Source organism: Callithrix jacchus, chromosome 10 (genome assembly GCF_049354715.1).
Source record: "Callithrix jacchus isolate 240 chromosome 10, calJac240_pri, whole genome shotgun sequence".
Lineage (NCBI taxonomy): Eukaryota > Metazoa > Chordata > Mammalia > Primates > Cebidae > Callithrix > Callithrix jacchus.
The window spans coordinates 9767413-10055770 of record NC_133511.1 but is presented as its reverse complement, the minus strand read 5'-3'; the positions used below and the strand labels follow the sequence as shown (position 1 = coordinate 10055770).

The 288358-nt window shown below is 40.8% G+C and overlaps 3 protein-coding genes, 2 non-coding genes and 3 pseudogenes across 8 annotated transcripts; 5 read left to right on the top strand and 3 right to left on the bottom strand.

Moving 5' to 3' along the window:
- The first annotated feature begins 11768 nt into the window (after positions 1-11768).
- LOC100405643 (large ribosomal subunit protein uL11) lies at positions 11769-12422 on the top strand. The gene has a single exon (XM_002754372.7). The coding sequence runs from the start codon at positions 11858-11860 to the stop codon at positions 12353-12355; it is 498 nt and encodes a 165-aa protein (XP_002754418.3). The 5' UTR covers positions 11769-11857; the 3' UTR covers positions 12356-12422.
- Positions 12423-31108: 18686 nt separating this feature from the next.
- On the top strand, positions 31109-132091 carry RDX (radixin). Of its 2 annotated transcripts, XM_035264473.3 has the most exons (16): positions 31109-31253; positions 46885-46959; positions 52376-52459; positions 59910-60005; positions 60550-60824; positions 68063-68146; positions 68348-68494; positions 70912-71008; positions 72173-72336; positions 79167-79297; positions 91391-91551; positions 92853-92945; positions 95922-96164; positions 97368-97528; positions 127885-127981; positions 131498-132091. In XM_035264473.3, the coding sequence occupies exons 2-15, from the start codon at positions 46948-46950 to the stop codon at positions 127949-127951; spliced, it is 1815 nt and encodes a 604-aa protein (XP_035120364.1). In that variant the 5' UTR covers positions 31109-31253; positions 46885-46947; the 3' UTR covers positions 127952-127981; positions 131498-132091. The 2 variants fall into 2 exon arrangements, with proteins under 2 accessions (XP_035120364.1, XP_035120366.1); XM_035264475.3 differs by lacking the exon at positions 127885-127981.
- Positions 59100-59239, bottom strand: LOC118145869 (U4 spliceosomal RNA). Its single transcript, XR_013523660.1, has one exon. It is a non-coding gene; the product is annotated as a U4 spliceosomal RNA (small nuclear RNA).
- Positions 83596-83721, top strand: LOC118145865 (U4 spliceosomal RNA; annotated as a pseudogene).
- On the bottom strand, positions 120476-120583 carry LOC118145923 (U6 spliceosomal RNA). Its single transcript, XR_004731407.3, has one exon. It is a non-coding gene; the product is annotated as a U6 spliceosomal RNA (small nuclear RNA).
- Positions 132092-158764: 26673 nt separating the features above from the next.
- On the bottom strand, positions 158765-243215 carry ZC3H12C (zinc finger CCCH-type containing 12C). 3 transcript variants are annotated; one of them, XM_078339405.1, is made up of 7 exons: positions 242725-242817; positions 200688-209663; positions 194054-194805; positions 177110-177249; positions 171753-171987; positions 167741-167847; positions 158765-166791 (listed from the first exon to the last, which is right to left on the bottom strand). In XM_078339405.1, the coding sequence occupies exons 2-7, from the start codon at positions 200709-200711 to the stop codon at positions 165395-165397; spliced, it is 2655 nt and encodes an 884-aa protein (XP_078195531.1). In that variant the 5' UTR covers positions 200712-209663; positions 242725-242817; the 3' UTR covers positions 158765-165394. The 3 variants fall into 3 exon arrangements, with proteins under 3 accessions (XP_078195531.1, XP_009004987.1, XP_035120360.1); XM_009006739.5 differs by lacking the exons at positions 200688-209663; positions 242725-242817 and adding an exon at positions 242915-243215; XM_035264469.3 differs by lacking the exon at positions 200688-209663.
- Positions 206315-207218, top strand: LOC128929068 (small ribosomal subunit protein uS5 pseudogene; annotated as a pseudogene).
- On the top strand, positions 211152-220322 carry LOC100391736 (ORM1-like protein 1 pseudogene; annotated as a pseudogene).
- Positions 243216-288358: the final 45143 nt, after the last annotated feature.

Genomic DNA, 288358 nt, shown 5'->3' with positions numbered 1-288358 from the left:
GGCCTCCCCAACCACCTCGCTGAGAGCTACCACCACTCAATAAAAAACCTTGCACCCACCCTCCAAGCTCACCTGTGATCCGATTTTTCCAGTACACTAAGGCAAAAACCCTGGGAGACAGAAAGCCCTCTGTCCTTGTGGCAAGGCAGGGCCCTCACTGAGCTGAGTGACACAAGCCGCCTGCAGGCGGCTAAACTGAAGGAATGCACTTGTAACACACGCCCACTGGGGCTTCAGGAGCTGTAAACACTGGACCCTAGACGCTGCCGCGGGTGGGATCCCCATGACCTGCCAGTCATCATGCTCCCCCTAGAGGTCTGAGCAGCCAGACATGGAAGAAGTGAGCCATACCCCCATACACGCTCTTCCAGGGGGATAAGGGAACTCTTCCTGTTTCAGATTCACCCCAGAGGCGACACCATGTTATACCATCATATAGGTAGTCTCTGCTACCTCTGCCTCAGCAGCCATTAGGTCTATTAGGTCTATCGTGATTACATCTGCCATCATCTCCTCAGTCATCACTGCCTGGGGTGCCATCTTCTCCACCTCCCTGTCCTTAGTAGCTGCCACAGCCCCTACCCGTGCTGGCCCACCGTTATCCCCCATGTCATCTCCAAAACGTTTTTTGTCTATTGTCTGTTTTTTTCCATGAAAAATAGAAGAGCAGGATGACCTCTGTTTCTTTTTTTCAAGAAGAAAATGAGAGTTCTCAAGTTTGAGGATACTTTTTTGCACCAGTTGATTATATTTCTGCATGGGGAATGGATTACTTATTTTAAAAACTAAATTATATCCTAAGAATTTTTAGATTCCAAGTGAGGCATCTTGGAGTTGATAAGAAAAACGTGATCTATAATGCAAAGTCAAATTAGCTATTAGATTCTTCTGAAACACTGGCTCTTTTCAGCTAACAAAATTTGAACCAGCCTATGCAAAAGGTAGAGGTGTGGATCTGCCAACACTGGGCTGACCATAGACCCAGTCTTAATAAATGATGTCTCCTCACTAACCCTTTCAATGGATGAGAGAGGTGAGCAATGCCCCAGCGCCCAGGCTTTAGACATTGCTAAGATAAATAATATTTTGCAATACATTGTTAAGACTTACTGAAGAACAATTCCTAAAGGAAAGAAATAGCTGATGGAAAGCCCTATGTGCAGAGGAGGTTTTGAATGAAGGGGCCTCACAATAGATTACTTGAGCAGAGATGCAGCTGTTTCTTTGGGCAACCTCCTCTAAGTATCAGCATATAAAGGGCCTTTGTTTTAGGCTGGTCAGTTTCACCAGCAAGAAATCCTCCAAACTTTGGTCTATAATGTAAGCCTGCCTGTCAGACCTCTGGGAGATCCCACTATTTATTGTTAAGAGTTTTATTTGACACTCCCACCTTTCAGTATGGTGGCGGACCCCCACTATGTCTAGTCTTCCAGAGTTTAAAACCTCTCTGGTTCAACTTCTCCAGAGAGTAAACTTTGCTTTATTTTTCTATAGAAGTGAGGGACAGGTCACAGGACAGAAGAGGAGATCTGAGTGGACTAACTGCTTCTTTCAATGAACGTCCTGTTTTCAGTCTAATCTTATACCCCTGTTTTCAAAGGTTACTGGGGACTATATGCCCAGATCTTTTGGGAACTCATGAGCAAAAATAATTTTGTTTTCTTGTTACTTTCTCCTTGGAGGTGTTTAGTGTTAGGCCTCCATGTGCAAGCCCGGACCCAGAAAGTCTAAAGTCCTGCCTGCCTCGGCGGATTACCCTCTACCCTGACTCCCTGCTTTTGCCATTATTCCTGATCCCCCTGCAGAGCTTCCCCCCGCACCCACAAAAGCTTCCCTTCACCCCACCCTGCCATTTTAACTGTTATTATGATAATGTGAATACTCCTTACCCACCCTAACATTTTAACTACCCGCCATTGTAACTGAACTAACGGTAATGTACACTCCTTGCCCCTACACCCACCACTGTAACTGAACTGATGGTCTGTATACTCCTTGCCCCTACACCCACCACTGTAACTGATCTTACTCTGTAACTTTCCACTGCCCACCCCAAACCTATAAAACCAACTCCTATCCCACTGGCCTTTGCTAAAGCCCTTTTGGGCCTTGGCCCACCTGCACCCAGGTGAGTAAACATCCATGTTGCTCACACAAAGCCCGTTTTGGGGGAGTCTCTTCAAAATCCCCCTCCCTGTTCTTGTGCTCCCTCCATGAAGAGATCTACCTACTGACCTGGGGTCATCAGACCGGCCCACAGATGCACACCACCAGCTATTTTGGTAAGCAGTTTCTCTTTTTGCTTTCCCATTCTTTTGTCTTTTCCTTTCCACTTCCTCCCACTTTCGGTTTCATCCTTTCTCCACCACAAAGACAAGGAAAATCGAATACACCAGGTTCTTCCATGTGGTTCAGGACCGGAAAAATCCTACGGAGGTCACGAGTCTGGGAACCCAGTTTTCCCCAGGGGGTTAACTATCATGGAGACATTCACCCTAGTCACTTGCCCACCAGGCTCATGGCCAATATTGGTGGCAGGTCAACATAGAGGACACTCTCTTTGGCCTTTCACCAACAACAAAGTTCAACCCAGGCTCAACTAGGGACGCCTGTTGAGCGGCTGGCTTGCATGCCCATTTTCCTTGTCTCTGCTGCTTTTCCAGAACCATGGGCAACCACCCATCCTCTATCCCTCCCTCCTCTCCGCTGGCCTGTGTTCTAAAGAACCTCAAGCCTCCTCAACTGTCTCCTGACCTAAAACCCAAACGTCTCATCTTCTTCTCTAACACTACATGGCCACAATACAAGTTAACAGCTCCAACTGGCCCAATAATGGCGCCTTTAACCTCTCAATTTTAACCATTTTTGTCTCAACACAGGCAAATGATCTGAAATTCCCTACATCCCGGCATTGTTTTACACCCCAATCCCTCCCTAATCTCCTTCCTGTGCAGGTAAGCCAGCGTCCTCCTTGTGCATCAACCCTTCCGACCTGTCTCCTCCCTGCCTGTCCGAACCAGGCCCTGATCCAGGACCTAACTCCACCCCCCAGAGCCTTCCTCCTCTTCTTCTGCCCACAACCCACCTCCTTATGCCCCTCCTGTCACCTCCCCACCTCATACATGGCCCAGCTTACAGTTTAGTCCCGTGGCTACCTCCTCTGCCCCTCCCCAACAATTCCTCCTTCAAGAGGTGGCTGAGGCCAAAGGCCGAGTTAGGGTGCGTGTTCCTTTCCCTCCATCCCACCTCTCCCGAGGCTCCTTTTCATCACATCCTCTAGTACTTAACCCAGTCCTGTCATCTCACCTGGAGTAACTTAAATGTTATCCTTACTTCTTAACATGCATTTTGTCACCCAATCAACCCCAACATTACAAAAAGGTACAAAAATTAAAATCTGGCCCTCAAACCCCACAACAGGAATTGAGCAACCTCACCTTCAAGGTGTTCAATAATAGGGAAAAATCTGCCCAGCGGCAGCGCATCTCAGAACTGCAGAGGCCTGCCTCTTCCGTAAGACAAACCCCAGCCACACCACCGGCTCACAAAAACTTCAAAGCACCCAGACTGCAGCGCGTCCAGCCGCCCCTCCCAGACCTTACTTCAAGTGTAGGAAACCTGGCCGCTGGGCCAAGGAATGCCCTGCCTCGTCTGTGCAGGGCCCCCACAAAAAGTCAACTGTCCAACTCCCGTCGCTGCTCCTAAAGCTCCAACTCTCGGCTTGGCGGCTGCAGACTGATGCTCCTGATCAGCTCAGAGGCCCCTGGACCATCATGGATGCTGAGCTTTGGGTGGCTTTTACAGTGGAGGGTGAGTCCATCCCCTTCTTGATCAACACGGAGGCCACTCACCCCACGCTGCCTTCTTTTCAAGGACCTGTCTCCTTGGCCTCCATAACTATTGTGGGAATTGACCGCAAGGCCTCCAGGCCTCTCACAACTCCCCATGTCTGGTGTCAATCAGGCCAGCACTCCTTTCCACATTCTTTCCTAATCATCCCCACTTGTCCAGTTCCCTTGTTAGTCCAAAATATCCTAGCAAAATTGTGTGCCTCCTTAACTATTCCTGCGCTACAGCCACACCTCATTGCTGCCCTCCTCCCCAAACCCGTACCTCCTTCAGTGTTCCCCAACCTTAACCCTAGGGTGTAAAACACCGCCTTCCCATCCATTGCTACAAGTCACTCACCCTTCATCATCCCCTTAAAACCTAACCACCCTTACCCTGCCCAGCCCCAGCACCCCATCCCACCACAGGCTTTCAAAGTAAAGCCTGTTATCACCCATCTTTTGCAACATGGCCTTTTAATTCACCCTCCTGCTTCTTCAGCATCTATACCCAAAGGGGTATCATGCATCCCCTTCCAAAGCCCAAATTTCTTCCCCATCTGTTATACTCTTTGGCCAGCATACATGCGCTCTCCCTGCCAGCCACATCCAGTTAATTTCCCAACCCCAACCCCATCCACCAAACAACAGCTTCTCTCCTTCCTGGGTGGGGTTGCTACTTTCACCTCTGAATACCAGGTTTTGCTATTCCAGCTAAGCCATTGTATAAACTCACTAAAAAAAAAAAAAAAAAAAAAAAAAATCCAACCATATTAATCCTAAATCCTTTCCTCACTCCTCCTTTCACTCCTTAAAGACAGCTCTAAAAACTGCTCCCTCCCTAGCCCTCCCCAACTTGTCTCAACCCTTTTCATTATATACTGCAAAAATCCAGGGCTGTGCGGTCAGGAATCTTCACAGGAGTCAGGCCCACGCCTGTAGCCTTTTTATCCAAACAACTTAACCTAACAGTCCTGGGCTGGCCCTCATGACAAAGTACAGCAGCAGCTGCCACCCTAATACTCTTAAAATCCCTCAAAACCACAGGCTATGCCCCATTTACCCTTTATCGCTCTCACAACCTCCAAAGTTTTTTCTTTACACCTCACACACTTACTTTCAGCCCCTTGCCTTCTCCAGCTTTATGCAGATGCCCCTACTACTTTTTTTTTTTTTATTGCATTTTAGGTTTTGGGGTACATGTGAAGGACATGCCAGATAGTTGCATAGGTACACACATGGCAGTGTGATTTGCTGCCTTCTTCCCCTTCACCTATATCTGGCATTTCTCCCCATGCTCTCTCTCCCCAACTCCCCACCCCCTGCTGTCCCTCCCTTATTCCCCACAACAGACCCCAGTGTGTGATGCTCCCCTCCCTGTGTCCATGTGTTCTCATTGTTCAACACCCTCCTATAAGTGAGAACATGCAGTGTTTGATTTTCTGCTCTTGTGTCAGTTTGCTGAGAATGATGGTTTCCAGGTTCATCCATGTCCCTACAAAGGACACAAACTCATCGTTTTTTATTCACCCCTACTGCTTAAACCACACCTCTAAAAGTCTGTTTCTATTATTGTCTGACTGTGCTCAGGTTCACTGCACTCATTAACTTTTACATGCCCTGCTTTTGTTTAAGTTGCCGGTTTACACTCTCCCTCCAGGCAATTACAGCTAGTATTTCACTCCTGTTCTCTGCTCATACCCAATCTTGTTAATAAAAGTGAGTGGTTGCTTATAAATACCACATGCTTCCTCATGCACCATGAAAACAGAAGCTCTCCCTCCCCGCAGTTACCCTAGCAAGCCCGCAACTACAACCTTTAGCAGCCGCAGCCCTTGCTGGTTCCCTTGGCATTCAGGTCCAAAGCTCCAGAATAATGTTGTTTTTATGTAAATCAGCCTGGCCTCATGTAAAATGCCGTCAATAAATTAAGAAACAGAGCCCAAAAGCTCACTAATGGGGCAAATGGTTATTGTGGACCTGGCTGGACTGGTGGGACACTGTCTAACTGGAAGTCGTGGCTTCTTCCAACACTTAGTCCTCGAATACTGTCTCTCTCCTTCTCTTATTTAAACCCTGTGTTTTTCCAGTTAATCTCTCAATTCCTACAAAATCCTATACAAGTGATAACCAATCAGTCAATAGGACAGATGCTCCTTCTAACAACCCCACGATATCACCCCTTTCCCCAAAATCTGCCAGCGGTCTAAATTCTTTCCCATTTTTAGGTTTCCGCACCACCCCCAATCCCACTCAAAGAAGCCTTGAGAAGCGTCGCCCCCACCCTGAAACCTGTTATCACCCCCTCTTCTCTAATTCTTTCTCTCTCTGTATAAAAAGACAGATATGTCAGGCCTCCATGTGCAAGCCCGGACCCAGGAAGTCTAAAGTCCTGCCTGTCTCAGCTGATCACCCCCCAACCCCCACCTGTCTTGACCATTATCCCTGAAGGCCCAGTGGAGCTTCCCAGGGACAGAAGCTTCCCGTCACCCCACTCTGCCACCTTAACTGTTACCATGATAATGTGAATGAATACTCCTCACTCCATTCTTAACTACTTACCCCACCCACCATTGTAACTGAACTGATGGTCTGTATACTCCTTGCCCCTACACCCACCACTGTAACTCATCTTACTCTGTGTGTAACTAAGGCATGGAGTTAGTAAGTAATTTGCCAGTAGTGAATCGGCTAATAAGCAGCCAAGCTAGGATTCAAACCCAATGATCTGTCCCCCGGAGCCTATGTACTTGGCCTTTATGTAATCCTGCCCCTCAAAGCTCAGCTGTTTAGTATGAAAACAACAGCCAGGGCCCCATAATTCTTTGGTCAGGGGTTTTGCAACTTTGTAGGAAACAAGCTTGGGGTTGGGAAATCTAAGAACTGTGGCTAAAAACATCCCTCTTGTTTCCTTGGCGGCAAGCAGGACTATATATATGTGTGTTTGTTTTTGCATTTTTAAATTTTTTTTCCTGCTGATTGCATAATAAGTGTTTTTAAATTGTGTAATGAAAGTGGTCAGCTCCAGTGAGCCTGCTGCCATGTAGGGGGAGATCTCTGAGTGATGGGATGTCTCAGAAAATCCAATACTCAAGAGGATCCATCAGGGCCGGGCACCATGGCTTATGCCTATAATCCCAACACTTTGGGAGGCCAAGGCAGGACAATTACTTGAGGTCAGGAGTTTGAGACCAGCCTGGGCAACAAGGCAATGCCCTGTCTGGATAAATCACAAAAAAACTGGCTGGGTGCAGTGGCTCACGCCTGTAATCCCAGCACTTTGGAAGACTGAGGCACGCAGATCACCTGAAGTCAGGAGTTCGAGATCAGCCTGGCCAGCATGGTGAAATTCCATCTCTACCAAAAATACAAAAATTAGCTGGGTGTGGTGGCAGCTGTCTGTAATCCCAGCTACTGGGGTGGCTGAGGTAGGAGAATTGTTTGAACCTGAGGGCAGAGGTTGCAGTGAGCCGAGATTGTGCCACCTCACTCCACTCTGGGCAGAAGAGCAAAACTCTGTCTCAAAACAGACAAACAAACAAAAAAACACACAGAAAAATTATTTGGGCCTGGTGGTGCATGCCTGTAGTCCCAGCTACTCAGGAGGCTGAAGTGGGAGGATCACTTTGGCTCAGGAGGTGGAGGCTGCAGTGACCCACGATAGTGCCTTTGCACTGCAGTCTGCGTGATAGAGCGAGACTCTACCTCAAAAAAGAAAAGGAAAGGGAGGAAAAGAGTATCCATCAGACTAACCAAGTTAGTAAAGACAGGATTAGAGCAAGAGTAGTATTTTCAGCAGTCGGGGCCACAGTGACTAGCTGGATTGCCAGTGCTGAATATCACTGCCTTGGGATTGAGGGCAGATCCCTTGCAGAGCAAAGAGGGACATTTTTTTGTTGTTTGTTTTTGTTTTGGTTTGATTTATTTAGAAAGAAGAACAAAGCTGGGCCCAGAGGGTCAGGGGTCTGTTTGAAGGAAAATCAGCTGAGTTTCAACCTGGGAATGACAGATAATCTGAAGGCTAATCTCAGAGAATAAACACAGAACCCATTTCCAAAAGGACTGAAACATTTTTCCTGAGATTCCACCAGAGATGGTTTGTTTAAAGTAACATTGGACCAGATATCCAAGAAGCTCAGTCTAGCCTCCACCCTGTCAGCCCAGACAGTGTGGAAGCCAGAAAGAATTGGAGCTGTGTACTTTACAAACTGCCAATCCAACCAGGTTATCACTAGACCTTGGTGAGATTAGGATAAAAGAAAAAAAAAAAATCTGGGTTTTGTAAACCTATCCATTTCTATGTTCTTATATTTTCTTTCTTTTCCTTCAGTTTATTTATTTTGGGGTTTGTTTTTCTCTTTCAGTTCTAACCAAGTCCCAGATGAGCCAAAAGGAAAACTGATTTCCTACACCTACATTGGGATAAATAATGGAAATGCTCCAGAAGCAGATAAGGTGGGCGAGAGCCAGAGAATCTGAGGCTGGGAGAAGAGTGAGGAAGTAGGATGGGGCAGGGTTCTGAACAGCAGGGCACACTAATACCTTCCTTCCCAGAGATTCTTACCTTATCTTTATGCTTCTCCTTGAAGTTTGTGCTTGCACGGTGGCCTTGGGCATAAGGTGAAAGAGGTTTTGTGACTTCCCATTGTCAGGGCAAGAGGAACAAATAAAGGATTGCCTCTATGGAATTGTGGAATGTTTGTTATCCCAAAGAAAAGCATTTGTCTTCTCTCACAGGGGAAATCCTGTCATTTTATCTTAGCACCGCTCTTGAAATAAGTAGTCTCCACTGCCTTTAATATAAGGGAAAACCAGGAGTGCAGGACCTAACCAGGGTATCCATCCAGGGCTTAAGTTCAAAGTCAACTCCACACCTGCTCAGGCCATTAAAATGACCTTAAAACTAAACCCTCTACCTCATCCCTACCTAGGTTCCTGCCCTGCCCTTTCCTTCTTCACGCTTTCCACAGAACAGAATATTGAAGCCTACAAACTCCAGTAGAGCAACAGAGGTCAATACCGGAGATGAGAAATGAACTCACAGGCTGATTGTGCAGGGAACCTCCGGTACATCTAAGAGCTTTGAGGAAGCCAGGAAAGGCCTGTGCACGCAGTCAGCCTCCTTCTCTAGCTCATTCTATCTTGCTGACAGAAAGTGCCTGGATACCCTTATGGGACACCCAGCGGCTTTCCGAACCCTGAAATGGCCCAGATTGAGGAATTTAAAAAAAATCTATCCCCCATCCCCACACTCGCAAAGAAAACTATTGCTATTGTTTTTAAATATGCTTTCTTCCTTTGAGTTAAGATCTGTCCATTATCTTTCCTTAATCTCTTCTGCAGGATCTTTGCAAGTAAACTGTGAAATTAAAGAACTCTTTTACTATTTTCTGTGACCATTAAGTATTTTACAATCCTCCCTCCTGTCTTTCCCTTCTTTCTCTTCTGTTTCCGATGCTTACTTTCCAGCATAGCTTTCCAAAGTGAATTCAGGAAGTAAATGTGTGCTTTTTATTTTCACTGGTCTCCTTCGCAGTCCTGTCTATGCTGCACTCACACACCTACTGAAAGAAAGCACACTCATAAGTTTATGTGAGATAATGTCTGAGTCGATGTTACCTTACCTATGTTTCATTAACCTACAGTTGTAAAAAATGCACTTTAAAAGGTTTAGAGTCCAAATGACAAAATAGTTCCCAGTGCTACAAAAGACCGAACTGAAAGAATATGTAATTAACATGCAAGAGGGATTTTTGGCAAACAAATATTTCAGCTTCTGTAGTATAGAAGGTAAATAGTGTGGCGGGGTTCGGAGGCTCACGCCTGTAATCCTAACAGTTTGGGAGGCCAAGACATGAGGATCACCTGAGGTCAGGAGTTCAAAACCAGCCTGGCCAACATGGTTTAACCCTGTCTCTACTAAGATACAAAAATTAGCTGGGCACAATGGTGAGTGCCTGTAATCCCAGTTACCCAGGAGGCTGAGATGGGAGAATTACTTTAACCCTGGAGACAGTGGTTGTAGTGAGCTGAGATTGCACCACTGCACTCCAGCCTGAGCAGCTGAGTGAGACTCCTTCTCAAAAATAAATAAATAAATAAATAACACCGAACATTGAGAAGTTAAATAGTGTGAAGAAGACTGAAAGACACAACGAAATCTTTAGAGGAACAAAACCAGCACAGGAATGTGTTCTTACATAAAATCATGTCTTTAAGATTCTATAATTTTTTAACACTATTACTAGCACTGTCTGCTGGAGTTAGCTTATATTTTACCAAATATGACTCCATTTAAATTACAAAAAGTTCTTACTTTAATACAGTCTAGAAGGATTTATTGTTAAATTAGAGAAGATAGCTACCCCAAGGATAACTATAAGTGATTGCATAATTTTTCCTAAGGCAATATGGTTTTACACATTTCCTCAATTTACAAATAGTGGTAATTTACCAATCACATAGGAGCCTTAAACATTTCATCAAATGCATGTTTAATAAACAAATGAGTTGTTGTTTCAGACAAGCAAAGAGAGACTTTTAAGCTTCAGACTTTTGATAAATGATAGAAACCCACTAACTGCTGAGGAGCAGTCTGACAGGAATTGGCAATGAAAACACACAGAACAATGAGGGGCCATTATCTTAGAGTTCACAGAAGAACAGCTTGGCATTTAGCCTGACGTATAATCAGTCTATTTTAGTGTTTATCACATAAACCAATGGATTTTTCCAAGTAATAGTAAATTAGGTGTGGCTCTTTTCTTTCTTTTTTTTGGAAAGGATTTCCTGACAATCTGTCTGGAAGTTATAATAATATCTTTGTATATTGTCACAAAATGGTACATTATGCACCTATAATAAACAATGGATCTTTCGTATCAGCTTTTGGATTTGGGGGTGTTTGAGGAGTTTTATTTTTGGTGCTTCTCCTTTGACTTTGTTAGTCTGTATCAAAGCTGACTTGACCTTAGTCCAAATCTCCTAAAATACATGCTTGTGATGCTGCACTGTATTAAATAAGGAGACACAGTGCCCATACAGCAGCCTGGTACCCATCATTCAACGGAGAGGAGCAGGGGCAACCTGATTCCCAAACATCATCCACAGTGTAACTCAAGACTTAAACATACATATCTTTGTAACCAAATATGTATTTATTAGCACATGGCAGCAATGCCTGCTTCATTAGAAAACCTTTCATTTTAACTGCCTTGTCCTTATAAATAAAATCTAAATTGTTAGTTGTGAAGAGAAGATACTTCTCAAGTTCAAATCATTTAGGGTTTTATTAGTAAGCCATCATAAAGAAGTCAAGCATTTGTGGGCAGGCATGGTAGCTCACACCTGTAATCCCAGCCCTTTGGGAGGCCGAGGTGGGTGGATCACTTGAGTCAACAGTTCGAGACCAGCCTGACCAACATGGAGAAACCCATCTCTACTAAAAAATACACAATTAGCGGGGCGAGGTGGCACATGCTTGTAATCCCAGCTACTCGAGAGGCTGAGGCAGGAGAATCGCTTGAACCTGGGAGGTGGATGTTGTGCTGAGCCAAGAGTGCACCACTGCACTCCAGCCTGGGCAACAAGAGGGAAACTCCGTCTCAAAAAAAGAAAAAGTAAAGCATTTAAAAAATATATATATAAATAGGTACATTCTTAATTTTTAATAATTGGAGACATTATATATCCATTAATACATTTTCAAGCAAAATTAAAACATGACTTGCTCTTGTATGTATTTGGTGCAAATTTAAAAATTATATTAAAATAATTGCTCAAATTTTAAATAATGTTTAAAATGTTCAAATATCCAGTATCTATTAAGAAAAACTCGTAGCAAAATATGAATAATAGGGAATGCCCTCAATCGGATAAAGGGCACTACTAGGGTTTGAATGCTTTTGTCCCCACCAAAATTCATGTTTAAAACGGAATCCCGCTTTCAGCTTTCGGCTCGGAGGAGGCCAAGGTGCAACTTTCTTCGGTCGTCCCGAATCTGGGTTCATCCGACACCAGCCACCTCCATCATGCCGCCGAAGTTCGACCCCAACGAGATCAAAGTCGTATACCTGAGGTGCACTGGGGGTGAAGTCGGTGCCACTTCTGCGCTTGCCCCCAAGATCGGCCCCCTGGGTCTGTCTCCAAAAAAGGTTGGTGATGACATTGCCAAGGCAACGGGTGACTGGAAGGGCCTGAGGATTACAGTGAAACTGACCATTCAGAACAGACAGGCCCAGATTGAGGTGGTGCCTTCTGCCTCTGCCCTGATCATCAAAGCCCTTAAGGAACCACCAAGAGACAGAAAGAAACAGAAAAACATTAAACACAGTGGGAATATCACTTTCGATGAGATTGTCAACATTGCTCGACAGATGCGGCACCGATCTTTAGCCAGAGAACTTTCTGGAACCATTAAAGAGATCCTGGGGACTGCCCAATCTGTGGGCTGTAATGTTGATGGCCGCCACCCTCATGACATCATAGATGACATCAATAGTGGTGCTGTGGAATGCCCAGCTAGTTAAGAAGCACAAAGGAAAATATTTCAATAAAGGTCATTTAACAACTGGTGAAAAAAAAAAAAAAAAAAAACTGAATCCCAATGCACCAGTATTTGAAAGTGTGGCTTTTGGGAGGTGATTGAGTTATGAGTACTCCACCCTTCTGAATGGGATTGGCTGCCCTTATAAAAGGGCTTATCTGGGCCGGGCGCGGTGGCTCAAGCCTATAATCCCAGCACTTTGGGAGGCCAAGGCGGGTGGATCACGAGGTCAAGAGATCGAGACCATCCTGGTCAACATGGTGAAACCCTGTCTCTACTAAAAATACAAAAATTAGCTGGGCATGGTGGTGTGCACCTGTAGTCACAGCTACTCGGGAGGCTGAGGCAGGAGAATTGCTTGAACCTAGAAGGCGGAGGTTGCGGTGAGCCGAGATCGCGCCATTGCACTCCAGCCTGGGTAACAGGAGCGAAACTGTCTCAAAAAAAAAAAAAAAAAAAGGACTTATCTGAGTTTACCCTATTTTTATTATTTTTATTTTTAAAGATGGAGTTTCACCATGCTGGCCAGGCTGGTCTTGAACTCCTGATCTCAGGTGATCCACCCACCTCAGCCTCCCAAAGTGCTAGGATTATAGGCATGAGCCACCGCGCCCAGCGGAGTTTACCCCTTTTGCCCTTTTATCCTCTATTATGTGAGGACACAGCATTCCTCTTCACTAGAGGATGCTGAGTTCACAGTGCCACCAGATGCCAGAACCTTAATCTTGTACTTCCCAGCCTCCAGAACTGTAAGAAAATACATTTCCGGGCTGGACACAGTGGCTCATGCCTGTAATCCCAGCACTCTGGGAGGCTGAGGCAGGTGGATCTCCTGAGGTCAGGAGTTTGAGACCAGCCTGGCCAACATGGCAAAACCCCATCTCTACTAAAAATACAAAAACTAGCCAGGCATGGTGGCCCACACCTATAATTCAAGCTATTCAGGAGGCTGAAACAGGAGAATTTCTTAAACTGGGGAGGTGGAGATTGCAGTGAGCCGGCAACGTACCACTGCACACCAGCCTGGGTGACAGAGTGAGACGTCATCTCAAAAAAAAAAGAAAACACATTTCTGATTTCTGTTTTTTACATATTACCCAGTCTCGGGTATTTTGTTATAGTAGCACAAAAGGGACTAAGGCACCTTGGAAAACCTGCAGCTAACTTCATATTTAATGGTAAAGACCTGATGATTTTCCCCTGACGTTGGGAATGAACAAAGGACATCCACTCTTACTACCTCTATTTGAGATTGTGCCTGATATCTTAGGGTGTGCAGCAAAGCGAGAAAATGAAATAAAAGACATACGGATTGGAAAGAAAGAAGTAAAACTGTCTTTATTTGCAGATAATATGATCACCTAAAGAATATCCTATGGAAGGGGCTGGGCGCAGTGGCTCACGCCTGTAATCCCTGCACTTTGGGAGGCTGAGGCGGGTGGATCACGAGGTCAAGAGATCAAGACCATCCTGGTCAACATGGTGAAACCCCGTTTCTACTAAAAATACAAAAAATTAGCTGGGCATGGGGGCGCGTAGCTGTAATCCCAGCTACAGGCTGAGGCAGGAGAATTGCTTGAACCCAGGAGGCGGAGGTTGCGGTGAGCTGAGATGGCACTATTGCACTCCAGCCTGGGTAACAAGAGTGAAACTCCATCTCAAAAAAAAAAAAAAAGAATATCCTATGGAATTACAGAAAAAGCTACTAGGACTAATAACTGAGTTTAGTGACGCTGTAGAATACAAGGTCAATATGCAAAAACTAGTTCTATTCCTACCTACTAGTGATGAACAAACTAAACTTGACGATTTAGAAAGCATTTACAATAACATGAAAATAGAAAATAATAGGGGATAAACTTGGAAAACGACAACATTGCTGAGAAAAATTAGAAAAGACATGGTAATGGAGACATGCAGCATGTTAATGAATAGAAGAGTCAGTAGTGTTCAAACATCAGATCTTCCCAATTGACCTATAAATTCATAAAATCCCAACAGAAATCTTAGCATGCATTTTTTCTGTAGTTATTTAAAAGCTGATTCCAAAATTCGTATAAAAATGCAAAGTACCTGGAATAGTCAAAACACATTTGAAAGAACAGTTGATAGACACATACTATCTGGTTTCAAAATGATTATATTCAAAATTATTATAACAGTATCGAAGGTGTGGGGAATTGACATAAACGAGACATTTAGATCAGAAGAATGGAAGACAGAGTCCAGAAATAGACCCAACTGGTTTTCCAGAAATGTACCAAGTCAGTTAAAAGGGGGAAAAATATTTTCAATAAATATTGCCAGAAAAATTAGTCATTACTCACCCCCCATGATTCTCAACACTTGATTCACATGATATGCAAAAAATTAATGTGAAATGCGTTACAGGCAGGGTGTGGTGGCTCGGACCTGTAATCCCAGCACTTTGGGAGGCCAAAGTGGGTGGATCACGAGGTCAAGAGTTAGAGACCAGCTTGGCCAACATGGTGAAATCGCATCTCTACCAAAAATACAAAAATTAGCTAGATGTGGTGACGTGTGCCTGTAATCTCTTCAACCTGGGGGCAGAGGTTACAGTGAGCTGAGATCGTGCCACTGTACTCCAGCCTATGCGACAGAGGGAGACTTTATCTCAAAAAAAAAAAAGCAAAGTGCATTACACACCTCATTGTAGAAGTCAAAACTATTAGATCCAGAAGAAATATATAGGAGAAAAAAGGTGTGGGTTTTTTTTGTTTTTTAAACAAGGTATTACTCTGTTGTGCAAGTTGGAGTGCAGTGGCAAGAGCTGGGCTCACTGCAACTGCCCCCTCTCGGGCTGAAGTGGTTGTCCCATGTCAGCCTCCTGAGTAGCTGGGACTACAGGCACGTGCCACCACTCTGGGCTAATTTTTGTATTTTTTGTAGAGACAAGATTTCTCCATGTTGCCCAGGCTGGTCTCGAACTCCTGGGCTCAAGTGATCTGCCTGCCTTGGCCTTCCAAAATGCTGGTATTACAGGCATGAGCCACCATGCCTGGTCTTAGAAGAAAATTTTATAGATGTTTACTTTGTTAAAGAGTTCATAAAAAATCATAAAATAAAAAATAAAAAATAAATTTCACTTCACCAAAATAAAAAATATTTGCTTTTCAAAAGACACTGGTATGAAAATGAAACAGCAGGCCAGGCGCGGTGGCTCACACCTGTAATTTCAGCACTTTGGGAGGTCCAGGTGGGCAGATCACCTGAGGTCAGGAGTTTGAGACCAGCCTGGCCAACATGGGGAAACCCCATCTCTATTCTTTTTTTAATAAAAAATAAAGAAATACAAGAAAATAAAATGGCAAACCACAACTAGGAAAAAAAATCCTCACAAAATTTTTATCAGACAAAGACTTTATCTAAAAAATAAAAATATCTCTTCTAAATTACTAAGAAGGCAACTTTTTTTGTGTGTGGGGGGGATGATCCAGGTGAATAAGAAGGCAACTTTTTAATAGACACGTAAACACAATAATGTGTTGAAATTGAGATTATATTGCATGTAGTGTTTTGTATCTTTATTTTATTTATATTTATTTTTTATTTTATATATTTTTTGAGATGGTGTATCACTCTGTCACCCAGGCTAGAGTGCAGTGGTATGATCTCAGCCCACTGCAACCTCTGCCTCCCAGGTTCAAGTGATTCTCCCACCTCAGCCTCTTTTTAAAAAAAATTTTTAGGCTGGGCACCGTGGCTCATGCCTGTAATCCCAGCACTTTGGGAGGCCAAGCCGGGTGGATCACGAGGTCAAGAGATCGAGACCATCCTGGACATGGTGAAACCCCATCTCTACTGAAAATACAAAAATTAACTGGCATGGTGCCACACACCTGTAGTCCCAGCTACTCAGGAGGCTGAGGCAGGAGAATTGCTTGAACCTGGGAGGTGGAGGTTGCAGTGAGCCTAGATCATGCCACTGCACTCCAGTCTGGCACCTGGTGACAGAGCAAGACTGTCTCAAAAAAAATAAAACAATTAATTTTTTTTGAGACCAAGTTTCAGTCTTGTTGCCCAGGCTGGAGTGCAATGGCTTGATCTCAGCTCACTGCAACCTCTGCCTCCCCGGTTCAAGCGATTCTCCTGCCTCAGCCTCCCGAATAGCTGGGATTACAGGCATGCACCACCACGCCTGGCTAATTTTGTATTTTTAGTAGAAATGGGGTTTCTTCATGTTGGTCAGGCTGGTCTAGAACTCCCAACCTCAGGTGATCTACCCACCTCAGCCTCTTGAGTAGCTAGGACTAAGACACATGCTACCACACCTGAGTAATTTTTTATTTTCAGTAAAGACAGGGTTTCACCATGTTGGGCAGGCTGGTCTTGAAATTCTAGGTGTGATCTCAAGTGATCCAGCCACCTTGGCCTTGCAAAGTGCTGAGATTACAGGTGTCAGGTACTACACCCGGCCTGTATCTTGATTTTAATTTAACAGTACATTATAAGCATTTTTACATGTAATGACATAATTTTTTAATGCAATTTTTCTTGTGCATAAGAAACATTACATTGTTTATTATATTATGATATACACTGTATAACAATTTAACTCTTTTTTAGTATGTTCTCAAGTTTTCATGATTATATAGAATGCTATGTTGAACATCTTTGTATGTTTGTGTTAACCCATGGTCTTAGTTTTTAGTTCTGATTCTAAGAAATTGATAAATGACCAAAGTGTATATATATATTTAATACTCCTGACACATAATTCTAAATTGGTTTTTAGGAATTTTGTACCAATTTACACTCCTATTCAGAGTATATAAAAGTCTATAAGAAAGCCTGCTAGGCTGGGCGCAGTGGCTCACTCCTGTAATCCCAGCAATTTGGGAGGCCAAGATGGGCAGATCACCTAGGTCAGGAGTTGGAGACCAGCCTGGCCAACATGGTGAAGTCCCATCTCTTAAAAAAAAAAAAAAAGACAGCTTGCCTTAACATACTCTTCAAAGCATTGAATGTCATGGAGCTCTTAAATTTTAACACCATTTTTCCTCTCTGTTTAAGGAAACAAGGAAATTATTTGAAGGAAGTTATTATTTTGACATTCTATTTAAAATATATGACTCAGCTTTATGGAAAAGTAAAAACCAGAGCATTACTTTGATGAGATGAGTAGTGTCATATTCATTAACATTGTTTTAAACTGCAAGCCATGTATTTCTTACTCTAAAAAGCATGTTAATAATTTTCTTTTTCTTTTGCTAATATACAAATTCTCTGTCATAGTCTTTGATTCTAATATACAAACGAGTAAAAATTTTGTAAAACTTTTAAGGCATAGTTTGTGAAATGATGAATTCACTTTTTTTTTTTTTTTTTGAGACTCCTAAAGTGCTGGGATTTCAGGCATGAGCCACCGTGCCCTGCGAATTCACTTTTTTTTAGCTTAATGTTTTATTATAGGTTTTTGGTAGAAATTGTCACCTGGTGAAAAATGGTGACTACTTAGCAATATGGTTTGGCTGTATCCCTAAATCTCATCTTGGACTGTAGTCCCCATAATCCTCATGTTTTGTGGAAGAGACCCTGTGGGAGGTAATTGAATCATGAGGATGGTTACCCCCCTACTGCTGTTCTCATGATAATGAGTGAGTTCTCACAAGATCTGATGGTTGTATAAGGGGCTTTCCCCACTTTTGCTCAGCACTTCTCCTTTCTGCCATCATATGAAGACAGATGTGTGTGCTTCCACTTATGCCATGATTGTAAGTTTCCTGAGGCCTCCCCAGCCATGCAGAGCTGTAAGTCAATTAAACCTCTTTTCTTTATGTTACCCAGTCTCGGGTATTTCTTCGTAACAGTGTGAGAACCGACTAATACACTTAGCTAGAAATATCAAGTATAATATTACAGACTATGAATAATTAAAACTATAAGGAATAATTCTAGGACCTACAGTCAAAGTAGATTTTCTGGTTTCTAATTGTTGTTATGCCCTGGAAAAAAAAACCCAAAAAACAGGACAAGTGCATTTTTATTTTTGTGCAATGTATAATACAAAATGCTGAGTCGTCTGGGTCTTTTTTTTTTTTTTTTTTTGATGATTCTGACCTTTACCGAAGTGATTCATGTGTCCCTCCTGGGGTAGCACAAATGAATTATTTAGTCTCAGACAGTCTGTGACGCTGGAGGGCCCTTGGCCCTCAAGAGAATTCAGGCAGTGCCAAGGTCCGTAGACCCAATGTTAGATCAGCTTTCACTGGGATATTTGGAAAGAAAAATGGTTAAAAAGCAGACAAAGTTATACTATTTGAAGTCAAAGAATGAATAAATTTACTTCAGATTAGGTCTACAAGAACTTGCTCAGAAAGAAATAATCTAAAATGTGATTTAGAAGTAAGCAATGTGTATATCCATTAGCAATTGCAGTATGTTAGACAAATGTACTAAATTGATGAAGAGTATATTGAAATCATATGTGCACGTATCTTGACCCTGGTGCTTTCATGATGCTTGGTCCTTTGCAGGTCTTAACAAAAGTTTGCTGTGTGAAAAAATGGTCGATAACCTTTGTTTACATAGCAAACTTTTGTTATCTTATCTTGAAATCCAGAAAAAAAGCAGAGAATAAAAGAACTCTAACAAAGGGAGGGTTGGATTGGATGTTACAGAATAACCTTAGAGGACTACCTGTGTGAAGAATGAAGAAATGAATGTGAAGACGAGTAGTTTGAGTGACTTTTGAAATTTAAATCACACTTGAACCTGTGTCAACTATTGGGGTTCGAAAATGATATCCCATGAAATACCACTGTTTAGCTCTTTGCCTAAAAAAACAACACAGGAAAATGATACCCCAAAATGTGGTGCTTTGGCATGCTGAACACTTTGGAATAACAGAAATTAGAAGGCCTCAGAAGCAGCTTTGGAAGCAGTCTCTGACCTTCCCCTGCCTTCCTGTCTCCCATGCTATTTCTCCAGCAAGGCAAGCCATAGACATTAAATTCCCTTTCCCTGAGGCTGTTCAGAGAAACCAGAACCCCTCTCCACCAAAGCCACTCATAAAATCTGGAAAAATTCCTCTAACCTCCCACGACTTTCTGCGTAAGAGCTGGCCATAAAGATATGATCTGACCTACCTTGTCTGTCCTGTATCCAGGAAGGATTTCTCTACAGGAAGGGCAAGAAGGGTCTGAACAGACAGGCCTTGCTGGTTGCAGAGTATATTGCTCAGCTATATCTAGGCCAGCCTCAGAACTGAACCACCCTTCAAAATCATTTCCATGGTGGGGGAAGAACACCTTTCAAAATCCAAAGGGATTTATACTTTATCTTTTATTTTTTGAGACGGAGTTTCACTCGTTACCCAGGCTGGAGTGCAATGGCCCAATCTCGGCTCACTGCAACCTCCGTCTCCTGGGTTCAGGCAGTTCTCCTGTCTCAGCCTCCCGAGTAGCTGGGACTACAGGCATGCGCCACCATGCCCAGCTAATTTTTGTATTTTTAGTAGAGACAGGTTTCACCATGTTGACCAGGATGGTCTCGATCTCTTGACCTCGTGATCCACTCACCTCGGCCTCCCAAAGTGCTGGGATTACAGGCTTGAGCCACTGCACCGGCCATCCACTTAACAAAGAGTTATCAGACATTTTATAATGCCCTGAGCACTGTACTAAGTGCCAAAACACACAAATGAAATGTATATTGTCCTTGCATTTATAAACTTGTATTCTATCAGAGAGGACAGACATCAATTTTGAAAATCCAAGCATTAACAATGTAACTGCTATTTAGTGCTACAAAGAAAAGTTGTACCAGGGAATCCGAAGATTGTACCAGGGAAGTTAGCACAGACTTGAATTGTGATTTAGGTCTATAGGATAAGTAGGTGTCAACTAGGTGAATGGGGCTGCAGGAACTGCATATGCAAAGTCCTAGTGGCTTGGGTGTGGAACCATTATATTCTAGGAGTTACAGAAGGCCAGAATGACCTGAGCTCGGAGAACAAGTGCAAACCAATGACCAGCAGTTGGAAGTCAACAAATGTGTCTGGAGAGTGAGAGTGAGGGAGATGGGCGGAGAGCCGAGATCATTCTAATTGTATTTCAATACATGAACTCTGGATGCAGAATTGAGAACCAGTTGTAGGTTCATGAATCAACATGAGACCAATTAGGAGACTATTGCTGGAGGCCAGAAAACATTAAGAACAACAACAAAAAGAGGTAGGCAGAGGCAAAGGATTAATAGAATTAAGTAATTAAAAATAGCATTAAGTAATAAATTGGGTATAGGATTCGTGAAGGAGCCAGGAGGTGTTAAGGATGAGACCTGTGTCTCTAGCTGAGATAAAGAACAGTGATAGATGACCAGATTTGAGCAAGACAAACTCTGGAGGTCTCAATTTCTGTTTCTGCAAAGTATGAGTAAAACTTTATTTAGAAGTTCTGTCTAGTTCTAAAAAGGTGTATGCTGGCTGGGGGCGGTGGCTCACGCCTATAATCCCAGCACTTTTGGAGGCCGAGGCGGGTGGATCATGAGGTCAAGAGATCGAGACCATCCTGGTCAACAAGGTGAAACCCCGTCTCTACTAAAAATACAAAAATTAGCTGGGCATGGTGGCGCGTGCCTGTAGTCCCAGCTACTCGGGAGGCTGAGGCAGGAGAATTGCTTGAACCCAGGAGGCAGAGGTTGCAGTGAGCCGAGATCGTGCCATTGCACTCCAGCCTGGGTAACAACAGCAAAACTCCGTCTCAAAAAAAAAAAAAAAAAAAGTGTATGCTTGCATTATATAGTCAATCATTTTTCAAAAATAAAGTGGCCTATCTCGAGTGGGAATTGCTTATAGGTAAACGTATTGTTTATTTATTGCTACATAAAAAAATTATCCCCACACCTTAGTGACTTAAAACGACAGACATTCATTCTCTTACAATTTCTGTGGGTCAGGAATTTTGGAGCAGCTTGGCTGAGTGGTTCTGATTCAGGGTTTCCTAGGGGGAGCATTCAGGATGTTGGCAGGGGCTGCAGGCATTTGAAAGCTTCTCTGAGTCCAGATCTAGCCACTTCCACATGGCTCACGTACACGGCTGTTTGCAGAAGGCCTCAAGTCCTTGCAGGTGGCAGGGGGCTTCCATTTCTCACCACACGGCATCTCCACCGGCTCCTTGAATGTCCTTACAACATGGCATCTGGCTAGCCTCAAAACAAGTGATCTCAGAAAGAGTTAGCAAGGAGGAAGCAGCAGTGCCTTTGATGATCTGGTGGCAGAAGCCACAAGTCACATATCTTAGACTGGGTAATTTATAAATAACAGAAATTTACTTCTCACAGTTCTGGAGGCTGGGAATTCCAAAATCCAGGTGCTGGCAGATTTCATGTCTGGTGAGGGCTGGGTCTCTCTGCTTCAAATATAGCACCTGGTTGCTATGTGTCCTCACATGGTAGAAGGGTGGAAGAGAGAAAAGGGGGAAACTCAGGGCAAAGGCTCTTTTATAAGTGCATTAATCCCATTCAAGGGTGATTTCATTACCTCCTAAATCCCCCACTTCTTAATGCTACAACAATGGTGATTAATCTTCCACATTTGAATTTTGGGGGCACACATTCAGACTATAGCACATACTCTCAATTCTATTTTATTCTCTTTGTTAGAAGCAAGTCACTAAATCCAGCCCATACCCGGAGAGGGGAATCAGGCTCTATCATTTGACATGAGGAATATCAAATAATTTGTGGACATATTTTAAAACCACCACAGAGACCAGACGCAGTGGCTCACACCTATAATCCCAGCACTTTGGGAGGTCAAGGTGGGTGAGTCACCTGAAGTCAGGAGTTCAAGACCAGCCTGGCCAACATGGTGAAACCCCATCTCTACTAAAAACTACAAAAAATTAGCCGGATGTGGTGGTGGATGCCTGTAATCCCAGCTACTTAGAAGGCTGAGGAAGGAGAAATGCTTGAACCCAGGAGGTGGAGGTTGCAGTGAGTTGAGATCATGCCATTGCATTCCGGGCTGGGCAATAAGAGCAAAACTCCATCTCAAAAAAAAAAAAAAATCTTATACGCGTGACACTTCACAAAGTGCTGGGCAACTTTTCTTGATAGTAAATAACACTGTTAAATAAAACTAAAGTTTTATGAACTTCTAGAAAACAGATGCCTAGAATACTTAGTGCCAACATTCTGGATGAATATTTATTCATTTTTTTTCCTTTTTTTCTTTTTTTTTGAGACGGAGTTTCCCTCTTGTTACCCAGGCTGGAGTGCAATGGCCCAATCTCGGCTCACCGCAACCTCCGCCCCCTGGGTTCAGGCAATTCTCCTGCCTCAGCCTCCTGAGTAGCTGGGATTACAGGCATATGCCACCATGCCCAGCTAATTTTTTTGTATTTTTGACCAGGATGGTCTTGATCTCTTGACCTTGTGATCCACCTGACTCAAAGTGCTGGGATTACAGGCATGAGCCACCAAGCCCGATCCTTATTCACTTATTTATTTACATTTAGATTTCTCTCTATCTCCATAATGAGACAAGGGCAGTCAAAGAATGTACAAAGCTATTGAGTTATAAACTAGTAGCTTTTTTTTTTTGAGACAAGGTCTTGCTCTGTCACCCAGGCTGTAGTGCAGTGGCATGATCTTGGCTCATTGCAACCTCTGCCTCCTGAGTTTAAGGGATTCTCCTGCCTCAGCCTCCCGAGTAGCTGGGACTATAGATGTGCATCACCATGCCTGGCTAGTTTTTGCATTTTTAGTGGAGACAGCAACACCATGTTGTCCACACCGGTCTCTAACTTCTGACCTCAAGGGATCTACCCGCCTTAGCCTCCCAAAGTGCTGGGATTACAGGCATGAACCACCACACCGGCCATAAGTGGATGTTTGGATCTATAATTATAAAATACTATAATAAGTATCTGTGCATACATGCTTTCTGCATATATATTATTATAAATAAATTATAAATATATATGCAGAAGGCATGTAAGCACAGATACATATATATCTCGATCTCTTGACCATAATGAGTATCTGTGCATACATGCCTTCTGCATATATTGCAAAATAATGAATTCTGTAAATTACATGTTATGTATGAGAATCAATTTTTTTTATGCAAATCAGTCAGAGCCGAAGAATTGTACAGCTTGAAGAAAGCTTTCAGATAGTCAAGTCCAACTTCCACATTTAATAGGTGAAAAATCTTGAGTCCTCAATAAACAGACAAACCTTTTTTTTTGTTTGCTTGTTTTTTTGGTTTTTGTTTTGAGACGGAGTTTCACTCTTGTTAGCCAGGCTGGAGTGCAATGGCGCGATCTCGGCTCACCGCAACCTCCGCCTCCTGGGTTCAGGCAATTCTCCTGCCTCAGCCTCCTGCGTGGCTGGGACTACAGGCGTGCACCACCATGCCCAGCTAATTTTTGTATTTTTAGTAGAGACGGGGTTTCACCTTGTTGACCAGGATGGTCTCGATCTCTTGACTTCGTGATCCACCGCCTCAGCTTCCCAAAGTGCTGGGATTATAGGTGTGAGCCACCACGCCCAGCCACAAACCATTTTTTTTCCCCTGGAGTTCTCACTCAGTTTGTGGCAGAAAACCACAGAGGATCATATGCTAATAATGTTAGAGATGGGATTCAGTGGTTCTTTGAGACTGTTTTTTTCTAGTCCTGAAAATCTATGTTGTCTTCAAACAACATTCAGGAAAGGTACAATAGGCATAACATTCTCCCTGTTTTAACATTGTTTGCAAGTAAGTTACAATAGTAAGGAATAGCCCGTTAGATCTTTCAAGGTCCCTTAGTAACTTGTTTATAGGAATTGGGAATGAAGCCAAGGTTACAGATTCCTTGGTTTAGATTCTTTCCACTCATTTATTACTTACCTCTGAAATGTTATTGCCATTTATCACAAACTAAATTGGCTTTATTATATATGCAGAGAAGATTAAGTAATAGCTTTGTCTTTGTGGAAGACTAATATACTCGTATCTGTGAACACATGATGAATTATGTACTTATGTAATTTGATCTTAGATAGGGAGAGAATAAATGCAGGAACAGACCTATGATTTCTGACTCTTACTTTAGGCACATTAGCAATCAAACTTCTATTGACTGTACTGAAATTTTATAGCTTTTATCAGCAATTAAATTTGTATGACTTAGCATACAAAGTAAGTGATAAGATAGTTTTATTTACTTTGCCTATTTTTAACTGAGAGCCATTATATTAGTGAACACATTGTGAATATGTACTTAATTAAATGTGCAAGATAATGTGGATAGTATGAAATATCTTGATTTATAATTGAAAAATTCTCTTGCATTTGTTTTCTGTTCTTCCTTTCTTTCTTTTCTTTTCTTTTCTTTTTTTTTTTTTAGTGACAGGGTCTCCCTTTATTACCCAGGCTGAAGTATAGTGATACAATCATGATTTACTCTATCCCTGGGCTTGAGCAGTCCTCCCCCCTCAGACTCTTAAAGTGCTGGGATTACAGGTGTGAACCACCTCACCCAGCCTGCATGTATAGGTTTAAAAAAGTAGTTGTAATTTTGCATAATTATAGCTTTTTAAATATAGTGCTGGATGTGATGGCTCATGCCTGTAATGCCAGCACATTGCGAGGCAGAGGTGGGAGGACTGCTTGAAACCAGGAGGTTGAGGCTGCAGTGAACTATGATTGTTCCACTGCACTCTAGTCTGTGTGGCAGAGTGAGGCCTTGTCTCAAAATAAAAGAGAAAAAAAAGTGAATAAATTTTTTGATGGAAAAGCGTTTTAGTGTATTATGATGCTTATAGTTAATTCAATACCTAATACTGTTGAAAAATTCTTGGCTTATACAAAACTGTATTTTCCAAAGAAATAGTTGGAAATGAAAGGTCTGTTTTAGCATGGTATGTTATTTAACAAGTATTTATTGCGTGTCTCATTTGTCATCGTTTTTAATATTAATAGTTCATATATTTCCAGTTACTGAATATATATTTGTTTCTAGATTGTCCATAGATGTTTCAAATTCATTATGTTCCCAACCTGCCTAATTATCTTGATCTCTTAGTTCTTCTTTTATACTCCCATTTACCTTAATGGCACCTTGAAACCTTAAAATCATTTGCACATCTCATGTTCTCTTACCGCTCAAAGTCTACCTCCAAATCTTTGAATAGATTCTATTTTCTCTTCTTCATCCTCACAAACTCCCAAGTTCACACCCTCATCCTCTCTTGCTTGGGCCTTTATAGCAAAAGTCTATCTAAGGTAGACAGTTTTGATCTCACCATCTGCTCTCACTGTCACTGAACCAGGCAATCCATGTGGCTGCCAAGTTACCTTACTAAAATAAAAATCAGATCACATTATTCCTCTTCTTAATACCTCTTATGGATGCATTCCTATTTCCTCAAGGATGAAGGACGAACTCTGCACTTCCTGAATGGATCTCAACTTACCTTTCTGAAGGCTCTGGTTATACACATCCTCCTATCTAAACCTCAACCCCATCTTACTCCTCAGGCTCTAAAGCTGGTTCTCTTTCCTCTGCTTCCCCTCTTAGAGCAGCAGCCCCTAAACATGTTGGCACCAGGGACTGGTTTCATGGAAGACAATTTTTCACAGAGTGGCAGGGGGGAGAGGGAGTGCAGCAGGAGACGGTTTGGGGATGATTAAAATGATTCAAGCACATTACACTTATTGCACACTTTATCTCTGTAATTATTACATTGGAATATATAATAAAATAATTACACAACTCACCATAATGTAGAATCAGTGGGAGCCCTGAGCTATTTTCCTGGAACTAGATGGTCCCATCTGGGGGTGATGGGAGACTTACTCAAACTAGCAAAGGGCCTGCAGGTCACTGTTTGTTCTAGATTAAAGAAAAACAAAACAAAACTGTTATGCATAAACTATTCTTGTAAAAATAATTTTTTTCCATCTTGAAGAAGTACTTTCATATGTGCTAGTGAGACAAATGCTTTGGTAATTATCACCAGAATTCCAGAATTCAGAATTGGCCGACATATTGTGGAGAAGTAGAGTAGGACTGTAGCACAGAAATATTAGTAGCAGATTGGTTTGAGTGGGGACTTTTTTTTTTTTTTTTGAGATAGGGTCTCGCTCTGTCACCCAGGCTGGAGTGCAGTAGCTTCATCATGGCTTGTGTATGGTTTTTACCCCTTGAAATCTGAGGTGTTGGAATAAAAAAAAGAAAGAAAATTGTCAATTAAATATCTAATATTTCATTTAAAAATTCATGTATCTGATGTAAGAAACAAAACTGTTTCTGCATATTGTATAGATACTACAATCAATAGTAAACCTGACCCCTGACCATAAAATTCTGTCAGCTCAACTTAGCACAGTTATTCTCAGGAAAGAGTAGCCTTACTGCTTTTGTGTAATGGGCAATCCATGTTGTAGTAAAACTCAACTTAGTAGGTTTTGGGGCTGGGTGCAGTGGCTCACACCTGTAATCTCCACATATTAGGAGGCCAAGGTGGGTAGATCATGAGGTCAGGAGTTCCAGACCAGCCTGGCCAATATGGTGAAACACTGTGTCTACTAAAAACACAAAAAATTAGCCGTGTGGTGGTGCACACCTGTGGTCCCAGCTAAGGCAGAATTGCTTGAACTGGGAGGCAGAGGTTGTAGTGAGCAGAAATCATGCCACTACACTCCAGCCTAGGCAACAGAGCAAGACTATGTATCAAAAAAAAAAAAAAAAAGAATAGAAAAGAAGGTTTTGTTTTGTTTTGTTTTTGGTCTTTTTGGAGTCTTTCTCTGTTGTCCAGGCTTGAGTGCAGTGGCCTGATCATGGCTCACTGCAGCCTTGACTTACTGGGCTTAAGCAATCCTTCCACTTCAGTCTCTCAGGTGGCTTGGACCACAGGTGTACGCCACCATGTTTGGACAATTTTTTTTTTTTTTTTAGAGATGGGGTCTCACTATGTTGCCCAGGCTGGTCTTGAACTCCTGGGCTTGAGCAATCCTCCTACCTCCCAAAGTGCTAGGATTATAGGTGTGAGCCACCATACCCAGACAGTTTTCATGTTTTTAATTTTTGCATTTTATAAATAATATTGTGCATTTGTGAATAAAGCTTTTGATCTATTTCAGATTATTTCCGTCAGAAAGAATCTCAGATATGTGATTAAGGTTCCAAGAAGTATAAACATTCTTTCTTTTGAAACAGGGTCTCACTCTTTTGCCCAGGCTGGAGTGCAGTGGTGCTATCATGTTACTGGAAAAAAGTCCCGATCCAGATCCCAAGAGAGGGTTCTTGGATCTCATGCAAGAAAGAATTCAAGGTGAATCCATAAAGTGAAAGCAAGTTTATTAGAAAAGTAAGGAATTGGAAGGGGATGGTGGTGGCTCATGCCTATAATCCTAGCACTCTGGGAGGCTTGAGGTGGATGGATGACCTGAGGTCGGGAATTACACCAGTCTGGACAACATGGTAAAACCACATACAAATTTTTTTTTTATTTTTAGTCTCTATTAAAAATGAAAAAAAATTTAGGTGGGCATGGTCTCAGATGCCTATAATCCCAGCTACTCGGGAGGCTGAGACAGGAGAATTGAGCTCTTGAGCCCACGAGGTGGAGGTTGCAGTGAGCTGAGATCGGACCACAGCACTCCAACCTGGCAACAGAGTGAGTCTCTTAAAAAAAGGAAAGAAAGAAAAATAAAGGTAAAGAAATAAAAGAATGGCATAGAGCAGCAGCTTGGGCTGCTGAACTAAGAATATCTATAGTTATTTATTGATAATACGCTAAACGAGGGTTGGGTTATTCATGAATTATTCATGAGTTTTCTGGGAAGGGGGTGGGCAATTCCCGGAACTGAGTGTTCCTCCCTCTTTTAAACTATATAGGGTAGCTTCCTGATGTTGTCATGGCATCTGTAAATTGTCCTGGTGCTGGTGAGAGTGTCTTTTAGCATGCTAATGTTTTAATTAGCATATCATGAGCTGTGGGAAGGGCTAGAAGCACTCTTAGTGCCATCTTGGTTTTGGTAGATTTTGGCCGGCTTCTTTACTACAACTTGTTTTACCAGCAAGGTCTTTAGAACCTGTATCTTGCACCAACCTCTTATCTCATCCTGCACCTTACAATGCCTAACCTTCTGGGAATGCAGCCCATCAGGTCTCAGCCTTACTTTACCCAGCCCCTATTCAAGATGGAGTCTCTCTGGGGTCAATGCCTCTGACAATCATAGCTTACTGCAGCCTCAAACTTTTGGGTTCAAGGAATTCTTCTGACTCCTGAGCGTCCTGAGTAGCTAGGACTACAGGTATGTGCCAGTACGCCTGGTTAATTTTTATAATTTTTTGTAGAGATGGGGTTTCACTATTTTGATCAGGCTGGTTTCAAAAATCCTGGGCTCAAGAGACCTTACCGCCCCAGCCTCCCAAAATGTTGGGATTACTCTCGTGAGCCTCAGCACTGGCCAGTTATGAACTTTTTTTTCTTTTTTGAGAAGGAGTCTTGCTCTGTTGCCAGGTGCCAGGCAGGAGTGCAGTGGCACGATCTCGGCTAGCTGGGATTACAGGCGCATGCCACCACACCCAGCTAATTTTTGTACTTTTAGTAAAGACAGGGTTTAACCATGTTGGCCAGGATGGTCTCTATCTCCTGATTTATGATCTGCTTCTGCCTCCCAAAGTGTTGGGATTACAGGTGTGAGCCACTGCCCGGCCATGAACATTCTTATGGGTCGAATCACAGTGCCAAACAGCTTTATAAAGAGATTATTTCAGTTTACACTCCCACTCACAATGTCTGAGAGTACCCTTTTTATCTCACCAGCCTTGAATGTTATCTTTTACTTAAATATTTACTAATATGATACCCAATTAAAATGTTGCAATTTTTGGTCTGTTTGCTCTTGCAGAGGATAGCATAAAATCAAAGCTTTTGGAGTCAAATGTATATTTGGGTTTGGTCGCTGCTCTGCCACTTTCTAGCCTTGTTACATTGGGGAAATTACTTAACTCTTTTTAAACTGTCTTTGTTTATCCACTGTTTTTTAAAAGGGTCAGTAATAGTATTCACCCCAGAGAGTTGTTGTAACGATTCAAATAGACAGTCTTATAAAAAATTTCACACCAGTGTCTGGCACATGACCAATGACAGTGAATCCTTCACTTTCAGTTGCAAAAGTGTGTTATATAGTTTCCTTTGATTAGTGTACTATGCAAGAATTTACATAATACTTTTTTCTTACCTACTTCATGGGAAGTATTACATAATACTTTGACTATGCTTGCAATCTGATGTGGTAGGCTGAACAATAACCAGGATAATTCTTGCACCCCAGGGAGAAGATAAGGGAGTGATCTTACGGTGGTGTCTAAGAACCACAAAAACCTATTTGGTTACAAAGCACACACCTGGTTCCCATCCTTGAGGAATTTGCTATCTACACGCCCTCGAGTTTAACCCTTGAGTCTCTTGGGGGCTTTTAATTGTTCAGAGAGGTCTCAAAGGGCAATAGTGGAAACTCACTGAATAGGCAGCCTAGTGAAAGTGATTTGCAGCTATTTCCTGGAAAAGCTAGTCTCACCGAAGGTAAATGCTAAGGCAGGAGTATAGGAATTATTTGCTCTATAAAGTAAGTACACTCAGGAGTTTTGTTATTTGAATCTAAACTTGGTTCACAAAAGATAAGCTAAATAAGTACTGCAGGCAGGGCAAGGCAGGCGAATCCGATTTTGTACACTTGCTGTTGGTATATTCATCACAAGCTTTGCTCCCCGAATCATCCCGGCGGACAATACTGAGGGGCGTCAGCATGGATTAGACGACAGAAGACTGATCCCGAAGTCAGGAGCCTCCTGTCTCATCCCAGCCACTGACTAAAGTGAGTGGGCTAGACTTAGTCTGAGATCGAATGGCTGACTTTCCCTAAGTCTGGGATTATGTAGGTTTGGCGGCTCTTTGGGGCCCCACTTCCAACTTTTTCTTGCTAACCCGCTCCTTCCAACTGCCAAGGCGACATTGCCGTTGGTAATGAAAAATTATCACACTAAAGAACAGGGATCTGGGAAATTAAAATACAAAAAATTACCGCACATCCTTGGTTGGATTAAAATTTGCACTCCTGATTTGCGGCCATATCCTTTGAGGTTTTGGTGAAGTTTAAAAATTGTCGCTGAAAAATTAAGTTTTTCTAGTTGGCTGAAACCTGCCCGAATAATGAAAACGTTCTTTGTGGCAAATCTCAATTCCGCTCAGGTAGGCCCTTTTCGGTCCTAACAGCCAGGTCTCACGCTCCATTTGGTCCCCGGCTCCCTCTGGGAAGCATTTCTCCTCCGGGGGCGACGGCAACGCCCTCAGTGAGTTTTGCTGGCACCAGCGGGAGTTTCAAGTTTCCTCTCACGGGGGAGGCGGCGGGCGCACTCCGAGCTTCGGGCTGGGCGGCTCCGCTTCCCTCGACCGCAGGCTTCGCCCGAGCCCGGCGCTGTCGGCAAGGGCTCGACCCTGCTGCGGGTTCGCCTTATTTCCCCGGGGACTCTCGGACACGCAGCCGCCTCCCTCGCGTGGGCCGGCCGGGGACCGCGACCCCCAGCCACGCCCGGAGCCAGGCCTACGGCCGCGAGCCCGCGGGAGGGGCGGGGCGGGGCGGGGCGGGGCGCGGGCGGCCCCAGGCGGCGGCGTTGGTGCTCGGGCCGCGGCGCGAGGCCGGCCGGCCGGCGGGGGGAGGCGGGGGGCGCCGGGCAGCCCCGCCTTTTCCCCGAGGAGGTGCAGGGCGGCCATATTGCGGAGCTGTCTGCGGCGGCGGCGCCTCTAGTCTCCCGCGGCCCAGCGCTCGCACCACTGCCTCTCCCTCCCCACCGCAGCCGCGCCGCCGCGCAGCGCCCCGGCCACACGCCCGCGGGCAGGAGCCGCTCGCTCTCCGGGTAAGCCGCGGCGCCCTCCCTTCCCCCACTCCCCGCTCCCGGTTCCTCCGGAGACGCTGAGGTGGCGGCGAGAAGTTGCGGGGCCCGCGCTGCCCGGCCGTGGCGCCGTCACCAGGGCCTGGCGCGCCTCCGCTCTCGTCCCGCCGGCCTAGGCGCCACCGTGGTCACGGCCCGGCCGGCCAGGCTCCTCCCGGGGCTGGCGGGGACCGCGAGGCCCTGCCCGAGTCTTGGTGGAGCCGCGGCCCGAACGTGCCCGGCCGGGTCGAAGTCGCCCCTCGCCGCCGCGCGATTCTCCTCTCCCCTGGGCGCGGAGTCAGCCTCCAGCGTCGGCCCCCCGCGCCCCGGGGACGGTGGGTTCCCGGGAGCCTCCAATGGGCCCCGGGCCCCGGCCGGCATGGCCCCGAGGGTTGTTTGAAAATCCAGATAGTCAGCGTGGGCAGAATTCGGTTTTGCATTTATTCCAACTTGTCTCCCGGCCTCCAGTTTGAAAGGAAGGGTGTTAAATTACTAGAGAGCGTGCGTTCCGCCCCCGTGGCAGAGGGGATGTTGCTTGACGGGCTTTGGGGCGCGGCGCAACTTTCTGTGGCCCTTGAGGCCGCTCAGTCTAGTGTCTCAGACCCCAGCAGACAAGCTCAGACCCTGACAGCACTGTTTCCCTTTGCACGATGCTAAACTCAGTTCTCGGACGAACTTTGAGAGGGGGCAGTGCTTTTTTTTTTTTTATTTTTTATTTTTTTCAGTTTAAACAGACTACATCATTTCCTAGACAGATGTCATGTTTCTTCAAACATTCCCGATATTTGGTATTTTTTTCTTTCTTTTTTTAATTCTACCACTAAGATCCTAGGAAACAAGGTATTTTTTTCCTGAAGAGTAATGATCAGTGAGGTTGGAAATGTGTTAAAAGCCTACTAGTATGCTGTTGTGAAAAAAAAAGGAAAAGAGGAAATGCGTTAAAAGCCAACTTCATAACAATCTATTTTAAAATACAGTTGAGATTTTTGTGGAAGACACGCTGCTGAGGAGCTCGATGGCAGTCCTGTGGCCCTAAGACTTGGCAGGATGTAAATGCAGACGCCTATGATAAGAGTTTATTTGATAAACGACTGCTATGACACAGACATTGCAATCTATTGTTTACGGAGCATACATTTTGTTTCTTTTTTCTTTCTTTCTTTTTCTTTTTTTTTTTTTTTTAGAACACTAAATACTCTTTTCTATGACTGATGGAGCTAAGAATGAACAATTACCCCGTTCATGTTGCCGGATAAATAATGGCTTGATCCATTTGACAAAATAGCAACACTGGATTTGAGAAAGGAGACTAATATTCAGGATTACAGTTTTTTATTTGCAGGATTTGCTTTCCCCAGTGTGCTTTATCTACCAGGGACTAATACTTCAAATACAGCAACATGTAAAACACGCCGTTTGAAGTTAATGGTATGCTGTAAAGAGGACTGCAGTGACTTTGCTTCATGGCTTAGTCACTTTCTTATGTATGATGGAATTGAATAAACAGTCGGTATATTATTAGCGAGGAATGAATGGGCATTGGCATTAGTTTTGTTTAAGTGAGACGGAATTTGATTATGGCATTGAAAAAACGTTGAGTTCTTGACCTTAGGAATCACATACAATGTTTTGTTCACTCCTGTATCCCCACACGTGAAGAGTATGTAGGAGAGACTCAGAAGTAGCTGTAGAATAGATGTCGTTAATTTGGGTGTAGGGAAAATATTTTGAGCGCTTTTTTTAAAAAAATTATAATTACTTAGCCAAATCAATAGTCAAATTGATTATTTTTCTTTTAATGGTAAGAAATGATGGACTTTGCTGTTCTTTCCCTCCTTTGGAAATCTCAGTAGTCTCAGGGATGAGAAACGGGTTGTTTTTTATTGGTTCACCATTCCCAAGAGCAGAATTGGATTTTTTTTTTTTCTTTTTTCTTTTATTGAGATGGAGTCTCTCTCTGCTCAGGCTGGTGTGCAGTGGTACGATCTCGGCTCACTGCAACCTCCGCCTCCCGGGTTCAAGTGATTCTCGTGCCTCAGCTTCCCGAATTGCACTACAGGTGTGCACCACTCACTATGTCCTGATAATTTTTGCATATTTTAGTAGAGACGGGGTTTCGCCATGTTGGCAGGCTGGTCTGGAACTCCTGGACCCCAGGTGATCCGCCCACCTCGGCCTCCCAAAGTGCTGGAATTACTGGTGTGAACCACTGCACCCAGCTGGAGTTAGGTTTTATTATTAAGTTTTTATCTTGGACAGGCTGTTGTAGTGTTGAAATTTTTATTTTACTTGCCGTTCTCAGTCTTTTAACCTACTGTGTGTGATCTGATACAATAGAGTCTGAAACGGTGAATGATGGTGGGAGTCTTGTTTTTTTCATCCATTTTTAATTTAATGCATTTTAATTTATGCTATTAATGTTTAAAAATGGGGTCAGATTTTAACCAATATTTCATGTAGATCAGAATTTAAAAAATATGTTTTATTAAGGTTGTGAAAACTGAGCTGTGCCAGCGGAGTTTATCTGTAAGGTGTAGCTAAATACAATTTCATGTTACTGCTGTGAATCTGGGAAGTCAAGCAGGTCACTCTTGGGTGGCAGGGACTTTCCTGCAGACCACGAGCTGGCAGGCAGTACTTAACTGATACTACCCCTGGGGTACAAGATTCAGTGGAGCTGGATTGGGTTGCTATGGACTCCACCATTAAAAGATTATTTTAAGTCTCATGGCATTACTGATCCATCTAAAGGCTGTTCTGGTAACTTCCTTGACTGCTGCAGCCAGGGTGTGTGCTCATTCTTTGGTGGTAGAGGTGTCTAATCTAACGCCAGAGAATTCCTCAATTTCTAGCCTATAGTAGAGAAATTCCGTTTTTCCTACTTTAAGTTCCTGGTATATTTCTTAATATTTATGTTGAATGTATAGTTTAAGCCGTTTTAAGAACTATAAAAGTGATATATTTTATGGCAAAGTTTAAAAACCCAGAAAAATGTAAAGGGAAAGGTCAAAGTCCTCCTTACTCCCTAGAACACCCCAGCCCCTCTCCCAGTCTTGTTTTCCATAGGTAACTGCTGTTGGCAATTCCTTGTTTATAGAAAATGCCAGTAGGTATGCAGGGATAAACAGAGACTTTATGTCCCTTATTTGTGATTTTAAAATCTTGTTGAAATAGGGTTATATTGTAAGAAACATTGAAAGGGTGCTTATTAACTTGTGTTAAACATTTAGTAAAAAATATTGTCATGTTTTCATTTGAATAAAAGCACACAGTAGAATTTCCTACATTCTCAGGTGTGCCTATGTGCAAATTTGTTTATATACAGATTTTCTTGATTAATGATTGAAGATAAGGTTTACTTTTTGTCTTCTTTCTAGTGTATGGCATATAACTGACAGTGAGAAATGATGTCTTTAAGAAAAAAAAGGTTTATGATTTGGGGTGGGAAATATCCACACTTTCCCTTTACGAAAAAAGTTTGCCAACTTCTTGGAAAAAAACATCCTGTTGAAAGGATATTTTAGATATGGTGTTGAAGAAAGGTACTGTATTGTTCATTTTCTCTAAGATTATAAAATTTATAAAGCTGTGAACTTCATTATTAGTAATTGAGATAATGGACTGTTTTCTTCTGAATTTATGGCTTTCAGGACCTTATGGCTTTCAGGACCTTAAATGTTTTTTTAAAAATTTGTTTGTGAAAAGTTTAAGTCAACTAGGACTGAGTGCAGGTAAAAATTTTTTTTTTTTAATTTAGAAAAATTTTTTAAAAGAGGGTTTCACCATATTGGTCAGGCTGGTCTTGAACTCCGGACCTGAGGTGATCCGCCGCCGTGGCCTTTAAAGTGCTTGGATTACAGATGTGAGCCACCACGCCCCGCCGAGTGCAGGTAAATTTTTAAAGTGAGCACTCTTCAGTTTTGAGCTCTTAGGTCATTTATGATGCTTTCGCATCAGATAACAGAAAATTCTCAAACTGGCTTAATGAGCAAATTTGATGTCATTTAAAAAAAATTTTTTTTAAAAACAGGGTCTTCATCACCCAAGCTGGAGTGCAGTGGCGTTATTACAGCTCACTGCAGCCTTAACCTCCTGGGCTCAAGTGATACTTTAAGTTTCTCCCACCTCAGCCTTCCTAGTAGCTGTGACCATAGGCGTGTGCCACTCTACCCAGCTGATTTTTTTTTTCCTAGACAGGGCCTTGCTCTGTTGCCCAGGCTGTAGGCGTGATCTCAGCTCACTCCATCCTCCGCCTCTAGGGTTCAAGCGATTCTCATGCCTTAGCTGTAGCTGGGATTACAGACACATGCCACCAGGCCCAGCTAATTTGTGTATTTTTAGTAGAGACAGGGTTTTACCATGTTGACCAGGCTGGTCTCAAACTCCTGACCTCAAGTGATTCACCTGCCTTGGCCTCCCAAAGTTCTGAGATTACAGGCATCAACCACTGTGCCCTGTCAATAGCTAATTTTTAAAAAATCTTTTTTGTGGAGTTGGGTATCCCTGTATTGCCCAGGCTGGTCTCTGATTCTTGAGCTCAAATGATCTTCTGCCTTTGACTTCCTGCCTCGGCCCCCCCAAAGTGCTTCGATTACAGGCGTGGCCAAAATTTATGTCCAGAGGCTCAAGAATGGTTCAACAATGCCATCAAGGACAAGGAGTCCTTCTCTTTCCAACTCTCTTCCGTGTGATTTTCCCCATTAACTTCATACTAAGACTACCCTTCCCTATCCCAATTTGGCTGCTGCAGAGGAATCAGAATGCTGAGGTTGGGAATCACTTGAACCTAGAAGATCAAGGCTACATACAGTGAGCCCCTTGTCCCATTTTGGCTGCTGCATCCCATCCAGACACAGCAATATCCAAAGGAATAAGAGGAACTGTCTCTTCCAGAAACTCCCAAGCAGATGTGTTCTCAGCCTCGTTGGCCAGGATTGGGGCACATTCCATACCTAACCAGTCAACTGGCAAGGGTAATGGAATTGCCCTTTCTTCCAGCTCTGTTCCTAATAGATTATTTTCTCTTTTTTCTTTTTCCTTCCTCCCTCCACCCCTCCCTCTTCCCCTGTCTCCCTAGTTGCCTCCCTCTCTGTCACCTCCCTGCTTCTGGAGTGCAGTGGTATGATCATAGCTCACTGCAGCCTTGAACTCCAGGGCTCAGGCAGTCCTCCCACCTCAGCCTCTGGAGTAGCTAAGACTACATGTGCACACCACCATGCCTGGCTGATTTTAATTATTTTTAGAGATACTGTTTCACTCTGTTGCCCAGGCTAGTCTCAAACTTGTGGCCTCAAGTGATCCTCCTGCCTCAGCCTCCTAAAGTGCAAGCAACCATACCGAGCCCCATTATTTTCATTATTCATCTATATCACGTCTTCCTTTCCTTTTTACCCCCACCCAAAGTCATATCCAAAATTGATCCATTACACATAGTCGTATGTAGTGAGCTCATATCTTTGTGAGTAGCAACTTCAGTTAAATTATGAAAGGAGAAGTGTTGATTCCTGTTAAAATGCTTGGCAAATTGTGGTCTATGGGCTAAATCCAGCCTACTGCCTGTTTTTGTAAATAAAGTTTTATTTGAATACATCATAGCTTACGTGTTTACGTATTCGCTATGGCTGCTTTCCTGCTACAACAGTAGAATAGTTTCAGCAGAGACTGTATGGCTTACAGAACCTGAAATGTTTACTTGCCTGGCCCTTTACGGAAAAAGTTTGCCAACCACAGCTTTAAGATGTCAGTTGTACATTCAGACAGTTATATGCCACGTACTCTGCATTTGAGGATGGAAAGATGAGTAAAATACTGAGGAGTTCTCACTCTAATGGGAAGATAGATGTGCTATATTGTGTTCATAAAGTGTGTTAAGTGCTACTTTTTTTTTTGAGGTAGTGTCTGTGTTGCCGAGGCCAGAGTGCAATGCTTGATTATATCTCACTGTGGCCTTAACCTCCCAGGTGGAAGTGATCCCTCTACCTCAGCCTCCCAAGTAATTGGGACTATAGTGGCTTGCTGCCACTCCCAGCTAACTTTTTTTTATTTTTTGTAGACATGGGATCTCACCATGTTGCCCAGGATGGTCTTTAAACTGCTGGGCTCAAATGATCCTTTGGCCTCGGGCTCCCAAAGTGTTGGGATTACAAGCGTGAGCCACCACACCTGGCCAGTTAAGTGTTGTCACAGTGGTGTGTATAAATGAATTAATATTCAGTGCAGCAGTGTTTTAAGCACAGTCTTCTGTAATGTGGGTTGTGTAAGTTAACCAGAGTGGGTGTGTTTATAACCAAAAATCCTGGCGAGTACATGGAATAATGTGGATACATAAATGCAACATAAGGATTCTTTTTTTTTTTTTTTTTTTCCTGAGACACAGTCTCTCTGTCGTCAGGTGCCAGACTGGAGTGCAGTGGCGCAGTCTTGGCTCACTGCAACCTCCACCTCCTGGGTTCAAGCAGTTCTGCCCTCAGCCTCCCGAGTAGCTGGGACTACAGATGCCCACCCCCATGCCCAGCTAATTTTTGTATTTTTAGTAGAGATGGGGTTTCACCATGTTGGCCAGGATGGTCTCGATTTCTTGACCTCGTGATCTGCCTGCCTCGGCCTCCCAAAGTGCTGGGATTACAGGCGTGAGCCACTGCGCCCAGCCAGGATTCTTGTTTTTTTTTTTTTTTGTTTATTTGTTTTTGAGAGAGAGTCTTAGTTTGTCACCCAGGCTGGGGTGCAATGGCATGATCTCAGCTCCCTGCAACCTCTGGCTCCCAGGTTCATGCAATTCAGCTGCCTGGGCCTCATGAGTAGTTAGGACTACAGATGTGCTCCACCATTCCTAATTTTTGTATTTTTAGTAGAGATAGGGTTTTGCCATGTTGGCCAGGCTGGTCTTGAACTCCTGACCTCAGGTAATCCACCCACCTCAGCCTCCCAAAGTGCTGGGATTACAGGCATAACGCCGCTACACCTGGCCCCCCATTTCTAAACATTTTTATGTGCATTTTTAATATTTTCTGAAGAGCGAAATGAGGAAGTTGGACTGGATTTAGCTTTCTTTTAGTATTTAATAATTGCAAATGATAATGCATTATTTTATTTTCTGCTCACCTTAGGAACAATACAGATACAATTTTGCTTTTTAAATTTACAGAACTCTTAGAAGAGATCCTAAATTCAGTGTAAAACTTTGGTATTAATATTGCAGTTTAGCTTTATACATTTTAGAAATTTGCTTTACGTTTTCACTAACATATATATATGTATATTACTCACATGTTGAATATTTCATTTCCTTGAAAATATCCTTAAACGAGAAATCATTTCTACATGAGCAAGACTTAATATCTTATTTAAAACTGCTTCTCACCCTTACAGGAAATCCACTTACAGAGGTGATCATACCAGTTATTAATGTGCACTTAGAACATCTTCGAGGTAGTCTCTTGACCTGATAACAGTAGAGGAGAGAGCTTTAATAGTTGACTTCTTGAAAACCCCTAGTAATTGTTTGGAATGAACGTGTCTGGAATGGCATCTGAGAAAAGTAGAGTAAGATAATTAAAAGAGCCCCGGATTAGGATTTAAAAGGACGTCTGACTTTGTTAAGCAGCCCTCTAACATTGAGCAAGTCATTTATTTGAATCTTAATTTCTTTTTCAGAAGAATGAGAGATGTAACACATGTCGTGGGCAGGAAGCGGGAGGGCAGTTGTGGTGAAGATTAGGAAATGTAGGTAGAGTGGAGAGTGAGCATCCTACAAATGCTCCCTGTATTCACTACCCTTCTTGCTTTTGGCCTTATTTCTTGCAAAATGGAGCTAAAAATTCTTGTCCTCTTTGCTTCACTTAGGAATGACATGGCATTATATAGGTAAAAGTACATTATTATTGCTATTAAATTTAGTATTAACACTGAGCTAGCAGCATAATAAGCATAGTTCTTTGTATATTGAAGGTTTTAAACCTGGGGACCTATGGCCTTGAATGGGGAAAAAGTTACATTTTTATTTTTACATTTTTTTCTATTATGAATATAGACAACATTAGCATTAGCAGTACAGTACCAGAGACTGTGTCTATTTTTTAATTTAATTTTTATTTTTTATAAAGATGGGGGTCTCTGTTGCCCAGGCTGGAGTGTAGCTGCATGATCACTTCTCGGCTGAAGTGACCCTTTGGAATAGCTGGGGCTACAGGCACACATCTCCACACCCAGCTAATTTTTAAATTTTTTGTCGATATGGGGTCTTGCTACATTGCCCAGATTGGTCTTAAATTCCTGGCCCCAAGCCATCCTCCTGCTTTGGTCTTCCAAATTGTTGAGATTACAGGCATGAGCCTCCACACCCAGCCTGGAGACGGTTTCTATTAGAAATGGTAGACACTTTAATAACACATTAAAGCTGTCTCAAAAAGTATTACAAAAAAGCATATGTGTTACTATAAGTTTGTGTTTCTTATGCTTTGATAATTATATTCCAGTGTAAATTTACAAATTGGCAGTCAACTGGCAGAGGAGTTCTCTTGGAATTTATTGGTCTGTGGAGAGACCACAATTATGTTCAGAGGTTCTGAGTCTCAAAAGGCAGAAAAACATTACAATAATTAAAATTAGGGTTAGAGAAAACAATACGTCTGAAGTAAAATCAGGCAATCTGCTATGAATTATTGATGCTTTGGTGCTGGCACTGCATGGACCAGACTTTATAACACCTGTTTTACCCCCTGACAGGTGGGAGTCTTGTGCCACTGACTTAACAGAGCTCAATGTGTTACGGGTGAGGCTATTTTTCCATTGTATTAGGTAAAAAGGAGACTGTTTGAGGGTCACCCTCAGAGTTAAAGAAGAGAATGTTTATTTTGGCTACTTCATCGCTAATGTGTGGCACTGTGTTTGAGTACATATGCATAAGAGATTTTTCTGGAAATGGGAGATGTTTGCTGGCTGGCAGCATCTCTCAAGATGACTTGCTGAGTATGTTGCTGCCATGACTGCACTTTGTTGCTTCTGGAGGAGTAGATACGGAAGAGGCAGGGCAAGGCCACCTGAAGACATTTAAGAATGGGAGAAAATTTAGAATTTAATTGGTTTAAGTTTAAACCAATAAAGTTGCAGATTAAATTTAATTAAGAGAATTAAGTGGGGAGGAGGGAGTGAATTTTTATTAATTATTATGAGGAAAGATTGGAAATATACAAATATAAATGTATGTCTTTGATGTATAATGCTTTAGGCAGCTTGTTTATTTTTTTATTTTTTAATTTATTTTTATATTTTTGGCTCCCCACCCCTCCCTTTATTATTTTTTTAATGGAGAAAAGGAAAGACCTGAAAGACCAGGTTTTGTTTCAAGTTAGAGATGGAACTCCAGAATATGCATCTAGTTTTCTTTGCTTTCCATGTGACATTTTATGAAATTATCTATTTTACTATGAATAGATGCCAGTTTCAGTTAAAAACGTATTTGTAAACTAGAAATCTCTCTCTCTTTTTTTTCTTTTTTTTTTTTTTTGAGACAAAGTCTCATTCTGTCACCCAGGCTAGAGTGTGGTGGTATGATCTCAGCTCATTGCAATCTCTGCCTCCTAGGTTCAAGCGATTCTCCTGCCTCTGCCTCCTGAGTAGCTGGGACTACAGGCATAAGCCATCATGCTTGGTTAATTTTCGTATTTTTACTAGAGAGATGGTTTCACCATGTTGTCCAGGCTGGCCTCCAACTCCTAACCTCAAGTGATCCTCCTGCCTTGGCCTCCCAAAGTTCTGGGATTACAGGCATGAGCCACCATTCCTGGTCAGAAGTGTCGCATTGAGGTTAAACAATATTCTCTTGATATAAATATTTTCCATTAATCACTAAATTGGTGAAAACATTTAGATTTTAATAGCATTTATACATACCTTTGTCCTAAAAAAAAGTTAAGGTAGATTCTTACATCTGTTGTATTATATAAGCTAATGAAAAAATATATATAAACGATTTCATGAAGTATGTTCTTGAAATTCTTCTGTCTGATTTTTAAAATAGTTAACGAAACTCTGTTCAAAGTACTCAGTTTCTGTGTATCCAGACATTCTTTGTAATAATACCTGTGTTTTTCTGTGTTGATGGATGGGTAGCTACATATTCTGCCTTTCCACTTAACCTTACCTAGATGTTGACACCGTTTGTTTTAAGGATATGGAAAAACAAACCCCCCACAACCCTGGAGTAGTCCATTATAGCACATAGTGTCCACACACACAGTGTCAGCATTACTTTGGTGATTGTCATCATTGGCTACTGTAAAAGATGCTGCTGTGAATATCTTGATACAGATCACAAATTGTTATATTTATTTTGTGGGGAGAAATATCTTCTGGAGGTTTATTACAGAAGCAGGATTTCATATTCAAAAAAGCTCAGTAGCTTTTGTTATGTGGTCTGCTTTCTAGAAATACGGAGCCAGTATGTCGTGCTACCTGCGGTACTTACCTACTTGTTTACCAACATTGTTTATTATCATTGGCACGCATAATTAATATTTATTTTGCTAGTTCAATAAGTATATCATTGGTAAAACATACGTAGTTTTTTTTTTGTGTGTGACGGAGTTTCGCTCTCGTTACCCAGGCTGGAGTGCAATGGCGCGATCTCGGCTCACTGCAACCTCTGCCTCCTGGGTTGAGGCAATTCTCCTGCCTCAGCCTCCCGAGTGGCTGGAATTACAGGCATGTGCCACCATGCCCAGCTAATTTTTTGTATTTTTAGTAGAGACGGGGTTTCACCATGTTGACCAGGACGGTCTCGATCTCTTGACCTCGTGATCCACCTGCCTCGGCCTCCCAAAGTGCTGGGATTACAGGCTTGAGCCACTGCACCCAGCAGACATATGTAGTTTTAATCAGTGGAACATTTGTTTGTGTTTATAACATAAGATTTGTTTGTAATGTTTCTTATTGAACTGTTTACTGAGTGGAATCTGAGCAATATCTTTATATATTTAACCATTTGATTACTTTGCATAACACCTTTGTTATACTGTTGCAAATTTTTCTATTTTTTTTTTATTTGGATATTTCTTTTATTTTACCTGTGTAGAGATTTAAAATATGTTTATCTGTTTTTATTATAACCTATATATTTTTCTTAGTCATATTATGTTATTCTTTCAAAACTAGAATTTTTTCCAAGTTTCTCTTTTTAAAAAATAATTAATTTAATAATTTTAATAATTTAAAGTATTTTTAAAAAGGTAGAGACAGGATCTTGCTATGTTGTCTAGCCTGGTCTTGAACTCCTGGGCTCAAGTAGTCCGCCTATGTCAGTTCCCAAAGTGTGAGATTACAGGCATGAACCACTGCTCCTGCTTTCTTTTTGAAAAAAATATTAACCTACTTTCATTTTATTAAATGGTATTGTGAAGTTATGGGTCCAACTTTAGTTTACTTACTTAGAATAATTCTGCTTTTTCATTGTAAGAAATTAGATTTTTAGGCCGGGAGCTGTGGCTCACACCTGTAATCCCAGCACTTTGGGAGGCTGAGGCAAGCAGAAAACCTGACGTCAGGAGTTTGAGACCAGCCTGGGCAACATGGTGAAACCCATCTCTACTAAAAATACAAAAATTAGCCAGATGTGACGTGAGCCTGTAATCCCAGCTACTTGGGAGGCTGAGGCAGGAAAATTGCTTGAACCTGGGAGGTGGAGTTTGCAGTGAACCTAGATAGTATCAGTACACTCCAGCCTGGATGATAGCGCGAGACTCTGTCCCTCCCCCCGACCCCACAAAAAAAAAGAAGTTAGTTTTTTATTACAAAACCTCTACATTTTCATTTTACAAGTTTACAGAGTTCATTTTAATTCTTAGAGCCTCTTAGTATTTTAGAATATAATTATTCCGGTCTTTTCATTCATTCCTTTTTTTTATATTAAAAATTTTAACAATATTTAACCCTGGTCTCCTGCATGTCATTCCTTAAAAAAAAGAGTGATGATATTCTCTTCTTTTTTTTTTTGGAGACGGAGTTTCGCTCTTGTTACCCAGGCTGGAGTGCAATGGCACGATCTCGGCTCACTGCAACCTCCGCCTCCTGGGTTCAGGCAATTCTCCTGCCTCAGCCCCCCAAGTAGCTGGGGTTACAGGCACACGCCACCATGCCCAGCTAAATTTTGTATTTTTAGTAGAGACGGGGTTTCACCATGTTGACCAGGATGGTCTCGATCTCTTGACCTCGTGATCCATCCGCCTCGGCCTCCCAAAGTGTTGGGATTGATTACAGGCTTGAGCAACCGTGCCTGGCGGGTATTCTATGGATTTTGAAAAATGTTTTGTTTTGTTTTGTTTTTTTCAAGATGGGATTTCACCATGTTGGCCAGGATGGTCTTGATCTCCTGACCTTGTGATCCTCCTGCTTTGGCCTCCCAAAGTGCTGGGATTACAGGCATGGGCCACCACGCCTGGCCTAATGTTTATGTTTTACCTTTTAGACAGAATCTTGCTCTGTTGCCCAGGCTGGATTGTAGTGGTGTGATCATAACTCACTGCAGCCTCAAACTTCTGGGCTCAGGTCATCTTCCTGCCTCAGCCTCTTGAGTAGCTAGTACTACGTGTACACTCTACTATAACTGGTTAATTTTTATTTTTTATTTTTTGTAGAGACGTGGTCTCTTTGTTACCCAGGTGGGTCTTGAACTCTTGCCCTCAAGTGATCCTCCTGCCTTTGTGCTGGATTACAGGTGTGAGCCACCATGCCTGGCTACTATAGATGGTTTTATAACCTGCCTTTTTACTTAGTGGTTTGTGAATCTCTTCCTATGTCATTTAGTGTTTTTCTATAACATTTTGATGGGCTGCATTGTGACAGTGGATCTTGTAGATATACCATAATTGACCTAACTAAACTCCCAGTTTTATATAAACTTATATAAATTGTACTATAATTAGAGTCTTTGTAACGGTACCAGTATACACATTTGTTAATACTTTCTTCAGGTGTATTTTCACAAATGAAGTTAGTTAGCACTCCTTTAATAATCAACAGGGAGGAAGACAGACTGACATGTTGTAGAGCTCTGGATGCTACGTGTTAAAAGACTTGTACTTTGGCCGTTTATTGCCCATGTAACTTAGGACAAGACAGTTTTGCTTGGGATAAAACTTTTAGTGATTGTATCACCGATTCAATAAAATGCTTATGTAATCTAGAAAACTCTTAATATTAAAAAAATGGCCAAAGTTTTGATGGTGACATACATGTCTTATATATATGTGAAGAATATGAATAAAATTGTTCTGCAAAATATGAGATGAAGGAATTTTTCTGAACCAGTAGGTTATAGATCATTTTTTGTTTGTTTTTTGAGGTGGTGTCTTGCTCTGTTGCCCAGGCTGGAGTGCATTGGTGATCTCAGCTCACTTCAACCTGTACTTTTCAGGCTGAAGCAGACTTCCATCACCACGTCTGGCTAGGTTTTATATTTATTTATCTCCTTTTTTTGGTACAGACGGAGTTTTACCATGTTGCCTAGGCTGGTCTCAAACTGGGGGGCTCAAGTGATCCTCCCACTTCTCAAATTGCTGGAATTACAGGTGTGAGCTATCCATGCCTGGCCTGGAGGGTATTTCAATCAAGACCTGAGATGATGAGATCTGAAATAAGGCAGTAATAGTAGTTGGGATGAAAAATGGGCATAGAATTTAAAAATTGGACTGAAATAAATTTAGGTTCATTTAAGTGAGTGTAGATGAGAATAAGCTAGGAAATAAGAATTAAGAAATGAGGGGTTTATACCTCCAACAAAATTTCATTGCCTGTAATCCCAGCACTTTGGGAGACCGAGGCGGGTAAATCACTTGAGGTCAGGAGTTTGAGCCCAGCCTGGCTAACATGATGAAACCCTGTCTCTACTAAAAATACACATGTTAGCTGGGCATGGTGGTGGCTGCCTGTAATACCAGCTATGGCGGCTGAAGGAGGAGAATTGGCTGAACCCAGGAGGCAGAGGTTGCAGTGAGCCGAGATCGCACCACTGCCATCACTGCACTTCAGCCTGAGTGGCAGAGCTAGACTCCATCTAAAAAATAAAAAAATCTCAGGAGGAAATTTTCTCTGGTAAGAGGTTTGTTGGTAGTCTGTTACTTGTGATTAAGTAGAATTTAGGGAAATGGCCTTACCTAAATTTCATTTTTATACAACTTAGAGAATTTTCACTTTTGTTAGTTATAGCATCTGTTTTTGTTTTTGTTTTTTTTTTTTTTGAGACACAGTCTCACTCTGCCACCCGGGTTCTTCAAGTACAGTGGCACAATCTCGGCTCATTGCAATCTCTGTCTCCTGAGTTCACGTGATTCTCCTGCCTCAAGCTTCCCGAGTAGCTGGGAGGATTACAGGCAGCTGCCACCATGCCTGGCTGATTTTTATATTTCTGGTAGAAACAGGGTTTCAGTGTGCTCTTGGACTCCTGACCTCAAATGATCCGCCTGCCTCAGCATCCCAAAGTGCTGGGACTACAGTCGTGAGCCACGGTACCTGGCCTTAGTTATGGCATCTTAAACAGCAGTTGATAACTATTTTTGTTTTTCGCTAATTTGTTTTTGAGACAGGGTCTTGCTCTGTTGTCCAGGTCAGAGTGTGCAGTGGTATGATCACTGCTCACTGCAGCTTCAGCCGCCTGGGCTCAAGCAGTCCTCTCACCTGGACCTCCCAAAGTGCTGGGATTACAGGTCCCAGAGTGTTGGGATTACAGATGTGAGCCACTGTGTCTAGCTGAATGCAGGGTGTTAGTGTGCAGGAGCTTTGCCTGTTTTGCACACATTGGGCGAATAAGCTCTTCATATTTTTCTCTACTTGTATTTTCAAACTTAAAGGAAGGAAAAATAAGCCAGGTGCAGTGGCTTGTGCCTGTAATTGTAGCACTTTGGAAGGCTCAGAGGATTGCCTGAGGCCAGGAGTTTGAGACAGCCTGAGCAGTATAGGGCGACCCTGCCTCTACAAAAAAGTACAATAAAAAAACTAGCTGGGCATGGTGGAACGTGCTCATGATCCTAGCTGCTCGGGAGGCCAAGGCAGGAGGATCACTTGAGCCTGGGACATTTCGGTTGCAGTGAGCTGTGATGTCACCACTCTACTCAAGCTTGGATGTCAGAATGAGACCCTGTCTTTAAAAAAATAAAAAGTAAAAATTAGTTTCTTGTTATTTTTTGTAGCTTACATTAATTAGAATTTCCTTTTGTTTTTGGCAGTACAGAGAAAAACATTGAAAAGTATTCTTAAGCTCTTCTAGAATCTGAATCCGTGTATCCTTACTTTCATTGTTCCTTTCTCTCACATCCTGGGCACAGAGATGAGCCTGACACAGAGAGAGCTTGTGGGCTCTTAATGATGTTTTCTTGCTCTTGTCTGTAATTAAATGAAAACTTCTGGTAGATCAGTGTATTTATATCATGGTATTTGAGATATGTGGTGTTTTTAATTTCAGATTTCAATCTTTTTAGGGAATGTGCAATGCTAGTAGAAGACCTTGAAAATTAGAATGAAATCATTCCTTGTTACTTTTAAATATTTTAATTTATATCTTATACAAATTATAGTTACAATATCTTATTTAAAAAGATAATAGATTTGCCTTTTTTTTTTTAAACAGAAAGTGACAACAGAATTCATAGAAGTGAAGAATCTTTAAGAAGGTAACGAAAAGAGAACGAAAATGCCGAAACCAGTAAGTTATTTTATTACATTTGACACTGTCTACATAGTAATGCTGGGGTTCAGGGGTGCCCTCAGCTACCCTGAGAGGACGTTTCTCCAGGGTTCTTGGTCTCCTGCTCTCAAGAATGAGAGGAGACCAGGTGTGCTTACAGAATAAATACCAGACCCCAAACAGTGTTTTTGCAGAAAGTGAATTTATTTTAGGGGGAGAAAGTGTGTGTGTGTGTGTGTGTGTGTGTGTGTGTGTGTGTGTGAGGGGACTCCAGAGGGAAAATCCAGGAGAGAGAAAGAGCTTCCACGACAGAGTTTGTGGAAGGGGATTCAGACATGGAATCCAATGGGGTGAGGAAGAAGGGGACTTTTAACCTGGGAGGAGCCCCCACCTTCTCCAAGACGTCTGGCCAATGAAAGGAGTTCCTTAGAACTTCCACTGGAGTGATTGACTTTTGACCCTTTCCCACCCCAGTTAATTTTTTTTTATTGCATTTTAGGTTTTGGGGTACATGTGAAGAACATGCAAGATTGTTGCATAGGTACACACATGGCAGCGTGATTTGCTGCCTTCCTCCCCTTCACCTATATCTGGCAGTTCTCCCGATGCTATATCTCCCCAACTCCGCACCCCCTGCTGTCCCTCTCATGTTTCCCCCAAACAGGCCCCAGTGGGTGGTGCTCCCCTCCCTGTGTCCTTGTGTTCTCATTGTTTAACGCCTGCCTATGAGTGAGAACATGCGGTGTTTGATTTTCTGTTTTTGTGTCAGTTTGCTGAGAATGATGGTTTTTAGGTTTGTCCATGTCCCTACAAAGGACATGAACTCATAATTTTTAATGGCTGCCTAATATTTGGTGTATATGTGCCACATTTTCCCTGTCCAGTCTATCATCGATGGGCATTTGGGTTGGTTCCAGGTCTTTGCTATTGTAAACAGTGCTGCAGTGAACATTCGTGTGCATGTGTCCTTATAGTAGAATGATTTATAATCCTTTGGATATGTACCCAGTAATGGGATTGACCAGCAAAAATTTAAAGGCAGTTAAATCTCTTGGATGGAGGGAGATGGGAGCAGGGCATGGGGCTGGGAAGTTCTTGCCCTTAAAACCATGCCCCGTTGTGGACCTGGAAAGACAACACCTTCCCTCAGTAAGATACCATTAGATTCTTTTTGGAACAAGGCATAGAATTTTGGTAGAGTTGTTGGAAGTAAAAGGTACTGATATTACTGTTATTTATTTTTAGATTAATATGGCTAGAGCATAGTATTATGTGGTCATGACTTCTAGGTCAAACTCTTAGTTCTTGCCTTGGTTCTGCCTCTAATCTCTGTGATCTTTGTTAATTTAGCCCAGTCTGTCCAATTGTTCATTTCCTCATGTATAAAATGGGAATATAATTAGTTACCCTAGGAAATATGGTAAAGATTAGTAGAATCTGATATATATATTTAGTGCCTAGTAAATGATAAAAGCAAAGTTTGAAAAATGAAGCAACAGCATTTCTAACAGCATAAAAAACGTGACATCCTTAGGAATAAATGTACAAATGCTGTGTCAGATCTCTGCACTGAAAACTAGCTGTAAGAAATTAAAGATTTAAATATACAGAGAACCATAAAATGTGTATAGATATCTTTATAAACTTGTATTAAGATGTCAGTTCTTCATAAAAGTTTTGTAAATGAAATTCAGTTTCAGTCAGTTGAATCTAGGCAGTCTTCTTTGATTAAAATTGACTAGCTGATTCTAAAATATATTAATATATGGCTATGCCAAACTGTGTACGGAATAGCTAAAGCAATTTCCAAAAATGAAAACTTACACTCCTGGATTTCAGGTTTTATTCTTATGTTGCTGAAGTAAGACATTGAGTTACTGAGGAAAGAATAAATAGACTAATGGTATCAGTGAAACAAAAATATACCAATGCGCATACATACACATATATGTATTCATTAGATTCCTGACAAGGGTGTCACACAATTTAATGGGGAACTACAATTATTTTCAACAAATGATACTGGCACGAAGGGTTATCCATACAGAAAAACGTGAACATTGACTCTTGTCTCACAATTTACACAAACATAAACTTAGTGAAGTATAGACCTACATTCAAAAGCCCAAACTATAAAACATCTAGAAGAAAACATAGGAAAAAATTTGTGACCTTGAAATAGATGAAAATTTTTTATGTAATACACGGAAAATTTGAACCATTAAAGAAAATATTGGAGTTAATCAAAATTAAAAACTTTTTCTTTGTGAAAGATAGAACATGGAAAGGCAAGACAACGGGAGAAAAAAGTTGCCATATAAAGTCCTTCTACAGTTCAATAATAAGACAACTGAGATTTTTTTTTTTTTTTTTTTAGTGAGCAAAATATTTGAGCAGATAATATTCACAAAATAAGCTATATTAAAGACTGGTAGGCTGGGCATGGTGACTCATACCTGTAATCCTAGCACTTTGGGAGGCTGAGGTGGGAGGATCACTTGAAGTCAGGAGTTCAGGACAACCTGGCCAAAATGGTGAAACTCTGTCTCTACTGAAAGTACAAAAATGAGCCAGGCATTGAGATGCATGCCTGTAATTCCAACTACTTGAGAGGCTGAGGCAGGAGAATCTCTTGAATTTAGGAGGTGAAGGTTGCAGTGAGCCAAGATGATATCACTGCACTCCAGCCTGGGTAACAGAGTGAGACTTGTCTCAAAAAACAAACAAAAGACTGGTAATAATCCAGTGTAGATAAGGATGTGGAGCAGCTGTGACTACATTGTATTTCTGGTAGGAATATGAATGTGTACAGCCAATTTAGAAAACTCTTTGCTAGTATAATTGAGTGGAGAGTGTTTATTATTCCTTAAAAAGTTAAAATTGTATATGCAGTTGGATATCAATTGCGTGTTGTTGATTTATTAACAATTCTGGAAGTATAGAACTTGCCCTGTAGAGAAAACAGCTCTTGAAGCTGGATGAGTTTCAGAATGTGGAAGTTTTTGGGTTTTAGAAAGGTGAATTTACAATATATTATGTGCATATGTCATTATATCATGAAACTCCCTTCAAGGTCTATGGCATCATCTCTAAAGTATTAATATTTCTATAGATTCATGTGTGAAGTGGAATGAATTAATTCACTGCAAGTGATAGTCTCGTGTCACTTCATGTCAGATTTTTGCTCAAAATAGATACAGAAACAGCAGGCCGGGCGCGCGGTGGCTCACGCCTGTAATCCTAGCACTTTGGGAGGCCGAGGCGGGTGGATCACGAGGTCGAGAGATCGAGACCATCCTGGTCAACATGGTGAAACCTTGTCTCTACTAAAAATACAAAAAAAATTAGCTGGGCACAGTGGCGCGTGCCTGTAATCCCAGCTACTCAGGAGGCTGAGGCAGGTGAATTGCCTGAACCCAGGAGGTGGAGGTTGCGGTGAGCCGAGATCACGCCATTGCACTCCAGCCTGGGTAACAAGAGCGAAACTCTGTCTCAAAAAAAAAAAAAAAAAAAAAGAAACAGCAAATTAAATAATGGAAAATTCAAGGAGAAGTAAGTTAATATATATACCATGGAACACTATGCAGCCATAAAAAACGATGAGTTCATGTCCTTTGTAGGGACATGGATGAATCTGGAAATCATCATTCTCAGCAAACTGACACAAGAACAGAAATTCAAGCACTGCGTGTTCTCACTCATAAGTGGGTATTGAACAATGAGAACACATGGACATGGGGAGGGGAGCATCGCAGGCTGGGGTCTGTTGGGGGGGGCCGAGGGAGGGACAGCAGGGGGTGGGGAGTTGGGGAGGGATAACATGGGGAGAAATGCCAGATGTAGGTGTTGGGGGGATGGAGTCAGCAAACCACATTGCTACATGTGTACCTGTGCAACAATCCTGCATGATCTGTGCATGTACTGCAGAATCTAAAGTAAAATAAAAAAAAAAAAAGAAAAAATTTATGGATCGTGAGGAATTCTCGGTGAAGATGCTATTCTGTGGTTAAAATTATTTTGGTAAGGCATGTTAGTTTTTGAGATATTAGAAAGGTATTTACACATGAAAATTATTAGTTAGCAGAGTTTGGAGCTGGGCATGGCAGTACATGCCTGTCTCTTAGCTACTTGGTAGATTGAGATGGGAATATAGGCTTGAGTCCAGGAGATCAAGGTTGTAGTGTGCCATGATTGCACCCATGAGTGGCCACTGCACTCCCGCCTGAGCACAACATAGTGAGATCCTGTCTCTAAAAAGAACAACAAAAAATAGAGTTTAGCAAGTAAAGCATTGTAGATAAATGCTTTTCTTGCTTTCATTTTTTTTTTCTTTTTTTTTTTTTGAGATGGAGTTTCGCTGTTGTTACCCAGAATGGAGTGCAATGGCACGATCTCGGCTCGCTGCAATCCCTGCCTTCTGGGTTCAAGCAATTCTCCTGCCTCAGCCTCCCGAGTAGCTGGGACTACAGGCACGTGTCACCATGCCCAACTTATTTTTGTATTTTTAATAGAGACGGGGTTTCACTTTGTTGACCAGGATGGTCTCGATCTCTTGACCTCGTGATCCACCCACCTCGGCCTCCCAAAGTGCTGGGATTTTAGGCATGAGCCACCGCACCTGGCCAATAAATGCTTTTCTAAAGTGAAGAATGTGTTTATAGTATGAATAAAATGAAGTCTGATTTTTAGGATTTTTATGTGGAAATAAATATGGGATAGTGAATCAGATTCAAAGCATGTAGAGTTAGACCTCAGTTTAAATGCCTACTTTGCCTTTTTTGTTTTGTTTTGTTTTTGGAGGCAGGGTCTTGCTGTGTTGCGCAGGCCGAAGTGCAGCGGTATAATCATAGATACATACATTATAGCTCTCTGCGGTCCTCAAAGTCGTAGGCTCAAGTAATCCTCCCAACTCAGCCTCTTGGAGATAATAGGCACATACCTCCACACCCAACTAATTTTTAACTTTTTCATAGAGACAAAGTCTTACTGTGTTGCCCAGGCTGGTCTCAAACTCCTGGCCTCAAGATATCCTCCCACCTTGGCTTTCCAAAGTGCTGGGACTAAAGGTGTGAGCTACCACTTCTAGCTCTTGCTCTGCCTTTTAATATCCATGTGTCCTTAGCTAAATAATGGAAATTCTTTGTGTTTCTTTAGAAATAAAGGGAGTATCTCCTACTATTATAGCAGGAGCTAAATGAGAGTATTGAAAGCCTGCAGCTTAGTGCCCAGTGTATGTTAGGTATTCAATAGATGTTTCTAAATGAGAACTTTATATACTCTTCAAATACAAGCTTTTCAAACAGATTTAAGATTTCTTGTGATGAAAATAAAATTTTATCACTTTAATAAAGAATATCATGAAAGTATTTTCTCATGCCTGATAACTTAGTGTACTTTCTCTTTTGTACTACTATTCTTTTTATTTTTATTACAGATCAACGTAAGAGTAACTACAATGGATGCTGAGCTGGAATTTGCCATTCAGCCCAATACAACTGGCAAACAACTTTTTGACCAGGTATCATCTAACTGCATGAAATATGCAACTTTTGTAGTGTGAATGTTGTTGCATACCTCTTTCTCTATTTTTCTGTACTTTTGCTGATAATCCAACAATGTAGCACTGGGAATTTTTCATGGTAGCTATTCAGATACCCCTACTACAGCAGTGGGGATATTCTTTATTCTTTTACATTCCTACATTTGTGGGAGAGGACTTCTCAAAAATAATTTTCAGCAGGCATTTATTTAACATCTGTGAGAATCATTGTGTTGGGGACTAAACAGGTTTCAAGAATAATCTACAGAGTTGAGTGAAATGAGTAGGAATCATGGGCAGAAGAGACAGCGGGAGCGAAAGAAGAGGGAATTACAGGTAGAGAGCATCCCTTACCCAAAATGCTTGGGACTAGAAGTGTTTAAGATTTTGGATTTTTTTTTAGATTTTGGAATATTTGCATATGTATCATGAGGTATCTTGGGGATGGGACCCAAGTCTAAACACAAAATTCATTTATGTTTCATGTACAACTTAGACACATAGACTGAAAGTAATTTTGTTTTTTTGAGACGGCGTTTCGCTTTTGTTACCCAGGCTGGAGTGCAATGGTGCGATCTTGGCTCACCGCAACCTCTGCCTCCTGGGTCAGGCAATTCTCCTGCCTCAGCCTCCTGGGTAGCTGGGATTACAGGCACGCATCACCATGCCCAGCTAATTTTTTTGTATTTTTAGTAGAGACGGGGTTTCACCCTGTTGACCAGGATGGTCTCGATCTCTCGACCTCGTGATCCACCCGCTTCGGCCTCCCAAAGTTCTGGGATTACAGGCATGAGCCACCACACCCAGCCGACTGAAAGTAATTTTATAAAATGCTTTAAATAATTTTATGCATGTGCTGGGCATGGTGGCTCACACCTGTAATATTAGCACTTTGGGAGGCTAAGACGGGCAGATTACCTGAGGTCAGGAGTTCGAGACCAGCCTGACCAACATGGAGAAAACCCATTTCTACTAAAAATACAAAACTAGCGGGAGTGTTGGTGCATGACTGTAATCCCAGCTACTCAGGAGGCTGAAGCAGGAGAATTGCTCGAACCCGGGAGGCAGAGATTGTGGTAAACCGAGGTGCCGTTGCTCACCAGCCTGAGCACCAAGAGTGAAACTCTGTCTCAAAATAGTAATAATAATACTTTTATGTATGAAATAAAATGTATACTGAGTTTTTACTGGGACCCATCACATTAGGTTAGGTGTGGAGCTTTCCACTCACAGAGTCATGTTGGTATTGAAGAGATTTCAGATTTTGCAACATTTTGGATTTTGGATTTTTGCATTAGGGATGCTCAACCTGTATAGGCTATAAGGAGATCACTAACAATTTGGTGTCATAGGTTCATAATGTATGAGGCGAACAAAGGTTGGGATATAGAGGTCAGGTATCTGGTATGTTAAGGAGCTGGGACTACTGATCTTATCTTTCTTCTCAGTCTTGGGTATGCATTAGAGTCAGTTGTGGAGCTTAAAAAAAAGGGGGAGGAGACAGTGCCTTCATAACCCCTTCCAGAGATGCTGATTTAATTGTCTGGGCCTACTCTAAATCTTCAATATTTTAAAATTTAAGCTTGCCAGGTAATGTTGCAGTGCAGTGTGAGAAAGTTTTACTGAGAAAATAAGGTAAGAGATTGTGTCCAGTGGTCAAGGAAGGTGGTATATCATGCATGGCATGAAACTTAGAGGAGGCTTTGCGTACGTAATAAATTTAAAAAAAAAAAAAAAAGGATAACCTTTACATATACTTTTTCTTAGGAGCAGGAGAGTAATAGCTTGTACTCAGAATAACTTGATCTTAAAGAATGAAAGTTTCTAGCATTTTAGCAATAAGTAACATGAGATACCTTGGGTTTATTAGTTGTCATTCTGTCAAATGCAGATTCAAATCTGATGAAATAAAAATTTTAAATTCTGAAAAGTTGCTGCTTCTCCTAACAAATAATATACTTAATCCCCTAATTAGGTAATTCCTAAAATGAAAAGTCCTGCTAAGGTCTTTTTGGATGATGAAAGGCTTTGTGTGGATGAGCGAAGTTGTAAAGCAAAATCAGAGAGCTGAGTTCACCATACCTTGTGAAATGATATCCACTACTTTCTGTTTTTTTTCCAAATCACATTTGTTTTGGTATAATATCCACTTCTGTTGAGTCTTCTAGGACTCCTGTTTGTGAATATAAAGTCTATCTTGAATAAAAATATGAATAGAGTTTGCATTTATTGTACTTCATAGCAAATTGAAATGTTATTTATAGTAAGTGAAATGTTTGTGGCAGCCAAAAACTAATCGGAAAGTTATTCTTTTTAGTATTGGATACTAAGAAATAAAACTTACTCTTTATTAGGTAGAGTTACTTTAACTTGGATCAGAAAATGAAACCTCAATTGTTATAGGGCAGTAATGTGTAGTAGTTTAATAGTATGGGCCCTGGAGCCACACTGCCTGCAGTAGTTCCAGTTGTACCTGTTTGACTTTGGACAAATTAATCTCTTTGCCTTATTTTCCTTGCTCTAATTAGGATGAGGTAACATTACTTCTTTAGAGGTATATTATTGTGAGAATTAAGTGAAAATCTATATAAAGTGCGTAGAACAGTATTCGATGGCTTTATGTATCTCTTTCTATTTATATAGATAAATACAGTGTCAATGCTGCATAAGGATGTTTCTGTCAACGACAGGCCGCATATACTGTAGTAGTCCCATAAGATTGTAATACCATATTTTTACTGTACCTTTTCTGTGTTTAGATATATTTAAATACGCAAATACTTACAGTTGTGTTAGAGTTGCCTACAGTATTCGATATAGTAACATGCTGTGCAGGTTTGTAGGCTAGGAGCAATAGGCTATACTGTATAGCCTAGGTGTGTAGTAGGCTGTGGCAGCTAGGTTTGTTCAAGTATACTCTATGATGTTCATACGATGATGAAATTGTCTAACGATGCCTTTCTCAGCATGTATTTCCATCACTAAGCAACACTGACCACACACACTCGCACACATACACACACACAATTCATATTGTAAATGGTCTAGATTATTATTTATTTAAAATAATTTTTTTTGAGATAGAATCTCACTCCTGTTGCCCAGGCTGGAATGCAGTGGTGCAGTCTCGGCTCACTGTAACCTCTACCTCCTAGGCTCAAGCAATCCTTCCACCTTAGCCCCTGGCTAATTTTTTTTGTATTTTTGGTAGAGATGGGGTTTTGCTATGTTGCCCAAGTTGATCTTGAACTCCTGAGCTGAAGTTATCCGCTTGCCTTGGCCTCCCAAAGTGCTGGGATTATAGGCGTGAGACACTGTCCAGCCTGGTCTAGATTATTGAGTATTGTTATCTGTTATGGACTGTTCTCAGCAGTTCTTTAGTCCTTGTTCTATTTCCTGACTGCTTTTCTTGAACTCAAATGCAAGGATCTAAATACAGGCTTTACTTTTGTATATAGTGTGTATGGAATGAGCTGGCAGCTTTATGTCAAGCCAGGAGTAAACTGGGTCCTCTGAAATGAGAGCACATAGCTTCATGAGTCCATGTGTAGCAAAGCCCCATGTCTGATTATGATGTTAGATCGAGGGCAGCTGCTCTGTTTTGGGGACTCTGAGTGCTTGAAGTCCTTTGGTTTGCTTCTTGCTGACTCTTCTTGACTAGCCTTCTCCTCTAGCTGCTTCTTGTGGGATTAAAGTACGGTGTGAGTGTTCACACCCCCAAAGAGTGTGTAAGAACATCTGTTAGGGTGAAAGAAGTATTAAAATATATTTTTAGGCTGGATGCAGTAGCTCACGCCTGTAATCCATCCCAGCACTTTGGGAGGCCAAGGCAGGTGAATTATTTGAGGTCACGAGTTTGAGACCAGCCTGTCCAACATTGCAAAACTCTGCTTCTACTAAAAATACAAACAGGTTGTGGTGGCATGCACCTGTAATTCCAGCCACTCAGGAGGCTGAGGTGGGAGAATTGCTGAAATCTGGGAGGCAGAAGTACTCCAGCTTGGGCAACAGAACAAAACTCCATCTAAAAAAATATATATGTATATAAAATCTTTTATATAAAATCATTTCCAAAATGTTTACAAATAGATATGCGTTATAGTGTATTAGCATGACAGTGTGTAATTTGTAAATAAATATACATATATTATAGTTATGTGCCCAAGGAGTTTCACTTATAAAAGTATGTGATCAAAAGTTTATGGGCGCTTAAAGACAGCCTCACAAAGATGTATTAATTAAAAAAAAAATTCTAGGAGCACCTAAACCGCTGGGGAGATAGGGCCAATTAGGGCATTTCACAGCTGAGCTCTCTTGTTCCTGTATCTGTGTAAGAAAGTTAGTTTAGCTATTATCCCTTGTGCCCACTGTGGTACATCTCCCTTTTACGTACCCGGCATTGTGAATCTCTCAGAGTATGGGGGCAGAAGCTGAGGCCAGCTGCTTTGTTATACTTCTCTCTGCTGCTTTTGACCTGTACATTCCTACTCCTGTACTCTGAGCTTGAATGTTTTCTATGGCACTGCTGGGGCAACCTATCTTTTACCAAAGTTAGATTATTTGGGATCTCCTTTTGTCCACATTGAATTTTTCATTGTTTGGCATTGATCAGCTTTTGCGTTATCAATATGAGATTTTATATTTCACATCTTCCAGAAGTTTATTTTTTACTTTTATTTTTTGAGACAGGGTCTTGCTCTATCACTCAGGCTGGAGTGCAGTGGCATGATCACAGCTCACTGTAGCCTTGACTCCTGGACTCAAGCAATCCTCCCACCTCAGCCTCCTGAGTAGCTAGAAATGCAGATATACGTGACCACACTCAGCTAATTTTTTTTTTTTTTTTAAGGAGACAGGGTCTCCCTACGTTGCCCAGGCTGTTCTGAAACTCCTGGGCTCCTCCTGCCTTGGCCTTCTAAAGTGTTGGGATCACAGGCATGAGCCACTGTGCCCAACCAGTGTTTTTTAACTGTGTCATTTCAGTGAAAATTTTCAAGAATGGGAAAGTAAACAGAAGGGTTCAGTTTTCTGTCTTGAAACCAAAAGCCTGGAATGGTTTAAGAGGGAGGCGTGTGTGTGTGTGTGTGTGTGTCTGTCTGTCTATCTTATAACTGGGATTATGGGTGGTGTGCACCATCAGGACTGTCTAATTTTTGTATTTTTGGTAGAGATGGGGTTTCACCATGTAGGCCAAGCTGATCTTGAACTCCTGGCCTCTAGTGGTCCAGCCACCTTGGCCTCCCAAAGTGCTGGCATTACAGGCATGAGCCACTGTGCCCTGCCAAATGTTTTAAGAATATTTTTTAAAAAACAGGTTGGGCGCAAAGGTTCACGCCTATAATCCCAACACTTTGGGAGGCTGAGGCAGGCAGATTGTCTGAACTCAGGAGATCAAGACCAGCTTGGGCAACATGAGACCCTGTCTCTACTAAAAATAGAAAAACATTGCTGTGTTTGGTGGTGCACACTTGTGGTCCCAGCTACTCAGGAGGCTGAGGTGGGAAGATTGCTTGAGCCCTGGGTGGGGGGTGTGGAGATTGCAGTGAACTGATACTGCACCGCACCACTTCCAGCCTGAGTGATGGAGCAAGACCCTATCTCAAAAAACAAATAACAACAAAAAAGAACATTAAAGGCTGAGCACACAGTGGCTTACATCTATAATCCCAGCATTTTGAGAGGCTGAAGGAGGAGGATCACTTGAGGCCAGGAGTTTATGACCAACCTTGGCAACATAGCAAGTACCCTGACTCTACAGAAAAAAAAAAGCAAAAAAAAAAAAAAACCAAAAACAACAAACAACATTAACTGGATACAGTGGCATGTGCCTGTATTCCCCGCTATTCAGGAGGCTGAGGCAGGAGGATTGCTTCAGCCCAGGAGGTTAAGGCTCCAGTGAGCCATGAATTGTACCACTGTACTCCAGGGTGAGTAGAGTGAGACCCTGCTTAAAAAAAAAAAAAAAAAAAAAGCAAAAAAGTCCCAGAAAACCAAGAATGTTTTTTTTTAAAGAACTGATATTGAATATTATTTAAAAACTGATAATGAATCTTTCTATAAAGCTTTTAAAATGTTAATGAACTTTTACCTCCCCTGGCTCATTTTCCTCATTTTAAATATAGATTTCTAAAAAATCACATGCTTTTGTTAAGTGTGGGCAAGTCCTAGATGTGTGTGCTAACTCCACCACTTTATTTACTGTAATACTTTTGAGTGCCTACTACAGGCTAATCATTCTGTGAGATACCATGGATTTTAAGACAAATAAATCAATAATCTCTGTCCATAAGTATTATGCAGTCAAGGAGGGTAAAAGACACACTGCTAATAACACAATTGTAATAGAGTAACTGTTCTAATAGCAGGAGAGATAAAGTCCTATGGGAATATCGGGGAAACAAGTGATTAATTTTATCTAGATGATAGGAGAGCTTTATTCACAGAAGGCATGTTAGTTGACTGGTCCTTACAGAATAAATTATTTTAACAGGTCATAAAAGTACGGAAGACCCATTCTAGGCAGAAGAAAAAACATGAGCAAAATAGTAGAAAGGTGGAATTTATGGTATGTTCCAATAATGGTTTCTTGCTCAGTGAAGATAGAATACAGAATATATCAGACACTTTTCTTTTGTCAAAAATTGCCAATGTCGACTATATTGCAAGTTGTCACCGCGGGGTATTGGGAAAAGTTTTCAATTAGCAATAATCGTGTTTGGATAAACCTCACTGTCTATGATACTGCTACTGCGCAAAGCTTTATCAGACACTTTTCTAATCACCAGAATGATACCATTTGTCCTAAATATACCAATAGGGTACTTGTGGGGGTAAATGGAAATAGAAATATAGGATTATGAAAACTATATGTGTATTTTTAAGACTCTTGTTATTTGTTGAGGTCATGATAGATAAGAAAAAAGGAGGTATGAAAAAGTGGATCAAGTAAGAGGATTGAAGTGACACTGAAAAATGGAGTGTAGAGGCCGGGTGCAGTGGCTCATCCCAGCACTTTGGGAGGCCGAGGTGGACAGATCACCTGTGGTCAGGAGTTCGAGATCAGCCTGGCCAACATGATGAAACCCCATCTCTACTAAAAATACAAAAAATTAGCTGGGTGTGGTGGTGCATGCTGGTAATCACAGCTTCTTGGGAGGTGGAGGCAGGAGACAGAAGTTCCAGTGATTGTGCCATTGCACTCCAGCTTGGGCAACAAGAGCAGTAAAAACTCCTTCTCAAAAAAAAAAAACATTGGGCATAGAAAACTTGAATTTGAGTTTTTAAAAATGTTCCTTTAATATGTTAAATCTAACCTTTACAGCAAAGAAATATGTGTATACTTATATAGTTTTGTTCTTCTTTTGAAGTGTAATATCATCTAGACTCAATGTATATGTTGAACTGAAATTGTTTTTTTCTTGTGTTTTAGGTGGTGAAAACCGTTGGTTTGCGTGAGGTCTGGTTTTTTGGGCTGCAGTATGTAGACAGCAAAGGTTATTCTACATGGCTTAAACTAAATAAAAAGGTAAAATATGTACAATAACATTAACAATTATGTTAAGTTGAAATTTTCATGAATTTGTGCTGGAAAAGCTAACAGTCTGATTGATTCCAAGCTTCCTTTTGTAGTTAATGTTAATCATTAAGAGGTATCGTGTGTTTTTAATTCAGTCAGGCACCATCAGCTTACCATCTCAAAAAAAAAATGCTTACTTTTCCTATTTGAAAACTTAGCCTATAACAAATATTAAAGCAAGTATTACAGATGGCATACTAAATGCTTCAATTTCGACGTAAACATCTGTAGGATAAGCTTCTCAAGAATATGTAGAAACGTTTTCAATTTGGTTATTAGAATCTGAGCTTACAGGTCACATTCAAGAGCGTGGAATCTTTTATCACATATATTTGTTTACTGATTTAGAGTATTACACACTAAAATCGGACTTCATAGATTTAGAATCTTCTATTTCACTTCTCACTTTCTTCCAAAAAGAATTTGACGTGACTAGGTTCAATTATTGTAAACTTAAGATTTTTGTTGATTACACTTGAAATTATTTTTCCAGGTGACACAGCAAGATGTTAAAAAAGAGAATCCTTTACAGTTCAAGTTTAGAGCTAAATTTTTTCCTGAAGATGTTTCTGAGGAATTAATTCAAGAAATAACCCAGAGACTCTTCTTCTTGCAAGTTAAGGAAGCCATCTTAAACGATGAGATATATTGCCCACCAGAAACTGCAGTTCTTTTGGCCTCCTATGCTGTCCAAGCCAAGTATGCAGATTATAATAAAGAGATTCATAAGCCAGGATACCTGGCTAATGATAGACTCCTACCCCAGCGGTAAGTGAAACATGCCTTTACATTATGTTGTTTGAAAATTACAGTCCGGAAGTTTGTAAATAAATTTTTTTTCAGGGTTTTTTTGTTTTTTTTTTTTGAGACAGGGTCTGGTCCTGCCACCTGCGCTAGAGAGCAATGATGTGATCTTAGCTCACTGCAACCTCCGCCTCCCAGGCTCACGCCATCCTCCCACCTCAGCCTCCCCAGTAGCTGGGACTATAGGCACATGCCACTTTTTTTAAATGTATTTTTTGTAGAGATGGGGTTTCATGACACTGCCCAGGCTGGTCTCAAACTCCTGAACTCAAGTGATCTGCCTGCCTTGGCCTCCCAAAGTGCTGGGATTACAGGCGTGAGTCGCTGTACTTGGCCTTTTTTTTTTTTTTAAATCAGATTTTAAGTTGCCAGCTGGATTACAGGGTGTACTTCTGAAAATCATGACCTAGCACCTCCATAGATTTATTTGCTCTATAATTACCTACGGTTGATCTGCTTCTTTCTTCATTCCCATAGGGTAAGCAATAGATGGAGGCAGTGATAATTCGGACTTGAGGAAAGGATATTGCTGCTTCTTGGTACAAATTCTAATGCAGAAAGGTGCTTAATAAGTGAGAATAAGTGACAGGCTGTGTTTTCTTCATAGAATTCCCTGACTATTTTTTTTCCCCTGAGATAGACCCTCACTGTCACCCAGGCTGGAGTGCAGTGGTACAATCTCACTCATTGAGTTTGGAGTCCCCCTCTCAGGTTCACGTGATCTCTTTTCCTCAGCCTCCCAAGTAGCTGGGATTACAGGCATCTACCGCCATGCCCAGCTAATTTTTATATTTTTAGTAGAGACAGGTTTTCACCATGTTGGCCATACTGGTCTTGAACTCCTAATGTCAAGTGATCCTCCCCACTTTGGCCTCCCAAAGTACTGGGATTATAGGCGTGAGCCACCACTTCTGGCTAAATTTTCTGACGTTTAAAAAAGGCTTTTAAACTAGGTTTTTATACTCCTAGGCTAGTGCATTGTTCTTTGCTTTGGTTTTTTCTTTTTTGAGATGGTGTTTTCCTCTTGTCACCCAGTGGAGTGCAATGGCACCATCTCAGCTCACTGCAACCTCCGCCTCCCAGGTTCAAGCGATTCTCCTGCCTCAGCCTCCTGAGTAGCTGGGATTACAGGTGCCTGCCACCATGCCCAGCTAATTTTTCTATTTTTAGTAGAGACAGAGTTTCACCATGTTGGTCAGGCTGGTCTCAAACTCCTGACCTCGTGATCTACCCACTCGGCTTCCTGAAGTGCTGGGATTACAGGCATGAGCCACCTTGCCCGGCCACGTTGTTTTTATCTACAGCCTACTGCTGCCTCTATAATGGCTACTTGAAAATAACATGGCATAGGAAAAAATTATTAGAAGACCTAAATTTTGAGTACTGATTCAGCACTTTGCTGTATTTGTGACCTTAGGTATATAACCTAAAACCTCTGAACCTCAATATCTAAATCTGCAAAGTGAGGATAATAATTCTGCTCTGACTACCTTCCAGTTTATGATTATAATTAATGAACTATTTGGTTTACAGTTTCAATTGTCAAGTGTGATATAAGTGTTACTTGGTAATATTGAAATCTAGAAAATCAAACATCAAATATTAATTTTTGATTTTTTTTAGAGACAGGGTCTGACCCTCCCACCTAGGCTGAAGTGTGGTGGTGTCATCATAGCTCCTGTAGCCTCAAACTTCTGTGCTCCAGTGATCCTTCTGCCCCATCCTGCAAAGTAGCTGGGACTACAGGCATGTGCCACTGTGTCCAGCTTATTTTTGTATTTGTTGTAAGAGATGGGTCTCATTATGTTGCCTAGGCTGCTCTCAAATTCCTGACCTCAAGCAGTCATCCTGCTCCAGCCTCCCAAAGTGCTGGGATTACAGGCATGAGCCACTGAGCCCAGCCTAAATACAACTTTAAGTATCTTGATTCTTAATTTTGGTAGCACACATATCCTTGATAACAGACAACATTGAGATCTTTTTAGAACCTGGAAAGAGGTTTTTACTATTCTCTATTTTTAGTCCACATTCCTGAATTTAAAAATTTCTTTCTTTTTTTTTTTTTTTGAGACAGGGCCTGGTTCTGTCACCCAGGCTCAAGTCCAGTGGTGTGATCTCGGCTTACTACGACTTCCACCTCCTGGACTCAAGCCATCGTCCCACCGCAGCCTCCTAAGTAGCTGGGACTACAGTGTGTGCCACCGCACCCAGCCAATTTTTGTATTTTTTGTAAGGATGATGTTTTGTTATGTGGCCCAGGCTGGTCTCGACTCCTGGATACAAACAATATGCTTTCCTCAGCCTCTCAAATTGCTAGGATTACAGGCATGGGCCATTGTGCCCAGCCCTAAAAATGTCTATTTAAATGTAAAAATGTGCATTACTATTAACTTCAAATTTCAGTTTTGCACCATTTCCTTATAATAGTATTACAGCTTTTAGGTGTAGTTTCTTTTTCATAGTTACTAAATAGGAAGGAAGACAACTACTTCATGTTCACTTTTATTTTCTTTGTAGGCATTAAGGTTTATTTTAGTTAATAGATATATTATCTTTTAATATGTGCTTTATAGGGTGTCACAAGTATAGTAACTTTAAAATTTGATTTTTGTTTTGAGACGGAGCCTTGCTCTGTTGCCCGGGCTGGAGTGTAGTGTTGCGATCTTGGCTTACTGCACCCTCCACCTCCCGGGTTCAAGCAGCTCTCCTGCCTCAGCTTCTCGAGTAGCTGGGATTACAGGTGCCTGCCACCAGGCCTGCCTAGTTTTTGTATTTTTAGTAGAGATGGGGTTTCCTCATGTTGGGCAGGCTCATCTCAAACTTCTGATCTCAAATGATCCACCTGCCTCGGCATCCCAAAGTGCTGGGATTACAGGCGTGAGTCACCATGCCTAGCCAAAATTTAATTACTATCATTATCATTATTATTTTATTTTATTTTTTTTTGAGGTGGAGTTTTGCTTTTGTTACCCAGGCTGGAGTGCAATGGCACGATCTTGGCTCACCGCAACCTCTGCCTCCTGGGTTCAGGCAATTCTCCTGCCTCAGCCTCCTGAGTAGCTGGGATTATAGGCACGCGCCACCATGCCCAGCTAATTTTTTTGTATTTTTAGTAGAGACAGGGTTTCACCATGTTGACCAGGATGGTCTCGATCTCTTGACCTTGTGATCCACCCACCTCCGCCTCCCAAAGTGCTGGGATTACAGGCGTGAGCCACTGCGCCCGGCCTCAAAATTTAATTATTAAATATTATAGTGTTCTACTGTGTAATTTTGTAGCAACAGTAGTCATCTTGGAAGAGGATAGAATCATCTAAGTTGTTCACCAAGAGAATCAGGAATATGAGATATTTGATAGTCTGTTTATATTCTTCTGGTTTTGAATGTTACTCTAACCTAACATCCTTCGTCTTAGATTTAAAGCACGTAATTCAGTAATCAGACTATTATGATGGAATTTCATTTCATATAAGGATTACCTTTTGCTTTATAATCAGAATTACTTTAAATTCTTTTTTTAATGTTAAAGAATAAGAATGGTTTATCTAAACAAGTACAGTATCGATCTTTCACTGTCAAACCGGATGGTTGGTTGGTTGAGCAGCAGATGAAGTAATTGGCATGTGATGAAAAAATCCTTTAAACACTAGAATCACACTCAAGCACAATTTTTTAAGTACATGTGTGCTCTAACTCTGTTTAAAAACAAGGAAGGTGGCTAAATGCTTTAGATACGGTTGCTTGTGGTTGCTAGTGCAAATGCCCATTTCAAGATTTCTTCCTTAATTTTGTGTCAGTTGTTCTTTCAGAGTTGATATTCCGTGAAGGACTGATTCAAGCTATTTTAATCTTAAATGAGACTTAGTCATAAAATCAAATACCTGTTTTTTTTTTCTGTTTAGAACAGAGAGGATATTTTTGCAGTGATTGTCTTACTCCAGTATGGTATATAGAATACTTTTTCTCAGTATCTAAGTACAGCCTGGGGAGTAAATGGGTAATTAGGTTATTGGGTAATGACAAATTAAATAAAAGAATTCCGTGATTCTGATTTCTTGTATTGAAAAACCCAAATTAGTAATCTGTTCTTATTGTAGAAAAGTTTAGCTCTCGTGGTATAGATAATTAGCTCCACCAGATAGTATTGCTTCTCTTGGAAAAGAGCTAGATACACATAAATTTTTGCTTACCAGGTTTCTGATTTGGGCAGCTGGGTGTTTGGTAATAACTTTTATCAAAATGAGAGGAAGAAAAAATATATTTGAGGGGGAAGATGAATTCAGTTTTGAACCTATTGAGTTTGAAATATGTATAGTATAACCAAGAGAGATATCTATTGTTTATATGCATGTGTGGGTCCAGACCTTTTAGAACAGTCTTGGACTACAGATACAGTTTTGGGACTAATCAGTGAACAGATGATGATTAACCCATGAGAATGAAAGAGATCAACCTGCAAGTACTATAAAATGAGAAAAAGACGTAGGGTAGACATTGTTGGGCCTCAGCTTTTGTCTGTGAGTTCTGCATTCACAGAGTCAACCAACCACAAATTGAAAATATTTGAAAAAATAAAATAGCACAGCAATAAAAAAAATACAAACATTTCAAAATACAGGATAACAATACAAAACATTTGTAGTGTATTAGGTATTATTAACCTAGAGATGACTGAAAAATATACAAGAGGATGTGCATAGGTTATATGTGGCTCTTACACCATTTTATATCAGGGAAGTGAGCATCCACAGTTTTTGGTATCCATAGGGAGTCCTGGAACCTTTATCGATGTGGAGGGACAACTGTACTGAGACGAAATGGTCAGAGATTCAATAATAATACCAGAAGATGGCTGGGCGTGGTGGCGCATGCTTGTAATGCCAGCTACTTGGGAAGCTGAGACAGGAGAACCACTAGAAAGAACCCTGGAGGTGGAGGTTGCATTGAGCCAACATGGCACCACTGCACTCCAGCTTGGGTGACGGAGCAAGACTCTGTCTCAAAAAACAAGAATACTACCAGAAGAGTATTATGTCATAGAAACCAAGTTAAAAGAATAATTTATGGAGAGAATGATCAGCATTGCCAAATAGTTCCAAGAGGTCAAGTATGAGGAGAACTAAACTGTTGGAATAAGGAAATTGGGGCCGGGCGTGGTGGCTCACGTCTGTAATCTCAGCACTTTGGGAGGCCGAGGCGGGTAGATCACATGAGGTCAGGAGTTCTGAGACCAGCCTGGCCAACATGATGAAGCCCCCTCTCTACTAAAAATACAAAAATTAGTCGGGTGTGGTGGCAGGTGCCTGTAATCTCAGCTACTGGAGAGGCTGAGGCAGGAGAATTGCTGGAACCTGAGGCGGAGGTTGCAGTGAGCCGAGATCACTCCATTGCACTCCAGCCCAGGCGACAAAAGTAAGACTCCATCTCAAAAAAAACAAAACAACAAAAAAGGAGATAGATAGTGCCTTAGAAGAGCAGTCTTTGTAAGAGTATTGGGTGTTTGAGCCAGATTGGGTAGATTGGGGGCAGTGGATGTCAGTTACGAAAATTGAGGTTAGTGTATAATGGACAGCCCATAAAAGAAAGTAGCTCTGAAAAAGAAAAAAAAAATGATTGGGAAAAATTGACTCTTTTAATTCTTTTATTCATTCTGTAAATTTTTGAGGCCCTCTTTAGTACTGGCATTGGGCATATAATTATGGCAGTCAGCCGCACTGGGTTATGTCACCAAGGCTGATTGCATGCCTTTCTGTGAGCCCAGAGGCCAGACAGCAAGAAAGACAAGAAACTGAAAACTTAAGCTCTCTAAGAAGGAAGATAAAACTCTTCTCCCCAAAAGCAGGAGCTTGGAAAAGATGCCTAGAGAAAGGAGCAGAGTATAAGAACATAACGGTCTGTCTCAGACCTCATTAAGAAATCTGTTCTAAGTGGTATGTCATGTGTAGATTTTATGATTTCTTTATATTGCCAAGAAATCCCTGGATTTCATGCAAGATTTTTTATATAGGAAAACAATAACATTTTAACAGCACAGCTTTTGCTATCAGTAAAGTAGGATCTGGTAAATAAAGGTGAGTAATTATCATATGAGCCAAAGAGAATAGAAATCATGATCTGTAGTGTGCGTAGTAGGTAACCTATAAACACGACTTTGCTGATTTGGTGTTAAAATAGCAGTAGTAGAACATGTTTGTGTTTGGCTGGGCCTGGTGGCTAACGCCTGTAGTCCCAGCACTTTGGGAGGCCAAGGCAGGCGGATCAGTTGAAGTCAGGAATTCGAGACCAGCCTGGCCAACATGGTGAAACCCCATCTCTACTAAAGACACAAAAAGAAAAAGAAAAAAAAATTAGCCAGGCATTGTGGCGCATACCTGTAATCCCAGCTACTCTGGAGGCTGAGAAGGGAGGATCACTTGAACCCAGGAAGCAGAGGTTGCAGTGAGCCGAGATTGTGCCACTGTACTCCAGGCTGGGCAACAGAGTGACACTCCATCTCAAAAAAAAAAAAAGAATGTATTCGTTCACATTTGAATTAAAAACACTGGAAGGATACAAAAACAAGTTATTTGGAGAGTATTGGATTAGAGTATGACTTTTCACTCTACTTTTTATTTAACTGAAAGTATTACCTACATAAAACAAAATGAGTAGACAAAAAGGTAAATACAAATACACAAAGGAAGAATTAGGGCTCAAGAATTCTGGTTTCAATCTGGTTTTTAATTTTTGTATTAACAGTGAGCCATTTTTTGATCTAATATTTTATTCCTTTGAAATATTTGGGTTCCTATAAGCTATCTTTGTAGTAACTTTTTGGAGCATATATTATTTCAAAGAATTCAAGCATCCTAGACACATTTAATTTTGAGAGAATTATTGATTATTCTGATGAAATTGTAAAAAATAAGATAGATCCCTGGTATCCTTCTCTGAGCCTTCCCTAATGGTAACATCTTGTATAACTACAGTACAGTATTACAAACAAGATACTGACATTGGTACAATCTAGCCACCTTTTTCAGATTGCACCAGTTTTACCTGCTTTCATTTTTGTGTGTGTGTAAGTATGTAATTTAGTTCTATGCAATTTCATCATGTGTATTAATTTGTCTGACAACACTTGAGTTACTGAAAGGATTCTGTACTTTTAAAGTGTATGATTTTGAATCATAAAGACATAATATTTCGTTTTGTCCTTTTAGTGTATTGGAACAACACAAACTAACAAAAGAACAGTGGGAAGAAAGAATACAGAACTGGCACGAAGAACATAGAGGAATGTTAAGGTATTTGGGTAGCTATTTTCCGTTTTTTTTTTTTTTTTTTTCCCTTAAAATGTGTTTTTATGTCATAACATTTATTATTACATTATTTCCAAAAGATTATTTGACTTATGTAAAGCACTAATTTTTAATTCAAGGTATTTTTGTAATTTTAGTTTGATATGCTCCTACTTAAATACGTTACATTTAGTTTTATTTCAACAGGGAGGATTCTATGATGGAATACCTGAAGATTGCACAAGATCTAGAAATGTATGGAGTCAACTATTTTGAAATAAAAAATAAAAAGGGAACTGAACTGTGGCTAGGTGTTGATGCTTTGGGTCTGAATATTTATGAGCATGATGACAAGTAAGTAAATTAGTTGCCTAGTGAACTAGTCATTGTTCAGTGGTCTAAATGACTTTAATCTTATGTCTGTCAGAGTACTTTCTTGTCTTGATTACCTTTACTACTCTTTTCAAACTAAAAGATTAGTTAATGCCACATAGACTTGTAGATATTTTACCTCCATTTTCTTATCACCTTGCAGTTTCAGAGTTCTACTCTTCAGTGTATTTATCAAATGAGGTGATTTACTTTTATTTGAATTGTGCTGCTTGAGCTCTTATGAGTTATGTCTAGAAACTTAATTAAAATTTGTTTCCTTGATAGGTGAGGAATAATTCTGTAAAATGCTATTATGCTTGACAAATAGGTTGAAATTGAAATGAACATATATAAGAAATCAAGAGCAATGAGAGAATGAAATTAATAAATATGTCTATTATAGCCTAGAGGATGTTTTTTGAACATATATAGGAATTATTTTGAATATATTTGGACATTAATACAATAGAATATCCCTGTGTTATGCATATTGAACAGTATAATTATATTTTGAAATTGACCAAATATTTTTTTATTATACATATGTAATTCATCAATATTTTATTATACATATGTATAATATATGTATATTTATGTCTGCATATTGTATATGTACTATATAAATACATGGGTAAATACTACGTAGAGACAGTATATTATACACATATACATGCAATATAAAAAATACCAGACTCTTAGAAGACTTTTCAGGATTAATAACTCCAGTTGTCTTAGACTTTAATTTATTTACCATACCACAGAAGCATTCAAGTCTATGCCAGTAATTAATGCCTTTTCCTAAGACATTATTTATTCTAGGTTGGCTACAGAATTTTAATTTTTATTATTACAGGTATCTAATAAAATATTAATTTCAAAGCATATGTGATTCCAAATAAGCATTTTACTACTTTTACCCTAATATCTTCTCATGTTTTTATTACAAAGCAAGTTAGAATGTTATGTCATTTCAGAAGAGAAGTTTTTGGAAAGCAAAAATGACTTCAAGACTGATTTTTGTGAACTGAATTTTTTTCTTTTTTGTTTTAGAGAATGAGATCTTGCTATATTGCCCAGGCTGGCCTCGAACTCCTGGCCTCTAGCGATCCTCCCGCCTCTGCATTCTCCAGTGCGGAGATTACAGTGCGTGAGCCATGGTGCCTGGCTTCTTCATTTTTTGTTGTTGTTCAGGCATATATTGGAGCAATTTTTAAAAATTTTTTAAAAAGTTATTGTATTAGCTTCCAGGCTTACCTCACAAGATTGTTGTGAGAGTTATATGAGGCAATTGCTTTAGAATTTTTCGAAATAGTATGTAAATATAGCATAAAATACTATGTTACATTCCTGCAGTCTCTGTTTTAAGCAGGTTACACTGATATCAAGGGCCATTAGAGGGCAGCATAACACATGCATATTGACCAAAGAATGTTTTTCTTTAGAGGGACAAAGAATAAAAAAAAAAAAGAATGTTTTATGTAAAAAGACTGCTGTTCTGCAATACCTACTCAGCTTGAGAACTAAAAGCAATATAAATCAATAGGTAGAAATTCATGCTGTGTTGTCAGAAGCCTGGCTAAAAGATGTCTTCTGGCCAATATAGGTGTCCAAATCGTTTCTCAGTCGTAGTTATTAGGACAGTAGTGATGCATGTGATGGATAGTCTGAAACAGTAAAATACATGAAAAGGCAGAAACAAAATTACTTATTCCAATTTGATTCCCTATATCTTTAGGGTAGCAAAAAGGAGGTAACTGCTGTATAGTCTCAAGGGTTTGAATTCCATCTCAACCATTTATCCAAATATTTGTGTGACTGTTTAAAATTTTTAAGTTGACATATAATTCATATACCATAACATTCTTTTAAAATATACTGAAATAAGTATTTTTAGTATATTCATGAATATTCAGACATTTTCAAATTAAACACAGGAAGGAAGTACTGTTGTTTTTTTTTTTTTAAATCTTCAGCAGCTTGCCAGTAATTCACATGAGAAGTTATAAAGGACTCCCCCCCACCATTCTTATGCATATTTAAATGGTAATTGTAGCTTGAATCCAGACAGAATAAAAACTAAATAGCTAGTGCAAACCCCAAGAGGTTCAGTTCTACACTTGGGTCACCAGGTAGTTTTTTAAGATAATTTTAAGAAAATAACTGTAATACTTTTAAGGTTCATGACATATTTATGAAATCTTTGGACAATTATTTGTTTTATGTGATTTATCAATTTTCCCCTTAAAAAATAAGGTCAACTTTAGTTATGAATAAGTTAATACATTTTGAAAATCTGGAACTCTTAAGATTGGTCATTCAGCCAGTTTAGGCCCTAAACAGTTAGGAAATTTGTTCATTGGTTCCTGCCTTTAATTAAGGAGATGTTCTCATTTTTTAAGGTTAACACCTAAAATTGGTTTTCCCTGGAGTGAAATCAGAAATATTTCATTTAATGACAAAAAATTTGTTATAAAGCCAATCGACAAAAAGGCACCTGTAAGTAATTTTTTTAATGTTCTGTGTATGAACTGTATATCTGCTACTTTCTTATGATATCACTTGAAGAATAACATTGTTCATTTATTAAATTGCTTCTGAGGAACTTTCTCTTTCCATAGGTCAGCTTTCCCAGTGATGAAATAATATACATTAATAAAAATCCAAAGTTTAATTTTTAAAGTAAGATGTAAACATTAGAATTTTATTTGAAATTCAGTTCTAAGATGGATAATATTTATTAGGAGGTTAGTAGAAACAATCACCATTCCTAAGAAGCAATTTTAAAACGTTTCTTCATTGATGGCTAGAATGCAGTAGAGGTAGCCCTATTCTAAATTAACATTGTTTATACAGTTTTGCATTATGTACTTTGTATTTTTGTAACTTGAAGGCTTGAACTTAAGAAATCTTTTTATTTAAATAGATTTTAAAAGTTCCGCTAATGTCAAATATACTCTAGTGTCCTAACTCTGTTAGTTATTGGAAAGAAAAAAGATAAGAACAGGCCAGGCATGGTGGCTCAGGCCCATAATCCAGGCACTTTGGGAGGCTTGAGGGAGGCAGATCACCCAAGGTGAGGAGTTTGAGACCAGCCTGTCCAACATGGTGAAGCCTCATCTCTACTGAAAATACAAATATTAGCCAGATGTGGTAGTGCATGCCTGTAATCTCAGCTACTCGGGTGGCTGAGGCACGAGAGTTGCTTGACCCCGGGAGGCAGAGGTTGGAGTGTGCTGAGATTGCACACTGCACTCCCGCCTGGGTGACAGCGACACTGTCTCAAAAAACCCCAAACAATTCTCAGTTAAAAAAAAACTACAGCCATGAACAAAGAACCAGTTCTGACATTAATGGCAAATGGCTTATTAGGAACTTTATACAGTTCGTAGTTACTTTGGAGAACAAAAGGGAATAAATGACATTTAATGTATTACAAAGATAAGAATATTAGCCTCTTTACGAAACTGGTAGGATACGAATGATAAGGAACCAGTTATGTGGAAGTGTGTCATCCTCACTGGAAGTTATGAAATTGTATGATTTCTAAAATATTTGTTATATGACATTAAAATTTATACCTCATGTTAAAATTCAGTACAGATTGTTGTGAGAGACAGTATCCCTTAGGAAGATTTTAAATTCAGAATACTTTATGTTTAGGATTTTGTTTTTTATGCACCTCGTCTGAGAATCAATAAGCGGATTTTGGCCTTATGTATGGGAAACCATGAACTATACATGCGAAGAAGGAAGCCTGATACTATTGAAGTACAACAGATGAAGGCTCAGGCTAGGGAGGAGAAACATCAGAAGCAGTTGGAAAGGTATGGAATTTATGACCTTTTACTTTTAAGTGATAGGAGTAGGCTATCTAAAATGTAAGACTGCCCAGTTTTTTAAATATACCTTACATTTTAAAAATATTTTCATTGTATTAAAATTCAAAGACAGTATTATCACTCTATCCTTCTTTAAAATGAGTATGTATAATTTTCAAGTTAGAAATCTTTGACAGGTATCTCGGAGAAAATAGCTTTTTGCGACTCATTACTTGCTTTTTACTGGTAGACATTGTTTTAGATATAGTAGTTTGAAATTTTCAAAATTGTTTTACTTGTGACTTATATTAATTTTTTCAGGGTAAGAATGTGCTGAATATGTGACTTTGAAACAGTGTCAGTGACATTGCAGTACACAACTGAAACGTCACTTTGCCGAGTTGGATACTGTGTTTTTCTTTGACTTAAAAAAGAAAATGTTAAATATGTTAAACTGAGAATTTAAAAATGGAATGATAGTGAATAAAAATTTTATCAACCCTGGAATCAGATTATTGGGTCCAGTAATATTAATTTTCAAATCTGGTTTTAGATTAATTTCAACTTTTTGCCTTTTTTTTTTTTTTTTTTAAAAGATGGGGTTTCACCATCATGGCCAGGCTGGTCCTGAACTCCTGACCTCAGGTGATCCACCCACCTTGGCCTCCCAAAGTGCTAGGATTACAGGCGTCAGCCACTGCGCCCAGCTAAACTTTTTGCTTTACTTGAAAAAATTTAGAGGCCAAACTAAGGTTAACTTTTATTGAATAAATTTTTATGGAACAACATAATAGTGTAAGAAATAGAGTAGGTCCTTAAAACATACACATTTTGAATACTAGATACAAGGTACTTTGTATCTAGTAATTAAGGAAGCCATCTGCCAGATATTATTTTGCTACTATATTTTTAGTTTTTCTGTTGAATGATTTTTTTTTATTCAACAGCTGTTCTATGTAATTAAGGGATTTTGTTGATTTTTACTTATTTTGTAATATTAAATTATCTGCCTTAGAGAGGTTAACCACGTAACAAAACATTTTTATTTATTTATTTATTTTTTTGAGACGGAGTTTCACTCTTGTTTCCAGGCTGGAGTGCAATGGCGCCATCTCGGCTCACCGCAACCTCCGCCTCTTGGGTTCAGGCAATTCTCCTGCCTCAGCCTCCTGAGTAGCTGGGATTACAGGCACGCACCACCGTGCCCAGCTAATTTTTTGTATTTTTAGTAGAGACGGACAGGGTTTCACCATGTTGACCAGGATGGTCTCGATCTCTCGACCTCGTGATCCACCCGCCTCGGCCTCCCAAAGTGCTGGGATTACAGGCGTGAGCCACCGCCCCCAGCAACAAAACATTTTTTATATGGGTATAAAGCTTGTCAGTAATTACTGATCCCACCATTAAAGTTGGTGAGCTAAGCATGGTGGCATGTGCCTGTAGTCCTGGCTACTTGGGAGGCTAAGCCAGGAGAATTGCTTGAGCACAGGAGTTTGAAGAGGATCAGGGCAACAGGCAACATGCAACATAGTAACATCCTATCTCTTTAAAAAAAAAAAAAAGGCAATAAGTTGGATTGTTACTTTGACAGGCTCTGTTCTTCTTGTGGTCATGCGCTTTAGCATTACATTGTGGTTCTAATCTTAAATGCTTTTTAAAAATAATCTTTATTGGGCTTTACTTTCTATACAGTACATTCTTATCCATCATAGATTTGCATTTGCCTCTGTCAAAGTGAAGACTTCTTTAGTTTCTACTTAATTTTTAAAAATCGTCTTAAAGCTTTCACGGTCTCTTCAAGGTCTTCTAGCATGAGATAAATGAAGAGTTCCTTTATGTACAGTTTCTGTATCTCACACCCATCACTGTGTATTATGCCTAACTGTTCTGCTCATTCATAATGTTGATACGTTATTTACATTCTCAACTTAATATATTTGTCTATGTGTCCTTTATTTCATGGCTTATAGAGGAGTACGGTCTCGCTTCTAGTGCAGGTAGTATGTTCACTTGGTATCATTTGGTAATGGTGCTGTGTTTTGGTTACTCGAGGGCCTAGGTGGAAGTGGAAGACTGAAGTTTCTTTTTTGGCACAATAATCCATAGTTCTGGATAAATTTTAAAGCTCTTCGGTAGTAAAGAGTGATTGTCTGCTTTATACTCAGTAGGAGTTCAGTAACTTATTTAGTTTGAATGCCTAAAAGATACATTATTCTAGTCACCTAGGATTGGCAGTCTTTCAGAAATGGCATACTGAGTCATTTATTCCCTGCTTTACAGGTCAGAGAGAGAGAATTGGCGGTTGTATGTGTGGAAACAATTTTGATTAAGCCCATTTTCAAAGCAGCCAGCAGACATACCTGGGAGAATGCTCAGAGGTATGCTGCCTGTGCCGCTAGACTCTCTTGGGCAAGAACAGTAGTTGGGAAAGAGTAGCAAAGAGACCTCTTCCCTACAGTACTTTGGTATGTTTGGCTATATTTACTCCCCATAATTTTCATAACTTTGGGGTTTTTAGGCAAGGAAGATGACCTTATACACTATGGGTGGTTATTCCTTGTAGTGTTTGCTCTTAAATTACTTGCATCCAAATTGAATTATGACTCATAATTTTTGCACTTTTTTGTATGGCTCAAATTGTTTCCACGTGTAAAAACTGAAAGCCCAAGTTTACAGTTTAGAGTTACATGTCCATGTGCCCATTGTAGGTTAGCTATGGGAGATTCTGTACTGAGGCTGGCCAGTGTCGTACAAGGAACACAGGCTTTGAAACTAGATAAATCGGAATTTGAAACTTCTTCTAACAGTCATCAAACAGATAATTTTGAGCCTGTGTTTCCTTGCTTTTAATATGAAAATAATATTCTTCCCTTCAAGGGTTTTTGTAAGAAAGCATGACAGTGGTATACAGGCATTTAGCAAAGTACCTGGTGCTTAATAAACAGCAGCCATTATAATAATTTCTAATACTATTATAAACTAAGTTGAATATGTTTTTAATATTCAAGGAAGAAAAATGTAATTGGACCCATTTGATATTCTTTAAAAAGTAAGATATTCTAAAGTAATGTTTTGCATGTTAATACAGGGAATAATAGTTTTTTAATAATACTTATGTCCTTGAAATAGAACAACTGTGTTGAAATGAGTGTTTCCAAACCTAAACTCCAAATAAAAATATCTGTGTCTGTTGTTAGAGTAATCACAAAAGACTTCGTGAGGAAAGTGGGGCTAAGTGGAACTAAGGCTTGAAGGTTAGAGAGAGGGGCAGATATGTTCAGAAGAAGAAGCCAACATAAACAAATATGTAGAGATAAAAATATGTGTGGTGTGCCTATGGGCCAGTGAGGCCCTCTCAAGTGAGTAGCATTTGGGGGAGCAGCAAGATCCTCTAGTTTCATAAAGGAGACAAGATAGGCCTCTAAAAACTAGGTATCACTGAGTGATGTAAAGGACTGAAGGCATTTGTATTATTTGAATGAAGTGTTGGCTGGAGATGGCTATCATCAGGGTAGGATTCTTATAAAATGTGAGCTTTGAGCCTCACAAAGTACAGTAAACTATAACATGTTTTAAATACTGTAATCAGGTTAAATATCTGCTGTATACTTATTCCATTTTTCAGTAGGAAGACCATTCCCCACCCCTCTCAACTTGCTTGTGGCTGGATTTTCTTGAGTCTGTTTTTCTGCTTCCATATCTCCTTCACCTCTATCCCTGAAAAAGAAGAAAAAATATCGATAGGGAAAAGCCAAATAAAATCAGCACATCCATCTCCAGAAGGGGCCATTTATGCCAGAGCTGGATCTGAAAGGCTCTTATTGGTGGAATATGATGGTAGCCTTCTGGTTGAGATCTGGTTTGCAGTGGAAGTCCTCGAGAATTGTCTTGGGACCTTGGGGAAGGCGGGAGGAAGGTAGTTGGCTTGGGTGGCAGCACTGGATGTGATTGCACAGAGGCGGGGGAGTGGTTGGGTAGTCTAATTAACATCCTGGGGTGCAGACAACCTGGCATGGAAAAGAATAGCTTTTGGCCTTACTAGCAATTACTTGGAAAGTACTGTGCTTTTGCTTCTTGTGCTTTCATACAGAGCCTGATATTTAGCTATCTAAAGAACACAGAAAGGTCAGCAGCCACTGTGGGGGCCACCAGGCCTTTCTTTTGCCCGGAGAGATTGGGAAACACAAATTTCCCTTAAACTCATGTCTTACAAAGGCATCTCATACCTCTAGAACTCCTTAAATCTCTTTGCCTATATAGGCTTTCTGAATTGAAATAGTATTGAAAGAGGTTAATGTCCTGCAGAGTGAGCCCAAGTACTGGGGTTAGGAATAGTTATTGGCTTTTACTCCTCACTGTTGAGAAAGTACCTCATAGGCATAGGGAACTCCAGAACAGAGATGGAACTTCCCTTGCATGAATGGCCACAGGGCTCTAGTTTGTTTTTTATTTGACAGGATCTTGCTGAGTTGCCTGCCAGGCTGGAGCACAGTGACATGATCATAGTTCACTGTAACCTTGACCTCCGGGGCACAAGTGATCCTCCCACCTTAGCCTCCTTGAGTAACCAGGACTGTGGGTACACACTACCATGCCTGGCTAATTTTTTATTTTTATTTTTAGAAGAGATGAGGTCTTCTTATGTTGCCCTGGTGTTGAACTCCTAACCTCAAGCAATCTTCCTGCATTGGCCTCCCAGTGTGGTGGGATCACAGACGTGAGCTGCCATGCCCACTGTTTCTAGATTCTTAAGTGGTGGGAGGATTTGTTAAACCAGCAGCGAGGTGTGGTGATCCTTCATGTTTTGGCTTGGCACACTAGAGGGTCACCATCAGTGTTTGACCTCTTGCTGACTTGCAACACCTGTTTGCCCCAAAGGTGGGGTCTCTTTCTGTCTTAGGGGCAGATGGGTACTAGGAGCTGTAGGAATTTTATTAAAATTCAGGTTTATAAATAAGGGAGAAATCTTTGATAGCAAAATTTTGCTGATAAGTTTGTCAGAGACTGCAAGCTGAGAAACTAGAGGGTTTTCTACTTGAAATTCAGAATTGACAGCAGTTGGCAGTGCTGTCTATTTGTGGAACATTAGAGCATACTCAGATATATTTCAGAGATGAAATCATAACTGATTTTTTAAGTTATCAAAATGGTGATTTGAATGTTGATTCAACTTATGTAAAAAACATTGTCTGATAATAGAGTTTCCCCAGGTGAATTTTATTCCTCTTTATATTTTTGGCCCCAGCATAGAGTCTGACCAATGGTAGGCTCTTGGTAGATGTTTCGTGAATGAATTTGGCAATATTTAAAAGAAACATTCTTGGGCCAGATGCGGTGGCTCAAGCCTGTAACCTCAGCACTTTGGGAGGCCTAGGTGGGTGGATCACCTGAGGTCAGGAGTCAAGACCAGTCTGACTAACATGGTGAAACCCCATCTCTACTAAAAATACAAAAATTAGCTAGGTGGGTGCGTTGGCAGGTGCCTGTAATCCTGGCTACTTGGGAGTCAGAGGCATAAGAATCACTGGAACCCAGGAGGTGGAGGTTGCAGTGAGCCGAGATAGCACCACTGCACTCCAGCCTGGGCAACAAGAGCAAAACTCTGTCTCAAAAAAAAAAGAAGAAGAAAGTTACACTCTCATCAGGCTCATGGCAGATGCAGCTAAATGATCAAGGCTTTTTTTTTCCCCCACTGAGTTCTGATGATATTTTTTTAAAGATCATTAGCCACCTACTATCATTCTAATGGAATTGTGAGAGGAGGTGAAACTGAAATGTCATCTTGTATCGAGGCATAAATGGGTACTACCTGAGAAATTAAACTTGGATTAATTTATTTTTAATGATTGAAAATTGTTGCCCTCCCTGTTTTAAGATACATGCCTTTGTTTGCTCCTTTCAGTCCTTTATTATTTCCCCAGCAGAGGGCTCCTGTTAATCTAAAGAAGGCATTTTCTTGGGGCGTGGCAACTGTGTGGGTAACGCTTTCCATGCTGACATTTAATTTGTTGTCAGAGTTCAACCTGCATGCAAATGGTAAATCTAATTTTTCCCCACTCAGGGTGCCTTTTAAACACGTTTCGTACACAGGGATATGTTCGACAGTTACACTTCACTAGCCATTTTGTAAACCCATCTTTTGTGGATGTTCCTAAATGTCTAAGTTTTCCATCTTTTGTGGATGTTCCTAAATGTCTTAAGTTTTTAATATTTTTAAAAAATAGTCTCAGTTGTCTTTATTGTGACCTCACAATAAATAATACATTGGAACCCAGCACACGTGTATACATACCTGGTCTTGTAGTTTTAAGTACATGCTATTTTGAACGCAAGTGTAATAGAATGAAAGCCCTGTTATATTTGCGCCGTTGTTTCTTCTTAGTTGATTCAGTTAGTTCTTAGGTTTCATATGAGTGACATTTCTAATTATTATTATTTTTCAATAGTTTTGGGGCTACAGGTGATTTTTGGTTCCATGAATGGGTTCTATAGTGGTGAATTCTGAGATTGTAGTGCACCTGTCACTTGAGCAGTGTACACTGTTCCCAATATGTAGTCTTAGATTCCTCATCCCACTCCAAACCATTCCCTCTCAAGTCCTCAAAGTCGATCATATCACTCTGTCTTTGCATCCTCATAGCTTAGCTCCCACTTATAAGTGAGAACATACGGCATTTGTATGTTCTGAGTTCCTTCACTTAGAATCATGGCCTCCAGCTTCATCCAGATTGCTGCAAAAGATGTTATTTTGTTCCTTTTTATGGCTGAGCAGTTTCTGTCACATGAATAATGTTTCTGTCTATTAATTGGTAACAGCAATTGCAATTTCTTTTAAGGGCACAATTAGAGAATGAAAAGAAGAAAAGAGAAATAGCAGAAAAGGAAAAGGAAAGAATAGAACGTGAAAAGGAAGAGCTAATGGAACGTCTAAAACAAATTGAAGAACAGACAATTAAAGCCCAGAAAGGTAAGCGTTTCTTTTTGACAATGGATTAAAAATTATTATTGCTCTGTTGTCAGGTAGTGGTATTTTTTTACTACTGTTAAACCTTATTTGTTACATAGGACAATTGTGTATTTAATTGCCAGGTTAATATTTAGTGGGATTACATCATAAACATGTTTCACTAAGGCACATTCATTTATACAGTGCTGATGTTTCTCTTAAACATGCAGATTTTTTTTTTAGTTTTTTTATTTTAAGCAAATATTTTTTATATGTATTCTTAAATATTGTAAAAATGACTGCAAATATGGGTTCTATAAACAAAAACACATGTCCAACACATGGTGGCGTTTAAACAAAAGTACAGAATGCTTTCTGGTTGTGTAAGTAAGGCACTTAGGTAATTTAAAGTAATTTAAGCTATTCTGACTATATGAACTTTTTTGGAACTTGGTTCCTAAAAAGATTTTATTTTAGTCTACTAGAAAATGCACAACACATAGACATGTTACGTCTTTTGTTTGTTTTTGGTAATATGTTTGGAAGAACTTACTTCTTGGGCAATATATAACCAAAGTGCTACAGTACATAGAAAGGCTACACTGGATTTAGTGTGTGGTTTGTATGAAGTGACTTTAGGATATACTACTGTCACTCAGCAAGTAGTGGAGAAAGCAAGGGGAAAAAAGTAGTGCATGAATAAAATATTTTTCTCCTTTCTAAGCAGCAGGCTCTCAAGGGTAACATGAAGTCTATACTGTTTATAAAAGCTGTATTTAATAACCTGCTTTCCTAACAACTGGTAGAACAAGCTATTCAGTTTTGTTGGAAGTAGCTAGCACAGGGTGCATGTCCCTTTTTGAAAATGCTTGGTAACAGAAGCACTCCAGATTCTGGAATCTTTGCACTGTCCTATTGAGGATCCCAAATCTGAAAATCCAAAATCTGAGCTTCTTTTATTGTTATTTTTATTTATTTATTTATTTCATTTCTTAATATCCATTTGACATCTGATGAGCTTTTTTTTTTTTTTTTTTGAGATGGAGTTTCGCTCTTGTTACCCAGGCTGGAGTGCAATGGTGCGATCTCGGCTCACCACAACCTCCGCCTCTTGGGTTCAAGCAATTCTCCCGCCTCAGCCTCCTGAGTAGCTGGGATTACAGGCACGCGCCACCGTGCCCAGCTAATTTTTGTATTTTTAGTAGAGACGGGGTTTCACCATGTTGACCAGGATGGTCTCGATCTCTCGACCTCGTGATCCACCCGCCTCCTTGCTCCTTGCTCTGTCATCCATGCTGGAGTGTGGTGGCATGATCTCAGCTCACTGCTACCTCTGCCTCCCAGGTTTAAGCAACTTTTCTGCTTCAGCCTCCCAGGTAGCTGGGATTACAGGCCCATAGCTCCAGGCCCAGCTAATTTTTGTATTTTTAGTGTAGAGAGAAGGTTTTGCCATGTTGGCCAGACTAGTCTTGACCTGACTTCAGGTAATCCACTCACCTCGGCCTCCTAAAGTGCTGGGATTACAGACGTGAGCCACTGTGCCCAGCCCTGAGCATTTTTTTTGAAGGTCATGTTGGTGCTTAAAAAGTTTTAGATTTTGGAGCATTTCACGTTTCAAATTTTTTTGGATTAAGGATATGCAGTCTTTAGTCTTATTTAAGATATATTTTGATTTCTTATACCAGCCTGCTGTGGTAGAGACATACTCTTGAGCAATGAGAGTAGACTAATTATAAGGGAGAGTAGCTAGAGGGGAAAGCCACAAAAATTGCTGTAAATGCACAAGCTGATTGATCATTTCAATTTCAAGAGGATTAGAAATAATACTTCTAGGAGAAAAAATAGTAATAACCTAGGTTTTATTCTGACTCATTAGGAGACTTACTTCTCAGAGCTATGAAAGCCTTAGAAACAAATTTAGCTGAGTGCCCAAGGGGGTAGTAAAGCATTTGTTTTCAGGCCACACTCAGGGGCAGAACTTGTTTTCTGAAAGCCACTTTATGCTATTTCTGTCACCCTAGGTACCTTTTTTAAAAATTCAATCATAGAAGACATGTATAAAGTGTGCCTACCTTGTGCTGCATTCTAGGAATACAGAGATTTAGCATAGATGGGAGTCAAGTCTGCGTATTTGACAGAAATACATACATAAAAATATTAATAAAGTGGGATAGTGTGTGTTAAGTGCCATGTGAATAGTGAAGGCAATACTTTTAGAGGAAGAATGCGGTAAAAAATCTGGATTGTACTGAAGTATTGTTAAAGTTTAAAAACGTTACTGATCTGATTTTAAAGAAAAGATTAGATGATAGTACTACTTTATCATTGATATAACACGTTTTCCGAGAAAATACTTACTAAATCTTTCAATCTCATTTAGGGTATATAACAATAATAATGATTCACAAGTAAACAAGCACTGAAGAATATAAGGAAGATAAAACATAAGAAAGAATATAGAGCATTCCTACCAAGATAATTTCAAATCAGTCATCTTAAGGCAAAGGACACCCAGTTATTTAAAAATTTCTTCTAATAAAGCTTTCCCAGGCTTTCCTAAAGTCTGCATGATTGTCTTGTAATTTATGCTAATTCTCATACAAATGTCATAAATTTGGCCATATCTAAATCATAATTTAGTAGATCAATTTGTAATTTTTTTGTTTAAGAATTAACTTTTTTATACTTACTAATAATTTTTAAAAATTGAAGTCATTATTTTAAATGAATCATTAAATAGAATTATTTATCTATTGACATTTTCATGATGTACCATTGTTAAATTATTTTATATCGCCGGGTGTGGTGGCTCACGCCTGTAATCCCAGCACTTTGGGAGGCTGAGGCGGGCGGATCACAAGGTCAAGAGATCATCCTGGCCAACATGATGAAATCCCGTCTCTACTAAAAAATACAAAAATTAGCTGGGCTTTGTGGCGTGTGCCTATAGTCCCAAGTACTTGGGAGGCTGAGGCAGGAAGAATTGCTTTAACCCAGGAGGCGGAGACTGCAGTGAGCCGAGATTGCGCCATTGCATTCCAGCCTGGCACCTAGTGACAGAGCAAGACTTTGTCTCAAAAAAAAAAAAAAAAAAAATTATTTTATATCTTGATCATTTTTTAACCATTTTGAAGATATACTGGTGATGATATATTTGAGATATAATAAAGTCAGACCTGGCCAGGCACGCTTAGCACTTGGAGGAGGCCAAAGTAGGCTTAAGGCCAGGAGTTCAAGACCAGCCTGGGCAACATAGCGAGACCCTTCTCTACGCAAAGTGAAAATAATAGAATAGGCTGGGTGCGGTGACTCATGCCTGTAACCCAAGTGCTTTAGGAGGTTGAGGCAGGAGAATTGCTTAAATCCAGGAGTTTAAGGCCAGCCTGGACAACATAGCAAGATCTTGTCTCTCCAAAAACTAAAAGTGAGCTAGGTGTGGTGGCATTTGCCTGGCGTATCAGCTACTCAGGAGGCTAAGTGGGAGGATCATTTGAGTCTGGGAGGTCAAGGCTACAGTGAGTCATGTTTGGGCTGCTGTACTCTAGCCTGAGCAACAGGGTGATACCCTGTCTCAAAATAAAATAATAAGTAAATAAATACACACACACACGCACACACACACGCACACACACACACACGGTGCCAGACCTGCCCAGTTACTGTCCTAGCAAATAATCAAAGTGAATTCCATCTTCAAGGAGACAAACAGCAAAAAAGAATTAGTATTGTGATTTCATTCATTCTGTATACATCTTGTTTGTATTAGGCACCGTTCTAGTATTGAGTTTATAGTAATGGACAAAAAAAGTTTCTGTTCTCCTGGAGTTTACATTTTATTGGGGAAAGACAAAATAATGCATTAAATAATACAATTATTTTACATAGTTTTAAGTGCTACAAGGAAAGGAAACATGGTAATGTGATGAAAGCAGTAGTTGTGGGTTGGAAGGGAGTGTCTAATTTACATACATTGTTTACAATCTGAAAAGGCTTTACTTCTGTCATTAACTTAGAATATGACTGTAAGCAAGTCATTTTAATATCTCAGTTTCCTTAGGATCCTAATTTCTAAAGTGGAAATAATCCCTAATTTAGCATTCTGAGATTAAAAAGAATATTTACAGTTGTTGGGTTCTTTTGGAGAGACAGGGTCTCACACTGTTGAACAGGCTGGAGTGCAATGGTGCAATCAAGGCTCACCGTAGCCTCAAATTCCTGGGCTCAAGTGATTCTCCCACATTGTCCTCCCAAAGTGCTGGGATTATAGGCATGAGCCGTTGCACCCAGGCTTATAGTTGGACTTTTAAAAACAAAAAGTTAGCTTGGCGCAGTGGCAGTATTGTAGCCAATGAGGTTTATCTGAGGCACAATTATTGCTAATTGAAAACTTTTCCCGATACCACATCATGACAACTTGCAGTATAGTTTGACAGTCTATATGGAGACCGAATTAAAAAAAAAATTTGGCTGGGTGCGGTGACTTATGCCTGTTATCCCAGCACTGGGAGGCTGAGGCGGGCAGATCACTTCAAGTCAGGAGTTCAAGACCAGCTTGGCCAAAATGGTGAAAACCCATTGCTACTAAAAATACAAAGTTAGTGGGCGCTTGTAATCCCCGGTACTAGGGAGGCTGAGGCAGAAGAATTACTTGAACCCAGGAGGTGGAGGTGGCAGTGACCCAAGATCGTGCCACTGCACTCCAGGCTGGATGACAAACAAGACTCTGTCTCAAAAAAAAAAAATAAAATTTTTACTGAAGTACAGATAGAGTGATTTCTCAAGTACAAGGCTCAATTTTTGCAAAATGAATTTATTCCCGTAAGTGCCCTGAACACAATATAGAAATTACCTACACTCAAGGAGTCTCTTCCTTTTCTTTTTTCTTTTAACCGCAAATGTAATTTCTGTCACTCTGATTTTACCCTCATATAGAGCTTAGTTTTGTTTATTGTTTTCTAATAGCTTTGTTGAGTTATAGCTTATAATTTACATACCATGTAATTACCCATTTGAAGTATACTGTAGTTTAAGGGTTTTTAGTGTATTCTCTCAAAATTATACAGCTGTCAACATAATCCATTTTAGAACATTTTCATTATCCAAAAAGAAATTCCATACCCTTTAGCAAGTCACTCCCATTTCTTCTCAGTACCCCTTCTATCTGCCCTAGGCAACCACTAATCTTTCTCTACAGATTTGTCTATTCTGGACAATCATATGAAGGGAGTCATGCAAAGTGTGGTCTTTTGTGACTGGCTTCTTTTGTTTAATATAATATTTTAAAGGTTCATTTATATTTTGGCATGTGTCAGCACTCCATTTTTGTTTGTGTGTCTGTTTTTGAGATGGAGTGTCACTCTGTCACCCCAGGCTGGAGTGCCAATGGCATGATCTTGGCTCACTGCAACCTCTGCCTCCCAGGTTCACGGAATTCTTCTGCCTCAGCCTCCCAAGTAGCTGGGATTACAGGTGCCTGCCACCCCACTCAGCTAATTTTTGTATTTTTAGTAGAGTCGGGTTTCACCATGTTGGTCAGGCTGGTCTTTAACTCATTTTATGGATATGCTTTGTTTTATTTATTTGTTCATCAGTTGATGGATGTTTTCGGTTGTTTCCACTATTTGACTAAGGTGACTACGGCTGTTATGAATGTTTGTTGTGTAGGTTTTTGTTGTTCAGACGTCTTCATTTCTTTTGTGTGTATACCTAAGGAGTGGAATTGCTGGACCGTGTGGTAACTGTGTTTAACTTTTTGAGGAACTGCTGCACTGGTTTCTGAAGTGAAACATACCATATTACATTTCCACTAGCAAATTTGATTTCTCCACATTTCACCAATACTTGTTAGTGTTTTTCTTTTGGATTATAGTCATCTTATTGGGTGTAAAGTGGTATCTTACAGTTTTTATTTGCATATCTCTAATATCTGGTGATGTTGAGTAGTGTCTTTCCATATGATTTTTGGACATGCATGTGTCTTTTTGTGTGTGTGTGCCTGAGACAGGGTCTCTCTCTGTTGCCCAGGCTGGAGTGCAGTGGCATGATCCTGGTTCACTGCATCCTGTCTCCAAGGTTCAAGTGATTCTCATGCCTCAGCCTCCGGAGTAGCTGGGATTACAGGCGTGCACCACCACACTTGACTAATTTTTATATTTTTATTAGAGACAGGGTTAACCTTGTTGGCCAGGCTGGTCTCCAACTCCTGGCCTCAAGTGATCTGCCTGTCTTGGCCTCCCAAATTGCCAGGATTACAGGCCTGAGCCACTGTGCCCAGCCATGGATTAATCAGTTTTTTTTCTTTTACTGGTGATTGAAAGTACGTTTGCTCTACTAGTTTATGTTGTTAGGGTTTGGTTTGGTATGGTTTTGTTAGCCATTCTGATGAGTATAGTGAATATACAGGTTGAATATCCCTTATCTGAAATACTTGGGACTAGAGATGTTTCAGATTTCAGGTTTGTTTTTTTTTTAATTGGAATATTTGCGTTATACTTAGCGGTTGAGAATCTCTCATTCAAAATTCCGAAATCTGAAATGCTGTCAGTAAGCATTCCCTTTGAGTGTTGTGCAAATGCTCAAAACATTTAGGATTTTGGAGTAATTTGGAGTTCAGATTTCTGGATTAGGATACTCTATCTGTAGTGTATGTTCTTGATTACCAGTGACGATAAATATTTCATGGTTTACAGACCACATGGTCTCTGTCCCAGCTATTCAGCTCTGCTACTGCAGTGTGAAAGCAGCCGTTTAGTATAATACCTAAACAAATGAGGGTGGCTATGTTCCAGTAAAACTTAACTTACTAAGAAAAAACCACTGAGTTGGGTTTGCTCCATGAGCCATTTGCTAACTCCTGTATTAACTCAGTTAATTGGAGAGGAAAGACCAGAAGTCATTTATGGGATATATGACTGTTAAAAACCTTCCCTTTTTTAGAAGAGAGGGAGTAGACATGATGTTTTCAGAGTTCATTTTAAACATTTTTAAAACTTAGACTTTATATACTTCTTTTTTTTTAAATTTTTTTATTTAAAAATATAAAGACAGGGTTTCACCATGTTGGTCGGGCTGGTCTTGAACTCCTAACCTCAGGTGATCCACCTGCCTCGGCCTCCCAAAGTGCTGAGGTTACAGGCATGAGCCACCACGCCCAGCCTACAATTCTTAATATACCACAAAATAGCTATTGCCTTATCTGTCATTTTTCAAATTGACTTTTATTACAAAAAAAAAATGATAAAATTAAATATTGGGGAACGTTTCAGAATTTAACTTTGTAACCCAGACTTATTTCTCTTTTTTTTTGTCTTGTAGTACAAAAACAATTTTTATTATGAGAGAAAATAAAGCATTGGGTTTTTTTTTTTTGCCTTTTTAAGTAAGTAGTTCTTTGATACAAAATACACTGGAAATGTTATGCAGCCATTACTGCTATTTATCTTCATAATTCTTTTCATGTTGTAAAACTAAAACTCTGTGTCCATTAAGCAAGAATCCCCATTTCCCCCCTCCCCGCAACCCCTGGCAACCACCATGCTACTTTTTGTCTTTATGATTTTGAGTATTCTACCTTTGTCTACCTGTATAGGTGATACCATATAGTATTTGTCCTTTCGTGATTGACTTATTTCACTTAACATAATGTCCTCGAATTTCATCCATGTTGTAGCATATGTCAGAATTTCCTTCCTTTGAGGCTGAATGATACTCTGTTTGTATGCCACATTTTGCCCGCCTGTTTATTAGTTGGGTTGCTTCTGTGTTGTAGCTATTGTAAACAGTGCTGTTAGGAACATGGATGTTCAGATATTGCTTTGAGACCCTGCTTTCAATTCTTCAGTTATTTGTTTGCTTGTTTAGATGGAAGATAAAACCATGAGCTCTGTGGGTATTATTTTATTATCAATCAGATGAAAAGAAGTAATCATAAGAAAAGTTTGATAGTCCAGCTTGGTTGTCTAAATTTTAGAAGGCAGATTCTAAAATGAGTAATCCTAGAATTTAGCAGTGATAACATCTAGTGCTGTATACATTTTGTCTTTATAGCCAAATAGCCACATAAAATTTTCATATTATTTATTTTTTATTGAGGTAAAATGTACACATAATATAGAATATACACACACATCTTTACCTTTTTGGTTGGTGGGGGTCAGAACAGAATCTCACTCTGTCACCCAGGCTGGAATGTGGAGTGCAGTGGTGTGATCTTGGCTCACTGCCACCTCCATCTCCTGGGTTCAAGCAATTCTGCTGCCTCAGCCTCTCAAGTAGCTGGGATTACAGGTGCCTGCCACCACATCTGGCTAATTTTTTGTATTTTTAGTAGAGACAGGGTTTCACCATGTTGGCCAGGCTGGTCTCAAACACCTGACCTCGATTGATCCTCAGCCTCCCAAAGTGCTGGAATTACAGGCGTGAGCTACCACATCTGGCCTTCTTTACCATTTCTAAGTATACAGTTTAGTAGTAATAAATACATTTATTTCTTTTTTTCCTCCCTTCACCTTCCCCTGCCACCCAATTAATTCCTGGCCTCTGGTAACCACCAGTCTGTTTATCGTTATGAAATCCACCTTTTTAACTTTGACATATGAGTGAGAACATGCAATAGTTATCTTTCTGTGCTTGGTTTATTTCACTTAACATAATGGCCTCTAGTTCCATCCATCCTGTTGCGAATGACAGGATTTTATTCATTTTTATGGCTGAATAATATTCCATGGTGTATATATACCACATTTTCTTTATCCACTCATTTATTGATGGGCACTTAGGTTAACTTCATGTTTTGGCCATTGTGAATTGTGCTGTAATAAACATAGGAATATAACGATTTTCAATATATTGATTTCCTTTGCTTTGGATATATATACTCAGTAGTGATACTGCTGGATACTATGGTAATTCCATTTTTGGTTTTTTGAGAACTCTATATTGTTCTACATAGTGGCTTTGTTAATTTGCATTCCCACCAACAGTGTATAAGTGTTTCCCTTTTCTCTACATCCCCACCAGCATCTGTTACTGTTTTTTTTTTTTTTTTTTTGAGAAAGAGTCTTCAGAGTCTTCCTCTATTGCCCAGGCTAGAGTGCAGTGGCACGATCTCAGCTCACTGCAGCCTCTGGCTCCAGGGTTCAAGCGATTGTTAGCCTCTGCCACCCAATTAGCTGGCATTACATGCACCACCATGCCTACCTAATTTTTGTAAATCCCAGAGTGGTGGGATTTACAGCGTGAGCCACTGTGCCCAGCCTTGCCTGTCTTTTTGACTAGGGTGAGATGATATCTCAGTGTGGTTTTTGATATATATTTCTGTGATTAGTGATTAGCATTTTTTTTTTTATATAGCTGTTGGCCATTTGTATGTCTTTTGAGAAAGGTCAGTTCAGATGTTTTGCCCGCTTGTAAACCAGATTATTTGGTCTTCTGCTATTGAGTTTGAGCTCTTTATATATTCTTGTTCTTAGTCCTTTTTCAGATAGACAATTTGCAGATACTTTTTCCTATTCTTCAGTTTATCTCTTTACTTTGTTGGTTGTTTCCTTTGCTATACAGAACTTTTTAGCTTGATATAATAATACCCGTTATCTTTCTTTGCCTCTCTGCCTTTGAGGTCTTACACAAAAAAAGCTTTGCCAAACTAACATCCTTCTTTCATTTCTTTGGTTAGGTTGATTCCTAGATGTTTTATATATTTTTTTTAGCTATTGTAAATGGAATTGCTTTCTTGGTTTCTTTTTCACATTGTTTACTGTTGGTGTATGTAATGGCTACTGATTTTTTTAATTAATTAATTAATTCATTCATTTTTAAAGAGACCTTCAAAGCTACTGCAAATCAAGGCTACTGATTATTTTTAATTAATTTTATTTTTTAAGAACAGATGGGATCTTACTCTATTGACCAGGCTGGTCTCAAACTCCTGGCCTCAAACAGTCTTCCCAACTCGAACTTCAAAAGTGCTGGGATTACAGGCATGAGCTACTATGCCCAGCTCTGATTTTTTTTTTTTTTTTTTGAGATGGAGTTTCGCTCTTGTTACCCAGGCTGGAGTGCAATGGCGCAATCTCGGCTCACCACAACCTCCGCCCCCTGGGTTCAGGCAATTCTCCTGCCTCAACCTCCTGAGTAGCTGGGATTACAGCACCATGCCCAGCTAATTTTTTGTATTTTTGGTAGAGACGGGGTTTCACCATGTTGACCAGGATGGTCTTGATCTCCTGACCTTGTGATCCACCCACCTCGGCCTCCCAAAGTGCTGGGATTACAGGCTTGAGCCACTGCGCCCGGCCAGCTCTTGTTTAATGCTGATTTTGTCTCCTGCACCTTTACCGAATTCATTTATCAGTTATAGCAGGTTTTTTTTTTGGTGGAGTCTTCAGGTTTTTCTGGGTATAAGATCATGTAGTTGGCAAATAAGGCTAATTTGACTTCTTCGCTCCCACTTTGGATACCCTTTATTTCTTCTTCTTCCTTCCCCCTGCCACCAATTGCTGTGGCCTTTGTATTATTTTATTAAGAATTTAAAACCTAACCAAAGAGTCTTTTTTTTCTTCTCCAACCCTCTCAAAACCTTCCAAATCTTTTTTTTTTTTTTTTTTCTCCAAAGTGTAACTTTGTCACCCAGCCTGGAGTGCAGTGGTGCAATCTCAGCTCACTGCAGCCTCCGCCTCCTGGTTCAAGCAATTCTCCTGCCTCACAGCCTCCCTGAATGGCTGGGGTTACAGGCCCCCACCACCATGCCTGGCTACTTTTTGTATTTTTAGTAGAGATGGGGTTTCACCAGGTTGGCCAGGCTGGTCTCAAACTGACCTCAAGTGATCCGTCCACCTTGGTCTCCCAAAGTGCTGGTATTACAGGCATGAGCCACCACGCCCTGCCTAAAATCTTCCAAGTCTTCACTGCAGTTACTTAACTAGTTTGGATCAAGACCAACAAAATTAAGAACAGTAAGTAAAAGCTTATAAATTACAGTTAGCTTTCAAACCTCATGACCTACAGATTTTCTTCGTATACAGTAAGGGAGAACATTTTGTAGGACATTGTACTGTCTCAGTAGGTGGCATTCTGTTGTTCTGTTGTCTTCTGTCAGAGAACTTAAAGAATTGTCAAAATAATATTTAAAGTTAGTACTTTTATACTCAAAAATGTATTTTTCTTTCTTGTTCCACTCATTGGAATAAGAAAAGGGAGATAATTTAGTGATGTGTATACTTAAGGATTAAAATGCATGTCATTCATCTCCAGATATTCATGCTATTGGGAATAGATATATACCAGTAACTCACATTTTTCAATAATTCATGTAATTCACATCAAAATTTCTATTTTGGGTCACTAAGTATTGTTTTCAATCTTGATTTCTTTTCTTTTCTTTTTTTTTTTTTTTGAGACAGTCTTGTTTTGTTGCCAGGCGCCAGGCTAGAGTGCAGTGGCATGATCTTGGCTCACTGCAACCTCTGCCTCCTGGGATCAAGCAGTTCTCCTGCCTCAGCCTACTGGTGCGCACCACCATGCCCAGCTAATTTTTGTATTTTAGTAGAGATGGTGTTTCACCATGTTGGCCAGGATGGTCTCTATCTGTTGACCTCATTATCCACCCACCTTGGCCTCCAGAAGTGCTGGAATTATAGGAGTGAGCCACCATGCCTGGCGAATTTCTTAGATTTACTTATTAGTTTAGGTAAGTAAAAACTTAATGGAAGTTTCAAAATGTATTATGGACTTCTGGAACATGGCAATTTATTTACTGAGGTAAAAACTTGAGATGGAGAGATTATTTTTTAAAATTTTCATTTTTTTAAAAAAAATTATTAGGCTTTTGACAAGTATAGCACCTGTAGTCCTAGCTACTTGGGAGGCTGAGGCAGGAGGATTGCTTGAGCCCACAAGTTCAAGGCTGCAGTGAGCTATGATCGTGCCACTGCACTCCTACCTGGGCAACAGAGCAAGATCCTGTCTCAAGAAAACAAAGAGGTATATATGTATTTACATGTGTGCTAATTTGTAGAAACTGAACAGATTTGATTTCTTGCTACTATTTTAGCTTCTTTTAATAATGAGAATGATTGGAATTAATCAATTTTTGGGGGGAATACACATATTTTACAGAACTAGAAGAACAGACTCGAAAAGCTCTAGAACTGGATCAAGAACGAAAACGAGCAAAAGAAGAAGCAGAGCGGCTTGAAAAGGAACGTCGAGCTGCTGAAGAGGCAAAATCTGCCATAGCAAAACAAGCTGCTGATCAGATGAAGAATCAGGAGCAGCTAGTAAGGAACTGTCTTAGGTCGATCTTAGAGAAGAAAGTTAAATAATAAAGCATGAATGGAGTGAACCCTCTAAAAAGGAAAAACGAAAAGCAACCATTTTGTACTTTCCGGAAAGCAAGCCAAAGATAACATGTAACTTAATAACAAAATGTGGACAGAAACCTAAACATTTTATTTCTTCCGAAACAAAACCTAAAAATGCAAAAGAATAAGATACTTTTCTATAGATTATTATTATTATTATTTTTTTTCTATAGATTATTTGTAAATGGAGTCTTCTGTCAGCAAAAGATTCTAATTAACTTTGACTTTGGATAGGTTCTGCAGTAAGTCCGTTGCTTTAGATAAATTAATATATGTTATAGTTCCTATGAGATAGCTATAGGCCATAATTGGTTGGGTTTTTTTGTTTATTTAGTGCACTTGCTAATAATTAGGTGTATGCATGTCATTTAAAATATCCTGGATTTAAATATTAGTTTACACATGTACTTGCTATGTATGTATTTTTGGGTCTTTTTGAGCCTCGGTACCCTCCCTTTGAAAAGAGGAATGATGGCTGATTGCAGTGGCTCTCACCTATAATCCCAGCACTTTGGGAGGCTGAGGCTGGCCGATCACCTGAGGTCAGGAGTTCAAAACCAGCCTGACCAATGTGGTGAAAACCCATTTCTACTAAAAATACAAAAATTAGCTGGGCACAGTGGTGTGCACCTATAATTCTAGCTACTTGGCAGGCTGAGCAGGAAAATCACTTGAACCCAGGAGGCAGAGGTTGTGGTGAGCCAAGATCGTGCCACTGTGTTCCAGCCTGGGGGACAGAGACTATGTCTCAAAAAAAAAAAAAAAAAAAAAGAGGAATGATGCTAACTGTTATTGATACTACCTGTTTGGATTATTGTGGAATTAAATGACATGATTTGATGAAGTGCCATTTAAAATACATAGCATTATATAAATGTTTTTTCTCTTGTAGACTTCAGCAAATAGTTTGTTGATGAAAGTTTTTTTTAAAAAGCTCCTAAGTTACACATTTTAAGTTCCTGCTACTGAAAGCAGGATTAACTACTTGTCTGTGGAGTAATAATAATCATTTAATTTTGTCTCCTCCTTAGCTCACTACCTCAAGGACTTTCTGTAATAATAAGCTATTTAAGATCTTGATAAATGCTGTATTTTTTTTAAAATGGAAGGCTAAGAAAAACAAACAGCCTAAGCATGTGCATTAAAGCTTTGTTGACTTAACATATCACAAGATTATTCAAAAGATGTTATTTTAATCTTGGAATTGTTTATTTTAGGCAGCAGAACTTGCTGAATTCACTGCCAAGATCGCACTTCTAGAAGAAGCCAAGAAGAAGAAGGAAGAAGAAGCTACTGAGTGGCAGCACAAAGTGATCATTTGTTCATTTACTAGCTTTTATCGAATAGCTTTTGTTCCTGGGATTATGCTGACTTTATAGAAATAAATATAAGATACTGTCGTAGTTTAGAGTGGGAAAGATACTTGTGTGTGTGTATTGTAAATATTTACTGATATAAACCAAGTATTTTGGGAACACAGAAGAGGTGATTAATTTCTGTGAGTTGTCGGGACACCCATATACATTTAAGCTGGGTCTTGAATAATGAATGAATTAGGTTTTGGGGGTGTGAGAGATTGGGAATATAGACTGAAGAGGTAGTCATTTCAGACAGGGGGAACCGAATGAGTATAGGAAGTATGAGTGTACATAATAGATTTGAGTATAACCAATAAGCAGCTGAGGCTTCGCGTTGTTCAGAAATGTTGGGAGATGTGGCCCTCAAATTAGATAACGGAATGTAAAAGGCTTTAAATAGATGCTGTGCTGCAGCAAGGCAGTGGAGTCGATTGACATGGGGCTTAGAAGTTTTTAAAACAGGATTATAACATGATCAGATGCGATTTTATAAAAACCACGTAGTAATCAGTGTGAAGAAAGGATTGGGATAGTGGATACTTAAGAGGTAAAGAGCCAAACTGAGGATGTGGAAATGAGAATAAAGAGGAAGTGGGAAGACTTTTTGTAGTAGATGCAAAAGGGCATGGCAGCCAGTGATTGGATATGAAGTTTAATTATTTTAAATTTTTTTAGAGACATGGTCTTACTCTGTGTCCCAGGCTGGAGTGCAGTGGCACGATCTTAGTTCATTGCGGTGTCGAACTCCTGGGCTCAAGGGATCCTCCCACTTTGTCCTCTGCAGTAGCTGAGACATCAGGCATGCACCATCATTTTTATTTTTGTTGAGACGGAGGTCTTGCTAAGTTGCCCAAGTTGGTCTCGAACTGCTGGCCTCAAGCAGCCCTCCCATCTCAGCCTCCCAAAGTGCTGGGATTATAGGTGTAAGCCACTGTGTGCAGCTGATACTGAGATTTCTAATATGAGTCCTAAGTAGATGAAACCACGATTGTCTAAAGTAGCACACAACTGTAAAATCAGGCTTTGGTTGGAGTGATGGGGGAATATAAGATGAGAGTCAATTCAAATGACATTAACTCTTAAATGAAAATATAAATTTTTACACCCAAAGGTGATACATAGTTTTAGAAGACGATGTTTCTACAATAAAATGTACCTATACAGGAAACAGTTTTCTTTCACTTTTTTTTTCTAGACGGAGTCTTGCTCTGTGTACCAGGCTGGAATGCAGTGGCGTGATCTCGTCTCACGGCTGCCTCTGCCTCCCAGGCCAGGCAATTCTCCTGCCTTAGCCTGTCAAGTGGCTGGGATTACAGGTGCCCGCCACCACGCCCAGCTAATTTTTGTATTTTTGGTAGAGATGGTTTCACCATCTTGGCCAGGCTGGTCTTGAACTGCTGACCTTGTGATCCACCTGCCTTGGCATCTCACGTGCTGGGATTACAGGCATGAGCCACCGCGCCCAACCTTCTTTCACTCTTAAGTAAATCTTTGTAGCAGTTTAAATTTCACTGGGAAGTTTTAGATGTATTGAAAATATGTTTACATGAATACAACTGAAGGAATGCCACTGTTAATTTCCCACCCTACTTTGCTATTAGAATGTTTTAGATCCCTTTTAGGGATGGTTTGTGAAATTTAGAGACATGTAAACTTTAAAAAGCATATTACAGATGTCAAGTCGGTGAATTATGGAAAAATAGAAAATGTGCACAAATGACAATTACATTCCCATAAACTAGGATTGGAACCTTAGTATATATCCTACCACAATACTTCATGTTTATATATTCAACATGAAATCTTTTTTTTTTTTAAACATGGGGTTTCACCATGTTGGCCAGGCTGGTCTCGAACTCCTGATCTCAGGTGATCCACCCACCTCGGCCTCCCAAAGTGCTAGGATTACAGGCGTGAGCCACCGCGCCCTGCCAACATGAAATCTTATTGTACATACTATTTCATTTTAGTGAATTTTCATCTCATATAATGTTAGATTCTATTCAAAATTTCCCAAAAAAGCTCATAGCTAATTTGCCAGACAAGTGTTCAGAGGATTTTGCATTGTCTCTATTTGCAGACTTTTTAATGAAGGGCAGTTCTCTTTTTATTATTTTGACTTAGAATGTCCCACCTCCTATATTTGTTTAGGTTACTTCATTGTGCCATTCAGCTTGTCCTTTTAACTCCAATGTTTCTCGTGAACCAGAAGTTAGATCTAGAACCTGGAGGAATTTAAATTAAATGTTTTTGAGTGCAGTGCATTAGAGTTCAGACATCCATGTAATTTCACATCTAAACTGGAGCACTTTTGAGAAAAAGGGAGTATTGTTCATAATTACACCAGGACAACAGTGTAACAGGGCTTTTCCAGGTAAACCAAGGTAATATGATCACCCAAACAATTGGTGATGTTAGATGTTTCAGGTTGTATTATATCAGAATACACTTAATATCTACTTAACTCACCATTAATTATTTTTTAGTGATGATTGGATTTGAGTAATGACAGTCTTATTCTTCTATTATCTGATTATGTTTTCCCCTTGTGGCTCACATAAAATCTACTGGGTGTGGCATTCTTAGGCATTATACGAATATTCATTTCTCATCAACCATTTGTACAACAATTTTAGCAAACGACAGTCCTTGCCAGAATTAATAATTCTTTTTTTGCATGTACGCTTGTTTTTCTTTTAACCTGTCACTGACTTGAAGCTCACAGAGTTAGTAATTCTTTTGTGCAATAATGTTTTCAATTTTCTCTTTTACCTGTAGGTATTCTTTTATGAAAATAGAGGTTTCATAAATAGAGCTTATTTTAATTACTTTGAAATATATTTACTATTAAAAAGGCAGTATAACTTGATTTTTTTTATTTATTAATTTTTAAACTAATTCGCTCATAAAAGTATTTTTAATATTTAGGCTTTTGCAGCCCAGGAGGACTTGGAAAAGACCAAAGAGGAGTTAAAAACTGTGATGTCTGCGCCCCCTCCACCTCCACCACCACCAGTCGTTCCTCCGACAGAAAATGAACATGATGAACATGATGAGAATAATGCTGAGGCTAGTGCTGAATTATCAAATGAAGGGGTAATGAACCACAGAAGCGAGGAAGAACGTGTAACAGAAACACAGAAAAATGAGCGTGTTAAGAAGCAACTTCAGGTATTTAAAATTTGCTTGTGTGCACGTTTGAAATATAGGTTGCACTTTCACCATCTTAGACAAACTTAGTTAAAAAGAACGTAGGAGTTTTAATAGTGACTGACCTTGTGATTGGTTTGTGGGTGTCTGGCCTATAGTCATGTTATTTCATTTCTTCCATTGTTGAAGCCATTAGCAAATACCTGTTAGCTTTGTATAATCAGACATTAATTAGTGAGTTAATTACAGCTTGACCCATTTTAAAAGGTAGAAAATATTCTAATGCTTTGTAGAAAAACAAATGAATTTTGTTTTTAATCAGTAAAATGTACATTGTGGGCTGGGCCTAGTGGCTCATACCTGTAATCCCAGCACTTTGGGAGGCTGAGGCAGATGGAGTTGAGAAGCTGGGAGTTTGAGACCAGCCTGGCCAACATGGTGAAACTCCGCCTCTACCAAAAATACAAAAATTAGCTGGGTGTGGTGGGATGATCCTATAATCCCAGCTACTTGGGAGGCTGAGGCATGAGAATTGCTTGAACCTGGGAGGTGGAGGCTGCAGTGAGCCGAGATCATGCCACTGCACTCCAGTCTGGGCAATAGAATGTGACTGTGTCTCAAAAAAAAAAATAAAATGTACATTGAAAAGAATGATAGTTAATATACTACATTTAAGACATTGTATAATCTTAATTATTTGTTCAGATTTTATATAGGCAAAAGGTCAGTATATTACATGGACATAATTAGGTCAAAGTAGAGAATTTTAATATTATGAGAGCTTTTTTCCTAGTAAGTTACCTCATATTTTAATTGTTGAAATCTTTAAATATTAATAAAATAAAATGAGGTGATAGTTACACTAAATATATTAAGTCTTTTGGAGAAAGCTTCCCTTGAGGTATAGATTTCAAATCTCATAGTATATTAATCTATAATGGCTACATTGAACTTTTAGCCATTTCAAGTATTAGATGAGATCGTTAAGGAAATTTAGAATAATGTAGAAAATATTATGGTTGATAAATGTGTAAATGAAAGGCCATGAGTATTCCTTCCTTACCACTGCCACTACCATTACTGAAGCAAACTTACACACTAAAGAAAAAGGTTTCATAGTGGCAATGATTTGATATATGTATTTTTGCATCTCGAAGCCATTTTCATAAATTTTTTAAATATAAGAAAAAAATAATAGTCTTGCTTTTTATTTTTTAAATACAGGCATTAAGTTCAGAATTAGCCCAAGCCAGAGATGAAACCAAGAAAACACAAAATGATGTTCTTCACGCTGAGAATGTTAAAGCAGGCCGTGATAAGTACAAAACTCTGCGGCAGATTCGGCAAGGCAACACAAAGCAGCGTATCGATGAGTTTGAAGCAATGTGAGAGCTGTTATTTTGCATATATGTTCTTCATAAGCTGAACCACCAACAGAGAAAAGCAGGCCTTTGCAGATGTGATGGAATGCATCCCACCTTGCCAAAGCATTTATACCAGTTTGACTGTGGTAACTAAAAGATAAATTGAAGGGGAGCTCTTCAACATTAAGGCAGTATGATACCATGCTTGGTTTTCCTTTTCTTTTGGTCCGGGGAATGGAGAATTGTGTTCCATTGCCTCTTTTCACATTTTTCTTTTTCTTTCTTTTTCTGTTGAAGACCAACCCTAATTATCATGTCTGACAATTGTGTATGTGTGATTTCAGTTCTATGTACATTTTAAAGGATAATGGTGAACACTTTAATGGGTTTTCCTTGCCCCTTCCATATTTAACCTATATATATTTCCATATTCTCTCTCAGTCACATTTTCTCAGTGTGCCCTTCTCTTATCTGCCATGCCCATTGTCATGATTCTACCATCATACAGATCCATACCTAAGACGATGGTAGGTAGCACAGTGGACAGTCTTTGATCGTTATGCAGAATATGGCTATGAATCATGAAAGAGATTAGAACATTTGATAATGTGTGTACAGCTGATGGATAGTTTTTTAATCCAAATTTAATGACCTTATTGGATATTTGATATTTGGTTATTTAATCACAGTCATCTTTAACAGCTACATTGAGTGGTGTTTATCTCCTATAATCCTTTGAGGGCTCTTTTGCCCACCATTTCATGGAGGTTTAGACAGCAGTAGTAGTTCCCTAGGAGAGTTTATTGATGAAACAGCCTCTGCAAGATTTTAAAAGTTTTATTCTTTTATAGACTGATTCAGAAAAACAGATGATTAATAAAAGAAAATATACATTTGTTGGTAACTGGTTTTAATTATTTTTTTATAACCTGGGCCTTTCTGGAAGGGCAGCATATAAAAACATCAGTCCCGAGGAGGGGACAACAATACTACCTCACTACTACACCTGCGATGACTGGTTGTTCAAACACAACGGAGTGTGTAAGCTACATGTTTTATAATTCATAATGCTAGCCTCAGTCAGCAAGAAGTACTTTTGAAATTTCATTTTCCCTCAATATCTTAAAGTGCTAAATTTTTAACTGCCTTTTTGTTAAGTCAAACGGTGGGATTCTGATTTGTATTAAAACCGTAAGCTCCTCACTGGTATACTATTATCCTGGAGGGGTGTTGTATGGCTGAGGAAGAGAGAGAGAGAGAGAGAGAGACTGTGTGTGTGTGTGTGTGTGTGTGTGTTGCTAACCTTGTAGCATATGAAGAATGTTTGCACCTTCATACGATAGTTGCATAATCAGTGTATTTGGTTTCTAGATCACTGTGCTTATTTTTTTCCAGTCTTTAAAAAATACTTAAATTTGGTTTGTTAATTTTATTTTAAAATTAAAAGGTTGAAATTATAATTTTAGTTTATATTAATTTTAATTATATCTTATTGAAATCTTTCCAGTTAGAAGGAGGTTCTAATATTCACATGTTCTAATACTTTGTTTATTTTAAAACAGCTAAATTTGGAGATATGTAAAGACTTGTTTTCTCTGTGTGGTTCAGCTACTTTCCATTTGGTATTACATACTCAAATTTACATTTATCTATTAAAATTGCCATTTTATTAAACATTTTCATGCACAGTAGATTCAGGTTGTGTCTGAAAATATCTCTTGTGCTTTTTTGATTTTGCTGACTTTAAAAGGATTAATCTGGGCAGACATTATGAAAAAGAAAGGTTGCATTTAATATATTTTTTGAACTTTGAAGGACAAAACATAGCTGGTTAACCTTGAAATGACTGTTGTACCATGGTTGTGCACATGCTTCAGAATCGTATGGAAGAGAGTGTTCCTACCTGCAGTACATCAAAGGAATGGATGGTGGACTCTACTACTCATATTTCGAGACATAAATGTTCACTTTAAAGCAATTGCCATAGTAGATAAAAACCTGAACTTTCATTGTATTTTTGTTAATTTTCCTAATTTTGGATTATGTGCACTACCATAGCTACATCAGTTTGATGCAGTATTGAAAAATTATCAGTTATATTATGCTGTTTATGATCTATTTTTAGATTAGGATTAAAATGGATTTAATCCATTTTTAAGGCTTTGTGAATTTTTTTAAACTTTGCAAGATGGATTTTCATAGAGATTAAACCAATTAAACTTATCATTAGCAGTCTTGAGCACACGTTCATATAAGTCGATGTTAAAATACACTAATGAGTATTTGGTAAATCTCAGTAGGCTTTTACCATTAGCATAATTTTGTGTTGTACAATTAAGTTACAATTACATCTCTAATTTTGGATAATATTCTTTGGTTAACAATAAAGTGACAAAAGCTCATGCCTTCAAGGTCCACTGTTGTTATTTTAACATGGATTTCTTTTATATTTCTTGAAAATTACAATCTCTATCGAAGCCACGAATCACCACATCTTAAAAGTAAGAAATAGGAAATAATTTTAAATACTCATGTATCTACTCTTTCCCCCAGATAATACCTCTTTGGTATAGAAGTAATAGTGATTAATTCTGTGGAAAAGCTAAATTATTAAATTAAATTGACTTTCTTGACAAGAAAACGTAATTTCAGGTTTCCAATCATTGCCTTTATTGTATAGTGGTTACTTTCTGTTTCCTGAGAAAGATACACTTCTTGTCATTGATTGATCTCACTATTAAAATTCCAACATTCTTTAAAGAACCGTATGCTAATAAGTACACTGATTTAAGTACATGTTCTTATTTTAAAGCTCTATTACAGAGCAGTTACTCATATCTACAAATTGATCACCTTTTTAAAGTCTTAATAATTTTTAACTTATTCTTAAGTGATAAATCTATAAAAATAGTAAAAGCTAGATTTTTTAAATAGTAATATTAACTGTCACTGTATTTTTTTCTTTTCTCAAGGACACATAGTGATTACTCTGATCCTATCAGAAAATGGAATTTTAAATAGTACTTTGCTTTATATCTAAATGGTGTTTTTAAGAACTGGAATGACCAGGCCAGGCACGGTGGCTCACGCCTGTAATCCCAGCACTTTGGGAGGCCGAGGCTAGTGGATCACGAGGTCAAGAGATCGAGACCATCCTGGTCAACATGGTGAAACCCCATCTCTACTAAAAATACAAAAAATTAGCTGGTCACAGTGGTGTGTGCCTGTAATCCCAGCTACTCAGGAGGCTGAGGTAGGAGAATTGCCTGAACCCAGGAGGCGGAGGTTGCGGTGAGCCGAGATGGCGCCATTGCACTCCAGCCTGGGTAACGAGCAAAATTCCATCTCAAAAAAAAAAAAAGAACTGGAATGACCACTTATAAAGTTATGTTAGATTTTATTGGAAGTCACTCATCATTAGAAAAGTGTTTCAATATTAGTGTTGTGGTTTTTAAAAAATTCCCACTGTATGGGTTAATGTTTTTAGAAATGAATTTTTTTTTTAAATTCACAAGCATCCCACTTTACATATGCACAATAAAAACAACTAGTCTTAAAAAGTTAAGGGCCGGGCGTGGTGGCTCACACCTGTAATCCCAGCACTTTGGGAGGCCGAGGAGGGTGGATCACTGGAGGTTGGCAGTTCAAGACCAGCCTGACCAATGTGGAGAAACCCTGTCTCTACTAAAAACAAAATGTGGCAGGCATTGTGATGCATGCCTGTAATCCCAGCCACTTGGGTGGTTGAGGCAGGAGAATTGCTTGAACGCGGGAGGTGGAGGTTGCAGTGAGCTGAGATCATGTCATTGCACTCCAGCCTGGGCAACAAGAGTGAGACTGTATCACACACACACACACACACACACACGCAGTTAAAGCTTGAAACTAAAGTCTAAGGGAGTATTAACTTTAATTTACTGAACTGATGAGTAAAGCAAAGCTTAGATACCATTACTAAGAGTAAGGGTAACAGTTCAGTTTGGATCTACACTATTAGCTTCCTCTGTCAAGTCTGTTCTAAATGAACAGAATTTTAACATTTACTTATTTTGTAATTGCTAAAGTTGCATTTACACCTGCATTTTTTAACATATAAAATATTCTAATGTGGTCTGTCACATGGAATGACAGTATTCTAGCTCATAAAAAAGCTCTTTGGATTCTGCAAATGTTTTTGATAACTTTATGAAATGTACAGGCAGTCGTCTGACTTCCCCACAGTCTACACTGCTAAGTAGGAAAAACTGGCTCACAGTCATCTTCCATATGTTAGCGCTTACCACATTCTTTGTATTTTTTTAAAGAGACGAGGTTTTTCCATGTTGGTCGGGCTGGTCTCAAACTCCTGACCTCCGGTGATCCACCTGCCTCAGCTTCCCAAAGTGCTGGGATTACAGGCATGAGCCACCTCGCCCAGCTGCTTACCACATACTTACCCTTAGCTTTTCCAATTAAATACTTTTTACTTCCAAATTTTCCTTAGTAGACCTACCTCTTACTATGTCCATCTATCAAGATGTAAGAACTACCATTTTCCCTGTGGAAAAATAATGACTGTGTGGTTCAGCTACTTTCCATTTGGGTAATAGACACTCAAATTTACATTTTCTGTTAAAGTTGCTACTTATCTCAATAGTCTGACTTCCCTTAACCTCTGTGGTACGAGTTCTCTGATTTGGCTTATATATACTAATTTAGGAGTCGAAGTATTTCCTACACAATTTTTACATTAAAGATCTTGACTAAGGTGATTACGCCATGACACATCCTTTGCATTCAGGTTTATGTTTTGGCTCTGGAGAGCCCTAGCTACTTAATGGTTCCAGGTTCTTATTTAATGGTCTTCATTTAGCCAATACATTTTTATTAAGTGCTAGCTATATTCAAGGACTTAGAAGCAAGGTTAGGATGATTGTGACCCTTTTTTGGCCTATATTGAACTTCAAATATTAATTTATGTTAGCTCTTAGATCATTTGCATTTACCTATTACAATATCATTTAAATGGCAATGCTGTGTTGTCGATTCATGTTATTTGTATGCCCAGATTCCTCCATGTTTATAGCTAGCTAGTTGCTTCTGTCAATGCGACTTATTATTTTGACCACCCTATTCTAATTGTTCTTCACTTTTCTTTAATCATTTTAAATACTTGGATTCATTTTTATATTTATGCATGCCATTTAGTTTGCTCCTAAAAATAGTGATACTGGTTTTAGTTTTTACTTACTAAATCAGTATAGCCAAATGTCCATCTTCCTAGTGGTAATATGTGATCAGAATTTCTGAGACTATTTATATGACTATTTTTGGAAAAGTTTCTTTTTATAAAACGTGGATTTATTATATGAAATTCTTCTTGCACTGTGTTACAATGTATGCTGTGATATCCCTTTTATTTTTATTTTTCTCAACTTAAATGTGATGTTTTATATTGTTTTAGACCTAGGTATCATGTGTTTTTTAGAATCATAAGGCAATATCTCCTTCCTCCCTTTCCTTTATATATATTGAAAAGTCTATGAAATTCAAGTCTAGCGTTTGAATTCTATATGCTGTCATTCCATTTATGTAATTATTCTAAATTTTAGCTGTTTTCATAAAAACAGTTTTGAGATAAAGGAAACTTATACAATAAAAGGAAGATCAATCAGCAGGAAAATTAGTAACTGACAGGGAATATGAATGAATGCTCAGTATATGTTTCTCAGGTATGCTTGTTTTCTGATCAATTACTTAATTTTCATTTCATAGGCCAAATTTTAAACACCAGTTAATAAAGATACTCTAAAAGAGAAAGTCTCTAATTTTAAAAGTTTTTCTAACCTAGGAAGACTGATTTTAGACCCAGCTGACAAAAACCAGTCAAATATGAGTAATTGTTAATATCTGTACTCAATATTGAGAAGATTAATAAAGAGTTTTCAGTTAAATCTTTTTTTTCATTGTGGTAAAATATACATGAAATTTATTATTTTAAACGTTTTCAAGTGTACAATTCAGTGCCATTAACTACATTCACATTGTGTAACTGTCACCACCATCCATCTCCAGGATGTTCTCATCTTCCCAGACTGAAGCCTGTACTTATTAAATGATAATTCTCCATTCCTCCCTCCTGCCCAGTCCCTGGTGACCACTGTTCCACTTTCTGTCTCTATAAATTTGATGTTTCTAAGTACCTCATAAAAGTGAACTCATACACTATTTGTCCTTTTGTGTCTGGTTTATTTCACTTAGCATAATGTTTTCAAGGTTCATTCATGTTGTTGTATGTATCAGAATTTTATTTCTCTTTAAGGCTAAGAAATATTCCATCGTACGCATATATCACATTTTATTTCTTCATTTATCTGTTGTTGATGGACACTTGAATTGCTGCTATCATTTGACTGCTGTTAATATTGCTGCTTTGAACATTCGTATACAAAATATCTTAGATTCCCTGCTTTCACTTCTTTGGGGTTCATACCCCAGCAATGGAATTGTTTGATGGTATGCTAATTCTGTGTTTCATTTGTTTTGTTTTGTTTTGTTTTGAGATGGAGTTTCGCTCTTGTTGCCCAGGCTGGAATGCAATGGCGCCATCGGCTCACTGCAGCCTCCGCCTCCTGAGTTCATGTGATTTTTCTGCCTCAGCCTGGAGCAGCTGAGATTACAGGCACGCATACCACACCCGGCTAATTTTGTGTTTTTTTCTTTTTTCTAGTAGAGGTGGGGTTTCTCTGTGCTGGTCAGGCTGGTCTCTAACTCTCGACCTCAGGTGATCTGCCCGCTCCAGCCTCCCAGAGTGCCGGGATCACAGGCATAAGTCACCGTGCGTAGCTCTGTGTAATTTTTTGAGCAACTGTCATAATATTTTCCACAGAAGCAGCAGCAGCATTGTACATTCATGTAACAGTGCCCAAGGTTCTAATTTTTCCACATCCTCACTAACAATTGTTATTTTATGGGTTTTTTGTTGGTTTGCTTGCTGGCATGCTTCATTTTGATAATAGCCATTCCAATGGTGAAGGAGTACCTCACTGTGGTTTTGACTTGCATTTTTCTTTGATACATTTCTCAAATCATAAAAAGTTGGAAGTCTTTTCATATGCCAATTGGCCATTTATATATCATCTTTGGAGAAATATCTATTCAAGTTTTGCCCATTTTAAAAATTGTTTAATTTTCTGTTGTAGGAATTCTTTATATCTGGGATTTAAAATATCTATTAGGATTCAGAATATTAATTCCTTTTCAGATATAAGAGTTCCAATTTTTTTTCCATTGTGAACTGTCTTCACCCTTGATACAGTGTAGTTTTTTTTGATGCACAAAATTTTTTAATTTTGATGAAGTCCAATTTTTTAGTTGTTACCTGTGCTTTTGGTTGTTTGTGTTTTCTGAAGAGGCAAAATAGTTTTAAATGAAGAAAGTGTTACAAAAAGGCAAAGCAGAAGAGAGAATATGTATAGTGGTTAGTCTCTAGACTAGAAATGAAAGTAATGAATAGGTAGGAAATGTGAGTCAGTGTGTACTGACTGTAGGATGATGAAGCTTGAGTGGGTTGGACCCAGGAATTTATGGAGCCTTGAATCCTATGTTTAGGTGGTTTACTTTGATTTGAGGACAACTGGTAGCTTTGGGAAGACAAAGCTACAGGAGGGAACAATAAACCTTGTTTGAAAACAAAAACAGTGCAATGTAAGGTATACTAGAAAGTGCAGAGGAGATAGCGTAGTAGAAGAGCAATGTCTACTACTGTTAGCCTAAGAAAGGCCGTGGCCATGGGAATGAATTTAAAGGAAACTCTGATAATTTAAAGGAAATCTCTAAGTGAAATTTGCTCTCGTGTTTGCCGTATTTTTCTTGTTTGTAATAATGTATTTTCTTCTGCACTTGATTTTAGCCAAAAGACCGAGAAGCGGTATTTTCTTCTGAACTTATTTTCTAACTGACCTCTTTCGGGACACCTAAAGTCCCAGTTTCTTTTCTTTTATCCATGACTTTTGGGGAACGGGTTGTTTAGTGGCACAAAAGAACTAAAAATTAAAGACATCCAAAAACAAATGGATTTGGTTCTGGGTTCTAATTCCAAGTCTTATACTCTCATACTGTAGCTTTAATTACCGATTTCATAGTTCTAAATCAGATTGTCCTTTTTAAAGCATTTCTCTGGATTCAGATTATGGACACTTCCATTCTAGATGCATTATTTTCACAAAAATGTGTGGCTAACTGAGGCTTAATATCTGTGTGTTTTTGAATTATTAATACTGGTTTATACTTGAAAACTATTACCTCAGAGTAATGCTTATAACAATAGTTCTATCAAACTTTTTTTTGCTCTCAGATGACCATCATAATGTACTGGATTTTAGAAGAAATTTGAAGGGTTTTTTTTTTTTTTAAACATCTTGGGGTTTGAAAAATAACTCTTTCAGCTCATTATGAAAGGATTCTGTTCACAAAAAACAACTCAGAGAAGATTATCTCGGAACATACATGCACAATTATTTCCTGGCTGTGACAAGTCCAAAGAACTCACTTTGGAAATTTCTATAGATTTTTTTAAAAGTTGAAAGTCATACCTGATTATGCTCATCAATTTAGCTTTTGCTGGAGATATGATTTGATTCATCTGCTTATACCCAAGTGATATCTTAGATTTTTTTTCCTTCTCTTATGATTGTTTCCCTCAGACAGTTCCTAATACAATCTAGTTCTCAGTTTGTAGTCCATAAAGGTTTGTGAATATAGGCAGATAAAATATTTTGATAGAATCTAACTTATAAGTAGATGGTTTCTCCTCAGTAACTTTATTTTGTTTATTTATTTATTTATTATTATTTTTTTGAGATGGAGTTTTGCTCTTGTTACCCAGGCTGGAGTGCAATGGTGCGATCTCGCCTCACCACAACCTCCGCCTCCTGGGTTCAGGCAATTCTCCTGCCTCAGCCTCCTGAGTAGCTGGGACTACAGGCTGCGCCACCATGCCCAGCTAATGTTTTGTGGTTTTAGTAGAGATGGGGTTTCACCATGTTGAGCAGGATGGTCTCGATCTCTTGACCTCGTGATCCACCCTCCTTGGCCTCCCAAAGTGCTGGGATTACAGGCGTGAGCCACTGCGCCCAGCCCCTAGTTTATTTATTTTTTTGAGACAGAGTCTTGCTCTGTCCCCCAGACTGGAGTGTGGTGGTGCGATCTTAGCGCACTGCACCTTCAATCTCTTGGGTTCAAGTGATTCTCCTGCCTCAGCCTTCTGAGTAGCTGAGGCTAAAGGTATGTGCCACCACCTCTAGCTAATTTTTCTAATTTTAGTAGAGACAGGGTTTTACCATGTTGGCCAGGCTGGTCTTGATCTCCTGACCTCAAGGGATTGGACTGTCTCAGCATCCCAAAGTGCTGGGATTACAGGTGCCATGCCCAGCCCAAAATTTGTGTTTTTTAGACGCATTTTCTATTGAAGGACGTGAAATAAACTTTCATTGTATGTAAAAGTAAATAATTTAATAGTTTACTTTCTAATTTCATTAATACTTCCAAACGTACTTGATAGTAGCTCATGGGGGTTTCTTAAAACCTTTAGGTTAGTTAAACTGCCTATCATTTTTCAAGAAATATTAACATCTTTTAAAAGATAGGTCGATAGGTGCAAAATAAATTCCTGTCATTTAGTGATTTATATGCATTCTTAAAATAACTGAGATATTACTTCCATTTTGTAAAAGTTTTGTACCAGACAATATAAAACATGGAATTAGAACTCAGAGTCTAATCCTCTGGATATAGTTTAATGTACTAGGCCACATTGCATTCCAATATAACTGATGTTTTAAAGATATTTAAAATGAATTTGGGGGGCACAGGCTGTATAAAAGGCTTTGTATGAAATGTATCCATTGGAAAAGTAGGTTTGCGTCTTACAGGAGGTGATTGGTATGTAAGTTTTGGGAATGTTCTCAAGCATTGGGAAGACTGCAAGTAAGTATGTCTTCTGGATAACTGGCGTGAGGTATACAGATAGGAAAATGGTCTCTGCCACCTCTTATTTTTCAACCATTATGCTTTAGCTCTTAAACATGAGGCACTGAAGAGTCTCAGTGTAATACTACTGTGAAAAGGAATGCTGAAATAGGAGAAAAGAAGTCATGACTTTTATTCGCTTTTCCATAAAATAAGACATACATTTGCATTCAGAATGATTGGTTCAGTGATTTGCAGTGATTGCTGTTTGTGCACTGTTGGAATTGTGGGACATGGATAAATAGATGAGACTTTGCGGCTGTGCCAGGAAAACCGCAGTTAGTCAGGGAGTTGAGTCCTTGACTCAAATTGAGGTATAGAAAGTGGTAGTAAGTGCCAGAAGAAAAACTGAGAGAAAATGTGCAGGAGATAGAGAAATGAGAGGCCACTTCGTTCAACTTTAGGTCACTTTGATTCAGTGTTCATGTGGTATTTCTTGATGAAGTTAAGAGAATGTTCTTTGATTTTGGAGCTTAGGTTTTAGATCAAATATTCTCATGCCTGTAAACTTTGATTGTGTGTGTGTGTGTGTGTGTGTGTGTGTGTGTGTGTTGGGGGGCAGATAACAGGGTCTTGATCTGACGTCCAGACTGGAGTACAGGGGTCCAATCTTGGCTCACTGCAACTTCCACCTCCTGGGTTCAAGCGATTCTCCTGCCTCAGCCTCCTGAGTAGCTGGGACTACAGCCATGCGCTGTCACACTCGGTTATTTTTGTATTTTTAGTAGAAATGGGTTTTCACCATGTTGGCCAGGCCGGTCTCAAACTTCTGGGCTCAAGTGATCCACCCACTTTAGCCTCCCAAAGTGTTGGGATTACAGGTGTCAGCCACCACACCCGCGTCACCTTAGTTCTTAAATGATTTTTTGGGGGCCACAAATATTTTGGGGAGTACAGCCTAGGATTTGTTTCAAAAGTGCTAATGATAGTTCAAGTTAATCACATAGAATAAACATCAATCTTAGTAGTTTGTGATTTCCCTCTCCCAAGTCCTCTTCCCCTACAGTCACAATAAATTCTTCATTCGTGTACTAGAGAGATTCAGAAGGGCTTAGCCTGTATGGCCACCATCTTTCCATTGCTCTTTTAGCCAGTCACTGCCACTGAGGTCTGATTTGGACACCTGTCTCTGCATAGTTTTTCTAGGCATGCTTAGAAACTGGCAGGAGTCAAAGTACAGACTCTATAGCCCATGGTTACCCCCAATCTAGGGTGTAGTGATCCTTTACCACATTTTCCTGCCTTTTCAACAAATGTTTCGTTTTTTTACAGAAGCTGTTTAGATCCAGGTTTTATCTGTTCACAGCACATTAGATACATAACCTGATGGGCATTAAGAGAATCTCTTGGGCCGGGCGTGGTGGCTCATACCTGTAATCCCAGCACTTTGGGATTTCCCAAGGCAGGCAGATCACCTGAGGTCAGGAGTTCGAGACCAGCCTGGCCAACATGGTAAAACTGTGTATCTACTAAAAATAAAAAATTAGCCAAATGTGGTGGTGTGCATCTATAATCCCAGCTACTCGGGAGGCTGAGGCAGGAGAATTGATTGAACCCAGGAGGCACATGTTGCAGTGAGCTGTGATTGTGCCACTGTATTCCAGCCTGGGCGACAAGGCGAAACTCCTTCTCCAAAAAAGAAAAGTGTATTTGGGATAGCTATGAGGCAGCATGATGTTGAGGGAATTGCATGGGTTTTGGATTCCCACATCGGGTTTGAATCTTGGCCTGGCCACTTCTGAGACCTTGGGATTCCACTCAGCCATTTGAGCCTGATTTGTCTCATCTGTTAAATGGAGTAAGACTATTAATCTTGTGAGCATTAATTGTAATAATAAACATGGAATACTTTACAGCTTTGGCATATTGGAAATGTTAATGGTAATTTCTGTCATTTTGGTTTTCATAATTTCATGTCAGTATTATGAATATTCGTATTTGTAGGCAAGTCCTTTGGATTCCATTTTTAATGTGTTTTGTTTACCTTAAGGATTCTAGTTAGAATTCTTAGAAGGTATCACTCCTCATGTTTGTTGAGTATGTGCCAGGCCTATGCTCAGCATGTACATAAAGACGTGGTCCTAAGCAGTAAATAGTGTATGGTTTTCTCCCAGTACACAAAATAAATCATTTCTATGTGTTTGTGTATTATCAGTAAGTGAAGTTCCCTCCTCAGCCTCTTATTACTGTAGTGTGCCAAGTCTCAGTCCTGCTGTCTGCAGTTGGATCTCTCCATGACCTTATCGAGTGTCATTGCTTTATATAAGCAATTGCTTTTTTTATTTAAGGAATTGCTGTATTTCCTGTAGGCAGAAACGTAAATCTCTAGCCAAATTCTCCCCTGAACTTCAGGTGTGTACATATATATTATATTTTTACATATAATACACACACACACACACACACACACACACACTCTGCATGACATTTCCAGTTTGATATCTGATAAGCATCTCAAACTTACCATGTTAAACTCAAGATCTTCTCCCCTTAAACTTGCCCCTGCCTCACTCTTCCCCTTCTCAGTTGATAAACGACAAGTCTATTCTGCCAGCTAATTAGGCCAAAACTTTGACCGCATCTATGACTCTTCCTCATAATCTACATCCAGTCCACTCACAGATCCGCCGGCCCAGCATTCAAGATCTATAATGTATCCAGAATATGACCACCTCATACATTCTTCACAGCCATCAGTGTTCCACCTACAGGAGTGCCTAGATTATTGCAACAGTCTTCCATTCTGTTTTCTTGATTTCCTCTTTGCCATTTTACAGTGTTTTAAGATCTTAGAACAGGTAAGTCAGATCATGTCACTTCTGCTCAAAATCCTTCAGACGTTTCCCGTCTCTGAGTAAAAGCCATGTCCTTTTCAGCGGTCATTTGCAGCCTAATCTGTTCTGTTCCCTGCAGCAGCTCTTGGGCCTTCTCTACTGATTTTCCTCTCCTCTCATTAATTTGAAGTCACACTGATTTCCTTGTTATTCTTTAAAGCAACCAGCTGGTCCAACTCCTCTTACTCAGCTTGGAAGACTTTTTCCCAGATATGATTCACTCCCTTGCCACCTCCAGGAATTTGCTTAAATGTCACCTCAATGAGCCTACCTTTTACAACCCTATTTAAAATTGTACCTTCCCCAGTACCTTGTACCCATTTCTTGCCTTTATTTTTTTTCTATAGCACTTACCATCTAGCATACTATATATTTACCTATTTGTATTGTTTGTCTTGCCCTACTAGGATGTAAGCTCCATGAGGGCAGGGATTTTACCGTTTTGTACACTGTATATGCCCAGGGCCTAGAGTGGTGCCTGGAATGCCATAGATGCATGCTATTAAATAAATGAATGGATAGCTCTGGGAGCTCAGAAGGAAGGCACCTGATCTTGCTGCAGAGCTCCAGGGAAGGCTTCCTGTAGGAGATGATCCCTAGGCCAAATCTTTCAGCACAAGTTACTCTTAATTGAGGAGGCAAAGATAGGAAAGCTTTCTGGAAAGAAGGAACTGCATATGCAAATAACATCGAGTCATGAAAGGATGTGGGGTGTGCTGGGACTGCCCATTTGTATTGAAAACAAAGTCTGAAGCCAGGCACGGTGGCTCACGCCTGTAATCCCAGCACTTTGAGAGGCCGAGGTGGGTGGATTGTGAGGTCAAAAGATCGAGACCATCCTGGCCAACATGGTGAAACCCCGTCTCTACTGAAAAATACGAAAATTAGCTGGGCGTGGTGTTGTGCGCCTGTAGTCCCAGCTACTAGGGAGGCTGAGGCAGGAGAACTGCTTGAACCCAGGAGGCAGAGATTGCAGTGAGCTGAGATTGCGCCACTGCACTCCAGCCTGGCGACAAAGCAAGACTGTCTCAAAAGGAAAAAGAAAACAAAGTTTGAGATTCAGAAGGTAGTGCTGTGAAATATTAGAAAATCATGAAGGAGAGCAGGTTTGGGTGAGCCTGTGACATTTCTTTTTGGACAATTTGAGTTTGGAATGCTAATGGAATGTCAGATGAAATTTCCCTAGGGTAAAGTGTAAGGAAAGAAATGGTGGGTTTAGTATAGGACCTTGGAGAGCGCCAGCATTGACGTACTGTCAAAGCAAGGGAGGACCGCACAGACGTGTAGGACAGAAAGGTGACTGCATGTGACCACCAGTGCCGCATGGGGAAGAAAGGTCTCTTACGAAATTTAAAATGTATATTGGTTTCGGCAACAAGAACGTCATTGAAAAGAGCAGTTTCTTCGGAGTTAGAATAGTTGTCACTTAGCTTAACTGCGTGTCTTCTGCTAAGTGTTTTCCCCAAATCTACATGTATTTCTTATTCTCCAAGAATAACCAGAACAGGAAAATGCTACCTCTTAACAGTGTCTTCTGTCAACTTCGTATGTGTAAATCTGACGCTTGGGCATGAACCCCACTCCATACCCCTGCCCAAGTCTGTGAGTTTATGCCTAGTAAAGTGAAAATCTGTTCCCGTATTTGCCATCTAGAGTAAATAGGCTCCAGGAAGCGCTTCAGTGGTGTCATCCATTCAAATAATGTTACCCATTTATTAAACATTTATTAGATGCCTCAAGTTAGGCTCTGAGGATTCATAGATAATTTAATACATCTCCATAAATAATTTAAAACATCATCTAGAGGAAGGAACAGAAGAGTTAAGAATGATGACGAGACAAGTGACAAGAAGCACTCAGAGCTAGGTAGTGACCAACCTCTTGCTAACATTAACAAGGTTACAGAGGTTATTGTCATTGTCAGCAGCCACCTCAGGAACAAGTACCATCTCCTCCCTACCCCTTGCCTTTAGAGCTGAGGGCATATCTCAGTGGATGTTCAGTTCCGTGGTGGTCTTGATGCTAATTCAGAGAGGAGTTAATTCAGAATCTGTCACAGTTTAGGAGTCATTTCCAGGACTAGAACCAAAGGGTGTTAGCTATATGAGCAGAGGCTGAGGAGGTCTGGTAGCACTGCCTTGGGCTGTTGGTTAGGAAAGTCTGTTTACAACTTGGGCTGCTCTCCTTAGGGGAGATGAAGATGGACTTTGTGTATAGTCTGGAGCTGCTAAGGAAGTTTTGGTGGGAGGAGTCCTTCCATTTATTCATCCAAATATGTTGGCGCCTGAGAGGTGCTGTGTACTAGTTGTTCAGAATAACATAGTAGCCATGTCCCTGCCCTAATGAGCTGACTTCCTGTAGGAAGACACAAACACTGGAAAGCAGAATAATTAAAAGATGCAAATTGTATGACTAGGTTGAATCATGTGCAGTTGCCGATATTTAACCATCCCTGACCTATCAAAACAGCAATTTTATATCCATTTAAAACTATGAAAGAAACAAGGGACTGAGTTAGGAAAAGATGTCATCAAGGACAGGAGGTAAAAAGCAGTGTCTGAGGAGATGGCATGTAAGTTACTACCTGAAGAAGGAGAAGGCTAGCTCCTCTTGTTCCTGTTTAAATCAAGATGGCAGATGCAAATACCAGACAGACCAAGAGAGTGGACTGCTGGGCTCGGTGGGCACTGTGTTCAGTCAGGAGTCTCCTGCCCTGTCTGAAGAGGGAGGAAGAGGGAGAGTATCAGCTCTTCCCACATAGGTTAGGTAGGCCCAGCATTGCTACTGCTTGTGATCTTCCAAGATAAGCCAGAAAATGGCTTTTAAAGGAAAAGAATTCAAATATACTATATTTAAGTTGAGATATAGTCTTTTAAATTGTACATATCAGCTACTTCAATGCAATGGTTTACACCTATAATCCCAGCAGTTTGGGAGGCTAAGGTGAGAGGATTGCTTGAGTCTAGGAGTTCAAGACCAGCCTGGGCAACATAGCAAGATCCCATCTCTACAAAAATAAAAAAAAATTAGGGCCAGGTGTGGTGGCTCACACTTGCAATCCCAGCACTTTAGGAGGCTGAGGTGAGAGGATCACTTGAGCTCAGGAGTGTGAGACCACTCTGGGTGACATAGTGAGACCTCCTCTCTACTTAAAAATTTAGCCAGGTGTGGTAGCGCACCTGTAGTCTCAGCTACTCAAGAGGCTGAGGTGGAAAGATCACTTGAACCCAGGAGGTTGAGGCTGAAGTGAGCTGTGTTTGTAACACTGCACTCTAGCCTAGGCAACAGAGAGAGACCCTGTTTAAAAAAAAAAATAGAAAAAGTTTTGCCAGCCAAACAAGATACACCTGCTTGCCAGAAGTAGCCCACTAGACACCAATTTACAGTCTTCGCTTTAAAATTCCAGGTAGCGAGAACAGCATATGCAGATACTCTGAGGCAAGAAAGAGCTTCACTTGTTCATGGAAAAGACAGGAAGGTGATATATCCAGAGCCGAGTGAGTCCAAAGGAGAGTGATGTGTGAGAGGAAGTTGAGGAAGAGCCAGATCACAGGAGCTTCCTAAACCATGGTGAGAAGCCTGCAAGATCTAGGCCAATGTCCACGGAGCAGTTTGACACCAGAATGGAGCTAAGAAAAGGTAAATTCAAGAGAAGTTTGAGGAACAAAGGTGCAGGCATAGAAGAGTGAGGTAGTTTGTACTCTACTCAGCATGCTGCACCCTGGTGTGATCTCAGCTCACTGCACCCTGGGGCTGAACAGGGCGGCAACTGCCTGAGCAGGAGGCGCTTCTTCCTTAACCTCACAAAGGCCGCAGGTGTCCTTGAAGTATTCCATCTTACAGCTAAGTAAGCTGCCCAGGGACAACCACCGTGGCAGACTCTGCATTTGGATTTTGGTTTTCTTAGAAGTGAAAGCCCTTGTCTTTTTGATTAGAAAACATGGCCTTTGCAGTTTATAGCCAACTGAGACATGTTTACTTGCCCTTTGAAGGATTATCTTGTCTGCATAACTCAAAATGAATGTATCAGTTGAGTTGCAGGCCAAAGAAGAATGCTTTAAATCTTAAGTTCAGCTTGAATACAGAATGGTGGTGACCTGCTCAAACCCACCAGACTGAAGACCAGCCCCTTTGAACCACTGCATGTGGGCTTTAACTCCAGTCTCCCCGGTTCAGTGCTCCTGTTTTCAAGGTGAGGCACATATAGCTTAAAGATTTAGAGTTGAAATATATGATTCCCTCTTGTAGGAGAGGGAATGCATTATTTTAAAAAATTATTATTACTATTTTGAGACAGTTTCGCTCTTGTTGCCCAGGCTGGAGTGCAATGGCGCAATCTCGGCTCACTGCAACCTCTGCCTCCTGGGTTCAAGTGACTCTCCTGCCTCAGCCTCCCAAGTAGCCGGGATTACAGGTGCTCACCAGCATGCCCAGCTAATTTTTTTTTTTTTTTTGAGATGGAGTCTCACTCTGTCGCCCAGGCTGGAATGCAGTGGTGTGATCTCAGCTCACTGCAACCTCTGCCTCCTGGGTTCAAGCAATTCTGCCTCAGCCTCCCAAGTAGCTGGGATAACAGACATGCACCACCACACCCAACTATTTTTGTATTTTTTCTGGAGACAGGGTTTCACCACGACCTCAGGTGATCTGCCCACCTTGGCCTCCTAAAGTGCTGGAATTACAGGCGTGAGCCACCGTGCCCAGCTAATTGTATTTTTATAGAAATGTGGTTTCATCATGTTGGCCAGGCTGGTCTCAAATTCCTGGCCTCAACTGATCTGTCTGACTTGGCCTCCCAAAGTGCTAGGATTACAGGCATGAGCCACCACACCTGGCTATTTTTTTAAAAATTAGTAATTGACTATTAAAGCCTAGAAATAAAAGAAGAGTCTGTGCTCAAGAAATAAAAGAAATCTAGAGGAAAGCTGAAATTGGGGAAGTGAAGATGTATGTGGACAGAAGCCTTTTTAAGCCACCTAATAGGTGTTGAATTAAATATTTTAGGAATTCAGTAAGCAAGACTTCAATGATAGGAACTGAACTCGGTCTAGGGAAAATTCATGAGGTTGAAGATCAAAGGGAAGAAGGCTCTTACCTGCTGAGCTTTAGCATGTGGGAGACAGCCAGAGAGGAAGGTGGCCACTGTGAAAGCTGAGAAATGAAGTCATCATGCAGCATTTGAGACAGGCCTGTAGTTTGAGTTAACCTGAGTAAATGCAGGAGGATGCTAAATTTGTTTTCAGGACAGACTGTTTCAGAACTGAGTAAGTATTTCATTGAAATGTATCAGTCAATTCTTTGTGCAATTCTTTGTTGTTTATTAGAAGATTTGAAGAGAGAAAGCATAAGTAAAAATATTTCTGAGATGTTCTATGTAGGTTATTTGAGTGGCTTTGTAGATAAAAATAGATGTGGGCTGGGAGTGGTGGCTCATGCCTGTAATCCCGGCATTTTGGGAGGCTGAGGTGGGAGGACTGCCTGAGCCCAGGAGTTTGAGACCAGCCTGGGCAACGTGGTGAGACCCCATCTGTATTTAAAACAAAAATCTGACTTAGCTTTCCTTATGATTCTTTAAACTATTAGATTTTTGCCTGTGTGTAATTAAAATGAAAATTGCATTTTAACAGAAAATTACTATAATTATATTTTGCTTTTATACTAGTAGATTCTACCAAATTAGAGCAAAGAGGGCAAATGATCTTTATGAAGAAGTCCAGATACTAAATATTTTGGACTCTGCAGGCCAGTTGTCTCTGTCCCAGCCATGCAACTCTGCTGTTGTGGTTCACAAGCAGCTCTAGGCATCGGTCAATGAATGAGCATGTCTGTGTTCCAATAACATTTCATTTATGACACTTCACTCTGAATTTCCTATACTTCATGTGTCACAAAATATTCTTCCTATGATTTATTTTTTTAAAAGGTGAAAAACATTCTTCAATCACATTCTGTACAAAAGCAGATGGGAAGCTGGGTTTGGTCCATGAGCCATAGTTTAGTAACTCCTGAGTTAAAGGTTTTTAAAAAGGAATGTTCTGCCAGGCGCAGTGGCGCTGCCTGTGGTCCCAGCTACTCGGGAGGCTGAGGTGGGAGGAAGGATCCCTTGAGCCCAGGAGTTCTGGGCTGTAGTGCGCTATGCGATCAGGTGTCCGCACTAAGTTTGGCATCAATATGGTGATCTCCTGGAAGTGGGGGACCATCAGGTTGCCTAAGGAGGGGTGAACTGGCTCAGATGGGAAATGGAGCAGGTCAAAACTCCAGTAATGATCAGTAGTAGGATTGCGCCTGTGAATAGCCACTGCACTCCAGCCTGGGCAACATAGCAAGATCCTGTCTCCAAAAAAAAAAAAAAAAAGAAATGTTCTTTTAAGGGCCAGTGCTGTGGCTTTCTGACTAGCAACATTTTGAGGTGACCCTAAGGAAATCTTATTTTGTTATAATGAAGGGATTTCTTACACATTTGAACAACTTCCGGTAGTTGTTCTCACAGTAGCTTGCATCAGAATCCCCTGGAGGGCTTGTGAGACCACCCTTGCCAACATGGTGAAACCCCGTTGCTACCAAAAATACAAAAATTAGTTGGGTGTGTTGGTGCACACCTGTAATCCCAGCTACTAGGGAGACTGAGGTATGCGAATAGCTTGAACCCCAGGAGGCGGAGGTTGCAGTGATCCGAGACTGTGCCACTGCACTCCAGCCTGGGTGACAGAGCAAGACCATGCCACACACACATAAAAAAAATAACAAAAAGTGCATTTCTTAAAGGTGAGTCTGATGCTGCTGTCTTGGGACCACACTTTGAGAACTGCTGATTTAGAGAAATGAGAGCATCCAATAGTATGGAAATAACACAGTTGCTTCTTTCAATCAGTGTCCTTAGAGTAACTATTGACTTTTTCTTCATTGTTTGAGACTGTTGAAATTCGAATGGTTCAAAGACTAAAGATAATTGGAACCAAATTCATAACTTCCCCGTCTATTGTAGTGTTTTTCCTCCGGTGCTTTCTGTTTTTAAACACTTGAAAATGAGAGATTGATTCATAACGATGTTAGAGGATGAGATGCATCAAGTAGAAACCAATTAGGGAATATATATATTAGATAGTCATGTATCTGTTTGAAATACAGCATGTTGCCAGTAACAGGCATTGCATGTCCCTCCTCCATCAGGCCATCCTTTTCTTTGCTTTTACTGTGTATGTTTGTATCTACAAGAATCTAATGTCTAGTTGTGCACACACATAAACTTCATAAAAATAGATTTTTCTTTGTAATTCACGATGAAGTTCTCAAAACATAGTTCTACTATACACACATGCAAATCCATTCTGACGAATGTAACTGTGGTTCATTTTCACTGCTGTATTTATTTTATGAGTATGCTACAATTCCTCAGTTCCCCTGATGGTGGACATTTGGATTGTTACTGGTAACAATATATATATATATCTCGAGACAGAGTCTCACTCTATCACCAAGGCTGGAGTGCAGTAGCACAATCTTGGCTCATTGCAACCTCCATCTCCTGGGTTCAAGCGATTCCCCTGCTGCAGCCTTCCGAGCAGCTGGGATTGCAGGCACCCACCACTACACCTGGCTAATTTTTTGTGTTTTTCGTAGAGACAGGGTTTCACCACGTTGGCCAGGCTGGTTTCAAGCTTCTGACCTCAAGTAATCTGCCAATCTCGGCCTCCCAAAGTGCTGGGATTACAGGTGTGAGCCACTGTACCTGGCCATAGGATTGTTACCAGTATTTAAAAAAAATCTATAAACAATATAGCATGGATAGTCTTGTCTTCTATTCATGTTTTCTAGTGAATAAGCACAATGGTATTTCTACAGCAGAGACCTAAGGAGGGGAATTGTCTCTTATTATAGAATATGCACATCTTCAACTTCACTATGTAAACATCAGTTGTTTCCCAAAGCAAGGACATCTTCACCCACACTTCGTATCACTAGACTTTTCAGTTTCTGCCAATCTGATAGGTTTAAGATGATATCGTGCCTTTATTAATAATTCGCATTTCTTCATTACTAATGTGGTTGATAACTTTTATTTAAGGAACTTTCATGTCTCCTCTTCTTTGAAATGACTTTTTTAAATGTTTTAAAAAACATTTAGTTTTTTTTAAATAGTCTGTTTTCTATTAGACTGTATATTTTCATCCAGTTGACATTTAAATGTTTTAGAGCTATCTCTTTCCATGGCTTGCCTTGTGTTTTTGTCTTTTTATGGGTTTTTGTTTGATAGGTAAATGTTTTACACGTTCTTGTAGCTTAATTTATAAATCACTTTCCCTATAATTTGTGGGGATTTTTTCCTGTGTGTGTCTTGTTTAAGAAATTCTTCTCTCATTTGATGTCATGAAGATATTTTTCTACATTTTCTTCTAAAGGTTTGGTTGTTTTTACATTTAAATCTTTAGTCCAGCTATAAATAACTTTTCTGCCTGTCAGAAGTATGGACCCAATTGTATTTTATTTTGTCTGGATGACTAGTTGTCTTGATACTTTATTTAATAGTTCATCCTTTTCCTATTGATCCTAGTGCCATTTCTTTCGTATTTCTTACTCTGTTCTGTTACACTCTCTTCTGTTGCATTGGTCAATGTGTGTATCCCTGTGTCGATACTATTCTGTCCTTATTACTACAGCCTTAGCTTTTTAACAAGTCTTGAGGTCTATCTGGTTGAGCTTTCTTTAAAAGTTGCTACACCTTGTTTGTAAAATAAGCTCCTGGCTAGTTTTGGTTCTTTGTTCTTCTGCATAAATTTTAGAGTGAGTTTAACCTGCAGAGGAAAAAAAATGCTTCGGGGACTTTTGCTCGGAAATGTATTAACAGATTAATTTGGTAAGAAATTACAGCTGTACAGTATGAAGCGTTCCTAATCATGAATATGCAATGTGTTTCCAACAAGTCTTTCTGGATGCCATTCGGTAAAGTTGTTTAAATTTTTTGCATTAAGATGGTGTATTTATTTTGTTAGATTTATTATTAAGCATCTTCTATTTTGTTGTTGTTTTCAGAGTTACATTTGAAAACGGTTTCTGGCTGGTGTAGAGAATGCAGCTGATTTTTGTTTGCTGACCTTAAATTAAGAAACCTTGTTTGATTCTCACAGGTTTTTTGTTTGTTTGTTTTGAGACAGAGTCTCGTTCTGTCGCCAGGCGCCAGGCTGGAGTGCAATGGCGCCATCTCGGCTCACTGCAACCTCCGCCTCCCGGGTTCAAGCAATTCTCCTGCCTCAGCCTCCTGAGTAGCTGGGACTACAGACGCCCACCACCATGCCCAGCTAATTTTTGTATTTTTAGTAGAGATGGGGTTTCACCATGTTGGCCAGGATGGTCTCGATCTCTTAACCTTGTGATCTGCCCGCCTCAGCCTCCGAAAGTTGCTGGGATTACCGGCGTGAGCCACTGCACCCGGTAATTCTCACGGTTTTAAATAATTTGTGGAGTCTTTTGGGCTTTCTACGTAGCCTTTCTTCATCTTCTGCAAATCATTGTAATTTTCAGTCTTCTCCATCCATAAAACTTTTATTCTTTTTCTTACTGAGTTGACTGGCTGCAACTTCCAGTCCAATGTGGAACATAAGTGGTATCTCATTTCTTTTTTTGTTTGAGACAGGGTCTCACTTTGTCAGTTAGGCTCAAGTGCAGTGGCACCATCTCAGCTTACTGCACCCTCCGCCTCCCAGGCTCAAGTGATCCTCCTACCGCAGCCTCCTCTGAATAGCTGGGACTGCAGGCACATGCCACCAGCTTGACTAATTTTTGGTACATGACTTTTATCAGGTTAAACTTCCTTTTACGTATTTTCTCCATATACGTATTTTTCTAAGAGTTTTTTTTTTTTTTTAATACAAAGAGGGTTTAAAATTTATTTATTTATTTTTATATGGAGCTCCATTTTTCTAAGATTTTTCTTTTTAAATAAAAAGAGGGTTTAAAATTTATTTATTTATTTTTATATGGAGCTCCATTTTTCTAAGAGTTTTTTCTTTTTAAATAAAAAGAGGGTTTAAAATTTATTTATTTATTTTTATATGGAGCTCCATTTTTCTAAGAGTTTTTTCTTTTTAAATAAAAAGAGGGTTTAAAATTTATTTATTTATTTTTATATGGAGCTTCACATTTTTTGAAGTGATTTGCGTGTCATCCTTGCGCAGGGGCCATGCTAATCTTCTCTGTATCGTTCTGATTTTAGTATATGTGCTGCTGAAGCGAGCACGGGTTTTATTTATTTTTTATTTTTGTTTTTTATTGCATTTTAGGTTTTGGGGTACATGTGAAGAACATGCAAGATTGTTGCATAGGTACATACATGGCAGTGTGATTTGCTGCCTTCCTCCCCTTCACCTATATCTGGCATTTCTCCCCATGCTATCTCTCCCCAACTCCCCACCCCCCACTGTCCCTCCCCTAATCCCTCCAACAGACCCCAGTGTGTAGCGCTCCCCTCCCTGTGTCCATGTGTTCTCATTGTTCAACACCCGCCTATGAGTGAGAACATGTGGTATTTCATTTTCTGTTCTTGTGTCAGTTTGCTGAGAATGATGGTCTCCAGGTTCATCCATGTCCCTACAAAGAACAAGAACTCATCATTTTTGATGGCTGCATAATATTCCATGGTGTATATGTGTGAGCATGGGTTTTAAATTTATTAAGGGAATTTCTGAGTATATTGAGGTAATTGTGTGTGTACTTTAATTTTTTTAATTTTTAAAACTTTTGCGATGCTGCTAAAAATTTTATTTTTAATTTGGGCACATAAGTGTCTACATTTATGGGGGCATGAGATATTTTGATATAAGCATACAATGCGTAATGATTATATCATGGGAAATAGGGTATCCATTTCCTCAAGCTTTTCTTCTTTGTGCTACAAATAATCTAATTATACCCTTTAGTTCTTTCTGAATGTACAATTAAATTATTGATATAGTCACCTTGTTGTGCTGTCAAATACTAGGTCTTATTCATTCTTTCTATTGTTTTTTGTCCCCATTAACCATCCTCACTTCCCATACCCATGCTTCCCCACTACCCTTCTTTTTATTTTCTTGAGACGGAGTTTCGCTCTTGTTATCCAGGCGGGAGTGCAGTGGCGCGATCTCGGCTCACCGCAACCTCTGCCTCCCGGGTTCAAGCAATGCTCCTGCCTCAGCCTCCCGAGTAGCTGGGATTACAGGCGTGCGCCACCACGCCCAGCTAATTTTTGTATTTTTAGTAGAGATGGGGTTTCACCTTGTTGACCAGGATGGTCTCGATCTCTTGACCTTGTGATCCACCCGCCTTGGCCTCCCAAAGTGCTGGGATTATAGGCGTGAGCCACCGCGCCCGGCCCCCCACTACCCTTCTTACCCTCTGGTAACCTTTCACTCTATCTTCATGAGTTTAATTATTTTGATGTTTAGATCCCACAAATCAGCGAGAACATACAATGTTCCTCTTTCCGTGCCTGGCTTATTTCCCTTAACATTAGTGACCTCCAGTTCCATCCATGTTGCAAATGACAGAATCTCATCATTTTTTATGGCTGAATAAGTACCGCATTGTGTATAAGTATCACATTTTCTTTATCCATTCATCTGTTGATGGACTCTAAGGTGGCTTCCAAATTTTGGCTACTGTGAATAGTGTTGCCTATTGTAAATAGTTAATATGGGAGCGTTGGCTACCGTGAATAGTTCATATGGGGGCGCTGGCTACCGTGAATAGTTCATATGGGGGCGCTGGCTACCGTGAATAGTTCATATGGGGGCGCTGGCTACCGTGAATAGTTCATATGGGGGCGCTGGCTACCGTGAATAGTTCATATGGGGGCGTTGGCTACTGTGAATAGTTAATGGCTACTGTGAATAGTTAATATGGGGGCGTTGGCTACTGTGAATAGTTCATATGGGGGCGTTGGCTACTGTGAATAGTTCATATGGGGGCGCTGGCTACCGTGAATAGTTCATATGGGGGCGCTGGCTACCGTGAATAGTTCATATGGGGGCGTTGGCTACTGTGAATAGTTAATGGCTACTGTGAATAGTTAATATGGGGGCGTTGGCTACTGTGAATAGTTCATATGGGGGCGTTGGCTACTGTGAATAGTTAATGGCTACTGTGAATAGTTAATATGGGGGCGTTGGCTACTGTGAATAGTTCATATGGGGGCGTTGGCTACTGTGAATAGTTAATGGCTACTGTGAATAGTTAATATGGGGGCGTTGGCTACTGTGAATAGTTCATATGGGGGCGTTGGCTACTGTGAATAGTTAATGGCTACTGTGAATAGTTAATATGGGGGCGTTGGCTACTGTGAATAGTTAATATGGGGGCGTTGGCTACTGTGAATAGTTAATGGCTACTGTGAATAGTTAATATGGGGGCGTTGGCTACCGTGAATAGTTAATATGGGGGCGTTGGCTACTGTGAATAGTTCATATGGGGGCGCTGGCTACCGTGAATAGTTCATATGGGAGCGTTGGCTACCGTGAATAGTTCATATGGGGGCGCTGGCTACCGTGAATAGTTCATATGGGGGCGCTGGCTACCGTGAATAGTTCATATGGGAGCGTTGGCTACCGTGAATAGTTCATATGGGAGCGTTGGCTACTGTGAATAGTTAATATGGGGGCATTGGCTACTGTGAATAGTTAATGGCTACCGTGAATAGTTCATATGGGAGCGTTGGCTACCGTGAATAGTTCATATGGGGGCGTTGGCTACCGTGAATAGTTCATATGGGGGCGTTGGCTACTGTGAATAGTTAATGGCTACTGTGAATAGTTAATATGGGGGCGTTGGCTACTGTGAATAGTTCATATGGGGGCGCTGGCTACTGTGAATAGTTAATGGCTACTGTGAATAGTTCGTATGGGAGCGTTGGCTACCGTGAATAGTTAATATGGGAGCGTTGGCCACCGTGAATAGTTCATATGGGAGCGTTGGCTACTGTGAATAGTTAATGGCTACCGTGAATAGTTCGTATGGGAGCGTTGGCTACCGTGAATAGTTAATATGGGAGCGTTGGCCACCGTGAATAGTTCATATGGGGGCGCTGGCTACCGTGAATAGTTCATATGGGGGCGTTGGCTACTGTGAATAGTTAATATGGGGGCATTGGCTACTGTGAATAGTTAATGGCTACTGTGAATAGTTCATATGGGAGCGTTGGCTACCGTGAATAGTTCGTATGGGAGCGTTGGCTACCGTGAATAGTTAATATGGGAGCGTTGGCTACCGTGAATAGTTCATATGGGGGCGCTGGCTACCGTGAATAGTTCATATGGGGGCGCTGGCTACCGTGAATAGTTCATATGGGAGCGTTGGCTACCGTGAATAGTTCATATGGGGGCGCTGGCTACCGTGAATAGTTCATATGGGAGCGTTGGCTACCGTGAATAGTTCATATGGGGGCGCTGGCTACTGTGAATAGTTAATATGGGGGCATTGGCTACTGTGAATAGTTAATGGCTACTGTGAATAGTTCATATGGGAGCGTTGGCTACCGTGAATAGTTAATATGGGGGCATTGGCTACGGTGAATAGTTCATATGGGGGCGCTGGCTACCGTGAATAGTTCCTACGGGGGCGTTGGCTACCGTGAATAGTTCATATGGGGGCGTTGGCTACTGTGAATAGTTCATATGGGAGTGCAGGATCTCTTTGAAAAACGGATTTTCTTTTTAGGGGGTATATATGCAGTAGTGGCATTGATGGATCATATCTTAGCTCCACTTTTAGTTTTTGAGAAGATTCCAAACTATTCTCTATAGTGGTTGTACAATTTACAGTCCCAACCAACAGTTTACGAAGGTTCCCTTTCCTTCACATCCTCGCCAGCACTTGTGATTACCTGTCTCAATAGGATGAAAGCCATTTTAACTGGAGTGAGATGATTATCTGGTTGCAGTTTTGGTTCGCATTTCTCTGATGCTCAGTGATGTTGAGCACCTTTTCATGTGTCTGTTGCCATTTGTATGTCTTTACTTTTTTATTTTTCTGAGACCAAGTCTCGCTCTGTCACGCAGGCTGGAGTGCAGTAGTGCAATCTCAGCTCACTGCAACCTCCACCTCCCAGGTTCAGGCAATTCTCCTGCCTCAGCCTCCCGAATAGCTGGGATTATGGGTGCCCAACGCCACACATGGCTCATTATTTTATTTTTAGTAGAGGCGGGGTTTCACCACGTTCGTTGGTCAGGCTGTCTCAAATTCCTGACCTCGTGATCTGCCTGCCTCAGTCTCCCAAAGTGCTGGGATTACAGGTGTGAGCCACTGCGCTCCGCCTGTCTTTACTTTTTAAAAAAATTGTGGGCTGAGTGCAACAGCTCATGCCTGTAGTCCTAGGAGGATTGCTTGAGCCCAGGAAATCAAAACCAGCCTGGGCAACACAGTGAGACTCCATCTCCACAAAGAGGAAGGAAGGTAGGAAGGAAAGAAGGGAGGGAGGGTAGCCAGTGCAGTGAAGCACACCTGTAGTCCCAGCTTCTCAAGAGGCTAAGGTGGGAGGATTGCTTGGGCCTGGGAGGTTGAGGCTTCAGTAAACCACGATCATGTCACCTCACTCCAGTTTGGAGGATAGAGCAAGACCCTGTCTCAGAAAAAAAGAAATTGTTAATATACTAAACTAGATTTTTTTTTTTTTTTTGAGATGGAGTCTCTCTCGGTCACCCAGGCTAGAGTGTAAGTGGCTTAATCTCGGCTCACTGCAGCCTCCACCTCTGGAGTTCAAACGATTTCTGTCTCAGCTTCCAGAGTAGTCGGGACTACAGGTGCAGGCCACCATGCCTGAGTAATTTTTGTATTTTTAGAGACGAGATTTCCCCATGTTGGCCAGGCTGTTCTTGAACTCCTGACCTCAGGTGACCCACTCAGCCCTCAGCCTCCCAAAGTGATGGGATTACAGGTGTGAGCCATGGCTTGTACTAGATAAATAGATTCTTTAAAATGTTAAACTAGGCTGGGCACAGTGCCTCATGCCTGTAATCCCAGAACTTTGGGAGGCCAAGGCAGGCGTATCATGTGAGGTCAAGAGTTCGAGACTAGCCTGGCCAACATGAGGAAACCCCATCTCTACTGAAAATACAAAAACAATTTGCTGGGCATGGTGGCACGTGCTACCTGGGAGGCTGAGACTGGAGAATCGCTTTAACCTGGGAGGCGGAGGTTGCAGTGAGCCGAGATGGCGCCACTGCACTCCAGCCTGGGCGACAGAGTGAGACAATGTCTTTATTTAATTAATTAATTTATTTATTTTGAGACAAGAGTCCCGCTCTGTTGCCAGGCGCCAGGCTGGAGTGCAGTGGTGCTATTGCGGCTCACTTATAACCTCCGCCTCCCGGGTTCAAGCAATTCTCTTGCCTCAGCCTCTGGAGTAGCTGAGACTACAGACGCCCACCACCATGCTCAGCTAATTTTTGTATTTTTAGTAGAGACGGGGTTTCACCATGTTGGCCAGGATGGTCTCGATCCCTTGACCTCGTGATCCGCCTGCCTCGGCCTCCGAAAGTGCTGGGATTACAGGCTTGAGCCACCACGCCCAGTGAGACAATGTCTTTAAAAAAAAGAGTTCAACTAGCTTTGTGTTCCTTGTTATACATTCTAAGCCATAATTTAATATATATTCTTGATATAACTTGATATATATTCTAACCCACGGCTTACCGCTTCACCAATCCTGAGCCTCTTAGGATGTGAATATCCAGCCATGTGATTTTTATGTATCTCACCCTCCTTCAGTGGTTGCCTTCAACTAAAATAGTCATCTAATCTCATGGCGCCACCTGGTGGCAAAACTTGGAAATTTCGGACGTCTCCCTTTCTTTCCCTGTTAGGGAGACTCACACATGCAGTTTTCTCCTTCGGTTCTATTCTCTCTTGTGCCTTTCATCCATTAACTTTACTCCCCCAACCTCCTTTCTCATGCTCTCCTAAATTTTCTCATTATGTTCATGAAAATCATTCTCTTCCTTTGCTCTCTGTTTGCTCCTTTATGAGTCTAAATCTACCTCAACCACAGTGAGAATAGTACTACTGGTGACTGGGAAGACTGCAGCTCTACATCTTGAAATGGCATTTCATACAGTAAAGTGCCAGCTAGACTACCTTCAGAGTCCCTGAAAATACTTAAAATTCCCTTTAAAATTTCTTAAATTTTGAGTACTATCTAATTATTTCTGCCCAGGTTAACATCAAGCTCAAGTATTAAAGAAAGATTATAAAACTGTTAATAAATATCATTGTTTCTGTGTTCCTTAATTACAACCTTTGACAAATTTGGAGTCTCTACTGTATTTCACTGCAAAGACTCAGTTTTTCGTTATGGGTTAAACTGCCTGGAAGCAGAACCACCGTCGGTGACATGGTCTCCATGGGAAACCACCTTCCCCAGCTGCCCTTTTGGTACATAACTCATTCATAAGATGGAGATTTCGAGTAACTACGTTTGTAATTGTTTCACCCAAAAGGTTAAAAAATACCGTAACTAGTATTCTCCCCAGTCAGGGAACCGACTAAGTCAGGGAACCAACAGCTAAGTTGGGCCAGTTAGCAGTTTCTTTGTTGGGTTAATTCTCACTTTGTTTTCAGTATTGCTAAGGGGTATATTGGAGAATGGCAGGTGAGTCCTCCGAGGAAGACAGACCAGAGAAAGTAGGGCCGAAATTGACCTCTTTAATTCCTGCGATGCCAACGTGTCTGCAGAGGAGGTAGTTTTCATGGTTTGTCTTAACCTAGGTGCAGTGGCGCCATCTTGGCTCAATGCGGACTCCATCTTCCGGGTTCAAGCAATTCTGCCTCAGCCTCCTGAGTAGCTGAGACTACAGGCGCGCTCCATGACGCCCAGCTCGTTTTTGTATTTTTTGTAGAGACAGGGTTTCACCATGTTAGTCAGGCTGGTCTCAAACTCCTGACCTTGTGATCCGCCCGCCTTAGCCTCCCAAAGTGCTGGGATTACAGGCATAAGCCACTGTGCCCAGCCCCCTATCCAGTCTTTTAGTAGGTAGGTACTGAGAATTTGCTTATTCAAAAACATAGCGACTATAGATTTAAAGAGTAGGGACTAAGAAGTATTTTGGATCCATGAGTCTGGTTGCTACCTGAAAGTAACTTAACACCTAACTTAATCAGCAGAGACCGTCAAACAAAATATAAAATCTGGTAGAACATGAAGTTCTGATGTTTATAGCTTTAGGACAAGGCCGATTATTCTAAATAAGAGATCTTATTACTGAAAGAAACTAGTTAGTTTGTGTAGAGTTGTTACACTGTTAGAAGTCTAGCATCTATTTAAAAGGAAAATTTAAAGTTATTCTCATTTCCACATTCTAATAGTGGAGTTTCAAAGGTGGACTGAAAAAAAAAAAAAAAAGTTAAAGATTAGGCAGGAGTTAGACAGTCACAGGCCCTAAATAATCCAGGCTGACGAAGGCATTTCTGCATTTACAATGTGCTGAGCAAGCAGTCAGCCTGCCCATTCAGCTTCCTAACGTGTTCCTTTGCTAAATGCTTTCTAATCTCTCTTAATGTCTCTTTTGAAAGGTGGGGACCCAAACTGTATGCATTGTTCCAGATGCGCTCTTGCCAGAGCAGCATAAAGCAAATGTAACCCTTAGGAAGAAGGCTCCCCCATGGCTAGGTAAGTACAACCGGCAGCCACGACCAGGGCCAGCCCTCCTGCCCACGAGACCTGCTGTGCCTTCCACTGCTAGGATGCTGGTGGGACCCGAATCTATTCATCCACAGGGCCTGTGAATTTCAAGTCAAGGGAACTGACCAAGAGCAACCTGTATCTTTACAGCCTCCGATTCTGCCCACTCTGGGTTCTTTCTTGGGCTCTTTGCCAAGCCAGAACATCACCCTCCAATTTAATAACTTTGGGGTCAGCTGGAGTTTATGACAGGGATGTTTTACCTGTAGTCCTGGTGAGCTGATCAGACCTGCTACTTTAGAGCGTTCTCTCACCTTTAGAAAGAGCCCTCCAGAGCATTGAGAAGGAAACTACTATAGTGCAAGTTCTCACCTGACACTTGTGTTCTGCTGGGAGGTTCTTCTCTTCTTTTAAATAAAACATATTCAGGCCCGGCGTGGTTGCTTATGCCTATAATCCCAGCACTTTAAGAGGTGGAGGCAGGTGGATCACCTGAGGTCAGGAGTTTGAGACCAGGCTGGCCAACATGGCGAAACTCCACTTTTACTAAAAATACAAAAATAATTAGCCAGGTGTGGTGATGCATGCCTGTAGTCTCAACTACTTTGGAGGCTGAGGCAGGAGAATTGCTTGGTGGAGGTTGCAGTGGGCCAAGACGGTGTCACAGCACTCCACCCTGGACAACAGAGAGACTGTCTCAAAAAAAAAAAAAAAAAAAAAAGACATATTCAGACTTGCTTAAAAATGAAGTTCCAAGGCCGGGTGCGGTGGCTCACGCCTGTAATCCCAGCACTTTGGGAGGCTGAGGCGGGTGAATCACAAGGTCAAGAGATCGAGACCATCCTGGCCAACATGGTGAAACCCCGTCTCTAAAAATAAATAAAAATGAAGTTCCGTACAAGCACATTGAGTAAAACAGTGGTCCCCAAACTTTTTGGCACCAGGGACTGGTTTCATGGAAGACAGTTTTCCCACAATCTGGGAATGGGGTTGGGGGGTGGAGGGGATGGTTTTGGGGTGAAAGTGTTCCACCTTAAATCATCAGGCATTAGATTCTTGTAAGGAGTGTGCAACGTGGAACCCTCACGTATGCAGTTCACAACAGGGTTTGCTCCTTTGAGAATCTAATGATGCTGCTGATCTGACACGAGGTAGAGCTCGGGCCATAATGCTTGCTCACTGCTCACCTGCTGTGCCTCCCAGTTCCTAACAGGCCACACCCTGGTACCAGTACCAGGGGTTGGGGATTCCTGGAGTAGGAGAATTAAAGAATTGGTTCATAAGCTAGGTTAATGTAGTATTAGGTACTGACCTCAATTTGGTAATATTTTAAAATCAGTTTGCAATATGATTACCATGACAATAGGTTCTTTTTAAATTCTTTATTTTTTTGAGCAGAGACTATTCGACTCATCCCATTTCTGAATAAAACTACAATAGTGTTGTTTATGTTGTAGATCTTGAAGGTTCATTGAGTTCCCCTAACTTCTGGTTAAGTCTCCCCAAGTTCTGTAAACCTCCCTCTAGCTAAATGTGGATATATTTGAGATAATATTTAAAGATGTAGAACCAATGTTCTTTATAGAAATACTGTGTTTTAGATTTATTTATGTGACAAAAAGTGGTCACATATGTTCAGATAAGGTTGGGAATTTTTAAAAGCAGTTTGCTTGTTTGGCTTTGAATGTTGGACTGCTCTGAGATGAGTTTAAACTCAGTCATGCAAGACTGTCTCTGATATTTCATGACACTAAACACGTTCCTTATGTCAAAGTCCACTTGAAACGCTACAACACACCCACCACGGTTTGCTCTCACCCGCTTTGGAGGGAGTCTAGCTGAGAACCCGTAGACTCCAGCTAGTCTTATTTCCGATATTTGCACTAAAATCCTGGGTTAGAGCATGTTCTTAGTGTGCCATAGATTGCCACAAACAATACTCTTCTTAGGTATTTATCTTCAGCCGTTTCTTCCAGTGCAGAAATTCACTGATGTAACTTTCCATTTTGTTGATTAGTAAAACTCCCCAAGGTAAAATCTGCCTAATCTTCTATCATTTTTCTTCCTTGATTTTCATCTGTTAATGTTCTTTTTGGAGCAAATCCTGTAAGTGAGTTTGACTCTGAGCTATTGTCAAAAAGCAGAAGACAGTTTCTGCATGACTCAGCAGAAAAGTCAGGATCCAATGACAGAAAGAGACTTTGAATTATCTAGAGATGAATTTGTGAAGGGATCTGCAGAGCTGGGCATTGCCACATCCTCCACCTTGAAATGTCACATAGTTGGCAGCCTTGGAAGACCTGCTGGTCCCCTCCACAGCTGATTATAAAATCATTGAACAAATAAAAAGAACGGGGACTCTGAGTGATGTTCTGGTCCTTCCCACTGTCCCCAGCACTTCTCCACAGCACCGTCATCCTGCATGCCTCGTGACTAGGGGCCTGCAGGATTACAGTGGTAAGGAATTAAAGGTGACATCTAAAGCCATGGACAGGCCAGGAGCGATGGGTTATGCCTGTCATCCCAGCACTTTTGGAGGCCGGGGCAGGTGGGTTGCATGAGCTCAGGAGTTTGAGACCAGCCTGGGCAACATGGCAAAACTTTAGCTCTACAAAAAATTATCTGGGCATGGTGGCGCATCCTTGTGGTACCAGCTACTTAGGAGGCTGAGGTGGGAGAATTGCTTAAGTCCAGGAGATCGAGGCTGTAGTGAGCCAAGAGCCCACCCCTGCACTGGAGCCTGGGTGACAGAGCAAGACCCTGTCTCAAAAATAAATAAAGCCATGAACAAGATAGAACTGACTGGTGTCTTCATGGACAGAACCCCCAAAGCCTTGGGATCAGACTGCTCCCAAATGACTAATTAGCCTCAAAGCCTGGCACAGTCTGGTATATTTAGACACGTGGGCGTTTTGCTCTCAACTTGCAGAACTTGTCCTTTCTCTGAGGCTCTGGGCTGATTTTAGCTGAGGAGGTCAGATTAGATCCAATCTGCAGATCCTCCCTCCTGGATCCCTGAGGTGGGAAGTGGCCTGAGGTAGGTCCGATGGAGCTGGTGTAAACTTATTCCTGGGCACACATGCCCCGTGGCTGCTCAACGATTTCCCTTGGGATTCACGTCAGGAAGGTGTATGTGTTGTGACGTGAAAGAGAGTTTATGGCGTGATCTTATACCCACATCGTAATTCTGGGTCAGAACGTTGCAAAATCTGTATGTTAGACTCCTTTTCAGGCCAAAAGTAATTCTAGCCAGGCTGAGGGCAGAGTGCAGGTTTGTGGGCACTCCTTTATTTTGGTGCGGTCTGTACATCACTGCATTTCCTCCGTGGCATTCCATTCCCCTTCATCACTCAGCCGTCAGCTAACCATGACTAAATGCTAACTTACAGAATGCACAAGGGCTTTCGGGGTCATGCCTTTTCAGCTGAATTTTGATAATATGAGTGTTCGAGTTTTCTTCTTTCTTGCCTGACTCTCCTATTCCCTTTCTGTGTCTTCATGCAGGCCCCTGGCTACTGACCTATGGCAAGCTTTAGGATAAGGACGTACCTGGTGTTCTGAATGTGTGTATCCTCCAAAGTCTGCAATCTCAGCTGGAACTGGGTGGACCCGTATTCCCTGAACCAGGGCCCTGGCTGATGGTTCTTTCCTCATCTCGGTTTACTGTTGGATTTCCCTTTCTTGCTGTTCTCTCTGTCTCCAAACCCCTCTCAATTGCCTTTCCTAAAGACAGACCTTAGCAAGATGGGCCAGGTCTTGGGACCTTGCACGGCACCCTGCAGTCCCAAGCTAGCATCTACTGCACCCCATCTTCAAGGCTCTATCCCCCAAACAGATGCTGGAAGGCATCAGCTTCTGAGAACCCACTTTTTTCTGCATGACTAGCTTGTAAGGAGGAATCTATGGAGATGATTTCCAAGAATTTCCCACTTTTTCAAAAAATGTATGGCTTCAATCCAAGAGCAAACTCAGTGGTGAACAGCTCCATTTCTGTGCACATGGTGGTGGAATCTGCAGAAATCGATGCAACATTTCTTTCCTGTCTGAGCTGTTTATATAATTGTATATAAATGTAGCAATAAATATGTTCTAACATCAGCCTGAACTCTACTGCACACTTGATTCTGCATCCTGGTGGTAGGCGGTGAATGTCACTTGCTGCCCCATCTCAGGTTCTCCTCTTCTCTGATTTCACAGTTAATTTGGACCTGGCCAGTGTTTGGAGAAACAGGGTTGAGGAGAGTTTGGTGGCAGAGCTGGGACGCGAAGCAGCATTGTTAATTCATACGATGGCACTAGTCCTGACATTTTGAGGTGTTTTGAATGTCCAGGGACTGAAGCTTAGAGGATTGGGTGACAGTTTGTGACACAAGTCAGCTGCCTTAACAGTCACTCTTACCTCCTTCAAGCGCACCTTGTGCTGCCGTTATTTGACGGGTACTTGCTGGGCACAAAGTTACCGCTTAAAGATTTTCAGAAAAAAACCCATGACATGGGATATTAAGTCTAGTTATTTTAGAGACAACCTCCTCCCACAGGGGACACGTAAACAAATAACCTTTAATTGGCAGATACAATATTGTTTGTCTAATATCAAGGAATATTTATTCCCAAAGCGGTCTCTTGTAATTTATGTGAAATCTTCGGTTATCAGGCAGTTTTATAACTTAAAGGATAAACACATAGTTGTAGTTTCTTATCAAATAATGGTTTCTCAGGCCTCTCCTTGATTATAAATGGGAGTTGGCATAAAATCATTCAGTCATAAACCTGGGAATGCATTGGGCTGGGTGTAGTGGCTCAGCACTTTGGGAGGCTGAGGTGGGTGGATCAGTTGAGGTCGGAGTTCAAGATCAGCATGGCCAACATGGCAAAACCTGTCTCTACTAAAAATACAAAAATTAGCTGTGTGTGGTGGTGGGCGGTTGTAATCCCAGCTATTCGGGAGGCTGAGGCAAGAGAATCGCTTAAACCTGGAAGGCAGAGGATACGGTGAACCAGGATTGCACCACTGCACTCCTGCCTATTGTAATATCCGATAGCAGGGTCAAACAGCACTTGTGAGTTTACTTTTTGTGTACTAAAAAATATAGTCTGGCCGGGCACGGTGGCTCACACCTGTAATCCCAGCACTTTGGGAGGCTGAGGCGGGTGGATCACAAGGTCAAGAGATTGAGACCATCCTGGTCAACAAGGTGAAACCCCATCTCTACTAAAAATACAAAAATTAGCTGGGCATGGTGGCACGTGCCTGTAGTCCCAGCTACTCGGAGGCTGAGGCAGGAGAATTGCTTGAACCCAGGAGGCAGAGGTTGTGGTAAGCCAAGATCATGCCATTGCATTCCAGCCTGGGTAACAACAGCGAAACTCCATCTCAATATATATATATATATACATATCCTCGAGTCTCTTCCAGAGACTTGAGGAAATCATCTGTCGAGCTCTTTAAACACTGAGCAAGCAACTCTGAACAATTGTGCCACACCTGTTCTTACTCTCACCTTTTAATAGATATATCAGGGAACCTGAGGCCCCAGGTGAAAAGATAAAGAAGGCACAGTGTGGGCTGCTGTCTTCAACAGCTAATTCCTGTGCAATGCACTGGACAAACCTTTTCTACACATGGGTTTTTCTAGCCAGTACTGGTGATACGAAGGGAAATTATTAGAAAATATGTGGGACAAATTATCAATTGCTTCTCTTTATAGTTCATTCAGTAAGAGAGAATCCCAGTGAAAAATCATGCTGTATGATCAAAAGTTTAGTTTATGAAGCTGGAAGGATTGAGGGTTTTCAGCCTGTGGGTGTTAAAACCTGGGCACTTGCGGCGGCTCTGCCACTAATTAGTAGTTGGAATTTGGACAAGTCACTCCAACCCTCGGGGCCTCCCGTTCCTCTCCTGTAAAATGAGGTGTTTGGACTAAATGATTTCTAAGGTTTTTTTGTTCTTAGAGTCTCTTCTTTGGAAAAGGGAAAGGAGTAGCATAATTTTCATGTTAAAGAGAAACGTCATTAGATGGCAAAAATGTGCAGTTGAGAGGCAGAAAAGAGTTTATTTTATACTTTCAACATTTTAGATTTAGGGTGTACACGTGTAGGTCTGTTACATGAGTTTATTGTATGACGCTGAGGTTTGGGGTATGAATGATCCTGCCACCCAGTAAGCAGAGTACCCAGTAGGTAGTTTTTAAGCCCCTACCACCAACTTTCTCTCCCATCTCTAGTAGTTCCCAGTGTTTTTCTCTGTTGTTCCCATTTTAATGTCCATGTGTACTCACTGTTTAGCTACCACTTTTAAGTGAAAATGTGGTATTTGGTTTTCTGTTCCTATGTTAACTCACTTAGGATAATGCCCTCCAGCTGCATTCGTGTTGCTGTAAAGGACATGATCTCATTCTTTTTTATGGCTGCGTCGTATTCCATGGTGTATACGTACCACATTTTCTTTATCCAGTGCACTGTTGATGGGCACCTAGGCTGATTCCCATCTTTGCTACTGTGAGCAGTGCTGTGATGAACGTCTGAATGCGTGTGTCTTTTTGGTAGAAAGATTTATTTTCCTTTGACTGTATCCCCAGTGATGGGGTCACTGGGTTGAATGGTAGTTGTTTTAACTTCTTTGAGAAATCTCCAAACTGCTTTCCACAGTGGCTGAACTAATTCACATTCCCACCAGCAGTGTCTGAGCATTCCCTTTCTCCACACTTCACCAGCATCGGTTGTTTTGCCCTTTCAATACCAACCACTTGGACTAGTGTGAGATGGTATCTCATTGTGGTTTTGATTTGCATCTCTCTGATGATTAGTGATGCGGAACATTTTTTCATATGTTTGTTTCTGCTTGTGTGTCTTCTTTTGAGAAGTGTCTTTCATGTCCTCTGGCTACTTTTTAATGGAATTGTTTTTTGCTTCTTGAATGATTTAAATTTTTTAGAGACTCTGGATATTAAACCTTTGTCAGATGCATAGTTCGAGAATACTTTCTCCCATTCTGTAGGTTGTCTGTTTACCTGTCGATAGTTTCTCTTGCTGTGCAGAAGCTCTTTAGGTAAATTGGGTCCCGCTTGTCAATTTTTGTTTTTGTTGCAGTTGCTTTTGAGGACTTAGCCATAAATTCTTTGCTAGGGCCAGGTTTTCTCCCAGAGGTTTTATAATTTGAGGGCTTATATTTAAATCTTTAATCCAGCTTGAGTTACTTTTTGCATATGGTGAAAGGTAGTGGTCCAGTTTCATTCTTCTGCATATAGAAGCCGGTTGTCCTAACACCATTTATTAAATAGGGAGTTCTTTCTCCATTGCTTATTTTTGTCAACTGTGTCAAAGATCAGATGGCTGTAGGTGTGTAGCTTTATTTCTGGGTTCGCTACGCTATTCCATGAATCTGTGTGTCTGTTTCTACACTAACATCATGCTGTTTTGGTTATGGCAGCCTTACAGTATAGTTTGAAGTTTGGTCATGTGATGCCTCTAGTTTTGTTCTTTTTGCTTCAGATTGCTTTGGCTATTTGGGCTCTTTCTTGGTTCAGTATGAATTTTAGAATAGATTTTTCTCATTATGTCAAAAAATGACCTTGGTAGTTTGATAGGGATAGTGTTGAGTCTGTAAATGGCTATGGGCATAATGGCCATTTTAATGATTTTGATTCCTCCTATCCATGGGCATGGAATGTTTTCCCATTTGTTTGGATCATCTATGATTTCTTTCAAAAAAAATTTTTTTTTCTGAGACACAGTCTTGCTCCATCACCAAGGCTTGAGTGCAGTGGCACAATCTTGGCTCACTGTAACCTCCGCCTCCTAGGTTTGAGCGCTTCTCCTGCCTTAGCCTCCTGAGTAGCTGGACCTACAGGCACACACCACCAAGCCCTGCTAATTTTTGTAATTTTAATAGAGATGGGGTTTTGCCATGTTGGCCAGGATGTTCTTGAACTCCTGTCCTCAGGTGATCCACCTGCCTTGGCCTCCCAAAGTGCTGGGATTACAGGCATGAGCCACCGCGCCCGGCCTGTAGTTTTCTTTTTTTTGTTGTGTCTTTGCCAGGTGTTATTATCAGGGTTATGCTGGCTTCATAGAATGAGTTGGGGGGATTCCCTCTTCCTCAATTTTTTGGAATAGTTTCAGTAGAATTGGTACTAACTTTTCTTTGTACATCTGGTAGAATTCAGCTGTGAATCCATCTGGTCCAGAGCTTCTCTTGGATGCTGGGTTTTTTAAAATTACTGATTCAATTTTGGGACTTGGTATTGCTCTATTCAGAGTTTCAATTTCTTCTTGATTCAATCTTGGGAGGCTACATGTGTCCAAGAATGTATCCATTTCCTCTTGATTTTCTAGTTTGTGCTCACTGCTGACAGAAGTGCAGAGAGTCTCTGAAGATCTGCTACAGTTCTGTGGGATCAGTTGTGATGTCACCTTTGTCATTTCTGACTGTGCTTGTTTGGATCGTCTCTCTTATTTTCTGTTAATTTAGGTAGTGGTCTATTGATCATTTTTATTTTTTCAAATAGCTGATTTTTGGTTTTATTGATCCTTTGTATGGACTTTTGGGTCTCAATGTCAGTTCTGCTCTGATTTATTTCTTTTCTCCTGCTAGTTTGGGGTTAGTTTGTTCTTGTTTTTCTAGTTCTTTTACATGTGATGTTAGATTGTTAATTTGAGATATTATTCATCTTCATGATGTAAGCATTTATATTTATTTATTTATTATTTTCGAGGTGGAGTCTTGCTCTCTGTCACCTGGGCTAGAGTACAGTGGCACAATCTCAGCTCACTGCAGCCTCTGCCTCCTGAGTTCAAGCAATTCTCCTGCCTCAGCCTCCTGAATAGCTAGGATTACAGGCATGTAACATCATGTCTGTCTAATTTTTATTTATTTATTTATTTTGAGACAGAGTTTCGCTCGTTACCCAGGCTGGAGTGCAATGGCACAATCTTGGCTCACCACAACCTCTGCCTCCTGGATTCAGGCAATTCTCCTTCCTCAGCCTCCTGAGTAGCTGGGATTACAGTCATGCGCCACTGTGCCCAGCTAATTTTTTGTATTTTTAGTAGAGATGGGGTTTCACCATGTTGACCAGGATGGTCTCAATCTCTTGACTTCGTGATCCACCCGCCTCGGCCTCCCAAAGTGCTGGGATTATAGGCGTGAGCCACCGCGCCCGGCCATGACTGTCTAATTTTTGTATTTTTAGTAGAGATGGGGTTTCACAATGTTGGTCAGGCTTGTCTCAAACTTCTGACCTCAAGTGATTCACCCATCTTGGCCTCCCAAAGATGTAGGCATTTAATTCTGTAAACTTTCCTCTCAACGCTGCTTTCGCTGCATCACAGAAATTTTGGTATGTGTGTCTCTGTTTTCATATACTCCGAAGATTTTTTTTTTGAGATGGAGTTTCGTTCTTGTTGCTTAGAGTGGAGTGCAATGGTGCAATCTCGGCTCAGCGCAATCGCAGCTCCCGGGTTCAAGTGATTCTCCTGCCTCAGCCTCACAAGTTGCTGGGATTAAGGTGTGAGCCACCACGCCCAGACAAAAGAATTGTTTTGATTCCTGCCTTAATTTTATTGTTTACTGAAAAGTCATTCAGAAGTAAGTTGTTTAATTTCCATGTAATTTTGTGGTTTTGAGAGCTCTTCTTGGCATTGATTTCTGTTTTTATTTCACTGTAGTTCTAGAGTTTGGTGGGTATGACTTCAGATTTTTGGATTCATTGAGACTTGCTTTTTGGCTGAGCATGTGGTCAATCTTAGAGTATGTTCTATGTATAGATGAGAAGAATGCATATTCTATGATTGATGGGTAGAATAGTCTGTGGATGTCTGTCAGGTCGAATTGGTCAAATGTCAAACTTAAATCCAGAATTGTGTTAAAGGGCCCCATTATTGTGTGGCTGTCTAAGTCTCTTCATAGTCCAGGAGTCCTTGTCAAGCTGGGTGCGCCAATGTTGAGTGCACATATATATTTAGGGTAATTAAGTCTCTTGTCGAATTGATCCCTTTGTCATTATGTAATTTCCCTGTCATTTCTTTTCTGTTGTTCATTTAAAGTTTGTTTTATCTGATGTAAGACTAGTGACTCTTGCTCTTGTTTTCCATTTGCATGATAGATCTTCCTCCAACCCCCTACTTTGAATTTATGGGTGTCATTACATGTCAGGTGGGTCCCTTGAAGATAGTAGATGTATAGGTCTCGTATTTTTATTTATTTTTTTTTTTGAGACGGAGTTTTGCTCTTGTTACCCAGGCTGGAGTGCAATGGTGTGACCTCAGCTCACCGCAATCTCCGCCTCCTGGGTTCAGGCAATTCTCCTGCCTCGGCCTCCCGAGTAGCTGGGATTACGCCGCCGTGCCCAGCTAATTTTTTGTATTTTTAGTAGAGACGGGGGTGTTTTTTTTTAAATCTAATTTGCCACTCTGTGCCTTTTAAGTGGGGCATTTAGAACATTTACATTCAATGTTAATATTGATATGTGAGGTTTGGATCCTATCGTGAAGTCATTAGCTGGCTGCTTTGTAGTTTATCGTGCGATTGCTTTATAGGGTTTGTGGGCCATATACGTCGAAGCATTTTGTGGTGATAGGTATTATTCTTTCATCTCCATGTTTAGGCCGGGCGCGGTGGCTCACGCCTGTAATCCCAGCACTTTGGGAGGCTGAGGCGTGTGGATCACAAGGTCAAGAAATCGAGACCATCCTGGTCAACATGGTGAAACCCCGTCTCTACTAAAAATACAAAAAATTAGCTGGGCATGGTGGCATGTGCCTGTAATCCCAGCTGCTCGGGAGGCTGAGGCAGGAGAATTGCCTGAACCCAGGAGGCGGAGGTTGCGGTGAGCTGAGATCGCGCCATTGCACTCCAGCCTGGGTAAGGAGAGCAAAACTCTGTCTCAAAAAAAAAGAAAAAACACTTAAGGATCTCTTGTAAGGCTGGTCTGGTGGTAAAAAATTCTCTTAGTGATTGTTTGTCTGTAAAAGAGATGATTTCTTCTTTGCTTCTGAAGCTTAGTTTGGCAGGATATAGCATCTGGGTTGATATTTCTTTGGGAATGCCGTAAGAAGCCTTCAGCCTTTTCTGGCTTGTAAGGTTTCTGCTGAGAAGTTCCCTATTAGCCTGTTGGTGGTATTTGGTTACATGAATAAGTTCTTTAGTGGTGATTTATGAGATTTTGGGGTACCCATCACCCAAGCAATGTGCACTGTATCCAATACATAGTCTTTCATCCCTCATCCCCTTCTCATCCTTCCCCAAAGTTCCCAACATCCACTGTACAATTCTTATGCCTTTGCCTCCTCATAGCTTAGCTCCCACTTATAAGTGAGAACATAGATGTTTGGTTTTCCATTCCTAGTTATTTCACTTAAAATAATGGTCTCCAGCTCCATCCAGATTGCTGTGAATGCCATTATTATTATTAATTACTTTTGACACAGAGTCTCACTCTTGTTGCCCAGGCTGGAGTGCAGTGGTGACATTATGGCTCACTGCAACCTCCGCAGTTCAAGTGATTCTCCTGCCTTGGCCTCCTGAGTAGCTGGGATCACAGAGGCGCACCACTATGCCTGACTAATTTTTGTATTTTTAGTAGAGATGGGGTTTTGCTATCTTGGCCAGGCTGGTCTTGAACTCTTGACCTCAAGTGATCTGCCCACCTCAGCCTCCCAAAGTACTGGGATTACAGGGATGAGCTACCACGCCTGACCAATGCCATTCTTTTGTTCTTTTTATGAATAGCCCTGTGCAATTCTATTGGCTGGTTTTATATTGGGCTGTGTGGTTTGACCAACAGGCCAGTAGATAGTACTTATGGGTAACAGCCAGCTGTAGCCAACACAGATGGGTATATCCTTGATCCTTGTTACTGGAAGACGCTCTCCTTTTCCTCAGGCAATGGACTGATCTGTGCAGTGCACTATGGTCTGAGCTCCCTGCTCAGCCCTCCAGGGAAGACCAAGATGGGTGTGGGGGGGAACCAATATGAGTGGGGCTAGACTGGGAAGGACTGCTTACAGGTCCCCTAATGGCAAGCGTAAGCACCAGTGCAGAGGAAGAGGTCCAGTGGGCAGCCACCAAGCTCCCAGAGGTGTGCCGAGGTGTGGAGCTGGGAAACAACCAGCTCCAAGTTCTCTGCACAGGGGGTGGGGGCAGCCTAAACTCCTACTCCAAGAGAGTGGGTACTCCAGATTGCTGGAGATCTGCCTGGAGGATCATAAGTGACCCCCTTGTACCATGATCTCTGCTCAGAATGGGTAGAGCGACTCAAGCTACCAATCTGGGTCAGAAGGTGCTCTAAATGCCTAGAGATCTGCCTGGGCATGAAGTGAAGAGAGTGCCCCCCTGCAACACAAACTCTGCAGAGGAAGGGTGGGGTGATTCAGGCTGCTAATCCATGGGAGCAGGTGCTCCAAATGCCTGGTGATCTCCCTGAGTGTGGAGCAAAGAGGGCCTCGCTACACCAAGGACTCAGGAAGAATGGGGCAGCTCAGGCTGTGAGCTCAGGTGAGCAGGTGCTCCAAATGTCTAGAGATACGTCCGGGGGTAGAGATGGCTTTGCTGTGCCACAGTCTCTAAGGCACCCAGCAATGACACATGCAGGCAGTTCCAGGGTGCCAAGCTGGCTCTGACTGCAAATCTTTTTGCCCAGGAGAAACTATGGCAGTGGCAGCCCTCCTCCCCCTCCAGGCCGGTGACAGAGGAGAGCACAATTCCAGTGCCTACTGCTGAGACACCTTCCACATTTGCTCCTCAGTTCTGGCTGGGGAGGCCCCTACCCTGCTCTAGAGCAAATGTTCCAATCTCTGACCTGAGACTAAATGCCTGCATGCCTACACTGCCAGCATCACCAAAAAATGACAGACTTTGTATGAGCCTGGATTAAAAGTGGGATCCTTCTCTTGATCCCAGGTCTGGAAAAATATCTGTCACTTTCCCCAGAGTCCAAGCTGCTCTGTAAGTTAGCTCCAGGGCTTGGGAGAAAGGAGATGCTCTCCCTTGGCCCTGGTTGCACGTACTCCTGTGGAAAGGTGGGCCATGAGGGACTTTCTGACCCTGCTAGGTTCTGGGGCTTCACTCACTTTTATTGGCTGGATGCCATCATGGAGGCTGTTTGCCTGCCTTCCCCTTGGAATCTGGGGTGTCTTTTATTATTCTGGAGGATTCCCATTTTCCATCTTAAATCAAAGCTCACAGAATTGATCTTTATGCACTATTTTGCTATTTCCAAGTGGCTGAGGCATGCTAGAAGCCTCTAATCCACCATCTTGGGGGGATAAAAGACATGAGTGATAAAGATTGCTTCTATTCAGATACTGACAAATGCATAATGACAGGTCGAAGCACCACCTGAGCAAACCCTTTCTGTGGAAGCAGAACATGCTCAGCTCTCACTTTTCATGCTGTGTGGGCTGGATTTCTTCTTGGCTGTCTTCTGCACAGGGCAGAAAGACTGCGATGTGTGCTTATCATTGGGATGCTCCAGTGGGAAGCTGAAGCCTCAGAACAAGAACCCACTTTTCTTCACCCATGAATTGCCCACACCCATCAGGCTGGGCAGTGACCCATGAAGAGTGCCCCTGGAATGATCGGATGTCAGTCCTGGTCAAGTTCTATTCCCAGTTGTGTAAACCCAAAGCTGATGGGTGTAGCAACCCAAAGGGAGGACGCTAGTCCCTAATCATCCACACTTAGGAGATGCATTGGTGGGGGGCTTCCCTCCTCCAGCGTGGATGCAACCACCATCGATCAGCACCACGCCCTTTCCCTGGTGGCCCAATCACTTGTTTCCAGGGAGGTAAGATGAGTTGCTTGACTGGTGGGTTTGCAGCCCAGTCCTCTTCCCAGATTTTCCTTTGGGGAATGAGCTGTCTGCAGGAAGCATAAGCGCTTCCATGCCATAGTTTCATAGAGGCCAGGCTCCCCTCTGGGAGGGCCAAGTCTTCTAATCTGGGGTTCAGTATTAGAAAGCCCCGTTGCCACAGGCATAAGCTCACTTTCTCTGGAGCTGGCTGTGTCAGCGATGCAGGTGGTCTGACAGCTTCACCACCTTCTTCTTTTGCTTTGTTTCTCAATGGATGTAGCACAGCAGTGTTCACTTGAGTGTGCATCAGAATTGCCTTCAGGAGTTCTGAAAACACACATGCTGGGCTCCACTACTAGAGTTTCTGATTCAGCGTGTCAGGAGTGGGGCCCAAGAATTTGCATTTCAGACAAGTTCCCAAGTGCAAGGGAGGCTGCTGGACTGGAGACCACCCTGAAGACCCACAGAACACTTGGCTGAGAGAAGGTGTTCTGTTACTGTTCCCTCAGACTCCAGAAGAACCCAGTGTTCTCAAGGCTGTCTGAGTCAGCGGGGCCGCCTTTGCTAACCTGGGGCTGGCAAACAGTTCTCGGTCAGCGTGAGTAATTCTTACAAATCAATATCCTCTTCTAGCCCACGGCCTTGGGGCGAAACAAATGGTTATGGATTATCCTCATTTCTGTTCTACGCAGAAAGCAAGATGAGTCAACAGCAGCTGTACATCAGCCCCGAGATGCGGTTTTAAAACAGTCTCAGTTCTCCTTGGATAAAACCCTGTTCAGCACTGTGCACAAATAAAGGCTTTTTAATCATGATGGAGCTAGTGGATTTTAATGACTTGTCACTGAAGTGTAAAAGTACAAATATTTGCAGGCTAGGGGACAGGGTGATGAATTCCAGTGGATTCAGGAGAAGGCCAGAGCAGAGCATGCATGCCCGCAGACACCCCTAGTGTTTCAGGCACTAGCCCTCCCTCCAGCATCAGCACTGTCTGAAACTCTAACAGGTGGGTATGTTTTGCCTGGCTTGTACCTGATAGAATGACATCATTCAGCAGGTATTATTTCGTGTCTGCTTTCTTTACTCCACAAACGCATGAATTCCTAAAAACGTCTTTCGGATCATCCTTATTGCTGACCACACCTCCTTCACTCCAGCCTCTGTGAGTAGGCTGCCCGATGCACACCCCACCCCCCGCCTGTGACAAGTTCTTGCAACCTCCTGGCACAGTGGGGCTGTTCCAGTCGAGCCAGTCCCCTCTAGAAGTGTTGGCAGCTGGACTTTCCCATCTCTGCTGTTCCTTCAGGCCTCCTAACTCCATCAGACAGGCTTTCCCTTCTTCCCTCTGCACATTTCCATCAGTCGGAGCAGGTGAGGCTCTACCACCCACCCCACGAGTCTTACACCTTAGAGGCCCAGGCCTTGCTCTCTGTTCATTTGGGGGCATCTTGCTCTGCACAGCCCCTCAGGGACATGGATTTCCCTGCACTAGGAGGAACATACCTCTTAGGCACCATGTCGGGGAGACAGAGGCTGGAGAACCCCACAGGGCCGTTCACTGCCTCGGCTCAAGAGTGACACCTGTGTCTTCTGCCGTATTTCATGATCAGAACCAGTCATGAAATGAGTCAGAACCAGTCATGTAGAGAGTTCTCTTGGCTACAAGGGGGATGGGAAAGGCAGGGGAGCATAGGGAAGCCTTGGGGAACACCCCTGTCCCTGCCACGGTGCTTAGACCAACTCCATCTCTAGGGCCAGATTATGTCCTATGATCCCCTCTGCACCTGGACTCTCACATGCTCCCTCTCCCTTCCTATCTGTATCCTGCACACCAGGGGTCTTCCAGGGGACATGTCTGGAGACATCTGCTGTAATGTTAGTCATGTCAGGGCCACTACCTGTGGGGGTCTGTCTTGCAGACCCTGATTCTGTGATGGATGAATAAATACACTCCGACACAGAGTACGTTAGTGGACTAGGGGGTCATGCTCTTCCCACTGAGCGAGATTGCAGCTACACAATCTCCAGTTCTCCTTCCTTGAATTTATTCAGTGTAGAATTATCAGCAAAGGCTTTGAGTAAGCGCACTTGTGGGTAATTAACATGGTTAAGAGAGTTGTTCTTCGAAATCGGGTACCAACATCCAGAGCAAACACCATTAAAGGATACTCTCCCTGGTCGACCTCCCCAGCCAGAGGGCCCCCTGGGGGAAAGGTTACATGAATAAACAAGTGAGTTAGAGTAGAGAGAAGGGCATGTGGGGAGTTTACCTAATTATTTAACTGAAGGGACAAAGCTGCCTTCAGCCGAGTAATAACAAACCTCAGGCCTTCCAAAAGGGTTTGTGAATATTTCTGCCACCCCCCTGAGTGAACCCTAATAGTTTGTGATTACTGAGACTTGGGTGTGGGTGGCACTGACGTCTACTGGGGCTAGGCTGGGGATGCTGGGACACATCCTACAATGCACAGGACAGCCCTCCCAACTCAAAAGACGGCCCAGCCCCAAGCATCCATAGCAGCGTGGCCAGAGCCCTGCAGCCCAGGCTGCCATTTGACCTGGCGTAGGTCTTGCTTATTCCTGCTAAACTGCAGCTCTGAGGAAAACAGTCATAATCACAAACTGTTAGGGTTCACAGGCCGGGTGATGGACTGTGGCCTGCTGCCCTGGCCCCTTCAGTGGGCCTGGTGACTCCAGAAGAAGTGAGGGACAGAAGTGACCAGGTTATGGAGCACTGGCAGGGAAGAAAAGGTCATCTGAGTGATATTTGTAACGGTTTCTCCAGCCTTCAAATTATAGTAGATAGTATGGGTGTAGTGGCTCAGGCCTGTGATCCCAGCACTTAGGGAGGCAGAGGCAGGAGGACTGCTTGAGACCAGGAGTTTGAGACCAGTCTGGGTAACATAGTGGGACACTTTCTTTATAGAAAAATCAATTAGCTGGGGTGGTGGCATGTACCTGTAGTCCCAGCTATGTAGGAGGCTGAGATGGAAGGATCACTTGAGCCCAGGAGTTTGCAGCCGAAGTGAGCTGTGACTGTGCCACTGCACTCCAGCCTGGGTGACAGAGCAAGAACTGTTCTAATAGCTATAGAGGTAGATATACATACTCAAAAATATTAATAGCAGATGGCAAGCCAAGTAGAGCTTCTCACCTGGTGGGCTCCTCTCTCCATGTGGACTGGGCACTGGGCTGCACTGCCACCTCTGAGAAGAGCTTGCAGGTCCTGAGTGTGAGCACCTGTACCCACCAGATTTCTTCATCGCTGCCTGTTTTTCAGTTGGTGGTTGAACCAAGGTGCAGGTAACCCCCCTTGATTAGCAAGCTCGAGTCATGGCTCTTCACCGTCCTCACAGTGGCCTGACTCCTGTGGTCTGGCTGTGCCTTCCATTGGTTTGAGATGAGTCACATTCTAAGTCCAACTGCCATTTTCTGCTTCGTGACTCTGGGCAAATCATTTAACTTCCCTGGATTTTAATTCTGACACCTGTAAAGAATGATTTTCTCTCTGTAACGTATATATTTTATTTTATTCCTCCCCAAATACATAAAATCTGTCGGTGCTCAGAACCCATCTTTGGTTCCTTCTGGTTTAATTAAACACAGTAGTGCTATCCATATGTCCTGTTGCCCTGGACAGCCTGCTCACCTGGCCCTGAGGGGTGGTTGTCAAAAGGTGCCCTAAAGGTGGAAATGAAGAGACTTGGTACAAGTTCTGAGAAACCATTGCCCGTGGCAATGAGGAACAGGATTACCCTAGAAAATATCATTCTCCTATTCGTTCATTCAATAAGTATTTCTTTTCTTTTTCTTTTTTCTTTTTCTTTTTTCTTTTTTTTACAGGGGCTGGCTCTGTCACCCAGGCTGGAGTACAGTGGCAACCCCCACCTCTCAGGCTCAAGCCATCCTCCCACCTCAGCCTCCCCAGTAGCTGGGACTACAGGTGCCCACCACCACACCCAGCTATTTTTGTATTTTCAGTAGAGATAGGGTTTCATCGTGTGGCCCATGCTGCTCTCACTGTCTCAAAATCCTGAGCTCAGCCATCCACAGACCTTGGCCTTGAGATCCCGTGCCTGGGATTACAGGCATGAGCCACCACGCCCAGCCAGCATTCATTCAGTAAATATTTCTGATCCTCTTCGAAGTCCTGGGCACTGGAGATTCCACAGGATGAGTGACTGGAAGGCATCTCTGCCTTCCTGGAGCCCCGCATCTCCTGGGTGCCCAGCACTGGGGCAGGGGCTGCATAGTGTTCAGTAGTGCCCATTCACTGACAGCTCAGAGAAGGGGAGAATTGGAAGTCTCAGCTTTTTCCTCTCAGAAAGCTGCGAAAGCAGGGAGCCGAGCTGTTGGGCGTCTCTCCCCGACTTTCTCTCATGCTGACCCAGTCCTGGAGCACAGTGGGCATGGGAGAGGGTGGCTGAGGGAGGAACAGGGAGGGGTGAGGAGTGTGCAGATGGCTGGGTGAGGGGGGCTTGTACCCAAGTCATCAGGAGTGACTGAGCTGCTGGTGACTCCGGGGTGTGCCAGGGTCTCAATCTGAGGTGGTAACAATGTCTAAGAATAAAAACTACCCCCTTTTTTTTTTTTTCAGGCTGCTGCTGCGGGACAGTGAAACTGATTTAAAATGACTCTGCCCTGGTAGACCACCTGGTGTGTGTGGACACCTCTTTTCCCTTGCCGTGTTGGAAGTTGGTAGATACGATCCGGGTCTTCGGTCTTGGGTACAGCCTGGGTCTTGGGTCTTGCCTTTGTCCATTGCCATTTCTGGGAACACCCTTCAAAGCCACACATTCTAAAATGAAGGTAGGGAGCAAGACCCCCATTCTTAGCCAAACCCTGAGGCTCCACTGCCCAACTCATCTAGACCCCCTGACCTCTTGCCCACCAGGACACCAGGGCAGTGGAGGATACTGGGAAGAGGCCAACCTCAAGTAGCTCAGCTCATGACCTTAGAGGAGCATTAAGATGCAACCCTGGCTGGGTGCCATGGCTCACACCTGTAATCCCAGCACTTTGGGAGGCTGAGGTAGGTGGATCATGAGGTCAGGAGTTCAAGACCAGCCTGGCCAACACGGTGAAACCCCATATCTACTAAAAATACAAAAAATTAGCTGGGTATGGTGGTGCATGCTTTTAATCCCAGCTACTCGGGAAGCTGAGGCCGGAGAATAGTTTTAAATTGGGAGGTAGAGGTTGCAGTGAGCTGAGATCACATCATTGAGCTCCAGCCTGCGAGACAGGGCAAGACTCCATCTCAAAAAAAAAAAAAAAAAAGGGTGAGGCACGGTGGCTCATGCCTGTAATCCCAGCTACTCAGGGGGCTGAGACAGGAGAATCGCTTGAAGCCCGGAGGCAGAGGTTGCAGTGAGCTGAGATCATACCATTGCACTCCAGTCTGGGCAACAGAGTGAGACTCCATTTCAAAAAAGAAAAGAAAAAAAAAAAATGCAGCCCTGAGCTAGTGTGTGTGTGTGTGTGTGTGTGTGTGTGTGTGTGTGCAGCCCGGGTCCTGGCCACCACCTTGAACTACTCTAACTCAGGCAGACCCAGACGCATTCCAAGGTGATTCCTCGAATGTGGCAACCAAGCAGTTTCGTGCATTCATTAATCGTATGTGAACTGAGCAACCAAATAAACCAAGTCCCTGCCTTCATGGACTGTATGTCCCGGGACAGGGCTGAGCAGTAAAGGAGCCACACAGTTCATCTGACAGTGGTTCATGCTGTGGAGGAATATAACATGGGGCCCATCCAAGAGGGGTGGCTAGAGCTGCAATTTTCTAAATATCAGGAAGGCTTCACCGAGGTGACATTTGACAGATAACTGCAGTGAGAGAAGGATCCATGAGGCACCTGGAAAGATAAAGCCAGGCAAAGGGAATGACAAATAGCAATGCAGAGGTGGCCAGGCGTGGGGGCTCACGCCTGTAATCCCAGCACTTTGAGGTGCCAAGGCAGGAAGATCATGAACTCAGGAGTTCAAGACCAGCCTGACCAACATGGTGATACCCCGTCTCTACTAAAAATACAAAAATTAGCTGGGCATGGTAGTGTGTGCCTATAATCCCAGCTACTCGGGAGGCTGACACAGAAGAATCACTTGAACCTAGGAGGTGGAGGTTGCAGTGAGCCAAGATCATGCCGTTGCACTCCAGCCTGGGCAACAGAGTGAGACTGTCTCAAATAAATAAATAAATAGAATAAAATCCCTGAGATAGGAGCATGCACACAGGCTGAGGAACCTGCAAGAAGGCTGGTGAAGGAGCCTGGAGCCCCACACAGCGGAACTAGAGAAACAGCTTCACGAAGGTGACCAGGGCTCTGTGCTGCTTGCTACAGTGGCCCAGGGAAGTGGGTAATGGAAGGTAGGGTGAGACCTGCCATGAGAGTGGTGACAGGGGATTCCTTCAGGAGACACTTCCTGGAGGGGAGGAGAAGATTTTGACCCATGAAGTTGGGAGGGAACAAATCCCAGCCCAAAGCTGGAGCTAATGAGGAAAATCTTGGCTATATGGGGGTGGGGGGAATAGCATGGGGTCCAATTTGGCTGGCACAGAGCATGATGAGCACTGAAGGATAAGGCAGATCTACACAGCTGCCTTCACATTTTGCAACTCGATAGTTTTCTTAAAGAACAAAGTTCGGGGCTGGGTGCCGTGGCTCACACCTGTAATCTCAGCACTTTCAGAGGCCAAGGCAGGCAGAACACCTGAGGTCAGGAGTCTGAGCCAGCCTGGCCAACACAGTGAAAACTCTTCCCTACAAAAATACAAAAATTAGCCAGGAGTGGTGGTGCACGTCTGTATTCCCACCTACTCGGGAGGCTGGGGCAGGAGAATTGCTTGAACCCGAGAGGCAGAGGTTGCAGTGAGCTGAGATCGCGCTACTGTACTTCAGCCTAAGCAACAGAGTGAGATTCTATCTCAAAATAATAATAAGAAGAAGAACAAAGTCCAGAGCAGTGCAGGGAGGCCGAGATGCCGAGGCATTCTACGGCTGGGTCTGCAGGTACAGGGAGGCCCAGATGCCGAGGCATTCTACAGCTGGGTCTGCAGGTACAGGGAGGCCCAGATGCCGAGGCATTCTACAGCTGGGTCTGCAGGTACAGGGAGGCCCAGATGCCGAGGCATTCTACAGCTGGGTCTGCAGGTACAGGGAGGCCCAGATGCCGAGGCATTCTACAGCTGGGTCTGCAGGTACAGGGAGGCCCAGATGCCGAGGCATTCTACAGCTGGGTCTGCAGGTACAGGGAGGCCCAGATGCCGAGGCATTCTACAGCTGGGTCTGCAGGTACAGGGAGGCCCAGATGCCGAGGCATTCTACAGCTGGGTCTGCAGGTACAGGGAGGCCCAGATGCCGAGGCATTCTACGGCTGGGTCTGCAGGTACAGGGAGGCCCAGATGCCGAGGCATTCTATAGCTGGGTCTGCAGGTACAGGGAGGCCCAGATGCCGAGGACTTCTACGGCTGGGTCTGCAGGTACAGGGAGGCCCAGATGCCAAGGCATTCTACGGCTGGGTCTGCAGGTACAGGGAGGCCCAGATGCCGAGGCATTCTATAGCTGGGTCTGCAGGTACAGGGAGGCCCAGATGCCGAGGACTTCTACGGCTGGGTCTGCAGGTACAGGGAGGCCCAGATGCCAAGGCATTCTACGGCTGGGTCTGCAGGTACAGGGAGGCCCAGATGCCGAGGCATTCTATAGCTGGGTCTGCAGGTACAGGGAGGCCCAGATGCCGAGGCCTTCTACGGCTGGGTCTGCAGGTACAGGGAGGCCCAGATGCCGAGGCATTCTACAGCTGGGTCTGCAGGTACAACTTACCGTATTAGATTTTTTAATTATTATTTTTGAGACCGAGTCTTGCTCTGTTGCCCAGGCTGGAGTGCAGTGGTGCGATTTCGGCTCACCGCAACCTCTGCCTCCAGGTTAAAGGATTCTCCTGCCCCAGCGTCTCAAGTAGCTGGGACTACAGGTGCCCGCCAACATGCCCGGCTAATTTCACATTTTTAGTAGAGACAGGGTTTTGCCATGTTGACCAGGCTGGTTTCAAACTCTCGACCTCAGGTGATATGCCCACCTCGGCCTCCCAAAGTACTGAGATTACAGGCATGAGCCACCATGCCCAGCCTAGATATTTAAGAGAATACTCTGGTTACTCTGTGGAGACAGGATTTAAGGGGGCACAAGTGGAATTGGGAAGATGGGGCCTTAACATCCTAGAGACAATGGAAAGGCAAGGGCAGTGACGGGACTGAACATTTGCTGGGTGGTGGCTCGGGGCTGGACATGGTACTTCGTGGCATGGTGTGGCGTTCGTTGCTGCCTTTTGCCACTGGGACTCAGGCCCAGGATTCCACGCATGATGGATGGTTACAGGCAAAACGCTTATCCAGCCTCACCCAAATAAAAAGCCTGGTTTGATCCTCCTTCCCCAACATGTCTGGCATTGGTTCCCTGCTTCTGGCCCTCGGTGGGCCTTGCGTGAGCTCTCTGGGATGGTCGTTGCGCCAGCTTCCCCTGGCTGAACTCCTCTGGTCTAGTCACCCTCCTCAAAATTGTGCTCCACCGTTTGGTACCGTGTGAAAATCTTTGATATTTTCCCTGTCCCGGGTACTACCTGTTTGCAGGGACCCAAAACTCGAATGTCTTCAGGAGCCTGGTGTAACAGAATCAGCAGGGCTGGTGGCCGGGATCAACGTAGGAGGCGCGCAAATGGCAGGAGACACGAGCCGTGCCGGCCAAAGCAGACACATCTGTCATCAAGTCAAGCCCGGCATTCCGTCTTTGTAATCCGTAAAGGCCCAAATCCTGAGCTGCTCAAACAGCGGCCTCTGCAGCCCGGCCTCGGCATCTCCAGCTTCCCCTCTGCGCACTCAGGGTTTGGCGCTGTCCCTCTGTCTCTGGAAGGTGCTCCGTCACGCCTCCTTGCTTCTGTACCTGATTTCTTCTGACTTTTGTATTTTCTGCCCCCTAAAAGCTATCAAACTTTGGGACCTGGGTCCAAGGCCACCTTCTCTGTGAACCTCTCCTGTCTTCCCACAGCCTAATCATTGGTTGCAAACCTCATAGACGAGTCCCCTCGCCCTGACTATGATGGCGATCTCTGGGGCAGAAGCCAACTGATGTAACAGCCACTGCATAGTCCTAAGCCTGACGCCGCAGGTAGTGGTGACTCCTAGTTCTTTCTCTCCCCGAGCTCTTCCTTGGCATATTACTTAGCAACTGGATCAACCAGTCAAAGGGAAAAAATGAACCCAACTGCCATGGCACCCCTGATTTGGGCAAAGGGGGAAAGTACTGACCCCACATTCAGAATCAGGATGAGTTGAGTTCTGCATGAGAAGAGAGTGCTGTCTTGCTTCTGTTAGAAAGGCTGGGAGAGCTGCAGGTGGAGTGTGACATCTACGTGGAGCTGAGGATTCTGTCTTTGCTGGTGAAGCAGAGATGGAGGTTATCCCTGGCAGCGGAGCCTGCAGGATACAGCCTGAAGGCATGTGAGTGCCAGACAGGCATACTGTGAGAAGGGCCAAGGGTCTAGAGGCCATGGTGGGTGTGGAGGGCAGATGATGAACCTGGGATGTCGCTGTGGGAGGAGCTTTGCATGTTACGGTCAGACCCTAAATTTAAATCGACGAAATCCCCAATCAAAAGATACAGCCAAAACCTAACGGTATATCCAAAGATACACAAAGACTCAAAACAAAGGGTTGGAGAAAAATTTACCAACCAAATGGAGAGCAAAAATAAATAAACAAAAAGCAGGAGTTGCAATTCTCACATTTGATAAAATAGATTTCAAAGCAACAAAGATACAGTGGTAAAAGGATCAATGCATCAATAAGAGATCTTAATACCCAGATACATAAGACCCATAACGAGATTTAGACTCAACGAGACAGAAAATTAATAAGGATATCCAGGACTTCAACTCAGATCCGGAACAAGTAAACTCAATAAATATTTATAGAGTTCTCCATTTTAAATACACAAAATATTGATCGGCCATTATTAATACCCATTTTTAGAATGAAGCAATATTCCTGTTTTCTCTCCCTCTTTTTCTTCCTCTTTCTTCCTCTCCTTCTCTCCTTTTTTTACTTTTCAACATCCTAGTTCCTCACCTCTACTCAATACATTCCTCTGAACACCTGATTCCTTGTGATTCTCCCGTCCCACTGAAACCTCCAATCCATTAAAAAAAAAAAAAAGACATCAGAGAGGCAGGGTGTGTGCTGGGGAGGCAGGAGGTGTGGTGTCCGGGAGGCCACAGGGAATGTCAAAGATTTCTAAGTATATCATCAGACGGTTAACTCTGGCTACAGGGTAGAAGGATTTGGGGTCGGGGAGGAGCAGTAGGGAGACTGAATTGGATGTGGTGGCTGTAACAAAAAAGCTCCCAGGCCCGGCAAGGTGGCTCACCCTGTAATCCCAGAACTCTGGAGGCCGAGGCAGGCGAATCACCTGAAGTTAGGAGTTCGAGACCAGCCTGGCCAACACGGTGAAACCCATCTCTATCTCTCTCACACACACACACACACACACACACACACACACACATGAGCTTCCAGGCCAGGCAAGGCTCAGCAAAGCCATGAAGAGGGATAAAGGTGAGGCCAACGTGATGAAAGTGAGATCTATTCAGAGTCTGAAGGGAGGCCTTGGGGGCTGCAGGATGTGCTCCGGGAGAGAGAGGGAAGAATGGGGGCCAAGGTACAGGCCTCCAGCTGGGAAGGGAATTTCTGTCTTTGACACCTCTCATGTCCTGGGCTCCAGAGCTGGACATCCCACAAATCTTTGTGCTTGGTTAAAAGATCCCCCTTTGGCCAGGCACGGTGGTTCATGCCTATAATCCCAGCACTGTGCGAGGCCAAAGCGGGCAGATCATGAGGTCAGGAGTTCAAGACCACCCTGACCAACATGGTGAAACCCAGTTCCTACTAAAAACAATAATAATTAAAAAATAGCTGGGTGTGGTGGTGGACGCCTGTAATCCCCAGCTACTAGGGAGGCTGAGGCAGGAGAATTGCTTGAACCTGGGAGGTGGAGGTTGCAGTGAGCTGAGATTGCACCACTGAACTCCAGTCTGGGCGACATCTCAAAAATAAATAAATAAATAAATAAATAAATAAATAAATAAATAAAATATAATAAAATAAAGATCCCCTTTCGCAATAGCGGAAGTAACTGAGCTTCAAGATTAAGGACCTGCTCGAGGTTGTGCAGTGTGGCAATGGGGGCAGCAGATTAGCTGGTCTGGACCCGGCTACATCACCGCTCCCCACAGTAGTTCACACAGTCACGGCCTCAGGCCTTAGCCAGGGAGTGGCTGAGTCTCCTGTCACCGGGTGGAGGCAGGACATTCTTCTCCATGAGCATCGCCCCTTGCCCCGGCCTTTTCTACTTTGCTTCAGGCCATTTTGCTTTACAGCTTGACAGAACCAATGTCTCTGGAAACGTGTTTCTATGGACGATGCACTTGGCCTCAAAGACTCTGGGCCTCTAAGAGGGTCTTCCGGGCAAAGCTTCTGTCATAGTGGAAGGGGAGATGGTGTGCGCGTGTCCCTCGGCAGGCTGGAGGTCAGCCAACTGTGCGATGTTGCACTGTGCCTTCAGGTCAGCAAAGAGGACTCTGAAAGGGCCTGGTGATATTGCTACCTGTTCAGATGAACTACAGCCCAGCAGGGTAGGTCTGAGTTAGGGGATGCACCTGCCATCCTCGGCTCCTTAGGAATTCAGGCAGCACGAGCTGTGGCCTGATCCTCCCCCTCTAACTTCCTGCGGGGCCTCCAGAGCCTGGCGTTGCTCAACCCTTGTAATCCTTGATGAAAATATTCCCTGCACCACCCCTCTCACCACTTGGCATTTCCTGCTACAAATCTGGGAAGCGGTATCACAAGTCTGTATATTAAATTGTGAGAGAGATGGAGAAGGATCTTTTAAAGTCAGTTGCCATCTGCTTTTTTCCCCATCTGCCTGTAGCCTCCGCTAACAGGGTGATTGCAATGTCCCCAGGCACCATGTGGCTGTGGGGAGCGGCAGCAGAGTTGAGAATGCTTACCTTTAGCAAATCATGCTGCCATGTGTGTACCTATGCAAAAAAAAAAAGAGAATGCTTACCTTTGCAGATGACTCAGAGCCAGGAGGAGATGATGGGGTGTGGAAGGCAGGGGCCAGTTGGGGAACTGCCTGGATGGGCACTGGGGTTTGTAAAAGCTGGTGCTGGGCCATACACGGTGGCTCACACCTGTAATCCCAGCCACCTGGGAGGCCGAGGCAGGTGAATCACCTGAGGTCAGGAGTTTGAGACCACCCTGAACAACATGGAGAAATCCCCACCTCTCTACTAAAGATACAAAAATTGGCCGGTGTGCTGGTGTGCGCCTGTGGTCCCAGCTACTCACTTGAACCCAGGAGGCAGAGGTTGCAATGAGCTGAGATTGCACCACTGCATTCCAGCCAGGCAACAAAGGGAGAGTCTGCCTCAAAAAAAAAAAAAACAAGGCTGTTGCTAGTGCACCCTCACCCGCACCCCCGCTTGGCCCAGGGGCCTCCTCTAGTTCCCACTCCCGCCTCTCCCACTGCTTTCCACCTCCCTTCAGTGTAGGCAATGAAGTTGAGCTTGGACTAGACCAGGCACCTTGCTCGGTTCTCCCAGTCTAATTGCTGGGTTTTAATGTGTATTGCATTCACTAGGCACAATGTGCTTTGTCCTTGTCTTGTTAATTTGGCAACATACGGAGCAAACCCATAAATCTCCTCTGGAGTTTATTGAATAGCTTTTCTCGTAGTTACCAAATTGTATTTGCCATCTCCCTTAATCTTTTCACATGCATATTTGAAAGAATTATTCAAATGAATGATAATTACATCCTTGGAGAGTGGAGAGCAGTGGGGAGAGGGCTTTGAAGGCTGAGACAGAAAGCCTCGGCTCTGGCAGGCCCCTACCCCAACCCCAGGGGCTGCAGGAGGACCCTCGTGCACTGAGACCCACCCACCCAGACCTCTGGACCAGAGCAGGAAGTGCATTTAAACATTGTACTCTTTCAGGGTCTGTCCCTTACTGAGTTCTCCTGGGGAACTAGGAAGGGAATCTGTTTGGTTACCTAATTAAACTTTCCTATTTTTAATCTCATGGTGAATTTGTGCAAAATAGAAAGCATAGAAAAATGCCAGTGGCAGCTGCTTCAGCATAAAAGTGTTGTGTTTGTAGTGGGCATTGTCCAGAGTCTGAAAGCTAATAGGCCTTCTCTAAAAACACCCTAGAAGGTCCCTGAGCGTGATTGGAAACATTAGAAATAAATGTACTGCCTTTTACTCTCCAGGGCTACAAAGAATGCTAGACTGGAGACAAGAGTCCAGACTCTGAAACAGTCTCCTTTGGACACAGAACCTACCACTCTTGCTTATCAGAGGCAGCGGGGCCCTGGGTTTTCTGGGGCCTTGAGCACTGAACCCTGGTCAGCTGTCTTGAGTCCTGACTCAGGCCATCACCACAAGCCTCACTCAGGACAGGAAGATCTCAAAGAAACCTTTTCCTCTAATCCAAGTGACATCTTTGTCACGGGTGTTTGTACATGAAAGCAGGGTGATGACGGTGTGTGGGCCCACGGGAGAGGTAAAATACAGCCCTAGTTCCTATTTGCCCTAGTCTCTCGCTGTTCCCAGGTTAAGTTATAGCATGTTTTACAGCATAACTGGTTTCACTGCTGAGACCTAACTTTGTGTAGAGTAGCTCCTACCAAGGATGATCAGAGGCCCACTCCTAGCACTGCCTCGCGGCACAATGAAGTGTGGAAACAATCCTGAAAGCATGTACAGTGGGCACTGAATCAGGAGGTTGTGTTTGAGCAAGTGCTTTGAGTTTTTTGAGTCTTAGTTTTCTCATTTCTAAAACAGGGATAATGCTTGTTTCATAGGATTTTAATTTATGTAAATACATAGTACCAGACCCTCAAATGTGAGTATTCTTCCTGCCAGCCTTATCTCTCCAATTTTGAAACAGCAGCTATAAACTAGAAGGAAATGGTTAAGGGAAAAACAGTTCCCAATGTCATCTGACACCTCCCCAGAAATATGCATCGTCCACCCAAAACCACACAGCAGCTATTGCTCTGCTGTGTGGTTGGCTCGGTATGTTCTGATGATAACGGGCTGACATTTGTTTTCACTTAGGTCAAGGGTGTGTGGGGTGGGGGAGAAGAGGTGCCTGAGCTTTTGCAGAGCGTCACCTTCAGGCGAAAAGCAGAGTGCAGGGGATGTTAGTGATGCGGTTGGAACCTGCTTAACTGTGAGATTCTGAAACTTTTTGTAATCATTTCCCTATGACAATACGGATACAGAGAAAAACCCTTAAACCAAGAAGAGCTGAGTGATGGGAGCAGCAAGGCAGTGGGTTCTAAGAACTCTTTGAAGGTTAAACACCACTCCTGAAATAGACCTCACCATTGAATACATCAAATTACATAGATTGTTAGAATTCGGACTCTTCCACAGCATAACTATAGATACGAGGAAGGCTCTATTGAGAACGTCTCAAAATTACTATGCGTTTTAAATACCCCTAGTTATTTACATAATAATGGCTGTCACTTATTGAACACGCACTATGGATTTGCATGTTCAAAGGGTTTTACTTGTTTCAGCTCATTTACTCTTAACCACCCTAGGAGATGGGGCAATTATTACGGTTTAGTAATTTGCCAATCTGCTACATGCAGGACGTGTGGGGCTGGGGTGTGTACTCTTAACCTAAGGGTGATGACTACACCTAGAGAGAAAGAATTTTTTTTAAAAGATTGTTTTAAAAATCTTTACAAAGGGAAACTTTTAAAATGTAAAAAAAATTTAAAATCCTTTAAAAACACAAAAATGAAAACCATTAACTCTAAAATGGCAACAGAGGCTGAGGTGCAAAGGCTAAGAAATAAGGATGTTTGGCCGGGCGCGGTGGCTCAAGCCTGTAATCCCAGCACTTTGGGAGGCCGAGGCGGGTGGATCACGAGGTCAAGAGATTGAGATTATCCTGGTCAACATGGTGAAACCTCGTCTTTACTAAAAATACAAAAATTAGCTGGGCATGGCGGTGCGTGCCTGTAGTCTCAGCTACATGGGAGGCTGAGGCAGGAGAATTGCCTGAATCCAGGAGGCGGAGGTTGCGGTGAGCTGAGATCGCGCCATTGCACTCCAGCCTGGATAACAAGAGCAAAAACCTGTCTCAAAAAAAAAAAAAAAAGGAAAGAAAAGAAATAAGGATGTTGCAGGTGTTTTGTTTTGAAGAAATTCACTACTATTATAGTTGCTTTTTATCAAACTCCCCTTCTCATTCATCAATGTGTATTAACCCAATGGTACCAGGTGGAGAATAAATAAAATCCTTATCCCAGGTAACGCCAGAGCCTGATAGCATATTCTCCTGGATTCGCCCTCAGCCTATGGAAGTACCTGGGGAACTCTCACACCTAAAGCTTATTTTGAATATGCTGACTCCTCTGCCAACAATGAAACATCAGTGATCCCCTCTGCCAGCAGAGCCAAAAGAAATGGTCTAAATCCCTAAGATTGCAGTTACACAGCTTAATCAAGTGTGTGTGTGTGTGTGTGTGGGGGGGGACTTAACAATGCAAATAGCAATTTTAGGGAAAAATAAGAAAAGCAAAGGTCCAAAAAGCAATGCAGGAGGAGAGCCTGCTCTCTGAAATAGTGGCTTCTCATGCAATGACATAGAACGTCCCAATGTTAAATCATGATCATGAGAACATTTCACTATGGTGACTGCACTGGAAACAGAGTATTTCATTGATAGAAAATTACCAGGACACTTGGGTCTGGAAGATACTGCTGTCTAGAATAGCTGGGATACAGTGAAGATTGCTGTTTTACTTCAGCAAGAACAGGGTGGATGCGACATTGTATTTTTTGCATCTGTCTTTGAGTCATCCTCACACCCACTGTCATCACCACCATCTAGCTAGTGACAATAAGCCTGTGAGATGGGCATTCTCATCATTTCACAACTGCGTATGAAAAAAGACTCTAAAAGAGAATTTGCCCAAATTCTACATATTGTGTGTCATATATATATATATATATAGTTACCATAGTAATACGTGCAGGACTGAGATTCAAACACAGCCCTGGAGTACCTGCCAGCTGTCTGCAGTCTCTCCCAATCTGTGCAGGTATTTCACAGACGCAGAACATTTCCCCACAGTGATCTAAGTTTTCCAGCCTCAACTATTAAAGAGATAAAAATTTCCATTTCTATTTATTCAAATCTGTTCAATCTATATTTACAAACAAAATCCTTATTCCTGTTGGCCATGTAGCCCTGTACATTCCAGGCCAACTACAGGAAGGGGAACTCCTTGAAGGAAAATGTGTGGATGCTGGTTCTCTGTGCCCCACTGCCTGTCAGGGTGTCTGGACATCAGTGCTCAAAGTCAGGCTGCATTCTGTTAATACCACTGCACCAATACGAGTCTTTTCGATACATTTTTTGAGATGGAATCTCGCTCTGCCACCCAGGCTGGAGTGCAGTGGCGTGATCTTGGCTCACTGCAAACTTTGTCTCCCGGGTTCAAGCAATTCTCCTGCCTCAGCCTCCTGAGTAGCTGGGATTATAGGTGCGCGCTACAATGACCAGCTAATTTTTGTGTGTGTGTGTATTTTTAGTAGAGACAGGGTTTCACCATGTTGGCTGGGTTGGTCCCGAACTTCTGACTTCAAGTGAATCGCCCGCCTCGACCTCCCAAAGTGCTGACATTGCAGGCGTGAGCCACCGTGCCTGGCCTTTTCAATACATTTTTAATCAATCGGCAGCCCTCATAATCAGCAAAGAGGATGTCCGTGTCATCTAGCATCCAAACTCCAGGTCCCTACCAACAACACTCTTAGGCAGGCATCTGATGGTACCTCAGAACCACCAGGAACCAACACCACGACGGGTTGAGAAATAAAAAACACTCTCATCATGCCTTAAATGATGTCTAGTTGTCTTTGACATTTAATTTCAGTTTTCATAGGAATTAATTATGGCTCTAACATTACACTGATACTGACCACGCATTTATCTTACATAATGTTGAATGCAGGCAAACTAGAGAAGTATGATGCTTTGATTTAGCATCTATGCTGCCTATGAGATGAATTTCTTCATGAAAGAAAAACAAACCACCATAAGAAAAAATAATTTTTAAATTTTTTTCTCAGTGGCAGAATCACATAGCTGTTTTGATACAGATTTCCAGTAGGTCCAAAATACTGCTTTGGGAATCGTAAAGGGTCCATTACAGAAATACACAGAACAGTGGATAAATACAATCACATCTGTTTATCAGGTGGTTACACTGGACATCCTTTGCCTTACTTTTCCTATAAGAAAAGATCACAGGATCAAATCAAAAATTCTACTAGTTGGGGAGAAAAAACCCTAAAAGCAAAAGATAAAATCAATGACCTGGTACGCTTGCAATGAAATGCTTTGTCCCTGCAGAAGTTTGCGTGTTTGTGAGTATTTCACATAAGGTAAGAAATGTATAATTTCAAAAAAACTGAAGAAATTCAAAAACATATTCTTCATAAAAACAAACCACTGCTTTTCAATGCCTTCTTCCCTTGGAACATAAGCTGCTTTAAGAAAGATAACGAAAGCATCAACGGACATCTTGTTATTCATCTGAAATACTTGGACAGAAAACTGGCAAATCTGGTACGTGGTTCAAGAAGTAAAACGTTACGGATTTTAAAAAACGAAGTTAAAACATTGCACATTTTCTACTGCCAAATGCCAAAAACCTTAAATTGTCTTTAAATCTAAAAGACTAAGGATCTTAGAGGAAAAGCCACTTCTAATCCATAATAGTAACACTGTAACAGGAGTGACAAGCAAGTTAACAGAAACTACTAAGGAAAAACAAAGCCACCACTTAAACAATGAACACTGTTAAAATTTTAAAAGAAAGTTCAGCGATTGCAGTGGACAATGATGGGCAGATTGAAAGGATGTTGCTCATGCAACACCAGGTGTAAAGCACTGGGAATGAACATGCTCAGCAGCGTGTACTTCCAATGAATTCAAATTACACACGATCATACGAAGAGTATCATTCACCAAGGACAGTCCAAGGCATGTGAAAAACCTACATTAAAGATCTGGATACACAAAGCAGAGATACATTTTATTTCTTATAAAGAGTTACATTGAAACATGCCACTCACATCATAGCTACAATTATGCTAGTCACGATTTTTAATCATACAGAATAAAGCTATAGCATGTGAAATTACAATATATTTATCTGCTTTAAAACCATTTTTAAAGAATGGCAGATATGTCATTTATTACAAGCCAAAACCAACAGAAAAATGTAACTGGTAAATGCAGCCAAAATGTATTTGTGGCTAATTAAATGCTGCAACAGATTTTTTTGGTCCATGAGACTATTAAAAAACAGAGGTTGGTAAGGGATTCCTATTTATCAACAGAAAGGAAAGGTTTATGAAAAAATTCAATACAAATTAAAACATTTTAACAGCATGCTTTTTTTTTCGGCAGTTAAACAAGAAATAGCTTAAATAATGGGTGTAAACAGGTAATAACACTCGAATTAAGATGCTTTGAGTGTCTCACAATTCTCTTTTGAAGGACATCAGATTTTCTTTTCTTTTCTTTTTTTTTTTTTTTTTGAGACGGAGTCCCTCTTGTTACCCAGACTGGAGTGCAATGGCACGATCTCGGCTCACCGCAACCTCTGCCTCCTGGGTTCAAGCAATTCTCCTGCCTCAGCCTCCCAAGTAGCTGGGACTACAGGCGTGCACCACCATGCCCAGCTAATTTTTGTATTTTTAGTAGAGATGGGGTTTCACCTTGTTGACCAGGATGGTCTCGATCTTTTGACCTTGTGATCCACCCTCCTCGGCCTCCCAAAGTACTGGGATTATAGGCGTGAGCCACCGCGCCCGGCCCAGATTTTCTTTTAATGTCAACTGAAATGCAATTATGACTTCTTCTATTAACATATACTAGGATTTGCTGCTTGGGATCAGCCAACTATGGCCCAAAGGCCAAATCTGCTCTGCTTCCTGTTTCTGTAAATAAAGTTTTATTGGAACACAGCCACACTCACTCATTTACATATTATCTGTGGCTGTTCTTACGCTATAAAGGCAGAGGTGAGTAGTTTTTAAGATGGTATTTTAAGACCATATGATTCCTGAATTATTTACTATCTGATCCTTTTCAGAAAAAGTCACCCCTTCCCTAGGGGGCTAAGACGGTATATGTTTCTTTCATTACCACTGTTTTCTCTTATTCTAATGCATGTGTCTAATCCGTCTCTTTTTAATACCTCATTTTATGTGTTGGTGTATATACCTTGGAAGCTTAACATGTTAGCTGAATTCCCATCTTTAATATATTTGAACATAAGCATATGTCCAGCCAGAACCTGTTTGATTTTAGGTCACTTGGAAATTCTCCAGGAGTTAGACGATCAGAAAACGGATGCACCATATACCAACAGAATGGCCAGAAAATGGTATATCTTAATTTATCTTGAATGAGGAAGTTGGATAGAGAAAAGAATAATGAAACCCAAATATACTAAGTAAATACCATTGTAAATCAGAGGGAAACCAGCTTGAGAGTTTTCAAAACACACACACACACGCGTGCGCACGCACACACACACCCAGAGCCATCCTCCCACCTACCACAAACTAACAGCTATAACATAAGCAAAGTATATTTGCTTTTATAAATATATTACTGTCTATATACATATACATATAGATACATCCATAAAAGACATGTTAAATAATTATTTGTATAATCAATACTACTTTAAATTTTTTGTGTATTTCAAAAGTACACATTCTATTATAATTATCAAAATAATTCTTTTAAAATACCAAGAATAAAACCAGTGAAGAATTGCTTTCCATCCAAGTGGTTCTAAATCTTATAATTGGCCATCCAGACCCCAGACTTGGTCGTCCACAACTCAAAGAAACGTAGTTTAATTAGAGAAAAGTTAGTCATCAGAAGCACTCCTCCCAACCCCTGTTTTTAATACCACATAACAAATACATATTTGTGTATATAGATATATATAAAATACTCTTCAGTTATATTACATATTCTCATAAATGAACTTTCATAAAAACATGAAGTTCAAGTTTCCACCAGTGTCAAATATCTTATCCTGGTGGGCATTTCTTCCAAATGTGTAGGTCAATGACAAACTCTTATCAGGATATGTAGAGCGATCATAAAAACAAGACTGAAAACGTCTGTATCACATGCAAGAAAGGAGGAAATACTAAGGGCCAGTATTTGGCCAGTTGGGTACTATTCCCTCAGGACTAAGACACAGAGACAACAGACTGGTTAATTACTGTGTAAAAGTACAGTCAACTGTCAATTATTCAGGGGCAAAATACTCTAATCTGAATCCTTTTTTTCTCACCAGTTGACCATGTCTGGCAATTTCACTTATTAACACACCTCTCTGGTTATTTATTAGCAAGTCTGGTAAAAGATTTGGTTAGAGAGAAAGTTTTGGCTAAAATGAAGCCTTCGGATCAGCAATGGATTGAATTCAATGGTGAACTCCTTTTCCTTATTGCTTTAGATAAGTAAGAATTTGCTGTACTTAAGGTCTGCCAATTATCTCATTCTACCGCTCTGAAAGCAACATTGGTGCTTCACAAAAAGGGGACAAATTGTCCTCTTCACATAAGAAAACTGCTATTTTTAAACTCATAGCTAATTACACTGAAGGATTTAGTGTGGGTAGTTCAGAGCTATTCACTTCAGTAGAGGTGACAGCTGGCTACACTATTTTCCCACAGTTTAAAATCCATGAGGCAATGACAAATAGTCAACTAATAACACAAGAAGGTAAAAATCAAAGTGTCACACACAGCTCACCTAAGATCTCACTGAAATACATGTAGTGAAATCTGGCAGATTTTCAAATAATGAAAATGCTAAAAGGTAGAAAATGGAAGCAAAACTTAAATGTATAATTTAAAAGTGATTTCATACTAAAAAAGTCTTAGAATATGACTAAAATAAAATATATCACACATTTATGACCCTATTTTTGGCACTGAGTTAGCCTCTACATTTTATTTATTTATTTATTTATTTTTGAGACGGAGTTTCGCTCTTGTTACCCAGGCTGGAGTGCAATGGTGTGATCTCGGCTCACCGCAACCTCCGCCTCCTGGGTTCAGGCAATTCTCCTGCCTCAGCCTCCTGAGTAGCTGGGATTACAGGCACGCGCCACCATGCCCAGCTAATTTTTTTTTGTATTTTTAGTAGAGACAGGGTTTCACCATGTTGACCAGGATGGTCTCGATCTCTTGACCTCATGATCCACCCGCCTCGGCCTCCCAAAGTGCTGGGATTACAGGCGTGAGCCACCGCGCCCGGCTAGCCTCTACATTTAAACTTGCCTTACAGTGACTAACCAAATCAAGGAGAACAATGTCACATGTGAGTAGGGTTGCTCTCGGACAGACACCACCCAGAATGAGTTGTGTGGCCTCACCCACGTTATTTCTGGGTACAGATGAGTGCCACTCCTTTCAAACACAACAGCAATAATTGTGTAGAATACCACTTTCCTGAATTAAGTTTGCTGAACACGGTTCAGATTATTGGATATGTCAATATGCACAATGCCTTTTAGAAGCATTTACTGTATACCGAAATCCTACTTCCTGCAACACACAGTGTTGCACAAGTAGTGAAAATGTTGTCCTAGTCAAGGTGCTCAGACGTTATTTTCAGGCAGCATTTTACCTTTATTTTAAGCTCACACTAGGTAAGTTTTAGGAGAAAGAAAATGCCAATAAATTTATTTAATGTGTTTTAATATATAAAACTAAGACAGACACTTTTATTTATCTAAATTGTTATTTTTATTTTCTAACCTATTCTAGACCTCAATTTTTACTTTAAAAATTTGTATTTAAATAAGGGATAAAATGTTGCCCAAAAGTCTAATCATAGTTACATACTTGTGTTTTAACTAGATCTACAAATCAAAATAGTTCTTATAGTTAAAAAGATACAATTTGTATCAACAGTAAAAGGTACTTTCTGGCTTTTCAGGGCTTTACTACAAACGTAGCATGTAGAATAATCACAGTAACTAGAGCATCTAGGCAGACTACAGAGAAGGATCTGAACTCGTCTCTTACACCAAGTACAATTCAAAATATGGAGGCAACAGTCAAGTGATATCAATCACACAACTGTCTGCTACTGACGGCAAAATCTATCTTCTAATCCGCAGAAATGCATTCACCGCTAGCAAAACTCATGCCTCTGAAACCAGAAATATCCCTTACTAATACTAGAACAGACTTTAGTCTGTATCTAAAACTACACTATATGTGGCAAGAATCTGGCCTTAATAATATAACAGGCCCCCCAAGAAAACTACCTTCAGGAAAATGGAAAATATACAATATCTTACAAAAATTTTAAGTTACCATTTACAACTCCTCCATTACCATTTCTATAGTGCAGTATCAAGAAACATTGCATATCCTCAACACATAAAACCAGCTCAGGCCAGCCTTGATAAACAGCAGGAAAGCTAAAGAGGAGGCTAAGTATAAAAGTTGCATTGTAAATAATTAGATTCATTAAAAACAGGCAAGTGCTGTGAAAGGGTTATTTTATCCAGTATTGTTGTGCCCCAAAACAAAAAAGACAGACATATTAAAAATATAAGTTAATGGAAATCTAGGAAATCAATTCCATTTCTACTGTCTAGAAGCACGTCATAGCTGGATAACGAAGCTCGAACCTGTAACAGTTACGGCTTTTGCCTTTTTCATTAAAAAAAAAAAAAGGAAACATTTTTTCCATTGATTGCATCTGCTTTCTTTTAAATCGACCATATTAAATTAACTAATTTCTTAACAAAAAAATCCAAACAAAAATAACACAATGAAAAGTGCCGTATTGTAAATCATTCTAATATATATACTGTTACCCATTTCAACAGAAAACTGGTAACTTACATTTTGCTTAAAATATAAAGTCAGTGCTGTAGTATATCTTTGTTTCTATAAATAATGATTATAGCACAAAGAAGCCCACTTTCCCCAAATAAAAATAACTTAAAAAGCTGTAAAAGAGTCTAATTAAGCTTGGCTTGAAAAAATAGTTTGCTAGGTCTCGTCAAATGTCCCACATTCTGAAGGTATTGTAATTGCTTGCAATTGATAGGCAAATACCAAGTTAATAAAACACAAAACAAGGATAAAAAGTGCTGCATATAAACCCCTGATGCACCAAAGATTAATATCAAAGATCACAGATACATCTATTAAATCAAACTGGAAAAATTTCCAGCCAAGGATATAGCTTTAAAAAGGAAATGTTAAAAAAAATTTAAATGTAAAGCAATCCCGTGATACTTCCACCATGTGGGGCTATACATACAGATTCCATGATACAGTATTTCACATAAATGGATACTATATAACCTCCTTGCCGAGAAGGAGATCACATGTGCTATTGTAGCAAACCTCCCTCAGCATTTGAGCTGAACAAAAAACTACTAAACACCACAAAGATGCATCATCTTTCAATAACCCAGCTGGGATTTCTCCACTAAAATGGCTGCAGCGAGCTGCTGGGCGTCTGTCATGTGGGGATTCCTTTTCATGACAATTCTCACAAGGTCGGGTGGGAAGATGTTGCACAAATTGATATAAATCTTTTCTCGGTTGTCTTGATACCTGGGGGGATCTTGTGGCATTCCACAGTACGGGATCCGCCAGGCCGGATCCTGCTGCTCAGGGAGGCTCTGGAAGGTGAACTGCTCATAACACGGCTGCGTAGAGTTATCCGGCAAGGAGTAAGTCTGCCGGTACCCATAGGCGTCGATCCCATAACCTGGCCTCTCCCAGCTTCCCAGGCCTTCCTGGCGGGAATAAGGCTTTCTTTGTCTTGAAGGAGAACTGTCATAAAGTCGAGAGTCAGAGATGCTGTCTATTCTCGTGGCCACCAAGGACCTCCCTAGGTGTGGTGCCTTAGAGTGTGCTGAACTTGGAGGAGAGGGGTAGTCGCCAGGACAGCTGGACCGGGCGCCCACAGCGGGGTGCTGCAGGTGCAGAGCCAAGTGCGGAAGAGGAGGCTTGTGATGGAACTTTGGTTCTTCGTGACTGTAACTTTGCACTCTGGTTAAGGGGTCGTGGAAATTCTGCAGGAAGGGCTGAGAATTAAGGCGGCTGTGAGGGTGCATGTGATGACACTTCAGATTCTCGTCTAGCTGTGGGTCGGGGGAGCTGACATAGGACCGGTCATTGTACCCCACGTAGGAGTCACTGCTCCCACAGCTCATGCTCCCTTCACTGCTGCAATCAGAAGCTACGGAACTTATTCTATAATCTGTGTCTAAGGAGAAACGCCTTTCAGGGCTTCGTGGGCCTGAGAGACTCAGATTTGAGTATGCATTCAGCATGGAGTAATATCCAATGTCGACAGGCGAGTCACATTTTGGATACTGTTCATAAGGCATTGGCGTTCCATGATTTTTGGTTGCCATTATCATTGGAGGATACTGTCCCTGTGGTCTTTGATCCTGAGGTGGGAAATGAACTCCAGATGGAAGGCCATTGCTTAAAGATGTAGTGCTTTGGGGTTTTGCAGTAGAAGTAGCTGGGATGCTAACTAAGGAAGGTACGGACCTTGTTTCCAATTTGTTTTTGGTGGGAAGCTTTTCTTCTAGGTCTTGGTAGACTTGAGTCCTTATGCTTGGATCTGATTGCCTCTTTGGAGCACCTCGTTTGACATCAGAAGTGCTATCAGCCTTGGTGCTGCAAGGAACACTGTTGCTTTTCACCAGTCCCCCTTCATTTGCAGTTTTGGCTGCCGTATTTCTGGACATGGCACGGAGTTCATCAGCCACTGACCGCTGCGGCTGACTGCCCCTTTCGGGATGGTAATATTTGCACTTGTGTCCATAGGTACACTTCTTTCCTAAGAAGAATAACATTAATTAGGCAAAGGAGCATATCCTCAGATCCCGCAAACTCAGTTTGGCCCTATGTTTTTAACTTGTAGAAGAGACAAGGACAGAACTGGGAGTTGTGCTGAGGGTTACCCTGTTCTTTACTCCTGAGAAACGTCACTTCTCAGTCTTCTCACTTTCTTACTATCAAGAGCAGTAGGAAGTTGGCCGAATGAGCAATAATCACCTCCATAACTTTTTTTTTTTCTGGAGACAGCGTCTTGCCCTGTCGCCCAGGTGGAGTGCAGTGATGTGATCTTAGCTCAATGCAACCTCTGCCTCCCAAATTCAAGCAATTCTTGTGCCTCAGCCACCTGAGTAGCTGGGATTACAGGCATATGCCACCACACCCAGTGAATTTTTATATATTTTTAGTAGAGACCAGGTTTCGCCATGTTAATCAGGTTAGTCTCAACTCCTGGCCTTATGCGATCCAACCACCACAGACTTCCAAAGTGCTTGGATTACAGGCGTGAGCTGCTGCGCCCCGCCACCTCCAGAACTTTTGGCTAATACCTCCGTGTCCTCAATTGCTACCTGCCCCTTCTGTTCTAGTAGGACTTTATAATTAGGTAGGAAATTCTGCTTTGACGAGCATAGTGTACTACTGTAGGAGATAGAACCATGCTCATTTGATTTCTCGATAAAAAAACTCCCCAATTTTTCTTCACTTAACTTCATGTAGAATTAACAGCGTTTTTTGAGCCATGTTTTAATATAAGGAAATGCATTTATATTGAATCCAAACAGGTAAAAATAATTATTTTTCATGGCTAAGACATTTTCTGAAATTTAACTGGAATCCAAAGAACCATATATTATGCCATCCAAGATTTTAAGTGTTTATTTTTACTAAGTAAAGTTTAAAAAAATATTGTGTTCTAAAGGCATATACTCAATACTCATAAAGAAAGTTACCATATGGACAAGGCTGCTTTTTGTGTTCAGGAACGACAGGTTTCTTCCTCAGAAAATTATCCAGACTGGGGCCATGTCTGCCAAGAGGGTCATCAGGGGGCATGAACCTGTCATAGAGATAGTAAAAAAACGACACCTAAGTAGGAGGCTTATAATTTAATTCTGAAAAGAGTACAAAGATATGTTCACTACAAGAATTCTTTTTTGAAATTTTAATCCAAGTGTTTTGATTCAATGTTTACAGAGTTAAAAAAAATCAGCACATGAAGTTCTCATTTCTTAATGAAAATTGAACTGTTTTAAGCTGAAATTGTATTTAATTCAAGTAAGTTTTGAGTTGAGCATGTCCTATCAATTCTTCCTTCCTCTCAGTCTTGGGATATTGTAAGTGTTTTAGAAAGTGATTCCAGTGACACTTTAGGAGAGTTTAGTTTACACAGACCTTGTGAAGTGGATTGCTGCAGGTGGGGCGAGGTAGAGCGGCAGAGAAGGGAGGGGCTAGAACACCGGGGAAGGTATGAACTTACCAAACACTGGTTCGTTCCAGGCACTTGACACACTATGCCGTGGCATCCTAACCACGATCCCATGAAGTATTTGCTCCATTTCACGGAATCGTGAACTTTCCTAATTTAGGTTTTGGTAAATTAAGTGATTTTTACCCAATGTTGCATGGCATAGTCAAGTTCAATTATATCTAATTCCGATCTATTCTCTTCCCCTATTTGAATTCGCTTCTCAGCCGAGAAAGAAAAAATGCTAAGGAACTAAACTTACTATTTTGGATGGACTGATAAAGAAGAGAAGAATTTACGACACGAATAATGAAGTTATGCTTGAAGAATTCTGCTACTCATTATATCAGCATTTGAACTTAAACTCAAGTATTTACCTATAAAATGTGAATAATGGAAATAATGCATGAACACTTACAGGAGTGTCAACATGGCTGAGTAGTAACACTTAGCAAATACAGTGTTTATTATTACAAACAATATGGTAACATGACATGTTACAAAATAGAAGACAAGGTCACTCAGTCCTACAGTCTCAATACAGTTACTCTCCATGTCTCTGCTGTGGCAGATTTAAGTCATTTTCAATGTGCACACATCATTTTTACATGGCTTTACTCAAACGCGGATTTCCTTTTGACACAGAGTTTCGCTGTTTCACCCAGGCTAGAGTGAAGTCCATGATCTTGGCAACCTCTACCCCCCAGGTTTATGCAATTCTCCTGCCTCAGTCTCCCAAGTAGCTAGGATTACAGGAGTCCGCCACTATACCTGGCTAATGTTTTTTGTATTTTTAGTAGAGATAGGGCTTCACCATGTTGGCCAGGCTGGTGTCAAACACCTGACCTCAGGTGATCCAATCACCTCAGCCTCTCAAAGTGCTAGGATTACAGGCGTGAGCCACTGTGCCTGGCATCATTCTTTTGTTCATAGTAACTCTGAAGAGCTGAATACTATTCCAGTAGGAGATATATCATAATTTGATTGTTTTCTCTATTGTACATTTAGTTGCCCTTTAATTCTTGCCATTATAAATAACACAGAAGTAAACATACCTGGTCTTTATTTATTCCTCATTATATATTCCAAGAAATGAGATTTTTAGGTTAACAGAATACAATAGTTTTGAGGCTTCCGTGAATCTCTATCAAGTAACATAGTGGTGCATCTTTAATAGCACAACATACACACAAAACTATTCTTGTGAATTAAATGAGAAATATATTCTTTTTAGATTCAGTTTGCACTTTTGATTAGCAAGAGGTGAACTTTTTCTACATATTTATAAATATATTTACTTTTCATGAGACATGATTGTTGATGCCATTTGTTTATTCATCAACTTTTACTTTTTTTTTTTTTGAGAAAGAGTTTTGCTCCATCATCCAGGCTCAAGTGTAGTGGCACAATCTCAGCTCATTGTTACCTGTGCCTCCTGGGTTCAAGCAAGTCTCCTGTCTCAGCCTCCCAGACAGCTGGGATTACAGGCCTGTACTACCACACCAGGAAAATTTTTGTATTTTTAGTAGAGATGGGGTTTCACCATGTTGGCCAGGCTGGTCTCGAACTCCTGACTGCAAGTGATCCACCAGCCTCAGCTTCCCAAAGTGCTGGGATTACAGGCGTGAACCAATGTACCTGGCCTATCAACCTTTAGATTCTGATCATGACGAGCGTCTTACATTAGTGTAAGAACTTTAAAAGTTCATATACAGCCATGCAATGCATAACATCTTGGTCAACGATGGACTGCATATATAACGGTGGAGCTGAAAAGTTGCTGGTAACGTAATAGCACAATGTCTTACTTCTGTGTTTGTGGTCATGCTGATGCTGGTGCAACAAAGCTACATGCCCAGTCATATAAAAGTGTAGCATGTACTATTATGGACAGTGCATAATACTTGATAAACAACGATGTTACTGGCCGTGTGTGGTGGCCCATGCCTGTAATCCCAGCACTTTGAGAGGTCAAGGCAGGCAGACCCCAGCCTGGCCAACATGGTGAATCCTCGTCTCTACTAAAAAAACAAAAATTAGCCAGGTGTGGTGGGGCATGCCTGTAATTCCAGCTACTCAGGAGGCTGAGGCATGAGAATTGCTTGAACCCGGGAGGTGGAGGCTGCAGTGAGCCAAGATGGCACCACTGCACTCCAGCCTGGGTGACAGAGCAAGACTCCATCTCAAAAAACAAAAACAAAACAAAACAAAACAAAAACACAAGTATGTTACTGGTTTATGTAGTTACTACATCATACTTTTCATTTCTGTTTTAGAGTGTGTTCCTTCTACGTCTAAAAAAACATTAACTGTAAAACGGCTTCGTGCGGCTCCTTCACAAGTATTTCAAGAGGCATTGTTACTGTAGCAGGCGACCGCTCCGCACATTGCATCGCCCAGAAGTCTTCCGGGGAACAATATGTGCAGGTGAAGACAGTAATTTTGATGATCCCGACCCTGTGTAGTCCTAGGATGACGTGTTTGTGCCTTAGTTCTTAACAAAAAGTTTAAAAAGAAAGAAAAAATAAAAATAGAAAGGCTTATAGAATAAGGATAGAAAGAAAATATTTTTGTAGTTGTACAATGTGTTTTAAGTGTTATTACAAAAGAGAAAAACGTTTTAAATACTAAGAAGTTCATGCATTAATAGTAAAAAAATTATAAGCCAAGGTTAATATATTATTGAAAAAAAAAGTATGATAAATTTGGTATAGCCTAAGTATACAGTGTTCATAAAGTCTATGGAGGCTTATGGTAATGTCCAGCCCTTTACATTCACTCACTGACTCACTCAGAGCAACTTCTCGTCCTGCAAGCCCCATCCATGGTAAGTGCTCTACACAGACGTACCATTTAGGATCTTTTATCCCATATTTTATGGTATATATACCTTTTCAGTGTTTAGGTATCTTTAGATACACAAACACATCTTACCATTGTATTACCATTGCCTACAGCGTTCAGTACTGTAGCATGCTACACAGGTTGGTAGCCTGGGAGCAAAAGGCTGTATGCACCGCATCGCCTAGGCGTGTAGTAGGCTGTACCAGCTGTGCTTGTGTAAGTTCACACCAATGATGAAATCGCCCGAGGATGAATTTCTCAGAACGTATCCCTGTTGTTAATCCAAGCGTGGCTTATTTAGTAAGCTAACACTGCTCTGCATTGATTTTAAGGCAATCCTTTGAGGGTGAAGATGAGAAACCCCCTATGCCAGTTTCCTCACGTTCTTCAGACAGAGTCTTAGAAGACCTCCTCTGCCTCAGGTGTTCTCTGAGTGATTTACAGGGAAAGGCGGGCCTGCCACTCACACCGGGCCTCCTGAGGCAATGATTCTGCAGTTTTCCCGACTCCCACTGAGGAGTGGTGGGGAGATCAGTTGTTAGAAACCCGTTTGAGGTCTCGTCAGTGGCAGAAAGAGAATTCTGTAGCAGCTGCCAGGGACAGTGATATTTTCACGGATGCAATATCATTGGCAAGTACAAGGTTTTACTTACTTGTCATTGACAAATGAATACATTAATAATCGTTCATCTATGAACTTCTTCCATTCTGGTTTCTCATTGGCCAAATCCCTGTAGTTATCATTGGACACAATGATTCCATCCGACTCAAAAGCCAGCTTCACGATGAACCTGTCGTCGTAGCACACCACGCGCCTCCCCTGGACTCGCCGGGATGGTGTGAACACCAGGATTTTCTCCTTCTCTAATTTACGTAAAATTTCCTGATCTGCAAGAATAATAAGGGTAGGATTTCATAAATTAAATACACGTATAACGCACTCGGCAACTTCCATACAGTGTGAAATTTTATAACATGAGCTGTATATATGTAATCCTCTTTAATTAGGGATTATGATTTAATTTGTAGATAAAGCGTAATTTCTAACTCTCAATAATATTTTTCCTTCAGAAATTTTAGTAATAAAGGCTTTAAACATAATTGAAAAAAGATCAACAGCGTAAAACTGAAACACGATTGGGCAAATTCTGATTGTCATTAGGTGAAGCTTTTGCTGAAGAGCTGGAGTCATCAGCACGGCCACTAAGGACACAGCTTCTTCCACATTTCTGCTTTAATGCCATTCTAACAAAGCAGCTGTACGGGGTGTGGGGTTCAGGTGTGAGCAACACATTTTTTCCTCCCAAGTTGGTTTGCGTATTTGTAGTTATTTCCTTCTAACTAGTGGGAAAGTATGAAAGGAAGTAGAAATTATCAAAGCAGTAAAGGGAAACGCTTTCTTTTTCTTTTTTCTTTTCTTTGACGGAGCCTCACTCTGTCACCCAGGCTGAGGAGTGCAATGGTGTGATCTCAGCTCACTGCAACCTTCTCCTCCTGGGTTCTAGCAATTCTCCTGCCTCAGCCTCCCGAGTAGCTGGGATTACAGGTATGCGCCACCATGCCCAGCTAATTTTTATATTTTTGTAGAGATGGGGTTTCACCATGTTGGTCAGGCTGGTCTTGAACTTCTGACCTCAGATGATCCACCTGCCTCGGCCTCCCAAAGTGCTGGGATTACAGGCATGAGCCACAGTGCCCAGCTGAGGAAATATCTTTAAATGCAGAAAGTTCAAAAAGAGAGGAGGCAGTGAGGTCAGAAGTGGTGTTAGGCTATGATATGCTCCATGACCTTTCTGTGAAACATGATAATAAATGCCAGCATTCTGGTGGGGAGCAGACTAAGTAAAAGACAAGTGATTATGTGGAGAAAACATCTGTTGATTAGAAAAGGCCAGGTAGAGGGATGCTCATTTTGTCTGTGGTTGGCATACTCATTTTTTTTTTTTTTTTTGGTGACTGAATCTTGCTCTATCACCCAGGCTGGAGTGCAGTGGTGCGATCTCAGCTCACTGCAACCTCCGCCTCCTGGGTTGAAGTGATTCTCGTGCCTCAGCCTCCTGAGTACCTGCAATTACAGGCACCCGTCACCGTGCCCAGCTAATTTTTGTATTTTCAGTAGAAACGGGGTTTCACCATGTTGGCCAGCAACTCCTAACCTCAGGTGATCCACCTGCCTCAGCCTCCCAAAGTGCTGGGATTACAGGCGTGAGCCACTGTGCCCAGTTGGCTGGCACACTCTTACAGCATTCTGTAACTCTATTGACTTGTTCTGTGACTAAAAAAAGGGTAGTGGAGTTCATATGTTGATCAATGATAAAAATTCTTTTCAACATCCTTTCCGCCTACTTTTACTCCTCTGCCCCCCATTTTCCTACCATTGTAAATTCTGGCACCGAGTGCAGGGCACAAACCTACAGATGTCATGATTTTTTTTAAAAAAGCTCAATACTTCTCAGCTATAGGAGTTGTCACATTATAGTTTTGTGTTACTTCCTTGATAAACATTTTGAGGGCAGGTGCCATGTATCATTGATCTTTGTATCCATCAGCACCCAGCCCATGAGGCGCATGGGTAGATTTTTAATGAACATCTGTGGAATGAATGAAGGAGCTACTGAAACCTATATACCCTGAAGGCTTTCAGTCCATTCATTGTCTTATGTTCATGAGTAATCTATGGTACTTTATCAATTATGAGGATGTTTACTCATCTACGTCATGTCTTGAGCCTCACCAAAGTGAGTTGTAGATTAAGTGGCCTAACAGTCATCATCTTGCTGAATTTGCATTTCTTTAATTGCTAAAGCGGTTGGAAGGATACTAATTAGGATGACACAAATAATCCTAAGTAAAATGGGTTCAATAAAACTGGTAAGTTAACTGAATTTCTAGTTCTTAGCACAGCACTTACACATAGCTAGTGCTTGTTAACTATTTGATAAATGAATGGAAGACTGGCAAAAGTGCTAATCTGAATCTATGATGCTGACAACTTAAAAATATTTTTCATCAAGTGTCTTTTTCGGTGCAGTGAAAGAGTACTGGGCTACTCAATTTGGGTTGAGGGTTTTAGTCAAGAGAATTATTACCCGGGGGTTATAATACCTAAAAGCCTCTGACATTAGTTTGGCATTTTACAAAGCAATCTGCATACTGACGGGCATGCTGGTGTTTTTAAAACTAAACTTAGCCACGCTTCACACAGTATACTATCATTTTCTCTTCTTGCTTTCGTATTTCTTTCATGTTCAAGAAGCTTTAAAGTCATTTACATGCCTAAATATTGTTTTTCTTTTTTTAGTTTACTTTACCCCTTCCCCTATTATCAAAATATTATAAGTTCCTTGTAGAAAATTAGAAAGGTAAGGACAAGTACTAAGAAGCTGGGAGAAATAAAGGCCTCACAAAGTTGCAACTTGGAGGCAACTGCTGCTAACAGTTTGGTATATTTCCTTCTTGTCATTTTCTGTGCACTTCGTTCTTTCCATTGTTAATATATGTATATATATATGTATGCCTGTCTGTGTACACAGACATACAATAATAAAATCTGCCTTTTATGTAAAAGAACATAAAAATTCTACCTGAATATTCTAATGCATATTCTATCATATTGATACAACCTAATATTGAACCATTCTCCCAATGAATGATCACTTTCATTTTTCTGTTCTAAATAATAACATTACATGGGTGGGATGCCTTTGGTCACGAATATTTGTCTATACGTGTGCTTATTTTCTTGGAACTTATTCTTGGAAGGGGAACTAGTAGATCTAAAAGTATTAACATTTTAAGACCAACTACTTTCTTGACAGGTCGTAAAAATTTCCACAGCAGCCTATGAGTAACTGCTTCAGGGGACTGAGTGCTATCAGTTTTTAAATTTCTGCCAAATTTTTTTTTTTTTTTTTTAAATGGAGTCTTGCTCTGTTGCCCAGGCTGGAGTGTGGTGGTACATCTCGGCTCACTGCAACCTCCACCTCCTGAGTTCAAGCAATTCTTGTGTCTCAGCCTCCCTAATAGTTGGGATTACATGTGCCTGCCATCAGGCCCAGCTAATTTTTTGTGTTTTTAGTGAGAGAGGGTTTTGCCATGTTGGCCAGGCTGGTCTTGAATTCTGACCTTAAGTGATCCATCCGCCTTGCCTCCTAAAGTGCTGGGACTACAGGCGTGAGCCACCAGGTCCAGCTGTCTCTGCTAATTTGCTGGGTACACAATAACATTATTTAGATTTGTATTTATTTAATTACTAATGAGGTTGAACTTTTTTTCCTTCTTATTTGGTGCTTCTATTCTGGGAGTTGTCTATTCTTAGCCTTTTGCTGCTTATATACTAGAGAGAAGTTTTGTTTTTTTAAAAAATCAATCTGTATGAGCTTTTCATATTAAGGACATGATTCTTTGCTTTGTTGTATTTTTTTCCTCAGGCAACTGGTCAATTATCATTTTTAAGAAAGTTTCTCAAAATGCTGGAGCTTTACTTTTGATATAATTTAATCTTTCTTTTCCTTCGTGATTTCTTCTAAAAGTTTGAAATTTAGAATATTCTTGTGGTCTTTGATGGTTTGATTTTTGACAATTAAGTTTTCAACCACCTGGAATTTATTATTACATGGTGTAAGATAAAGGTCTAAACAAGTATACTTTTTCCAAAGGGTTAGCCAGTATTTGGTGCTACTGATTGAACGAAGACCTCTCTGCTTTACATTCCTACGTAGGCTAGGGTCTGAGTCCATGCTTTGGATTTCAACATTACTTGCCTATTCATTCTTCTGTTAATCTAACAATGATGTAGTAACTAGACACAAATTAAGTCGTATTTTTTTCCTAGATGGGGTCTTACTGTGTCACCCAGTCTGGAGTGCAGTGGGACAATCTCAGCTTACTTCAACTTCTACCTCCTGGGCTTAAGCAATTCTCCCACTTCAGCCTTCCAGGTAGCTGGGACGACAGTGCATGCCACCACACCTGGCTAATTTTTTGTATTTTTGGTAGAAACAGGGTTTCACCATATTGCCCAGGATGGTATCAAACTACTGTGCTCAAGTGATCTGCCTGCCTCAGCCTCCCAATGTGCTGGGATTATAAGGATGAACCACCACACCCGGCCAAAAATTAAGTCTTAATCATCTCCTTTGGATATATGGTAGGTGGTCTCTTTATTTGTTTTTGATTTAAAATGTTTTACAGTTTTCTTTATACAGGTACCCAGTTTTTATCAATATTGGATGTGGAGAGAAGGACAAGAAAGGTTGGATGTCGATTGTGAATCACTGAAATTGAGCAAAACGTTCCACAACCATAATTAACAGTTACAGAAGACATCAGTGCCTGAAACTCATACATTTTAAGACTACAGAATAATGCAAAATGCATTTCTTTTGACTGGACTGAAGCACACTTTGGGGTCTTACATGTCTTCTTTGAACTGTCATCATTAGAATCTGACCGCCACCTAGTCTAATGTCATAATAGCAGATGAGAAAGTTGGGGTCCAAAAGGGTTCACTGTATGGCTCAAAGTCTTCACAGCCAGCGAATGGCAAAGCCAGAATTTGGATTCAGGTCTTGTGACTCCTGGCATCTCTGTAAAGGTCACAATTTAAAAAAATTTGAAGTCAGAGTTTCCGCAAAAGAAAAGGCAGTGGCTCACGCCTATAATCCCAGCACTTTGGGAGGCTGAGGTAGGCAGATCAGTGGAGGTCAGGAGTTTGAGGCCAGCATGGCCAACATGGTGAAACCAACCCTACGTCTACTAAAAATACAAAAATTAGCTGGGTGTGGTGGTGCATGCCTGTAATCCCAGCTACTTGGCAGGCTGAGGCACAAGAGTCCAGGAGACAGAGACTGCAGTGAGCCAAGATGGCACCACTGCACCCCATTCCTGGGTGACATCGCGAGACTCCCTCTTACGTGAATGAGATGGATTAGGATACCTGACAGTGCCAGACACCTGCACGGGAATTACAGGAAAGCTAGGAACAAGCAGCTGCCTGGAGTATGCCTACCTGTAATGAGAGCATCAGGTCGGGACTGCTCTTTCCTCCAAGCAGGAACAAAAACTGTAATATCTTTGTGGCCTCTTTCCAAAAACCAATCCACTGCCAATTTTATTCCTCTGCAGGAAAATACTTCTTTGTTTCCATGGCTGAAAGATTATTACAGAACACTTAAAACACAATGAAATCTAAATTCAAGTACATTAATTCAAGTTTGTAAACAGAAATGATTACATAATTACAACAGTAATAAGAAATGCCAGATTTAAAATGGGAGTTTATAGCTCAGAGACGCATCAAGATAACTAGCTGAAAATCAAGATCTGTGAGAAAAAAAAATTGGAATAATTATTTTCCAGAGAAGAAAGAAAATGAGTTTTCAAAGGTAAAGTTGTAAAGGTTAACTAGTCAGAAAGACACAAGCTGTTTTGGATCAGAATAAAGAAAACAGAAGGGCTCCCTTCAATCACATCAAGAATTTCAGTCAAATGTCAAGAACTCATACAGAAAAAAAATCTATAAAAACAGTAGAACTGAATACTTATGAGTTTCTAAAAACTTTCTTTAAACAAGAGTTCTTAGTGTATATTTCAATACTCAGTGACTGAATCATGTACAAACTTTATTAGGTGAGCAATGTAAAACAACATACTACACACTCACTGAAAGGAAAGACACATTCACAGAATGTGAATTAATCTCACAGAAGAAACACTTTGCGTATACCGCAGTGAAAAAGACACCTAGTTTCTGTTCAACTATATTGTGTTGGACAAGATTAATAATGACAAAAAGGCATTCAAAATTGGATTAGCAGCCTTAGTGCCGAAAAGAAAATGCACAACTAAGTGTAGTCATTCAGTAAGTATTTATCTAGCACCAGGTCCTGCTTATACACTTTAACCTACTAATTAAAAAATAATACTTATTCCAACGTTTTTGAAGAAAAAGTCTCCTGCTTTGAATGCAACAATTATGTTCTTTTATAGTGTGAAGGCTCCATTTGTTATCTATAATAAAGATTTTTTTCTTCTTAGGACTAAAGAGGGCTGAATGAAATAATGTAGGTAAATGCTTTATTAACTTTTAGCATAAACTAAATATTAGGCATATTGTGTTCTAGGGTTCCCTGGGAAACACTAGAACAAACTAACATATGGCTAATCATTTTTAGCACAAAAAAGAAGTAAAATAACTGGCTTTGTGGATGTTGAAGCCTCCAAAGACAAACAGAGACAATACATCGTTCCACAGTCCTGTCCTAATGGTCCAGGGCATGATTAGACAGGAAATCAGATGCACCGGAAGTTTCAGAGAATGGGATAAGGAAAGGGAGATTTTGAGGTCATTTTCTAGGTAAGAAGGGTTACCTGATAGCCTGGTGAATGCCCCAGCAAAAGGTACAAATTAGTGTTAGGTTTCATGAAAAATACTGAAATTTAAATCAGTCTTCTGAAAAACTGTAGAAAATGGTATCTCTAGAGAGAACCCATGTACCAAGTATTCCTAGATGCAAAAAGTCAGACAACTAAAACCTTACTATATTTTCACTTTGCATTAATGCTTTGAAATCTATTGCATTATGTCTATGGCCACACCACCCTAAATGAACCAGATCTTGTCTGAAATCTACAGCATTAAGCTTTGCTACTAAACTAATGAGACTTGGTTTACCTACAGCTGAGCATTTAATTGCTTCTGGTCCTAAGGACAGGGCTGCATAAACATTTCTTCCTGGTAATTTCATTTGGTAAGGATAAATGTCACATCTACTCACTCTAGAAATAGAACATTCTATCTAATTAATTAAATAATTTACTTTCATAAGATGTGTGCAAACAGCAAACCATTTACAATTACGGGATAAAGATTCTGTAGATGTTAAAACAGGATACTGTACCATGCTATTCTGATAATAAAGGTTGTTTTCTTTATCCTCACTGCCCAGAAAGACTTACAGGGAAAAAACAAGAATGAGGATAAAAAGTGGCTCATCGTTAATGGTAAATATCTCCATCTTGTTGAGAAAAACATAATCTTCCATGTGTTTAAGAAACTGTAGTCAAGTTTTCTGTTATTTGCAGCGAGGCATACCATTAACCAAAAGAAAACTGGCATAGCTCTATGAATACCAGAAAAAGAATATATTTTAAAATAAAAACCATTATTAGGAGCAGAAAAGTTACTATGTAATAGTAAAAAGGGAACAATTAATAGAATGCAATAGTCATTCTAAACTCAGTCTCCATATTGGTAGTACAAAGATCACAGTATTACTAGAAGAAATGAAAAAAATCCACAATCATACTAATTGACCGAAGAAGCAGAAAACATTTAATAAGGATACAGAGGATTGGAATAATTCAATCACAAGCTTGATCTAATAGACATATACAAATTCTGCACAAAACTAAGGAGAAAAAAAATGTTTAAAAAACCATATGGAAACGTACATACAATACATGATTTTAGCACAATATGTTATTACATTGCAGATATAATGTCCTTGTTAGAAAATTAGTGTTGCTATAGCAGCAAAACCAATTTACAATTTTAATTTAAAAAGATCCCATTTGTAATGTAATAAAAGCCATCCAAATCTTTAAAAAAAAGAGAAGACATGCAGGAGCTTTATAGATAAAATGAAAATTGAAAACCTGTATTAAAGGATATAAGGGAATACCCAAATAAAAGAACACCATACTATTTTTGTGGGCAGTAAGAATTAATAAAGATGGCAAATATTTTCGAATTTATCTGTATGTTGCAATTCCAATGAAATTCTCCAAAGGTTTTTTTCACAAAACTTGAGAACCTAATCTTAAATTAATATGGAAAAATAAAAGGCCAACAATAAGGTGTGTTACGAATCAATGAAGAGATGAACTACTCAGCATATGGTACCAGGGCGACTGGTTATTCCTATGGAAAAAATGAAGCTGCATTTTAGGCCGGGCGCGGTGGCTCACGCCTATAATCCCAGCACGTGGGGAGGCCAAGGCGGGTGGATCACGAGGTCAAGAGATCGAGACCATTTTGGTCAACAAGGTGAAACCCCGTCTCTACTAAAAATATAAAAATTAGCTGGGCATGGTGATGTGCGCCTGTAATCCCAGCTACTCAGGAGGCTGAGGCAGGAGAATTGCCTGAACCCAGAAGGTGGAGGTTGCGGTGAGCCGAGATCGCGCCATTGCACTCCAGCCTGGGTAACAAGAGCGAAACTCCGTCTCAAAAAAAAAAAAAAAGAAAAAGAAAAGAAACTGTATTTTAATCTCACACCATATATAAAAAATAAATTGTTGATAGATCAAATATTTAAATATAAAAATTATAAGACTTTTAGAAGAAATTACCAGAGACATTCAGGATAAGAAAATACTTCTTAAACAAGACATAGAAACACATGTTATTAAGGAAAATAGATATATTAGAGCACACAGAAGTTCTTTACACAAAAGACTCCATAATTAAAAAACAGGTCATAGCTTTGGAGAAGAGAATTGCAACATAGAAAACCAATCAAAAGGCTAGGACTCAGAATATAAAGTACTCATATATTAAAAGAGGTAGCCAGTTGTTTCTCAGTGCAAAATATATGAACAATCAATTCACAGAAGAGGAAACCCAAATGACCAATGAACATAGGAAAAGATGTTCAATAGTAAAGAAATGCAAATTAAAGCCAAAATGAGACACTATTTCACACCATCAGATTGGTAAAAATAAAGTCTGCAAACACCAGATGTTGCCAAGAATGTGTGAAAGTAGGAACTCATACATCACAGGTGGGAGTGTAAATTGGCATAACTATTTGGGAGAGCAATTTGGCAATACTTCTATAAAGTTGAAGGCGTGCTTTCTCTAAAACACAGTAGCTCTGCATCCAGGTACAGTAAAACCCCACAGGAACTCGAAATTAGATTCAATACAATTGGCAACTGCCTTTCATCCTCCTTCCAGCCTTAGATGGCACTTGGGGGCAAGCTACTGTTCTTATCTTTTATACGAGGCGGGAAAGTAAGGGAAGTGGGGATGAGCAGGGTGGATCCCTAAGTTACCAGGACTTTCCCAGCCAATATACCCCTGTTCAGCCTCCAAAATGAATGCTAACCAAGAAATCCCTAGATTGGCTGCTGTTGTCTTGCAAGTCCGTGTCAGGCAGCAAGGTCCAGAATCATTCATAGTATAATAATTTAAGCCTGAGCAGACAGTTACCTGGTGGCTCAAACCTGCAGATGAGACCTGCAGATGGCACATTAGGAGAGGTTTTGGGAGACTGAACTTAATCTAACCTTGAAGGGTGTGACTCATCCTATGTGCTAGATACAATATAAGGGATAACTGGAGGAGGTACTGATAAAGAATGACAAAATCAGAGTGAGCCAGAGAAAGTATTATGAAAAACAGGATGTCAGAGTAAGTGCCATGTAGTTACTGATGCAAAGGAACTATCTGATTCCATATACACAGAGAACATTCACCACAGCTCTATAGTCACTTACAGGCTAGCTGCATGGATGCAGGGTTTTTCTGCTCAGTAACAAAATCAGTTAATTCTGTATTTATAAATTAGCATATTCCTTTGGGCCTTGATTACTATTTTACCCCAACAATTTAGCAATAAGGATGACTGTTATACTTCAAGTGAGTCCTTTTGCTGCGTGAATTTGTTGGAGGATTTGTGGTCACAGGTGATTAGGTAAGATCTCTGAATATTTGCTAAAAAGTCTCCCTCTGACTACTTTGGCTGAGTGGGATTTGGTTCCCAGGGAAAATTCCAAAGCCTCCCTGCAAATTGTGAGTTACAATTGAGCAAAATGGGTAACTCATTAAAGGTCCCATTTGATTCATCACTGGCTTTAAAGGTAGAAAAATATGTGATGCATAGAATGTTGTCGGTAGGTCTCTTTCTTAAAAATAAAAGGCTTATTTTATTCTCTCATATTTGGCATAAGTATACTTATAAAAATCCTGCTTTGTAGTGGTCAAAAGAAGGCTCATTTGAAGTAGACAAATCGATGTATCTGGAATTCTCAGAAAAGCCCCACTCAAAAGGATTATTGGTATCTCTGGATCTCAGGAAATGAAAGAAGGAGTGAAGTGGGCAACCATAAAGAATGAATTAAGAAACTGAAGGAAGGGCCGGGTGGTAGTCCCAGCTACTCAGGAGGCTGAGGCAGGCGAATCATGAGGTCCAGAGATTGAGACCATCTTGGTGATGTGGAAACCCCGTCTCTACTAAAACAAAAAATTAGCCGGGTGCGGTGGTGCACTCCTGTAGTCCCAGCTACTCAGGAGGCTGAGGCAGGCGAATCATGAGGTCCAGAGATTGAGACCATCTTGGTGATGTGGAAACCCCGTCTCTATTTAAACAAAAAATTAGCCGGGTGCGGTGGTGCACTCCTGTAGTCCCAGCTACTCAGGAGGCTGAGGCAGGGGAATCGCTTGAACCCGGGAGACGGAGGTTGCAGTGAGCCAAGATCGTGCCACTGCACTCCAGCCTGGTGACAGAGCAAGACTTTGTCTCCAAAACAAACAAACAAACAAAACTGGAGGAAGAGATTAACTGAAACTCCTTCCTCTTTCTCCAGGTTCTCGACCCCTCTCTGCTATTGCTCTTTCTGCTTTTTCTACTTCTTGCTACCTTTCTTTGCCTCTGTCTAGGACCTAGAAGAGTGGGGCAAAGACCTTCTGGGTGGATGGATGATTCCCAATGGCTACAGGATCTGGAGATAACTTCCCCTTGGAAGGGGAAAAATTGCCAGCCTTATTAGAGTATTCTAATATGGATTCCATCTTCAAAACTTCCCTAAACTGAACATGCAAAACGTAGCTAGAGGGGCAGAAATGATGAAGAAGAAGGAATAAGGATTCTGAGAACCTGGATAAGAGACTGTCCTAGAATTACAGTATTAGGTTGGCAAGCGGTTGCCTTGGTAACTTGGATGAGGGGAGGCAAAAGGAGTTAGGGTTCCAAACAGCAAAATGAGACTGATGCTACAGTGCCATACAAACCAACTTATTTTTTCTTTTCTTCTTTTTTTTTTTTTAATTTACTTAAAGTTCTGGGATACATGGGCTGAACATGCAGGTTTATTACATAGGTATACATGTGCCATGGTGGTTTGCTGCACCTACCAACCCGTCACCTAGGTTTTAAGGCCTGTGCATTAGGTATTTGTCCTAATGCTCCTCCTCCTCTTCCCCACACTCCCCGACAGGGCCTGGTGTGTGATGTTCCCCTCCCTGTGGCCATGTGTTCTCATTGAACACATTTAATTTTTAATCTCAGTGTGAAGAAAATCAGCCCTGCCCTTTTGCAGCTCCAGTGACCCAAATGCCTTTTTAGTGATCCGGGACTTCCAGGTACATCAGATGTGGTAGGAGTGCATATGACCTTTTCCCTAGCTGATGGTACTCATCTTAAAAAGAGTTATTTCCCAGGGCTTTGAAAATATCTGGAAACATCTGCCAAGGAGCTCTGTGGCACATTTCCAGTCTATAGCCCTGAGTGTGAGGCACCCTGGCTGCTGCATAGAGTTGCTCTGGCTGACTTTGCTTGACTAACAGAACAGGCATGATCGAGGCAAACAATAACCCATCTTGTAAGGGAGTGCCCTGGCCTCAGGCAGCTGACTGTCTCCTCAAACAAGAAGAGACTGCCTCCTCTCATGCTTAGAAACTCACCGTGAGGTGACTTGAAAGAAGCTACGATGCTGCTGTTGGGTGAGTCCCCTTTGATTTTCATCAGTGGTTCACTGAGGCATTTTCTAAATGAACAAGGATGGATTTAAGGGCAGATCAGAATAGACCCTTATTCTTCTCTACTTTTATGGCAGCCTTGTTACTGGGAATTCACTCATAGGTAAAAGAAAAGGTATGTGATGGTAAAGACAGACAAGTTCCTCAGGTATTGGCAATAGCAATACAGTTTTGGGAAAAAAAAGTAGAAAGATAAAGACCAAGAAACTTAAGACTGCAGTGCTACCTTCCCAGTTAGAACTGTTCACAAGGGGAGCAAACCCCTTTCTGGGACTACCAACAAATAAGAGAAGATCCTCTAATGAAAAGTCAATAGGTCACTACTATAAGAAGCCAGGAGGCCATGCGTGGATGCTCATGTCCATAATCCCAGCACTTTGTGAGGCTGAGGCAGGAGGATCACGAGGTCAGGAGATCGAGACCATCCTGGCTAGCACAGTGAAATGCCATCTCTACTAAAAATACAAAAAATTAGCCAGGCGTGGTGGCATGAACCTGTAGTCCCAGCTACCCAGGAGGACGAGGCAGGAGAATTGCTTGAACCCAGGAGGCGGAGGTTGCAGTGAGTTCAGACTGCACCACTGCACTCCAGCCTGAAAAAAAAAAAGAAGCCAGGACTGGAAAAAGGGATGCTGGAAGAGAATGAGGAGGATGCAAGAGATGCAACCCCGCTATGAAGCCTTACCTCCAGGGATTTCTCCCCCATGGGAAATCAGACAGGAAATAACTGGCAAGTGGCACAAACTAGGAGCAAAATTGACATAATAGAAGAACCTCAGTGCTGGAAATGGGAGAATCTCATGTTTGCTTGTTTTTCCTGCCTTAAGCTTTTCCTGTTCTGTCTTGTGGAGGGAGACGAGAGCCATGAATTCTGCAGTTTCTACTCATCTTTCTTGTTTGACCCTGACCATTAAAACAAGCTATGGATTTCTCTCCACGGTCTCTACCTTTCTTTTTCCTCTGAGGTTCCTGAGTCCACAGTCCTCTGTTGGAGGAACATGCCTCTCTCTCGTTTCTAACTGCTGTAATTTGTTGTGAAGGGACCTGCTGTGTAACCTAAGGGGCATCATATTCTGTGCTCTGGGTATCTGGAAGATTCTGGGAGACAGGGCACTTGAGCTGGTGAATATGTGCTTGTTTATAACAAGAGTACCTATGTGCTGGGGATCTTCCATGCTATGGGACACATTTTGAAGAACAGAGGTGTTCTAACATCAGTAGCAACTAAAATACCACATAGGAGATGAGACGCTGATTTATTAGAGTCACAGCAATGTCCCCGCAAAACTTCTGCAATTTGTTGTAGAGCTCATACTGAATAACAAGATGAACCAATCTGCAGACCAAGCTGTGAAAAGGATTACTATACTTTAGATTGGGTTAACTGAAACCTCATTACTTCTATCCAAAAATGCCTATTCAGTTTCAGGCAAATGCAACTCCTTATGAACTGGACACCTGGAAATTAGGGGAGCTAAGTGAACACAAATTATCTTTTAACAAACATATTCTTCAAAAGACTTTCAGTATGATAATTTTTCATTTTCCTGTAAATTCGCTTTGTCTCATAACTCTAACAAGATTATCTTTACTCATATTGACTCATATCTTGGAAAAGCACATAAATTCTACTTTTCTGTCTTCAACAGAGGGGCATAAAGAAGTCATGATAATATCTCGTATCCTGTAACACCACATATAATTGCCATTGGAGAATTAAACTGTGCTTGTTTATTAATGGAACTACATTAGCCACCTATGATGGTTAATAGACAGTAGAGGTGGGTTTTGTAATGCAGAGAAAAATGCAAGACAATGTGCCTCAGTCTGGGATCTAGAAGGGGAGATGATGGGCCAGCCACTTTTAGATCTGCCATAGCTAAAAAACCATAATGTTACATATTAATGTTCTCTTTAGGTATAGCTACAGATACCATTAACTAGGTTAGCCACAGAACAGGAAGGGTTATTTTAGAATTATAACAGTTATCTTCCAATGATAGACAGGACGAGTCATTGAAAAACATGGAAAAACCTAAAAAGAGAATGAAGGCATCTATAAAAAGGGACTGTCTCTTTTTAATACTTTATATGGCAGTGAAGAAAAGAACAAAGGAACCTCTTTTCAGTTACCTTTTTATTTCTTCAAACTTGATTTTACTACAATTTGCATATTATATAATGCTTTTTAAAAACCTTGGAAATTATCGGTGATCTTTGTTTCTAAAACGTATATAATACGTATATTATTTACAAGATCATAGAAAACCTATTCTTAAAAAGTCTTTTTTATAAATCATCTAAAATCTAATGATACAAATTGTACCTAGAATGTCACCTTTCAGTACTCGAAATAGAGATAGCTTTTGAAGATAGTGAAAATAACACAGCCTCTGGAATTTGACAGTTTAAATCTTCTCTTTACCACTTCTCTGCGTGACCTTGGGCTTCTTATTCTGAATCTCAATTTCTCATCTTTAAAATGAAAATAACCTCGCCTACCTTATAGCGTTGTGAGAACCGAATAAGGTAATATAACCTAGCCAAGTGCCTGGCATATCAAAGCCTTCAACACATGTTAGTTTTTTACTTTCTCGTGTCCTCTCAGTCTGAACACTTAAGTTTAGAAAATGGAAAAAAGCTTGTTTTGTAATCAAAATGAAACCAATAAAATACATCTTTATGTAATAGCTTTAATCTCATAAAAGTAAACTGTGACTCTTAGAGCAATATGCATGATATGCAGAGATCACTAGTGTTTCAAAAAGAAACAAAAAAAATACGGTAATTATGGGACTCAAAAGGATATGAAACTGATTTTCTATAACCTTCTATATATCACCTTTTGTTTAAATTAAAAATTTGACTGTAAGTTTGCTATATTTTAAGATGTACTTGCATAGGATAGCCTCCACTGAAAAATTAAAGTATAATTATAAAACTTCTGTTACTTTAATAGGTCATTAGATTAACCCACCTATATGATAAGGACACAGATTTTGTCAATGAGGTGGTTAGAATGGAAATATAAAAGTATCTTTTTAGGCCAGGCATGGTGGCTCATGCCTGTAATCCTGGCACTTTGGGAGGCTGAAGTGGGAGGACAGCTTGAGCCCAGGAGTTCAACCAGCCTGGGCAACATAGCAAGACCCTGTCTATATACATATACATATACATATACATGTACATACATATATATGTGTGTGTGTGTTTTTAAAGAGAGTCTTTTTAAGCTAGAAAATCATATTTGAATCTTTAGTATCAAAGTCCTTCAAGCTCAGATATAGTTAATTATATCAGAGAAAGAGTATAAATTTTAATCACAGAATAATTATATACTAATAAATATTTATAAAACATTAAATTATTAATAAAAAGTCCAGGTGTTCTTCAAATATTTGGTGAATTAATTTCATTTTTTCTCATATTTTAGATCTGATTTTTACATAAACCATCTTGGACACATGAAAATAGATTTTAAAGGACTCTAAAAAAATGGCTTTAAAACCTTCCTCACTGATGCATTTTTCAATGTTGAATGATTGTTACATTCTCTTACATCTATTCTGTATTCCTTAAGCAGGGGGAAGAAGTGCGGTTGCCTATCATGTTCAATATGAAAATATGAAACATGGAAATAGGATATTTTACTTTCTTCTATTGTAGTCCAATTAAATTTCATCTTGTATTTGAGAATCTGTAATTCATCTCATGGGCAACTGGAGTTTTTTCTCTTGAAGGCTCATAACTACTTATGGATGCCTATCTTGTTATTCTTATATCTGTTCAACTTTATTGTCTCTTTTCCAGTGTACCAAAATCATTCTGAAGCTAATCTCATTTATAGGATGATAAATATTAAACATACCACAAGAAAACTAAATCCATGTCCCTTGTTACAGATCGTTTAAATCAATGCTTATCAAGCTGCGTTCCAAACAGAAATTCCATGGCCTTGTAGGACCCTCTGGGAGTAGAGAAGGGAATTTTTAAGTGGGTAACAAAACCCTGTGCATCCTCCCTCAATTCAAACAGAACTCTGCTTTTGCTTGATTTTAAATATTGGGCTTCCATGAAGATTTGCAGGATTGTACTGCTTTAAAGGAAAATAGAAGCCTGACAGTCATTGATTTAGGACAATAAAAATATTTAACACCAAAATTACTATGGAAGTCTATTATGAAGTAATCATTATCCTTCAGTTGGTTATGAGCTTAACAGCAGTACAGTTAAGAGAGGTAGCTTTGAGAATTGGAAAGGGCTAAGGAAACAGGAAAGGAAAAATATTTCCTTCACCACATAAGGTCTACGATTTGAGGCAAAATTATGGGAGGCCCATCTAGCTGGTCGAGATCCAAGTGAATTATTAGTCTAAAGATAACGAAGAAAACATATCTGTTTAGTAGATGTAAAAAGGTCTCATTAACAAAAGTAGAAAACATGGACTCTAATCACTTTTTTCCCTCATTTTGTATAACTGGTATAACACTAGTTCGGTGAAGATCTGTGATAACGTTGTTTCTAGGTAATAGGGTTACTAAGGCTGCCAAGTTTTAGGTTAGAGTTTAAAAAGCACGCTTGAGATAATAGGAAAATTTCTCGCTGGTCGGTCTATTAAAGTACATGATATTGATGACATCTAGAATGATGTACTTAGAATTATAAACAGGTGCGATGGAATAAAACTTTAACATCTGTCCTTGTCAGGCTCTACAGTGATACAATTAAACAACAACAGAAAGCAGCTCTGATTCTTTGATTCGTTTCATAGTCTCTAAGGATTTTCTTTAAAAACAGTAAGAGGAAAGGGGCGCTGCCAAAGATCCTGTAATACCTGACACTCACCTGGAGGGAATTGAAGCTATCCTTTAATGAATGATGCTTCTAGTAAACCGAGGCTTACAAAACAGTCTACGGAGAGGTTCTTTAATGGAAAGATAATGTGAGCCACATAGATAGTTTTAAATTATCTGGCATAGCACATAAAAAAGTAAAAAGCAGCTGAAGTTAATTTTAGTATGTATTTCATTCAGCTCAATATATCAAATTTTTAAAATCTATAATCAATATAAAAGCTATTCAAATAGTTTACATATTTTTGTACTGAGTCTCTGAAATGTGGTATATATTTTACATTTACAGCATATCTCAATTTGGGCTAGACACATTTCAAGAGTTCAACAGCCACATGTAGCTGGTGGCTATCTTAATGGATCGTGCAGGTCTACTGCCCATAATTTTGATATAGTTTTGTTGAGACAGCCCAAAACAAATTTGTATGAACTCTGGGAATTTTTGGTTTCATCTGTAGTCTAAATCATCCATTTGGACTAGGTGTCCAGGATGATTTTATAAACCATAAATCAGTGCTGTACTTAAATGATAAACAGGCAACAGGAAAGCAAAACCAACCAAACAACTGAAGGCAAATTTCAGAGCCTAGGCAAGAAAGCCTTCAGTATTTGAATTTATATTAAAAAGAGTTCTCAAGTTCATATCGCTTTATAAAGCAGATTAGATACAGGAAAGGCTTGTACATTTTTTCTTTTTTTTTTGAGACAGAGTCTCACTTTGTCACCAGGCACCAGGCTGGAGTGCAGTGGCACAATCTCAGCTCACTGCAACCTCCGCCTCCTGGGTTCAAGCAATTCTCCTGCCTCAGCCTCCCGAGTAGCTGGGACTACAGGCGCATGCCACCACGTCCAGCTAATTTTTTGTATTTTTACTACAGTCGGGGTTTCACCATGTTGACCAGGATGGTCTCAATCTCTTGACCTCGTGATACACCTGCCTCGGCCTCCCAAAGTGCTGGGATTGCAGGCTTAGGCTTTGTACTTTTTAAAAGATTAATCAGAAGCTTAGATCCTGATTGTAGAGATTGCTAAACTCTGCGTGGCTTAGTTCACTGTTCTTGATACAGAGGAAAGTTATCACAGCTTAATGCTTTTTCTCTGTTCATATTCTGACTCTGTGATCTATATCTGATTTCTGCTCAAACTTTATGAAGATTACATCAGTGATATACCTGCAGTGTTTTTTTTTTTTTTTTAATACTCCAGTTAACAATCAGATGTGTACTAATGCCAGCTGTTTTCTAACATGACTCTTTGGGGGACTGAGTATAAACTCTCAAGCAAATGGTTGGTTTATTTCTCTATTCTGTGCCGTTTGACTTGTATACAAAAGCAATGATGCTCTTGGTGCATCTTTTTCCAGTAGGTGTCCACAATTTAACCTTTGCGTATATTTTCAAATATAAGTGGGTCTCTTGTCTCCAATCTCTTAGTGCTCAAATCCATTCTCTACATTTCTCCATAGATTTTTTCGAAAGGCGAATGTTACGATACCACTTTTCCCCTTGCTTAAATTCTTCTGGGAGTTGCCTATCACTAACAGAGAGGTAATACAAGCATGGATCCCACTGGCAAAAGGGGTTCAAAACCTGAGATTATTAGCAAACCAAACATTTACCCTAATACTCCCACAAACATGCAAAAGTAAGCCCTACCCACAAGTCAGGGGAGAGATTTAATCTAAACCCAGAAACCTGGGTCCACTGCCCAAAAGGTAGGACTTGCCATGATAAAGAGGGGAAAAGTTTCAACAGTCTGTTCATACCAAAAACACAAGACTGCTGTGGCCAGCTTCCATTCTAACACTCAACAGAAGAATATGTGCTATGGTATGATGTGGAGGTAGCCATGAGGCTCTGGGCTTTTTCTCTCACCATTCTTACTTTATATAACATTTGGAAGGAGATTTAGTTAATTTTAATGAAGTCAGATGACTAGGTCACGGAAGCATATTGAAGAGCTCAAACACTTTTCTATACCAAAGGGCTCTTATACCAATTGATCACATTCCCACTCTAGATGGCTCACTAGATTTTTTTTTTTTTTTTTAATGGGGTCTCACTCTGTTGTCAAGGCTGGAGTGCAGTGGTGAGATCTAAGCTCACTGCAGCCTCTGCCTCCCGGGTTCTTTTCTTCATCCCACCTCAGCCTCCCGTGTAGGCATCGCCACATCCAGCTAATCTTTTTTAGTAGAAATGGGATTTTGCCATGTTGCCCAGGCTGGTCTTGAACTCCTGGCCTCAAGTAATCCACCTGCCCCGGCCTCCCAAAGTGCTGGGATTACAGGCATGTGCCCGGGCCAGATTGCATTTTCTTAACCACAAGTCATCTGAACCTAAAACCAGGGAAAAATCTAAAAAGCAAACTGTTCCTTTTATTTTCACATCTCTTGTAATGTTAGTCTCTTCGTACTGATATCTGAAGGGTTCATTTATGATTAACGATGTTAATGTTTTGTCTAGAATTACAAATATGCTTTTTGTCTTTCATTTTACTGTGGTGGTTTATTTTTTGGTTATGCAGAAGTCATATATTGAAATATGAAATATATCTTGTTTTGTTTTATGAAAAAAAAGCACTGGATTCATTTAAGGAAATAATATGAATCTAAACTAGAAGGTACACGTGGATAGAGACTAATTCTGTATTCCACAAGAGTAGAATGCTAGAAGACGTGTTTTTAAATAACTCTTCCGGTAATTCTGGCATACAGCCACGGTCGTAGGTGTCCCTCAGGGATCTATGACCTTCCTTCACTAATCCCTCCTTTGGCAATTTTATGGCTTTTGGTCTTACATATTATCAATAAGGTAATCATTCAGACATTCTGGATTATTACAAGAAAAAGATCACTTTTGTGGTCAAGTTTGGGAAAGATCCAACAATAAAGAGGTAATCTTACTGAAGTCCTTCTCAAAGCCATATGCACATTCTATACCTCTATGACACTTGGTGAGATTCTCTCTACTCCATTAGCAGGATTGTTTGCATCCAAACTGATCTCCTACCTCCCATACATCACTGCAAAAATGATCAGTATAAGGCACAACTCTACCCTTGGCACTCCTCTACTTATAACCCTTCAATTACCCTTAAATTACAGAGCCAGCTTTAAATTCTCTAGTAGGATCTGGCTTTAATCTTTTCAACTTCGTTTTTCTCTTTTTCATCTGATGAAGAGTATAGGCTTTTAAGTCAGACATTTTTGGGTTTGAATTCTGTTTTGTCTTGGCAAGTAACTCAAATCTTGTTGCATTTACTTATAAATGAAAGATAATACTGCCTCCACCCAAGAAAACTATTTAGAGGATTATAAGGTTGGTTCTCCTCATAGTCTATGTGAAAGAACTTGCTGTCACTTACAGAACACAGTAGTTCTCTAATTTCAGCATACATAATTGTTAGAGGGCATACTACGTACAAAGTGATGCCTGAGTTACACTTTGAACTTGACTTGGTAGGTCTGCATGGGGCTCTAGAAATGCACTGTCCAATATAGTACTCAACGGCCACATAAGGATACTGAGCACCTGAAATATGGCTATTCTGAATTGAGACGTGCTATAAGATAGACACCAGATTTCAAAGACTTAAAATCAGAAGAATAATGCAGGCCAGGAGTGGTGGCTCATGCCTGCAATCCCAGCACTTTGGGAGGCTGAGGTGGGCAGATCACTTGAGGTCAGGAGTTTGAGACTAGCATGGCCAACATGATGAGACCCTGGCTATACTAAAAAGCAAAAAAATTAGCCAGGCCTGGTGGCATGTGCCTGTAGTCCCGGCTACTCAGGGAAGCTGAGGGGGCAGAGGTTGCCGTGAGCCGAGATCATGCCACTGCACTCTAGCCTGGGTGACAGAGTGAGTGAGACCCTATCTCAAAAAAAAAATAAAAATAAAAAAATAAAAAAGGTATTCAATAACTTTAAAATCGATTGTTAGCAAGATATTTTAGATATGTTAGCCTAAACAAAATATATTAGTCCCATTAATTTTACCTGTTTCTTTTTACTTTTTAATGTAGGTACTAGAAAATGTAACATGACATACATGGTTTGCATTATATTTCCCTTGAATAGCACTGATACCAAATCTACATTTTCAACAAGTCCCTCAGATGATTCTCTGGTAGGCATCCTCGGGTCACCTTCTGAGAAACTGCATATGAAATTCTAAGCTCTCTAGAAGAAGAACTGATGCTTTTATACATATATCTTTATATCTTCACAGTGCTAGAACACTGAGCAATTACCCATAAACTGAATTTAGATGTGCTTTTAATATTGAGCCATCACAATTACAAAAAAATTCCTTTTAAAATTTCATTTAATTTTAAACATTTCTTTTTTTTTCTTTTTTTTTTTTTTTTTGGTATAGGTAGGTGTTCCCTATGTTTCTCAGGCTGGTCTCAAACTCCTGGCCTCAAATGATGCTTCCACCTTGACCTCTTAAAGTGTTGAGATTACAAGTGTGAGCCTCCCTGCCTGGCCAAAAAAATTATCACTGAAAGTTTTTTGCTTTCTTTTTCCCTAGTTCCTTAAGAATTATTTCTGATTTGCATTTATTGAATGGAAACAATTCAAACTACAAAACAATTCAAACAACAGCTTTGGTTTCTTCTCCAATCAATAAAATACATGGCTTATTTTCTAGAAGAATTAGGGTTATTTAACTTCATATAGAAATAAACCATTTGACTAGATTCCAAAATTGTTATTATGATATCAAGATATTAACTTAAAACTACTGATTAATACTAAACCAGGAACACACATTAATTTTTTTTTTTTTTTTTGAGACAGTATCTCTGTCACCCAGGCTGGAGTGCAATGGCGTGATCTTCGCTCACTGCAAACTCCGCCTCCCAGGTTCAAGCGATTCTCCTGCCTTGGCCTCCTGAGTGGCTGGGATTACAGGCACCCGCCACCACACCCAGCTACTTTTTGTATTTTTAGTAGAGACAGGGCTTCATCATATTGGCCAGGCTGGTCTTAAACTCCTGACCTCAAGTGATCTGCTCACCTCAGCCTCCCAAAGTGCTGGGATTACAGGTGTAAGCCACCATGCCTGGCCCACACACTAATTTTTATACCATAGAAATTTAGCCGGATAAGGACAAAAAGAGACATATCTGAGAAAAGTGGGTCTCCATACAGGGATAAATGAAGTGAAGATGGCTGAGTGCCCTGAAAGAAGAGAAAGGAAAACTAATGCTTTCTAAAGTTAACATCAGGATACGAAGTGTTACTTTAATGACTGTGAGACAAAAACTAGTATAAAATTAGAAATAACTTTTAAAGATTATTTGGAAATAATTTTCAGTAATGATTTTTCCACTTACCTCATTGCCACATTGCTGCCATCAATAACTACTGGTCTCAGATTTTCACCATCATCTGTTACAATCTCTTGCATTGGGGATTCAGACCTCTGAGATTCCAGGGAAGAAGTTTCCCGTGTTACAGTGTTAATCGTACTAACTGTTTGATCAGCCTCACTTTTATTTCCAAGTTTGACAAGTTCTCCCAAAATATCATTGATTAAAGCATCAGTACCAAGTTTGTTTAGCACAAGCTGAACCTGTTCTTCAGAGTAACCTAACTTAAGTGCAAACTCCAGTTTTGTTTGGTATTCTCGCACCACATCGGGCGGTTTCTTCGCTTCCTTGGATGTAGCCTGGGACTCATCAGGTTTAAAGTCTTGCAAAATTTCATTGCGCTTGAGTATGTGAGGCTCTAAACAGGGAGACCTGCAGAGTTGCCTGTGAGTCTTAGTTAATAAGCCTGGCTCTACTGAAACGCTACTCAACTGTACTGACTCATGATCAGAATTTGTGTTTTCTTCAGAGTCACCAGAGCTTGCATTCTCTTCAGACACCTGTTTTTCATCCTTCCCTGCATGAACAGTCTCCATAGCTGGTTTTTCTACTGCTGACCAAGGCACAGCTGCACTTAACTGTGGGTCGGTGCTCTCCACATAAAGGTGGCTGAGGTCATGCACTAGGTGATCCTTCAAGCCCATGAAGCTGTTACGTGTACTTGACTCCACTTTGCTGTTTTTTCTGTATTCCTGAATGCAGAGCACCCCGTATTCCTAGAGAAAAACGTACAATGTTTAGAATTTCATAGTTATGGCTTGATTTCTGCCTCAATGGAGAAGTCAGAAGAGAAATACTCAACTACTGAATATCTAGTAACACTTCGTATTTCGTCTACATCCTCTCCCCCAACACCCTTGCCAAGAGAGTGCCATCAGCCATTTTTCAGATGAAGTTATGAATTAGAAATAAATGAAGTGATTTATTTCTTCATTCCTCCAAGGCAACAAAGCAAATAAGTACAACTGGATTTTTTACCCAGTTTTATCTGACTCTAAAACCCATGTTTTCTTTTCTTTCTTTCTTTTTTTTTTTTTTTTTTTTGGAGACGGAGTTTCGCTCTTGTTACCCAGGCTGGAGTGCAATAGCGCGATCTCGGCTCACTGCAACCTCCGCCTCCTGGGTTCAGGCAATTCTCCTGCCTCAGCCTCCCGAGTGGCTGGGATTACAGGCACGTGCCACCATGCCCAGCTAATTTTTTGTATTTTGAGTAGAGACGGGGTTTCACCATGTTGACCAGGATGGTCTCGATCTCTTGACCTCGTGATCCACCCGCCTCGGCCTCCCAAAGTGCTGGGATTATAGGCTTGAGCCACTGCGCCCGGCCAAAACCCATGTTTTCTCACTATATCATGCTCCTTCTCAATCTCGATGGATCAGATTTTTCTACTTTTAGGATGGCTTATAATTCTAGTGTGATACCTAGAATATTATCAAAACTCACGTTTTAAATATGCATGACACGTTACTTATATTTTTCTTGAACAGAATTCATAAGTATCTATAAATATACTTTTAAAGAGAAAGCCACATAGAAAGGAAACATTTATACTTGAAAAATCATTAATCTGGATGAAGCTTAACAGCAATCTGAAAAACTTTCAAAAATCATATAGATACTGCAAGGAAAGAGCACATATTCTAAGATGGCCAGAAGGGAATTAAATAATTACAAGATGAGTTAAATTCTTTTTAGCGATGAATACGGTTTTGCCTTACTAATCATGCTTTTTTGACTACGGAACATGGTAACATAATTTCTAAGCATTACGCTATCCTTATTAAGTGCCAGGGAAACAACAGCCTATTTATTTTATTCCAGGAAAAAATAAAAGTTGTTTTATTCTATGTGCACTTATGGAAAGCAGAGATGATATCTCATAAAATTAGCAGCAAACAATTAGGCATATTAAATATATAATATTATCTCAGTTTCTTGAATTTTATGGCAGAAAATATTCCTGTATTTTATCAGATTAACTAGCCATTAATCTGCATTTGCTTAAAAAGTAATCTTTTTTTCCCTATTTTTTCACCATATAGGAATACTTTTACTATTTAAAATTGGTTTGTTTTTTGCCATTTTACAATTTTCCCTTAAAGACTATTGGAAATATTATTTCTCTATTAGGAACGGGTTAGAAAAATAAAACTATTTCCTCTGGTACGTCATTGTAAATTGTAAGGACTATATCCACATCAATAATTTCCTTGTTTTTTTTTTTTGAGATGGAATCTCATTCTGTTGCCCAGGCTGGACTGCAATGGCATGATCTCAGCTCACTATAACCTCTGCCTCCTATATTCAACTGATTCTCCTGCTTCAGCCTCCCAAGTAGCTGGGATTACAGGCGTGTGCCACGATGCTTGGCTAATTTTTATATTTTTAGCAGAGACAAGGTTTCACTATGTTGGCCAGGATGGTCTTGAACTCCTGACCTCAAGTGATCTGCCCGCCTTGGCCTCCCAAAGTGCTGGGATTACAGACGTAAGCCACTGTCCCTGGCCTCATGATTTACTTATTAAGGCAATTCTAGCGTTCTGGCTAGGTACAGTATTAGCAGGTGAGTGGTAGTTGAATTTGAGACTGCCATAAAATAGCTATTTAAAACTAACCTAAAAAAGAAAACAGAGGAAATGTTTCTAAAGCTCATCAACATCATATTTACACTAGAAAATACCTATTGTACAAATGTTAAAAGAAAATGCTAAGTGATTTTCTGAGAAGTCACAAATTTGAAAGCATACCTGGTAAACTTTAATTAGAGAGTCAAGTAATGAAATAAATTTTATTAACTATGGTAAATACTAGAGAAGATAACATGGAATCTTTAGCTTGATAAAACACTTAAGATTCCTTCAGTGTAGAACTCCCACACACTTCTACAGGAGTTTCCTCAGGGCTTACTCCCTGAGAAGGTAGACAACTTTAATATCATTGCTCTACTAATACAGCATTCATGAGTTTTAAAGAAACATCAAATTCCCCTAGCTCTGGATTGTCCAACTCATAAAAAGAAATATCCCTTAGGAGAGCTCTGTATACATCTGCTTCATTATGAAGCTATATCCATTTCAGTTTTTCCCTATTATATGGATACGCGTGAGCCCAATTATTTAGAATTGAAGGGATTTTAAAAACAGATTTTTACACCCTGTGATTTATTAACTACTGTAATATACTAACACCAGAATGCAAGTAACAAATCACAGCATCATCCTAATAAAGGGATACAGTTAAAAGTCCGCACCATGGTCTTCATGGTGCTCCCACCAAAAGTATCTTAAATGAGGAAAACCTATTGGAAGCTGGGCTGCCTGGCAACCAGAAGCTGGTTGCTAAGCTGCACTCCTTTAACATGCCATCATGAATGCTAGCACAGTGAAAGAATAATTTGGTATGAACAAAAGCCTATAAAAGAGACTGGGACTTAAGTGCGTCTGGTTTACCCTCCGAGAACAATGCAGCTGCCAAACCAATCTGGAAGCTCCGACATCGTTGTTCTGTAAACCCCACAATCTGCTCTGACTGCAGGAAGTGCATTTAATGGGCAACATTTTTGATCTCCCCTGAAAAGTTTGGGTTTTGCATAAGTGCTGTTGTGAGATAATTCTTCAAGATAATGACTTGCTGACCAAATCCCTGAATTGACCTAGGAAATATTTTTTAATATTGAGCAGTTTGGGGTTTTTGTTTTTTTACTATATCAGACAAGATGAATACCTTATGAAAAATACAACCAGTGGCAAATAAGAAAGAAATGTTCTGCTGAAAGGATAAGTGCAATTATTCTTAATTTTCACATTTTTCAAAGAAACAATATCAGATACTGCAGTTTTCAAACTGAAAATTAAGCACTCTAAAAAGTATTTAAATCTTTCTGTATCTTTGATCTAATATTTTTAAAAAGTGTCAGTGAGACTACCTAAACCTGCTATACCATGTAATTTCATTATATGGCTATCACGATACAAGGGAGAAAATGGGATTTTCAGTTTTTTAAAATAACTAAGTCACACAAACCTCATTTGTATACCAATGTATTTAGGGACTTCCACACACTTTTAACATCTGATAATTTATGTAATTTGCACATAATTTTAAATAAAAAGTTTGTAATAAGTTGACTTTTTATTGCTAAGGATAAACATAAGCCTGACCTATTTTTTAAAAAAATTAACATCCAATTTTATTAGGCAAATAAGTTTTGTCTTAAGCTATTCCGCTTGAACGTTTTTCACACTGACAGGCCTCTCTCTCCATCTTCTAGATTTCATTGGTTAGCTCATAGAAGGTTATCCAATGTCATCGTGCACTAAACAAGCACTTCAATGATTTTTGGTCCTTGTAAAACAGGAGACTAAATAGAAACAGTACAAATAGGGACAAACAAGTTCAATTCCCAGGACTATAAGCCATGTATTTACTCTATATTGAAATAACCTGATTTGTATTGATCCAAATGGTAAAGATTTGGTTTATAAAACTTTGATCTGTAGAATGCTTACTTAGCCACTTGTAATTAGCAAATGATTGCCCTTACTTATTAGGGCACTTAAAAACAACCCAGAATTTGGCAATATCTTGAAATCATTCAATAAAAACCTAAATGATAAAGGTTTAAAAACAAGATATTTTAATAGGCTGCTGTATTTGTTAATATAATGAAATATGCAAAACTTACAAGAAATTACTATGAGAAACTTTAGAAGAAAGAATGGTATATAATCTTTATTTTTGTTCAGTGCTTTAAAAATGATTAATATAAACTTTAAAAGGATAAAAAAGACCATTAACAGCACAAAATGTATTATTACATGTAAGATAGAAAATACTTTTCTCCTCATTTTCAAACAAATTATTAAGACTTTTAAGTTTGCATTTACCAAAATGCAAACTCGTATAAACCATCCTAAATTTAATCAATGAAATAGTAAATAAGGATAATTTTGCTAATTTCATGAAGCAGCATAGTCCAAGTTTCACAAAGTAGGTCAGTTTTTACTCCCATAGTTATCAAAAAACTCCAAGAAATACAGGTAATTTTTAAACTGTATTATCAGGGCTCCATTATAATTGACCTTAAGACACTATATTCTTGAACACAAAAGGAATTGGGCAAATATATAAAATGATTTGTGAACAAATTTCTATAATTACTAATGTATAAATTCTTTCCAGATACTGTATTGGAAACTCAATTTTTCTTGCTAAAGGGCAAGCTAAAAATTAATTAATATTATTAGTTGAAAAAGAACTATATGTTCATGCTAATTTTGTAGATGATGATGAAGTGTAGCTAATTCTTTTAATTATAAAAAAGAAACTTTGTACTAGCTGAATGCAGGTTTATAATATAATGGCTATTCACTAGAAATGCATTGTACACACTGAAGTTCCTCCATCTAGTGACCAAACTTTCTGGAAGTTCTCATTGGTGAACTTGGATAATTCTTCATCTAAATCAGATTTAAGAAAATCTTTTACTTTTATTCGAAAGAGCCTCATATTAATCAGGAATATCAGACCATAAACCTGTTAAGCCGATGTGTTTGTAATGTGAAGTGACAATGCCATGAAAGTGGGCTCTGGATGTTAGCCAAATGGTAATACTATGAGAACAATGGACATAAAATAATGAATATGTAATAAATACCTACTGCTGTAGTCTCTGTGTATTTAATTACCATTGTATTTGAGTGAGTGCTGTTGTCTGCATCCCTCTCGCTAACAAAGGAGGGATGTCCCTTTGAACAGATTGGTTAATGCTCTGGGGCAACAGATGTCTACTGGAACTGCAGGAGACCAGCAACTGGTGGCCTGCCCATCTTCGGAAAACTTTCAATAGACTTGTGCATATGTTCACACAATAGGGCATGTGGTAGAAATGAAAACCTCTTTTTAACCCTTTATGCTCTTTCTCTCCCTCCCAACTGGTAGATGCAAGTCTTTGTCTCTTCCTCCCTTCCCCTTTACAGAACTCTTGAAGAAAATAGTTCTTGGAATGACATCTTCAATCTAATGTCTGAAACTAAGGGGGGAAAAAAGATGAGAGTGAAGAAATTAGAAACTGTACATGAATACTGAGACTGCTGACAGAGCAACTGCATGCTTAATCATCACATCTAAAACAAGTTGAAACATCTACCGATATCAATCCATCTCCCCAAGCTAGACTTTTAAGACAATAGAAAGTTCTATCAAATCTTTTTTTATAGCACCTAGGTACGACAGTGACATCATAAGAAACTTAAGACTTTGACAAGATAAAATTTAAATTCACCATTGATCAAAAATATCGGAACATTATAATTCGACTTTAAGTTCCAAATGATTATATGTCATGCCTAATGCCTTATAAATGTTCATGAAGCTATAAGTAATTATTTACATAACTCTAGAATAGAAAAATGTAAAAAATCTGCTTTGCAGACATACTTTACAGAAAGAATTTAATTTTCTGGTATGTTGGCCACCATGTAATAATTTGTAGACTTTCATTTGAAGTGCTTTCTATCTTTTACAGAGTTCAAATTAATACTCTGAATATTTAGCAAAGTTTAACTTCCAAGGCATTAAAGTAGCACAGATACTCACGTTAGCAGGAAAATACAAAGACATTGGTTTCTGTAGCAGCTTCAGCAGTAAACTCCTTAACACAATTTTAGCTGCAGACTCCCAGGCAGGCAAGAAGAACAATGAATGGTTGAACAGATGGAATGGCAATGTCTTTGCTTAACCTATTACCGAGTGGAATAACAGCCAATCATAGGCCAGAAAGCTCACAATTAGTTGTCCGGGCAGATGCAAGACAACCTCAGCGCCCTGCGTCAGGTTCGTAGGTTTCTAAGATAAGCAAGTTGATGTCATTCGCAGGGTCTGCCCGGGGCAGCATGTGTATTAACAAGGGGTGTGCAGCAACAATAGACCATACAAAGCTGACTAGTAGGCAGCTGCTCTATGAGAGCAGAGTCATTAGGGAGCAGGCTGCCAACAAGAAACACCTGGCTTGGGCAGACTTCAGCTTTTCCTCCTTGCTTTTTAATGCATGAAACAAAGAAACCAATTATATATTTAAAGTAGTAAAAATTTCATGTTTTCAAAAAGTTGAGGCTATACCGTAGTCTATTAGCTTTTCGTTTTTATTAAAGAAAGAAAATGAAGTGTGTCAACATAGCAATTAACTATTGCAGTATTCCCTGTCTTTAATAAATGGTGAAATGAGATAGAAGTTTATAGTAAAACTATTTCCCTGGAAATAGTGACAAACCTGTATTTTCAAGTATTTGTTAATTTATTGCAACACACAAAAAACAAAAAGAACAGATGATGAAAATACGATTGCAAAAGGAAAACACTTAAGAGATTACAAATAGAACTGATTTTTAAAAATTCACTGAAAGTGTTGCATAGTAAGATGAAATACAAGTTCTGTCTAACTTTGTGCCAAATGAGTCACCTAAACTGGAGATTTAGACAGAAGTATTTAACTTCAACCTAAAATCATCAGAATAACCTATCCTATGTATGTCAAGTGTCAGTGTAAAATTTTTTTACTATGGATACTAGTTAACCATGTAATTAAAAAGAAGCGAAGTCTTTCATTATGTTTTTAACATACAACATATTATAACTGCTTAAAGTATTTGTATTTCATAAAGTTTGTAAGATATTAATACTCAAATTTCAGCTCAGGAACAAGTTAACATTATAAATACTGTGATTTTTTTTGTAGTGTCTAAAGTATATAAAAATAAGCCCTGGTGGTGAGTAAACTTCTTATCCCTGATTTATTCGAAGTCTCAGACTGCAGCATTTATAATCCTGTGAACTACTTGCTTTTGTGGGCTGCATAAGTTATACCTTGAGTGGCCTCTGATTATAAACAAAAAAAAAATCAATCAAAATGTAAACACTATAAGGCATTGTAAAGATATTTCCCTACTAAAGAAAAAGGAAATCTATAGCTGTTCTACTATTTACTTATATGATGTAGAACACAAGCTTCTGCACGTTCCCTCTTCATTCCAGCGCAAATTAAAACTGTGAAGGCCAAGAGCTGCTCTTAACATACAATGTTCTGCTATAGGCTGATTTATGCAGAGCCTAGATTTTTATCATTATATGATCATGAATTCTAAAGATATAAAATGTACCCAAAACAATCAAAATCAATCTCCTTTTATACACAAATACAGAAGCTACACATAATTAGGATCATTTGTGAATAGTTGAAAAAAAGTAACACTGGTTTGGGACTCCTGGCCTTGTCCTTATTGTGCCTACTCAAATGCAAATGAGATCGTCTCTATTTACAAAATTAGAAGAACTACATGGCTAAGATTTTTCAGTTATCGCACTGAAAACACTCCTTCTGCCTACTAAAAATGTAAAATTATTGTTGTTTCCAGGAAGAAAACTAAAAGATAAAGTACCACATTACAGTTCATCATTTGTTTACAGATATTTCCTCAAGAGAGTTCCCATGTTTTATTGATGTATGCCATTCCAAAAATGGTAGAAAATTTAAAAATCAGTGAAAATATTTTTGAACTAAATATAATTATTAGGTTCTGAATTACAAACTAATTTCTAAAGTAGACTATTATTTCTTCCACCAAGGGTTATGGCAATCTTACTGAAATACTTAAGGTGATAGTCGAATTTCATAAACACATCAAGGATCAAGATAAAGCATCTCTAGCATTAAAGCTTATTGCAAATTACAGTGTGAATTACACAGAATTCAAATGTCACATCTTGGGTAAGCATATGGATGTCCCAAAATGAGGAAAGTTAGATTTTATTTTATTTTTTTTTTTGGTGGTGGTGATAGTTCTTGAAATCTCATGAGTAAAAAAGGTATCAGCCCTGAAAGGAAAAAGAGAAATCAAGGCCACTGTTATGGTAAAAAATGTAATTCTTCTGGTAAAACTGGGATTGAGTAGGATACTTATGAAAAACGCAACATACATCCATACAAAGTAGTTACAACTGAAACCAAATAAAACTTAATAGTTGTGCACTGATTAGAAGAGACAGTGAGGTCAGTATTTATGAATTCATATTAGAAACTCTTTCTTTTGTATATATCAAGGAAACTACTTAGTATGAATAGACAGTCTTCTCTTTTCTCTGGGGTTTTCTTCCTTCTCTTTATCCCTCGCTACTATAGTTACTACTTTATAGCTTTAATTTAGGAGGAGGAGGATTCTGCTCACTAATGCCTGCCACTGTGAACACAAAGAATGAGAGAAACTACCCCAGGGCTCAGCAGGAAGCCTGATCTCTAGCACTGGATTAAGGTTTTTTGCAAACAGCAAATAAAGGCAGTGATCTGAAAAAGCTAATCAGATCCTGCTGCAGTATTTAGACTATCTCAGTTGCTAGTATTGGATAATGTTAAGCACATTAAAACATCTGTAGGTGAAAAGACAGCCCACAGTCTGGCTTTCTTAGTCACATGGCCCTAGTCCACTTTCCACTGCAGGGCCAATACAAACAGCTGGACTGGGCTCTGTTTGGGTCACTGCAATAAATGACTGAGCACAATGAACACTTATGACAGAAAAAAAAAAGTGTAGTTTTAGGAGTATTATACTAAAATCTGTCTATGCCAAGGGTGGCTCTAATATTTGAAACTTCAACCATTTGAGAGGGGCTTGTACTTTTTCTGAGTTACAAATGTGAAACAAGTAAGCTCTGAGGCAGGGGTATGGCACCAATTATCTTTGCCACTGTTACGTGATCTGAGTCCACTTCCTGGGACCACTTTCATAATATGGACCTTGCTCTTCTTTAATATATAATCTCTCTCTCTCTATTTCTGTTTTTTGAGGCAGAGTCTCGCTCTGTCACTCACACTGGAGTGCAGTGGCACAATCTCGGCTCACTGCAACCTCCACCTCCCAGCTTCAAGGGATTCTCATGCTTCAGCTTCCCCATCATGCCCAGTTAATTTTTGTATTTTTTTTTTTAGTAGAGATGGGGTTTCACCATGTTGCCCAGGCTGGTTTCAAACTCCTGGCCTCAGGTGATTTGCCCACCTCGGCCTCCCAAAGTGCTGGGATTACAGGCATGAACCATCACAAATGGCCTATAATCTCTTTTGATCCTAATGAGAACACCATGGAAGTAAGATTATATCAAATTTTCCCAATTGTCCCCAAAACATTGAAATTAAAATTTTAACCAAAAACTATTATTTTTGAGAAAAGAACTATTTATTATTTTTTAAAAAAGGAACAAACCAATGAACAACAACAAAAAGCTAATTCATACACATACTGTAAAAGAATGGAGTAAAATCAAATGGGCATTAACTGTAGTATCTGAGTTATATTTAGGATGTTACATGGGACGTGAGATCTCTTATAGAAAATGACTCTTGAAAAATGCTATTTGAAAAGTATTAAAAACTAACTTTAAACCACAAAATAATGCTAAGAATATTGCCTGAATTAAAGACAATAAATTTGTTTTTTTGAGGTTGCTATAGATCTGGAGAGCACTAGTTAACAGAATATCATAGGGTCAAATGTATTAAGAACCTGATAGACATCTGAGACATGCCAATTCCAGAAAGTACTGTTGAAAGCGTTAGACATTCTCCTAATTCCTTTCCATCCAAGAAAACCACGACACTTCTCAGAGAGGAGGCAGACACTCAAAGTCCCGACATTAGCCTACATTTGACACCAGGCCTGAATACAATCCACCCAAAGTAACTTCAGGAAAAATGTACCTTTATACTTAACATTAACTGGAAGAAAAAAAATCTCAACTGTAATCAGGATCATATGTTTAAAATAAATCAAATATAAATGACTTTATATAAAATAAAGCTCACAAATGGAAAAATATTAATATTGAGTAGAAAAAGTACATTAATGTGTTAACATTAATCACAGGACTAGAATTGGGGGCTGAGGACAAGGTAGATTAAAATTATCACCATGATATAGTTTCCTCTAGATCCATTAAGTAAACTGTTGGTATTTTAATAATAAGAAAGAAAACTAGCTGGGTGTGGTGGCTCACACCTACAATTCTAGCACTTTAGGAGGCCGAGGCAGGACTGCTTAAACCCAGGAGTTAAAGACCAGCCTGGGCAACATAGGAAGATCCTGTATCCCAAAAATAAAATTTAAGAAATTACCCAGGCATAGTGGCACATGCCTGTAGTTCCAGCTACATGGAAGCCTGAGGCAGGAGGATCACTTGAGCCGGAGTTCAAGGCTGCAGTGAACTCTGACTGTACTACTGCCCTCCAACCTGGGCAACAGAGTGAGGCATCATGTCAAAAAAAAAAAAAAAAAAAAAGAGAAGAAAACAACTACTTTTCCTACCCATATCCTAAAATAAACTGTATCAGAAGTCATATATTTTTCTGTAAGTTGTATTTGCTCCTAAAAAATACTAAGCAATTATCAATAGGTAAATAAGAGTCCAAAGGGAAAAAGAATAAGATATAATAGATGCATGTCAATTTTCTTTTCTTCACTAGCAAGGAAAACAGGCCTTTAAAAAAAGCGCTTGGGACAGTTACTGAAAGAACACGAAGGAGCTCTCAGGGTCAGAGGGAGAACTCAACATTCAAGGTCAGAGACAGGACTGACCCCGGGCTTCAGTGGCAGAGCTTCTGCCTATTGCTAACTGATGATTCAGCACTATGTTCTCTGACCTTGTGTTCTCCATTCAGGGTTCAAATTCCTGAGACAGAGAATCTGATGAACACAGTTGAAGTCACATACTCACCCCCTTACCCAACTACTGTGGCCAGATGTATGCGGGGCTATGATTGGCTGCCCTGTGAGACCTTAAGGAAACGGGGGTGGGGTGGGTGCATTCCTTAGGTGGGGTGATATTAACAGAAGCAGAGGGGGAAAATGCTAGGCGGATAGAACATCAAGCACCCAGTACGGAAGGACATTAAACACATTAGAGAGACCGGGCATGGTGGCTCACGCCTGTAATCCCAGCACTTTGGGAGGCCAAGGCGGCTGGATCACTTGAGGTCGGGAGTTCAAGACCAGCCTGGCCAACATGGTGAAACCCTGTCTCTACTAAAGATACAAAAAAAATTAGCCGGGCGTGGTAGCTGTAAGGTGTGACCATGCTGTGGAATGGACAGCAAGGTGACCCCCATGAACTGCACATACACCTCTGGGGGGCCTTCTGGAATTAGAAAACCTTAACTAGCTTCTTCTCCAATAAAACACCAAATGGCGGATGACGCTGGTGCAGTGGGTGGGGGGGCAGGGAGGGATGCCCTGGGACGGGGAACCGCGGTGGCTTCCACGGAGGTTTCGGCAGTGGCATCTGGGATTGGGGTCGAGGCCGAGGCAGCAGAGCTCGCAGAGGCAAAGCCGAGAATAAGGAGTGGATGCCTGTCACCAAGTTGGGCCCCCTGGTCAAAGACATGAAGATCAAGTCTCTGGAGGAGATCTACCTCTTCTCTCCGCCCATCAAGGAATCTGAGATCATTGACTTTTTCCTGGGGGGTCTCGCTCAAGGATGAGGTTTTGAAGATTATGCCGGTGCAGAAGCAGACCCGTGCTGGCCAGCGCACCAGGTTCAAGGCGTTTGTTGCTATTGGGGACTACAATGGTCACGTCGGTCTGGGTGTTAAGTGTTCCAGGGAGGTGGCCACTGCCATCCGTGGGGCCATCATCCTGGCCAAGCTCTCCATCGTCCCCGTGCGCAGAGGCTACTGGGGGAACAAGATCGGCAAGCCCCACACAGTCCCTTACAAGGTGACAGGCCACTGTGGCTCTGTACTGGTGAGCCTCATCCCCACACCCAGGGCACTGGCATCGTCTCAGCACCTGTGCCCAAGAAGCTGTTCATGATGGCTGGTATCGATGACTGCTACACCTCAGCTAGGGCTGCACTGCCACCTTGGGCTACTTCGCCAAGGCCACCTTTGATGCCATCTCTAAGACTTACAGCTACCTGAGCCCCGATCTCTGGAAGAAGACTGTATTCACCAAGTCTCCCTATCAGGAATTCACTGACCACCTCGTCAAGACCCACACCAGAGTCTCTGTGCAGAGGACCCAAGCTCCAGCTGTGGCTACAACATTGGGTTTTTATAAAAAAAAAATAAAGTGAATTAACATTGCAAAAAAAAAACCCCTTAAGTAGCTGGAAGGAAGAATGATCAACCTGGGGTGCCTAACTAACCTGAGACATTTTTCTATTGTTTCTTATTTTGGTCTCAACTGACAAGGCCATTGGACTGTGTAACTGACCTTGGTCCAACCTTCTGGACTCCACACCCTATGACCCCCTCCCAGCTTGCAAAAACCCGCCAACTGTAACTTCTGTAACTTTCCACTGTTCACCCCAAACCTATAAAACTAACTCCTATCTGACCCCCCCCCCTTTTGCTGACACCCTTTTGGCCTCAGTCTACCTGGACACAGGTGAATAAACAGCTACGCTGCTCACACAAAGCCTGTTTTGTGGGGTGGGGGGGGTCTCTTCATTCAGAGCGCACATTTTAACACGTGCCACTGTACTCCAGCCTGGACGACATAGCGAGACTCTGTCTCAAAACAAAAAACCCAAACACATACATTAGAGAGAGATTCTGTATGGTTCCCATAAAATTCATCAAAATGACTTTGAAAAGAGGAAGTAGAAATGGAATAAACGTATCACTCTTGGAGAACATATGCATTGGTTGGCTTCCGTTTTCACATCTGCGAGCAACAGTGTATCTCATTCCCAATTTCCCTGAAGGGTAGCTATCATTGTTGCAACAGTGCATTCTTACAACCTCATAGACACCTTTGTCTATTTTGCAATTGTTTCATTCATTTAATATATACTGAAGATCCAGTTAATCAATTCTGGATTATTTTTCTCTTCTCAATTTTCTCATTCCCATGGCCATAAGCATCCCCTAGGCTAAGCATTTATTCTCTCGGGCTTAGGTTACTTTAGTTTCTTAATTTATCTCCTTCCTTGAACATCCCTTCGGTACCTCCCTGCCAAAGTAATTTTCAATGACATCACTCTTCTGCTTAAGAAAAAAAAATCTCAGCTGCAAATCACAAGTCTCTGGTCCTCTGATTTGTTTTGTTTTTGAGGCTCTGTCTATACACTAGGCCTCCTCTGGTCCTGTCCCACTTAAAGTGAAGGGACAGCAAAAGTGAGGGCACAGATGTCTCTCTCTTTTTTTTTTTTTTAAGTACTTTAAAATTTCTTTTTTTTTAATTGCATTTTAGGTTTTGGGATACATGTGCAGAACATGCAAGACAGTTGCATAGGTACACACATGGCAGTGTGTTTTGCTGGCCTTCCTCCCCTTCACCCACATTTGGCATTTTTCCCCCAGCTCCCCCCCCGCTGTCCCTCCCCTATTCCCCCCAATAGACCCCAGTGTTTAGTACTCCCCTCCCTGTGTCCATGTGTTCTCATTTTTCATCACCAGCCTATGAGTGAGAATATGCGGTATTTCATTTTCTGTTCTTGTGTCAGTTTGCTGAGAATGATGTTCTCCAGATTCATCCATGTCCCTACAAATGACACAAACTCATCATTTTTTGATTGCTGCATAATATTCCATGGTGTATATGTGCCACATTTTCCCAATCCAGTCTATCATCGATGGGCATTTGGGTTGGTTCCAGGTCTTTGCTATTGTAAACAGTGCTGCAGTGAACATTCGTGTGCATGTGTCCTTATAGTAGAACAATTTATAGTCTCTTTGCCTTAAGTGTTGTCTTGCACTATTGCCTCACCTATCCAGATCAAATCTATTGTTCTAAGCCCAGCTCAAGGTTTATTTTTTCCATAAAACCTTCTTGCACTAGTTGAGTTTTTATTGCTTTCCAACTCCTTCGAACTTCTATAACTTAAACAGTCTGCACAGTACAATTTAGCACTTATTTGTGAACCAGGATATAGGCTTCTTGAGAGCAGAACCATTCTCTCTCCCATAATCTACATAGTACAACCAATACAGCATGCAGCAGTGTGCTGATCTCCAGAAGAGCCTCAAGTGAAAAATCAATCGGCAAAGAAATAGGCCCCTGGAAATTTGAAGGCAGGCATTCACACGAGCATAAATCCTGCTCTGCTAGTCTTTATTTCTCTCTGTGACACGGTGATTTTATCAAAGAGACTGCGGCTATGGGCAAAGTTCCTATAGCCCTGATACTGCCGCTGGGGCTGCTTCCAACATTCACAGAAGCGCAAGCCTCCCAGTGATGATAGGTCTTTTCCTGAAGTCTCCTTTGGATTAGCTTCCCAAACAGAGCTGCATCTGCAGAAGTTCCACTGCAGCTTGTGCCTTCCCACTTGAGGACGACTTATTTGATGGGTAAGTCTGTGAGGACCAAGCCCTTTCAACTGCACATTTCTCTTTGTGATCTGCCCACAAGCAGAGAATACTTGGGTGCTCTGCTCTCCAGCATGGCCTGGGACTGGATGGTTAAATCTTTCTAATTCTGGGGTTCAGTGTTGCTAAGCCGTTTATGCTGTTCTCTTAAATCACATTCTCTCCAATAGTTCTATGGATGGAAAGAGCTGCTACCTTGATCTCCATCTGCTTGGCTCCTTTGTCTGGGGTTGAGAAACAAGGCAGAAAGAAAGACCTCTCAAACTCTAACAATAATCAACAGTAAAAAGAGTTTTGTTATAAATAACTAATAAGGAAAGTAAAGGGTAACAAAAACTATATAAATTAACTCTCATCAGACCACTTGTCTAACACATATGAAAGGATTAAGTTCAAAAAAGAAAAGAAAAAAATTCAATAACAAGAAAGATAATGTTCCTCAAAGTGAAAATTCTTAAGGTTTATGAAAATCTTTCAGTACCAAGTCATCAAGAGTAGGCAACCCTCAATTCTGTTTAGGAATCAGAGACAAATACAAAATAAATCCATGAAAACAGGATTCCTTTCCAGGGTCTAAAGACAAAGAAACTCTTCTACATTCATTTAAAATGACAGGATAACCCCTATCTCGAGACTTCATCCAAATATTTCCCAATGAGCAGTTTCCCATTTAGTGTTTTTAAAAAAATTTCTTAAGCAAATAGCTCTTAAGAAAGATCATCTTCAATTCCTACTAAACCTGTAAATACTCATGGAATGAGGAATTTTAGAAAAGTACAAGGAATGCAAATGACATCCAAAGTGCTGCTGTAATAGGTTCTAAGGCGGCCAGTGTACGGGAAGAGAAAACTCGTGAGCCACAAAGGACATTCCGTAGTTCCCCATTATCTGCATCTCTCTTTCCTCAGTTTCAGTTACCCACAGTCAACTGTGGTCTGAAAATATTAAATGTAAAAGTCCAGAAATAAACAATAAATTAATACATTTTTAACTGTGTGCTGTTCTCATTAACATGAGAAAATCTACTGCCCGTTTGCTCTGTGGCACCCTGGATGTGAATTATCCCTTTGTCCAATGTATTCATGCTGTCAGTCCTACCTGCCTGTTAGCTGGCTTGAGTAGAAGTGAAACAACATATTATAGATACTCCTTGACTTGGGGTTATGTCCTGACAAACCTATCTTAGATTGAAAATATAGCTTAGCCTGGCCCACCTTAAATGTGCTCAGAACATTAACATTAGCTTGCACCTGGACAACACCATCTAACACAAAGCCTAATTTATAATAAAGGGTTGATTAGCTCATGTAATTTATCATACTGAAAGTGAAAAACACTTGAATGGTATCTGTGTACTTGAAATAGAGTTTCTAGCAAGTGTATACGGCTTTCGCACCATCATGAAGTTGAAAATCTTAAGGTGAGCCACCATAAATTGGGAACGATTTGTATGTATATGTATGCCACAGTTACAGGTGTCTACTGTGGGTCTTGGAATGTATCCGTCAAGGAAAAGGGGGGACTACTATGTATGATTCTTGTTTTCAAAGCAGAAGGCACATGATTATCATTCATGTTAACAAAATACAATCATGGTTATATTAAGTATAATTGAAATTGTCAGAAAAAGATGACCAAATATGTGTAATTTTATACAAAATAAATGCATATATAAGACATCTTGAAATTATAAAATAACTGATAGTAGTTACATGACACTGTATCTCTTCCGATCTCACCATCGAAGCCTGGTCAGCCCTCATCTCATCTCTCCTTCGGATGCCACTCTCTCTGACATCCTCAGCCACCACCTGGTATGTGCTGCTCATCTGCAGACATCGTATTTTTAGGCTGCTTGTACCAAATGAGGATGCGTGCATGTCTTGTTCTTCTTTCAGTGTTAAATAATTTACTTAGGAAACTAATTAAAAACTGATTGACCAAAGCATTGTTAAAAAGTGAAATGGACTACATATGTAGCCTATATGTAGATAGACTACAAAGAATAATTGCATCAGAATTAAAAGAGGATTATGCGTTTAGGTCTGTTTTTACTCCGAGTGTAAAAGAGTGTGTAACAACATATTACATGCTTGTACAGGAATTCAGGAAAAGAAATAAAACATGGTATAAGGCAAATAATCCAAAAGAAGCTGCAATCCTACTATGACCCAGGAAAAGTACTTTGCTAGTTTTAAGTTCAATCTAAACATAAACTCTTATTAAGAATCAATATAGAAATCACTTCCTTCTGTATCAGTGTTCTTTTAAGATGGGAAAATGAAAAGCCTGAATTAGAATTTCCAATGGCCTCACACTACTGATTTTAGACAAGTGTCCTGTGTGCAAGAGACTAGGAAAAAAAAAAAAAAAAAGACGGCTGCGTTAGAAAGCGCCCAGTGAGATTAGCACAGAAGTTTATAGCAAAACTTTTCTTTGGAGTTCTATTCATATCAAAAGGTGATGTAATATTTTAGGCATTAAATTAAGAATTCTGAGCCTTTGGGACAAGATTTCTTCTAAATACAAATCATCATATACTATAAAAAGTTAAATCTAGAATATGAATCATCCTGAACAGCTGCCAATGCAATTCGATTGTTAGCTCCAACAGGGCAGGGATTCTTGTGTTTTGCTTTCTGAAGTATCCCCACCACCTAGGAGAGTGCTCAGCACACAGCAGGTGAATAGAATAATAGCCTTTCAATATCTGGTCCAAAATCCCTTTTCTGGATTTATTTGTTTACTTCCCTCATAGAACCTATTCTCCAGCCAAATGCAGGTACTTAAAACAGCAGTGCTCTCAGTTTTAGTTATACACTGATACCACCTCAGGAGATTTAAAATATATTGATGCCAAAGGGATATTACTTTTATTGGTCTGGATGGAACCTGGCCAGAGGGTTTTTAAAAGCTCCCCAAGTGATTCTAATGTGTAGCCAAGGTTACGGAAATTGACTTAAGAGTTTCATTCTTCCCAAATACTTCTCTCCACAGTTTCACCTGTTAAAATCCTACCCATCACTATTGAAGATTAGCTAAACACCTGACTCAGCCATACCTGGAACACTGTTAAATTCATCTTTAAATTATCCGAGTTTTGCACAGCGTCTGGCATATGGCTAGGAATCGATCAATGTTTAAGTGGTACATAATCCTGGGAGCATGGCACACAGCAGAAACTCAGTACCCAGTGATTGAAAGAATGACATACAGCTGATCATGATTTGCAGATTCCCCATGTTTGCAAATCTGCCTACTTGCTAAAACTTGTTTGAAACCCCTCAATTAATACTTGTGATTTTGAGGTCATTCCACAGATACATGTGCAGAGAGGATGGTGAAAAATTTGAGTTGCCTGATGCGTATGTTCCAGCAGAGGCTGAACGAGAAGCTCTGCCTTAGTGTTTCATGTCTCTGTAAACAAGAGTCCTTTTCTTTGAGGTCTGTTTAGTGCTACGTGTTTCCCATTTTTGTGTTTTGTTGGTGAATTTGCTGTTTAAAATGGCCTTGAGTGTAGCCGAAATGCTGTCTAGTGTTCCTAAGTGCAAGAAGCCTGTGATGTGCCTTACAGAGAAAATATGACTGTTAGATGGGCTTTGTTTAGGTGTAATTTAGAGTGCTGTTGGCCTTCAGTTCAATGTTAATGAATCAACAATATATATTAATTAAGGCGTCTTTAAACAGAAACACACATAAAACAAGGGTATATATTGATGGGCTGATAAAAACGTTGTGACCAGAGACCATTTCCTTTAGCAAATGGGTACCTCCTAGGTGCCAAGCACTGAGGCTAAACAAGAACGAGGCAAGTCAGTCCTCTCCTCTCCCCAAGGTTGCAGTGCAGTCTGTGACGAGGGAGGGGGGAGAATTTAAACAATAAATACATGTCAGGTGATGGTAAGTAATTTTTAACCAGGGAAGGCGTCTTAGATAAGGTGATATTTGTGCAGATACCTAAACAAAGTGAGAGGATATGTGTGACAAGGTTATGATCTGAATGTTGGTTTCCCTGCAAAATTCATATATCGAAAACTAACATCCAACGTGATAGAATTAGGAGGTGAGGCCTTTGGGAAGTGAGTAAATCACGAGGATTCCGCACACGTGAATGGGATTAGCACCCTCATAAAAGAGGCTTCAGTAAGCTCCTTTGCCCCACTATCACTCTGAGGATGCAGTGACAAGATCCCCCCTTGACGAGGAACAGAACTTCACCAGACATCGAAGCTGCCAGCACCTTGATCTTGGAATTCCCAGCTTCCAGAACTGTAAGCAATACATTTCTATTATTTATAAATTACCCAGTGTCAAGTACTTGGTTGTAGAGCAGGAACGGATGAAGATGAACAGAAACAAAGCTGTGAGATGACAGCGTGTGTGGTGTGCTCATGGAATAGCAGGGTGGCCGAGTCTGAGGTGGCCAGGAGCCTCCAAGGGAGGAGTCAGAACAAGCAGGAAAGGCACGGTCAAGGGAAGCCAGGCCAGGTAGTGCATTACAAAGCAATGCTTCTCAAGCTTTAAACTGCATTTGAATCATAAGAGGATCCTGAAGATTCTGACTCAGGATGTCTGGAGTGCCGTCTGAGATTTCACATTCTAACAGTTTCATAGGTGATGCTCTTGCTGTTGGTCCCTGGATCCCACTACTTTAAGTAGCAAGGTTGTAGGTCACATGAAGGAACTGGCTTGTATTTTGCGATGGGAAACTGCTGGAGGGTTTTGAGAGGAGGAGCGATGATACTATTTTATATTAATATCTTATCAACTTGGGCTTACTTCCACACTTTCAATTGTGTTTCACTGATCTTTTGCTATTTCTGTGCCTATAGCACATTAATAACTGAAGATTTGTAATATATTTCGTACCCTCTGTGCCAGTCTTCTCATTTTCATATTCTTATCCTGGTTATTTTTGCATGTGCATGCTTCCAGATACTCTTGAGAATTGTTTAGACAAGTTTTAACCAAAAAGCTGTTGCGAGTTTGATGGAGATAGTGCTGTAGAAATAGGTACTAAAAAAGCATTGCTGATGAAAATTAGCTGGGCATGGTGGCAGGTGCCTGTAATCCCAGCTACTCAGGAGGCTGGGGTAGAAGAATCACTTGAACCTGGGAGGCAGACATTGCAGTGAGCCAGGATTGCGCCATTGCACTCCAGCCTGGGCAACAAAGCAAGACTCTGTCTCCGTCCCCCCCACCCCCCCTTCCCCCGCCCCGCTGCAAAAAAGGATTGCTGATTTATTATGTTAAATTGTTCAATCAATGATAATTTATTGGAAATTTAAAAATCTTTCAACGGATTTCCCCAGATTTCTTTATGAAGGACTTTCTTTTTTTATTGCATTTTAGGTTTTGGGGTACATGTGAAGAACATGCAAGATAGTTGCATAGGTACACACGTGGCAGTGAGATTTGCTGCCTTCCTCCCCTTCACCTATATCTGGCATTTCTCCCCATGCTATCTCTCCCCAACTCCCCACCCCCCGCTGTCCCTCCCCTATTCCCCCCAACAGACCCCAGTGTATAGTGCTCCCCTCCCTGTGTCCATGTGTTCTCATTGTTCAACACCCACCTATGAGTGAGAACATGTGGTATTTTTCAGTTCTTGTGTCAGCTTGCTGAGAATGATGTTCTCCAGGTTCATCCATGTCCCTACAAAGGACAGGAACTTATCGTTTTTGATTGCTGCATAATATTCCATGGTGTATATGTGCCACATTTTCCCTGTCCAGTCTATCATCGATGGGCATTTGGGTTGATTCCAGGTCTTTGCTATTGTAAACAGTGCTGCAATGAACATTCGCATGCATGTGTCCTTATAGAATGATTAATACTCCTTTGGATATATACCCAGTAATGGGATTTCTGGGTCAAATGGAATTTCTATTTCTAGGTCCTTGAGGAATTATCACACTGTATTCCACAATGGTCGAACTAATTTACACTCCCACCAGCAGTGTAAAAGTGTTCCTATTTCTCCACATCTTCTCCAGCATCTGTTGTCTCCAGATTTTTTAATGATCGCCATTCTAACTGGCGTGAGATGGTATCTCAATGTAGTTTTGATTTCCATTTCTCTATGAAGGACTTTCTTAACAAACTTTTATTTTTATTTTCTTTGAGACAGGGTCACACTTTGTTAACCAGGCTGTAGTGCAGAGGTGCAATCTCAGCTCTCTGCAACCTTCACCTTCTGAGTTCAAGCAATTCTCCCCTCTTAGCCTCCTGAATAGCTGGGACTATAGGCATGTGCTACCACACTCGGCTAATTTTTATATTTTTAGTAGAGAGGGGGTTTTACCATGTTGGCCAGGTTGGTCTTGAACTCCTGATCTCAAGTGATCTGCCCGCCTCAGCCTCCCAAAGTGCTGGGATTACAGGGGTCAGCCACCACAACTGGCTTGTATTTTTCAATAAACTTTTCTTAACATATTTTGCTTTTTGTTCTTGCTGCTGAGAATGGAGGTTTTTTCCTTCTCCCATTATGTTTTCTAACTGGCTATTGTTGGTGTCTAAGAAAACAGCTGTTCTTGTATATAAAGCTTCATTGAAAATTTTACATGTCTCAGTGGATTCTTAATGTTAGTATTTCACTGAGGCTCTGGTGTTTTCCAGGTATATATAATAATATAAAATAATCAGATTTCCTCTTCCTTACCAGTTTTTATATCTCTTGATCATGCTTTTGTTCTACTGCATTGCAGTATTAAAGAACAAGGGTTATTTTGTGTTGTTTCTGATGTTAATGAGAATGACTCTAGTGTTTTAATACAACATATATATATATATATCTCATGTGGGACAAATTAACCTCTCTATGCCTTAGTTTCCTCAATTGTTAAAAACAGAAAGATAAAATACGGTTGTTTTGAAATTGAATGAGCTAATAAATATAACACTCTCAGAACAGTGCCAGGCACATAGTAAGGACTCTATGTTAGCTACATGTAATTATAACTTTTTATACATGTATATACCACACTACATAGAGCCTTTGAAAAATAATTTACAGAAATACATTTTTCTCCTACTTAAAAGATTTAGAGAAAATAATTTAGAAATTTGAATTACATTAAAATGATCTATTAGATGATCACAATTTTTTAACTTACTAACATTGTGAATTATATTAAGATTACCCAATATAGAAATATAATTACTTTGAAGAGGATTACATATGGTGATATTTCACTAAGAATTTTTAAATCGATAATCATAAGAATGGCTTGTCACTTTCTTTAACCTATTTGTTTTGCCACCATTGGGTACCACTATTTTGCTGATTTAAAAGGGACATGTATTCCATTAAGAATGTATTCTCAATGGCAAACCAACTGGCAAATGCCCAAGGGAGCCAGACTCCACCGGACCACTTGTTCCTATGCAGGCACTACTACTTCCAGAGATCTGGGTTACTGGTATTCTGAAACTAGTCTCTGATTATTTACATAAATTCCAGGGTACAGTTTATTCTAGTCAAAGTCCAAAGAAAAGAGAATGAGCTAGAGGTTGATTATATAATTTATGGCTGTAAGAACCAATCCCATACCATGCCTTCTCCCTGAAACTAACCAAGCAACCTATACAAGTTCCTTAACCTCTCTGTGTCTCATTTTCCTCAACTATAAAATGGGGATAATAATACCACTAACAGCATAGGGTTGTTATGAGGATTGAATGAGTTAATATACACAGTAACTTATAACAGTGACTGTCACATAGTAAATGGTGAGGCATATCTTTAACAAAGTGTAAAAGTTAAATTTCAGTGCAAAAACTAGAAACCTGATGGTCATTATTTATTCTATATTCTTATTACTATAATTCTAAAACATCTCTCCTTAGTGATGTAGAAGATTATGCAGGCAAAGGCTTTAACTGTATCCCATTAGCTCTTACCACATGTTGATAGAACCAAGAAATCAAATGCCTTGGAGTTAAATGCCCAACTCTATTCCTTTGTGCATGACATTCTAACATTTGAATTCTGGAAAAAAAATAAAATAATTTAGAATAATGTTTCTCAAAGGGAAAAAGAAATAACATATAGTTTGGAAAAGGCAAACATACCTATCCTTTTTTTTTTTTTGAGATGGAGTTTCACTCTCGTTACCCAGGCTGGAGTGCAATGGCGCGATCTCGGCTCACCGCAACCTCCGCCTCCTGGGTTCAGGCAATTCTCTTGCCTCAGACTCCTGAGTAGCTGGGATTACAGGCACGTGCCACAATGCCCAGCTAATTTTTTGTATTTTTAGTAGAGATGGGGGTTTCACCATGTTGACCAGGATGGTCTCGATCTCTTGACCTTGTGATCCACCCACCTTGGCCTCCCAAAGTGCTGGGATTACAGGCATGCGCCACCATGCCCAGCTAATTTTTTGTATTTTTAGTAGAGACGGGGTTTCTCCATGTTGACCAGGATGGTCTCGATCTCTTGACCTCGTGATCCACCCGCCTCGGCCTCCCAAAGTGCTGGGATTATAGGCGTGAGCCACCGCACCCAGCCCATACCTATCCTTTTTATGAAAAAATATTACTAAAGATTAAGTGCCATTAAACACTATGGATAGTGCAGATAATTAGAAAATAATGTTAGAAATTGGTAAGGAACATAATAAGAATGCTTGGAAATGAATGATTTAGAAGAAATAAATTGATTTAATGGTGGGCAGGAGTGAAGGCAAGAGGAAGAAAACTAAAGTATAATTAGAAGAAAATAGAGCAGGCGCCTGAAAGGAAACAAAGATTTTCCTCTAGAAAATGAGAAAACAGACCAGGCGTGATGGCTCATGCCTGTAATCCCAGCACTCTGGGAAGCCCGGGCAGGTGGACCACCAGAGGTCAGGAGTTCAAGACCAGCCTGACCAACATGTTAAAATCCCGTCTATACTAAAACTACAAAAATTAGCTGGGCATGGTGGCAGGCTCCTGTAATCCCAGGTACTTGAGTGGTTGAGGTAGGAGAATCGCTTGAACCCAGGAGGCGAATGTTGCAGTGAGCCAATACCAGGTTATTGCACTCCAACCTCGGCGACAGAATGAGTAAGACTCTGTCTCAAAAAAAAAAAAAAAAAGGAAAAAAGAAAATGGGAAAATAGCTAGGTGTAGTGGCTCCGTGCCTGTAATTCTAATACTTTAGGATGCAGGGGTGAAAGGATCACTTGAGGCCAGGAGTTCAAGACCAATCTGGGTAACATAGCAAGACCCCATCCTATGAAAAACAAAATAGGCCAGTATGGAGGCTCACGCCTGTAATCCCGGCACTTTGTGGAGCTGAGACGGGTGGATCACTTGAGGTCAGGAGTTTGGGATCAGTCTGGCCAACATGTCAAAATCCTGCCTCTTCTAAAAATACAAAAATTACCCAAGTGTGGTGGTATACGCTTATAAACCCAGCTACTCAGAAGGCTGAGGCAGGAGAACCACTTGTACCTGGGAGGTGGAGGTTGCAGTGAGTCAAGATCACACCACTGCACTCCAGCCTGGGCAACAGAGTGAGACTCCGTCTCAAAAATAAATAAAAGAAAAAATAAAATAAACTAGCTGGGCATGGTGGTGCATGCTTATAGTCCCACTACGAGGCTGAGGCAGGAGATCGTTTGAGCCCAGGAGTGAGAGGCTGCAATGAGCCATCATCACGCTAGTGTACTCCAGCCTGAATGACACAGTGAGCCCTGTCTCTAACAAATAAATAAATACATAAATAAATAATAAAGAAAATGAGAACTGAATCCTTCATTTCAGCTTAACAATATACATGGTGGATAGTGAAAAATTATTATAAAATAAATGGCTATAGACAAATTTAGAGCAGCAGTCCCTTCCCATCTCTCCTATAATTTCACTAACATTTAAATTTCTAGCCACAAATTCTCCTAGTCATAAATTGCTATACATTTCAGTTAACTTTCTCCAAAGATCTATAAATTATTAACCATTGAAAAGTTAAAGCCATAATAATTTTTCTCCTAAAATAACTGTTACTTAACAAAATCATTGGTGTGAAAAAATGATCCTTGTGAAAGAGGAGTTTATTTTATTGATAGAGGTATAACTTAGATGTATAACTTAAATATAGAATACCTTAGTTCTTGGGGCATTTTAGAAACATGAGCTAGTTGATCAAATTTTACTTTAAAATTCTATACAAATAATACATTTTTAAAGTCATACTTTCACGAGAAGCAGAAAAATAGCAGCATGGTCCATAATTATTCAGTCAAACTAAATGAAAGGTTAAGCCAGTGCCAATGAATTAATTTATTCACAGAAGAAACATTTATCTGAATGCCTACTACGGGAAAGAGATGATGCTTAGTGAAAGACGGAGGTTACAAACATGAATACAAGTTGCTACTCTTGAGAAGTAGAGGGACCTGCTGCGAGCCGGCGGCATGGAGTAGGGCGGTGGAGCAAACGTGAATGTTGGAGTCGCCCACGGTGAAGTGAATCCAAATACCCGTGTCATGAGCAGTCGGGGTATGTGGCTGACATCTGCACTGGGAGTTGGCTTGCTTCATATTGTCTCACTCAGCATTCCCTTCTTCAGTGTTCCTGCTGCCTGGACTTTAACAAGTATTATACATAATCCGGGGACGTATGTATTTTCGCATGCAGTGAAAGGAACACCTTTTGAAACTCCTGACCAGGGTAAAGCAAGACTCCTAACTCATTGGGAACAACTAGATTATGGAGTACAGTTTACATCTTCATGGAAGTTTTTCACAATTTCTCCAATAATTCTATATTTTCTGGCAAGTTTCTATAGGAAGTATGATTCAACTCACTTCATCCTAAACACAGCTTCTCTCCTGAGTGTGCTAATTCCCAACATGCCACAACTACATGGTGTTCGGATCTTTGGAATTAATAAGTACTGACATTTTTTGAAACTGAACAAAAATTTTTATAGCTACTGAATTTCTTGTAAGGAAGGAGTGGTTAGTAAACTGCACTGTTTCTGTGATAATGTGAAATGAGAGGTATTTACATTGGAGAGCCAATGGCTTGTCCTTCAAGTGCTATTTTGAAGTGCAGATTTCTGTTAAATGATGCTTCTCTTTAATACATGTGGTATCTGAAGAGAGGCTTTATAAGCAGGCTGGGCAGGCCCAGCTTATAAGTTAAAGGGCAACACAGTGAAGAGGTAGTAGATAAATTCAAGGAAATAGGAATTTGTAAGAAACTCGGACCAGCTTAACTTATAATGAATGGGAATTGTGTTAAGAAAGGAACATTTCCAATCATTCAGTTATGGTTAAAGCAGACTTACATGTAAACCAGAATCATCTGTATCTATACAGGTTTATTAAAGATTGTTTTTATTGGCCAGGCGCGGTGGCTCAAGCCTGTAATCCCAGCACTTTGGGAGGCTGAGGCGGGTGGATCACGAGGTCAAGAGATCGAGACCATCCTGGTCAGTATGGTGAAACCCCGTCTCTACTTAAAAAAAAAATACAAAAAATTAGCTGGGCATGGTGGCGTGTGCCTGTAATCCCAGCTACTCGGGAGTCTGAGGCAGGAGAATTGCCTGAACCCGGGAGGCGGAGGTTGTGGTGAGCCGAGATGGCGCCATTGCACTCCAGCCTGGGTAACAAGAGCGAAACTCCGTCTCAAAAAAAAAAAAAAAAGATTGTTTTTATTACCATAAAAAAAGGAGAAAATGTATTAAGAAAACCAGATAAATGAATATCTATAAAATACAGAGATGCCTGCATATAGGGATGTGTCATAGAGTACAAGAGACAAAGACTTTGTCTCAGATTTGGGAAGCTTCTGGAGGTGACATATAAACTGAGGACAGAATGACAGTGACGAACTATTCCTAATTCCCTGTGGTATAGTGTCTGTGTTGGGCAGAAGGAGGGGAGTAGTGTGAGACAAAGGAAAAAAGGACTGTTGCCCAGAGAACATCACGATCAAAGGTCTAGAGGCGTGAGAGATGATACAACATACAGAAAACTGTGATGAATACCCATGGAGAAGTGGCTAGTCAGGACGTGGCTGCTTCATGCGAAGCCTATACTGCTACACAGTTTCACCTGCGGTAGTGGGGGATCACTGAAGGTTTCTGAAAAAGGGAATAGTGTTGGTCTACCCCCATTTTACAAGGGTAATGGAAACCACTGAAGCTTTCTGAGCACACATTTCTATTTTAGGATGACAACTCCAGCTTTTATTAGTTTTGGGGAGACAAGAAACTCAAAGATGACAGTTTAGGAAGGTATTGGAATAGTCTAAGTAAAAGCTGACCAAGTTACCTAAAGTTATGCAGAAAGAAAGAGAAACAAACATGAGGAATGTTCTAAGACAGAGCCAAGGGGCGGAGTCAGGATTTGATACTAAAGACAACAGAGGAAGGAGTTATAAAATAAGTGATGGCATCAAACGATACAAACACATCACAGAATGACAGAGAAGAGGGCTTGGGTCCGGGTTGCTAATGGCCCCCTGAGAGGGCTGCTTCTGCAAAAGGAAGAGCGAGGGGATCAACAGGCATATTTTCTCAGTCTAATGAAGTCTACGAACCTCTTTTCAAAGGAAGGCTTTTCAATGCTTAAAACAAAAACACAGGATTGAGTTGCAAAAGAAGCCAATTATATTCTAGTCCTCAAAATATTAAAAATTGTGATATAGTAAAAATGTGTGCGTTTTTACTAACATTAAAAAAACAAGATGTAGCAGCAAATCTAATAATTAACATGATTTTGACATAAAATTTCAGGATATTTGTTGTTTCAACTGTAATGTGTAGGGGACATCATTTCTATGGGTGAATACTGCTATTAATGTTGGGTTTGCTGCTTACATTCATAATTAAGGGAAATGCTAATTTTCTATTAGACGTTGTAGGAAAAAAAGATGAGAAAAATTTTCCCATCTCCAAAATATATGTATTGACTCTTTGGAGAAGTGTAGAGCACAGGTTAAAAACGCCTAGCTAAGAAATAAGCATGCCCTAGAGAGAGATGACAGCATATGTTTGGCAGGAAAAGAATAAGACATAGAAGGAGTATTTTGGGGATGGCGGGGAGGGATAGGAATAGTTTCAAAAGGAGAAGACTTTTCTTTCTTTTTGGATAAGAACTTTAAACCAGGAGATGGATTCAGTGGGGCAGGAGAGATGAAGGGTGTGTGCACGCACATCTGTGTATGAATGAACAAATGAATCAATGAGAACAACAGAAAGAACAACAACTGAAGAGAGAAAAGAAGAAGAAACAGCAGTGAAATGGGGAAAACAACAGACTTGCTTCAGTCAGGCAACCACCGGCTTTCCATCCCGTAATTCTCTGCCAAAACCAACCACTCTCAACTCTGCAGTCCTTCCTGGCCTCTGCAATGCCCAGTGGTACAGGACTGACTGGGAGTGGAGAGTAAAGGGCAAGGAAAGGGGCCTCTGGCAGGGAACTGCCAGTCAACAGAAGCAGGTTAATTTCTGTGGCTTTTCTCCCCACTTTTCTAGTCCTCCTTTGATCTTTCCCAGAGCTTAATGCTGCCATTTGGCAATCCAAGTACTTTATTCCTAATTGCTCCTTCCATTCTCTCTTCCACCAACAATCAAAATTCCAAAAGGGATCAGGTGTGGTGGCTCACACCTATAATCCCAGCACTTTGGGAGGCTGAGGCAGGCGGATTGATTGAGCCCAGGAGTTCCAGACCAACCTGGGCAACATGGCAAAACCCCATCTCTACAAAAAATTAGCCAAGTGCGGTGGTGCACATCTGTAACTCGAGCTATTTGGGACGCTGAGGTGGGAGGATTGCTTGAGCCAGGGAAGTCAAGGCTACAATGAGCCAAGATGGTGCCACCACACTCCATCCTGGGCGATAAAGCCAGACCCTGTCTCAGAAATATATGCATACATTCCCAAAAGAAAAAAAATCAGTAAAAGTGTTAAGATGATTACATGACTAAAGTAATTAAACATCTATATGTGAAGGGTTCTTGAGGAAGGGATGGAAATGCAATGGATATTATAAGGACATTATATATATCCATATATGGATATATGGATAAGGGCAACAGTGGATATTATAAGGACAGCACTTCTCGTGTGCTCCTGGTCTCTGGACCTCCTTCCTTATCCCTGCACCTTTCCTTCTCCATGTGTGTGTTCACGTGCATGTGTGTTCACGTGTGCATGAGTGCACACGCACTGAAAGAAAGGGAAGTGGGGAGGATAAAATCAGCTTACCCGATTTCTCACTTGCAGAAAAAATTTTACTTCACTGGGTTTGGTAATCAAAACCTATTGGGGGCTAGGTGCAGTGGTTCACGCCTGTAATCTTAGCACTTTGGGATGCTGAGGCGGGAGGATAGCTTGAGCCCAGGAGTTTGAGACCACCCTGGGCAACACAGTGAGACTTGGTCTCCACAAAAACTAAAACAAAAAATCAGCCAGGCCTGGTGGTGTGTGCCTATACTCCCAGCTGCTTGGGAAGCTGAGGTCGGAGAAGCCTTGAGCCAGGGAGGTTCAGGCTGCAGTGAGCCGTGATTGCGCCACTGCACTCCGGCTGGGGTGACAGAGCAAGACCTTGTCTCAGGAAAAAAAAAAAAGCTACCGGGGAAGCAAAGATCTGGCAATCAGACAAATGAGTCAGTCTTCAGAATGGTATTTCTAAAATAAGTTACTGACTTTTATTTTACTTTCTAATTCTGATTATTTTTTTGAGATAACACGAAAAGTTGAGTAAGAGTCTATCACACATTGAAGAGTATGGGAATTCTATACACAGTATACAGGTTTATAAACTACTTCAGTATTTTGAGCATATGTAAATACATGTTGCACTGTCCTGCTCACATTGGGTACTTATTTGATGGTATATACCTAATCTAGTCAAACGCACATTAATTTGCTATCTAAGTAGGAAACAAACAGTTGTGGTCTACCTGCTATTTTAAGGAATGCTCAGGCCCAAGACTCAGCACCTGGTAGCTCACCTGCCAAGGTAACATTCTGGCTTCTGGCTGTCACTCAGGAGTTCCAAAGTGTTTTCTCCACCTGCCACATCTTCGCTCAGGTGCTATCACAGCACGGGGTGAGCTCGAAACTAAGTTGCAGCTGCCAACCTGGTACGTGCTTCCCTGATATCCAGGCCAGCAGTTCAATTTCCCACCACAACCAAATCCATAAAATTAATTTTCAAGTTTTTTCTTATAAACGGATTCCTGATTTTTCTTTAAAAAAGTATACTTTATACTACCTACACTCTGAAGCTAGTCTTTCTTTTAGTACAGAATATCTTTCTAATTTGTAGAATCTGAATTTGACTTGAAACATTGGCTGTTTCTTGTTCCCTACTGATATTCTTATTCCACAGAGGGGTTTGAAAGACCTTAGGACCAGTCAGAGCCTCTCTCATGAATGTAATCAGAAGAACTGAGAGAACACTTAGGAGTAGGAAACTTAATGGGAAATAAAAGGGCAGCGCTGCATTAGTTGTCTGTTCATTGTCTTACAGTAATCACTAGAATTGCCACCCTTCTCCGTTCTCAAGAATGTGGAATAATCTCTGTAATTCCACTATTCCCATGGCAGTTCATTCATTCCATCCACAAACAGGAGGAGAAAGAGGAGTTAATTATTATTTCCAAAGCTTTAAAATCTTGAGCATGAGGGTGGAGAGTGTTCAGAAAAGCTCCTGGAAATATTATTAAACTGGTAAAAAGAGTAGAGTGGAGGCCATGGAAAAGCCGCAGGTGCTGGCTCAACTTCCAACCCCTAAGAAATCCTATAAAACCCCTAGAAGGGAGCATACCAGGGTCAGTGTGGAGATCTATTAATATCACAGGGAAATTCCATTTAAGGAACTCAATTACTTTTAAAACAAACTTGAAAAAATACATTTATTTTGAAAGTTACATCATCCCTATTCTTATACAAAGTGGACAAAAAGCCCTGACAAACATAAGTTTTTGTTTTTGTTTTGAGATGGAGTCTTGCTCTGTTGCCAGGTTGGGGTGCAGTGGTATGATCTCAGCTCACTGCAACCTCCGCCTCCTGGGTTCAAGCAATTATCCTGCCCCAGCCTCCCTAGTAGCTGGGACTACAGGCGCCCGCCACCGTGCCAGATAATTTTTGTATTTTTAGTAGACATGGGGTTTCACCATCTTGGCCAGGCTGGTCTCAAACTCCTGACCTCGTGGTCCACCGGCCTCAGCCTTCCGAAGTGCTGGGATTATAGGCGTGAGCCACTGTGCCCGGCCATATAAGTTTTATTTCTTATCCACAGGCCAGGGTTACATGTTTAAACAACAACAAAAGCAACCTCTGTATCTCAGGTATTCACTCAATAATTTATTGTGGGCTGCTTGACGTCAAAGTTGAGATCCAGGCAGACATTTGTGCTAGAATAACTTTTTCAAGGCACTGAGGAAAAACTCAAACCTGGAAAGTAGAAATATACTCTCACCGTGATGCATAAAAATGAGAAGTTAGAGGCAGATGGAAAGCCAAAAACAAACCATCTAAAAATCCCACTATCTGTAAATTAAAATGCCCTTCCAAATAACTAAAGAGAAATAAAAATGACAGCCTATTTAGAAATGAATGACAATAAAATCATAGCCTATGAGATATGGGCAAACTGATAGTCAAAGAAAAATGTATGTTGTAAGCGCATTTAATAGAAAAGAAACAACTCAAATTTACATCGGAAAGGTAAAGATGAGTAGAAAAACCAAAAGAAAGGCAGACAAGGGCATAAAATTAAAAGCAGAAATAAATAAATTAGGAAGGAAACTTAAAAAGTAAAACCCATTAGCAAAATGAAAAGCTGGTAACAAATGATGAAGGAATGAATGAGTGAATAACCTCCAAATAGTATGATCAGGAGGTTAGCGAACTCCACAAATATGTAATATTCAATGAGATGAAAGGGATGCTTAAAGTGTGCCATCTCTGCATAAATCTTTATGCCAATTAATTAAGAACCTATAATCAAAGCTGACTTGGGAAGAGGTTGTAAGTATGAATAGCCATGTAAAAAAGGAAAGTTTTATTAAGGATTTATATACTCTATTCCATTCCTAACAATCCTATACTCACAGATTCTGTGGACATGCTCTAACAAAACTCGAAGCATCTGACAATTCCTATGTTACTTAGATTATCCTGCGACACCGGAGATGGAAGGCATCCCAACTGGTCTATGAGGCTAGCCTAACTGCTGACACAGCCCAACAAAGATGGCGCCAAAATTAACCAAATACATGAACAGATTAATCTTACTTATGCAAAAGTTCTTATAAGAAAAATATTATACAGTATATACATTAACCAGGTAGGTTTTATTCTATAACAGATTTCCTAATATTGAATAACCTTGGTAATTCCACTTCTTGCATGTATTGATTAACAGCTCTTAAATTGGATGGAGTGGGGAAGATGACAGGAAGTATCGAGGACTTCTAGATTTTTGACTTGAGCAGCTGAGAAGAGGGTAGTAACATTTAGACTTAGAAAGGAATGGATTTAGAGGGATAAAAATTCTGTTTTAGATAATTTTAGTTTCAGATACCAATAGCTATCCAAGTGCTGTCCACAAGATAGCAGTGTACAAGAGAGAAATCAGGATCGGAGATATAAATGTGGTAGTCATCAGCACATGGACGGTATTTTAAAACACAGTATTGCAAGGGCTCATTTTGGAAAAGTGTAGACTAAGAGCGTAGGAGCAAAACTTTAGTGCCGTGCCGTAAGACTAGGAAGACATCACCTAGATTTGTGAATACCTTATTTTCATGTAGTATGTATGCCACTAAACTTAATCATTTTTTACATGCTAAATTAGGACTTTGGTACAAAAACTATTTAATAAAAACCTCATGATATCACAATGTGGTTTGTCTGCCAGTCTCTGAAAAGCTCTGTTTCAATAGCACTGTCATTTTCGGTGTTTGTAAATTATTTGAATCTTTTTTGAGAGAGCAGAAGCTTTCAGTGTTCTTGCAAAGATGTCTGAGAAGCCAGGTAAGGAAGGCATAAAGATCCTGATCTTAAAACTCCATTAAGGCCAGGCATGGTGGCTCATGCCAGTAACCCCAACACTTTAGGAGGCCAAGGCAGGAGGATTGCTTGAGCCTAGGAGTTTGACAGCAGTTTGGGTAACATATCAAGACCTCATCTCTACCAAAACCAAAACAAGGCAAAAAAGCCACATGTGTTGGCATGCACTGTGGGCCCAGCTACTCGGGAGGCTGAGGCAGGAGGATATCTTGTGTCTGGGAAGTTGAGGCTGCAGTAAGCCATGATGGTGCTACTGTGTTCTATCCAGGGTGACAGAGAGAGATTCTGTCTCTGCAAGGCTGGGTATGGTGGCTCACACCTGTAATCCCAGCACTTTAGGAAGCTGAAGCAGGCAGATTGCTTGAGCTCAGGACTTTGAGACCAGCATGGGCAACATGGCAAAACCCTGTCTCTACAAAAACTGGAAAAATCGGCCAGGCACGGTGGCTCATGCCTGTAATCCCAGTACTTCGGGAGGTTGAGGTGGGCCGATCACCTGAGGTGGGGAGTTTGAGACCAGCCTGACCAACATGGAGAAACCCTCTCTCTACTACAAATACAAAATTAGGCAGGGTGCAGTGGCTCACACCTGTAATCCCAGCATTTTGGGAGGCCTAGGTGGGTGGATCACCTGAGGTCAGGAGTTCGAGACCAGTCTGGCTAACATGGTGAAACCCTATCTCTATTAAAAATACAAAAATTCGCCGGGTGTGGTACCGAGTGTCTGTAACCTCAGCTACTTGGGAGGCTGAGACAGAAGAATTGCTTGAACCCAGGAGGCAGAGGTTGCAGTGAGCTGAGATTGTACCACTGGACTCTGGCCTGTGTAACAGAGTGAGACTCTACCTCAAAAAATAAAAAAAAATTGTTCGGGTGTGGTGATGCATGCCTGTAACCCCAGCTACTCGGGAGGCTGAGGTGAGAGAATCGTTTGAACCTAGGAGGTGGAGGTTGCGGTGAGCCGATATCGCAGCCTGGGCAACAAGAGCAAAACTCTGTCTCAAAAAGAAAAGAAAAATTAGGTGGGTATAGTGGTGTGTGCCTGTGGTTCCAGCTACTTGGAAGAGGCTTCCATGAACCAAGATCATGCCACTGCACTACAGTCTGAGTGACAGAGTGGGAGCCTGTCTTAAAAAAAAAAAAAAAGACAATTTGAATGAAAGGTTTTGTACACACGGTTTCATTTACCTTTATCTATATTTTATAGATATGGCATAGAAAACAAACAACAGTGAAAAGAATAGGTCTCAAAATTTATACCACTGAGACAAGGATAGAATAATGAAATGGGTTGAAATTAGTAAAACTTCAGCCTTCTTGGATTTAAGCTGATTGACAATATGTTCAATTAAAAAAGAAGAGACCATGCCTTAAATACTGAAAACATTGCTGAAGATGTTTCATGAAAGATATTTAGGGATTTAATAATTTAAGGGAATCCCTCTATGGCATGTAAGTCTATTTTTAAGTTGATCACATTTGACCATTATAGGTATTTTCAGAACATGTACATATAAGCAGGAGAGATCTGTGTTAGAAAACATGAAGTCCCGTTAAAATGGGAAAAAAAGGCTGAATGCTGACCACTAACAACACTGTTCTCTGATTTCAGCCAATGCAATAAGTGAAGAAGGAAAAGGGTAAAAATTAAAATACTGAAAAAACCCTGGTCGTATGGGTCATTATTATAGATTCTGAAAATCACCAGGCTGAACTGGGAAGGGTAGGAACCAGGTCCTGCAGTTGATCTGACGGCACCTTAAAGGGTTCATTCAGGAAGGTAGCCAGATGATCACATAAAAACAAATAACTTTTATATTAGCCACTATCAAGTATAAAATACAGTATATAATGAGACAGTGCATTCATAATGAATAATAATGGCTAACATTTCTCAAGAATTTAAGTGCTTCAGTATATACCATCAAATAATCTCTACAACCATTACCATGGCCTTCCCAGGATACGTACTATCATCATCACTTTGCAAAGAAAGAAACTGAGGCTTAGGGAAATTTCGTAAGAAACTCAGCCAAGAACACATACATAATCCCCAAGTGTCACAGCAGGAACTCAATCTCAGTCTCTCGGACTGTACAACATGAACTTTTTAGCACTAATATGCCCATTCTTATCTATCAAATGGACAAAAATAGCCTATATGGAGAAATAGTGACGAGTGCAGAGAAACCGACACATACGCTGCTGATAGAAATAGAAATTGGTACAACTTTTCTAGATGGCAGTTTGCATGACCACATCCAGGAATTTGTTAAAAATATACCCAGCAATGTTAAATAGACCTACATATATATTTATCATACTGTTATTACAATTAACAAACTGGTGACATTCTAAATAAATATTTAACAATATGAACTTAATTATAGTGCTTTATATATGTTGAATGCCATTCAGCTAATAAAAATAATTTTTTTGGGGATAAATTCTTGCTTCTTTGTCCAGGCTGGAGTGCAATGGTGCGATCTTGGCTCACTGTAACCTCTGCCTCCCGGGTTCAAGCAATTCTCCTGCCTCAGCCTCCACAGTAGCTAGAATTACAAGAATGTACCACCCACACCCAGCTAATTTTTGTATTTTAGTAAAGATGGGATCTCACCCTGTTGGCCAGGCTGGTCTCAAACTCCTGACCTCAGGTGATCTACCCGCCTCGGTTTCCCAAAGTGCTGGGATTACAGGCATGGGCCACCGTGCCTGTCCAAAAATAGTCTCATGAAATGATATTTAATGACACAGGAAAACTCTTATGATACACTGAATGAAAAGCAAGAACCAAACAAAACTGTATATACTTTTTCAAAAGAATGTGTTTATGAGAATAGATTTTTTTTTTTTTTTTGAGACGGAGTTTCGCTCTTGTTACCCAGGCTGGAGTGCAATGGCGTGATCTCGGCTCACCGCAACCTCCGCCTCCTGGGTTCAGGCAATTCTCCTGCCTCAGCCTCCTGAGTAGCTGGGATTACAGGCGCGCACAACCACGCTCAGCTAATTTTTGTATTTTTAGTAGAGACTGGGTTTCACCATGTTGACCGGGATGGTCTCGGTCTCTTGACTTTGTGATCCACCCACCTTGCCCTCCCAAAGTGCTGGGATTACAGGCGTGAGCCACTGCACCCGGCCGAGAATAGATTTTTTAAAAGATGAAAACAAGAATTATAAATGTTAAGTCATCTGTAGGTGAAAATTATAGATGATTTTCACTATCATTTTATATGTTTTCTATATTTCACATATGTAATAAAATGCTAAAACATTAAACTCAAAATTTAACCATAGAAGACAAGCTGAAATAGTGAAAATAGTAGAAATGTAGTTTAGAACATACTTCCCCCATTTGAAACTATTTTTTTCCTATGCATGATTTAACATACTTTATGCCATTTTTTTTTGCTACTTAAAAGAACTTTTCTAAGCAAAAATAGAAATAATGTATTTTACCTAAAATGCATTTTTTGCACATTTTATATCTGTTCCAGTCATTTAAAATTATAGTAAAATTCCAGAAAGTATCTAATACATAAGTTCATCAACTCAATCAGGCCATCAAAGAAAATGATGCCAAAGATTTTTTTAAAAGTGTAAGTCAACAATGAGGAGACAGCCTGAATTACACGGGAAAACTGTTCCCTGTGAGTGCGTAATAAAAATAAATTATAAAGTAAAAGCCAAGATTGGAAACAGATTAAATCACAGAATAAGGATAAAATTAAGCCCACATAATTTTGAATAGAAAATGAGTACAGATGACTAAGAACAAAGAACAAAAACTAATTTTAGCTTCACCCTATAAGACATAAAGTAATAGATTTGAAAGCTCTCTGAAAACCCCAAAATATAAACTGACATATTAAAAACAATAGACGTGAACTTGATTTTTTTAATCTGGCTATTTCAGATATAAAACAACTAAGAGCCAATGAATAAGTAGAAGAGCAAAACAAAATCTCTGTCCAATCAAATCAATGGACACTGCTAAATCATTTCAGAATGCTGAATGCCTTCTATGTGTCAAGCACTTTTACACTCATTATCTTCAATCAGCGGAAACAACTGTGCAAAGTAGACCATGCTTGATGGATAACAAATCAAAGATAAATTGAGACTCTTGCTGAAGGTCACAATCAGTAAATGGCAGAGCTGGGATTCAAATCCAGGTCTGCCTGATTTTGGAGGCCCCCTCTGCTCTCTCCACACTGTGTAGCCTTTCTGGTCTTCAACCTAGATTATCTGAGTATCCTATAATCTTTAATTACTGCCTTAACATTTTTATTTAAGATATACTGTTAGCTCCTGCTGGAAGGTTCATCTACCTTGGAAAAAACAAAAGATACAATGTTAGCATGCTGTCATCCCAAGTTCACAGTCCACAGCGTACATCTCTCCTGCAAATTAGAGGGAGGGAATGATGATATCAGCAAGGAACAGCTCACATCAGGCAGACAAGACCCAGAATACTAACAGGAATCCATATAAATTGGTTCCAGCCAGGTGCGGTGGCTCACTCCTGTAATCCCAGCACTTTGAAAGGCCGAGCGGGGGGATCACTTGAAGTCACGAGTTCAGCCTGGCCAACGAGGCAAAAGCCCATCTCTACTAAAAATACAAAAATTACCTGGGTACCTGAGAGACTCAGGCACGAGAATTGCATGAACCCAGGAGGCGGAGGTTGCAATGAGCCAAGATCACACCACTGGACTGTAGCTTGGGCAACAGAGTGAGACTCCATATAAAAAAAAAAAAGAATTGGTGCCTGCTGCCCCCCAACCCCCAACATCTAAAGCAAACAAAAAGCATAAAAAGCATTGCTATTTCACTTAGGATGAATTAGAAATCTCAGTAACTTGGGCTAAGCTACTTAACATCTCCAGAGATCAGGTCCCTTACTGGGAAGATAAACAAAACAGTATGTACCCAATAGAGTTTTAAAAGGAAATAATTTAAGCAAAGTTCTTAATACTGGGTCCATCTTAAAGTTAGTACCAATAAATGTTAGCTACTCTTATCTTCCATAAGTGGAATCATAGGCTACATATTATTTGAAAGAAGAAAAATACTCATGTGTATAAATTCTTCCGTTTAAGACAGTTAAAATGTTTTGCTCTTGAACGACTTTAAAGACTACCTTTTTGGAAGATTCGCTTTTACAATATTTTACTAAGAGAAGTAAATAAGGTTAATTATATTCTTCAAAGGCTAATGTGTATTACCCCTCAATAAATCACACAAAGCATTCTAAGTTAAGTTTTCAATGTTTGGGTATCAGTTGTGTTATCTGCTCGGCATGTATTATTACAACCATCTCTAACACATCTATAGGCATACCTTGGAAATGCTGTGGTTTCGGTTCCAGACCACTGCAGGAAAGTGAATGTTACCGTAAAGCGAGTATCACAATAGAGCAAGTGATGCAAATTTTCTGGATTCCCAGTGCGTATAAAAGTTATGTTTGCAGTATTCTATAGTCTCTTAAATGTGCAATAGCATCATGTCTAAATCAAATATACATGCCTTAATTACAAATTGTTTATTGCCACAAAATTCTAATGATTATCTGAGCGCTCATTGAGCCATATTCTTTTTGCTGGTGCAAGGTCTTGCCTTGATGTTGATGGCTGCTGACTTATCAGGGTGGTGGTTGCTGAAGGCTGGGGTGGCTGCGGCAATTTCTCAAAACAAGATGCTAATGAAGTCTGCTGCACTGGTTAACTCTTCCTTCCATGAAAGATTACTCTGTAGCATGTGATGCTGTTTGATAGCGTTTTACCCACAGAACTTCTTTTAAGGTTGGAGTCAGTCCTCTCAAGCCTGGCCACGGCTTTATTAACTAAGGTGAATATTTGAAATCCTCTTTGTTGTCATTTCCACAATGTTCATGGCATCTTCAGTGGATTCCAACTCGAGAATCCACTGTCTTTCCTCATCCAGAAGAGGCAACTCTTCATCTGTTCAAGTTTTATCATGAGACTGCAGCAATTCAGTCATATCTTCAGGCTCCCCTCTAATTCTAGTTCTCCTGCTATTTGTCCCCCATTTGCAGTGATTTCTTCCATTGAAGCCCTCAGTCATCCATGAGGGTTGGAGTCAACTTCTTCCAAATTCCTATTATTGTTGCTATTTTGACCTCTTCCCATGAATCAGAAATATTCCTGACACATCTAGAATGGTATATCCTTTCCAGAAGGTTTTCAATGTATTTTACCCAGATCCACCAGAGGAATCACTATCTACAGCAGCTGTAATCTTAACAAAATGTATTTCTTGTTTTTTTAAAACAGAGTTTCACTCTTGTTACCCAGGCTGGAGTGCAATGGCGCGATCTCGGCTCACCGCAACCTCTGCCTCCTGGGTTCAGGCAATTCTCCTGCCTCAGCCTCCTGAGCAGCTGGGATTACAGACACGCACCACCATGTCCAGCTAATTTTTTGTATTTTTAGTAGAGACAGGGTTTCACCATGTTGACCAGGATGGTCTCGATCTCTTGACCTCGTGATCCACCCGCCTCGGCCTCCCAAAGTGCTGGGATTACAGGCGTGAGCCACCGCGCCTGGTCAGAATGTATTTCTTAAATAACAAGACTTGTGAAGTCTTACTCCTTGATCCATAGACTGCCAGAATGGATATTTTGTTAGCAGGCATGAAAACATTAATCTCCTTGTAAATCTCCCTCAGAATTCTTGGTGGTACACTGTCAATGAATGGTAATATTACATATTTCGAAAGGAATCTTTTTTTCTGAGCAGAAAAGTCTCAATGGTGGGCTTGAAATGTTCAGTAAAGCATGCTGTAAACTGATCCAGGCTTCGTTGTTAAATTTACAGAGCACAGGCATAGTAGATTTAGCATTAATTCTCAAGGGCTACAGGATTTTCAAAATGGTAGATGGACACTGAACTCAGTCTCCAGCTGCATTCGTCCCTTAGAGTCAGCCTGTCCTTCGGAACTGTGCAGCCAGGCATTGTCCTCTCCTCTCTAGCTGTGGAAATCTTAGACGGCATCTTCTTCCAATAACACTGTTTAGTCTACAGTAAACATCTGTTTAGTGTAGCCACCTTCATCAATTATCTGGGCTAGATCCGGATAACTTGCTGCTTCACCGAACACTCTTGCTTTTTTCCTTAAACGTCATGAACCAACCTCTGCTAGCTTCAAACTTTTTTGCTGCAACCTCCGCCTCCTGGGTCCTCGCCTCTCTTAGTCTTCATAGCACTTTGGAGAGTTAATGCCTTTCTCTGGAACAGGCTTTGGCTTAAGGGAATGTTGTGGCTGGCTTGATTTTTTATCCAGACCATCACCAGCAATATGGAGAAAGTACTGCTGATAACTTTCTCCACATCAGCAATAAGGCTGTTTCCCTTCCTTACCATTTGTGTGTTCGATGGAGTAGCACTTTTAATCTCCTCAAACCTTTCCTTAGCATTCACAACTTGGCTGTTCGTTGCAAGAGGCCTACTTCTAGGCCTCTCTTGGCTTTCACATGCCTTTCTCCCCAAGCTAAATCATTTCTAGCTTTTGAATCAAAGTGAGAGACCTGAATCTTCCTTTCACTTGAACACTTAGAGGCCATTAGAGTTATTCACTGGCCTAATTTCAATATTGTTGTGTCTCAGCGAAGGGGTGGGCGCTGTTGAGAAGAGGGAGAAAAATAGGGCAACGGCTGGTCGATGGAGCTCTCAGAACACACACAACATTGCTCTATTAAGTTTTTACCATCTTCTGTTGGCACGCCCCCAAAATTACAAGAGTAACATCACAGATTACTGATCATAGATCATTATAACAGATTTAATAATAAAGAAAAAGTTTGAAATATGGCAAGAACTACCACAATGTGACACAGCAACACGAAGGGAGCAAATACTGTTGGAAAAATGACGCAGAAAGACTGGTTTGACCTACGGTCGCCGCAAAGCTTCATTTGTTTAAAAAAAAAAATGCAATGTCTGCGAAGTGCAATAAAATGAGGTATTGCCTGTTCTTTCTTTTGTTTATCATACCCATTACCAGCAGATTCTTTTAAAGTACTATATAGCTTTTTGCTAGGCATGGTGGCTCACATCTGTAATCCCAGCCCATCACTTTGGGAGGTGGAGGCGGGTGGATCGCTTGAGCCCAGGAGTTGGAAACCAGCCTGGGCAACATAGTGAGACCCACCCCCACCAAAAAAAAAAACAACATAGTAAGATCTCAAAAAAAAAAAGGTACTGTAGAGCTTTAATAATAAAAACACATTCATTTTGTGTATTTACTATGTGCCAAACTCTGCAGAGGCAGCAGGATGAAATAATGTGGCTCAGAGTCCTTGCCCTCAGGGAGCCTAAAGACTACCAACAAGGTAAAACTCCTATGTACAATATGGTGTCCTATCATGATCATTTTGTCTTGTCAGTTAATCCTTATGACTAATCTAAACGCTGGTAGTATTTTCTCTATTGACAGATAGAATAGCAAAGACAGAAAGCAGAAAAGAAATGAAGAGTTAACTATCATCTAATATGCAAGCGTTATGAAAAAACATACGGTATTTTGAAAACACAGGGAAGTGAGCAATTATCAATTACTTTCACCTGGGACTGAGGGATTAGGAAATGCTTATGATTATTTTCAGATGGAGTCTTGCTCTGTCACCCAGGCTGGAGTACAGTGGCGTGATCTCGGCTCACTGCAACCTCTGCATCCTGGGTTCAAATGAGCCTCCTGCCTCAGCCTCCCGAGTAGTTGGGATTACAGGCGCGTGCCACCCTACTCAGCTGATATTTGTAATTGTGATATGTTTTTACTTAAAAATTCAGGTACAAATTCTGTAGAATAGAACTACAGAAATAAAAAATAATTGGGTGAATGTTTATCAAAATATTAACCTGACGTTATTTCTGGGTAGGGAGATTTCAGGTGGCTTTCATTTTCTCTGTAGTTTGCTTTCTTAACCAGCTTGTACTCTTTAATAATTTAAAATAGAAGTAGAAAAGTCAACATCAAAATGAGATATTAATGCTCACCTAACAAACTGTCAAGCATTTTCAAAGTTAATACTTAGTGGGTCAAACATGGGATGAAATCAGTACTCTCACTCTATGTTAACAGTTGTACATATCAATACAACTTTTCTGAAAATCTTTTTGGCATAAAAAACCTTAAAGCTTATTCTCTTTTATCATTACTTCTAGGAATCCATCTTAAGAACACAGATGCAGAAAAAGTGATTTATTTCACTGAGCTAGTCAACGCATTATGATATTAAAATATTGGGAAAAATACATGTCTAACCGAAATAGGAGAATGATTAAATAGAATAACACAATGTTAGAAATATTCTTCAATGTCATGAGAAAATCCTCAGTGTACGTTAAATGAGAGGGAAGGTAGGATATAAAGTTCTCTAAGTAATAGAATTCCAACTATACTGGAAAAAGATACATCCTTTTAGAGCCCAACTCCTAAGAAAGATGATTTCATTATTTTGCTTAAATCTCATAATACTAGACAAATCTGTTGACACATATTAGGTTACACAGACCTTAATACAGTCATGTGTCACTTGTCAAAGTTATGTTCTGAGAAATGTGTCCTTAGGTGATTTCCCCTTTGTGCAACCATCACAGAGTATATTAGACAAACCTCTAGATGGCTATACAGACTACTACACCCCTACGCTACATCGTACAGCCTATTGCCCTAGGCTGCCAACCTGTATAGCATGTTACTGTACTAAACACTGTAGGCAGTGTTTAGTAAGTCTTTGTGTATCTAAGCATAGAAAAGATACAGTAAAAATGCAGTCTGTTGGGAGGCCAAGGCGGGTGGATCACAAGGTCAAGAGATCGAGACCATCCTGGTCAACATGGTGAAACCCCGTCTCTACTAAAAATACAAAAAATTAGCTGGGCATGGTGGCATGTAATCCCAGCTACTCGGGAGACTGAGGCAGGAGAATTGCCTGAACCCAGGAGGCGGAGGATGCGGTGAGCTGAGATCGCGCCATTGCACTCCAGCCTGGGTAACAAGAGTGAAACTCCGTCTCAAAAAAAAAAAAAAAAAAATGCAGTCTGTAAGATAAAAATGGTACACCTATATAGGGTACTTACCCTGAATGATACTTGTAGGACAAGACGTTGCTCTGGATGAGTACGTGAGTGAATGGTAAATGAACGTGAAGGGCTAAGATACTGTACATTACTGTAGACTATAAACACTCTATACCTAGGCTACACTAAGTTTATCAAAAATATTTTTCTTTCTTCAATAAATATCTCTTACTGTAACTTTTTTACTTCATAAACTTTTTTATTTTTTAACTTTTGGACTCTTGTAATAATATTTAGCTTAAGACAGAAACAATACAGCTATACAAAAATATCTTCTTTCTTTATATCCTTATTCTATAAGCTTTTTTCTATTTAGACAATGTTTTACTTTTTAAACTTCGTTAAAAATGAAGACACAAACACATACATTAGTCTAGGTCTACATGGGGTCAGGATCAGCAAGATCACAGCCTTTCATCTCTACATTTTGTTTCCCTGGAAGGTCTTTAGGGGCAGTAACAGGCATGGCGCTGTTATCTCCTATGATAGTGCTGCCTTCTGAAATGTCTCTCGATAGGCCTACCTGAGGCTGTTTTACAGTTAACTTTGTTCTTATAAGTAGAAGGAGTACACTCTAAATTAACAATAAAAAGTATAGTCAATGAATAAACCAGTAACATAGTCGTTCATTATCGTTGTACCATCAGTACGGTAGGTTTACACAGCATCACCACAAACATGAGTAATGCCCTTTGCTATGACGCCAGGATGGCTGTGACATCACCAGCCGACAGGAACTTTTCAGCTCTATCATAACCTTCAGGCACCACTGTCATATATGCAGTCTGTTTTTAACCAAAACATGAATATGCAGTGCATGACTGTATCTGTTTTAACAGGGACTTAGCCTGACTAAATAAATTGGAACCCTCATTCTGCTATTATTAATTCTGCTATTATTAATTGTGGGAACTTGGGTAAGTTATTTAACCACATTGTGGTTTGGTATCCTTATCTGAAAAAAGAGGTACTGAACTGCCTCTTCATAAGCAGGTAGTAAGCATTAAATGCATTAATACATGTGGAGCACTTAGAACAATACTTGGCACAATAAATGTTTCATAGCGTTCTCAAACCACAATGAAGTCAACCAAGTGGTACCTAAGCTGAGGCCTGTATAACAAGGTGTGATCCAGGCAAAAGGTGAAGGAAGAATAGCTAAAATGTTCCAGCCAGCAGGAAGACCGTGGGGTTTTCTACTTACTCCATACCACTCTTAGAGATGTGACACTTATCTTAAAGGCAGAATGCTTTGAATGTTTAGATATCTGCTTGTGAGCTTTGCTTAAAGCTATATCACTGGGCGTAAGAATTACTGTCAGTGTTGTATGTGAAACCATGTACTTTAGGGGCAATTAGTTTCCATTTTCTTTTAAGAAAGTAAAACGATCTTTTGATGATGCTAAGAAAAGTTAAACAGAGAGAAATTTGCCATAATGTTAAATGAGTTCTCTCTGGATTACGGGACTAAAGGTGTTTTAAAAATTCTTTATACTTCTCTATATTTTCTAATTTTTCCCACAGGAAGCACATTACATTTCTATAGTCTGAGAAAAGAGTTATAAAAATCAATTAAAAACACTACTCATTAAAAATGTTTGATGCTTTCACTGAAAAGTGCTCCTTTTTGTGAAATACGCGGCTGTTACATCATTTGCCATGCAGGCCTGAAACTGTCTTTTGTCTCTTTAGTGGACCTAAGCAACCTGGCGAAAAGACATGGTCCTTGCTTTCAACTTATCTGGCCAGACAGGATTCCTGTATTGTCCCGTTACGGTCATACTTTGTAGAGGAAAGGCTTCTCGACTTACATACTACGCAAATGAACATGCATCACTTAATTTTCATATGATGTATGTCAAAACAACATACGTGATGACACACTTTTTAGAGAACAAGCTAAAAACAGAATCATGGAGGCAGACCTGCACAGTAGTTAAAATCATGGGTTATAAAGTCAGACTGCCTGGGTCGGAACGCCCTTCTGCAACTTACTAGCTATACGACTTTGGGCAAGTCAGTCAAACTCAGTGTCTCAACTTCCACATCTATAGAATGAGGATAATAGAAGCAACGCATAAAGGTGTTCAAGGGTTAAATGAGATGATGCAGGTAGACTTAGCATGTTGTCTGGCACATCAGTATACAAATGTGGCTATTACTATGTCACCTACGAAAACCATAACGACAGTAGAGAATTGATACCCCACAACACAGATCTGAAAGTTATCTTTATGCTATCAGATGTCAAAAATTACTACGTGTCAGCCATTTAATTTGCACATTAATCCTATAAAATTTTTAAACAAATCTTGAATCACCAAGAAATTGGAGATCTATGCTGAGATGAAATAGATCTTTTTTTAAAAAAATCGCATTATCAATTGATCATTTCTCTGAACCATTAAGTGCAAAACAGCACCAATGTTTTACATTTTTTGTATAACACAATGTTTCGTATAACGTGTGTTACTGAATCTTCACGTTTTTGCTTTGTAAAGTCATGAGATTTTATATGCAGCAGGCCCATGAGGCATATTAGCACTTAAAACTCAAGAAGCTTTTTTAGAACATTTGGTAGGTTTGTGATCAAACCCTAGAATCTCAATATTTTAGGCTTAAATTTGGAATCCTGACTGAATTGATTTTCATTATTCACTGACCATCTTATTTACTTAATACTGCTCCAATAAAAACTATACTCCAAAACTCTATTCACCACCTTACCCACTGTTCCTATCATCTGCCCCATGCTCCACACACTGGACCGCCCACTCCCTGCTTTACTGCCAGAGTTTTGACTCATTTGGAAATGACTCCCAAACCAGCTCTACCTACTCAAATCCTACCTTAGAGGCATTCCCCAGTACCTGAATTTCTCACTTCTTTGTTCGTGAAACGTAGTACCTCCCACTTAGCATTATGTTCTGTTCATAATCTATCCTTTTAGAGGTTCGGGGATAGAACCTCTAATATTACTTTATTAGGTAATTATTAGGTAATAATATTACCTAATATTAGGTAATTATTTGCAGAGGGAACAGGAGCGTACCGGTTTCAAATGAGCAGAAACTGCAGATTAGTGTTCTACATTCCAACAGTGAAAAGATAAACTCCCTACTTAATATCTTGTTTGTTTCTTTAAAAATGCAATCAAATCAGAATGAAAGCATCCTAGATTTATGTACAAAAACAATGAAAAAACACTAAGAAGTTATAACAGCAACACTTTAACATTTGTGACAGTAATTAAAATTAATGTAGCAACCACTGTGGTCTGCCAGAATGAAGATAGTTGTAGAATGAGAAAAATGTTTTAAAGATAAAATTTCTATTAACCACTTGGGATTCAACTGTGCAGATGTTGGTAACCCATGAAAACACAGCTCCAGAGAAGCCCATAATATAAAATAGGATATTTTTATTAGTCTGGTCATTAAAACAAAAATTTAGTAAAAGGAAGTGACTAATAAAAACTCCCATCAGCATAGAAACATTCCAAGTTTGTTTCCTATCCTTTAATATTTCCCATTATATTAAAATAGTTCCGTTAGACTTCCATTATTAACGGCTAAAAAACACCAGTGACTTTGTTATTATTTAAAAGTTCATTTTACTTTAGTTATAATGTTTAAGTACTTTTATGATTACCAAATACTAGAAGTAGAATCTTGTAACTTAGTTTGAAAGTAAAATTGACTCTATGATGTAAAAAGAGTAAAATATTTTGAACTATGGGTACATGGTCAACAGGCCATTCTATTTTTAGGTACCATCAAGTAGACAAATTTAGGTCACTTGAAATAAGCATGCCAAGTTGTTAGAAAACAGGTGAACAGAGGGGCAAGTTGAAATAGACATCTTCCTGGGCTTATCACACTAAGATTAATTTTACAAAACTTTGATGAATCTATCATGTAATCAAACACCAGAGAACACTAAAATTAAGAAACTGCTACTGAAATTAACTGTATATGTGATTAAATAAACAGAAGTCATACCCTCTAAATCCTAAGTCCATTAAGACAAAAACATTTATAACACACTATATTCATGACTTCTTGTGGTTCTTGAAAAGTAAAAAAATGTGTTTGAGGTATATCTCTTGTTTTCCGTTTATAATATGCATTTGAACGGAAAAACTCAAGCACAAATACAAGTGAAAAACTGAACAACGTTGCCAAATTTCTAAACATACAATACTTAGCTCCAATTATCTCTGCATCTATTCTAAAATGGTTTAAAAAAAGTCTGAATCAATAAGCACCTGATGGGCCTGGGATACTCCAATACAGTCTTGTCAACCAATAGGAAAACTTTCCCTAAATCTGGATTCGTATTTCATCTCTTTATCACAAAACACTGAGCACAAACTGGGATTGTTAACGCATAACCAAATGGCAAGAACCCCAGACAGAGTAATCAGTACTTGGATGCTAGGGTTGTTTTTAAGGACTTTAAATGAGACAGCTTAGGGAAGAAAAGCGGGATTCATTTCTCCAAGTTAAATTTGTAACACTTCTTAGTAGGGAGTTAAAAATGTGAAATAGCCGAGCTAAAATGAACGCAGCTTGTTAAAAGGGATCTGGACTGGAGCCTGGGGGTGAAGGAGGGACGACGGGGGGAGTGAGGGGCTTCCGTGACGCCCGGCCTGGGGTTGCTGGCGATCTGGACGGAGGGATGGTTAGTCCAGCGAATGGCCCGGGCTGGATCCGAGATGCCGAGTGATGCCTCACCCCGCGAACGCGCGCGGATCTGAGCCACGGCGGCAGCGCTGTGTGTCCGTTTCCATTCGCGGCGCCCGAGCCCGCCTCCATGTTCGGGATCTATGCCCCGGGGCGGGCAGGCAGGCGGGGACCGGTGCCCTAGGCCGCGGGGTCGGGGAGCCCGGCCTCACATCGCCCGAAATCCCAGCGGGGACGGCGTTGCCCGCGGGGAGGATGCTCCGGGCTTTCCGCTCGGCCCCACCTGAGCGGCGGGAGCTCGGCGACTCGACCTCCGGAGCCTGACCTGCCTGGGCCTGGAGATCACCCGGCGCGGCCTCTGCGGCCACGGCGCCCTCCACCCGGCGCCCGGGCACGGCCCCGCCGCCCTCCCCACGGCCGGCTCCCCCAGGAGCGCTCTCGCCGCGGTCCGCGCCCTCCACCCCCTTCCTGAGGACAAACCTGGGGGCCGCTACCCGGCATGGCCCGCCCCGTGAGGAAGCGGCCGGCGGGCGGCGGGGCCCGCGGCTGCAGCGGCCACCTCGGCCCTCCCGCGAGCCCTCCCCGCTGGCCGGAGCCCCGGCGCCCCCTTCCCGGGAGGCACAACTCACACCCCCCACGCGCGCGCACTCGGATCTGTTGCTCGACCTACTTGCATTCTCTTCTCCGCAGCCATCACCACATGCCCCGGAGCCGGGGCAGCCCCGGGGCCCTCCGGCAGGCGGCCGCCTCTCGCCTCAGCCCTGGGCCGCCGCGGCCGCCGCTAGGGCGCGGAGCTAGCGCGAAGCTCCCTCATGCCGCCCGTCCGGCCAGCTGGCCGCACGCCGGGGCCCCGGCTCGGGCGCGCCCGAGCGCTCGGCTCCTCCCGGCCCGCCGTCCGCGCCGCTGCTCCTCCGGCAAGAGCGAACCCGGCTCCGCCGCCCGCCGCCTCTCTCGGCGCTCCTCGCCCGCCCGCCGCTTCCTCCTCCCCTTCCCTCTTTTCCTTCTCCTCCGTCGCCGCCTCTGGAGCTGAGGTTGGCAAACCAGCACCTGCTGCTGGAGACCGCCGAGAACTGAAACAGGAAACCCCGAGCCAAGGGGAAAACCCGGGAGGCGTGGAGCGGGGTGAGGGGAACTGCTGGAACCTGTCGGGCTCTACCCGGCCGCTCAGGCTGCTCGAGGTTCCCGCGCCGCCTCCCCTCGCGCCCATTCCCTGGCCCGGCCCAACCCAGGGGTCCCGACCTCCCCGCGCCGCTCCCCCAGTCCTGTGCGGGACAGCGCCCCTCCGCTCCGCGACAGCTTCTCCACCCAGCAACGATAGGGATCGCGTCCCGGGCAGTCAAGGAGATCGACCGGCCGCCTTCTTAGGGCAGGTTTCCCGTTGTTGTTTACTTGGCAGTATTCCGTGATGAGGAAAGGCCACACCCTGCATTAGCAAGGCCAGTAAGAGAGTTTAAGCGAAGCTGTTGGGATTTCACCCAGGGGTAGGACTTCTTTCAGCAAGGAAATTGGCTTTGATGAAAATGGCAATCGTGTCAAAATTGAGGTTGAACCCAGGATACATCCAGATCTCTTTCAGGAGATGGGAAGGAAACAGCCCTTTGCACAGAGGTGGGCGCCTGAGCCGTAAGCTGAAAAGCACCGGGAGCAGAGAGCCTTTCTACTTCTGTGAATTGTACACCACCCAGCACAAACTAAGTCAACGTTTCAGAAATGTTAAATAACCTTATTCACCTGCCCTTGGAATCGTTACCAGGGTCCTCATGCCTAGCCTTGGGATGCGTCTGCTTCTGGAGAGGGAGGGACAGACACTTAAAGGGTTGTGCCCCTACCATGTGTCACGGGCCAGATAGCCTGCTTTAAATCCACGATCCCATTTAATTGTCACTACAGCCGTGTGAGCTGGGTATTTACAATCCCCTTTATCCATCAGAAAATCGGGGTTAGAAAATTTACCTGCAGTTACACAACTTGAACGTGAAGTATTCAGGTTACATCTAAAGGATGCATTTATTTCACTGGACCACGGTGCATGCTTTTGATCACACTTTTCACCTTTCATAAAATTACTTACTGCCTCTGAGTTATTTTCAGTGGGGCATATATATGGCGTAAGCCTGGATCTGTTGGATTTGCTTGGACTGCCTAGTGGTAGTGATATTAATGATGTTCATTAGGGTTCAAACTTGATAATTTCCAGTTTAATATGCTCTAGCAAATATAGGCCTTTATGGCTCAGTTGAGTAGCACAGATATCCCCATTTTTTTTGGCTATCATCAGTTGCTCTTTAGCTGTTGGTGATGAGGTCCCACCTGGTGCACATGGGCATCCTGACTGCCTGTGAGATGAAAGGAGAGTGTCTTACTGAGCCTGTTTTCCACATCAGTAGGCCAGTCATGAAGCTAAATAAAATTGCAGGCAGGCAGGTAGGCTGGCTTCTCTGGTTCTCTGATCCGCATTTTTTTTTTTTTTTTGAGACAGAGTCTAGCTCTGTCACCCAGGCTGGAGTGCAGTGGCATGATCTCGGCTCATTGCAACCCCTGCCTTCCGAGTTCAAGTGATTCTCTTTCCTTAGCCTCCCCAGTAGCTGGGATTACAGGTGTGAGCCACCACACCTGGCTAGTTTTTGTATTTTTAGTAGGGACAGGTTTTTGCCATGTGCCCAGGCTGGTCGCAGACACCTGGCCTCAAGTGATCCACCCTCCTTGGCCTCCCAAAGTGCTGGGATTACAGGCGTGAGCCACTGTGCCCGGCCAGGTTCACATTTTTTTCATACCACCCTGAAGACCCTTAGGAAGATTGGTAAACTGCTGTCTGCAGCCGGGTCAGATTTTATTGGCAGGAAAGTAGAAGCTGGGAAGGCAGCCCCTTCACACTGTGCCAAAACCTTACAGGTCTCTGGAGCAGAACTAGAGGTCCCTAATCTTAGGATCTCTAAGGGACTTAGCAGGGACTTAGAACAAGGTTGGCTGTTTGACGATAAGTGACAGCATTTATGGCATGACTTTAGTGATGCCAGGAAGTTCCCCCACTCCGCAGTATACTGCCCACACAGTCTACCTCTTACCTTGTATCCCGCAATTGACTCAGCTAAATTCCATTCCATATTGATTAAGCCCGGTTAAAGATCAAGGTAAGGGAGATGAGTAATAGCTATAATAACTAACATTTAATGAATGCTCACCATATTCCAGATACTATTCTAAGCACTTTGCATGTGTTGTCTCATGTAAGGCCCACAAAACCCTTATAAGGAAATACCTATCACTATTTCCATTTCACAGATGAGACAACTAAGACCAAGATTATAGCCAATAAATAGCAGTGCAAGGGCTAAAATGCAGTCAGTTTGACTCTAGAATCAGGACCTACTATGTGAATAAGATACAGTAATTGCCATTATTACTTTACTATTTGTTTGAAGAAATTAAAACACATGAAAAGTTAAAAGAAAACTAAGAATACAAGATAATGTAAAAGTGTCAAATGTGAGTATAGGTAATAAATGCCATGAGGTGTCAGAAGACAGGAATCACTTTAGGTTGGAATGGCTGGGAACATATACACAGAATATGAGTCAGGATTTCAAAAAGGGGAGATTTGAGCTGGATTGTGATGAATGCATAGTACTTTGATAAGTGGAGAGGATAAGGAAGGGCATATTCATAGAATTGACAGCATATACAAAGAGTGCCAGGGAAATTTGGGGAACAGGATTACAAAAAGCTGGAAAGAAAAAGTAGGATGAAATTACAGAGATCTGCAAAACAAGAAAGGAATACACTCTCAAGCACAGAACAAGAAAGAGAGAGAGAGAGAGAGAATATGGCTCCATGTAGTCTATGTACCAGTGGGGAATCTGGAAGTATTTTGGTCAGAAAGTGATGTGGATAATGTCCCATTAGAGGAATACTAATGTTGTGATGGTTACTGGATGGTTTGGAAAAGGGAGGGAAACAAGTTTGCAGGCTAATATGGGAGAATTGACCTGAAATCACAAAGTGACATTGAGAGAGGGCAAAGAAGAAATGGGCTAGTGAGACACTGTAGTATACAAATCATAGAGGCTTTGTGAACGATTGAGTGCACTTGGTGAAGATGGACTTAAGAAAAGGGAGAAGTCTGAAATGACTTGGTGGGTGTGAATGTGAAACCCGTAGTATTAGTAACGGAAAAAAAGGGGCAGTGTATAGGTACAGAAACTACTTAAAAATGTTCAGAATAGTTTGGTTTTAGGCATGTAATTGAGGTAACAGCAGGATATGCATGTGGAAAACTTTTATAGTCCTATCTCAAAAAGACAGTTCAGTAAATAAGAGTCCATTATCTACTATTCATAGCACCAATATAAAAATTTAAAATGGTCACTATTATAACAATAACCAGGCATGGATGTTCATCTTTAATAAACCAGAGTGGAAAGAAAATTTTAAATAAACATAAACTGTTTCTACATGACTCAGCATTAAATAGGCTTTAGGGAACACCACTTATATTCTCTTGTTTACCCCAAATTATATGACTTAAAGAGACAGAGAGAGAAAGGGAGAGAGAGAATGAGTAAAGGGGAAGAAATTTCGCGGGTTCAGAGGATGTTAGGATAATGAGAAGAAACTGAGAGATTATTGCAAAATTGAGGATCAAATTCTGAATACCCAGTAGTAAACTTCAAAACAGGCAGGTATGCATGTTGGAAATGCATTAGGCAAATATGACACTTTAGCTATTATTAGTTCTGGATAGTTAACTCTTTTTTAGTTACAAAGTTAAGTCTGGACCTTGGATTGTGACTTTGAATTGCACATAATTAAAGAACTCAAGTGGCTGTGGCTTCATAATAGGCAAAATCTTGGAACAACCTCACTAGTAAAAAGCAAATGCTTTGGAAAAAGCAGATAGAGGGAGAATGGTAACAAAGGCAGCACTCCTGCCTTCTAAAATACGGCTCTTAGATAGACTTCCACACACCTAGATTCACATTTGAGCCTTAAATGGTAGAGTTTCAGCTCCTTGTCACATCTCACCTTGGCTGCCTTATCCCGGAGCTTCAAATTATCTTGCCACCTTATCTAAGACCTCCTGGGGCTTCAAATGGTCACCCTCAGGTGGCACCCATCCTGGCAATTGCTTTTAGTTCTATTTAGAGGTTTCCTGGTGGGTGGTGTCCTTAGGAGTTTTCTCATTGAAAATGTGTGAACCCCATGGCTACACTTGGGGTTGCAAGAGAGTTCCATCTCCTGCTTTCACGTCTCATGCCTCTACCATTTCTGCAAAAACACTTACCTTAGTTGAAGCAATATCAGCAGTTCCCTGGAAGCACCTTCACCTCTGTCTCTTTTGCCAGCACTTGATTTCCTCTAAGTTGAAGAGTTTTACACACACAGTCAGGTGACTGTCGTGATGCTTCATCCACAGTTTCTTTTATGTCTTTTTGAGATATTCTGGTTAATTCCAACAACCTATGAAATGTCAAGCACATTGCATGCTCTGCTCATGTACCCCAAAACCTATAATCCAATAAAAAAATAAAAATAAAAATAAAAAAAAAAGAAATGTCAAGCATTACTACATTACAACCATTTACTAAGCACATGCTGGGTATAAGACAGACACTGAGGGCTGAAATACATCCTTGCTTATGAGCTTCAGGGACTGGCTAGAGTTCCTTTTTAGTACTGAGTTCTTGAAGAAAGGAAACTAGAGGACACAAGATATGTGCCGCTGACCAGTCTCAGAGCTTCTTTCTTTAATGGGTAACCACAAGATTCCTTACCAACAGCATGACTCTGTTTTTTCCCCAGCATTTGGAGGAGGCCACCAGAGAGACAAAATTGCAAGGTTTTAAATATGTTAGTGTCATGCAGTCATGTGCTGGATTTTCTACCTGAAACAGATAGTGTAGCTGCCCTGCTATAGCCATGTTTGGCCAATGTAGGAATTTTGAGAGCAGTGAACACTTAACATAGAAAAACAAAAGTGCTTAAGATGGCATTTTGCTACCCTGACAAGGACCATACCTGCCATTCATTTGTAGTTCACCTTGCCCAGAAGTTTTAAAGTTTGTCTTTCAACTTAGGACTTCAAGTGTACGATAGCATGCTCTTCACCTGTACAAGCATCTGTCATTTTGAAAGGAAACTGGTAAGTAGAATTATACAAGTACAAAATTGAGACAGTTAAAAACAGAGTTATAGAATTTGCAGGTTAAAGTACATCTTCTGTTAGAAAACTGTATTGCAGAAATGTTAATTGTAGCATTATTTGCAAAGGCAAAAGTATTAGAATAAGCGTAGATGTCCATTAATAGGAGACTTTAAACTGCAGTATCTCCATACATTGAAATACCATTCAGCTGTTAAAGAGCATGGTGTGGCTTTCTATGTATGAAATAAACTTCAAGATAGATTGTTTAGTGAGAAGGGAAGGTAAAGTCCAGTGTCTACTACCATTCGTGTAAAAAAAAAAATCTCTGTTTGCTCATGTATGCATATAATATCTCTGATGAACACACAAGAAACTGGTAATGCTGGTTGTCTCTGAGCAGAAGAACTGGATAATTGAGAAGAAAGGGTGGAGAAAGCGTCTTTTTACTCTATACCCTTTCATGACTTTTCAATTTTAAATTGGGTACTTGAATTTGCTATGGGACATATTTTTTTAAAAGCTGCATTTATTGGTGGTGTGTGCTCTGCCCATGCCTTTCTTTTGCATTCTGTGAATAACCAGCCACTATTTTTTTCAAATAGTAGGCCGGTCACAAGGAAGAGGAAGTTATAGGAGTCCTGTGAATTGCACGTGTTGAGGCTGGGGCTTCCCAGAAGAGGGAAAGATTCCTATAATCATGTGAAAGGGGAGATCCCATTATTGCTCAAGGATTCCCAGCTGGCATCAATGGTGTTAGTCATTGTTTTTACAACTTAATTGTTAAAAGCTCTAAACTCAGATTTGATGAAGATTTTTGTTAGGAACTGCTTTACCCAAGGGGAATATCCAGGGATGTTCTCGTGGGCAGACACAGGAGGAAGTATACAGAAGTGGAGGCATCACAGTGGGTCAGCTGTAGGCATGGGGCCAAGGGAGCATGCGTGTTTCTTCACAACACTCATCACCTAGAATTATATTTGCTTATTTGATTTATTGTTGGTTTTCCCATATGAGAAAATATGCTCCCTGAAGCCAGGAGCTCTGTCTGTTTTGCTCCTGGTTTCCTTAGCTTTTCTGTGCCTGTCATGTGGAAGACAGGGAGGTTGGTGATGGACATTGGGAACCCCGATGGCTCTCCAATCTGTGGCTGCTTGTTTAAGCATTAATTTGTTAGAAGGTAGTAAAGACATGGGTATGGGACCTAGGATTCAGACTCCGATCTCTGAAAGATAAGATTCAAATCTCAAAGGAACTGGGGAATTAGAAAAATATTCAAGCGTGAGGGAACACAGAAGTAGACAACTAGTGAACTAGCAGAAGGAGGCAGGGATTTGGTTAAAAAAGAAAAAAGAAAAAGACAAGCAACTGACCAGCAGACAAATTCTCCAAACAACTCTGGGAACAAAGAGCAAATAGCACAGCAATAAAATAGGAGAGGGAGTCCATAATTAGGGCTGCAGTTTTTTTTTTTTTTTTTTTTTTGAGATGGAGTTTCACTCTTGTTACCCAGGCTGGAGTGCAATGGCGTGATCTCGGCTCACCGCAACCTCCGGCTCCTGGGTTCAGGCAATTCTCTTGCCTCAGCCTCCTGAGTAGCTGGGATTACAGGCACGCGCCACCATGCCCAGCTAATTTTTTTGTATTTTTAGTAGAGACGGGGTTTCACCATGTTGACCAGGATGGTCTCAATCTGTTCACCTTGTGATCCACCCGCCTCGGCCTCCCAAAGAGCTGGGATTACAGGCTTGAGCCACCGCGCCCGGCCTAGGGCTGCAGTTTACAGGAACAGCAGGATTATCAGCAGGACAGTCTTGCTACGGAGTCACTGAACCACCAGACTTGGGTAGTTGAGATGGATCAGGTCACTGGACTTAGGATCTATGTTGGCTTCAGAGTCTAGGATGGGGGCAGGCAAGTGAGCTTAGTGACTAAGGACAGAGCCATGCAGGGGAAACAAGCCATCTGTCCCAGGTACTCACTTTCAGCTTCAGAGTGAAAGTCAATTGAAAATGTACACTTCCAGCTATTTTTGATTGAACACTGAATTCTAGGAGATATTTCAGCCCAAGAATATCTGGAAGGAGTCAGAAATAAGGAATCTAGCCCGAAAGGAGATATAGCACATCTCTAGGAGTTCTACCAGCAAGTGCCATCACCTTTAGTGGGCAACGATTGAGGCTAGAGAGATAAATAGACTAGAGCCATCCAAGAGCTTTTAGTGATTTTGGTGGGTCACAGATTACATTCAGGGATTTGGTGGAGGTAAGCTCTGACCTCAGAGGAGTGATTTGTCTTCTGTCCTTTCTGTTCTGTGGTCAGTCTAGAGCACACAGGTTTAAACTTATAGACAGAGGTAAGTCAGGCCATCCTTTGGGATGCATTAGAGCCATTCACCTATTCCTGTGTCTCATGGTACTTCATTTTAGTCAAAAGGCTTACCTTATTTAAAACAGTATCAATAGTCCCCTGATGTGTTTCTCCAGCTCTTCACTCATCATATGACTTTTTCTAGTGTTTGAGTCTTATGCACATAGCTCTGAAGTTTCATTGAGAAGGGCTAGGCCTTCTGATTCATTCTTACAAGCATCTGTTTTTAAAAGTGAGCATTGTCTGTCTTTGGCAGTCCCTACTTTCTAATGGAGATTTTGCTAAAGAGATACAGAAATTCATCATTTTATTTTGGATAACTACAAGAGGCAGTTAAATGTTCAGCAAGCCTTGGCAAGGACAGCTTGTTTACGAGAAGACACTGTTCTGATGAAATGTACTACCACTGCTTTTTGTGGTTTACTTTGATGAAACATATGTTTGCAAGAGCATTTTAGCGTGTTGGTAGGATAGTGTCTATATAATTACTTGTATTGTCTTAATGGTCGGTTCTCCGTGTACAAAAATGAAAGCTGGCATTTTCTAAGACTCTTTTATACAGATAGCCAACAAATTGAGGCTCAGATCTTTCCTCTGTACAAAGGTTAATGGAGATGGATTTCACTGCCTTTAGCATCTGGTACATTTTAGTATTCTAATATATTATTTTAAATTGTAACAGAAAAATACGCTCATTATAGAGAATTTTTAAGGAACATAAAGTTTCAAAACTGCAAATGATCTCTAATACCCTCACCCAGAGACAGCCCACCACCTCTTCCTTCATTCTCTTCATGCTGTGCCTATATTCTACTACTTTTTATTTTATTTCATTTTATTCATTCAAACAACTGTTTGTTGAGTACTGGCACTGGACTCAGAATCATAAAAATAAAGAACATGGCTCATATCTTAAATAAATGGAACATTTTCTAGCAAGTAAGAGATAATCTGGTGGAAAAGACATCTAGAGAAAACAATAAATTAAATATAATCAAGTTCTAAACTTGCCTGAGTTAAGGGTGAACCTAGTCACCTGGGATCCCGAGGACTTGTTCTCAAAATAATTCTCCATCTTGGGGATTCTTTCATTGAATCAGTGTTTACTGAGCACCTGCTGCATTGCAGACACTATCTGGGTGCACTACGACTTCCTAGGCAGACTTGGAGAATTCCTCAGTTGAAGGCAGGTGCTGCTTTCTTGAGTCTATCCTGCTAACCCTTCATCTTTTAGGGCTGTCTCCTTTGCTTATTCTCCACTGGACACACTGACCTTATTGCTCTTTTTGTCTCTCTCTCTGGAGCATTCCCCACCTAGCCCCCACAAATCTACAAGGCTTACTCCCTTATGTCCTTTGGATTGCTGCTCAAATGTCACCTTATTACAGAAACCTTCCCTCAATACCCTATTAGAATAGGACACGTATCTTCTCTCTGTCTGAATTCTGGTCACTACCCATTTTCTGAACTCTGACTTTTTTTTCAAGCACATATTGTAAGTTCTAAAAAACATATATATATTTATATGTATAAATTCATATTTGTTTTTGCTAAGAAGGGGGCCAGATAGGATGCTTATGGCTTCAACCCTCACTTAACACAGGCTGAAAACTACAGACTCATGATACTATCAAGAATTTGATGGCTGGGGAACAGGATCAGGATCAGAATATCAGTATGGTAGATTCTGTCTTGTTAATAAATAATTTTATAGGAGAGGCAGAGTAGTGATATATGAATGGAAATTTGTTTCCCAAAGGTAAAAATGTAGGAAAGTTTATTTGAATAAGGTAAAAAGAGAACAGACGTGGCATCACTATTGGGATACATCACAGGAAACTCAGACAGATGGTAAATGCATAGGTGAGACTTTCTTCAGAGAGATCTCTCAATGGGCACAGTGAGAAACAGCAATGAGTGAAGGCTTTAGATATCTGGGTATCTGTTCTACATGATAATCAGTCAGAAGCGGATCATCTCCTATAGTCTGGACTTAACACCATGGACTCTGTTTTCCTTTGGCTTCTGTGATCCCACTTCTTTCCTGGATCCTCCCCTTATGATTCCCATCCGTCTCTTTGGGGTTTTTCTTTGTATTTATTGGCCTACAGTGAATTTCTCTTGATCCGTTATCTTTTGGCTCTACACACATGTCCTGGGTTTTCTCACACATTTCTGCTGTTAGCTCCTGCCTATGTTCTGATGATTGCCAGATCTATTACTGTGGTCCACAGAACCTGGAATGGAGTAAGTATACAGTAAAACCATCACTTGCTTATTCAAAATTAACAAATGGGTTTGTTGAGCTCCTGTGTGTCAGCTATTGTTGTAGGTGTTGGAAAACTTTTCCTGTTCCAATGGAGCTTGTATTACATACCCAACATACAATTAAACAAAGACCCAAAATGTACACATAAACAAATGAACAAAATAATTTCACATAATAGTAAGTGCTCAGAAGCATTAAGCTAGAGTGGAGGACTGGCAGGTCTGGAGCTGGCACGTGGCTGGTAATCAGAGAAGCCATCCTTCAAACGCCATTTGAGCTGAAATGATGTTCAGGAGCCATCCTTGCAGAGCAAGTTCTAGGTGGAACATACAGCAAGTTAAGGAGCCTCCAGGCAGTATAAGCAGTGTATTGGAGCTTGGTGAGTGAGGGGAGTGTTACCTCAGCAGAGGTGGCCCCTTCGGGTGAGTGCTGGGCTCTGTAGTTTGCCTCAGGAGCCCACTTCTTCCCATTGCCTTACCCCTGACCAGCCGCACTTATTTATCTTACCTGCCTGGTGCTTGTAAACATTGACGTTCATCTCCGTTTTTCTGCACTTGATAAATTGCACTGGCAGTTATCAAAAGCCCCAGGTTTCACTTTACTTCCTGGCCTTCACGTCAGCTGTTCTCTCTGCCTGCAACATCTTTCCCCTAAGAGCTCTGCAAATAAAGATTTAGCTCGGCATTTCATTCCATTCTAGAAAGGCTTCTTTGATCTCATCTATCTGGGTTAGATGTCTTTCCTCTATACTCTCAGAGTACCACGTGATAACCAAGGCACAGAAAAGTTGAATAACTCGCCCCAAATCACACGACGGAGAAAGGATTTGAACCCAGGCAGTCTAACCTTACTCTTAACCACTATGCCTCACGAGACTGTTAGGAGAGGTATGAGGTATGAGGTGGTGCAGGGTTGTGCTGAGCACAAACCCTGACCTTTAGAAAATACTCAGTAAACGTTAGGTCTAACTACAGACACGAGCTCTGTTCCTGAGAAGCTTATGATTAAATGAGGGAGCTCAAGGCCTACTAAACAAATGAAAAAATTGAGAGAAACCAATTTGAAATTCTAGGAAAATTTTTTACTATAGCTTTTGTTGTTTCTCTCATTTGCATCCCTTCCTGTAAGGTACCTGCCACTAATAGCAGCGATGCTGAAATTCTTTGAAGAAGAAAATATTTGCAAAAGGAGAAGGTCTTGTGGAGAAAATGATGAATTCAGTTTTAGACATGTTGACCTTGAGATGCTTCTGGAATATCCAGTTAGAGATGACCTGTAGGCTGGACATATGGCAGCACAATTCACCCTGTTACTTAGGCATCATCCTCGATTCTTCCCTTCCCTCACTTCCACATCTAATTCAGCAATAAGGCCATGTTGGTTCTGCTTTCAAAATACATCCGTAATCTTCCCTCTTCCCTTCTCTACCACAATCCTGACCCAAACCAACACTCTCCCTGTGCGTCACTCTCTCCATCTGTAAAATGGGGATAGTGTTTACCTTATGGGGTTGTTGTGGGCCTTCAATAAAATAATTTATGAAAAGCACTCAGCCTATTACCTAGAACATAGAGGAAGAGGGCACCAACAAATAAAGAGAGGACCCAGAATGTGTGGGGCCAAGGAATTGAAGGAACAATATTTCTAAAAGAAAAATGTTTATCAGAAGTTAAGCAGACTGGGAACTTCCAAACATGTTACATCTTGTTCTGTTAGGACATGTTTTCACAAAAGGGGTGAAATAGAAAGTTGAACAAGGTTATTCTATGCAATCAGTTCATCAGAATAGTGTATACAATTATCTCCAGGAAGATTGAGTCAACTGGAGTCCTTGGTTAGAAGCAACAAGACTCAGCTAGAATCTGGTTGACTCAGATCACCTCTGTTGAGTCAAAAGTTTTTGTGCCAGGCCATCTCACAGGCTGCTTACCAATCTGTGGACTGGCTTCTTTCGGGGTCAGTTACCCAATCCTGTTCAATCCATGGAGACCAGAGACAGATATAACAAAACCACCATGGTCGACTAGGGCTGCCCCTTGGGCTCTGGATGCAACCGTTTCCCCTACAAATGGCTCTCGGCTCTGGAGGTGGCAGGCATTGAGGAAAAGAATGAGGTTTGAAGTCTAATGCCTGGTTTTGAGTCCCAACCATGCAGTTCCACTTGGGACCAGCTGTGTGCTGTGAATAAGTTAGTGAATTTCTCTAATGCTTGGCTTCTCCTTCAATAAGCAGATATGTTCAAAATGCAGTCGGGTGCAGTGGCTCCCAGCACTTTGGGAGGATGAGGTGGGCGGATCACCTGAGGTCGAGAGTTCGAGACCAGCCTGGCCAACATGGTGAAACCCCTGTCTCTACTAAAAATACAAAAATTAGCAGGGCGTGGTAGCAGGTGCCTGTAATCCCAGCTACCTGGGAGGCTGAGGCAGGAAAATTGCTTGAATCTGGGAGGTGGAGGTTGCAGTGAACAGACATTATGCCACTGAACTCCCAACCTGGGTGACAGAGCAAGATTCCATCTCCAAAAAAAAAGATATTTTCAAAATGTCATAGACGTTTGATTTGGAAAGCGCTATGTAAAACACAATCGCCTGAATCACCCAGGTCCTGAATAACCGTTCACTTAGTAAGAGAAACATTTTTCAATGAAATTATTAAGTTAATTGCTAAAAGCCCTTTGTTAAGATACTTTGTTAAGCCAGGAATGGTGGCTCATGCCTGTAATCACAGCACTTTGGGAGGCTGAGGCAGGTGGATCACAAGGTCAGGAGATCAAGACCATCCTGGCTAACACGATGAAACCCTGTCTCTACTGAATATACAAAAAAATTAGCCAGGCGCTATGGCTTGTGCCTATAGTCCCAGCTACTCTGGAGGCTGAGGCAAGAGAATCCCTTGAACCCAGGAGGTGGAGATTACAGTGAGCCAAGATTGCGCCACTGCCCTCCAGCCTGGGTGACAGGGTGAGACTCTGCCCCTTCCCCCCCCGGAAAAAAAAAAAAAAGGCTTTGTTAAAGTGGCACTACTCTCTGGGAATAGGATGGATGTAATTTTCTCAGATGATTTTCTTTTCTTTCAGAATTATAGAAAGAAGAAATTCCTTAATATTAGTGAGAGATAATATTTGGCCAGCTCCAGCCAGAAGCATCTACATATGCACAAGTCACTACTATGATTTTATTTCCTAAGAATTAGGTTGAAATGCAGTAGACGAGCCAAGACTCTCCTTTTTTAAAAAAAATAATTATTTTTATTGGCAATCATTATATATATACTTATGGTGTACAATGTGATATTTTGATGTTTGTATATATTTTGGAATGACTATATCAAACTAATTAGCATATATATTATCTCACCTACTTATTATTTTGTGGTGAGACATTTGAAATCTGCTCTCTTAGCAATTTTCAAATACTGTGTACAATACATTGTTAAGGATCTTCTTTAAAGAAGCAAAATTGTACTAAAGAATTCTGACAAGAAAGTGGAAAGAGAATTAACAAAATAAGAGAAAGTTCAACGGGGCCAGAAGATTGACCTAGGATTTCTTTTTCTTTTCTTTCTTTCTTTCTCTGTCTCTCTCTCTCTCTTTTTTTTTTTTTTTTTTTTTTTGAGATGGAGTCTTGCTTTGTGGCTCAGGCTGGAGTGTAATGGTGCAATCTTGGCTCACTGCAACCTCTGCCTTTTGGCTTCAAGATTCTACTGCCTCAGCCTCCCAAGTAGCTGGAATTACAGGCACACACAACCACACCCAGCTAGTTTTTGTATTTTTAGTAGAGATGGGTTTCACCATCTTGGCCAGGCTGGTCTTGAACTCCTGACTTCAGGTGATTCACCTACCTTGTCCTCCAAAGTGCTGGGACTACAGATGTGAGCCACTGCCCCTGGCCTGACCTAGGATTTCCAAGATGTTCTCAGTGGGTGAGAATTTCTCCCAAAGCCACATCTCTTCAGTGGGTCAGTCAGCTGTGGAGAAAGAACAGGTTGGAAGCTACAGTATGGTATGAGGACTGCAGGGTTAAGAGAAAACAGTTAAATGAGGCACATTGAATATTACTGCATAGTCGTTACCTCCTGGAAAGCATATTCTGGGATTTAAAGTGAGGATGCTCCAAACTGGCAGCACGTGTTTTTGCACTGACAAGGCTGACAATTTCCTTGCCATTGCAAAACTTGTGTTTCTGTGTCCTTTCTCTCTTAACTAATTAGCATATGAATTACCTTGGCTTGCTTGAGAAACTGTCTCATTTCCCAAGCTATAATATATAGCTGGAGTAAACATTTTTAAAAGTAAATATTGAGCATTTTAAAATATTCATTTCTTTAAAGAAAAGTCCAATATTTTAAAAGTAAAAACAATGAAATAATCAGGATTCTGCTCTCATGTGATAGAATTTATTAAAGAATATTGGTATGCCTGACAGAAGTGGTAGAGAGCTAGGCTTGGAGGCTCCGGAGACTGGCACTATGACCAACATTATGTGACAGCAGTATCCCAGGAAGATGCCAACGCCTCTGCCAATAGGCATGGACACCACAGCTTGTCTTACTTCCAGCCTGATGCAGGCACTAGAGGTGGCTGCTAGAATTGCTATGCCTGCTGCTTCCGCGAAATGAATATAGCTTCTGTCCCTGCTATTACCCTTGCCAGAATGGACTCCTTGTGGTTCCTCCTTCTTTGGTGATGAACTCTGGGTTCAAAATGTGAGGGGAATGCATCTAATCAGATGACTCAAAGCCACATGCTAGCATCCTAGCTGCAAGAGAGGCTGCGCAAGCTAGTACCTAGAATGTTCAGTTCTACAGTGGGAGGTGGGCTCTGCCTCCTGAGGTTTCTCATGCATAGCTAAGGGGCCTGGATGCTGGAGAGTCAAAAACTTTAAAAATATAGACAAGGTTGTCTTCTAAGAATGTTTGATTTTGGTTAATAAGCCCTTGATTTAGTTAATAGCAAGATGTTTTGAGACATAGACTCTAATATTTTAGACATTTCCTTTATGGCTCTCAATTCTTGTTGGCAATTCCTGCAAGGTCCCCAAGAAAGTGATTCACCAGAGCCTTTTACCTGAATATTTTTTCTCAGGAATATTATGTAAATAGTATTTTTAGTTCAAAATCTTAACATTTACTAGCATTAAAATTCAAGACATGTTTTCGATTGCACAAATATAATTGTTAATATATTGAATAATTAGCCATAAAATAATGAATCAATTGGAAAAAAGGCCTATGTGTTTTAAGACACTTTTTCTCGGGAATATTGCATACATAGTATTTTTAGTTCAAAATTTTAACATTTACTAGCATTAAAAATCAAGATATGTTTTTGGTTGCACAAATATAATTGTTAGTATATTGAATAATTAGCCATAAAATAATCAATTGGAAAATGAATCAATTGGACATTTTTATATTGAAGATATGCCAAAATTACATAGCATTAAAACATGTATTATCATGTTAATATATTAAACAAGGAAGGAGTATCACAATAAATATTTTATTTATTCTTATATATTTTTTAGATTTCTGTCCAGACCTCTGACAATATACAGCTGCAGTAAAGAAGATTCAATCTCTTTTTGTTGCTGGTGGAGTATTTTTGTGGTCTAACATGTAGACTAATAAGAAACACTCTTATCAAAGCTGTCTAATAGTCATTTTGCAATTGATTAGCAATGCTATTCTGATGCAGACGCATGCCACATGTAAAATTTCTAATATTTATGGCCACTGTTTATTCTCTTCCCACTCCTACTGTAATTAATTTAGAAGTTAGGGAATTTATAAGCCAGATGGGAATTCGACTATGCTCAAAAGCCCAGGAGACTTTTGTCCATATGTTTTTGGTTGTTCCATAGTGAGACCATATTTTCCCAAGTGATGTTAGTGAAGGGATGAGTGGCCTTTCGTTGGTGCTTACTCAGTCTTTGTCCTTCCTGTGAGTCATTATTGTTTTCCAGCTAGATACTGCGGCCAGCCCTGCTTTCAATATGTTATTTTCATTCATTTGGAAACTAAAGAGCTGTGCTTTGCACCGCGTCCTTGATGTCAGCAAAGCCAGCTCTGTTGGACTAAAATGCAGAGACACGTTTGCAGCTAGTGCAAAGAGCTGCAGGCTGCCTATCTCAGGAAAACAGCTGCGTGGAGCATGTTGAAAGCTTCATTCAGAAGGGTTTGAGGGCTGTATGCCTGGAGCTACTAGCACCTCAAGGCTGGCCTTCATCTTTGTGACTCGGAGGTACAGAATGTGCCATGTAGGGGAGATGTGAAGTCCCTGGAAAATAGTGACATGACATAGATCCCTAAGAGTCCCATGAGATGGTCGTCTTGTAAGGGATAAATGAGTTAATACATGTAAAACAGAAAGATTCCAGGTTATTAAAACGATCTATGATTTTCACATATGTTATCTCATGCAATCTTTGTAACAACTCTATTCAGATGAGGAAACTAGGTCTAGAGATGTGAAGTCAGTTAGCCAAGGTCACACAGTTGGTTAGTGGCGGAGGTAAAATTCAAACTCAGTTCTGCCAGGCAAGAGCCCTGAACCTTTTCCGATGAGTTCAAATTCAACACCTGGAATTATACTCTGTTAGTGACAGCAGGGACAAAGTACTGCAGTTCACATGGAAAGGAAAAAAGGATGAGTTAAAGAGAACTGCCCTGAACATGCCCTAGTATGATGCTCAGATAAACGAAGGGACCCCCGCTATCCAGTTTGGAAATTCCAGAATGAAATCAGTTGAGCTATGTCTGGAAGCCAGTTAAAAGTCTGATAAGGGATTCTGTTAACTTTCACATTCTTCCGTGTATTTACGCCCTTCCCCAAATTACTTCACTATATAAATAAACCTACAGGTGTGGAAAACTTAGTGTGTGATAATTAAGATTGGAGACAAAGAATTTAAAAAGTCAAGATATGAAAACCCTTGGGTTAGTGATAATGATCATGGCACCTCAGTAGACGTCTAATAAATTAATGAAAGTACTTGGAGATTATCTTAGAATGTTTTCTTTGGAAAGCATGGGTTACATGCAAACTGAATTTAAAGGCTTTTAGACCATAATAAAAACAATTTATGGATGAATAATTTTAATGGTTGATTTGAAAAAAAACCTGGATCCTTCTAAGAAGAGACATGTGGTTGGATAAGACAGGAATATTTACTGCCGTCAATTCTTGGGGGCCTCGGAGGCTCTAGTTAGCATGGCCCCAGGCATCTTATGGTTTTTATAATCTATTTGCCTTGATCTATCTCAGCTTCTAAGGGCTGAATATCCTTCTGGGAGTAGTGCTGTAAGGAAGTCAGCGGTGCCCAAGACCTTAAGGCACTGCTGTTCGGAAACTGTCCTTCATAGTAACAGAAGTGTGTGATATAGTTTGAATATGTGTCCCCATAAAATCTCATGTTAAAGTACAATCCTTAGTGTTGGAGAGGGGGCCTGGTGGGAGGGGTTTGGGTCATGTGGGTGGATCCCTGATGACTTGGTGCATCCTCTCAGTAGGTGCGTGAGTTCTTAGTGGTCTGGTCCTTTAAAAATGTGTTGTACCTCCCCCCTCACTTTCTCTCTTGCTCCTGTCTTTGCCATGTTAAATGCCTCCTCTGGCTCCACCTTCATCTTGAGTAAAAGTTCCCTTAGGCCTCCCCAGAAGCTGAGCAGATGCATCCTTCCTTTACAGCCTGCAGAAGTGTGAGCTAATTAAATTTCTTTTCTTTATAAATTGCCTGGTCTGAGGTGTTTCTTTGTAGCAGTGCAAGAGCAAGTTAGCTCAGGACGTCTCCGGACAAGGGGAGCCTCTGGGAATCAGGCTGATCACTCAGTGAGTAAGTGGGTAAAGGGTACACTTTGAAAAGACGCTGGTCTCCTAAGTCCAGTAGGATTTCCTTTCTCTGACTCCAGAGAATTTTCTGTCTCTGACTTTGCTTAGTTGCTTCTCTGAAGTTTTCCAACGGCATTTCGCATGCTGTCCTGCTGTGACTCCAGGCAGGACTTTATGGTATAAGCTGGTCATGAAAGCGTCTTTGCAAAAATCGTAACGGAGGAAATTATGACAGTGAAAGAGGTCAGACCTAACCGGCTCCATCTGGCTGCTGATGTCTAGCTGTCCTTGTTCATTCCTAGGCGTAGGCTGAGCCAGCCGTGGGAAGGAATTTAGTTTATAGTTTAAACTCTGAAACAAAATTGATAATAGCCCTTTCCTGAAAAACCCCTTCTTGCCTAGGGATTAGTCTGTGTTTGTAAGACTAACAAATTAGCTACAAGATTAGAAATTACTAGGGGCTATGGAGCCTCTGGCTGCAAGAGTCTGAACTTCCCCAAATTGCTTCTGGGAATAACATCCCTGTTGCAAAACCTAAGATCAGTGCTTGAGATATTTTGCAGACCCTGCATTCCGCAGCAGATGACACCACCCAGACCTACAAATAATCTGGCTCAACCAGTTCTGCAATCCCACCCAGGAGCAGAAGTCAGCAAGAACTCACTTCAGTCCCCTGTGATTTCATCTTCAACACAACCAATCAGCACTCCACACTATCCGAGCCCATACTCGCCAAATTATTCTTAAAAACTCTGATCCCCAAATGCTTAGGGAGACTGATTTTAGAAACAACGAAACTCTGGTCTCTCACACAGCCGGCTCTGCGTGAATTACTCTTTTGACATTACAGTTCCCCTGTCTTGATAAATCGGCTCTGTCCAGGGAGCGGGCCAGGTGGAACCATTGGACATTTACAGTAACCATAGCTTGGATCTGTGTCCCCACCCCAATCTCATGTTCAATTGTAATCGCCAGTGTTGGAGGTGGAGCCTGGTGGGAGGTGATTGGATCACAGGGGGTGGGTCCTCATGAAGGGTTTAGCTGTATTCCCTTGGCACTGTTCTCATGATAGTGAGTGAGTGAGTGAGTTACTGTGAGGTTGTTTAAAAGTGTGTAGGGCAGGCGTGGTGGCTCATGCCTGCAATCCCAGCACTTTGGGAGGCCAAGGCAGGCGGATCATGAGGTCACGAGAGCGAGACTATCCTGGCCAACATGGTGAAACCTTATCTCTACTAAATTAGCTGGGCATGGTGGCATGCACCTGTAATCCCAGCTATTCAGGAGGCTGAGGCAGGATAATTGCTTGAACTGGGGAGGTGGAGGTTGCAGTGAGCCGAGATTGTGCCACCACACTCCAGCCTGGATGACAAGAGCCAGACTCCATCTCAAAAAAAAAAGTGTGTTACCTCCCCCTTCCCCATCTTTCTCAGTCCTGCTCCTGCCATGTACAACACCTGCTCCCACCTCGCCTTCTGCCATGAGTGAAAGCTCCCCGAGGCCTCCTCGGAAGGAGATATTGCCGTGCTGCCTGTATAGCCTGTGGAACTGTGGGCCAATTAAATCTCTTTTCTCTATAAATTACCCAGTCCCAGGCATTTCTTTATAGAAATGCAAGAATGGGCTAAGACAACTGTTTTTTTCTTTTCTAGAGGTGTGGGCCCTAGAAAAGAAATGAACAAGTAAACCAGCTGTATTAGCCCGTTCTCATTGGGCTGCCAACATTCATTAAGGCATTGCCACTGCTTTGGCACATAGCGGGCATTTCATAGATTACTTGAAAGACTGATATTATGCAATAAAGAAACAGGAAGTTTTTAAAAGGCCGCAGGAAGATGATCTGTAATTGCAGTTAGCACAGCTGTCCCTATGAGTTGTTATTTAAAATTCCCTGCATTTAAATTGCACTGAATTGTAATGAGTTATGATATACATATTTTATACCATTATTAGGTTCAGTTCAGATCCCACATTTACTGTACACTGGGCCCTGTGATGAATAAAATGTGGTTGTTACTCTTAAGCAGCTGCCGTTCTAATGGGGTAGAGTGAACCTAAATCAATAACTAACCCAACGTCGTATGACCAATGGTAAAATTACTTCCTATGTGTCCGAATCTGTTCTAAGTACTGTGTATTCTTTATATGATTTAATTTGAACAATCTTATGGGCTAGATAGTATTATTGTCTATCAGGAAACTTCTGCATATCAGAAAACTGAGACCCAGAAAGATTATATACATTGTTCCAGACCACATAGTGACTAAGTGCTACAGCTGGATGAACTCAGGTTAATTTGAATTTTGAAATCATGCTAGTGTCCCTCCCACTCCAGTACAGAAGAGGGAGGGATTACTTTGGGAAGGAAGAAAAGAAGAATAGAGGAGATGCCAGCAGGCATCTAGGAGAAGGTGTCCTAAGCAATAATTTGAATGATAGATGGGAGTATGCCAGATGGATGAGTTGGCAAAGGAAGGGTAAAAGGGAACAGCATTTGCAAAGACATAGGAAATTGAAAGACAGTGTGGTCAGGGAACTGGGATAGGTAAGTACTGATTCAGTAGCGTGCGAGGAACAGAGTGTGTGAAGAGGTAGGCAAAGATCGTGTCAGGGGAATTAGAACATCGTCAGGAGTTAGTAGTCTCAGCTGGGCGCGGTGGCTCAAGCCTGTAATCCCAGCGCTTTGGGAGGCCGAGGTGGGTGGATCATGAGGTCAAGAGATCGAGACCATCCTGTCTCTACTAAAAATACAAAGAATTAGCTGGGCACGGTGGCGCGTGCCTGTAATCCCAGCTACTCAGGAGGCTGAGGCAGGAGAATTGCCTGAACCCAGGAGGCGGAGGTCGCGGTGAGCCGAGATCGTGGCATTGCACTCCAGCTTGGGTGACAAGAGCAAAACTCCGTCTCAAAAAAAAAAAAAAAAAAAGTCAGTAGTCTCTGGTGGAATCTGCCCCTTAGCAGGGGGTTGCAAATGAGTAACACTTTGATTTTCATCACCTTGCTGTTCAGCTACTTGATGGGCACATAATGTCTGCAGGGACCCTGGCCCAGGAAGTCCAATACTGGGGGCTAACTGAGCTGTACAAAGCCTGGAATTTCAACAGAAAAAATCAAGAGAAAAAAGAAAAGTTTTCTGGAGAAGGGAATATTTATATTTAATTTTGAAGACTGAGTTAGAATTTACTTGGTAAATAATACAAGAAAGTACATTCCAGAGAGGGGGCACATCAGAGGTAGGAAATCACGGTACATCAGAGGAAATGCTGGTATATTATCATGGTGAAGGTGAAAGTCATGCATTCTGGTAATGGGGGAGTCGTGAGTCAGCTGGAGAGGGTGTTTGGAGCAATATCATGAACGACTCTAACTGTTCTATTTGCCAATAGGGAGTTTGGACTTTACCTTGAAGACCGTAGGAGCCAATCAAAAAGTTTAAGCAGGGGAGAGACAGTATAAGCATTTCATTTAAGAAAGGTGAACCTAGCTTCAGTTTAGAGGCTGATTAGATTTGAAACTAGATTGAATCTAGATTCAACTTAGAGAACAGAGTAGATAGATAGATTAGTGGTCTTCCCCTGGTCCATCACTGGGTACTGAAGGACTGGTATGGGAGGATCACATGTCTCCCGGACCCAAGTGCTGTGAGTAGAATGCTAGAACTAGGGTGACTGCCAAGATTGTGCCTCGGAGGGATAATGAGGATGAACTGGGGTAGAATGTCCATGGGGAACCAACAGCACTAGGGTCAGTGACCTAGAAGAGGCAAGACCAAAGTATGTTCGATTGGAATACACGGGCACAGGAGGTGGCCTGAGTCATCCAGGGTTGAAAGCCAGCTCCCGTGGTGCTGTGTTCGGTGTTCCTGGTGTACAGCTGCATATTCGCACACATGTGTGAGCTGAATGGGTTCACTGGAAGTAACTGGGAGGAGGCAGGTCAGAGGCAGAGAGACTCGTAAATGCTGCTGCAATAGTCCAGTCAAGAATCATTAAAACCAGAAGGTGGCAGAGGTGATGAAGAGGAAGAGGCAGGTTTCAGAGCCTTGGGGTTGCTTTCTGGGCTATTTTCCAGGACAAATTAGCAGAAAAATGTACATCTAGATAACAAATCAAATTAATTTACAGTAAGTAGTTACTTTAGGTTAAACTTTAGAGTTTAGTTTTGGAGACTATCAAAGACAAATACTTTTAGCTTTAACATAACTTATATGGAGACTCTCTGGCAATAGACTCAAGGACCAATTGTTATGGAGCTTGTGCCCTGGTCTATAAGAAAACCATATGAATGTAATGTAGGAGAATACTTATCTCCTTACTGTTTGTGGCAGGGGACATCCTTGAGGTCAACTACACCAATTTCAAATTATGAACATATAAATTAGAAGTAGGGCTGGAACACATAGCACTGGAGGTTGTCATCTGACTTGTCAGGAGACCACTTGTGTCTATCCTGGTTTCGTGTGAACATAAATAACCAGAGGCTACATTGAGCTCACGCAGCTTGGCCCAGAGCCACTTCCTGCCCCTAGAAGGAAAGGGAAATGACAGGGCATTACAAGTCGTAAACAGTTGTAACAAGAAGCCCGCACTACTCTCTCCCTGCTGGAGTTGCTCCAGAGAAGCATTGCTTGGTTCCACAATCCAGGCATGAAAGCATTTTCTTCTCTGGCCAGTGCTTGGTTCCCACATGTCCTGAAATGAAACATGTGATTATCTGAATGTGACCATATGTGTGTGAGGACTCCAAGCACTGGCCAGGCAGAGATCCCTCTCCTACAACATCCTGGCGATGACTGGCTGAGGTATAATGTTCCTCTTTTGCAGGAAACAGCCTGCAGCAGCTTCTGAGCATGTCATGCTGCCCCACACAGTCGTTCCCTTCCTTGTGCTGAATTAGGGCCCTTGGGAATAAAGCCCAGGCACTTAATCCGCAGACAAATTGGCTTTGTCCTCTGTCCTCCTAGTACTCACTGACCTCACTTCTTGGTTCTTGTCACTCTTTTCCAGATAATGGGGTGCTGACCTCCCTTCTAAAGGTGGACACCCTAATATTACAGGGTAATATGGGTAGCTACTGATTTCTTCTATTCCCCTTCTCGGCTGCTCAGCTTGAATTCTTGTCATCCTGCCCTGATCTTAGGGTGGTTGCACTAAGTTTATATCCACATCTTCCTGAGGGATCTTCAGGGAAAACAAGAAGGTAAACAGTATAACATTGTTCTCATGCAAAGTTTCCCTTCTCAGCCTTACACTTCTCTTTTCTAATTTTTTTGTTTTTTGAGATGGAGTTTTGTTCTTGTTGCTCAGGTTGGACTGCAATGGCATGATCTTGGCTCACTGCGACTTCCACCTCCCAGGTTCAAGTGATTTTCCTGCCTCAGTCTCCTGAGTAGCTAGGATTACAAGCATGTGCTGCCACACCTGGTTAATTTGTATTTTTAGTAGAGATGGGGTTTCTCCATGTTGCTCAGGCTGGTCTCGAATTCCCAGCCTCAGGTGATCTGCCTGCCTTGGCCTTTCAAAATGCTGGGATTACAGGCATGAGCGACTGTACTCAGCCCCTGTTTTCTAATTTTTTTTTTTTTTTTTTTTTTTTTAATGAAAGGAGGGTTGGAAACAAATGCTTGTTCCTTGGTGCTGAAAAGAAGAACCAGTGCTCAAAGAGCTTTTCTCAGCAAGGAGGTTTTACTTTCTGCAGAATGGATGCTTCTCAGAAGTCTGATTGCCATGAAAGCACATTGAACAAAGGAAAGCAGAAGTTTTCTCTGATGCATTGGGTCCTTACTGCTGTGTCCTATCTCCATTGGCTGGAGCTGGACTGCATAATCTAGACTGATCCCCATTGGCTAAAAACTTAAAACTTTCCTAAATAGGTAAACGTGCCATGGAGAACAAAGTAAGGAAGGGGTTGTTGATGGGAAACTAGGAGAATAACATTTCCAAATAAGGAAGAGGCATAGGCTATAAGCTGGGAAGGGCATGTTTGGACATGTCTGAGCAGGCTATAGGACAGAACAAATAACCTGGTTAAAGTACAAAGACATAGCATGTTCTTATTCCCTTAGTATATTTAACAGCTACATAGGGCTTAACAAAAAGGGAAACTTTGAAAAGGAACGTTTTGCTTTTCACAGGAGTAACACAGTCAGAAGTAGGAACTAAATGGTCTCTGACAAAGGCTAGTCACCTTAAACTTTATTGTGTCTGGAGTATGTTCACATGTATTACAAGACTGGTAGCCAGATCCAGGCAGAGAATAACTTAGAGTATGTGAAACTTAAGGAACTCAAAGCATACCAAGTCACTCAAGAATCATAAAGCTGGAAGAAATAGAGTATTTATTTAGAGACAGTTTTGCTCTTGTCACCCAGGCTGGAGTGCAGGGATGCTATCTCAGCTCACTGCAACCTCCACCTCCCAGGTTCAAGCGATTCTTCTGCCCCAGCCTCCCAAATAGCTGGGATTACAGGTGTGCACAACCACACCTGGCTAATATTTTTGTATTTTTAATAGAGACAAAATTTCACCATGTTGGCAAGGCTGGTCTTGAACTCCTGACCTCAGGTGATCCTCCCGCCTTGGCTTCCCAATATGCTGGGATTATAGGGATGAGCACCCTGCCAAGAAATAGAGTTTGTAGATATTAATTTTATTTGTTCTTCCAAAATCTTTTCTGAAAGCTGTACAGTGGAAAACTGTACAATAAACATCTCTTTATGATTAATTATACAAGCTAGGCATAGAGATTCCTACCTTGAAGTATTACATTTATCTGATGAAATTGTTTTAAAAGATTAAATATAATTATTCTCAAGTGGGCACGTGAGTTAGTTTGATTCCTTCAGGTTGCATAGAAAGACACGTTTGAGAAAACCCAAGTTTATTTATTTAAGAATCCAGCCACTGCTCTGTTCTGGTGTTTGCCTCCCTTGTTTGTTAATTCCCTTGCCCTAACCTCCTGCCATCTCATGTGTTCTTCACCTTTACTTCCTCTAGTAAGAGGGCTGGGAGCAAGTGGCTGGGAGGTTGATCATGGTGCCTCAAGGTCAGCTTAGTGTAACACTGTGTGTTCCCTTTTCTCTTGTCAACTAAGCTGAGCTCATTCTTGCTTCCTAAATGGTCTTCATCAAACACCTGCTACAGGATGAGGTGGTTAACATCTATTAATAGGAGCTAACCAGGGCAATTGGAAAAAGGATTTAGAAGCTCTTCCAGATAAAAAAAGATTCTTACACAAACAGATACTGGCTGGGCACAGGGGTTGACGTCTGTAATCCCAGCACTTTGGGAGGCTGAGGCCGATGAATTGCTTGAGACCAGAGGTTCAAGAGCAGCCTGGGCAACATAGTGAGACCCCATCTCTATTTAATTAAAAAAAAAAAACAGGGCGAGGTGGCTCACACCTGTAATCTCAGCACTTTTGGAGGCTGAGGCGTTGGATAACCTGAAGTCAGGAGTTCAAGACCAGCCTGACCAACAGGGTGAAACCCCATATCTACTAAAAATACAAAAATAACTGGGCATGGTGGTGAGTGCCTGTAATCCCAGCTACTCAGGAGGCTGAGGCAGGAGAATCTTTTGAACCCAGGAGGTGCAGGTTGCAGTGAGCCGAGATCGTGCATTGTACTCCAGCCTGGGGGACAAGAGCAAAACTCTATCTCAAAAAAATTAATAATAATTTTTTTAAAAAAGGGACATCTTTCACATTTTAGTTTAATAAGTTCTTAGTTTTAATAGTGCAATTATTTGTAAAAATAAATTTGGAACCCCTACTATAAGGGCTATGCAGAAGGGACTTTTCTCCTTTACAACATTCATTGGCCTATTTATTTATTTTGTTGTTGTCTTTTTCAGAATTAAATAGCTTTATTCTATATAAAATACAAAATAATATAAAATATATTTCTCAATACATCTAAGTTTACTTATGATACATAAGTAAATGTATATAAAACATAAGTAGCATATGCTTATCTTAAATAATTAAAGCTACATATGTAAATAAAAAAAGAAAGCCAGGTTCACCTAAAATTCCACTATCCTGCAATAACCATCATTTACCTTTTGTTGATCATTATTTTCATGTATATTTTTAGGAGTATATATAAAAATATACGTATACACATCCATTTAAAATATCTGTTATACATTAAATACATGTTTATATATTAAAGATATATATTAATTTATATAAATTTTTATGAACAAGGTCACATCATATATTCTGTTTTTATCATGGACACCCATCACCCCACCCCTCTCAGACTTTCATATCACATTTCTGTTCCTTGACCATTTTTAATGATCCATATTAATGTCTAGTGAATCCTTTTTATTTTATTTTTTTTCCTGAGATGGAGTCTCACTCTGTTTGCCCAGGCTGTAGTGCAGCGGCATGATCTCCTGCCTCAGCCTCCCAAATACCTGGAATTACAGGCGTGTGCCACCATACCTGGCTAATTTTTTGTATTTTTAGTAGAGACAAGGTTTCACCATGTTGGTTGTGCTGATCTTGAACTCCTGACCTCAAGTGATCCACCTGACTTGGCTTCCCAAAGTGCTGGGATTGCAGGTGTGAGCCACCGCACCCAGCCCAATGAGTCCCCGCTTTTTTTTTTCACATAGAGTCTTGCTCTATCCCCCAGGCTGGAGTGCAATGGTGCAATCTTGGCTCACTGCAGCCCCCACCTCCCAGGTTCAAGTGATTCTCCTGCTTCAGCCTCCTGAGTAGCTGGGATTATAGGTGCCCACCACCACATCTGGCTAATTTTTGTATTTTTAGTAGAGATGAGGTTTCACCAGGTTGGCCAGGCTGGTCTTGAATGCCCGACCTCAGGTGATCTGCCCACATCGTCCTCCCAAAGTGTTAGGATTACAGACGTGAGCCACTGCACCTAGGCCTATTATTTCTATCTATTCATCACATAAAGATTTTAAAAAATGAGAATAGATTATATTATGCCTGCTTTTTCTGGCATCTGGCTTTTCTCCTTCAACAATAGCCCCTGAAGTTCTTCCAGATCTCCTATTGCTTTAGTTTATCCTTTGTAACGACTGTGTGGTATTCTGTTGGCATATCACAATTAATTCCGCCCAACAGATGGACTTTAACTTTCTTTTCAGTCCCTGTCTCTTACATGTGTCCTGACATTTTGGCACTTTTATTTCCATAGGGTAGATTTCTGCAGGTTTTTGTAGTGTAGTGGTTATCCCATTTGCCTGACATGGGGTAGATTTCTGGGAGTGGGATTGGGGAGTTGATGAGTATATATAGTTTAATTTTCATAGATGTTGCCAGATGGCTTTCCTTGAAAGCTGTAACAAGTTTCAGATTTCACCTTTCATATATTTTAGTATTTTCCCTTTTATCTCCCCAAATGCAAGTGTTACAGATTTTTTTTTTTAGGTTCTGCAGTTTGATGGGGATAAAGTAATACCTCATGGTTATTCTACTTTTAATTTTTCTGAGTGAGTTTGAACAGATTTTTACATAGTTCTTGGGCATTTAGATTTGCTTTTTCTTTGGGCTGTTTATTCATATCTTTTGCTTATTTTTTCACTAGTTTTTATTTATTCAACCATTTTTTATTTATTGGAAGGACTCTTTATATATTATAGGAAATTTAAATGGTTGTTTTCAACATGGACTAAAATATTCATCCCAAGAATAGTAATAAGCAAACCAGGGCTAGCTATTAGAAAGTCTAAAACATTACTCTGTAAAATTGAGAAATAAGTGAAATTTACACTAGCCTCATTCCAGAGGCTAGGCTCTCACTCAGCAGTATTTGGTGAAATGTATAGATTTGATGGCAGATTTTTCATTTATGTCAAAATAACTGGAGAAAAGTGGCCCATGCCATGCGTAAACAATCCGCTTGGTACAACTTATCTCACTGTCTCAGGAAAAACTTTGGCAAGACCACTACTAATCTTGACATTGCAGTCTTCAAAGATGAATAGCACATTTATCAGAGGCCAAGCACCTGAACCATCAGTGTAGATCCTTTCAGGGGAGGCATACCATGTTCACCTTATTACAGATATGGATCAGGTGGGCATAACCAGGTGTTACGATATGATCCTGGGAGGTTTTGTTTTGGAGGGTGGGGGGACTTTGTGTTATGAATTTTATTTTAAAATCCACATAGATGTTAGATAAGCATGAAGAAAAGAACTGTATTGACAGAGACTTAAATCCAGAGGAGTTACACATTTTCATTCATCCTGAAGATTTTGTCTGGGCATTCCTTCCCCCGCTGTCATCTTGCAGCTACTGTTTATTGATTCATAGATGACATAGCCTCAGGACAGCAAAACAATCGCACGTAGCAAAGCCAGGTAAGGGACTGGGAGCTGCATGTTCTTGAGTAACTTCCCAGGAGGTGGTTGTGGGGGGAGTTGCAGCAGCCTCTGATCCTGGGAGCTGAGTCATAGTCCCTTTCACATGGCTTTAGATTAGGTAGGCTAATTCCCTCTTTTCTCTCATTTTTGTCTCTAAGAAAATTACAAAGGCTTCAATAGTTGGAAATGACAGAACTTGTTTTCTAAATATGGATTTCTCAGTAGCATAATATCTTATTTTATTTTTATTTTTTTTTTGAGACAGTCTTGCTATGTTGCCAGGTGCCAGGCTGGAGCGCAGTGGCACAATCTTGGCTCACTGCAATCTCCGCCTCCTGGGTTCAACCAATTCTTCTGCCTCAGCCTCCCAAGTAGCTGGGACTACAGGCGTGTGCCACTACGCCCCGCTAATTTTTGTATTTTTTATTAGAGATGGGGTTTCACTATGTTGGCCAGGATGGTCTTGATCTCTTGACCTCGTGATCTGCCCACCTCAGCCTCCCAAAGTGCTGGGATTACAGGTGTGAGCTACTGCATCTGGCCAGCATAATATCTTAAAGCATGCAAAAATATACTTAGTGGTAGGATGCTGTCCTATCACATTCTAGGAGAAAAATATCTATTACTTGCTGGAGTGCTCCTGGGAACCTCCTGGGCCTGTGAGGAGCCATGCTCCCTGGAGAAGGGCTCCTGGGCCTGAGTGTAAGCCTCATGAAGCCCAGGGCTGAATCTGCCTTTCACTGCTAGTTGAGTGTGGGAATCAGAACCAGCTAGCTGTGGTTCATCTGTGCTGAGGTACATAAAGCAGGGTGTGACCTAACACTTTGAGATGAAGACCCTGCAGGCCTTTAAGACAAGCAGAAGGTCAGCGGGCACATAGGAGTCTCTGCACCAAGGAGCTCGCTGAGAAGAATGCACAACCATGGCAGGGAAGGGCAGGAGGCTGAAGTCATTGAATACATGTTGGTAAGAAACGGGCTGAACTCTAAACAGGAAAGGAAATAACATTGATAATGTTAAAGAATTGGTCAATAGGAAGCAGGAAGGTGGGGGGAGAGAGAGAGGTGTTTATTTTTGAGACAGGGTCTTGCTCTGTCACCCAGGCTAGAGTGCAGTGGCGCCATCACAATTCACTGCAGCCTCGACCTCCGGGGTTCAAGTAGTCCTTCCACCTCAGCCTCCCAAGTAGCTACAGGCACGCATCACCACACTGAGATAATTTTTTAAAGTTTTGTAGAACTGGGGTCTCACTGTGTTGATCAGGCTGGTGTCAACCTCCTGGGCTCAAATGATCCACTGGACTCATCCTCTCAAAGTGCTGGCAGCACTGGCATAAGCCACCATGCCCGGCTGAGGGAGGCTGATTCTTATTGAAACACATTCTTCAGGAAGTGTAAGTAGAAAAATTAACTTCTGAAATTTCTCTTAGTTTAGGGGAGTCATGGACATGGCCTAGGCTCTGATGATTTATCAGTTTGTTTTTAGAGATTCAACTTTAACCAAAATGGCATCCTGCTTTCTTTGAGGGAACAAAGCAGAGGAGTGCGGGTGTCTGGCCTCAGCCCCTCTCTGAACCAAGTGGCCTTCTTTGTGAAAGAGCGATCTTTTCAGTTGGATTGAGGAAGCTTGTGCATTTTTGTGAGGCGTTGAGGTTCAGGGCACACTGCAGCTGCTTCATAAGATTCTGGTCTTCAAGGGAGCCAGCAAAAGTACAGCTGAATGTAATCAATAGATCATCTATTATTTACCTACCATCTATACATCAATCTATACATCAATCAATACATACACCAATCATCTATACATCAATCAATAATGTATTATCTATGTTTTTATTTATCAATCATCTATCTAGCTGAAAAACCAAACCACACCATTCTTAGGGATAATTCCTGGCATAGCTCACTTCTCCTTGAAACTAAGCCATGTGAGTTACCTACATAAACAAAGAAATTTTATAGCAAATTTGGAAAACAGATTAATCATATCAGTTATAGGCAAATTGAGGGAGTTTATGTTTTTTAAAAACCTTCAGGTTTTGGCCAGGTACGGTGGGTCACACCTGTAATCCTAGCACTTTGGGAGGCTGAGGTCGGTAGATCACTTGAGGTCAGGAGTTCGAGACCTGCCTGGCCAACATGGCAAAACCTTGTCTCTACTAAAAATACAAAAATTAGCTGGGCATGGTGGCAAGTGCCTGTAAGCCCAGCTACTCGGGAGGCTGAGGCAGGAGAATCACTTGAACCCACGAGGCAGAGGCTGCAGTGAGCCCAGATCCTGCCATCGCACTCCAGCCTGGGTGACAAGTGAGACTCCGTCCCCAAAACAACAACAACAACAAACCTTCAGGTTTTGTGGAGTCTTTAAGGTAGTTCCTTTTTCAGAGAGATGTTACATTGGGACCACCGTCCCCCCACTAGAAGCAGCTTGGGGACAATATGAAAGAAACCTCATGCCACCCTTGCCCCCATTGTACAGTGATTCTCCACAGATCTTGTTCCCATGCATTAATTTTATACAGGAGAGACCATGGATCTAGATCACAGAAAGTCTAGCAGAAGGACACCACTGAGCACAGTGTGAGACACAAATACCATTCCCTATGGGCAAGTGTGTGCAGCTAGAATAGGAAATGCATTGTCCAAGGAAGGCATTGTGGTTGTTAAATCTCCGAAACTGTCTGGCTTGAGGGGTTTAGCTGGGAGTTTGAGAGTGTGGAGGGGAATGGGGAGCTGTTAAAACTGGAAGAAATAAGGGAGCTACTAGGCAATGCTAACAAAGCAGAAGCAGTACTACAGCTGGAAAAACAAATAAATGTAGCTCTCGTAGAAAGTAGTTAAGAGAATTAAATCGCTAGAAAATTAAGTAAAAGCATAGTCTTTTAAATATGACTAAATATGGCACATTGCTACAAATAGGAAGGACAAGATAGGTTAAATGTCACTAAAATAAAACCATCATAGCCAATTAACATATTTAACTATGTAAAGACCACATAATAAAAATAATGCAATTAAGCTATTTATTTTCTCAAAATATTAAACAGGTGAAAATCCACTGAGTTAAAAGGGGAGGTACAAATGGATAACAGATAAGAATTCTAAAGCTTAGCATCTCCATCTGGGGACAAACATGCCAGGCTTCCAGGATGAGGCCACAGGTAAGTCCATAGAGAGCTCAAGGCTGAGAACAGGAACTGCGGCCTCTTCCTGCCGGTGGCACCACTGGCTTCCCCCCACGCCCTGCTTGGTTAAGTGCTCTGTGTGTGTGGGTCTGGGGTGTCTATTTATCCTTGTCACTAGCTCTCCAGAGCCTGAACTGGCACACCAACAACCGTCCATAGGATGCTGGACAGCATTATCAAAGCTTGGACTGGAGGACAGGCTTCCAAGACACCAAGGAAGGGCATACGCTTTAAAACAGTAAAAGCTAAAAAACAGTGAATAGAATGACATGTTTGGGGTTTTAATTCACCTTAACAATTTTTTTGTTTTTCAGACAGAATCTTGCTCCACCACCCAGGCTGGAGTGCAGTAGCATGATCTTGCCTCACTGCAACCTCTGCCTTCCAGGTTCGAGTGATTCTCTTGCCTCAGCCTCCTGAGTAGCTGAGAGTGCAGGTGCAAGCCACCACATCTGGCTAATTTTTGTATTTTTAGTAAAGACAAGATTTCACCATGTTGGCCAGGCTGGTATCTTAACGCTTTACCTATTATACCCTCAAATTGTCTTACTCAGTTGGTAAAATCTTGTAGTGGAAATGAGTGTAATCTAAGCATGTTTTCCTGTAGTAGAAGTGTTGGCTGAGCTGTTGCTGGAGAAGAGAGGGTTAAAAATATCTTGAGAATTCCAATTCCCAAAGTTTGAGAACACGTAAATCAGTTAGAAAGGCAGTTGGTGACTGGATTTGGTGTGGGCGTGACACAGACCCTACAATAATGTTCCCTTCATTAGTGTTTCACGTTGGTCGTCACGTGTCAACTGGACACATGTTTTATGCACCAGTATTTCACTCCTAATGCAATGACGTAGATTCAGATGACTTCCAGTAATAAAGAGGTATTTGCCTGATTCGAATCTCAATAGAATTTAGGGAAATTACTTACAGCTTTTGTTTCTTCATGGAAACATGCCAAACCACATCACTTCGTTTGTACATGTTGTTGTATTCAGACGGCTTTCCATATGCTGTATGTGTAAAAATGTTTTCTGGTCTTTTTTTTTTTTCTGGAACCAAATCTATAGCCAAGAGTTTAGTAATACGTGTACAGTTTTGTGCATTTTTTCAAAAGATCACTTAAAGATGCATTCATGTATGAGTGATCGTTTTCTCCTCAAATTTGTGGTGAAATTCGAAATGGACCACCGCTCCGTCTTCCCTCTCCGCTGATGGTCTTGCTTCCTGCTTCACTGCGGCATTGAGGCAGATGTGAATGAAATACCAGAAGCTCCCACCGTCATATTTGCCTGCTTATGTTCCCATATATTCTGCCTTCCTCCGGGCTATTGGCTAATACTTTGTGTTCTTAGCTCCGCCACCTGGATACTAGAGCCATTTCCCTCTTGCCTACTCAAGAACATGTCTCCAGAAGTCATCCTTTGTTTCTCTTATAGCATCAACTTTCCCCTTTCCACTTGAGCGGAACCAACAGCATACAAGCATGCTGATATTTCTCCAATCTTTAAAACCCCCACAACTGCACCACTTTTCTGCCATTCTATACTCTTTTTTTTTTTTCCCCAGCAGCCAAAGTGGTTCTGTTAAAAACCGGGTCACGTCGCTTTATTCTTCTGTTAGCAATCTTCTGATGGCTTCCTATCTCAGTCGGCATAAAGGGCAAAGTCTTAACAATGGCCAGGAGGGCCCAACGTGATTTCCTCTCCCCCTCATTTGCTCTGCTTCAGCCAGACTGGACTCCTTGCTGCTTCTTGAACATGCCAGGGGTGTTCCCAACTCAGGGATTTTACGTTTTCTTTTACCAAGTCCAGCTCGGCCATTGAGACCCCCACCCAGGCAGAGCTGAAGAAATTGAGAAGCAGACACCCAGATAGAAAAGCAAAGTGAGTCTATCTGGGGGGCCAGCAGCCTTCCGAGCTGAGAGCCTCAGGGGCTGACAGCATTCCGGGCTGAGGGCCTTGAGCAGACTCTGACTCGTGTATTTATTCTCTCTGAACAGGAGATTATTATTAACAAACAGATGTTTGATATTTTCTCATAACACAAAAATATACCAAGTAGGCAGCTGGTGCCTGCTTACCCCTGATTACAGACAAACTAAAAAGTATTCTCCATGAGGAAGCCACAGGGGCAGAGTCAGATGTCCTGCGCTAGAAGAATTGTTTTAACTGGTGTATGATATTTATATATTGTCCTGTCACTCTAGAATACCCCAAGTAGGTTTCTACTTGGGGCGGGGAGACAGATTTTCCTTGCCATCGTTCTTCCCAGCAAACAATATATTCTATCATACACCCAGCATTTCTCAATATTCAACAACTTAACATTTCTCAATATGCTTTCTTCTGTCTGGAATGCTCTTTCCTCAGTTTTCCTACGCCCTCACCTTCCTGAAGAACTTTGCTTTAATATCACTTCCTCCTTCAGTACCTTGACCACATGATTAAAGTTGCATTTCCTATTTGTACTCCCTATCCCCTTTCCTTGCTTCAGTCCCCTCTTACCCCCTCTAAGATTTGTCACCTTCCAATATATTATATGTGTTATTCACTTATTTAATTATTTTCTGGTTTTCCTTCACTAGAATGTAAATTGCATGGAGGTGGGAATGTATACACGGTGCTCAGTAAAGGGCCTGGCTTCTCAGTTAATACTTGTCCTCTGAATGACAGAACATGGAAACCCCTAAGTTCAGGGACCTTTGTTGGCATGTTCATTGCTCTGTATCCAATGACTAGGATACTGTCTGGCTCACAATAATTTTCCTATAATGACTTGTTGGATGATCATGATGGAAACTGAAAACAAAGAGAAATTGTTCAGTATGATTTTCTGGCACTGAGCCAGTTATCTCCCACCAACACCTCTGAGTTGACAATCCAAGTTCTTTGCTTTTACCTATATTTGGCTCTGAAACTGTCCTAGATGAATTTATGGTCTTCACGTCCAGCTGAGTCCTCAAATATTTCCAAAAGATGGGGTGAGCCTGGGGCAGAAGGGGAGTGTGAGTCTAGAGTGGGGAAGGATTAGAGTTACAACTACAGGGCCAGGAATTCTGCCCTGAATTCTGACTGTTGGGTTATGAGTTTACTTATTCATTCAAGAAATATTCATAAAATTTCATCTATGTGCTGGACACTAGAGATACAATTCAACTATTTATCCTTTCATTCAACAATGCTGAATGTTCCCCCTGTTCATGCAACTCCAAGTTGTCCTCACATAGTGACTAAGTGTTCAGATGCAGGAGCAAATGCCTTGGCCCCAGAAAATGGTGAGGAAGTGAATTACAATCCCCTCCTGGAGGGAGGTGGCAATTGGGACAGGTTCATTCAATTGGAAATTGTGGTTCTGCTGGGTATCCTGCCTACTCCACAGGACACTATGAGCCCAAACGAATAAGTAAAGCCCCAAACTGTCCTGTGTTTTAAGCCTTCTTTGAATGGAGATGTCACTTGACAGTCCTTTGATAGTAAAATAACTAGATCTTGGATTCACCTGGCAGCCGTTTTTATTCCCAATTCTTTGTTGCCAGCATCTTATCTGACCTAAAAAAATGGAAGATTGCTTGACATTGTTCTACTTTAAGAATTTTTGTCCTTAGAATTTGTTTTGTTTCTGGTGGTGGGATTTATATTTTTGGCCAGAAACATATTATGAATAAGAACCTTTTGTTAAAAATCCAGTAGCTAGTACTGAAAAGAGTGCTTTGTACATGGATATTCAGCGATCTATTTATTTTATTGATTTATTTTATTGATTGTGTGTTTTTGTATACCAGGGAGAAAGTCTGTGTTTTCTTTCCTATAGATACCATCCCTGTCTTTTACTTATTTCAATTTTTCTCTGCTCACTAGAAGCCTATACAAAAAAATTGGCCAAAAAAAAAAAAAAATCACATAGTAGGATATAGACACAGATCCTTTCTCTTCAATGGTTTGAATGGGGAGTGGGCTGGAGATAAAGTTCGTTTGTTTTTTTCCCCCAAAAAAACCTGCTTATGAAAGGAAGACAAGAAGGTAGAATAGAGTTAAGGGGGACTTTAAAAATAGGATGTGAATGCATTTACCATGTGTATGGCCTAAGGCAAGTCAGTTCAGAGGAAGAGATTCAGAATACTAGAAGAAAAAGGAAATAAACAATGAACAAAAGCATGAATTCATGTGCAGAGGGAATAAGGGTGTTGGGGGCATGAGGGAGGAAGGAGGATTGAAGAGAAGGGGAAGGCTTAAAATATTCCCTGAAGCTAATAGATGGGGCTGGATGTAGGCACAGGGGAGCACCACTGAACTCCTGGCTGAGGTCCTCACACACTCAGTAGCACAGGGATAATATTACTTCAGAGGAAATGGAATTAGAAATGGTCCTTGTGAAGGCCTGGCCTGCTACCTGCTATAGGGGCACTCAGGGGCAGTAGCATTTGTTAGTTATTGAATTTATGAATCATTTTAGGGGAAATATATATATTTCTAGAGACAGGGTCTTGCTCTGTTGCCCAGGCTAGAGTACAGTGGCATGATCATGGCTCACTGCAGCCTTGAACTCCTAGTCTCAAGTGATCCTCCCACTTCAGCCTTCTCAGTAGCTGGGAATACAGGTGCATGCCACCACCCCCACTTAATTTAAAAAGTTTTTAGTAGAGACAGGGTCTTGCTATGTTGCCCAGTCTGGTCTCAAACTGTGGTCTCATGTGATCCTCTACCTTGGCCTTCTGAGTAGCTGGGAGAATTTTTTTTTTTTTTAATTTTCATTCTAAATAATTTCAGACCTAAAAGTTGCAAAACAGTGTAACAATTTCTGACCTGTCACCCACATTTACCAGATGTTAACATATCACAATGTTTGCTTTATCACTCATTTCATAATTCTCTTTCTATATATGTATGCAAATCATTTTTTCTGATATGTTTGAATGTTGCCATATAATGATCCTTCTAAATATTTCAGGGTGTATTTTCTAAAAACAAGAACATACTCTTACACAGTGAAATTGTCAAAGTCAGGAAACTAACATCAATCTAACACTATTTCCTAACCTACAGACCTTGTTCAAATTTACTTTGTTGAAATTTTTAAATGTGAATTTTTATACCTGCCATCTTTCAATAGACTGGAAGAGTTTTTTTTCTTTTTTCGAGATGGAGCTCACTCTTGTTGCCCAGGCTGGAGTGCAATGGTACCATCTCAGCTCACTGCAACTTCCACCTCTTGGGTTCAAGCAATTCTCCTGCCTCAGCCTCCTGAGTAGCTGGGATTACAGGCATGTGCCACCACGCCTGGCTAATTTTTATATTTTTAGTAGAGACGGGGTTTCTCCATGTTGGTCAGGCTGGTCTTGAACTCCTGACCTCAGGTGATCCACCTGCCTCGACCTCCCAAAGTGCTGAGATTACAGGCATGAGCCACTGTGCCTAGTTGAAGAGTTTTTTTTTTAAACTCAGACTATTGCACTGATATTCTTAGTAAATCAGTGCAAAGGTCATAAGAAAGCATAGCTTATTTATTTATTAATTATTATTTTTTGATAGAGATGGGGTTTCACCATATTGATCAGTCTGGTCTCTAACTCCTGACCTCATGATCCACCCACCTCGGCCTCCCAAAGTGCTGGGATTACAGGTGCAAGCTACCATACCCAGCCTAGCATAGCTTATTAAAAAATAAATAAATAAAATAAATGAAGCTTTTAACAGCTGTATGTTCAACTAAGGAAAATACATGGATTGATTTAAAATCATTTGCAGGGGTTATAGGAAAAGTCTATTTAAATAAGATTTTTAATGGGGTTTTTGGCAATGGCAAAAAGAAAAAGATGCCTAGGTAATTGTTTTTACTGTAATTTGTTAGCATTCAAGATTATTTTTAGAAAATTACTAATGGAGGTGTAGAAATAGTGATGATCACATTTCTCACTGCTCTTATAAAGTGGGAATTTTTATTTCTAGCATGCAAAATTATCATGATGTGTCCAAAGAGCTATTGACTGTCACAGTCAATAGCCAGGGTCTGAGGATTAAGGAAATCGCAGAAGGCTCTGTCTCTCTAAGCTCAGAGGATGATACAACTCCAGAGCAGCAGAAAGCAGAAAGGACGACATGCTGGATGGGCAGCTGTTTCAGATGAGAAACCACTGTGTGCTGCCCTCCTTTTGGACAGCCTCTCATAAACCCTTAGAGTCTTGAAAATGCTGCTCATTTAACTCCGTCCCAACGCAGTATATCGATTCTTTTTTCTTTTCTCATCTATTTATTTAAATTACAAAGCCAGTACTTAAACATTTATCACTCTATTGAGTCTTAGGAAATTGCTATTTTATAGGTTAAAATAGTTGAATAAGCAATGTAAACTAAAAATAAAATTCTAAGCCTCCCAACCATCTGAATGGACTCCTTCCTCTTGACCAAGAGCATTCCAAAGTTAGCTAGTTCAGGCTGTGATGAAAAGGGAGAGTCAGACGTGCCTCATTATACCCTGCTCCCTTTTGGAATTCAGAGCCAGCTCACCAGCATTAGCATCAACGCAGAGTTCTCTAGACTGATAGAACAGACTCTTTAAAGTCTGATAAGAAATATTTGCAATCTATTCTCTCTTAAGCCTGCTAACTGGAGGCTTTATCTACACGATAAAATCTTGGTCTCCTCCACCCCTTATCATCACCCAGACATTCCTTTCTGTTGATTCCAGGTCTTTAGAAAATAACCAGCTGCCAGTCAGAAAATCTTTGAATTTGTCTATGATCTGGATGTCCCCTTGCCCAGTTGTACTGTCTTTCTGAACCAAACCAATGTACATCTTACATGTATCGATTGATGTCTTATGTCTTCCTGAACAACGTCGGGCACGTGCCATCAGGACCTCCCAAGGCTGTGTCATGGCATGTCCTTAACCTTGGCAAGAGAAACTTCTAAACTGATTAAGACTTGTCTCAGATACCTTTTGTTTCACAGCAGTAATTCCACACAGTCCAATCAGATAAGAGGTACAGCCTAAAGTTCAGACAATAGAAAATACATGGAGCAAAATGTTCAATGGTGTCTTTATTTTCACTCAATTCCACTACCCTTCCCAGAGGTAACCTCTGTGAAATGTTTGAAGTGCATCCTTCCAGTATTTTTCTGAACATTTACACAATATACACATAAATTCAAAATGTGTAAATAAGTTAATTGTGTATCACTGTTTTTCAAATGGTACTATGAGTGTAAAATTTTTGTTACGTCAGAAAATTTGGTCTGCTTCCTTCTGGTAATAGGTTCATGACTTTCCATATGATAGTTTCATAGTTTAACCATTTGCTTATTAATTCCCTTATTATATTGCTCTATTTTTAAAGGCTTTAGACAATGCTATAATGAAGATTCTAATACATATTTATTTGTACATGGAGACAAAATTTCTATCAAACAGATTCCTAGAAATGGCATACCTGAGCCAGAGGTACGTGAATTTGAAATTTTAAGTACTATCAAATTTCCTTTCAAAAAGAATTTACCCATTTATTCATTAACAGTGCTTATTTTCCTGCATCTTTGCTTATTTTAGGTATTATAAACCTTTTAAACTCGTATTAACCTGGTCGGAGAAATATAATATCAAGACACTATTTCCCCCTTGATTATCAGTGAAGTCAGACAACTTTTGATGTTTTTCTTTTTTGTCCAGTTATGTCTCCTGTCAGTTATATTTTTATAACCTTTAATTTGTATATAATTTGTTTTACGTTTTGTACCAGTATTCCCTTTTAAATTAATTTATAGTATATATACTCATCAAGAAGTTTTAAATTTTTATTTAATTAAATCAATCTTTTCAATTTTGATTTCTGGAGTTTCATAATTTAAAAAGGGCTTTACATTCTTAAGATTACAAATGTTTTTTGTATTTTATTCTGATTTTTAAATTTGTTTTTTACTTTAGCTCTTTAGTACATCTGCCATTATTTTTTGTACATAATGTGAAGTAAAGGTCTGGTTTTATTTTTCTCAAGTTGATATTTGTGCTAATGCTTTTCATTAAGTAAGTACGTTTCATCCTAACTGATTATAAATGCCAACTTTATTAAGTAAGCCAAATTCTTATTTATGTATGAGTCTGTTTCTGGATTTTAAAATTATTTTATTTACATATGTCTATATCCATATCACACTAATGTAATTAATATAGTTTCAAAGTATTTTTATTTTATTTTACTTTTTTTGAGATAGCATCTTGCTTTGCTGCCAAGGCTGGAATGCAGTTGTGCAATCATGGCTCACTGCAGCCTTGACTTCCTGGGTTCAGGTGATCCTCCCACCTCAGCTTCCCAAGTAGCTGGGAGTAGGTATGTACCACCATGCCCAGCTAATCTTTTATATTTTTTTGTAGAGATGGGGTTTTGCCATGTTGTCCAGGCTGGTCTTGAACTCTTGGGCTAAAACAATCCTGCTGCCTTGGCCTCCCAAAATGCTGGGATTATGTATATAAGCCAACACAACTGGCCTCGCTGTGGGTTTAGTCTCTATTTCCTTGATGATTAGTGATGCTGAGCATGATCTCATATGCCTTTTGGCCATTTGTATGTCTTCTTTTGAGAAATGTCTACTCAGATTCTTGTGATTTTTTTTCCCCTTTCAGCTCTGTTGAACTTGATGCCCATTTTTAAAATCAGATTATTTGTTTTCTTGCTATTGAGTTATTTGAATTCTTTATGTATTTTAGATGTTCATCCTTTATCAAATGTTTGGTTTATTGAGTTTTGACCATTGGATTCACTCAATTTACCACCACCTCAAATACAATGTAGAATATTAACATGACTTTAGACAATTCTTTCATGCCCCAGGTTGAGCCTACAGTGAGCTGTGATTGTGCCACTGCATTCCAGCCTGGGCTGGGCAACAGAGCCAGACCCTGTCTCAAAAAAATAAAAAATACAATAAATTAAAATAAAATAAATTCTCCCATACCCCTTTTCAATTAATTCCTCCTCTTTCCAGAGGCAATCACTTTTTGATTTCCATCCTCATTAATTAATTTTTCCTGTTTTTGAATTTCACATAGTAAGTGGAACCACATAGTATATATTTGTTGTGTCTGGTTTTTTTCACTCAGCATGGTATCTGCAAGATTCATACATGTGGTATCAGCAGTTGTTCCTTTCTATTTCTGAGTAATATTCCATTGTATAAATACACCACAGTTTGTTTCTACATTTTCACATTGATTGACATTTGAGATTGTTTCTAGTATTTGCCTATTATAAATAATTTTTTTTAAAATTATACTTTAAGTTCTGGAGTACATGTACAGATCTTACATGATTATTGCATAGGTACACACCGGCCATGGTGGTTTGCTGCCTCCATCCCCCTGTCACTTACCTCAGGCATTTCTTCCAATGTTATCCCTCCTCAACCTCTCCACCCCCAGCTATCTCTCCCCTAGCCCCCCACCCACCAACAGACCCCAGTGTATGATGCACCCCTCTCTGTGTCCACGTATTCTCATTGTTCAACACCTGCCTATGAGTGAGAACATGTGGTGTTTGGTTTTCTGTTCTTGTGTTAGTTTGCTGAGAATGATGGTTTCCAGATTCATCCATGTCCCTACAAAGGACATAAAATCATCTTTTTTCTGGCTGCATAGTATTCCATGGTGTATATGTGCTACATTTTCTTTATCCAGTCTATCATTGATGGGCATTTGGGTTGGTTCCAGGTCTTTGTTATTGTAATCAGTGCCACAACAAACATACGTGTGCTTGTGTCTTTATAATAGAATGATTTATAATTTTTTGGGTATATACCCAGTAATGGGATTGCTGGGTCAAATGGTATTTCTATTTCTAGATCCTTGAGGAATCGCCAAATTGTCATCCACAATGGTTGAACTAATTTACATTCCCACCAACAGTGTAAAAATGTTCCTAATTCTCCACGTCTTCTCCAGCATCTGTTGTCTCCAGATTTTTTAATGATCACCAATCTAACTGGCATGAGATGGTATCTCAATGTGGTTTTGATTCACATTTCTCTAATGACCAGTGATGATGAGCATTTTTTCGTATGTTTGTTGATTGTATCAATGTCTTCTTTTGAAAAGTGTCTGTTTATATCCTTTGCCCACTTTTGGATGGGGTTGTTTTTTTCTTGTAAATCTGCTTTACTTCTTTGTACATTCTGGATATTAGCCCTTTGTCAGATGGGTAGCTTGCAAAAATGTTTTCCCATTCTGTTGGTTGCTGATTCACTCTAATGATTGTTTCTTTTGCTGTGCAGAAGCTCTTATATTTAATTAGATCCAATTTTTCTATTTTGGCTTTTGTTGTCAATGCTTTTGGTGTTTTAGTCATGAAGTCTTTGCCTATGCTTATGTCCTGAATGGTATTGCCTAGGTTTTCATCTATGGTTTTTATGGTGTTAGGTCTTATATTTAAATCTTTGATCCATCTGGAGTTAATTTTTGTGTAAGGTGAAAATAAGGGGTCCAATTTCAGCTTTCTGCACATGGCTAGCCAGTTTTCCCAATACCTTTTATTAAACAGGGAATCCTTTCCCCATTGTTTGTTTTTGCCAGGTTTGTCAAAGATCAGATGGTTGTAGATGTGTGGTGTTGCCTCCAAGGTCTCTGTCCTGTTCCATTTGCCTACATCTCTGTTTTGGTTCCAGTACCATGCTGTTTTGATTACAGTAGCCTTGTAGTATAGTTTAAAGTCAGGTAGTGTGATGCCTTCCGCTTTGTTCTTTTTGCCATAAATATTGTTTTTTTAAGTTTTTTTTTTTTTAATTGAGATAGAGTCTTACTCTGTCACTCAGGCTAGAGTGCAGTGGCATGATCTTGGCTCACTGCAATCTCCACCTCCCAGGTTCAAGTGATTCTCCTGCCTCAACCTCCAAGGTAGCTGGGACTACAAGTGAGCATCACCATGCCTGGCTAGTTTTTGTATTTTTAGTAGAGATGGGGTTTCACCATGTTGGCCATGCTGGTCTCAGACTTCTGACCTGAAGTGATCTGCCTGCTTTGGACTCCCAAAGTACTGGGATTACAGACATGAGCCATTGCACCTGGCCAGTTTTCATAAGTATTCTTAAGTAAGTTTTTCTTTTTCTGTGAATATGTTTTCACTTCTCTTTGGTAAATATGTAGGAGCGGAATTACAAGTTCATACATAAATATATGTTTACCTTTATAAATAACTGCCAAAGACTTTTCCAATGAGGTTATACCATGTTATATGCCTACCAACAGTGTCTGACAGTTCCAGCTTCTCCTCATCCTAGTCAGTATTTGGTTTAGTCAGCCGTTGATTAAGCCATACTAGTGTGAATGAAATACTGTATCATTTTAGTTTTAATTAGCATTTCCCAGATGTCATTAAACAACTTTTTGTGAGCTTATTGACCATTCATGTATCTTCTTTTTTTTTTAAATTTTTTATTTTTTGAGACAGAGTTTCGCTCTTGTTACCCAGGCTGGAGTGCAATGGCACATTCTCGGCTCACTGCAACCTCCACCTCCTAGGTTCAGGCAATTCTCCTGTCTCAGCCTCCTGAGTAGCTGGGATTACAGGCACAAGCCACCATGCCCAGCTAATTTTTTATATTTTTTAGTAGAGATGGGGTTTCACCATGTTAACCAGGATGGTCTCAATCTCTTGACCTCGTAATCCACCCGCCTCGGCCTCCCAAAGTGCTGGGATTACAGGTGTGAGCCACCGCACCCGGCCCATTTTTTTTTTTTTTTTTTGTTAATCAATGAGAGCTTCTTATGTTGCTCAGGTTGGCCTTGAACTCACAGCTTTGCCTCCTCAAGCGCCAGGACAACTGGTGGGAGCCTCCGTAGCTCCCTGTATCTTCTTTCATGAAGTGACTATTTAACTTTGTCTTGTTTCTAAAATTGGGCATCTTTCTATTATTAATTTTTAGGAGATATTTTAATGTTCTGAATGCAAATATATTGTTTATCATATATACACTGTGAATATATTTTTTTCTATATGTTTCCTTATATTGTAAATGGTGTCTTTTAAAAAGTAGAATTTAAAAATTTTGATGAAATCCAGTTTATTAATATTTTATTAATGCATTTTGTGTCCTTTTCAAAAAATGTTGGTGGACTCCTAAGGTCACAAAGATATTTTTCTATGTTTTCTTCTAGAAATTTTATAATCCTGGTTTTTATGATTAGGTTTATGATCCATTTAAATTAATTTTTGTATGTAGAGTAAAATGAGATAAAGGTTCATTTTTTTTCTACACAAATATTCTGTTCTAGAAGCATGTGTTAAAAAAAATTAAACATTGAAAACAAACAAAAAACCCAAATGACCCATTGAATTAACTTGGTGCCTGGTTCAAAATCAATTAAGCATATTTACTACTGAACTCTCTTTTCTGTTCTACTGATTTATTTATCTATCCGTATAAGTATACCAAACTCTGAATTACTGTAGCCTTTTTTTTTTTTAATGGAATCTTTCTATATTGCCTGGAGTGCAGTGGAGCTATCTGGGCTCACTGCAGTCTCTGCCTCCTGGGTTCAAGGGTTTCTCCTGCCTTAGCCTCCTGAGTAGTTGAGATTGCAGGTGCACACCATCATGTCCAGCTAAGTTTTTGTATTTTTAGTAGAGATGGGGTTTTACCATGTTGGCCCGACTGGTCTTGAACTCTTGACCTCAAGTGATCTGCATGCCTGGGCCTCCCAAAGTGCTGGGGTTACAGGCATGAGCCGCAGTGCCCAGCCTATGTAGCTTTTATAGTAAATCTTAAAATTAAGGCCGGGCGCGGTGGCTCAAGCCTGTAATCCCAGCACTTGGGAGGCCGAGGCGGGTGGATCACGAGGTCAAGAGATCGAGACCATCCTGGTCAGTATGGTGAAACCCCGTCTCTACTTAAAAAAAAAAAATACAAAAAATTAGCTGGGCATGGTGGCGTATGCCTGTAATCCCAGCTACTCGGTAGGCTGAGGCAGGAGAATTGCCTGAACCCAGGAGGCGGAGGTTGCAGTGAGCCGAGATAGCGCCATTGCACTCCAGCCTGGGTAACGAGCGAAAACTCTGTCTCAAAAAAAAAAAAAAAAAAAAAAAAAAATTAAGAGGTAATTGCTCCAAGTTGTTTCTGGTTCCTTTGCATTTCTATAAAAATTTTAGACTCATCTTGTCAATTTTTACAAAAAAATTTACTGTAATTTTAATAGGGGTTGTACTGAATTTGTGTATCAATTTAAAAATAATGGACATCTTAACACTGAGCTTTCAAAGAGTTGTCTATAAACGTTTATTGGTTCTTCATTAGCAATGTTTTTCAGCTTTCAGTTAGAAATCAGAGAGAGAGCCAGAGAAACAGAGAGGGAGAGAGGGGAGATGGAGATAGAGAGAAAGAGAGAGAGAGGGAGAGAGAGAGAGAAGGAGAGAGGGGAGATGGAGATAGAGAGAAAGAGAGAGAGAGGGAGAGAGAGAGAGAAGGAGAGAGGAGGTCTCACTGTGTTGGCTGACCTGAAACTCCTGTGCTCAAGCAGTCCTCTGCTTTAGCCTTCTAGGAGCTTGGGATTTCAGATGTGCACACAACTGCACCTGGATAAAATCTTTTATATTTTTTTACTGGATGCCTTTCTAGGGATTTGATATTTTTGATGGTATTTTTAAAAAGCTTTATTTTCTAGTTGTTTGCTGGTGGCAAATAGGACAATTATATTTTTTATATCCTCTAAGAATTCTAATTTCACTTATTCTAGTGTTTGTTTTGAGTAGATTCAATAAGATTTTAATAATCATACTGTCTGTAAATAATAGTTTTGCTTCTTCCTTTCCAATACTATGCATTTTATCTTATTTTCTTGCTTTATTATATTGGCTAGGACTTTCCTTTCTTGTATTTTTTATAGCTTTGTTTTTTATATTTTGTTTTATGCTTTGAGATTAATAACATTTGTGACTGGCATGTCATGTTATGTCTTCAAGTTAGCTTATATTTTTTCTTTTCTTTCTTTCTCTCTCTTTCTTTCTTTTCTTTATTT

What these genes read in the sequence shown, in the direction of transcription:
- ZC3H12C (XM_009006739.5), bottom strand. Translation starts at nt 242,938, where the DNA reads ATGGCTGCGGAGAAGAGAATGCAA. An exon ending in ACCTGATGCTCTCATTACAG is followed by an intron (nt 171,988 to 177,109) that starts GTAGGCATACTC and finishes TTATTCTTGCAG; the next exon opens with ATCAGGAAATTTTACGTAAA. An exon ending in TATTCATTTGTCAATGACAA is followed by an intron (nt 167,848 to 171,752) that starts GTAAGTAAAACC and finishes TCTCTATGACAG; the next exon opens with GTTCATGCCCCCTGATGACC.
- RDX (XM_035264473.3), top strand. An exon ending in GACAATTAAAGCCCAGAAAG is followed by an intron (nt 79,298 to 91,390) that starts GTAAGCGTTTCT and finishes CATATTTTACAG; the next exon opens with AACTAGAAGAACAGACTCGA. An exon ending in TGAAGAATCAGGAGCAGCTA is followed by an intron (nt 91,552 to 92,852) that starts GTAAGGAACTGT and finishes TGTTTATTTTAG; the next exon opens with GCAGCAGAACTTGCTGAATT.
- LOC100405643 (XM_002754372.7), top strand. Translation starts at nt 11,858, where the DNA reads ATGCCGCCGAAGTTCGACCCCAACGAGATCAAAGTCGTATACCTGAGG.